Source organism: Microplitis mediator, chromosome 6 (assembly GCF_029852145.1).
Source record: "Microplitis mediator isolate UGA2020A chromosome 6, iyMicMedi2.1, whole genome shotgun sequence".
In the NCBI taxonomy this organism is placed as follows: domain Eukaryota; kingdom Metazoa; phylum Arthropoda; class Insecta; order Hymenoptera; family Braconidae; genus Microplitis; species Microplitis mediator.
In genome coordinates, this window is record NC_079974.1 from 11,100,311 (window position 1) to 11,342,460 (window position 242,150).

The following is a 242,150-nucleotide window of genomic DNA, read 5'->3' on the forward strand; positions in this document are numbered from 1 at the left end:
AAAGAGTGACTCGTATTATAAATAAATTAATAGAAATATAGAAATATAGCATTAGAATAATTATAATGGTGTTTCATGATAAATAATAATGTCAATCGTGTTAAATAATTAAATATAGAATAATTGATTAAAAGATTGTATTTAAGTATAGGAAAATGGAATATAAATAATATAAGTAATAAGTAAAATCATAGAACGGATAAATAAAGAACGTAGATGTGAAACCTCACATCTCCTACGTGTATTAGCAGGAAGTATAAATGTATAAGTATATTATTAGAAAGAACGTTGATATGTATGAGTACATATATTGCATAAGTATGTGTGTGAGTATGAGAATGGTGGGAGAAGTCGAAGAGTAGAGAGTCAGATATCTTTCTGCCGTCTGATGTAACTTCAATTCTCTCCGAGAACTATTGACGAGCACAACTATTATTACTGATCAAATCTTATCTACACTTTATAATGAAACTCAGTCTTCAGATAAAAGTTATTTTATCAATTAAATCTATCCTTATCCATAATTTCATTATTTCATTAAATAATAATCATAATCATCATCATCATCATCATAGTCAACAATAAATTTATCACTGTTTTCAAATTCAAAATTGGTCCCGCGTGACAACGAACTGCCACTGTCCAGGAGGTGGCGTCAGCTCCGACCCTAGTAACCTCCCAGGACATAACACATAACCTATTGGGGAAGTTTTGTGTAAAATGTCACAGATCAGATCTTATCGCAATCCGAGAATTTTTATTTTCTATGATTGTTGATTGATGTATCAGCATAATTCTAAGTTAAACATCTAGTTTTATTATTCTACAAAAGTGCTTATAAATACAATAAGTTTAACTTATAATTTTGTAGTTTAAAATGTCTTGCAATTATGCGGATGGATTATCACCGTACGAAAATAAAGGTGTTTTAGGTCTTGATGAGGTAAATTGCTTTACATCCTTATAGTTTCCGCTCCGTTTTTTCTACACACTCTCAACTGTGCAGTTTGAAAATTGAATATTATTCACAAGAGCCATTATTGACTTCAGTCTAGACCCCCAGAGCTTGAATTGCGTCCATGTTCCGAGGTCCAAGCAATCATTCCTGACTAAATTTACGTAGATGCCATAACTTTATGTTTCAATTCTATCACAAGTTACTGGTTAAAATGTAAATTATAAAAATTTTTTAAGGGCTGACCATGATTTTTTAAAAGTGGCTTGAAAAAAACTTCAATGTATCCACTATGGAGGGTAGAGGTAAGGAGCACTCTCTCTGTATATTAGAAGTGTCCTTAAAATCAGAGAAATTTATGGTGGCGCTGCTTTAAGAGAATGACTTTATTTGAAAGAAAACGTCTAAAACTGTTAGAGTAGGACAGAATTAAACGAAGAAAGATGTAAATCCGGTTCGTAAGCGCGCGACTTTCAAAAAATTATAATATCAAATTTTAGAGTATCAAGAAAATAATGTTATTTCTGTCGTTGATTCAATATATAACAATGATATTTAAATTTTTAATACTCTTTTCAGTAATAAGAACTTAAATACAATGTATAAAAACTAATAAATCAGAAAAAAATTTTTTTTTGTGAAGAGTTTGATTGCTAGGAATAATTAAAATTACAATCGAGTACATAAATTTATTTCGAAACATTGTTATAAATTTTGAACAATGATATAACGTATAAGAAGTATATGAAACAAAACAAATAATATAGCTTAAATAAACTTGAAGAAAAAAATAATAATTAAAAGAATAATGACAAGCTTTTAACCTATTAACTTAAAAGTTATTTGTTAATCTAAGTATCTATAGAAAAATAACACTCTATTAAATAATAACTATCTTATAATGCATAGAAATGTTGCGTAACTGAATATTTGTACATTTCTAAAATATAGGAGTAACAGAATCGTAACGACAGCTTACTTTTGATTAAATGATTCTGTTCTTTGAAGTGCATAGAAAATCAGTATAAATATTAAGGTATGTCGAAAAACAACATTTATTTCTTTTTTTTTTTTGGCACCACCAAAAATCGATGGTATTTGACAAAATAAATTTTACCAGAAGATCAGTTCTTAAATTAAAATTTTGGAGGTAGCTTATCGCGATTTTTGATTTCCCATTTACATAACATGGGAAAAAAAAGTTTTTTAGTTTGGAATTTTTCACCTCGACAATGGCTCATTGTACAGATAAGCCTGGAATACATATTCGTAGGGAATTGAACGTTCTACAAAAAATGTCTCTTATCATTTTTTGATAAATCTATCTGTTCATAAGTTATTGGAGCTCGATGTCGAATTATAGTGAACTTCGAGATCTTTTTGCTTTTTCGTCGAAACTATAAGACTTACCATAAAATGTCATAAAGTCTTTTTTGTAGACAAATTTTATTTCCTACAAATTATCTCTGATAACGTCTTTTTGGATTCCGTATGATTTTCTAGTTATTTCTATTTTAATATCGAGATCTTAAAATCGATTCGAACACTATTTTTTTTAAGATCTTGATATTAAAATGGAAATAACTAGAAAATCATGCGGAACTCGAAAAAACTTTATCAGAAATAATTTGTAGGAAATAAAATTGTCTACAAAAAAGATTTCATGACATTTTATGGTAAGTCTTATAGTTTCGCCGAAAAAGCAAAAAGATCTCGAAATTCATTATAATTCGACTTCGAGCTCCAATAACTTTTGAACAGATGGATTTATCAAAAAATAATAAGAGGCATTTCTTGTAGACGCGTTCTGTTAAATTGTAGAGCTGATTGAAATTCGAAATCGATTGATTCAGTCGTTTCAAAAATATTTGCAAAAAACCGTTTTTTACCATTTATTTTTTCCACGATGCTAAACAAATACATTTAATTTAAATTAGATTATTATACACTTATAGGCTGTGTTAGAAAAAAAATCTTTTGTTTTCTTGGATTAAATATACCTCAGAAGATAATTTAACAAACAATGAAAATCCTCCTAAAATTTCAGCTTCATATCTCAAAAATCGAGCTGAGGAGCATGGGGGGGTTCCGCCTTCCCATTTAAAATACGCAGGGAAAAATTTATTTTTGTATTTTGTAAATAAGTATGTGCAAAAATTTATTTTCTGAATATCTCTTGACGCACCCAACCGATTATGCTCAATTTCTCAAAAGTTGTTGGAATTAATCAACCGCTTTAAATGCCACCATAAAACTGAGCTATTTAAGAAATATGAAAAAAAAAGTTTTTTTTTTTTGGATATTTCAAAAACTTTCGAATCGATCGGTTCCAAAATCTATTCAGCTCGAGAACTTGATAAAAGCTTTCACGGCACAAACTTTCACCACATTGTTTATTAGATTGACTACAAAAAATCGACTATTTTTTTTTATCAAGGACACATACTCAGAAGTTTCAGTAGGGTAAAAGAAGACGCCAGTTAAAATTTGAGCCCTTAACATTAATATTAAGTACTCGCTGGATGTGATTTTTTATTTCCCATTTGAATAACATGGGAAAAAAATTTTTTAAGTTCGGAATTGTATACCTCGATAATGGCTTATTGCACAAATAAGCCCAGGATATATTTTACTAGAAAATTTAATGTTCTATAAAAAAGGACTCTTATGATTTTTTGATAAATCCATCTGTTTAAAAGTTATTTAAGTTTCAAGTTAAATTTATAGTAAATTTTGAGATCTTTTCACTTTCTGGCGAAACTGATAGTTTCCATGACATTTTGTAATAAGTCTGATAATTACATAATGTCATGGAAACTTTTTTGTAGATAATTTTTATCGTTACAAATTATTAAGAATAAAGTTTTTCGAAATTCTGCGTTGTTTTCAAGTTATTTCCATTTCAATGTCAAGCTCTTAAAAAAATAGATTTCTGATTAATTTTAAGAGCTTGACATTAAAATGAAAATAACTTGAAAACAACGCAGAATTTCGAAAAACTTTATTCTTAATAATTTGTAATGAATGAAATTATCTACAAAAAAGTTTCTATGACATTTTGTAATAAGACTGATAGTTTCGCCAGAAACTGAAATGATCTCAAAATTTACTATAAATTTGACTTGAAGCTTAAATAACTTTTGAACAGTGGGATTTATCAAAAAAAGATAAGACTTTTTTTGTAGAGCGTTCAATTTACTACAAAAACATTTGTTGTGCATTAAAATCCGTTGATTGGTTTATGAGCTGGAAAATTCTAAAAAAAAAAAAATTTTTTTTCCCGTGTTATTTAAATGGAAAATAGAAAAATAGATTGAGGCAAACCTTAATATCATTATTAAGAGCTCGGAATGGTACCAAAATTTTTATTTTTTGTTATACTTTCAATTTTTGGATACCATAAAAAAAAAATTTTTTTTTTTTTTTTTAAACACCCTAGTGAATATGCACTGATTTGCAGCACTTTTCACTAATTCATTTCAACAGAGCAGCGAAACTATCAGACTTATCACAAAATGTTAGAAGATCTTTTTTGTAGAGAATTTTATTTCCTACAAATTATCTCTGACAAAATTTTTTTTAATTCCGGATTGTTTTATAGTTATTACCATTTTAATATCAAGATCTTAAAAAAAATATAGTATTCGGATCAATTGGAAGATCTTGATATTAAAATGATAATAACTAGAAAACAATGCGGAATTTTAAAAAATTTTATCTAAGATAATTTGTAGGAAATAAAATTGTCTACAATAAAGATTTTTTAACATTTTGTGATAAATCTGATAGTTTCGATGGAAAAGTAAAAAGATCTTGATATTTACTATAAATTTGACTTCAATCTCAAATAACTTTTAAACAGATGGATTTATCAAAAAATCATAAGAGTCCTTTTTTATAGAACATTAAATTTTCTAGTAAAATATATCCTGGGCTTATTTGTGCAATAAGCCATTATCGAGGTATACAATTCCGAACTTAAAAAATTTTTTTCCCATGTTATTCAAATGGGAAATAAAAAATCACAATCAGCGAGTACTTAATATTAATGTTAAGGGCTCAAATTTTAACTGGTGACTTCTTTTACCCTATTGAAACTTCTGAGTCTGTGTCCTTGATAAAAAAAAATAGTTGATTTTTTTGAATCAGTCTATTGTTTATATATAATTTAAGACTTAAATTGACATGTTGAGAGTAATGCACTACCTCAAACGCAAAAAAAATTAATTTAAAAAATAATTTGAATTGTTCTTACAAATATTTAAAATTTTCACTTGACTATGTTATCAATTGAATATTCATTTACATTACTTTTATCAACTACTTTATTCAGTACAACTACTTCTGTACTCTACTATTTCCCTTTGGCATACTTCACTTCATCAACAATCGCCACGTTCACATCTAACCATTCGTGCTCATCAGCGCCTTTGTAGTTGGTTTCAGAACTATAATTTTCCAGCTTATCGTGGACACTTTTGAGAGTGAAGCCCCATATGAGAGAGTGCTCCTTACCTCTACCCTCCATAACACCGTGTTAATACGGTATACTCACTGATATTTATCTATACAAATATAAATCTTTATATATGGGGCATTCCATGCCAAATCGACCACTTTTGACACCGACCCTTTTAAATTTTTCTGAAATTTATGTATCTTTCTCTGCACTATTGGAAACAATTTCCAGAATATTTGTACCCAATCAAAAAAAAGTTACGAGTTATTCAAAAAAATAGCTTTTTTTTTGTTAAATAACCATAACTTTTTTGAAAATTGACTAAGTGGGATGTTTTTTTTTTAATTTTTGTTTTATAATATACTTTTTAGAAAAAAAAATAAAAATGATAATTCGAATTCGTATGCAACGTTTTCTGTTAAACTTATGAAAAAAAAACGAAAATTTCGGGATGATTGACATTTTTGATTTTCGATTTTTTTTTATTTTTAAAAACTTCAGTATTTTCTGCGAATTTCCTGAAATTTTCAGAGTGTCATATTATTTCTTTCGATTTTTAACTTCCCGCTAAGAAAATCAATGACTTTCGAAAAATTAGGGAAGTTATTGTTTTCACCCCGATTTTCGAAAATCGAGTTTTCATCAGATGTTGACGTTTTGAGGTCCTAGGAAGCTATTCTGACTATTTTCAGAATGATGTCCGAGTGTGTATGTGTGTGTATGTGTGTGTGTGTGTGTGTAAACTCTTTGTAACTTTTTAACTAGTGAATCGATTTGGATGTTTAAGGCGGCAATCGACCTGGTAGAGCTTAATCAGCTCAACTGGTAGAGCACTCGGCGCGATACCGAATTGGTCTGGGTTCGATTCCCAGTTCGGGCTATCTATATTTTTCTTAATTTATCTATAAATTGTCTTATTGAGAAGGTTATTTGCATGTTTGCATGTTTACATGTTTAGGTTTCCATTTCCACCAAGGAAACCATTTCCACCATTTAAATATAGTGGAAACCTAAACATGCAAACATGCAAATAACCTTCTCAATAAGACAATTTATAGATAAATTAAGAAAAATATAGATAGCCCGAACTGGGAATCGAACCCAGACTAATTCGGTATCGCGCCGAGTGCTCTACCAGTTGAGCTATCCGGCACTATATTATATTCCGTTCAATTTGATCTATAACTTATTGAGCCACACCGTCCATCGTACGGTAATACACCATTTAAATATAGTGTAAACCTAAACATGCAAACATGCAAATAACCGACCTGAAATCTAACTATAATTATATCGAATATCGATATTCCAGTAATTTCCATAATATTTAATTAATTACATAAAGTAATATAATATAATAATAGAATCATATTATTTAAGATATTTGAACGTTATGAATATGAGTAATAGTTGATAAAGTTATTTTTCTATATTTTATCAAATAGAAATAAGCGCTGACGCCTCAAGTAAATCCTCGAGACGTGCAGCTGCACAAACATCTATTTTGTTTAAGATAACTTTTGTTAATGGATAAGTGACTAATTTTTTAGTAACAAAAGTGGAGAGACCGTGAGAATGAAGTAATTTCAATAAATATTAGAATGGATCATTCGAGAACATGTGTTATCTCGAATGACCCCTCCATATGAATTGATGCCTGGGTCTGATGCACAAACGCCGCGTATTGATAAGGCTTACTCTAGTTTTTCTCGATTAAGAGAAATCAGTCTGATATATAGAATCATCAAGAGTAGTCAGGCTCAGTATAAAAAAAACTTCTTTCACACCTCTCGAAGTTATTGTTAAGAATTAGAGCGATCATAAAGCACACCAGCGCTTTCGCGCTTGAGGTGTGCAATACATTAACAATTTTATAAATTACTTCAATTGTATATTATCACATCTCTCAAAACTATTCCTTTAAGTCTTATTCCGGTTCAAGTCTTGTTTGAAAAAATTGGCTTTTATTGCAATTGGGATATTTTGCCAGATTTCCCAGAAAAATATAGGGCAGGGCGGGGCTAGTTGATCATAAGGGCAAGTTGTGCAATCGAAATATCTTGAAAACTAAACAACTTACAACAAAAGTTCAAATGGTGAAAAGAAAGGGTTATGGGAGGAGAACACATTGCATGATTATCAATTACCATCCGGTGCTCAGACTTATTAACAGAAAGGTTTGTTTTTTTTGCGTCAAAAAAAAAAACAGTTCTTCAGAATTTTTCTCCTATACTCGTATAAAAATACTTTTTCGTGATCACGTAACTATTCAAAGATAATTTAATTGTTGCTCTTTCGATTATATATGGTTATTTATTTTTAACTCTTATCATTTTTTTATAATTGAACTTTTACTTTGTTGCCTCATTTGGGGCTAGTTGAGCATGGCGCGCTCAATGCATTAAATGCGTGCCGAGCGTCGATCTAACCTATATGTTTGCATACATGCAATTGTGATAGTGAAAAAAATTATTCAATACCCAGTGAACACAATTATGTCAAACTGACGTCAGAATGATGTCAGCTACGTCATGATTTACGTAAGATGTGAGTCATATATGACTCATAATTTCCCACTTCCTGACGTAAGATTTTTACGTAAGATAGATGACGTAAATATGACCTCCAATTGAGATCATCACGACTTAACTGACGTCAGATGGACATCACTCTGATGTCATAGAGGAGTAAAGTTGCTACCAAATTCTTACAAAAATATGACGTCCAGCTGACGTACTTGTCATTTAGTTGACGTCAAGGTGACATAAATTTAATCTAAAAATAGTGATGTCCTTTAGAACAAGTAGTTAATCGTGTTTATGAAGAAGATGCTTTGCCAGTAAAAAATCATTTCGTTCCATCATATCCACTGATTCAAAAATTAGATAATGGTAAAATTAATTCTTTAGAGTTGAATGGTTTCACCTTGAATTTAAAAAAAAATTAAAATTGTTGTTTATTATCAAATAAGCATATTTTAATGATTAATCACATAAATGTTACCAATGATCAAATAACAATACAAGGCGAACATTTTTCTAAATTTCATTCGCTATTTGTAAAACTCCGTGACTCTAAAGATTTAAATATTTATTGAGTAAAAAAGCGTATTAATCCAGATTTGATATGTTATGTCCAAAAAGTAGCTTGTACTGTAATATTTGGACAAATTTAATTATTATTATTTTCGGCCCTAGTCTTTCGACCAATAGATCGGGATCACACTGAATAATTATCTGGAAGGTTTGTTTGAAATGAAAGATGTTGAATATACAAATTAAACTACTATATATTATACAATTTACAATGTTGATGATGTGAATACAATAAATCTGATATTAAAAACATTAGGTGGCTAGTCAGCCGTCTCTAATTTACAATAAAATGGTTACGATAAAATTTGTTTTAAATACTAGAGAGAGAGAGCTATAGAATTCTGAATATAATAAATTCTTTTATAATATTTCCGTGTGTTGGAAATGTTTCTACATGTTTTGGCATACATAAACTTAAAGATTACAGTACCTGAAGTTGTGAAGACTGGAGTATACTTCTGATTTACACTGAGTTTACTGTATTATTCGCGATTACATTTGATTTCGGCGTTAACTTAATATTTCTAACCTGATTGACACAATATTTACTAAACACTAGTAATATAATTAATAAAGTAAAGTGTGAGGACACTTGTACAATTAAATAAAATAAATGACGTGTGAGAACACTTGTATATAAAAATAAAACTAGTACGGAACTAGCGTAAAGTGTGAGAACACTTGTAAATGAAAACTAGTACGGAACTAGTGTAAATGTGAGAACACTTGTACTTGAATTTTCTCATCCTTCCTGATCCAGGACTGAGAACTGTGACTTAACTGAGAGTGAAAAACTTAGTACTGCGAACTTTGAACTGAGAAAATGAGAGTGATTGATGTGTGTCAACACTTTTTATAATTTTCCGTCAGGTTCTAATTGGTGTATTGTTTGGGGGAAAACTGTGTCCAATCGGAACACAGTTCCTTGGGTCCTTTCCCTTTCCCTAGGATTTTCCGTTAGGGAAGTGGTAAAGGGCACACCCCGATGTAGGCCTATGTGTGTGCGTTATCCACACATACACCTACATGCACAATATTTTATGTATAACAATACTTTAATTTATTTATAATTTTATATGAATTTTTCCTATTTAAAAATTATAAATTTACTTATTTTATTTACATAAAATTTTATATGTATTCGCGTGAATTTTTATTGGTTTAAGTTTTATTAATTTATTTGTTTAATTGATAGGAATTATTTATTTTAATATTATTTATTCAGCTAATTCTTTCGTTAACTTTCTTCATTTAAAAAAAAATTATTTATTCAAATTTCCCTTAGGTAAAATTTATTTTGCGTATTATTTATGTGAATTTTCTTTGTTAAAAAGTCTTTTATTTAAAATTTAGTTCATTTAATATTATTCTTTTGAATATTCTGGACAACGTGTCATTAAAATCATTTCTTTGCGTATCTATTTTACGTTTACGTGGACGCCGAAAGATTATCTACAAAAGTACACTTACAAATGTAGGGCTTACAAGATTATGTACTTCGTTTATTTTACTTATTAAAAAAATGAGTCACTGTTAAAATTCCTTTTAAAATTTACTTTTTCTTCTAAATATTTTACGTATGTTTCTGTAGATAATTCTTAATTGTTTTCTAAAAAATTATTGGCAGCTGGCCTTTGGGCCTTTTTCTATTGTGACCCGAGGGGTCATTATAAATGCATTTGGTTGTTTGCTTTAGCATTTCAATGTGCGTCAGAGCAAACAAGTTCACTAATCTTAAAAACATTTTTACAACTAAAATGTCTTATCGCTCTAGAGTTATTAAGATAAATAAAATTTGGTCGCCACGTAATTTAAATAAAAAAAAAAAAAATTAAATTTAATATAATATAAAAAGTTCAGCGTCTGAGCTGGACGTAACAGATAACTGTTACAACGGACGTTGTAAAGTCGAAATGTTTATATTTTTCATATGGTAATAGTGATTATTTTGTTACTGTACCTTTATTACAATATAATAATTGATTTTGAAATTAGTTCATACATTTTATTTATATAATAATCCTAATCCTTTCAACGTTAAAAGTATATTTAATGTTTGCATTGAAAGATAGTTTGTGGTAACTAAAATTTGGACACTACAAATAAAAATAAAAACTAATAAATTTTACATGAAATTACACTATCGATTATTAAATCGATACATAATATAAAATAGTATAATACATAGTATAAAATACCGTTTATTAACATAAGAATACCGTTTATTTTTATGCAGTCATGACATTAATATTACCTCAATTGTATGTAAGAGGATGACCTGAAGCTAATGCTTAAGTATGACGTTTATCGTACATCAATTTTACGGAAAAATATGAGCCGTTTCTCATGTAAGCATATGACGGTATTATTATATCACTTTTACGTCAGAATATGACTTGTAATTTATGTAATTGTATGATTTATTTCTTACGTAAATAATATATAAATTTATGACTTAAAAATGACATCAGAGTATAATAGGGATAGGACATAATATTTACGTAATATTTAAGTCACCATTACGATGTCATATACAAGTCAAATTTTAGGTCAGTTCGTTGTCATAATTATGTCACACTATATGACATCATCTCAAAGTCATCAATGAAGTTATTCTTATGTCATATCTATGTAAAAATTTTATGATCTCTGTATGACCTGTCTATGACGTCATATGAAGGTCATGTGTTCACTGGGTAATTTGGGATTATTAATCATCTAGCAATATTTTTGGTCTCATAATTAGTCATTACTTTAATTTGACATTTATTTACTCAATAATTATTGTTAAATATATAATTTTAAATACAAAAAGTGTAATAATAATCCAAAGATTGGAAAGTTTTAATTTTGTTTGATTTTATTTTGAATATCAAAGTTATAATAATAATATAAGTATGCAACAATCATAATAAATAAATATTTGCTTGTTAATTACAATTTTATCTTGAATTCATATGATTTTATACAATCATTCCATTTATTATAGCCATTGCACAACTAGCCCCATACTATGCTCAACTAGCCCCACTAGCAATTTAGAGCGCTCGCTCATTTCTGGGAATAACTTGTAAATTTATACTCGGATGGTTTTTGTGTCACTAGACCATTTAAAGAGGACTAAATTACGAACCTAACAGCACATGAATTGATTAAATCCGATGCATCGTCTTAAAGTTATGGAAGATCAAACCAAAAAGTGATCAACTAGCCCCACCCTGCCCTACTCAATTATCAATTTTGTGGGAAAAAACTTACATTTACACTTTAAATAAATCAGTTAAAAAATCAAAAATCAAAATTCTGAATAATAAGAAAATTACAAAAAAAAAAAAATCGGTCTATCGGTTGACCTGCGGGCCAGCCCTAAAACTTCCCGCTATATCCTCGAGCTCGAAAACATTGCAATCGACGCGTTTTATTGAGAACTAGAGCTGATTAGATTTTGAAATCGATTGATTCAATTTTTTTGTAGATATTCGAAAAAAAAACGTTCTTCACTATTTCTTTCATCAAAGATATCTCTCAAACGAATTGACTAATTGAGATGGTTAAGGTGGCAATCGACGCGTTTTATCAAGTTCTGAAGTTGATCAAATTTTGAAATTGATTTATTGAGTTGTTTTTGACAAATTTCACAAAAAACTAAACAAAAATGTTTTTTTAATTCTTTCGTTAACGGTTTCTCTTGAACGAATCAACCAATTTTGATAGTTGAGGTGGCGTTTAACGCGGCTTATAAAGTTTTAGAGCTGATTAGATTTTGGCATCAATCCATCGAGCAAATTAAAAGTTATCCAAATAAAACATTTTCGAACAAATTTTATTTTTGAAATATCTCCGAACGCATCTTACCGATTAAGCTAAAATTTTCATAACTCATAGTATTTAACAAGCCGCGTCGAATGACACCTGGGAGATCAAAATCAGTTAATCCGTTTAAAAGTTACAGATATTTACGTACGTACATACACACGTACATACACTCGGACATCATCTTGAAATTAGTCAGAATAGCTTTCTAGAACCTCAAAACGTCAAGATCTGATAGAAAATTGGTTTTCGAATCGGTATTCGGCAACGAATAAATGGTTAGAAAAATCAATTAAACACACCCGACCTTTCTTGTAGAGCGATAAATTTCCTTCAAAAACATGTTACGCTCATTTGACAATAATTATTTTTCAAGGACGTAGAAAATTATTAAAAAAAAAATTTATTTTAACAAATTCTTCAAACTTTGATCTCGAATATCTTTTAAATGGTGAAAGTTATCGCTTGAACACTTAAATCCTTTCTTGTAGAGCATTCGATTTCCTATGAAATCATGTATAATGATTTGGTTAAACCATTAATCAATAATGAGATACGGTCTTTAATATAACCCTGGCGGTTTTGAATCACCCTGGAAACACCCTGGAATCACGGTGGTTACACGGTGGGTTTTTTTTCATTTTATCACCGTGATTCTATGGTGGTTACACGGTGTACCCACCCTGATTCCACGGTGGTTACACGGTGTACCCGCCATGATTCCACGTACACCGCGTAATCACCGTGGATACACCGTGGAATCTCGGTGAATACACCGTGGAATCATGGTGAGTACACCGTGTAACCACCGTGTATACACGGTGATAAAATGGCACAAACCCACTGTGTAACCACCCTGGATCCACCGTGATTCCACTGTGTTTCCACTCCCAGGGTGTTTCCAGGGTGATTCAAAACTGCCAGGGAAGGAACTAAAGAAAAAATGGAAAACTGCGATGAGGAGGATCTTCCTATTAATACATTGGTCACAAAAATTAAGGGATAGAAGAAAAATCCGAAATTTTTAGGTGGTTTTCAACATGCTGTAACTCGGTGAAAAATGATCGTATAAGAAAATTAAAGAAAACAAATTGTCGTCTCAAGTTTCAAGTTTTCAGATCTGGACCTCAAAATTTTTTATCATGCACGGTTCCGGAGTACTCATAAGAAAACCAACGAAAAAAAAATTTTCAAAATTTTTGCTGGTTTTTCAAAACATCTATGGGCGTTAATAAATTTTTTTGAATAATCCGACCGTATGACTTTTTAGGAAATTTTTTGCCCTTTAATTTGGCGGTCTGAAAAAGTCTCTACGACGATTTGGCGCCGAGTTATCATTGATCAAAGCAAGAATGTCCATTTTGGCTTTGATAATCAATAACTCCGAATGCATTGGTCGTACAGAGAATGGAAGCAGGGTTTTGAAAACTGGAAAACATTCTCTATAAGGCAAAATTAGTGGCTTTTGATAAAAAAATTTTTTTTAAGCGATATTGTTTAATAAAAAAAAGGTCAAAATTCGCAAATTTTAGGATATTCGGAAATCTTTGCTATAACTTTGGATGTAACGCATGAACCAAGGATATCATTGTTTTTTTTTTCAACCTCAAAGTGTCCCGAAAAAACCCTGAAAATTTCAAATCGCTGCGATTTTTCTTTCTTAGTGCTCCGAAGCTTTAAATTTATCGATTTTGTCAAAAATGACAATAATTGGTAGTTTCTCGGTTTTTGTTCATTTTTAGGTAGATTTTTCTAAAATCTAACTATTGTATTTGTCCTCATGGTCGATTTTTTAAGGAATTTTGTCACAACCTATCATAATTAGTTGAGTAGGGTTCGAAAATACCATCCGTTTAAAAATTTATATATGTGTATACATTAGGGTGGTCCTCATTTTGGACATTTTCGAATTTTTATGCTCCCAGAGGCTTATGTGGTTCGAAATAAATAAAAAAAAATATCCTCAAAGCTTCAGGTCTCTATCTCAATTTTAACCCGTGCCGCACAGCGATGTAAGTTTCCCATTTAAATAACACGGGGTTTTTGGCATTGAACGATTAAGTTTTTATTCCGGCTAAAGTAATTGTTCGAAAAATTTGAAACTCTGTAGACTTTATCCTCATATTAGCAGCTACTCCTCAGAATTTTTACAGATTTTTAGCTACTATAATTTTGGGGGTACAGCATGATGAAAAAAAAGAAAAAAATTATTTTCTTTATTTTTAGCTAAAATTTTTTTCAAATAACATATCAAATCACTCTGCATCCTTATCAGAAGTTCTTACTTTTTTTCATTCTTGCACCTATAAGTGGGTGAACGGTATATCTTTGTTGCACTAATACAGTACTCAGAAACTTTGCATTAGTGTGCAGTAAAGTGTTCCTTAAAAGGATTCTTTAAATTTATTACGATTACCTCACAAACGGTTTTAATTACGGCAGAAAAAAATTCCCTTAAAGTTTGAGCTCTTAATTCCAACGGAACCACGTGTCGCAAATTTTGTTTTTGTGATTTGTTAAGTTTATTATATTTATTTATAAAAGAGATCTATTTTATTAATAATTTATTATAGTTAGAAAATTGTAAACAAATAATTATTTTGATATTATAATGCACAAAACTATCAACCTTTTGTTTATTATTTATTGCTTAAAACAAATAATAAACTTAAAGGTGACCAACTTATTTAAGCGAACATTGGAAGAAATTTAATTTATTGATAATATTTATCAACTGTTAAACTGAGACATAATATGATTAGTGGCATTGATATACCGATCTCAGATATCCATTGAATGCATTATGTATTTTTGAAAAAGACACATTGTCAAATAACATAAACAAAAAGATTTCTTGAAAAAATCACAAAAAAAATTTTGCGGTAACTCTTCCCGTTAGAATTAAGAGCTTAAACTTTAAGGGAATTTTTACTGTTGTAATTGAAAAAAAATGCTCCTGATTACTGTATTAGTGCAACAAAGATATGCCGTTCACCCACTTGGGTGCGAGAATGAAAAAAAGTAAGAACTTCTGATAAGCATGCAGAGTGATTCAATATGTTATTTGAAAAAAAATTTTAGCTAAAAATAAAAAAAATAATTTTTTTCTTTTTTTTGATCATGCTGTACCCCCAAAATTATAGTAGCTAAAAATCTGTAAAAATTCTGAGGAGCAGCTGGTAATATAAGGATAAAGTCTACAGAGTTTCAAATTTTTCGAACAATTACTTTAGCCGGAATAAAAACTTAATCGTTCAATGCCACAAACCCCGTGTTATTTAAATGGGAAACTTACATTGCTGTGCGGCACGGGTTAAAATTGAGATAGAGCCCTGAAACTTTGAGGATATTTTTTTTTATTCATTTCGGACCACATAAGCCTCTGGGAGCATAAACATTCGAAAATGTCCAAAATAAGGACCACCCTAATATTTATATATATATTTATATATATATATATATATATATATATATATATATATATATATATATATATATATATATATTAGGATGGCGCAAAAAAACCGACTATTTTTTTTTTTTCGATCTCGCATGAAAATTTGTTGGTTTACGATGTTTTGAGAACCCTCTCCAAAAATCAGCTCGATAAAAAATTTTCAAGAGGTCGCTCACGAATTTTGAAAATATCAAAAATGATGGAAATTCGGATTTTTATTGCTAAATTTTTTTCTTTCTCGTGGCAGCAATAGTTTATATTTGTAAAATCATGACTATGCTGGAAATTTCAGCCCAAAATTTAAATGTTTGAACGGTGCTCAAGAATTTTGAATATTAACTGATAACTAACTATGATATGTAACTAATAGTTTGAATTAGTTTTTATATTTTTTTATAACTCAATTATTGTCATTTCACTTAAATATAACTTTTGCATAACTAAAAATATACAGGACAGTCTTAAACAATAAAATTTGGTAAGTTTTGAATAAGCGAAAAAACCTAAAAATTGAATTAAAAAATAAAAAAGTATGTAAAAAACTTGATATTTCTATTTCTCGGGTTATATTATCATTCATTGTCATCCAAATTGATGGTGAAAAAATCAAGAAGCTTTATTATAAATATTTAAGGGTCGCTCAAAAACGTCCAAAAGACAGCACTCGGAAACATTCAAAATTCTTGAGCGAGGTTTAAATATTCAAATTTTGGGCTGAAATTCTCAGCGTAGTCATGATTTCACAAATATAAACTATTGCTGCCACGAGAAAGATAAAAATTTAGAAATAAAAATCCGAATTTTGATTATTTTTTATATTTTTAAAATTCGTGAGCGACCTCTTGAAAATTTTTATCGAGCTGATTTTTGGAGAGGCTTCTCAAAACATCGTAAACCAACAAATTTTCATGCGAGGTCGAAAAAAAAAAAAAATAGTCGGTTTTTTTGCGCCACCCTAATATATATATATATATATATATATATATATATTGTAACGGGTTTTTCGCCACCGGGGATCTACCGGAGTGAAGTCCGAATACACTTACAATTTTTGGCAACCTTGTTCAAAATTATTTGTTGGGCGCCAGGTGATGTAATAATCACGAAATAAACAATTATCAAAATCGGCTCAGGGTGGCGGATCGGGGAAAGGTCAGGCACTTAAAATTACGATGAATAATTGATCAGAACTCAAAATAATTAGTCGTACATCAATTATTTTCGTGTTTAAATTAGTCGTATATTAAACACGAAAATAATTGATCGGTATCACAAAAATAATCGGTTACAAACAAAATAATAAATTGCCGTTGTCGGCTTGACTCGATATAAACAAAACCAAATTGCTCGTAGTTGATCGGAAACAAAATCAGTTTATTGCTAAAAAAAAAAAACACAGTCGGTTGACGAAATTAAAATAAAATAATTTTATTGTCCGGAGACACACATACAACGAAATACTTGACGAGTGACGTCAGAGTATTCTTACACGGCCAGACTCGGCTGGCACAACGAATGAGAGAGAGATAATCCGCAACTCTCAGAAATACTCGAATATAAAATAAAATAAAATATAATATAATATTGAATTTCCGTAACGCGTCAAATTGCATTGGCATACAATTATTACTCGTAATTAATTAATTAATTCTATTATTATTACACGAGACACAGTTCACTTATTTAATACAAAAAACCACAGTCGTACACTTGTCAGTTCGCGCCGATGCATCGGCTTGTTCACTTGTTCACAAAACTCGGAGATTTGTTCACAAAATTATCGTATTATTATTTACGTAATAATTATTACTCGCGATTTAATTGTTCTTTCCGTAATCGAAGTTGTTCTTTTTAGTTGTGAATCAAATTGATCAAAAACGTGGCCGCTCAATTCGAAGTACCCAACGGATCTCTCGTTCCAATCAATGCGTCGGGTCGATTGTTTCGGTCAAAGTCGGAATTTTTGCTCATAGGTGTCACCAGAATTGGCTCACCGGATAACTATTGATTTTATTCAAATAATTTCAAATCTCGGGTCGATGTCGAATTTTCATCATGTTACAATATACATACACACATATAAATTTTTTAACGGATGGTATTTTCGAACCCTACTCAACTAATTATGATAGGTTGTGACAAAATTCCTTGAAAAATCGACCATGAGGACAAATACAATAGTTAGATTTTAGAAAAATCTACCTAGAAATTGCGGTCCAGATCTGAAAACTAGAAACTTGAGGCTACAATTTGCTTTTTTAAATTTTTTTCTACGACCATTTTTTACCGAGTTACAGCATGTTGAAAATCACCCAAAAATTTCTGATTTTTTTTCTATCCCTTAATTTGTGTGACCAGTGTATTTTATTTAAACAACGCAGCATATCAAAGATACATATTTAAACGGTATTTTGTAAAACTTTTAATTAAAAATTCAGAAAACTCAGCCGTTTTCTTAAATTATTACTATTTTGCATTGTGTGAGGCTGAATAGCCAGATGATTATAATAATAATTATAATAATTTATTCAATGTATAGATAATTACATCCTTTTACGTTTTCACACATTAGTTTACTTTCATATATTTTCCTTTACTTTATTTTACTTTATTTTAACTTTTGTCTTTCTCTTCTTTTCCTTGAACTGCCTCTTTTTGTTGCTTGCTTATTCCTAATTATATCACAGCTTTTTTAATCTTTACTTTTTCTTTGGTATCTTTGCACAGCCCTCGTTCTTTAAATTACATTCTGTTCTTAAATTACCTCTCCATCCCTTCCGTTCTCTTTTTCGACATTTCTTGGTATTTTTTCATGTACTCACATATCTCCTTTATGGGTTCCCCTCTTAGCGTTTTCATGAGCAACCAGTCAAAATCTGCCTCCCATTTATCCTTTATCCATTCGTGTACCCACTCTTTCGTTTCACTTTTCATCCCTCTTTGGACTTCTCTGCATCTGACTATGTGTTCTATCGTTTCTTCTTCATTTCCACACACTCTGCACGACCAATCACTGAACCCTTTTTTTCCTGCCTTCTCTATATTCCCGCATCTTAGTCTGCACCATGTTTCCTTTACCCACGTCAGAATCCTCTTGTCCATCCAATAGGGTTCTCCACCGACGTTGGTTTTTATGAACTTGAATCTCAGATTGTACGTTGAGTTTTTCATCTTTTCCTCATCCTCTCTTATTATTTTTTCCCTGAACATGATTATTCCTTCCTCTAGTCTTTCTCTTATTTTTTCTTTGTCTTCTCTGTTCCAAATCCTCTTTATGACGTCCTCACATTTCATCTCTTCCATTGCTTCCTTAAACTCCCTTCCCCATTTTGATGGTTCATTGTTCAGAATGTTCCTACATTCTTCTCTTAGGCATATCTAGGTCCATCTTGCCTCTTCCGCTTCCATTATATCTTTTATGAATTTGCATTCTCTTTTTCTAATCACCACCTTGATGCTTTCCATTCCTGCTTCCGTTCTCTATACATATTCCGGCGTGTTCTTTGTTACCCCTAACGCTGCTTTGCAATACCTGCTATATACTTTTTCTATTTCTTGACTGCCCTTCCATCCCCATATCTCCACCCCGTATAACCCCCTTGATCTCACTAATGTGTCATATAAGTACATTCTGTCCTTTATTGTGCTTCTGTCCGTTCTTTTGATGAGTCCCCATGTTGCACACAGCGCATTTTGCGCTTTGCCTGCCAGGTATCTCATGTGCTTTCTCCAGTTAATCGTGTTTGTCATCCAGCATCTGAAGTATTTGAATTCTTTCACCTCCTCAATTTCTTCTCCACCAAACTTCCATTTCGACTTCTCTTTATTTGCTCTTCCTTTGCTTCCTACCACCATCACTTTTGTCTTTTGTGTGTTGACCCTCAGCCCATTTTCCTCTGCGTATTTTCTGAGCATTTCCAACATCCTCCTGAGACTCCCTTCATCCTCTTCAAGTATCGTCACATCATCCGCATATTTTCCTAGAAAAATTTTGATTTTTCCTATTACTATCCCTCCCACGTTCCTTTTTTCAAACTCTTTATCCACATCCTCTAGGAACGAATTGAACAGCAGGGGGCTTAACGGGCATCTTTGTTTCACCCCTTTCCTTGACCTGAATTTTCTTGTCACTTTCCCATTTACCACCACTCTGTTTTCCGTTCTTTCGTATATAGGTTTTATGTATCTTAGCATCCTTCCCTTGACCCCAACTTCCTCCAGTTTTCCAAAGAGCCTCTTTCTGTTTACACTGTCGAAAGCTGTTTCGAACTCAACATAGCACACATATCCTTTATTCTTTCTCCTCTTTGTTCTATGATTTATCGCTGCGTTGAGCACGAAAATCTGATCTCTCGTCCCTCTTTTCCTTCTGAAGCCTGCCTGACTTTCCCCTATGACCCCTTTCTCCTCTGTCCATTTTTCCAGCCTGTTCGTCACCACATTCATTAGTATCTTGTAGCCTATGTCAAGTAACGAGATTCCTCTGTGGTTCTCCGGCTTTTTCGTGTCCCCCTTCTTGTAAATCGATGTTATGTGCGCCATTTTCCAACCCTCCGGTATCTCTCCAGTCATCCACACTTCGTTTATTACCTCTTTTAGTTCTCACTGACCTTCCTTCGGCATCGCTTTGAAGAATTCCACCGCTAGTCCATCCTGACCTGGTGCTTTTTTATTCTTCATTTTTCTTATAGCTTTTCTTATTTCATCCATTTCTATCTCCGCTTCCATTACATCCTCATTCATTGCCTCTTCTTCCCACCTGCCGTTTCTTGTGTGCTCTTCATTGTTGCTCTCCTCCTCTCCTCTTTTTTCCCTTTCTTCCTCTTTGTTTTCTTCTTCATTTTTTGTTTGTTCTTCTTCCTCCTTTCCTCCTAAAATTTTCTGGAAATGTTCTATCCACTGTTCCTCCTTAATTCCCTCACTCACCTCCCCTCTGCTCTTCCCTCTGAACGCGTTTATTGCTTCCCACCACTGAGTCATGTTTTTACTCTTGTTTATTTTCTTTCTTTTTTCTTCTCTTCATTCTTCTTGCCTCTTCTTGCATGTTTCTCTGTACTCTTTTCTTTTTTCGTGCAATTCTTTCTTGTGTTTTTTGCTGTTCATTTTTATTTGCTTCTTTAGCGCTTCAAATATTTCTTTCCTTTTCCTTCTGCACTCTTCGTTGAACCATTGGCAGTCCTTTCTTCTTTTTTTGCTCTTTTTTCCATTTCACATATTCTCGCTGCTGTTTTTGTGGTTTCTACCATTCTCTCCCAGTTTCTTTCTTTTCCTTCCGCCTCGCCTTCTCTCCATTGTTTTTTCCATACTTCTTCATATTCCTCTATTTTTTCTCCGTTCCATTTGCACCTAAACCTGTTTTCTTTTTCGCTGTCTTCCCTCAACTTCTCGTCCCAATTTTCTTCTTGTCGTCCGTCTGAGTCTTCCCCCGATGCGTCATTTTCGTCCTTTTTCTCTCTCTTAAGTGCCAGTGCGATTGGTAGGTGGTCTGATTCTGTTGCTGGCAGGATTCTCATATTATATATTTTCATTCCCCTTCCACCGCCTTCTCTCATAACTAAGTCAATTACTATGCTGCTGTCCTCCTCCCCTCCACCAATGAATGTAACTGCTGAATAGCTAGATATTAAACATTACTGTTTATATTAAGAACAATTATTGTGAGTTCTTTAGGATTTTTATTAAATTGAATTTGTGGAAACCAACAGCTATCGGGAAAATTTAATGTTCATTTTCCTGGATTGTTCCCTACTGCTTTAATTTTATTTTCTCATTTTCTTTATTGCTGTTATTTTCTGCATATTTCATATTTATAAATTTATTCAATTGTTTATTCGCCTTGTCTGCAAACTACTTGCTCGGATTCTACCTCGCAAATTTTCCCCCTGAATAATTATTTTGTACGTTTTATATAAACGGTCTGGCGCCCTCGTGCACTAACCCAGCCTGGGGAGCTGGTTCAGGCACAACAATTATTTATTTATAATTTATTATTTTTATTATTGAACATATTTAAATATTAATTTAAATTAAATTGAGTATTATTTGATAAATATTTGAAACTTTGATACACACGTGGGTGACCGCATACGATTCCGGGTTCTGTTCGCGTCCTCGTTCCGTAAATAAAAACGGTTTACGTTATACTTTTTGTTTTTATCTGCTTTTCTAAAACTTTGACTATGAAGTTAAAGAAATCTAATATCATACATGCAACTTTTTAGGTTTTAAACTAATTTCTTGTTAGATTGATGAATCCAAGGCTAACGTCCACGGAGCCCGTTCGGTGTTTTTCAGTTTACGACCTCTTTACCATGTTAATTTGACATCTACTACATTTCCTACCTGTTACATGATTTTTTTTTTTGAACTTCTTACTTTCATAACTTCATATTATTTTAACTATCCTACAATCATCCTCACTCTTATGTTACGCTCATATAAGACCTATCAATTTTTCATCGTCATGACATAAGAATCTTAACTTGTCACTCTAAATCTCTTGTCACCGATAAACATTTAATGGTGATAAATTCTATTTATGGTATTGTATACTCAATACTATCATGCTATTAAAAAAAATCTATCGATCAGTAATCTATGTTCCTTTACTCCTTGAATATGATATAATTAATGGACTTTCCGACTGTTGTAAGTCCGCTCCATTTACACTCGTGAAGTGAGATTTTCAGATCTGAATTATAATGACATTTGATTCTTTTACAGAAATATGATACTACGGAAAATCTCCAATTGAAATGTGGGATTCTGACAGAATGGATAAACACCTCTCGCCATGTAGTTATTCACACTGGGGCTGGAATTTCTACATCGGCTGGAATCCCAGACTTTCGGTAATAATATATGTTGAATTTTTAAAAATCTATAATTAATTTTAAGAATGTTTTTATTGTCCAGATTTGGCATCGTTAGGGTGTAGATTGATCCTAAGTTTGCTAGGCCATCGATTAATTTTATTAAGTTTATCAAAGTTCCTGGTTTTAAAACTTTTTTACTAATCTTAAACTTTTTCTACTCAGGATTTCTATACTGTTATTATATGTATAAATAACGTAGAATATCGGAAGGGTATTCGAACGCTAAACGTCAACAGCGTAAATACTTGCAGGGTACATCGAGAGCCTTCCAGCAACGGCAAATCTTAAACACTCGGTTCACTTTCTCAGAAAAGTCTTTTAAATAAAACAAAAGGATGCGGTAACTCACAGAGGTCCACCTCCGGAACGAAAAACACTACAATACTAGGCTCCAAGAGCACACTCCCTGGCGCCATAGGCTCTAAAACGGTATCAACCAAGGGCTTCGGTTGGGGTCCAACTTAGTGGCTCGCCGACTCACGACCACTCGCCAAAAACTCTGAAACTCATCTACTCCTTTTACTAGCTCTCAACACTCTGCTCCGCTCCACTCTCCCACTCAGACCTCTCGAGCTGCTCTAAACTTTGATTTGAATTGAATAATTAGAGTGGATAATAGCTTGTTAGAAACCCGAAAGAAAACAAGTGGAATATGCTTTACATAGGGTATGGTGAGAAATTGCATCCCACCACATATCCTCAGCAACCATGTTAACCAGTGATGAGAGACTGGTACCATGGGGGGGGGGGAATTCCAAGCCCACTTCGACCGGAGTCTCTTCATTTCCTTAGATGGTAGTAGTGTTTGGCCCACACAGTCAGGACTCGAGGCGCCTGTAGTTAGATACCACGCGCAATGAGGATTTTTGATTATACCTCTGGTTAATGTCCACCTTAATCATCACTCAATTATATTTTTTGGCTAAGAGTGTTGTCTGGGTCAGAAGATGAGGATGACCTCGCAGCGCGTGTATGCCCGAAAGGGTTAGGTATCGGCCTCCCGTAAAATGGAGGTGGACTTCGGTCCCGTCAAATTGATTAATCTCCCACTCCAACTCATCCATTCTACTCCTTCCCCGTCACTTTTAAATTCTCGCTTCTCTATTCATTCGTACGTCCATAAACTTACAAGCTGCGGATTCACGGGCCTTTCCGTAGTGACACTCCCCGTGATACCCGAAATAAGCGTATTGTTGACTCTCTCGAGCATCTCAAACGAGGCCTGCCATTCCCACAGACTATACACGTACTCCAGATAATTTCGGACCCCAACACGAAGGGGCAGCGACATCTCAGTTGCTTCTCCGTGATCACTACGTCACCCCGAGGGCTAAGCTAAGCCTAGTTGTCATCACTGGTCGGGAGACACGTCGGTCCCTACCCACGAGTCAGGTAGACATCCTTCATAGAATCCACGCTCTATCCCACATAGGCTTCAACACCCAACGTACCACACACATACTCCCGCTCATATGCTCCCTACACTCAACTCTCCATCCGCAGCACCTATCTCCACACACTTACCAACCATACATCTACCTGTACATTCATACTCACTCTTACTCAACCTCCAACTTTCCTTTTTCGGAAATGTAACATGACAAGTTGCAGGGTTGTATAATAGTTGATTTCATGAAAATCTAACTTTTATATTTGTCTTCATGGTGGATTTTTCAGAGATTTTCAGCAAAATCAATCACATTAAATCTAATAGATTCCGAAAATACTATTGGATCGAATTTATATATATATGTATATATATATCTATATATATATATATATGTATATATATTTTTAGTGGTTGAGGTGATAATATAAATTATTAAAACCAACTAATTAATTTAAACAAATGTTTTATTTAAATGAACGGAAGTAACACAGTGATTGTAAGTATACAGTAAAAAGAAAGGAACCTGGATGCGTGTATACAATCCCACGGTCTATTACTAATTGTGCGATGTGCAAGTTTTATAGAATTGTCTCCACGAATGTGGTAGAGATGAATAAATGAATAAATCGATGTTCGACGGAAACTGTCGAATTTTATCGATCGCGTCGCCTAGTAGCAACGCTACAGAACTCCCTTTGTTTTTTTCTTTAAATTTAATACACGATAATTAAAGTAATGGAATATTTACAAATGATATGAATAAATAAATAATCAAATGGATGAATATAGTAAAGTGGTGAATTATTACTTTGTAAAAAAAAAAATATTTTATGTGAAAAAAAATATTAAAACGCGTAAATTTTTAAATATTAAACCGGACTCGGCGTTTTACGGTCTCGGTTGCTCTGTTAATCGGCTGGGAGTTTGTTATCATCGTCGCCGTGTCGAATGAATTTTCCTCGTAGACCGGCTTTAATCTGTCCACAGAAATGGCGATTTGTCGTCCACGAAAATCAACGATGAAGTATTTATCGTGTCGGGTTATTACACGATATGGACCCTCGTACGGCGGCGAGAAAGATGGTCCAACCTGGTCATTCCGTACCAGTACGTGGCTGCAAGTACTAAGGTTCCTGAAACAGAAAACAGAATGCTTGCCGTGACGCGACATTTCGGCCGGTGCCAATGAATTGAAATGACGTTTTAATGTATTAATGATGTCATGAGGTGAAGTTTTGTTACTGGGAGTGAGTAACTCACCAGGTAAACGAATTGGCTCACCGTACACTAATTCAGCCGGTGTCGTCTGTATGTCGTCTTTCCAGGCAGCGCGTAAGCCGAGCAAAACGGTTGGTAATGCGTCATACTACGACTCTTGATGACACAAAAGTGCTGATTTAAGCTGACGATGTAAACTTTCGACTAGACCGTTAGCTTGCGGATGATACGGCATAGTGTGTAGGAGTTTTACTCCGTACATTTTTAATAGCGACTGGAATAATGACGATTCAAATTGCGGACCTTGGTCCGAAGTTATTCGTTTTGGTACTCCGTGGCGTGATATCCAGTGCAGCGATAGTGCATGTGCTATCGTCTCTGCGGTTCCATTGGATAACGGGACAGCCTCAGGAAACCTCGTGAATCGGTCGATGATAGTCAAGCAATATTGTCGTTGCCCGACACATGTCTAATGTCAGTCGTAAATTGACCGATGAAATCCAAACGGCGGAATTGCCATGGTGAAGCTCTCTTCGTACGCTGTTTAAATGCGTATTGAAGCGGTTTGTGATCTGTGTAGATCGTTACGTGTCGGCCTTCAAAAATATGCCGGAAATGTCTCACGACTTCGTAGATCGCGTGTAGTTCTCGATCATAAGTCGACAATTTTTGGATCGACGGCTGTAATTTCCGGCTAAAGAAAGCTAGCGGTTGCCAGTCGTTGTTTAAGCGTTGCTGGAGGACGGCACCGATCCTGATTTTTGATGCATCGGTAAAAACTGCCCAATCCACGTCGGTTCTTGGATGCACGAGAAGTGTTGCATCAGCGAGAGATCGTTTAGTGGCATCAAAAGCGATTTGCAAATCGGCTGTCCAGTTGACAGGATGCGATCCTTTGATTTTCGGTCCTTCCAGTACTTTATTTAGCGTTCTTAATGAACTTTCTGTAGAAATTAATGGTGCCGAGGAATCCACGAAGTGCTTTAACGGTTTTTGGAGGCTGGAGATTAACGATAGCCTCAACTTTTTCCGGCAATGGTTTAATGCCGTGTTCGTTGATTAAATAACCGAGGAATTTAACTTCGGTTTTGCCTAGCTGGCACTTCGGAACGTTTATTACTAGTCCATAATCACGAAGACGTTGAAATAAAATCTTGAGGTGTTTTAAATGCTCCTCTTTGTCTTTGGATGCGACTAGTATATCGTCGATATATGGAAATACGAAATCGAGATCACGGGTGATTTCGTCGATAAATCTCTGGAACGTCTGTGCTGCATTTTTGAGTCCAAAAGTCATGTATGAAAACTCAAATAAGCCAAACGGAGTGATAATAGCTGTTTTCTCAACATCTTCTGGAGCTACTCGAAGTTGGAGGAAAGCTTTGGTAAAATCAACTACAGAAAAGATTCGTTTCCCATGTAAATACGCAGCAAAATCATTCATATATCGAAGCGCATATTTATCAATAAGAGTACGGTCATTTAATGGGCGATAATCGCCACATGGTTTCTATCCACCGTCCTTTTTCTGGACCATGTGTAATGGCGATGATCAAGCACTCTGCGATGGCCAACAAATGCCTTGCTCAATCATTTTACGGACCTCGTCTTGAGCAATTCTTAATTTGTCCGGCGATAAGCGACGAGCTTTGCTAGAAACAGGTTGACCAGGTGTTGTACGAATATGGTGCACCGTTGAATGTTTCCTTTTCTTATTGTTGGACGGATCAGGTCGTGTGATATCGGCGAACTCACGTAGCAATTTCATATAAACGGAATCACCATCCACAGCCTTGATTTTGTCCAATGCTGTTGTTGCGTGGAAATAATCGGATGATGTCAAACCTGTAATGCCGTCGCGTAAGCATTTGCATTTGAGGTCGACTAGCAAGTCATAATGACTCAAAAAATCAGTCCCAAGTATCGGTTTGGTGACATCGGTAACAATAAAATTCCACGTGAAATCTCGACGCAGTCCGAGATTCAGTGTTTTTAATGATAAACCATAGGTTTCGATAATCGTGCTGTTTGCGGCATAAAGCTGATAACCTATGGGAGTTGTTTGCGATTTCATCGAGCCGCGAGGAAAAACTGATAAATCAGAGCCAGTGTCCACGAGAAACTCGGTCCCAGTGACTCGATCTTTAATAAATAATCGGTGTGAAATCGGTTTTGATTGCAATAATCACTGCCTAAGTCGCCAACTACCAAAGAGTGAAACGTTGTGAGAAAGGATGAGAAGAGGAGAGATAGAAAAAGGTATTTGTGGGGAGAGAGGCGTTTTGTCTAAGTATACGATAGCTGAGACTCCTCAGATAGGTGTGTCTATCGTATACCCCACCTAAGACGCCGAGTTGGAAGTAACATGTTGGAAAATGTTATATATTGAAATAGGAGTAGGGACGAGATACTGTGAGAGGCGCGAGTTGTAGATTCCATCTCGCGGAGTGAAGCCGAACCACCACAGGGCTCCCCTTCTTGGAAACAACGTTGAGATCTTTGATGTTCGCATCCATGGCTGTTCCGACAACTTCTTTATGGGAGCAAGGCTCAACCTGCGAAGGAAAGAACGAACCAGGAGCGAAAATTATCTGAGTCTGAGATTTCACACAAGTGGGCGTACATGTCTCCGTTTCTGGGAGTGACGCACTTCGACCTGTAAAGACAGCGGTACACGCCAAATGTGGATGCGGAAGACATCAGATGCGTGATAGGATAATCACGTCGGGGTCACCAATTAAGTGGTTGAGGTGATAATATAAATTATTAAAACCAACTAATTAATTTAAACAAAAGTTTTATTTAAATGAACGGAAGTAACACAGTGATTGTAAGTATACAGTAAAAAAGAAAGAAACCTGGATGCGTGTATACAATCCCACGGTCTATTACTAATTGTCTCCACGAATGTGGTAGAGATGGATAAATGAATAAATCGATGTTCGACGGAAACTGTCGAATTTTATCGATCGCGTCGCCTAGTAGCAACGCTATGTATATATAATAAGGTGCGTCATTTAGGAGCGACATTTTTTTTAAGTGCATGTGAAAAAAATCATAGTTCAACACAAAAAAAAAATTTTCGCGCAAGAAAAAAAATTCTAAGTCGGTTACAGACCTAGCTCATTGAAAAATTCGATTTTCCGATTTAAATAACACAGGAAACATTTTTTTTTAGCTTCAAGTATTGTTAACTCTTTAAAAAATCAATAGACCAAATAGATTAATACATATTTCTGTAGGAAATTGAATGCTCTATAAAAAAGGTCTCTTATCATTTTTCGATAAATCTATCTGTTCAAAAGTTATTGGAGCCCGAAGTCAAGTTGGAGATCTTTTTACTTTTCTGTCTAAACTATCAGACTTATCACAAAATGTTACAGCATCTTTTTTGTTGATCTCTTGAAATCGATCAGAACAAATTTTTTAAAAGCTTGAAATTAAAATGAAAATAACTAGAAAACAATGCGGAATTTGAAAAAACTTTACTGATAATAATTTGTAGAGAATAAAATTGTCAACAAAAAAGGGAATTTTTTTTACACCTTAGAGAAGCTTTTGGAATGATAGCCAAAAAACTTTTTTTTTTTGGACCACTCTAATATATATATATATATATATTAGACTGGGCCAAAAAAATCGACTATTTTTTTTTCTTAAAATACTGTGTAAATATTATTTGGGATGACAAAAAAAAATTATTGTGAAAATTTGAGCCCTTAATTTTGATATTAAGAGGTGTATCATCGCAATTTTCGATTTTTTTTTAAAGAGCGGGTTTTTGTCTCATAACTGTCAATCCATCGAGATAAACGAAATTGACTCAGATACATTTTTTGAAGGAAATTTGATGCTCTACAAAAAAGGTCTGATTGAAATATTTGTCAGATAAACCGTTTCTTTATAATCATGCTTTGAACGTTGGTATGATTTTAAAATTTGATTGTTCAACTTTGGAATTTTGTAATTCATGTAAAAATAAGTTTCTGGGAAAAGACAATGAATATTCTTAAAGGAAATTGAATGCTCTACAAAAAAAGTCTCTTAACAATTTTCGCTAAATTCACTCCTTCAAAAGTTATTCAAGATTATTGAAGTCGTTTTACATAACTTCAACCTTGAATAACTTTTGAAGGAGTGAATTTAGCGAAAATCGTTAAGATACTTTTTTTGTAGAGCATTCAATTTCCTTCAAGAATATTCATTGTCATTTCCCAGAAACTTATTTTTACATGAATTACAAAATTCCAAAGTTGAACAATCAAATTTTAAAATCATACCAACGTTCAAAGCACGATTATAAAGAAACGGTTCATCTGACAAATATTTCAATCAGACCTTTTTTGTAGAGCATCAAATTTCCTTCAAAAAATGTATCTGAGTCGATTTCGTTTATCTCGATGGATTGAGAGTTATGAGACAAAAACCCGCTCAATTAAAAAAAAATCGAAAATTGCGATGATACACCTCTTAATATCAAAATTAAGGGTTCAAATTTTCACAATAATTTTTTTTTGTCATCCCAAATAATATTTACACAGTATTTTAAGAAAAAAAAATAGTCGATTTTTTTGGCCCAGTCTAATATACATATTAGACTGATTAAAAAAATCGACTAATTTTTTTTTTCTTCATTATATCAAAAATATTGTTAGAAATGACGAAAAAAAAATATTGTAAAAAATTGAGATCTTAATATTAATATCAACCACTGCCGCATCGCGATTTTCTATTTCCCGTTCAAACAACATGGGAAAATTTATTTTTTAAGCTTTGGAATTTTGTAGCTCACGGTGGGACCAATACTTTTGAATTTTCAAGACATATTCTTATGGGAAATTTGACGCTCTACAAAAAAGGTCTCTTATAATTTTTCGATATTTTTATTTCTTCAAAAGTAATTCGAAGTTAAAATTAGATCGACGATAAATTTTTACATTTTTTAAATTCTTTGGTGCAACCATCAACTTTATCTGAAAATTTCAGAGGACATTTTTTGTAGAGCATTTTATTTCTTACAACTTATCTCAGCGAAAATTTTCGGTATTTCACTTAAGTCGTATGTTATCTGCAATTAACTGAAAATTTTCTTAAATAATCTAAATTTTGTTGCTTAAAATTAATTATATTAAATTTTCAGTTAATTGCGAATAACTTACGACTTATGCGAAACATCGAAAATTTTCTCTGAGATAAGTTGTAGGAAATAAAATGCTCTACAAAAAATGTCCTCTGAAATTTTCGGATAAAGTTGATGGTTGCACCAAAGAATTTAAAAAATGTAAAAATTCATCGTCGATCTAATTTTAACTTTGAATTACTTCTGATGAAATAAAAATATTGAAAAAGTATAAGAGACCTTTTTTGTAGAGCGTCAAATTTCCCATAAGATTATGTCTTGGACATTCAAAAGTATTGGTCCCACCGAGACCTACAAAATTCCAAAGTTTAAAAAATAAATTTTTCCATGTTATTTAAGCGGGAAATAGAAAATCGCGATGCGGCAGTTGTTAATTTTAATATAAAGAGCTCAAACTTTCACAGTATTTGTTTTTGGTCATTTCCAACAATATTTTCCATATAATGAAGAAAAAAAAAATTAGTCGATTTTTTTTAATCAGTCTAATATATATGTCGGAGATGAAAGAATAAAATGGGGTTTTCCAATGGGATGGGAAATCCCCAACAGTCGAGACTAGTTTTTACAATAACAATTAAATAAAATTTAAACTCTAGTTGTCTACAACTTAAGTAGATTATGTTTATTGCGGGAGGCTTAGGCTCGCTGTGACATCTGTTCACCAAACGTAGCCATGTTCACAGGATGGGTATAGTAAGACACAGAGGACAAGGTAGTAAGATAATGAGATTGTTGTCTTTCTTTGAATATTTTGACTAAAAGGTTTTTAATGAAGAGTACAGAGTTTTTGGGCGAGTTGAGTCGGTCAGTTCTGGTTGAGCATTCGTTGTGCGAGTATAAGTTGTCCTGTCGACCGTGGATTCGTTCTCGAGCCTAGTTTGCCGTAGTATTTGTAAATTATTCGATCAGGTTTTATTTGAATATTATGGGACTGTTGTGTATTACAATTATTATAATTTCTTGCGTAATCAATTATTGCATTAATTAGTAGTTAGTGTATTTTGATGTTTTTGCGACACTATCTTCATTATATTACTTGTCTAAGTATCATTATTTGTGAACAATACTTTTAATATTAAATCACCGTGTTGCATAATTATTATTCGTTTATATTTTAAATAAAATTGAGAGATATTAATATTGAGACCAATACTCGGGATAACGCCCAAGCTTGTAATGACTTTCCGACATATATATATATATATATATATATATATATATATATATATATATATATATATATATATTAGACTGGGCCAAAAAAATTGACTATTTTTTTTTTTCATAGCTATATCGAAAATATTATTCAGGATGACAAAAAAAAAATTTCATGAAAGTTTGAGTCCTTAATATTAATTTTAAGAGGTCTATCATCGCAATTTTTAATTTTAATTCATAATTTGATGTTTTACGTCAGAACTGCTAAAACATTGGAGTAAAAAAAATTCATTTCCACTTTTTCTTATGTAAAATTGAATTCCCTACAAAAAAAGTCTGATTGAAAATTTTCGTCAGACAAGCCGTTTCCGATTAATTGAGCTTAATAAATTGATATATTTTTTCGATTTAACATTTTTACTTTTGAATTTTGTAACTGACAAATCAAGAAATATCTAAAAAAGATCATGACAGATTCTTAAAGGAAATTTAATGCTCTACAAAAAAGGCCTCTTAACATTTTTTGCTAAATTCACTCCTTCGAAAGTTATTCAAGGTTGAATTTGAGTCAAAACGATTTCAATAACGTAAATAACTTTCGAAGGAGTGAATTTAGCAAAATATGTTAAGAGGCCTTTTTTGTAGAGCCTTAAATTTCTTTCGAAAATCTGTCATGGTCTTTATTAGATATTTATTGATTTGTCAGTTACAAAATTCAAAAGTAAAAATGTTAAATCGAAAAAATATATCAATTTGTTAAGCTTAATTAATCGGAAACGGCTTGTCTGACGAAAATTTTTAATCAGACCTTTTTTGTAGGGAATTTAATTTTACATAAGAATAATTGGAAATGAATTTTTTTTACTCGAATGTTTTAGCAGTTCTGACGTAAAACATCAAATTATGAATTAAAATTAAAAATTGCGATGATAGACCTCTTAAAATTAATTTTAAGGGCTCAAACTTTCATGAAATTTTTTTTTTGTCATTCTGAATAATATTTTCGATATAGCTATGAAAAAAAAAAATAGTCAATTTTTTTGGCCCAGTCTAATATATATGTAGCGTTGCTATTAGGTGACGCGATCGATAAAATTCGACAGTTTCCGTCGAACATCGATTTATTCATTTATCCATCTCTACCACTTTGGTGGGGACAATTAGTAATAGACCGTGGGATTGTACACACGCATCCAGGGCTTTTTACTTTTGTTATCATTGTGCAGTTTTTTTTATTCATTTATCACCGCTGGTGCATTGCTGGGCATCTTATGGACGTTATGCCGCATCAGTGTTGATTCGAGGGACCTTTAGTGCGAATCGAATAGTGGTAAAAGTTTTCGCGAGCTGTGATAAAAAATTGTAATTAATTTTTCGTGCAGTGTCACGTTCAATTTTCTTTCCGTTGCCGGAAATACCATCGAGGATTAGGCCGATTTGCCGGCTGTACATTCCTGAGCCGTGCGTCATCGATAATCTTCGGTAGCACAATACCGAATTAAAGACATTTTCAGTAGGTGATGTCAGACTCGAAAATTGACGGCGACGAGAAAATAAAATCCGAGTCATCTGACGAAGACACATTTAAATCTAATTTATCGGGATGATCGTCGTTCACGTCAGTTAAATTAAATATGGCCGTGAACATCAAAGCACCCCAGTTCAGTACGGAGAATCCGAAACTGTGGTTTGCGCAGGTTGAGGCGCAGTTTGCAACATATCAGGTAGCAACAGAACGCGCCAAATTTGACCTGGTGATACCGCTGCTTGAAACCCGCATCGCTGCTGAAGTACAAGACACCATCGTCAATCCTCCAGCAAACACGCCTTACAGCGATTTAAAAGCCGCCCTGATAAAATGCTTCACGAGATCCGAGGAAGCACGGATTTCTCAGCTCCTCGACAGAGAGAGACTTGGCGACCGAACTCCTTCGCAACATCTACGTCATCTGCGTACACTAGTTCCCGGCATTGATGACGCTATTATTAAAGCACGTTGGTTTTCGCACATGCCTAATGAGATTCAAGTATGTCTTGAAGCAATCAGCGACTCAACGCTTGATAAACTCGCCGAGTCAGCTGATCGTATGGTTGAGCGTATATCGCTCAAACCTCAAGTTGCCGCTGCTACAGCGAATCAACCATCAACCGCCGAGCCCGGCGAAATTGCCGCGCTGCGCAGAGAAATTGCGCAATTGACGAATCGAGTAAACAACTTGACAGTGAAACGTGGTCGATCGAGATCTCGCAGTCAATCACGATCACGTGTACCGAAGAAGTTTGACTTCTATTGGTACCATTACAAGCACGGTAAAAATGCCCGATCGTGCATTCCCGGCTGCAAATGGCAGGGAAACTTAAACGAGAATCAGTAGAGGCGGCTAACGATTCTCAATCGATTTCTCGCCGCCTGTTTATCCGAGACCGAACTACAGGAACGGAATATCTTGTCGATTCCGGCTCCGATTTGTCCGTCTTTCCGCGTGGCTGGCTGAAATCAATCAGTACACCAATAGGTTATCAATTGTATGCCGCAAACGGCTCGATAATTCAAACCTATGGTCTAAAATCTATAACATTGAACCTTGGACTTCGCCGTGATTTTTCATGGAATTTTATAATCGCTGACGTCACTAAACCGATCATAGGTGCAGACTTCCTAAGTCATTATGACTTACTAGTCGACCTAAAACGAAAATGCCTTCGTGATGGCATCACCGGTTTATTGCCACCCGGAAATTCTCACACGACATCGGCAGAAACAAATATTAAAGCAGTCGATGGCAATTCTGCATATATGGAATTATTAAGAGAATTTTCCGATATTACACGACCTGACGCTACTCAGCGTCGAACTAAAAAACATTCAACTGTTCATCATATACGAACGTCACCTGGCCCGCCAGTTTCGTGCAAAGCAAGACGTCTGGCTCCAGATAAGTTGAAAATCGCACAAGCAGAGTTCCGTAAAATGATCGAGGAAGGTATTTGCAGACCATCCAACAGCGCCTGGGCTTCACCACTTCACTTAGCGCAGAAGAAGTCCGGAGAATGGAGGCCTTGCGGTGATTACCGTCCACTCAACGATCGAACCTTAATCGATAAATACTCGTTACGTTATCTTGACGACTTTGTCGCACTTTTGCACGGTAAAAGTATATTTTCAGTCGTCGATTTTGCAAAGGCATTTTTGTAAATACCCGTCGCCCCGGAGGATGTGCCGAAAACGGCGATCATCACACCGTTCGGGTTATTCGAGTTCAAATTTATGACGTTTGGGCTTAAAAACGCAGCTCAAACGTTTCAACGATTCATTGACGAGGTCACTCGTGACCTTGAATTCGTCTTTCCTTATGTTGACGATATTTTAATCGCATCCAACGACGAAAAGCAGCACATGGAGCACCTAAAAACATTATTCGAGCGTCTCCGTGAATACGGACTGGTAATTAACGTATCAAAATGCCAGTTTGGTCTACCGGAAGTAAAATTTCTCGGCCACGTCATCAATAAAGATGGAATCAAGCCGTTACCGGAGAAAGTAGAGGCTATTGCCAATTTTGAGCCTCCTACCACCGTTAAAGCTCTTCGTCGATTTCTCGGCACAGTGAATTTCTACAGAAAGTTCATCAAGAACGCTGCAGAAATTCTAGCACTGCTTAATAAAATTTTGGAAGGACCCAAAGTCAAAGGCTCTCATCCAGTCAACTGGACAACAGAACTTCAAGTGTCTTTTAAGTCAGCTAAACGAGCTCTCGCGGATGCTACATTGTTGGTTCACCCTAAAATCGATGCTGACTGGGCAATATTCACCGACGCATCCGAAATCGGTATTGGAGCCGTATTGCAACAAAAAGTGGATAACAACTGGCAACCACTGGCATTTTTCAGTCGAAAAGTTCCCCCGTTGATACAAAAATTGTCGACGTACGACCGCGAGTTAAACGCCATCTACGAGGCGGTTAAATACTTTCGGCACATATTCGAAGGCAGGCATGTTACGATCTACACTGATCACAAGCCGCTTCAGCATGCTTACAAACAGCGCACCGAAAGAGCATCGCCTTGGCAATTTCGTCGACTTGATTTCATCGGTCAATTCACCACCGATATTCGACATGTGTCGGGCAACGACAATATTGTCGCTGATACACTGTCACGAGTTGAAGCAGTGTCTACTGCCATTACATCGGAAGAACTCGCCGATGCTCAGAAGCAAGATCTCGAGCTTCAACAACTGTTGCAACAGACAACCGCGTTGCAGCTTCGACGAATCAATTTTGACAACGGTTTAGCACTGTATTGTGACACTGCGTCAGGTACAGTGCGTCCATATGTGCCAGAGCCGCTGAGAAAGAAGGTGTTTAATTCACTGCACTCGCTAGCTCACCCTGGAATCAAAGGATCATTAAAAATGATCTCCAAACGATACGTCTGGCCATCGATTAACAAAGATTGCCGAGAATGGGCGAAATCCTGCATTGATTGCCAGAAAAATAAAATTCAGAGACACGTGTCATCGCCGATCGCCAGTTTTGAACCTCCAACTGAACGATTCGAGCACATACACATCGATCTAGTGTCTTTAAAAACATCAAGAGGCTTTAATCAGTGCTTAACGATCATCGACCGATTCACGAGATTTCCTGAGGCTGTCCCGTTATCCAATGGAACCGCAGAGGCGATAGCACATGCACTATCGCTGCACTGGATTTCACGCCACGGAGTACCGAAACGCATAACTTCGGACCAAGGTCCACAATTCGAATCGTCGTTATTCCAATCGTTGATGAAAATGTACGGAATAAAACACCTACATACTACGCCGTATCATCCGCAAGCTAACGGTCTAGTCGAACGTTTACATCGTCAATTAAAGTCAGCACTCTTGTGTCATCAAGAGTCATGGTATGACGCATTACCAGCCGTTTTGCTCGGCTTACGCGCTGCTTGGAAAGACGACATACAGACGACACCGGCTGAATTAGTATACGGTGAGCCAATTCGTTTACCTGGCGAGTTACTCACTCCCAGTAACAAAACTACACCTCACGATATCAGTAACACATTAAAATGTCATTTTAATTCATTGGCACCGGCCGAAATGTCGCGTCACGGCAAGCATTCTGTTTTCTGTTTCAGGAACCTTAGTACTTGTAGCCACGTACTGGTACGGAATGACCAGATTGGACCATCTTTCTCGCCGCCGTACGAGGGTCCATATCGTGTAATAACCCGACACGATAAATACTTCATCGTTGATTTTCGTGGACGACAAATCGCCATTTCTGTGGACAGATTAAAGCCGGTCTACGAGGCAAATTCAGTCGACACGACGACGATGATAACAAACTCCCAGCCGATTAACACAGCAACCGAGACCGTAAAACGCCGAGTCCGGTTTAATATTTAAAAATTTACACGATTTAATTTTTTTTTTATATAAAAGCTTTTTTTTCTACAAAGTAATAATTCACCACTTTATTATACTCATTCATTTAATTATTTATTTATTCATGTCATTTGTAAATATTCCATTACTTTAATGTATCGTGTATTAAAATTAAAATTAAAAAAAAAAAAAAAAAAAAAAAAAACAAAGGGAGTTCTGTAGCGTTGCTACTAGGTGACGCGATCGATAAAATTCGACAGTTTCCGTCGAACATCGATTTATTCATTTATCCATCTCTACCACTTTGGTGGGGACAATTAGTAATAGACCGTGGGATTGTACACACGCATCCAGGGCTTTTTACTTTACTGTATACTTACAATCACTGTGTTATTTCCGTTTATTTAAATAAAACATTTGTTTAAATTAATTAGTTGGTTTTAATAATTTATATTATCACCTTCACCACTAAATATATATATATATATATATTAGGGTGGCGCAAAATAACCGACTATTTTTTTTTTCGATCTCGCATGAAAATTTGTTGGTTTACGATGTTTTGAGAAGCCTCTCCAAAAATCAGCACGATAAAAAATTTTCAAGAGGTCGCTTACGAATTTTGTAAATATCAAAAATAATCGAAATTCGGATTTTTATTCCTAAATTTTTTTCGTTCTCGTGGCAGCAATAGTTTATATTTGTGCAATCATGACTACGCTGAGAATTTCAGCCCAAAATTTAAATATTTAAACCTTGCTCAAGAATTTTGAATGTTTCCGAGTGCTGTCTTTTGGATGTTTTTGAGCGACCCTTAAATATTAATAATAAAGCTTCTCGATTTTTTCGCCATCAATTTGCATGACAACGAATGAAAATATAACCCGAGAAATAGCAATATCAAGTTTTTTACATACTTTTTTATTTTTAATTCAATTTGTAGGTTTTTTCGCTTATTCAAAACTTACCAAATTTTATTGTTTAAGACTGTCCTGTATATTTTTGGTTATGCAAAAGTTATATTTAAGTGAAATGACAATAATTGAGTTATAAATAAATATAAAAACTAATTCAAACTATTAGTCACATATTATCAGTTAATATTCAAAATTCTTGAGCGCCGTTCAAATATTTCAATTTTGGGCTGAAATTTTCAGCATAGTCATGATTTCACAATTATAAACTATCGCTGCCACGAGAACGAAAGAAATTTAGAAATAAAAATCCGAATTTTGATTATTTTTGATATTTTCAAAATTCGTGAGCGACCTCTTGAAAATTTTTATCGAGCTGATTTTTGGTCAGGCTTCTCAAAACATCGTAAACCAACAAATTTTCATGCGGGATCAAAAAAAAAATAGTCGGTTTTTTTGCGCCACCCTAATATATGTATATATAAGGTACCGGCGGGTAATAAGGCCTAGGTAAGGGAGATTTTGAATAGAATCGAAAGTATTGTATTTAATTATTGAAATGTATCATTAATCTTTATTTTAATACATTAGCCATAAAATATAATGAAGTAATGGTAATTTATTCCACAAACGAACAAAAAATCAAACTTTTACAAAAACCATACGAATAGGCCTTATTTTACTACGGTAGGATAATAAGGCCTACGGGTTAATCAAACTGGAATAGTTTAATTATACTTAATAAAATTGGTATTTGAGATGAATCGTCACTTAAATTTAGCAACAATACTTTTATCAAGACAGAAGACTAGATTGCTTTGCTCAACAGTACTTAAAACTATCAGTATCTTTTTTAAGAGTCAGAAAACTAGATTTTATTTTATGATTTCTTCTGCGCTACGACATCATATGACGGACGATGAAATATAGAAGACAGGGAACGTAGTATCGGAACTCTATCAACTTGTCGTAGCATCTCTATGCAAGACCCTTCTACTAGAGTAGCCTTTAGTGGAGGCGGTTATTTTAAATATCATTTCTGTCACTTAGGCCTTATTACCCGACAGGCTTTATTACCCGCGGGTACCTTATATATAAATACATATATAAACTTTTGAACTAAATGTATTTCCTGACTCAGCTCGTCGAGCTGAGCTTAGAAGTAGCAAAATTTTTCGAAAATTCCATCATGAGGACAAATACAATAGTTAGATTTTTATGAAATCTACTAAAAGCTGTGTTCTTTCAATTTTTTTGTTAATAATATGATTTCAACTAAAGAACGAGTTAGACGACATTATAGAATGATCGAAAGAGACCATAAAGAGTAAAAGTTTGCTTGATTTCAGACACAAATGAGTACATTACATTATGATTTATCCGAAAAAAACAACATAAAATGTTATTTTTGTGACTTTTCAACGCCGATATCTTTTGAACTAATTCACCAATTTTGACGTTTGAGGAGGCAGTCGGCGCGCTTTATTGAATTCTAGAGCTAATTAAAATTTGAAATCGATCGGGTTAGTCGTTTCAAAAATATTGGGAAAAAACGTTTTTTACCAATTCTTACTTCAGCGATATCGCTCGAACGCATTAACCGATTGAGATAGTTGAGGCGGCGATCGATGCATTGTATTAAGTTCTAGAGCTGATCAGATTTTGAAGTCGATTGTTCAAGTCGTTTCTGAGAAATAAAAAAAAATTAAGGATCATCTATTGACCTCTACACACCTATGAGGCACAAGAGATGGATCATTTTCCATTCCCGCTGGTCCATCTGCAAGTACTCAATAAGCACTTTATTCCTACAGTTTGATAGAGGTAAAAAAGGTCCATGCAGAAGGTTAAGACCATCCACTCATTTTTACGCTCTTAATCAGACTCGTCGGATGGATTTTCATTTGGTGTCTGTGATTTGTTTGCGAGCACTTAATATGCACCTTAATCCTACAGTCTAGCAGAGACAGAAAAGATCCCCACAAATTATTAGGATCCTCCGTTAACATTTACACTCTTATGAGACTCATAAAATAGATTTTTTTCGGTGGCAGTGCTTTTTTTGCAAGCACTTAATTAGCATCTAATTCTTACATCTCATTATGGACAGAAAACGCTCTCACAGAGTATATGGATCATCTACTGACCTTTATACTGCTATGAGAATCATAAGATGGATGATATTACAGTCCTTCTAGTCCATCTGCAAGTACTCAATTAGCACCTCATTCTTACATCTCATCAGGGGCAGAAAAGGTCCTCATAGAGTATATAAATCATCTATTGACCTTTGCACTCCTATGAGAATCATAAGATGAATTTTCTAATAGCCCCTGTGAACCATCTGCAAGCACTTAATAAACACCTTATTCCTACAGTCTAACAGTGGCAGAGAAAACCCTCACAAATTATTAGGATCATCTACTAACCCTTACGCTCCTATAAAACTCATAGGACCGTTTTTTTTCATGGCTCTGATCCATCCGCAAGCACCTAATTAGCACCTTATTCCTTTAGCTTAACAGTGGTGGAGAAAGGTTTTTTCGAGCGCCAGGAACATTCATGGATCTTTCCTTCCTTATGAAATTTATGGAATGGACTTTTACATGATATTTACTTTTTTTTTACAAGCACCTAATCAGCACTTAATTATAGATCTATTCATCATACGTACAGATAATTCACTTGTAATCTAAGAGACGCATGCTACTGCTTTTAATTTCAGGTATTCGAATTTTTAGTTTCTTTGCTTTCTCATTTATATAGGTAAATTTTTTTTGAAGCACCTAATTAGTACCTAATGACTACAGCTTGTTTAATCTAGATTTTGTGCTGGAATTATTGTTAACGATACCTGATTTTTGCAAGCTTGTTTTTGCTAATAGTGACTTTAATTTATATTTGTCCAAAATTGAACTATCTTGACCATTTAGCACTTCATTAGCACCTAATTGTCCAGGTGTTTCATTTTATATTCATTGCGTTGCTAGCATAACGTTACGCTAGCAACGCAACATAAAGGGATCGATTGCGGTGAAAATTAAAGAGCACCTATTTTATAAATTCTACACCTAATTAGCACCTAATTTCGGCATTTTCTAAATGCAATTTTCAGACTTTGCGTTGCTAGCGTCACAGAGCTCCGATTTTGACGTTCAAAAAGGCATTTGACTCAGTTTTTTGACCTCTAACATTAAAACAATTTTAAACATTTGACAAGTAATGTTTTGAGTTATTTAGGAGAAATGAAGTAAATCGTTGTTTTTTTTAGTTTTTAATCACCAATATATTTTGAAATAATAAACTGATTTTAGCGTTTAAAGTGACATTCGGTGCAGTTTCTTAACCACTGAAGTTTAAATAAAAACTTTTATCAATTAGCTTGACAATGAGAATTTTATTCGAAAAAACACTTTTTCGTGATTCCTTCGACAACGGTTACTGTTGAACGAATAAACCGATTTTGATGGTTGAGGTGGTATTCGACGCAGCCTATATAAAGTTTTAGAGCTGGTTAGATAGAACGTACCGTACTCTTTATGCTCAATTTTTCATAGCACTTTGGAATTGATGAGCCGCGTCGAATGTCACGTAAAAGATGTAAATTGGTTCATCCGTTCCAAAGTTACAGAGTATTTGCATACATACGTACGTACTGTAACGAGGTTTATAAACCCTCCTTATCGTACTATGATAATAGGCAGTTACCAAGGGTATTTACCTCGTGTTACCTGGTTTACCCGCTTTAGTTTTACCTAATTATTATTATTATTTAATAATCCCTCTCCTTTTGTATTCTTAATGGAAGGGATGCGCATCACGTCGACGCGTAAGCATCGACGTGAATCTATATAAAGGCCTGCGCGCCACTAATTATTCAGCTTTTTCTCAACTTTACTACCACTATGAATTTATAATAAATACAGTTTATTCTTTTAACTCTTTCTTTTAACTTTTAATTACCTGTCTACGACTAAGTATTCAGTAGTATTTAAGTATTCTTTTTAATTAATCGAATAATCATTAACTGCAATGATTGTTCTCGTGTAAACCTACCTACACCTCCTAGCCTACATACCTTCCTGTAGAAGACGGCAACCCCGTAGAGGTGCATACCTGCTGTATCCTCATCCCAGCCTATAGTACCTGCCTATAAAAGACGGTAACCCCGTAGGATGTATACCTGCTACATGCTTTTCCTACGATACCTGCTCGTAGAAGCGTGTACCTGCCACGACCTTTTTTCACAATACCTGCTTGTGGAAGCGCGTACCTGCCGCGATATTCTCCTACAATACCTGCTTGTAGAGGTGCATACCTGCTGCACTCCTTTCCTACAATACCTGCTTGTAGAAGCGTGTACCTGCCACGATATTATCCCACAATACCTGCTTGTGGAAGCGCGTACCTGCCGCGATTTACCCTGTAATACCTGCTTACAGAAGCGCGTACCTGCCGCGATAATCATCTACAATACCTGCTTGTAGCCATACCAGACAATTGTGATACAGAGCTCACAATTGTCTTAATTATTTATTGCTCTCAATCATCGATACCAGTGAACCAACACCTCACAGGTAAGTATAATAACACTATCATTATACCACTATAATTTCTTGTGCTTCTCACTAGTTTGGCTTATTTTGCAAACACCTGTAGTCTACTATCTTTCTTTCTCGTATATTACTTATACCTATCATGCCCCACGACTCCCGATCCTTTATATGCCTTTTGCATGTATAAATTTATAGCCAATCGGTCGTCTGGTCCTTACGAACCGGGTAACACCAGGATCAGTTACCAAATAATTAGTTTACTAGCTAAAAGGGACACGGGCCCATTTAATTTAAATGGGTAACGGACGGTTGATTCATCCCTACTAGAGGGGTAGACCTCAACTTCGTTTCAGTACACACATACAAACACTCGGATATCATCTCGAAGTTAGTCAGATTATAGCTTCCTAGAATCTTAAAACGTCAAGACCTGTTAGAGATTCGAATTTTCGAAAATCGGACCGACAACATTAACTTTTTTTTGAAAATTTTCAACTTTCTTTGCGGGAAGTTAAAAAATAAAATTTACTTTATTTTCCCTAAATGCATCGTATTCTAATGTACTAAACGCTTAAAAAATTATACCAGATCTTCATCTGCACGATCTTTCTAATCACTGTATAATTTCTCGCAATCGACGTGTTAGTTTCGTAAATATCGTCAGCAAAACATTTATAAAATTACTCTTCTCTGAATTTAATTCGGATATTTCACAGTATAGATTTTAATCCAATTCAAATCTCCTCCATCTCTTTACTTTGATTACTTGCATGTAGTTTTGTCCAATTCTATGCCCTTCCTCACAAATAATCGTAAACGGACATTCGAAATTGCGTGTTTTTAGTAGATTTCATAGAAATCTAACTATTGTATTTGTCTTCGAAAAGGAATTTTCGAAAAATTTTGCTACCTCTCAAGACAGCTCGACGAGCTGAGTCAGGAAATACATTTAGTTCAAAAGTTTATATATGTGTATAGGATATTCCACGCCAAATCGGACGTTAATTTATCATAAATTAATCATTGCGAACAATTAATTCTCGGCGGGAAAGCCAGAGTTACCTATTAATTTAATTTAGTATAATAAAAACTTAGCAAGTAAGGTTAAACTGTAAGAAAAATTTTATTAGAATAATTTGTCAAGTAAAATGAATGTAAAATTGGGTGTGGATAATAAGTGCGTGGGTCAATGGTGAAGAACAGAACTTGAGTCTGAATTCTGAGTAATAGAGTCCAAAGTAAAAACGTCGACTTTATCAATTTTCACTAATACACTAAACCCAAAAGAAAATCTTGATAAAGTTAAAACACGTCGATAAATTAAAGTGTCGAAAAAATTATGTATTGAACATTTTTTAACAAATCTAGTGAACTGAATTAAAATAAGACAACATGTGTTCAACGAGGATTCTGCCGGTATTATAGTTTTATATTGAAGTGAATTATTACGTTAGATTTATGTGGTGGTCTTGAAAAAGGCCGGTTTGGTCTTGAGAAAGACCGTTTGAGTTTGTTACGTTATGAACTTGGGTTGACGTTGAATTGATCCTCAAAAGAACCATTGCGGGTAGCACGTAATATTACCATAACGACAAAATATCTTTGTTAATAATATCCTGGAAAAATAACTCCAGCAAAAATGCTTCAGGAAATATTATTTAACCATTTAAATATAGTGGAAACCTAAACATGCAAACCTCTCAATAAGACAATTTATAGATAAATTGAGAAAAAAATAGATAGCCCGAACTGGGAATCGAACCCAGACCAATTCGGTATCGCGCCGAGTGCTCTACCAGTTGAGCTATCCGGCACTATGCTATATTGTCATTATTTTTTTGGTTATTTTGTCGTTAGTTATCGTTTTTCAGGTTAATTCGTTGTAAGTTATTATTTCTCAGGTTATTATGTCGTTGGTTATTCCAATCAGATATTTTGTTACCGTGATAATATTACATGGAACCCCATTGCGATGGTGAGAAGCCTGACGCTTAGATTTGAAGGTCTGGTTGACTAGCTCCGAAAAAAGCTAAGCCAACGATAGCCCTGAGAAGAGCTATTGAGCAGTGAACTATTAAGAAGTTTCTTACGTGACCTGGAGGTCTTGTTGACCAGCTCTAAAAAGCTGAGACAACTCAAGAGTTAGTTCTTAAAAGAACTATTGGTTGTAGATAAGTCGCTGGATACTATTCAAGCTTTGCTTGCTTGAATAGTTTTAATAGTTATTCACTGATAGCCTTGCTCGCTATCTGAAGAGAGCTCCGTACAATATGACTGGTCAGGAATTAATACGCTGCCGCCCTCAGATCCCCTTCTTTTGCACCCGAGAGTCAGGTTCTAGAATGTTCTCCGCGGAGTGGGAAAAATAGGTATCTGCGCTCCAATGAGATGGCTGGCTTTTGAGGAGAAGGGGAAAAGTTAAGAATTGGCCAGTGAAAAGTCTCGAGTGAGGCGGGAGAAGCTAGATTTTGTAACTGCAATGCTTTTTAGTCCATGCTCAATGAGACTTCGAGTCATTGCAGTTTTTCTCCATGGTCGGCGTGATTCTGAACAGTTACTTTTGAACATTTGAACAACGTGTGTGTGTGAACACAGTCCTGGGGACTTAGTAATTTATATGTGTGTGTGAGTTAAGTCCGGTTGACAAGTTATTGTGTGTGTGTTTGTGTGTATGTGAGAAAAATTTAATTTCGGGGGAATTTTCATTTTAATTAATGATCCAGGGGATCAGGCTAGTAGCCAATAATGGTAAAGTCCAGGGGACTCAAGTTTCAAATAAAGATCCAGGGGATTAGGCTGGTGGCCATTTTGTATAAGTCCAGGGGACAAAATTTTTATTAAGACAGATCCAGGGGATCAGGCTGGTGGCCAATTAATTGTAAAAGTCCAGGGGACTCAATAATCAAAAAATTAAAGTACAGGGGACTCATTAGGTTGTAAGAATAAAACGTCTGGTGGACAATTTTATTATAAACTAATTATAAGTGAAATAAAAGCCCGGTGGGCGTAATTGTTAAGTGATAAGTAAAAATTTAGTAATTATATTTATTAATAGTTTGTGTTCAATAAAATTTAATTTCTCATCCTTCCTTACTCTTATAAATTTCAACGACCCTGATTTTCAAAAATAACATTTCCGGTTCTGGAAGGCCGAGTATTATCTTCCAGTGGCGCCCTTATTAAGACCAATTAATAAAGGGGCCAAACTTGGCAAGGTTGAGATACACTCTCTTATAGTTATGCAATGCAATGTGCTTTTTATCATACATCATCAAGATTTCTTAGTGTGTTTGTTTATAATGCGATAAATGTTCATTAGTTTTCTTAACAAATACTACATTTTAATTAATAACAATTTAACCCTGTACAGTTTGCCACCAATCAATTAGCTTATCATTTAACGTTCTGTTGAAGATGATCCAGTTAGCTTCAATTTTTGGCATTTAACTTGAAGTTTCGACCCTTTTTTTTGTTCTATAGCTTCGAGAATTTTTGAGAATGTCAAAAAAAATTTTATTATGTAATTAATTTTTTTTTGAAAGTTTGAAATAATCAAATAATGAGAAATCGACTTCCATTTTGGCTGCCGAATGGCTTTTTTTATTTCATTCTCAACTTATTGAATTTCCGTAGTTCAAGGCAGAACTTTTTTTAAGCTTGAAGAGCTCAAGTAGCTCAAAAACAGCAGGATGTTTTAAGGATGGCCCACAAAATTATCTATTTTTCAGTATTTTTTGCTAAGTCAAAGAAGTATAACTTCTGACGCTCGTACCTGAGTACGCACACCGATTTTTATCCTTAGATAATTTTATTAGTTAAAATATGGCAGTATAAGTATTTGATACATATTTAAAATAGAATTTAAAATTTGTCATCAAAACTTTTAGCATTTAATTAATGAATAGAAAAACAAAAATCTACCTTCATTTCGGTGGTCGAATGACTTTTTTTATATGTATTGTACGTCGAGAGTTGATATGCTTTCTCAAAGGCTTTTAAAATGTTTGAAGTTATTATTATATTTATATTTATTTATTCTAGAGGACCATCCGGAGTTTGGACTTTAGAAAAGAAAGGCTTGAAACCTAAAAGTAATATTTCATTTGATGAAGCTGTGCCGACAAAGACTCACATGGCGTTAAAAAAGTTGACTGAAATTGGTAAATAAATATGACTGTTCATTTCAAATTTGAAAGCTTAGTTAATAGTACTGTGATACCATCTAATGCCTACAGGAATGACTTGAAGTCATTATGCTTCACATAATAGATAAGCTCATTTTTCTTCCAATTCATTTATGAGTTCTTTAGTGTTTCTATCTCTTCGAAGCATATTCAATAGAATATGTAACGATCGTTACATATGGATCGCGATTTAACCATATAATTAATTTTTCAATTTTTTCCATTTTATAAACAAGAAGTACCTAGCCACACCCCAAAATCTTTGCGTTAAGATCTTCGTACCTTTTCGCAGGTACCTATGTAAGTGCATGCTCGATGAGTAAGAAAACAAAAATAGACCGATAGGATGATATACCTATCTCTCTTTCGGTCATTAAAAGAGCAGAGTCTATCCTCAAACCCAACCACGTCACTTAGCCGTATTCTCATCATATTGATAAAATTTTTTTATTCAAAATTTAATTTTTTTTTGTATCTACAATGATTTATTATTTAAAAAAAAATCAAGGTCCAAATCTGAAAACTATAAACTTGAGGCTATAATTTGCTTTTTTTAATTTTCTTCTACGACCATTTTATACCGAGTTACAGCATGTTGAAAATCACCTATAAATTTCAGATTTTTTTCTATCCCTTAATTTTTGTGACCAGTGTATGATCGGAACGTTAATATTGTAATATTTTAGAACTTATAAATTACTATCACTTATATTACAATAGCAACACACTTAAATTGTAATTAATAACACCACAATTACAGCGATAAAAGAAAGGCAAAGAAAGATAGTTTATTAAGATACAGAATGTTCGCTGTTTAGTTGTCATTAAGTAACTGACTGACTAGTCACGTTTCTATAAAACAAGAGAAGAAGGCATTTGTTTTTTAGTTATTCAAATGTTTTACAAGATCAGTTTCACATTCGTTACACTACTTCCTTCTTAATAAAATCATCGTTCCGACAAAAATTTGTGTTGGAAAAGTCGAATTTAATTAAAATTACAATCATTTACAATTTTGGTTCAATTTCGCTGTGGTCCCAACACACCCTATTTATCATCCTACATGGAAAATACACCATAGCCCAAAAACAACCTTGTAGGCTACCGCAAAGATATTAAAAAATAAAAGTAGCATCATCAGTGGGCAGCTGCACTCATAAACCCATTAACAGGTTACGGAGCTCAACATGGGGGATGAGAAGAAAAAAGAGGATCCTCCAATTGAAGAACAGTGCTCAACGGGTTCAGAAAGCATCACCCCCGATCCACACCTCTTTTCGAAGATCAACATCAACGAACCAGCTGCATTCAGCGACTTCAGTATCAACGATGCTGGAAATAACGGCGAGGGATATCTGCCCAAACTCAAAACAAAACGCACTCCAAAGAAATCGACGATTTCTCCAGCACTCGAGATGAAGGTGATTAGTCAGCACTTACGACTCAGAGCCTTCTTGGACTGGGAAGCTATAGCTGCCACACTCACCGTCGCCGACGGTTTGGCTCAGCTCAAGACCCGGCTTGAGTTACTCGAGGGTGAATGGCACCAGTTCAACGTCATACATGACTCACTCGCACTCACTTGCACCAAGGAGTTCCTTAAAAGCTCATACGTCAAGGGCGGCGTATACGAGTTGGTATATCGCTCGTATATTGTCGCCAAAGGCAAACTCATCGCACTCATCAACGCAATACCAGTTCCAGCTGTAGTGCACTCAAACCGGGCTCCAACTCATCCGCCAGCACTCACAATTCCCAAGTTCGATGGGCATTACGAGAACTGGCCTGAATTCCGGGACTCATTCACCTCCATGGTGATCAATGCATAAGAACTCGCTCCAGTTCAACGTCTTCAGTACTCGAATAGCTGTCTACAGGGACAGGCCGCACTCAGCCTTGCCAGTGTACAAATGTGCGACGACCAATTCGTACCTGCTTGGAACCAGCTGAAGGAGAGTTACAACAACCTTCGTCTACTCATCGGTGCTCAATTGGACAAGCTCCTAAACATGCACGCGCTCACTTCACGCTCATCTGAGCAGCTCAATTATCTTCTGAACACCATTTCAGCGGTAATCAACGCACTCAACGTACTCGGTGTCCAATTGAACTCGAATATGAATCCACTGCTTACGCAGTTGATCATACCTAAGCTGGATTCACACAACAGGGAGCTCTGGGAGAACAAAATGGGTGCTTCCACCGAATACCCAACACTCAAATCACTCAATAACTTCTTGGTCATTCGTGCTTGGGCTCAAGAACGAGTGGAACAGGCATCATCGTCAAAACCATCACGTTCATCCGGTAAACCAGCGTCATACGCTGCTGTTCCCATTCCGCACTCATCTGACACTCAACCTCCAGCCATGAAATCATCTGCTGCACTCACGAAGCCTCCCAAGAAGGCATTTCCTCCTGCAAAATATCCTCGTGATTTGTGTAAGGGAGATCACTTTATTGTGAGATGCACTCACTTCTTAGGACTCAACAATGCTAAACGCACTTAAGTCGTTGTCGACAAGCGGCTTCGCGAGAATTGTTTGGGGCATCATCTACCTGATGCTTGCAACTCGCCATTCCTGTGTAAGGTGTGTCAGAAACACCACACTATGATACACCCGGGACTCAAAAGCGCTCAAAAAACATCAGGCTCAGCCGCTAAAAGCACTTAATAAAGTCGTCTGCTTCCACATGACGACTCGAGCGACGCTCAATGGAACTCAATTGCACTCAACACATCTGGCACTCATCTTACTCGCACTCATCGCCCAGCAATCTTACTCGCAACTTGCCTCGTGGACTTGATCACCAAGTTAAGTACTCGACCAGTACGCATATTGCTGGATCCAGGTTCTGAATTATTGTTTGTTTAAGATTCCGTGGTAAATTCACTCAAACTTAAACGCACTCACTTATCTATCCAGATCATTAGTATTGGTGTAACCAATGCTGGTAGAACTAAAGGTCAAGTCGCACTCAAAATTTCATTTAGGCATTCAAACGACTCAGTCATTATCAGTGCTCATATAATAGGTGGTCTTACTACTCAACTACCATCTGTAGCACTCAACACACTCAATTGGGACCAATAGAAACAACTACAATTGGCAGATCCAGCGTTCATGAGACCAGGACCAATTGATATCATCATTGGTGCCGATCATTATGGTCTTATCATTAAAGATGCACTCATTAAAAGGTCTGAAGGCCTGCCAATCGCTCAAGATACCATCTTCCGGTGGATATTACTTGGTTCAGTCACTCAACACACTTATCGATGATCTATTACTTATCATGCTGCTGTCGAGCAGTCAACTCAACAACTTCAATACCTGCTATCACGCTTTTGGACTTAAGAAGAAATTCCAGTCAGCAAAATCAAGGAACTCAACCCAGATGAGGAGGCGTGTGAAGCGCATTTTCAACAAACTCATTAACGAGACAGTTCAGGACAATACATAGTCTGACTGCCAATCAAATTGTCACCCTAACAGCTGGGAAATTCGTACTCAGCAGCATACTGCTGTCTTATTGATTTCAAACGTCGTCTAGATCATGACGATCGTTTGAAAGCACTCTACCTTGATTTTCTGAGGGAATGCAAAGAATTCAACCACATCGTGGAATCAACTCAATCAACAACTAGTGAACCAGCCTACTATCTCCCTCACCATGGAGTCTTAAGGGAAAGCAGCATCACAACCAAGCTGTGAGTAGTTTTCAACGGTTCAAAACCCAACAGCTCAGTTCTTTCACTCAACGATGTGCTTCACACCGGTCCAAAACTGCAACTAGACATCTTTGACGTACTCATAAGAGTTCGCACTCATAAGCTCATCTTCATAACAGATATCACGAAGATGTTTAGACGGATTTTGGTCGACGAACGCGATCAATCACTTCAAGAAATACTCTACGTAAAATGAGCGAATTAATCTAGAGGATCTGGTGCAGGTGATGGTAATTTAAACAACTAAAAATCACACAACTTTTGATGAGAAATAATTTAACTATTTATTTACACTTTTTACATATAATTATTATGAGAAATAATCATTTATAGCGAATTTAACAATAAAATATACGCGAGAGCGAATGCGGCAATCCTGAACAAAAATCACGTATAAAATGTCGACACGTGGTCGGTAGCGGTTACGTTCACGGAAATCAATTTACTTATTAATTACACGCGAATGACAATTTATGTATACTCAATAAATAGCAGCCTTAATTTACTGACTAAATATTGAGGATAAATTAGCATAAGAGTTTTGTATTAGTTCACAAGAGCATAGAAAATATTATCAAAGCGGTTTTAGCACACGAGGTATTCAGTACAAGAGCACATTGTAGAATCAGATGATGAAACGATGGCGTCTTCCTTTGTTTCCGCTTGGAGGTGACGTCGACAGCATGGCTGTCCCAGCGAATTTTCCCATTGCCTTAAAAGCGCCCCAACAGGAAGCAGTTAGTCGCCAATTTTTCTGATTGGTCGGTTTGGTAGCGAGTTCTCATGTCGTCTTGACACGATCATGAGCAAGAAATTACAAGTATCGGGCCCATATAGCGAGTGACCCGGCACTATTCTGACCTTGCAGTCAGTAGCAAGTTCGGCAGCTCCCGGACTAGCGGAAATGCACGAAGCTCTTAAAATTAATCAAACTCATGACTGAACACTCTGGTTCAACCAACAAGGCCAAATCACTCCACATAAACTCTCCACGGTCACCTACGGGACTAGACCAGCTCCATATTCGGCAATTCGTGCTCTACTTCAATTGGTTGAAGACGATGAACATCGATTTTCTCTTGCGATCATTCCACTCACCCACTGAAGATATGTTGACGATATCTTGGGTGGTGCTGATGACTTGAACTAATTACAACAAGTTGCTGATCAACTTGAAGCACTCTGCAAGGCGGGCGGATTCTCCCTTGCTAAATGGGCAAACAATCATCCAAAATTACAACAACTCAATCATGTAGAAGCGATCAAGAATCATAGATTCGTGGACACAGACTCCAGTACCAAGATGCTGGGTATGTACTGGTCCTCTCACTCAGATCGATTTTACTTTAAATACTTACCACCATGCTCTACTCAAAAATTCACAAAAAGGATCATTTTATCGGAGATTGCTCAAGTCTTTGATCCTCTTGAATTTCTCGCACCACTCATCATTCGAGCCAAGGTATTCATGCAGGATCTTTGACTTGAAAAGCTCAGCGGGGACACTCCATTGGCAGTTAAACATCGGCATAAATGGAGAAACTTCAACAGCGAACTCGAATTTATCTCTGCAATCAAAATTCCAAGATGGATCCACTCATTCTCGTGCTCAATGACCGAGATTCATGGATTCTCGGATGCCTCGCAATTGGCAATGGCAGCTGCCGTGTTCATCGAAGTCCACACATCTCTTCATGGAGTCAGAGTTACGCTTCTCTACTCTAAAACCAAGGTAGCTCCGTTAAAACGATTAACGATACCAAGGTTGGAATTCACCGCAGCTCACATGTTGGCAAAACTCATTAAACACTGCCAGAGCACTCTCAATCTCACTCAATCACCAACATACTTGTGGACGGGCTCAACAATCACACTCACGTGGATCAAATCTCACCGGTCTCGTTGGAAGGAGTTTGTCCGGAATAGGGTGTCACAAATTCAAGATCTACTTCCAGATGGCCACTGGAATTTTATTCCGGGCACACAAAACCCAGCAGACTGCGCAACACGAGGGTTGACGCCTACTCAACTCCGTGATCATCAACTGTGGTGGACTGGCCCACCATGGTTGCTCCAGAGTTCATTGTCCTGGCCTAAATGTCCATCAATCTATGATACAGGAGCTCAAGCAGAAGAACGGCCTGGACTGGCCTTATTCTCATTGAATTCATCACTGAAATCAAGATGGCATATTATGGAACGGCCAATACCACTCCTACGCATGGTACGAGCTACTGCAATATGCTTTAGACTCCGTGACATGATCAAGAAATCACCGAACTCATCACTCAAGACGCCAATTACTTCTGACGAAGTAATTTCTGCCCTCAACTTCTGTATCAAAGAAACTCAACGTATTAATTATGCAAACGAGATCAACATGCACTCTAAACACGCACCATGGCCTAATGGTCATCCATTTGCTCGATTGGGTGCATTCATTGACACTGACGGCATCATTCGAGTAGATGCACGATTGGAAAATGCTCCAAATCAAGACCAAAGTAAGCATCTTGTTATTCTACCACGGAATGCGGCACTCACTAAACTCATCATCTCTGATGCTCATCAGCGTACCATGCATGGTGGTACTCAACTTACTCTTGCATTCATCAGACAAAAGTACTGGATCATTGGCGGTAGACAACCAGTATGCTCAGTTATACCAAATGTATAAAATGCATACGACATCGTGCTGATAGAGCTCAACAACTCATGGGTCAGCTTCCAGTATCACGAATCACTGAATCATCTGCATTAACACACACTGGAGTTGACTATGCTGGTCCAATAACACTCAAAAATTGGAGACGTAGAGGAGCGAAAACATACGTCTACGTCGGCAGTACATCTAGAAGTAGTCAGCGACTACAGCTCTAGTGGGTTCATCGCAGCACTCCGCAGATTCATCAGCCGACGAGGCATCTGCACAGCACTCTACAGCGATTGCGCAACGACGTTCAAAGGCGCTGAAACTGATCTCAACCTTCTGTGTACTCAAGGAACTCAAGAGTCACGATAAATACTGGATTCCATCACTGTAAACAGTATTGCTTGGCATTTCAATCCACCAGCAGCTCCACACATGGGTGGAAAGTGGGAAGCTGCGGTCAAATCACTCGAATACCATCTTACTCGAACAGTGGGAGAGTCTTCATTTACGTTTGAAGAATTCACGACTCTTCTTACGCAAATTGAAGCTATATTGAATTCAAGACCATTAGAGCCACTTACGGAAGATTCAGATGACATTGACGCACTCACTCCTGGTCACTTCTTAATTGGACGAGCACTCAACATGATTCCTGAACCAGCACTCATCGATACAAATAGTTCTCGATTGTCAAGATGGCAATTTCTACAACAACGTGTTCAACAGTTCTGGAATCATTGGTCTACAAGTTATCTGCAAAGACAACTGGCAATCACCAAGTGGCAACGTCAATCTCATCAAATTCAAGTTGGGTCACTTGTACTAATCACGGACGAAAGGTTTCCACCAACCAGGTGGCCTCTCGCTCGTATCATCACACTTCACCCTGGTAAAGATAGATCGACTAGGGTTGCTACACTCAAAACAGAGAACTCGACACTCACTCGTCCAATCACGTAGCTTGCACTCTTCCCAATTGAACCAGAACCTCAAGAAGATGGCAAAGAATAACTTAACTGGTTCAATGACATGCTCAACGAAAGATCAAGTACTCAAGAACTCATCAATCACTAACTCTGTTGCTGATGGCGGGCGGAATGTTGCGTAATCACACCTACATTTAAATTCAAACGAGTTGCACTTCCAGCAGATGGAGGCAGCACCTACCGGGGCCTAGTGTCTGTAAATTTAAAACTTGGCCAGCGCAGTGCGACGCATGTGCATTGATTGTTTCCTACCTCGTGTCGAGGAGACCGACGCCATCATTTTTTGTTTATATACTGTGAGGAACATGGCAGTGGACCATGACACCACAGTATTTTGTTTTTGTTTTTTTGTTTTGTTACGATTATTATTTTTGTTTCGTATTCTCTATGAGTACGATTATTACTATTACTATTACTACCGTTATTATTATGATAATTAATTACATTTATTACTATTGTTAGTATTATATATTCTTTCATTATGATTAAATGATTCTTTAAAAAATTATTAGTTAGTTACTTGCGTAAGACGAATATTATTATAAACATGTATTATTTTTTATTTTGATTTATTATTTCCGTGATTAAAATTGTTATCAGCGACGGTTCAGTTTAAATGAATGTTGGAATGAGAGTGAACGTCGAGAGTTCACCATCGCTGCGATAGAGGGCCGACAAGGTCGACGTTGGTTCGCTGGTGGCAACTACCGTCGAACTGATAAAAGCGAATTAGTGAGCCGATAATTTTTGTTCTAAGGAAGAACAAAAATCGAGTTTCTGCAAAGTATTATCTACTTAAATGTTATAAATTAATACTCATTAAATTTTCATTCTAAGTCCGAAGGAAATTTAGAATAGAAAATAATTTATGATAAATTAAATCTTCTGTTTGAATGTCATGGGCCTAAGTCCCGGCGAGAATTTGTACGAAAATATAATTTGTTGTGGAAAATTATGAATTGTCTGAATGAAAATAAATATTTCACAGCGAAAATTAATCGGGACTTAGAATGAATCGGTGAGTTTTCGAAGTTCCACGGCACACGATAGGTGGCGATGTTGGGCAAATAATTTTCGCTGATAGATCAATAAGGTTGAGGTGATAAAGCCGAAAAATTATTCACCGTTGGGCAACTTTTCTCTGGGTTTAATTCCTCGACGGGAGTCTTCTAGACGAGGAATTAAAGAGGGTCCACTCTACCTGGCGCGGACTACGACACAGGTAAGTGAACAGTTTCACCCACGACGAAAAGGCAACTCCCCACCTGGAGGCCTTCAGCCAAACGGTGGTAGGCAATCACAACCGAGTAGGTGGGGTGAGGTGGATTTTATTCGCTCTCCCCTCGGGTAACGCGGAATAGGGCCTGCGGGGCGGCACTAGCTACCCGTCAGGAAACGGGGACAGAGGGCCGAGAAGGGGAGCTTAGCAACGCGATTTGGGAAAACGTTTTGTACCGACGGCGGTAACGGAGAATTGTAACGCCGTGTATGAGTGGGTTTTTCTTTGTTTTATTGTAATTGTACTACTGTTATTTTTATTAGAATAAAGAGGTTTTGTAATTTACTTATAGTTACTTTTGCACAATAATTTACCCTCGTTAGAATCCTGGACTCCGGCGAGCTTCACTCGAGCCGGGGGTAAGATTTGTTTACAATCAATTAGTTAATAAAAGTACCCGTTACAATACATTCAAGTAATAACACGTGTTATATTTAATCTTATCATTTTGCGCTCATCACGAGTAAATAAATTAAAGTAATAAATTAAAAACATTCAGTGATCATCCAGCTCCATAAAAATATAATTATTTTTATAAGTTTAGGCACAAGAGCTCATAATTAATATATATATAAAACTCAAGAATTCACGTGATCGACGACCACGTTTCTCAAGAGGTTATTCCAACGGAAGACATCACAGGTGCCTTCTTATATTAAATATATAATTGTTACCAGTGCTCATATAATTTAAAGACTCAATATCACAATCAATTAATAATTATTATGCTCAATATTTTAATTAAAATTAAAGTTAATTTTTGCTTGGTAGCCTCTGAAATCATGCTACCACGTGTTCATTAAATAAATTCAATTCAGTGTTATTAATTATGAGCTCATTTAATTCAATTACATTAAGTGATCATTATTATAAACAACTCACTGAACTCAATTATTTATACATTGGTGCCATTAAAAAATAGTAATAAATGGTAATAAATCAATTTGAAAAGTTGATCAGCTTTAGAATTTGATAAAACGCGTCGATTGCCACCTCGACCGTCTCAATCGGTTAATTCGCTTGAGAGACATTGTTGGAGAAAAAATGCTAAAAAACGTTCGAAGAGCTCGAAAATGCATTCACAACAATTTTTTCGAGTTCAAGGAGCTCGAAATCAGGGGGAAGTTTCGGGGCTGGCCCGCAGAGTCAACCGATAGACCAATTCTTTATTTTATAAAATCACGATTCAAAATACTCATTAGGGATAAAAAATTTTCAACTTCCCGCAAAGAAAATTTGCTTTCTCCCGTTTTTCGAAAATCGAGTTCTCATCAGATCTCGACGTTTTGAGGGCCTAAGAAGCTTTCCTGACTATTTCTGTGTGTGTGTGTGTGTGTGTGTGTGTGTGTGTGTGTGTGTGTGTGTGTGTGTGTGTGTGTGTCAAACTTGAAAATTCTTTGTGAGCCGTAAAAAACTACGTTGAATCCTGCTAACCGCGTGAAAATCGGTTCATTCCTTCAAAAGTTATGGTGGCTTGAAAATTCAAGAAATAGTCTTTTATTAAACTTTTGTCAGACCTTTAAGCTTGAAGAGCTTAAAATGACACGAAAATTATATTTTTGAGCTCGGAGGGCTCAAAAACGTAAAAAGTGCAATTTTGAGCGCTCAAGTATGAAATTAGCGGGAAGTTGCTGGGATGGACTTTAGGGTCAACCGTTTTCCTAATTTTCATTGAACTAAATTCGAAGTTGAACAAATTAAACTTTATAAGTCAAGTGGATAATGTGATAGCTAGAGCGAAAAGTGTATTAGGTTGTACAATAAGGCTGGGAAAAGATCTCAAGCAGTTATCAACCTTAATACAACTGTATATGACTTTAGTTAGACCCATACTAGAAAATGGCACGGTGATCTGGTTACCGTATTATGCGGTACACAATGAAAGACTGGAGGCTGTCTAGAATCTATTCATCAAGTGTATAGTCAAGCATTGTGAAGCAAAAGGTGTAGTGATGAATACTGAAGATGTGAAAGCCAGTTTGGGGACCATGAAATTATTCGAAAGACGCGTACTAACAGATTTAACCTTCTCTTTCAAGGCAGTAAACAATATGATTAGCAATTTTTATGTCTATTCAAATCATTATACAATTACGAAAAAATAATCAAGTTAAGACATTATTTTAAGACTTGTAAGAATTTAACAGTGTCACGATATTTAAATATCGCGGCATCTTCGCAATAGGTCGGAGAAGGGAAACAGATGGCAGCACACGCTGCTCAGCACGTCTCACCCATTATTATTATTATCATACTACTATTATTATTATTTTATGTATTATCTTATTTATTTACTGTGTGTTTATTATTTGTTTAATTTCCTAGGCAAAAATTGCGGCTACTGCAGTAAAAATTACTGCATTTTATACATTTATAAATGAATTTTATAGCCGCCGGGATAAATAATTACGTATTTATTTATTTGAATTATTTGATTACTATTATTATTATTATTATTTTGGTTGGTTGACGCATGCGCGGCAACGCAACAGTTGGCCTCAGTAAATTTATTTATTATAAATAAATTTACGGGTCTTATAAATAAAACAATGGGAGATTTATGTATAAAATTATATTTTTAATTGGCTCTGAAATATGGGAATGGTCATTTAATGTCGAGAGTGGACAAATTACACGCCAAACAAGTCATTCATCATGTTGGTGTCGATGAGTGAATTAACATGCGACAGGTAGATTGCTCCATTGGTTAAAATGAGAAAACAGTATAAGATGGCGCCGGCCGAGGTGCCGGCATGAGACTCACGTGCTGCCATGGTCAGACGTGGATAATCTATTGTGAGAGTAAGGTGTGCTGTTGTTGCTGATTATAAGTTTTATTGAGACGCTATTTGGGCAAATATATATACGTAAAGAGTATTGGCCATTGTGGGCATTGAAGTTGACTGAATTTTTGCAACAATCATTGTTGACAGTAAATTAATAGCCATGGAGCCTGTCAGCATTATTTATTACGACGATGACTGTAAGTACCTTTGTGCTTTGTACATTGGCGTGTAATTTGTCCCGCGTTGGTGGCCATTCGGGTATATCTCACGTGTGAGAGAGAGAGAGAGCGTCATAAATATAGATATATTTGCGCACTTATTTGTCCTGGCGACAAACTTGAATCCAAAACTTGGAAGTAAGTTTATGCTACTGGTATTAATAATTATCATATGAAAAAAATTAAATTGAGATGATATTTAAGAATTTAATAGTATTCTACAGAATAAAATATTTGAATTCTAGTTTAATTCTTCGATGTCCCCAAAAAATTATAGAATTTAGAAATTATTTTAAGATTAAAAAGTATTCTACAGAATTGAGAAATTTGAACACGATTCAAATCATATTATATCCGGAAAAGATAATCAAATTAAGACATTATTTCAAGATTTAAAGTACACAATAGAAACAGAATTTCAAATACTGGTTGAATTCTTTTATATCCTAAAAAGATAATGAAATGAAAACATTATTTCAGGATTAAAAAATATTCAACAGAAACAAAAATTTCAAATACTGGTTAAATCCTTTGATATTCTAAAAAGATAATAAAATGAAAACATTATTTCAGGATTAAAAAGTATTCAATAGAATCAGAAATTTTAAATGCTAGTTGAATCCTTTTATATTCCAAAAAGATAATGAAATGAAAACATTATTTCAGGTTTAAAAAGTATTCAATAGAATCAGAAATTTTCAATGCTAGTTTAATTCTGTCGCATCCTACTACTTCTTTCGATCATTGTGGTATTAAAAAGTATTTAATATGATTAATCGTGAATTTTGAAACAGGATTTACAGTATTCAGCAAGATTTGAAAGTATTAACATCTGATCCTTTTGAATTCTATCAAATTCCTATTTTTAATCAGGGATAATACTTTTTTTTTTATTTTGTCTATCTATTATTATTATTACTAAATAATGATACATCACCAAACTTATCCTTTCCGAATGTTAATTTGTCCAAAAGTTTAGCTTTAACTTCTCAATTGATTAATTTTAAAGAAAATTTTCTTCCGTATTCCCTGTTTTCGCCTTTTTAAAAAAAATAAGATTATCTGGCGTTTGATATTTTGATCATTTTATATGTTTATCACACATGTAAACACGCACTTTAACACAATATTTATTTATTTATTGCTTTAAATAGTTACATAACATTTCTAGCAAGGGGGATAAATATTCACAAACATCATTTATTCTATTTCAATATAAAATCTAAAATATAATCCCAGTATGAATAGAATAATTAAAATTAAATAATATAATAGAATAATTCTAAATTGCATATTACGATTAGCTCTTTGGTACATGAAATCAGTATAATAACAGACAGAGTGTTCAGTCACGAGCTTAATCATTTTGAAAAGCTTCGTGTACTTTCGCTACGTACGGGAGCAGCCGAACTCGCTACTGACTTGAATGTCAGAATAGTGCCGGGTCACTCGCTATCTGGGCCCGACACCTGCAATTTCATGCTCATGACCGTGTCAAAATGGCATGAGAACCCGTTACCAGCCGGCCAATGGAATAATTCGTCTCATATCAGCGTGCTCGGCAGCCAATAAGGAAATTGGCTGTTAACTACTTCCGGTTGGCGCGCATTTAAGCCAATGGGAAAATTCGTCTTATGCAGCAATGCTGCCACGTCAGCACCGAGTGGAAACACCGGCTCAACACCAGCAAGCCAGAATCGATTTCGTAGTTCGATCAGTACAAAGACAGCTATCCATCTAACCGCTTCGCTCAATATAATATATCTCTAGTGTGATATAAGTCTGAACCGCTCCGCTTAATCTCTGCTTAAATAATCTCAATAATTAGCTAGTATATCAAGGCTACTAATTATTGAGTTTATATTGATTTGTTGCTCGCGTGTTATTAATGATAAATTAATTATCGCGTCATTAACCGCTATCGACCACTTGTCGAATTTATACGCGCATTCCTTTACAGTCGCATTCGCTATCGCGTATCTTTCAGTTACATTTGCTATTCAGTAATTTTCTCACAAGTATTTAGTGTACATATTGTTAAATAAAGATCTATTCTATTATCTGTAATTTTTGTGTTAATTGTTAGTTATTGAATTAACCACACCTACACCAGAATCCCAAAGTACATTCGCTCATTTTACATTTTGGTCCTTCGAGCCGGATCTGGTGTGGGTTCAATAATTGATAATTATGACAAATTAAAAGTAAAAAAAATTGTGAGTAAAAAGTGCAGTGAAAATTGTGCATTGAAAATCGCTAAGTGCCATGGGCATTGCTGAGCACTACTAGAAGCTGCCTGTGGTGATCAATTTACCCACCGGTGTAAAAAGACATTTTATTTTCAATCGATCGAAAACTTAGCGTCGGTTTTACTTTCATCGCGTCCATTTTGTGTGCAACGTGTAGTCAAGATGGCCGCCGAAGCCCAAGTCGCTCTACAGATGAACCGCATCGACACGATGCGTAATATGTCTAACCGCTTGACCGACACCATACTCGCTACTCAAGGTGCCGCCGCTATAGATGCTGAACTCGCTTTCTTGAATGATTTGTGGACTCGCTTCAACACAACTCATGAGAGAATTTTTGATGACATCCCAGATCTCTTGTTCCACTGCTTTAGAAAGTAGTCTTTGGGATCAGACATAAACTAGAGAAGAAAGTACGATGGGCCCAGACTTGGCCCAACTATGTAGAACTTTGGGCCAAGCTTGTAAGCCAGCCTTGTTAGAAGTCCCGAACGATAACACTGGGCCAAGCATAGTTGCCAGCCCTGGGTCATGCTTGCTTGCCAGACCTAGCCCATGCTTCGTTGCCGCACCTGGCCCATGCATCGACAAAACAAATAAATTTGATTAAAAAAAATTTATTATTATTAACCAAGTAGAGTTCGTGATCATTAACGTTTAAACTATTTAAGTGAGGTAAATGATGTGAAAAAAACTCGGTGAGAATTCTGCTGAACTCTGAGCGCGAACAGTCGTCTTTCTGATTGCTGGGTCTGAACAGTAGCTACTGGAAGAACCTATTAATGTTGAACTGATACTTTTATATGACCTACTTATTCATTTTACTAGAACTACTCGGTTTTATGAAATGTAAAGTGCAATTTAATGAATACTTCCAATTTAGAAAAAAAGTAATAATTTCGTACTATTTTTATTATAATTACTTAATTCTTAAAAATAAAACTTATTAAATTTAATTGATGATTTATCAAGAATCCAGTTAAATTATCTTGGTCTACCACCATTATTAAAAATAATATTTATTATGAAAATTCATGAGTTATTTCTTAATTAAATTAATTTTTATAAGTAAAATATGAAACTACGGTTGTTGATTGCAAATATTAACCAACTAAAAAATATTTTAATTGTTAGTTGTAAATAATTTTAATCGGAATGTTAAAATATTTATTAATTGAAATTTAATTTAATTCAAGAATAAATAATTATTAATAAAATAACTATAATAATAAGTTAATTGAATAATTAATAAAAAAAACCTGGATTTGCCAGTTCTGGCCCAAGGATGGGTGACCATAGGTATGGTCGAAGTTGGATAATCCTACCTTGGCCCAAGCCTGGGTTACCATTGAATGGCCAAGGCTAGGTTCCCCAGTCTTGGTCCAGACTCGGATAATGATTGGGATGGTCAGGGTTGGGTACCCAATCTTGACCCAAGCATGGGCCAATATGGGCGTGCTAAATTTAAGTTCCTCAGTGCTAGGCCAGGGAGATCCCCTTCGTTCAACTCTGGCAGCTCCTGCATGAGAATTTAAAAGCAGATCTACAGAGAGCTACGAAAGAGTTTGCCGTTTGTAATAATTAACTTTTTGTTAAAATATACATCAGTTGTAATCTAATATTAACAATTATCTCTCATTTTTGGATAATATTCGGATCTCAGTTCAAATTTCAACCCAATTGTATATCCTTTCACAAGTCCCGACCGTATTACAGCTGAGTATTCAAATACTTCTGGGTGAATCGACTTACAACCGATCATTTATAAACCAAGAAATAACTCCTTCACTATCTACTAGAAGGAATACATAACTCCGGATGCACCCTCGATTATTCACTGCAAGTTTTATTACCAATCTTGGTGACGAGACCGAAAAAATTTTATTCAGTCATCAGCATGCTTGTTTTAAAATGACTTCGGGTATTTTCGCTTGTCCATGAGTAGCTGAACAATCAACTGACTTCAAGGTCAGAATAGTGTGGGGTCACTCGCAATTTGGGCCCTGCACGTGCTTTCTCGTATGCATTGACGTGTCAAGCCAGCACAAGAGCTCCGTTACTAGCTGACCAATCAAAAAATTGGTAGCTAACTACTACGTGTTGGCGCGCTTTTAAGCCAATAAAAAAATTCGCTCCGACAGACACGCTGTATACGTCACCATCGCGTGGCAACCAAGAAAGAAGACGCTGCCATTACATTCATTATCCACTGTGAAGTCAAAAGTATAACTTCGTGCTATATCTTACGCCTCACTATTGAACTTTTTACTAATTTTTCTTGTGTTAACAATCCGCTAACTGTCCGTGCAATAGGCTCAAGAATTAGTTCGTATATTTAGGCGGTTATTTATTATTTGCGGCTAATTACATATATTAAATTACCGCATGCTCGTGCTTAAAATCGCTGAGACCATGTGTCTAGTTTCGTATTTGATTTATATTACAGTTGTATTCGCTAATTATTATACCGTGTCGCATTCGCTATTCAATAGTATTTCATTATTAAGTATTCGTGTATAAAGTGTAAATAGAATTAAATTCTTAATTTCTTAAATTTCTGTGAATTAATTTTTGATCATTAAATCTAGCAGAATTACACCAGACATCTTTAGAATATTCACACTTTACAAAAATGTTTTTTCGGAAACAGGTTCAAAAATTTCATTTAAATATAAAAACACGCCTGTAAAAATTAGAGCTCTTAATATTAACATTGAGAAGTTCTGCATCGCACTTTTATAATTTTCATTAGAACAACATGGAAAAATTTTTTTTTGCTTTTTCGGATTATTATAACTAGCTAATGATGTGTCGTAGGAAAACTCTGCAGAAATAATTTTGTGAAGAATTAAATGCTCTACAACAAAGCTCGCTCGTTGAAATTTCATAAAGTCAACCACTTTAAGGTTATAGTCGATCAAAAGTTAAAATACCTATAATTTTACCTTTTTTTTTAAACATGATTTTTTGGTAAAACATGAATTTTATTATTAATAGATTTTAATTAATAGTTTATTTTTGCAATAATGAAAAAATTGTACACTTTCAAATAAGATTCAGTAGAAATTAGCTCAAAATTAAGTTTTCGTTCTAATTTTTGTGCAATAATAATAAAATAATTTTATTGTGTTATGGTAATCAATACAAGAGTTAAATAAGAACATGCGTTTATTTTTTTGTTAAATTTAACATATTACAGCAATAATTTTAATATTTCTTTTTAAAAGTAGAACAGAAAGTAAATTTAGAGTTAATTTCTATTAATAAATTGTTTGAAAATGAAGAATTTTTCCATTTTTGTATAAACTAACTATCAATTAGTATCTATTTACAATAAGATACGTTTTACAAAAAAATTTTCATGTCCATTTTTTTGATAAAACGGATAAGTTCCAGATAGTTCCAAACTTTAGTTTGGTCTACTAAAACATTTAAATGGTTGTCTTGATGAAATTTTGACAATGGAGCTTCTTTGTAAAGCATTTAATTTCCTAAAAAAACACGTTTGTAGATTTTTCCTCCGACGTATCGCTAGCTAGTTATAAGAATCAGAAAAAGCGAAAAAAATTTTTTCTGTGTTATTTTTATGGAAAATATAGAAGTACAATGCGAAACCTCCTAATGTTAATATTAACAGCTCTCATTCATTTTTATTGAGTTCTAGAGCTGGTTCGATTTTGAAATTGATTGATCTAGTCGTTTCTGATAAATTTCAAACAAACTAAAAAATATTTATTTTTTTATTTTTCCTTTAACGGTTTTTCTTGAGCGAATGAATCGATTTGATGTTTGGGGTGGTATTCGACGCGGCTTATAAAGTTTTAGAGCTGATTAGATTTTGAAATCGATCCATCGAAGACATTAAAAGTTATCTAAAAAAAACATTTTCGAAATTTATTTTTGGAATATCTCCGAACGCACTCTACCAATCGAGCTCAAATTCTCACAGCTTCTAGAAATTAACAAGCCGCGTCGAATGCCACCTTGACGATCGAAATCGGTTCATCCGTTCGAAAGTTACGGATATTTACATACGTACGTACGTACGTACGTACATACTGAGACAATTCGCTTTTATTCTCGCGATGTTTACCAGCAGCCACCAGAATTCGCGGGTTGAACCCTGGCCTAGGCTGGCCTCTAACAAAATTTTATTTATACTGGACAGAGCAGTGGGCTGGGGTTCTTGCAAAGCAAAGACCCGCACTTATTCAAACTCGGCAACGTACATCAAAATTCAGTAACTTACCTCACGACTTATTATTTACAAATTGTTTTCTTATGAATTTCAAATTATTATTTATGACTCCATTAATATTCATTTTATTAAACTATTTAAGAATCTTACCAGTATATAAGGATATAAATAAGATGAAAAATGAGGTATAGTGTAAAGGATTTAATCAATACAATTTGCAAGTTTATTGCTAATTATAATCAAATTCAAGTACTTACAATAAACGTTTCTGCAAAATACAAAATCAGAATCGTCCTTGTATACTCTGAATACAATATTTCTCCACGCAATTACAGCACTAAATTTATTACTTAATTTTATAATGTTCAGAATGCGAGTATATCGCCGGTAACGTACAGTAATACTTGATAAACTTAACTTTATTTATGATACTTAACAAATAAACAATAAAGTATAATATCAAAAGATAATGGCCAGTAAAATATGAAATATAATGAAATAGCAAGTAAATGGTCAGAATTTATACTGAATAATTGATAGAGAAAATGTGTCTATACGCTGATTGATCCAGGATCGAAGTATTTGACCGATAGCACCGGCTGACATCATTTTCCTTGTTCAAGTTCTGATTATTTTTTTCCACTAATTTGGTAGTGCTGATCACGAAATTATACCTCATTTTATCGTATCACATCAGGTTTTTAAAAAAGTTAAGACATTGGCTATTTTTAATTTTTTGATTAAAATAAATTAAATTTTAGATTTTGGCGCTCTTTTCTCGAATCGTGCGACCTCTCGTGAGGAAGTATATTAGTTGCAACAACGACACACTCATTCGAAACAGGTTACATGCAAATAAACCTCTACAGTTACTTAGTTTATAAACTTTTTACTGAAATTAGTGTGTTAATTTAAAAAAATTTCTTACGTTTTACTTTTAGTGTTCAATAAATTTTATATATGATTTGTTGTTGAAAAACTGTTAAAACAACAGAATGTCTTTAAGAAAGTGTCATAATAATGCGGATACATTTTGTTATATTTGTGGAAACTTTATGACTTTGAAGCAAAAACAGAAAATCACTGAATTTGTTGAAAATTCGTATAATGCTTATCTTGGCTTCAAAATACAACTAAAACCGTGGACTCCGCAAGTAGTTTGTACTATTTGTGTTGAACAATTACGATAGTGGACATACCGCAAAAGACAATCTTTACCTTTTGGTAGACCTATGATATGGAGAGAGCAGACAAATCATATTGATGATTGTTATTTTTGCTGTACAAATGTGAAAGGTTACAATGCTAAAAATAAAAATAAAATAGTCTACGCAAATGTATCTTCAGTTACACGGCCGATTCCACATGGTCCAGACATGCCAGTGCCTCTTCCAAGCTCAATATCTGATCTTAGTTCAACATCATCAGAACAAAATTTACAGCGTCAAGAGTCGACGGAAGTTTATGAACCAATTTTAAATCAACCACAGAAATTTACTCAAGGTGAATTGAATGATTTAGTTAGAGATCTAAATCTTTCTAAAGAATCTGCTCAACTTCTTGGATCTAGACTTCATGCAAAACATCTGTTAGCTCCAAATACATATTTTGCATGGTATAGAAAACGCGAAAAAGAATTTGTACCTTTTTTTAGTCAAGAAGAATCATTAGTTTATTGTATGAATATCCCCGATCTTATTGAAAAGTTAGGAGCAAAATATAATTCTGTAGATTGGAGACTTTTTATAGATTCTTCAAAGCGGAGTCTAAAAGGTGTTCTTTTACACAACACTAATCAGTATGCTTCTGTTCCAGTCGCTTATTCTGTTCATTTGAAAGAGACTTATGAAAATTTAGAAACATTGTTAGATAAAATTGGATATGAAAAACACGGTTGGCAGCTTTGTGGAGATCTAAAAATTATAACCATGATATTAGGCCAGCAGTCAGAATATACAAAATTTCCATGCTTCTTGTGCGAGTGGGACAGTAGAGCACGAAACAAGCACTACGTACAAAAACAATGGAATCCTCGTAAAAATCTCAAAGTTGGAACAAAAAACGTTATACGAAAAAATTTGATTAGTTCTGAAAAAATTTTACTACCTCCGCTTCATATCAAACTCGGTATGATGAAACAGTTCGTTGAAGCATTGGATTAAAACAATGCTAGTTTTGAATACCTGTGTAAAAAAATTTCCAAGATTATCTGATGCAAAAATTAAAAAAGGAGTGTTCGATGGACCGCAAATCAGATCTTTGATGGCTGATGAAAAATTTGATGCCACAATGAATAACACTGAATCAGATGCTTGGCTGGCGTTCAAAGATGTTGTCAACAATGTTCTAGGAAATAATAAACATCCCGACTATAAAAATAAGGTTGCAAACTTATTGGATAAGTATCACAAATTGGGGTGTAACATGAGCATAAAACTCCACTTTCTAGATTCACATGTGGACTTTTTTTCTGATAATCTTGGTGATTACAGTGAAGAGCAGGGAGAAAGGTTTCATCAGGACATAAAAACTATGAAGACAAGGTACCAAGGTCGATGGAATGTGAATATGATGGCTGATTACTACTGGTCACTGACACGTGATATTACTGAAGATACTCACAAAAAAACTACACCCAGACGTAATTTTGTCGCGAAACGTAAAAGATGTCACTCTAAATAGTCCTGTAGCATTGTTTAGACTCAATGTTTTCTTTGTAAATGTTCAAATATATGTTTTTGTAATATGATTATTGATTTTTTCTTTAAATTTTGAAAAAAAATGCTTTTTTCTTCTTTTAAAAAAATCTGATGTGATAGGGCAAATACGTAGGTGTTTTTGTGTTTAAAATAGTATAAATTGGTGATATTTGTGGCTCAAATACAAACAACTTTCAAAAAATTTTCATTTGTCGGCCGGTGTAGTTTAGGGTCTAGGACCTGCCGGTAAGCTCTGCCCCCACTTCGCCCTTATGGATATGCGTTGACGTAAAAACTCGTCATGTGATCACGGCACTATGACGTACAATTTCAGATGACAACGAGAAGGAAAAAAGCGGAAACCGCAAGGCTGAGGACGACGAAGACAATTCACATTGTCTCAATACATACACTCGGACATCATCTTAAAATTAGTCAGAACAGCTTCCTAGAACCTCAAAACGTCAAGATCTGATAGAAATTCGATTTTCGAAAATTGGACCGAAACCAACTTTCCAAATTTTTGAAAATTTTCATTTTTCTTAGCGGGAAGTTAACAATTTTTTTTTATTATCTAATTTTTAAACTTCCCGCCAAGAAGATAACGAATTTTCAAAAAAAAGGGAAGTTAGTGATTCCAGTTCGGTTTTCAAAAACCAAGTTTTGAACAGATCTCGACGTTTCAAGTTCCTAGGAAGCTATTCTGACTATTTTCAAGATGATGTCCGAGTATATGTATGTGCGTACGTACTTACGTATAAAATATTCTGTAACTTTTGAGCGATTGAACTGATTTGGATTTTTGAGATGGCGTCCGAAGTGGCTCATTATTTCCAACAATTTTTGAGAAATTGAGCATAATCGGTACGGTACGTTCGAAGATATCTCGAAAGTCAAATTTTTTTGAAAATGTTTTTTTCGGATAACATGTACCGCACTTGATGGATTGATTTTCAAGTCTAATCAGCTCTAAAACTTCATAAGCTGCGTCGATTGCCACCTTAACTGTCAAAATCGGTTCATTCGTTCAATAGAAACCGTTGTCGAAAGAATTGCGGAAAATTTTTTTTTTCGAATAAAATTCTAATTGTCAAGCTAAGTGATGAAAGTTTTCGTTTAAACTTCAGTGGTTAAGAAACCGCGTCGAATGTCACTGTAAACGCTAAAATCGGTTCCTCATTTTAGAATATATTGGTGATTAAAAATAAAAAAAGAACGATTTCCTTCATTATTTTTTTTGTTATTGTTTATTGCTTTAACTTTCGCAGTGGAATGTGTGCCATTACTACTTTCGGGCTTGGAGAGCTCATAAATGTATTAACGATGATGTTTTTGAGCTCCAGGAGCTTGAAAACAATGGGATCTTTCAGGGCTGGCTCGCAGGGTCAGGCGGTTTCAGATTTTTTTTAGTTTATTACTTGAATTTTTGCAATGGAAAGTGCGACATTCTATGTCCGAGTTTGAAAAGTTCAAAAATGTTTTAACAATAGTATTTTCGAGCTCAGAAGTTTGAAAATAGCGTGCAGTTCTGCGGTTGATCTGCAGGGTCATTACCAGGGCCTGGAAGTCGGGAGAAAACAATTAAAAATAAAAAGAGAACAAAATGCAGGCAACAACTCCTAGCAATAAGACGATCGTGAGCAAGTTCACGTGCATAGATTCATGTTATATAGCCTATATGAGTCAAACATCAAAACAAAAGTGAAGTTGGCGCAAAAACACACAAAATTAAAATAGCAAACTCTAAAAATTTAATAGAATAAATACGCATCACTCATAGTTAGAATTTGAATTTGCAAGAAAATTGCATGTTCTGTTTCCAAAATTTTCAGGAATTCGGTATCCTTCAGCGCAATGTATAGAACTTATAGAGAACAATTCTCTCTACAAACAAGTACTGAGGTGTTTTTTACGCCAGTCTAGCCTAGACAAAGTTATGCAACACTTTTAATTAGAAATTAAATTTTTTTTTCAAATTAAATTTTTTTTCCTACTTTTTAATGGGATTGATATTTTGTGGCGCAAATGTGTGGAAAAAATATCCTCTACAAAAAAGTGCAAAGCTTTTCTTTACACCAGTATAGCCTAGACAAAGTTATGCAGTCCTTTTGATCAGAAATTAAAATTTTAAAAAAATTTTAAATTATTTTTCCTACTTTTTTATGGGATTGATGTGTTGTGGCGAAAATGTGTAGAAGTTATAGGAAAAAATATTCACTATAAAAAAAGACTGAGGTGTTTTTTGCGCCAGTCTAGCCTGGAATAAGTTGTGCGGTCCTTTTGATTAGAAATTAAAATTTTTGAAGAAATTAAAATTTTTTTTTACTTCTTCGAAGGGATTGATGTTTTGTGGCGCAAATGAGTGGGGAAGTAATAGGGAAAAATATTTTCAACAAAAAATACTGAGGTGTTTTTCACGCCAGTCTAGCCCAGACAAAGTTATGCGGTACTTCCAATAAGGAATTAAAATTTTAAGATTGTCAGCAAGAGTGTCATACTATTCGTAAGATCATGATAAAATCGTCAGCTAAATCGCGAGCAAGATCTCGATCAAGATCGCGAGCAAGATCGTATGCAAGATTGTGAGCAAGATCGCGAGCAAGATCACAAGCAAGATCGCGAGCACGACTAGCAGCAAGACTGCCAACAAGATCGCGAGTAAGATCGTGAGCAAGATGTTAGAGCTATTTAAGCCTGATGATTTGATGATCTCTAAAGCGTTATTAGAGGATATTTTTTCCTATAACTTCCACACATTTGTATCACAAAATATCAATCCCATAAAAAAGTAGGAAAAAAAATTTAATTTAAAAAAAAATTTTAATTTCTAATTAAAATTTTGCATAACTTTGTCTAGGCTAGACTGGCGTAAAAAACACCTCAGTACTTGTTTGTAGAGAGAATTTTTCTCTATAAGTTCTATACATTGCGCTGAAGGATACCAAATTCCTGAAAATGTTGGAAACAGAACATGCAATTTTCTTGCAAATTCAAATTCTAACTATGAGTGATGCGTATTTATTCTATTAAATTTTTAGAGTTTGCTATTTTAATTTTGTGTGTTTTTGCGCCAACTTCACTTTTGTTTTGATGTTTGACTCATATAGGCTATGTAACATGAATCTATGCACGTGAACTTGCTCGCGATCGTCTTATTGCTAGGAATTGTTGCCTGCATTATGTTCTCTTTTTATTTTTAATTGTTTTGCCCCAACTTCCAGGTCCTGGTCATTACCGATAAAACCAGTAGTTTTACATATGAACAAACACTATGCGACAATTTTTCATTGACTTCTGTTCCTGTATGTCATCGAGTAGCAGCGACTTTAGTAAAATTTTATAAAAAAGTGTGTTTGATTAAAATTTAACAAAAAAAAAAAAAATTTTTTTATTTTGTCTTTATGTTACAGGAAAAGTTAAATTCATAATTAGTCAGAATATTGACGGGCTTCATTTGCGGTCAGGAATTTCACGATTGAATATTGCAGAACTACATGGCAACATATTTATAGAACAATGTTCCAAATGCAACAAGTAAGTGTTCGAACGTTTTAGTAAAATGATTATTACATCAGGGGTTAAATGCCAGTGAAAGAGATATATCTATATTTTTTTCAAAGTAATATCTAAACTCAACTTATCACAATATCGTTTAAAATGATATCCGTTTTATTTATTTGTTACATTCGGACGACAAAAAATATCACTGACATTTGTTTGACGCTTGTTTCTGCAAGCAGCCATAGAATGATTTGATTTTCCACCACGATTTCTTCCATTATGGTATAACAATGATCGTAATTTATATCGTGACAGAGATACAAATAACCTCAATCATTCATCGTGGATAACCCACGTGTATAAATTTAAAAAAAAAGTTGGGAAATCCGAAATTTCACACCTCAATCAATCATTTTCTCTTTAATCATTATTTTTTTGTTGTTTATATTTTATAATATTGATTTATTTTTAACTACAAATTTTTGTTCAACTTCTAAGTTATTAATTTGATTTTTAGGTAGATTTTTTCAACAATCTAACTATTGTATTTGTCCTCATGGTCGATTTTTCAAGAAATTTCGTCATTAACTATCATAATTAGTTGAGTAGAGTTCAAAAATACCATTCGTTAAAAAATTTATATATGTATGCCCTAGCGGTTTCAGCGGCACGATAAAATTACCGTTTATTAACGTTAAATCGTCGTAAGTTCTGCCGTCGAACATTCGACTGCATGGAGTGATTTGACGATCGTTTCCGAGTGCGGTTGTAAAAAATCTTCACCAAATATTATTTCAGCACTTACGGCAATGACACCATCTAATCGTTTATTATATAGCGCTAAATAACGATAGTATGAGCTTCGATCACCAATGTCATTATAGTTGATTTACCGACTGTGGATACCGAAAGTACAAACATATGTGAATAATTGCACTGCATTTTGACCGACATTTTACGCTCAATTTACAATAGATTTATTCTCCAATCACACGCATTTAGATGTATAATTTGCAAATTCATGGGACTGCCCGGGAAAAAAAATATAGTAAAATTTTATATAGTGATTTATATGTATACAATAACTGCCATTAAAAAAAAAAATATTAACCTCGCCGAGTTATGGACTCGAACACAAGACCGTCTGATTCGAAGTCTGACGTGTTAACCACTGTGCTGAATCACACAGTTGAGAGCAGAAGTTAATTGTATATATCTATTTGAATACAAATGAACTTCAGATAATTAAAAATTTTATTATTTAAGTGTTTTTTACATTTTTTCACGGCAAGAATAATGTCAGTATACTTGGAGTCTTTCACTGGCTATCAGAGACACTTAAAAAATGAAAAATCTGACCGACAACTAATTGATAGTTCACTAACAAAAAGTTTCTCACTTACCGACACTATACGCTCGATTGACAAGTGTTTGACTCACTCAATACTGTAAATGAACCGCCAAGATTTAGGTTTTTGACAATCCCTATACTTATCAATGACCATAGAAGGACCGTCCATTACCTGTTAATTTACGGTCACTAGTCAGCTGAAATATGATGCACATACAAAACATCAACTATAAAGTTACTGTCGAGAATTTTCACAACGGCACTTGTCTTTCACCATCAAATAACGCTTCTTTAACAGTCGATATACGGTCATTTGTCGGTACCGTAAATTTACGGTCATTTGACCGTCGTTCTACGATGATTTTACAGTGATCACGAATCCGCCAGGGTGATTCGCAATATCTCGTCCCTACACCTGTTTCAATATATAACATTTCCAACATGTAACTTCCAACTTGGCGTCTTAGGTGGGGTTAATCCTAAAGTATTGTCGCCAAATATATATATATATATATATATATATGGGATAGAACCGACTTTTGAGGACACGATTGCGTCTACAATTCTTATCCGATCTTAATGAAATTTCCTACACTTATTTTATGTGTGATTACCACGGTTAAGTTCGAAGATGAGCTGAGTCGGTCGATTAGTTTAGAAGTTATGGCTGTTTGAAATTTTAACGATTTTTCGAAAAAATCAGTTTTTAATCACTTTTAAAGTTTATATAATTTTAAAACTAAAACTCATAGATAATTACTGTAAAAAGTATTTTTACAAAGGTTTTTTAGAAATTCTCGAATACCGTTTGTGTTGCTTTATAAAAATATAATTATTTTTATAATTGCTAACATAAAAACTCATTTATAAATTAACAAAGAACATAACTAAATCAGCGATCATCGACCACGAGGTTATTCCATCGGGAGAAACAACAGGTGCATTTTAGGTAGATTTTTCTAAAATCTAACTATTGTATTTGTCCTCATGGTCGATTTTTCAAGGAATTTCGTCATAAACTATCATAATTAGTTGAGTAGAGTTCAAAAATACCATCCGTTAAAAAATTTATATATGTATGTATATATATATATATATATGGGATATAACGCAGTTTTGAGGACACGATTACGGCTACAATTCTTATCAGATCTTACTGAAATTTTTCACACTTATTCTATGGGCGATTATCACGGTTAAGTTCAAAAATGGGCAAAATCGGTTGATTAGTTTAGAAGTTATGGCTTTTTTAAATTTCCATGATTTTTTGAAAAAATCAATTTTTTTCCACATTCAAGTTCATATAATTTTAAAACTAATACTCATAGACAATTTCCGTAAAAAGTATCTGAAAGCTTGTCTAATAAGCTTTAATTTATGACCTTAGACTTTATATTTCGACCATTTCATCCTATAATTTGATGGCCTTGAAAATTTTAATGGAATCAAAAAATGTTGAAATTATGGGTTTCATTCCACATAACTTATGAATTTCCCATTATAATCCGGTTTCGTCAGTTGTATTTTATTGTGCACAAAATAACCTGTAAATTTCACTGCTATTTAATATTTTAAAAGTATTTCTTTTATTACTTATAATGTATCAAATGTACCTCTACTCCCTATGATTATCACTGGTCTTGTCATTACGATAGCACCTACAGTTCTTATCGGATCGTAATGAAATTTTCTACACTTATTCTATAGGCGATTATCTCGATCAGGTTTAAAGATGGGCTGAATCGTTCAAATAGTTTTGAAGTTATGGCTGTTTAAAATTTTCACGATTTTTCGAAAAAATCAGTTTTTATTCACTTTTAAAGTTTATATAACTTTAAAACTGAAACTCATAGATAAATTCTGTAAAAAGTATTCTAAAGCTTGACTTATAAGCTTTAATTTATGACCTTAACCTTTATGTTTCGAGTATTTCTTCCAATAATTTGATAGCCTTGAAATTTTCATGAAATCAAAAAAAGTTGAAAATATGGTTTTCATTCCACATAACTTATGTATTTTCCATTATAATACAATTTTGTCAGTTGTACTTTATTGTGAACAAAATAACCTGCAAATTTTACAGCTATTTTATATTTTAAAAGTATTTCTTTTAATATTTATGATGTTTCAATCGTACCTGTAGTCCTAAAATTATATCTGATCTTCCCTGATTAAACAAAATGATTAAAAATGATTTCACACGTTAAATGTCCATAAGAGACAGGATTAGAAATGATTTGAAGGATTAAAAAGTATTTAAAATGAATAAAAAACAAATCATTTTAAATCATTTTTAATCATTTTGTTTAATCAGGGTTGCCATCGTAATAGCAATTACAATTATGATCTCATACTAATTAAATTTTCTATACTTTTTTACGTGAAGGTTAGTTTGGTAGGTTACCTATATAATGTTTTGTCGAATCAACTATCTGAAGTTCTCTATCGAAAATAGTCGTTATCTTTTTTTACCCTCACTCTAAGAAAACGAGCCTAATATCATATCATGTCTATATACACTAACATTTATCACAAGTTATGTATGTATGTGAGTTTTTATAAATCTACCTTCCATTTCGGCTGCCGAATGGCCTTTTTTTTAATAAATATTTACTTATTATCAGTGCTAAAATAATTAAAGGACTCAATATTACAATTAATTATTTATCATTATGCTCAATATTTTCAAATAAATAAAAAGTTATATTTAGCTTAGTAGCCTCTGCAATCATGCTACCACGTGTTCAACACATAAATTAAATCCAGTGCAATTTAATATGAGCTCATTAACTTCATTAAATTCAGTGATCATTATTACTAAATCTTTATAATTAAATTTTTATGTATCTAGTGTTATTTAGAAATAGTAATTAACGTATTCAATAATTAACTTCGCTCGGTAACCTCTGATTTTATGTTATTTTTCATTCTGACATTTTCACAATCGAATCAGTGATCAACTAAACTCAAATTAATTACTTAAATTATTTAAATCAATTACTCGAGCTCAATTTTTCAATTTGCATTCATTTAATTCCGTATTCATGAGCTCAGACAATTAACAGTATTAATCAATTAAATCAACGATTTAATTCTGTAACCCAGTGATATTTTGTACTGTGACAAATAAAAATATTGTTATATTTTTAAATATGCGTATTTTTCCAACACCCTAACCACCAACCAGTCCTGGCATGCATTTATTTTATTATAATTACAACATTTTATAGTCCTTCGAGCCGGATGATTGGTTGGTTGTGTCGGTAGCAACATCAGTGGGCAGCTGTACACATATGAACCCATTCACAGGTCACGGAGCTCACTAGGGGGGATGATGATAAGATGAAGGGTCTTCCAATGGACCCGCAGGACTTAGAGGTCCCTGAAGGCACCTCCCCGGACCCACACCTTAATCCAGTGATCAACGTCGGCGACACTACAGTCTTTAGCGACTCCAGTGCCAACGAGACTGGGGACCACGGCGAGGGAGACCAGACTAAACAGAAAATTAGGCGCACTCCAAGGAAATCTGCGATTTCTCCAGCACTTGAGCTGAAAGTCATCAGCCAGCACTCACGCCTCAGAGCCTTCTCAGACTGGGAAGCTCTGGCGGCTACACTCATCGTTGCCGACGGATCAGCTCAACTCAAGTCTCGGCTTGAGTAACTCGAGGGTGAATGGCACCAGTTCAACCTCACTCATGACTCACTAGCACTCACCTGCACCAAGGAATTCTTGGAGAGCTCATACGTCAAGGACGGAGTATACGATTTGGTGTACCGGTTGTATATCAACGCAAAAGGCAGACTCATCGCACTCATTAACTCCATCCCAGTTCCAGGTGCTGCTCCAGCTGTCGTGCACAACCCGGGCTCCAACTCATCTGCCAGCACTCGCAATTCCCAAGTTTGATGGGCGTTACGAGAACTGGCCTGAATTAAGGGACTCATTCACCTCAATGGTGATCAATGCTCAGGAACTCGCTCCAGTCCAGCGTCTTCAGTACCTGAAGAGCTGTCTTTAGGAATAGGCAGCATTCAGCCTCGCCAGCATACAAATGTGCGACGACCAATTTGTACCTGCGTGGAACCAGCTAAAGGAGAGGTACATGTTACGTCCAAGATGACGAAAACACGTTTTTCAGTCCCTTAATTTTGAGTCAAAGCACTTAAGCCATTTACTCGGCTAGCGGGGACCTCGCTATTTAGTGTCGAGTATGTCAATATACGAAAATAGGATGTACGAGGTGAATGGATGTGCCTTATCACTAGATAAATGAACAATTAATTAAACTTACAGTTGGTTTATTCAATATAACAATATGTCAGGATACAAGATTTGGCTAAGCTGGAGACCAGATTACTGATTGGAATTCAATTTGTATTAAATTGTTGTTGGTTGAAATTCGATTTGGAATAAAATGTTGTCAGGTGGCTTGATGGTTGGTTACGGTTCTTAAATGTTGAGAAGTGTTGATGTAAATCAGCAAAGGGGTTTATTTATACTGGGTAATTGACAATCTGTCTGAATATACTTTTTAATATGACGAAATTTTATTTAAATGTGAATGATAAAAATTGAAGCAGCAATAATATTGAATAAAAATAATTTAATTATTTAAATTATTTATAATATTGAATAAAAGAATTAAAAATCGAAATTATTTTTATTGAAAATGATTCTGTTTAAATTGTATAAATTCTGAATTTAATGTTGTAACGACTCGAGGAAGAAATAAAAATTTAATATTTAAAATAATAAGGTTTTATGTAATCAAGAGCTTGATAATTAATGGACGCAGAGGACTAATTTGCGGCGGCTTTTATAGGTGCTATCATAGGCGAGGGGTAACACGCGTGACCTAGATTTGGTTTTGTTACCAAAAACTGATGTTATTTAGAAAAGTTGAAGATTTGCGGGGCGTGGTGTTGAAAAAAGGCGTACGTGACCATTTCGAGTAGAAGCTTCTAGAACAATACTCAGACCAAGAAGGATACACCCGTTCCCCATGTTATTAAATAGGGACTATTTTAATTTGTTAGTTACGGATTATTAATTAGACTTAAAGCATAGCTGTTTATTGATTATTAATCCCTCTATTATTATCTTTCGATTGATTATAGTTATTTCTTTTTATCACTATCGGTGTAGATGTTATACGTATTTTTAATTATTATGGGGTAATTATGAGGTAATTTTATATTATTCTTGGTTCAACTAATTAGGGTGGACATTCGGGTTACATCGATATTTTTAGTTTGTAATTATTTCAATTATTTATCGAGTTATTCAAGGTGGCTATTATCGATATCTTCATATGTGTTGGTGAGAAGCGACGAGATACGTCGCAAGAAGGGGCGGTGGAGGAGAAGTCATAAGACTGGCCTTCATAATTGGTGTTAGTAAATGAACCTTATCTTAGATTATTATACAAATTTTTAAGTATTATAGGGTAATTATGGGGTAATTTTATATTGTTCTTAGTTCAACTGATTGAGGTGGACATTCGGGTTACAATGGTATTTTTCATTCGTAATTATTTTAATTATTTATTGAGTCATTCATAATTGAAACTATCGATATACTCATGTGTGTTAGTGAGAAACGACGGAATACATCACAAGAAGGGGCGGTGGAGGAGAAGTCATGAGACTGGCCTTCATAAAACTAAGTTGGTGTTAGTAAATGAACCTTATTTTAGTTTATTATTTACCGGTTAGTTATTGGGTTTAGGGTATGAATGTTTATTGATTATTAATCCCTTGGTTATTACCTTTCGATGGATTATGATTAATTTTATTTAACGCTATAGGTGTAGAAGTTATACTTGTTTTTAATTATTATGGGGTAGTTATTAAAAATCTGGAGTTATTATTAGTTCGGTTAAACAAGCCGAACAATCGGATTACAATGATATTTTTCATTTGTAATTATTTTAATTATTTATTGAGTTATTCAAAATGAAAACTATCGATATACTCATATGTGTTAGTGAGGAACGACGGAATACGTCACAAGAAGGGGTGGTAGAAGATGGGTCGAGCAGCACGCATCTCCAAAAAAGAAGATTTTATAAATCTAAGTCAATGTTAGTAAATAAGTGAAACTTATCAATATAGTCATGTGTAAGTGAGCGATATAGTGGCACGCGTCGAGAGAAGAGACCGTGAAAGCGCAAGCGACAATAACAATAATAATAATACAACAAATTAGTTGAGTTATTAGAGACCGAAATTACATTCTTATGTATGTGTTAGTGAAAGACAATGGGAAGCGAAATAGTAGATTCCTTGACTGACCTATGATGTTTAGTTAGTCGGTATATAAGTTTTTATCTAATCTCGCATTCTATTTTTCTTTATCCGCTGGGTTATTATAATTCTCTCATGTTGTTATATATAGGTGGCTATGACTTTGGTTATTATCTGTAGGATGTTAAAATTATTATTATTATAGTTATATATTCTGTCGCGATATGTTATGGTTGTCCTATGACATGGAGTTAATTAGTGGTTATCTTATTTATTTTCTCGCCAGTACGTTAGAATATTGCGTCTCCAATTTTTGATATGTTTTTATTATTACATATCTGGGGTATAGTGTTTCCTATTTACATTACCAGTTTCGACAGTTCATCTGATCTTGAAAATGGTTAATTTTTAATTCATAATTTTTCTTTCATTTATTTAATTATACGATGTTTCCGTGTTTTGACATGTTACACCGTCACATACAACAACCCTCGCTTACTCATCGGTGCTCAACTGGAAAAGCTCCTTAACATGCACGCGCTCACTTCACGCTCATCTGAGCAGCTCAATTACATTCTGAACACCGTTTCAGAGGTAATCAACGCACTCAACGCACTCGGTGTACAATTACACTCGGATATGAATCCACTGCTTACGCAGTTGATCATATCTAAGCTGGATTCACACAACAGGGAGCTCTGGGAGAACAAAATGGGTGCTTCCACTGAATACCCAACACTCAAATCGCTCAATGACTTTTGAGTCAGTCGTGCTCGTGCTCAAGAACGAGTAGAACAGGCATCAACGTCTAAACCATCATGTTCATCCGGAAAATCAGCGTCATACTCTGCTGCTGCTGTTTCCAACTCACACTCATCTGACACTGAAGCTCCAGCCACGAACTCATCTGCTGCACTCAAGAAGCCTCCCAAGAAGGTATTCCCTCCTGCACAATGTCCCTGTGATTTGTGCAAGGGAGATCACTTCATTGTCAAATGCACTCAATTCTTGGGACTCACTAATGCTCAACGTACTCAAGTCGTTGTTGATAAGCGGCTGTGTGAAAACTGTTTCGGGCATCATCTACCCGATGCTTGCAACTCGCCGTTTACGTGTAAGGTGTGTCAACAGAAACACCACACTATGATACACCCGGGACTCAAAAGCACTCAAAAAACATCAGGCTCAGCCGCTAAAAGCACTCGATAAAGACGTCTGCTTCCACATGACGACTCGAGCGACGCTCAATGGAACTCAATTGCACTCAACACATCTGGCACTCATCTTACTCGCACTCATCGCCCAGCAATCTTACTCGCAACTTGCCTAGTGGACTTGATTACCAAGTTAAGTACTCGACCAGTACGCATATTGCTGGATCCAGGTTCTGAATTATTGTTTGTTTAAGATTCCGTGGTAAATTCACTCAAACTTAAACGCACTCACTTATCTATCCAGATCATTAGTATTGGTGTAGCCAATGCTGGTAGAACTAAAGGTCAAGTCGCACTCAAGCTTTCATCTAGGCATTCAAACGACTCAGTCATTATCAGTGCTCATATACTAGGTGGTCTTACTACTCAACTGCCATCTGTTGCACTCAACACACTCAATTGGGACCAATAGAAACAACTACAATTGGCAGATCCAGCGTTCATGAGACCAGGACCAATTGATATCATCATTGGTGCCGATCATTATGGTCTTATCATTAAAGATGCACTCAATAAAAGGTCTGAAGGCCTGCCAATCGCTCAAGATACCATCTTCGGGTGGATATTACTTGGTTCAGTCACTCAACACACTCATCGATGATCTATTACTTATCATGCTGCTGTCGAGCAGTCAACTCAACAACTTCAATACCTGCTATCACGCTTTTGGACTTAAGAAGAAATTCCAGTCAGCAAAATCAAGGAACTCAACTCAGATGAGGTGGCGTGTGAAGCGCATTTTCAACGAACTCATTGACGAGACAGTTCAGGACGATACATAGCCTGACTGCCAATCAAATCGTCACCCTAACAGCTGGGAAATTCGTACTCAGCAGCATACTGCTGTCTTATTTATTTCAATCGTCGTATAGATCACGACGATCGTTTGAAAGCACTCTACCTTGATTTTCTGAGGGAATGCAAAGAACTCAACCACATCGTGGAATCAACTCAATCAACAACAAGTGAACCAGCCTACTATCTCCCTCACCATGGAGTCTTAAGGGAAAGCAGCATCACAACCAAGCTGTGAGTAGTTTTCAACGGTTCAAAACCCAACAGCTCAGTTTTTTCACTCAACGATGTGCTTCACACCGGTCCAAAACTGCAACTAGACATCTTTGACGTACTCATAGGAGTTCGGACTCATAAGCTTATCTTCATAACAGATATCACGAAGATGTTTAGACAGATTTTGGTCGACGAACGCAATCATTCACTTCAAGAAATACTCTGGTTCAACCAACAAGGCCAAATTACTCCACATAAACTCACCACGGTCACCTACGGGACCACACCAGCTCCATATTTGGCCGTTCGTACTCTACTTCAATTGGTTAAAGACGAAGGACATCGATTTCCTCTTCTCCCTTGCTAAATGGGGAAGCAATCATCAAAAATTACAACAACTCAATCATGTAGGAGCGATCAAGAATCACAAATTCGAGGATTCAGACTCCAGCACCAAGATTCTGGGCATGTACTGGTCCTCACACTCAGATCAGTTTTATTTCACGTACTCACCACCATGCTCAACACAAAAATTTACAAAAAGGATCACTTTATCAGAGATTGCTCAAATCTTTGATCTGGGATTTTTCGCACCACTCATCATTCGAGCCAAGGTATTCATGCAGGAGCTTTGGCTCGAAAAGCTCAGCTGGGACACTCCATTGGCAGCCGATCACCGGCATAAATGGAGATACTTCAAGAATAAACTCAAGCTCATATCTGAAACAAAATTCCAAGATGGATATGTTACGTTCAGATTATCGGATTTAATTTAAAATTTATTTTAGTCCAAGCCAATGACTTATAGACTGGGAATCTGTGAGGATGTTTGTCTGGGTTGATAATTAATAAAACTTAAATTACAATTAATTATCTATATATTGAGACCAAAAAAAATAGTTTTACAAATATAAAAGTTTACAAATAAAAATTCTAACGCTATTAATAGGATAACTAAAAATTATTCTATAAAAATACTCGGTGGCTACCTGCTGACACTAGATATTATGTATTTGGGTCTATCTGTATATTATGTGGCTAACAGCCGATGTTAGGTAGTATGAATTTAAATTTATCTTTTAAGTCGTCACAATGAGATTAATTTCAATAACCGATTAATTTGAATATCAAATAATTTGAGATATTTAAAAGTAACTTATTTAAGAATTACAGTACCTGAGATCGCAGCAATTAGTTTGGTTTATTAGTAGGTTACACTGAATTTAATGTGCGATTAAATTTATTTTTTCGTTGGATTTAATTTCTTGAATAATTATTAACTGAATAGAGATTACAAAAATACTCGCGAAATGTTGATGAATTTAAATGTGGAAACACTTGTATAATAATTGAATTAATTTTCAGTGTGAGGACACTTGAAAATAAAAAGTTGAATTAATTTTCAGTGTGAGGACACTTGAAAATAAAAAGGAAACTAGTGCTGAACTAGTACGGAAAAAAGTGTGAGAACACTTGAATTTTCCTTTCCTTACTCAACCGGAACTAAACTGGACTGAGCCGAACTGCGTCGAGCAGTTAGCTCTCTTAACTCCTACTAACTTCGACAGTTAACTCCAACTAAACCCTAACTGAACCCTAACTGTCGATTTTTGGTTCGACGACGCTTTTTATAATCTCTTATCGGGTCTATTCAATGTATTGTTTTGGGGGAAAACTGTGTCCAATCGCAGCACAGTTCCTATGGGTCCTTTCCCTTTCTCTATGATTTTCACCTCAGGAGAGCGGTAAGGGCATGCCCCTATGTGGACCTATGTGCGTGCGCACCCACACATACACCCACATGTACAATATTTTACTTATAACAATATTTAAAATTTAAATGTTTATATTTATTTATAATTATCGTTTTTTAAATTTATTTATTATACTTTGTAATGTTATGATTTGTTAACTTAAAATATTGATTTTAGTTAACATTATATTTTTTTGATTGGCGGTGAACCTATATTATTCATTTATTGTTATAAGTTTTATTTACTTAGAAATTACTATTTTTGTTAGTCAATTTTAATGATGTTGGAATTAAATCCTAATTTTAATCTAAAATAGGTGGCTAGCAGCCGACTCTATTTATAATATTAAAAAGTAAAAATTATTAAGATTATATAATAAAAAGAAAATATTATTAGGTGGCTAGCCAGCCGACTCTAATTTACAATATTTAAAAATTATATATACTATCTTAAATTTTAAATTACTCATAATTTTTTTGTAAGAATTATTTATTTAATTTTCAATTATTCTTTTACTTGAAGTTGATAAACTGTTCATTGGAATATTTCTTTATTTATTTTTTTTAAAAGTATTACGTTTAGAAATTATTTATTTGATTATTAATTATTCTTTTAATTGACGTTGATGAGTTGTTTAGTTGAATATTTTTTTAAATTATTTACTGGATTAATTGAAATTGAGAAATTGTTTAATTGAATATTTTTTTGTTTGTTTTATAAATCTATTTATAAATCTAGTTTGTCATTAAAATCTAATTTGTCTATTCGTTTTGTGATACCAAGATGTCCCGACAAAAGTGCACTCGAAGAGAAAGTAAGGGATTAAGATTGTATTTATTTATAACTAAAAAATTATATTCTACGTACACTTTTGTTCATAAATGTTTTTGGTTTTTCTACGAAAAGTGTTTCCAGATGGCCTTTAGGCCTTTACATTTGCCTGACGGGTCATTAAAATTACACTTAGGTGTTTGCTCTAGCATTTCAAAAAAACGTCAAACAAGTCTAAATCCCTTAAAAGCATTTTACAACTACGTCATGTCTTATCACTGAATATTATCGAGAAATAAAAATTAATAATAAAAAAAATAAAATCTGGTCGTCGGCTCGATTTTAATTAATGAAACAGAAATTAGCAATAAAATATAACGTTCAGCATTTAGCTGGACGTAACAGATCCACTCATCCATGTGCTCAACCACCGAAATCCATGGATTCTCGGACGCCTCACAATTGGCAATGGCAGCTGCCGTGTTCATCAAAGTCCACACACCTGCTCATGGAGTCAGAGTTACGCTTCTCTACTCTAAAACCAAGGTAGCTCCGTTAAAACGACTAACGATACCAAGGTTGGAACTCACCGCAGCTCACATGTTGGCAAAACTCATAAAACACTGCCAGAGCAATCTCACTCAATCACCAACATACTTGTGGACGGATTCAACACTCACTCTCACGTGGATTAAATCTCATCCGTCTCGCTGGAAGGAGTTTGTTCGGAATAGGGTGTCACATATTCAAGATCTACTTCCAGATGGCCACTGAAATTTCATTCCGGGCACACAAAACCCAGCAGACTGCGCAACACGAGGGTTGACACCTACTCAATTCCGTGATCATCAACTATGGTGGACTGGCTCACCATGGTTGCTCAAGAGTTCATCGTCCTGGCCTAAATGTCCATCAATCGATGATACAGGAGCTCAAGCAGAGGAACGGCCAATACCACTCCTACGCATGTTACGAGCTACTGCAATCTGCTTTAGACTCCGTGACATGATCAAGAAATCACCGAACTCATCCCTCAAGACTCCAATTACTTCTGACGAAGTAATTTCTGCACTCAACATCTGTATCAAAGACACTCAACGCATTCATTTTTCAAACAAGATCAACATGTACTCCAAGGACGCACCATGGCCAAAATGGTCATCTATTTGCTCGATTGGTTACATTCATTGACACCGACGGCATCATTCGAGTAGCCGGGCGATTGGAAAATTCTCCAAATCAAGACCAAAGTAAGCATCCTGCTATTCGACCACGGAACGCGGCACTCACTAAACTCATCGTCTCTGATGCTCATCAGCGTACCGTGCATTGTGGTACTCAACTTACTCTTGCATTCATACGACAAAAGTACTGGATCATTGGCGGTAGACAACCAGTACGCTCAGTTATACTCAAATGCATATAATGCGCACGACATCGTGCTGATAGAGCTCAACAACTCATGGGTCAGCTACCAGTATCACGAGTCACTCCATCATCTGCATTCACTCACACTAGAGTTGGACTTTGCTGGTCCAATAACACTCAAAAATTGGAGACGTAGAGGAGCAAAAACATACGAAGGCTGGATTTGCGTTATTGTCTGCCTTTCTACGTCAGCAGTACATCTAGAGGTAGTCAGCGACTACAGCTCTAGTGGGTTCATAGCAGCACTCCGCAGATTCATCAGCCGACGAGGCATCTGCACAGCACTCTACAGCGATTGCGCAACGACGTTCAAAGGCGCTGAAACTGATCTCAACCTTCTGTGTACTCAAGGAACTCAAGAGTCACGATAAATACTGGATTCCATCACTGTGAACAGTATTGCTTGGCATTTCAATCCACCAGCAGCTCCACACATGGGTGGAAAGTGGGAAGCTGCTGTCAAATCACTCAAACACCATCTTACTCGAATAGTGGGAGAGTCTTCATTTACGTTTGAAGAATTTATGACTCTTCTTACGCAAATTGAAGCTCTATTGAATCTAAGACCATTGGAGCCACTCACGGAAGATCCAGATGACATTGATGCACTCACTCCTGGTCACTTCTTTATTGGACGAGCACTCAACATGATTCCTGAACCAGCACGCATCGATACAAATAGTTCTCGATTGTCAAGATGGAAATTCCTACAACAACGTGTTCAACAGTTCTGGAATTATTGGTCTACAAGTCATCTTTAGAGACAACTGGCATTCACCAAGTGGCAACGTCCATCTCATCAAATTCAACTCAAGTTGGGTCACTCGTATTACTCACCGACGAAAGGTTTCCACTCACCAGGTGGCCTCTCGCTCGTATTATCGCACTTCACCCTGGCAAAGATGGATTAACCAGGGTTGCTACGCTCAAACCAGTGATCATTATTATTAAAACTTTATAATTAAATTATTATGCATCTAGTATTATTTATAAATAGTAATTAACGTATTCAATAATTAACTTCGCTTGGTAACCTCTAATTCATGTTACTTTTCATTCTGACATTTTTACAATCAAATCAGTGTTTAACTAAACTCAAATTAATTACTTAAATTATTTAAATCAATTACTCGAGCTCAATTTTACAATTTGCATCCATTTAATTCGGTATTCATGAGCTCCGACAATTAACTGTATTAATCAATTAAATCAGCGATTCAATTCTGTAACCCAGTGATATTTTGTGCTGTGACAAATAAAAATATTATTATATTTTCAAATATGCGTTGAGACAAATCGCCATTTCGCTTGGCGATTCTAACCGGCAGCCACCAGGATTCGCGGGTTGAACTCTGGCTTAGGCTGGCCTCTACGAAATTTTTAGTTATAAGACAGAACAATGGGCTTGGATCCTTGTAAAGTAAGAACCCGCACTTGTCCAAACTCGGCAACGTAAAAAAAGCTTATCAACTTACCTCACGGCTTATTATAAAATTATAAATTAAACTGGTCGATAGTCGAATTACTACTTGTAACGTAATTAATATTCATTTTACCAGACTATTCAATAATCTCACCAGTAAAATGGGAAATAAATTGGATGAACAGATAATAGATACAGTGAATGGTTAACAATTGCAATGATTGTTTATTGCCAATTATAATCATGAAAATTACTTACAAGAAAATGCAAGCGCTGGATGTAATGTAGATGGCACAGTATAGTTTTGTATTGTGAGTACACTGCCGGTAACGTACAGTAATATTTAACTTGTTTAAACTTTATTTGAAAGACTTATTAACTAAACAATAAAATATTACTTTTCAAATTAATTGCCAGGAATGAATGTAAAGTTTACAGAATATGAAATATGTGAATATTGCAAGTACAATTGCTCGATTAATAATCGATACTAAATAACTATAATAAAGACGTCTGAACGCTAATTGATCTAGAATCGAAGTGATTGACCGATAATTTTGGGCGTAGGACCGGCCTCGGGACTGTCCCCACTTCCCCCTGACGGACATGCGTTGACGTGATAATTCGTCATGTAACCTCGGCACTATGACTGGTGTAGTTTCAGACGGCAACGAGACGGAGAAAATTGGGAACCGCAAGGCTGAGGACGAATATGACAATTCACATTGTGTCAGCGTATTTTTCCAACATTCTAACCACCAACCAGTCCTGGCATGCATTTATTTTATTATTATTACAACAGTTTGAGTTAAAGAGCTAAAAATTGAGGTGAATGGGGGCAGAATTCCCATATTAATACGGCAATACCCTTTCTTGTGTAAGGCTCGCACTAGAGTTGCTCTTGAAATCTAGCCACAAGTATTTTCAGCAAGACACATTGGAAGAAAAAGACACTTCCGTCTATCGAACTTCAGACCAGGCTTGCTTAAGCCTTGAAAAAAATTGTTATATGGGTTACCACCGTATATACACCGAGTTTTGACGGTAATAACACAGGGATCACACGGCGTACTCACTATGGTTACACATTGTACCCACGGCGATCACACGGTGCATTCATCGTGGTAACACGGTATACCCACCGTGCCCGGGTAAAAAAAATTATACATCGCAACGAATGTGAAACTGATCTTTTAAAATATTTGAATAACTAGAAAACAAATGCCTTCTTCTTTTGTTTTATAGAAACGTGACTAGAGTCAGTTAGTCATATATTGTGAGCATAACAGCATACATCTGTATTCAATAAACTATATTTCTCTCTTGCCTTTCTTTTACTGCTGTTAATTGTGGTGTTATTATTTCGATTTAAAGTGTGTTATCGCAATCATGCCAATTAAATATAGTGGAAACCTAAACAAGCAAACATGCAAATAACCTTCTCAAACAGAAAATTTATAGATAAATTGAGAAAAATATAGATAGCTCGAACTGGGAATCGAACCCAGACTAATTCGGTATCGCGCCGAGTGCTCTACCAGTTGAGCTATCCGGCACTATACTATATTCCGTTCAATTTGATCTATAACTTATTGAGCCGCACCGTCCAACGTACCGTAATACACCATTTAAATATAGTGGGAACCTAAACATGCAAGCCTTCTCAATAAGACAATTTATAGATAAATTGAGAAAAACATAGATAGCCCGAACCGGGAATCGAACCCAGACCGCAATAACGCGGAGATAACAGAGGAATCCTTTCTCTTTAAAAGTCCTTGTAGCTAATTTACGTTTTGTAACCAGCCTCACCGGTAAAATATCTTAAAGCCAATTATTTCTAAAATTTCATGGTTTTTTTTTAATTTACTCGCAAACCACAACTTTGGAACAAAATTGTACAAGACTTTCTTATAGAAAATTTGATTTCCTACAAAAAAGGGCATCTAAGCCATCACCATAGAGCTAGTAGTTTCTGAGATAAATCTAATTAAACATCTCAAAATTTGAAAAATTGCTGTTTCATTTGAGATTCCAGTACTTTTTTATAAAATTATGGCCGATGAAATATGTAATGTATACTGGTAAATATATCATCAAAAACATGTCCAGTAATACGAAACTGTCTCCTATTACACTTACATCCATTTTTTCTTACCTTAACCCAAATGTCTTTGTTTGACTATCGAAAGCTTTTTCAATTACTACCTCTTTCAGTACAAAGATAATTGTTTCATACTTTTTATAAGTACATATACATGTGTAATATATATATTCATATTTTATTCTTATACATGATATGTTTCCACGGCCATAATTTCATAAAAGAGTTCTGAAGTCTTGTATGAAACAGTAATTTTTCAAATTTTGAGGTGTTTAATTAGATTCATCTCAGAAACTACTAGCTCTACGGCAATGGCTTAGATGCCCTTTTTTGTAGGCAATCAAATTTCGTGTAAGAAAGTCCTGTACAATTTTGTTCCAAAGTTGTGGTTTGCGAGTAAATTAAAAAAAAACATGAAATTTGAGAAAAAATTGGCTTTAAGATATTTTACCGGTGAGGCTGGTTACAAAACGTAAATTAGCTACAAGCACTTTTAAGGAGGAAGAATTCCTCTGTTATTCCCGCCTAATTGCGACTTAATATCTTGCAATGCCGCGGAGCTATAGATAATTGAAATAAAAAATCAAAATTTACATGTTAATTAAATGCGAAAATTTCAAATTCATTTAGCGAGTACTTAAAATTAAAATTAAGACCTCGTGTTTGGTGAAAATTTTTTTTTACATGTTTAGAACATTATTCCGTCGGTGGACCAGAAAAAAAATAGTCGTTCCAAACGAAGCACCCTAATATATATATATTGTAACGTAATATTTCTTAAGACTCAATTAAACCTAATAATTACTCAAAATTCTTACTCAATAAATTCACCCAATAACTCAAAACTCAAATAACTCAAAATCGGGCTACGTTACACTTCGCCCACCAATCACCCCTCTCATTTCCTCCAGATCCTGACGGGCGCCAGCCGACTTTTATTTCCCCGGTATCGGCAACCGGTCTAAACGTACACGTAAATTAAAACCTATAAACTATACCCTTTGGAGATGAGAGACATGACCGGTGGTAGCGGCATGTCCTGGTGCGCTCAGTATGCTAGGTTGTGGAGAGAGAGTCGCGGTTCTTTTCATGCGAAAGAAGCCTATTAATTAACCAATAGAAAAGACATGAAGTAACACAACAAAACTAAATAAAATACAATAAAGATGACGCGAGAGCGACGCGGAGGGCCCAAAAGACCCGCGGTTCAATACTCTCGGTTCATCGCGCAAATAAATACCTGGGCAAGACATCGGAAACTCTCGGCGACGACGAATCACAAACTTAATACACTACTAGGTAAAATATAAAATAAAATATAAATAAATAATGCGATAATTCACGATAATTAATTAATGCGACAGACGGCTCCAAGAGCACCACACACAGGGCTACAGGCTCCAAAACGACGAAAGGTCTAGCGGTTGCGGTCGAGGTCCACCATGGCGACTTTCCAACTCACCACCGCCCATCCCTAAACTCCAAACTCGACTACTGGGTCGACTCGTACACCAGTGACGCCAGGTTTCAACTTTTCTCCTCAACGGTACTCGCACAACTGTTTCACGATAATCTCCCACTCTAACTCGCTTATTCCACTCCATCTCTTTCAATCCCACATTCTCGCTTCTCCATCCATTCTTACCTTCACAAACATACAAGCCGTGGACTCACAGGCCTTCCCGTAATGTCACTCCCCGTGATATCCGAAGTTAGCGAATTGTTGGCTTCCTCGAGCATCGCAAACGAGGCCTGCCATCCCCCCAATAACCGTACACGTACCCCAGCTAACTTCGGGTACCACCACGAAGGGGCGGCGACATCTCAGTCGCACCTCCGCGATCACCACGTCAACCCCGAGGGCTAAGCCTGGGCCTAGTCGTCATCACTGGTCGGGAGGCACGTTGTCTTGGCCACTATCCACGGCACAGCTAGACATCCCCCGTTAAATCCACGCTCCATCACACAGACACTCCAAAACATACCCCATACCGTACACGTACTCTATCACACACTTAACTTACCATACACATTTATACCCCATATCCTCAACTCATTCTCTTCTACACTCAACTCAACACACATACACACGTTATCTCTCTCTAGCACACAGACTTCCACGTACTCCAACCTTCAACTCCACCCCCTCGGCAATGTAACGTCACAATATATATATATATATATATATATATTGTAACGATGTTTTTAAATCCTCATTATCATACCATGATAATAGGCAGTTACCCTGGGTAGTTACCATGTGTTATCTGGTTTACCCGCTAGACTATATTTAATTATTATTATTATTTAATAATCCCTCTCCATTTGTATTCTTAATGGAAGGGATGCGCATCACGTCGACGCGTAAGCATCGACGTGAATCTATATAAAGGCCTGAGCGCCACTAATTATTCAGATTTTTATACTAGTTTTCTCACCATTAATTTCATAATGAATTTATAATAAATAAGTGTCTTCCTTTTAACTCTTTCTTTTAACTTTTAATTACCTGTCTACGCCTGAGTATTCAGTAGTATTTAAGCATACTTTTTAATTAATAGAATAATCATTAACTTCAATGATTATTCTCGTGTATACCTGCTACACTTCCTAGCCTACATACCTTCCTGTAGAAGACGGCAACCCCGTAGAGGTGCATACCTGCTGTATCCTCATCCTAGCCTATAGTACCTGCCTATAGAAGACGGTTACCCCGTAGGATGTATACCTGCTACATCCTTTTCCTACAATACCTGCTTGTAGAAGCGTGTACCTGCCACAATATTTCCCCACAATACCTGCTTGTGGAAACGCGTACCTGCCGCGATATTCTCCTACAATACCTGCTTGTAGAGGTGCATACCTGCTGCACTCCTTTCCTACAATACCTGCTTGTAGAAGCGTGTACCTGCCACGATATCATCCCACAATACCTGCTTGTGGAAGCGCGTACCTGCCGCGACCTATCCTGTAATACCTGCTCACAGAAGCGCGTACCTGCCGCGATAATCACCTACAATACCTGCTTGTAGCCGTACCAGACAATTGTGATACAGAGCTCACAATTGTCTTAATTATTTATTGCTCTCAATCATCGATACCAGTGAACCAACACCTCACAGGTAAGTATAATAACACTATTATTATACCTTCCGTAATTTCTTGTGCTTCTCACTAGTTTGGCTTATTTGCAAACACCTGTAGTCTATCTTCTCTTTCTGGTATATTATTACCCTATATCATGCCCCACGACTCCCGATCCTTTATATGCCTTTTGCATATATAAATTTATAGCCAACCGGTCGTCTGGTCCTTACGAACCGGGTAACACCAGGATCAGTTACCAAATAATTAGCTTACTAGCTAAAAGGGACACGGGCCCATTTAAATTAAATGGGTAACGGACGGTTGATTCATCCCTACTAGGGGGGTGGACCTCAACTACGTTTCAATATATATATATATATATATATATATATATATATATATATATATATATATATATATATATATATATATTGTCACGGGATATTCTCCACGGGGAATCTCACCAGTGGGAATTCTTAGTGCAATAATCGTATGGCTTACCTGCGGTGCAAAGTTGAACGACAGGTAATTTTCCGGGAGAATTACCAAACTCGCGACGCGGAAATTTGCTAGTATTGGGGATTCTGGGGAAAACGAGAGTTCTTGATGGTGGGAGGGGTGGGAGTAGCTGCGCAGTGACAGCAGATTAATTTAGCCAGGACAAAGGCACGGCATAAATAAAAAAAATAACATACAGTGATTAAATGACAGAATCAAATCCACCGCATTTATCACATCACCTCAGTTTTATTTATTTTAATCCAAAATAAACAAATGTGCGCGAATCGGCAGTACAATTATCACAGCGGGACCGCGTATTCAATACCAGTCTTACATACAATTATCATACTAGCCGGCGCTCCGGTCATTCAGCACACATGTCCTCGCATACAATGACGTACAGTCAGGTCCGCGGAGTACTTTGCGTGCACACAACAATCACCCGAACTTATGATACGATGGCCATTGGCCATAAGGATAATACCTTAATTTTGTGAAAGGAGAAAACACAAAAAAAAATTAATATCGTTAATTGTAAATTAATAATTAACAGTTATTCACGGTGATAACACCCCTAAAAAAAAAAATAAGAGGGAAAAAAAAAGAAAGAGAAAAAAAAAACAAACAAAATTCTGACACTCGCGGCCGCGATCGACCCAAACAAATCGACGTACAGAGAAAAGAACAAACAAAAAAAATATAACAATAATTCCAGGTTTTAATCCGCGGTTACACAAAAAAACTAGTGACTATTTTTGGTGTTAAATTACTATAATAAATCCGCGTAACTCAGTTATTCGCGGTGATTCCCTTCAAGGAAAGTTCTCACGCTCACGTGACGGTATAAACAAAAAAAAAGGTAATCAATTGGTTCTAGTCCAATCCAAAATAATCAATACAAATTTCGGTAACGTCAAAGAAAATTATACATCATCACGCGACAATCGCGCGACACTCGAGGACTCTGGCGTGACAAAAAAAAATAAGATAAATTTTTATGCTAATACCAAAAAAAAATAATACAACATAGACAAAAAAAAATAATAGTAATCTTCACGGTCACAACCAAAAATTAACTTCCACGATCACAACTACTGGGTAGTATGTCAACCGATGAGCGCAATGCAAACTTCCACTCACCCGATGTTCTGGTCGCCACGAAGATGTGGTATTGTCCAGCTCTCGATGATCCTGGAGGTGCTGATATCTCGGATCCTCCCGGCTTGCGGCAACAACCTGCCTTCAAAACACTTGCGAAGCACACGCGGTTTGGTGACTGATACACAAAATTTACTTGCCTACGCGGCACTTGAATAATAATTCAATATTTTTATTTGTTTTCTTTTTTTTTTTTAATTGTTTTACAATATATTATATATATATATATATATATATATATATATATATATATATGTTTGCCAAAAGGTAATTGTCAGCCACTTCCATAATTAATATTTTTCAGTATATATAGCATAGTATCATGCCAATGAGGACGATAAATGAAAAATTTTTCGAAAAAAATTTTTGAAATAATATATACACCACGTTAAAATTATGATGTCAAATGATACTTGAGAAACCGGGCTTCATATCAACATTTGACACATAGTTTCAGATATTTAAAATACTTATGAGCCATGTACATATATGCATACATACATACTAAAAGATACTTGTGAGCCTATTTAGTTAAAAGAACTTCGTGAAGAATGACTAGCAGTGAAGATGATGATTTGTTTATGAATATATCAAAAACTTATATAAAATAGAAATAAACAAAGTATAGCATTTCAAGAAACGTACTTCAACAATCAATTAAATTGCATTTTCATTGGGAATTAATTAAAGGCTTTTACGTTCGATTCAATAAACGATCATGTACCACTACATTATAAAGGTTGTTTTAGCCAGACCGTATATTTATTTGAAGTAAAAAATTATCCTAAAAATTAACATTTAATCTCGTACAACAGTACTATATTTTCGCCAGTTACGATGGCTAATTTTTTACAACATTCAGTGCACGTAATAACACTGGCTATCCCACGATAAACATCAAAATATGGTGGTTCATAAGTATCTTTCAGCAGGTATATTTATTGACGCCATAACTTGTATATATATACTTTGATGCAAAACGATAATTAACAACCAAACTAATGTACCCATTACTTAACTCAAAAAATAATAACATCGGAAATCAAATGTCATTGTGAATGAATAAATCATATTTCTAAATTATAGATGAGAATTATTATTACTGTGCGAATAGAAGGAGTATAAAATGGAAACTTTTCAATGGCTTCACAAAACCCTTTTCGCATCTGTTCCTATAGGCTAGAAATAGATAATCAGAATCACGTATATAAACGATTTTTCAATGAAAATCTTTGGCTGTTATAAATTCATTTCATAAAGTAATCCAATACCGATAATTCATTTTGATAATTACAACTGGGTAGTAAATTTAGTTAAAAAAATGAATACATAAAAAATTAACATTCAATATTTTGGAATATGACTATATTTGTGCTAGTTGTGAAAGTACACTCTGTACATCTTACAATGCACAAAGTAAAAATGGCTTTCTCATCGTAAATGACCAAAAATTCGTGGTTCATAAGTGTTTTTTAGCAGATATTTTGATTGATATCTTAAATTAAATATATACTCGATGCCAAACGATACTTGTCAACCAACTTGATGTACTAATAACTTGAATCAAAAACAAATAACATTAAAAATCAGATGTTATATGATGATTAAATAAATTATATTTCTGATTCAGAGATGACAATTATTATTATCCATCGAATAGGAAGAGTAAAAAATAGGAAATTTTGAATGGCTTCACAGAACCCTCTTTGCATCTATTCCTATGGGCTTCGAGTAAATAATCGAAATTACGTGTATAAACAGTTTTTCGGAATAATTTACAAATGTTGTGATTCTAACGTGATAAAAATCTTATGTTGTTATGGACTCATTTCATAAAAGTATCCAATATCGATACTTTATTCCGATGGTTATAACTGGGCCATACATTTAGTTGAAAAAATAAATACATAAAAAATTGACATTTAATATTTCAGAATATGACTATATTTGTGCCAGATGTGATAGAACACTGTTTAGACCTTGCAATGCACAACATAAATAGTATATTACATACCTAGGCCAGTAAAATAAGAAAAGTCTCAGAGCACATGTAATTGTTGGCCGAGGCGAAGCCGAGGCTGACAAACATGTGGTCTGAGGCTTTCTTTTTTACTGGCCAAGGTGCGTATACTATTTTTCTGCTCGACGAAGCCGGAAAGTTGCAACTTCGTTTAGGGCAGCGGCCCGAAAGTTGCCACTTTCCGGCCGGAGGGCAGAAAAATAGCTTTCCCATGGTAAATGAACAAAAAATTGTGGTTCATGAGTGTCTTTTAGCAGATATTTTTATTAATATCTTAAATTAAATATATACTCGATGCCAAACGATACTTGTCAACCAACTTGATGTACCGATAACTTGACTCAAAAACAAATAACATGGAAAATCAGATGTTATATTATGACAACATAAATTATATTTCTTAATAGTAGATGACAATTATTATTATCTATCAAATAGGAAGAGTAAAAAATAGGAAATTTTGAATGGCTTCACAAAACCCTCTTTGCATCTATTCCTATGGGCTTCGAGTGAATAAACGAAATTACGTGTATAAACAGTTTTTCGGAATAATTTACAAGTGGTGTGATTCTAATGTGATGAAAATCTTATGTTGTTATTGACTCATTTCATAAAAGTATCCAATATCGATACTTTATTCCGATGGTTATAACTGGGCCATACATGTAGTTGAAAATATAAATACATAAAAAATTGACATTTAATATTTCAGAATATGACTATATTTGTGCCAGTTGTGATAGAACACTGTTTCGACCTTGCAATGCACAACATAAAAATAGCTTTCCCATGGTAAATGAACAAAAAATTGTGGTTCATAAGTGTCTTTTAGCAGATATTTTTATTGATATCGTAAATTAAATATATACTCGATGCCAAACGATACTTGTCAACCAACTTGATGTACCGATAACTTGACTCAAAAACAAATAACATTGAAAATCAGATGTTATATTATGACAACATGAATTATATTTCTTAATAATAGATGACAATTATTATTATCCATCGAATAGGAAGAGTAAAAAATCGAAATTTTGAATGGCTTCACAAAACCCTCTTTGCATCTATTCCTATGGACATCGAGTAAATGAACGAAATTACGTGTATAAACAGTTTTTTGGAATAATTTACAAATGTTGTGATTCTAACGTGATAAAAATCTTATGTTGTTATGGACTCATTTCATAAAAGTATCCAATATCGATACTTTATTCCGATGGTTATAACTGGGCCATACATTTAGCTGAAAAAATAAATGCATAAAAAATTGACATTTAATATTTCAGAATATGACTATATTTGTGCCAGTTGTGATAGAACACTGTTTCGACCTTGCAATGCACAACATAAAAATAGCTTTCCCATGGTAAATGAACAAAAAATTGTGGTTCATAAGTGTCTTTTAGCAGATATTTTTATTGATATCGTAAATTAAATATATACTCGATGCCAAACGATACTTGTCAACCAACTTGATGTACCGATAACTTGACTCAAAAACAAATAACATTGAAAATCAGATGTTATATTATGACAACATGAATTATATTTCTTAATAATAGATGACAATTATTATTATCCATCGAATAGGAAGAGTAAAAAATCAAAAATTTTGAATGGCTTCACAAAACCCTCTTTGCATCTATTCCTATGGGCATCGAGTAAATGAACGAAATGACGTGTATAAACAGTTTTTCGGAATAATTTACAAGTGGTGTGATTCTAATGTGATAAAAATCTTATGTTGTTATGGACTCATTTCCGAAAAGTATCCAATACCTATACTTTATTCCGATGGTTATAACTGGGCCATATATTTAGTTGAAAAAATAAATACATAAAAAATCGACATTTAATATTTCAGAATGTAACTAAATTTGTGCCAGTTGTGATAGAACACTGTTTAGACCTTACAATGCACAACATAAAAATAGCTTTCTCATGGTAAATGAACAAAAAATTGTGGTTCATAAGTGTCTTTTAGCAGATATTTTTATTGATATCTTATATAAGTATATACTCGATGCCAAACGATACTTGTAAACCAACTTAATGTACCGATAACTTGACTCAAAAATAAATAACATTGAAAATCAGATGTTATATTATGATTAAATCAATTATATTCCCGATTCATAGATGAGAATTATTAGTATCGTGCGAACAAAAAGAGTTAAAAATGGAAAATTTTGAATGGCTCCACAAAATCCTTTTCGCATCTATTCCTATAGGATTCAAGTAAATAAACGAAATCACGTGTATAAACAATTTATCGAAATAATTTACAAATGGTGTAATTCTAACGTGATAAAAATCTTATGTTGTTATGGACTCATTTCATAAAAGTATTTACTATCGATACTTTATTCCGATGGTTATAACTGGGCCATACATTTAGTTGAAAAAATAAATGCATAAAAAATTGACATTTAATATTTCAGAATATGACTATATTTGTGCCAGTTGTGATAAAACACTGTTTAGACCTTCCAATGCACAACATAAAAATAGCTTTCCCATAGTAAATGAACAAAAAATTGTGGTTCATAAGTGTCTTTTAGCAGATATTTTTATTGATATCGTAAATTAAATATATACTCGATGCCAAACGATACTTGTCAACCAACTTGATGTACCGATAACTTGACTCAAAAACAAATAACATTGAAAATCAGATGTTATATTATGACAACATGAATTATATTTCTTAATAATAGATGACAATTATTATTATCCATCGAATAGGAAGAGTAAAAAATCGAAATTTTGAATGGCTTCACAAAACCCTCTTTGCATCTATTCCTATGGACATCGAGTAAACGAACGAAATTACGTGTATAAACAGTTTTTTGGAATAATTTACAAATGTTGTGATTCTAACGTGATAAAAATCTTATGTTGTTATGGACTCATTTCATAAAAGTATCCAATATCGATACTTTATTCCGATGGTTATAACTGGGCCATACATTTAGCTGAAAAAATAAATGCATAAAAAATTGACATTTAATATTTCAGAATATGACTATATTTGTGCCAGTTGTGATAGAACACTGTTTCGACCTTGCAATGCACAACATAAAAATAGCTTTCCATGGTAAATGAACAAAAAATTGTGGTTCATAAGTGTCTTTTAGCAGATATTTTTATTGATATCGTAAATTAAATATATACTCGATGCCAAACGATACTTGTCAACCAACTTGATGTACCGATAACTTGACTCAAAAACAAATAACATTGAAAATCAGATGTTATATTATGACAACATGAATTATATTTCTTAATAATAGATGACAATTATTATTATCCATCGAATAGGAAGAGTAAAAAATCAAAAATTTTGAATGGCTTCACAAAACCCTCTTTGCATCTATTCCTATGGGCATCGAGTAATGAACGAAATGACGTGTATAAACAGTTTTTCGGAATAATTTACAAGTGGTGTGATTCTAATGTGATAAAAATCTTATGTTGTTATGGACTCATTTCCGAAAAGTATCCAATACCTATACTTTATTCCGATGGTTATAACTGGGCCATATATTTAGTTGAAAAAATAAATACATAAAAAATCGACATTTAATATTTCAGAATGTAACTAAATTTGTGCCAGTTGTGATAGAACACTGTTTAGACCTTACAATGCACAACATAAAATAGCTTTCTCATGGTAAATGAACAAAAAATTGTGGTTCATAAGTGTCTTTTAGCAGATATTTTTATTGATATCTTATATAAGTATATACTCGATGCCAAACGATACTTGTAAACCAACTTAATGTACCGATAACTTGACTCAAAAACAAATAACATTGAAAATCAGATGTTATATTATGATTAAATCAATTATATTTCTGATTCATAGATGAGAATTATTAGTATCGTGCGAACAAAAAGAGTTAAAAATGGAAAATTTTGAATGGCTCCACAAAATCCTTTTCGCATCTATTCCTATAGGATTCAAGTAAATAAACGAAATCACGTGTATAAACAATTTATCGAAATAATTTACAAATGGTGTAATTCTAACGTGATAAAAATCTTATGTTGTTATGGACTCATTTCATAAAAGTATCTACTATCGATACTTTATTCCGATGGTTATAACTGGGCCATACATTTAGTTGAAAAAATAAATGCATAAAAAATTGACATTTAATATTTCAGAATATGACTATATTTGTGCCAGTTGTGATAAAACACTGTTTAGACCTTCCAATGCACAACATAAAAATAGCTTTCCCATAGTAAATGAACAGAAAATTGTGGTTCATAAGTGTTTTTTAGCAGATATTTTTATTGATATCTTAAATTAAATATATACTCGATGCCAAACGATACTTGTCAACCAACTTAATGTACTAATAACTTGACTCAAAAATAAATAACATTGAAAATCAGATGTTATATTATGATTAAATCAATTATATTTCTGATTCATAGATGAGAATTATTATTGTCGCGCGAATAGGAAGAGTATAAAATGGGAAATTTTGAATGGCTTCACGAAACCCTTTTCGCATCTTTTCCTATAGTTTTCGAGTAAATATTCGATACCACGTGTATAAACAATTTTTCGAAATAATTTACAAGTGGTGTGATTCTCACGTGATAAAAATCTTATGTTGTTATAGACTTGTTTCCGAAAAGTATCCAATACCGATACTTTATTCCGATGGTTATAACTGGGCCATATATTTAGTAGAAAAAATAAATACATCAAAAATTGACATTTAATTTTCCAGACTATGACTTTATTTGTGCCAGTTGTGATAGAACACTCTTTAGACCTTCCAATGCACAACATAAAAATGGCTTTTTCATGGTAAATGAACAAAAAATCGTGGTTCATAACTATCTTTTAGCAGATTGATTTATTGACACCATAAACTTGTATATATACTCTGACGTCAAACGATACTTGTCAACCAACTTAATGTACCCATAACTTCACTCACAAATCAATAACATCAGAAGTTAAATATCATATTATGAATAAATAAATCATATTTCTAGTTTTTAAATGAGTGTCATTATTATGTTGCGAATTTTGGAAATTACATAAAAAAATTTTTCAATAGCTTAGCAAAATCCTTCATGCATCTTTTCTTATAGGTAAAAGTATATAAATACAAATCACGCATATGAACAATTGTCTGAAATGATTATGGAACACTAAGAATTTTGTGCACTCAGACTTTTGAGTAGTCTTGTATGTGTTCAATTTGAGTATCTAATACGGTTACTTTATTTTTATAGTTATAATTGAACGATATATTTATTCAAAAAAATTAATATACTCAAAATCAGCATCAAATATCTTAGGATAGGTCTATACTTTTCTGCACATCTTGATGTTCACGATTACAGTGACTATACCATGATAAAAAAAAATTTCGGTTCATAAGTATCTTTTAGCAGATATATTTGTTGTCGCCATAATTTGTATTCATATACTTTGATGCCAAACAATAATTTTAAACCCACTGAGCATACTCATAACTTCATTCAATTATTATAACACCAGATAACAAGTATGATTTTATAAATTGTTCAATCATAGTTCTAGTTCATGAATGTGAATTATTATTATTGTGCGAATGAAAGGAGTGAAAAACGAAAAATTTTTAATTGCTTCAACAAACCCTTTTCGCATCTGTTTCTATAGTCTAGAGGAAGATAATCGAAATCATGAGTATGAACAGTTTTTTGAAAAAATTTCAAGTATTGCGATTTTCACGCAATAAAACTCTTTACACCTGTCAGTGCACGCGATAATAGTGGCTATTCCGTTGTAAATAAAAAAAATCCGTGCTTCCTAAGTATCCATTAGCAGAAATATTTATTAACACCATAACGTGTATGTATGTATACTAGACCGGTTCAAAAAAATCGTCTATTTTTTTTTTTTTTTTCAAAAACCGCAGTGAAATATCTTCCTAGTCATGAAAAAAGAAGCCTGTGAAAACGGGAGCTCATAATATCAATTTTGAAAGGTCGCTCATCGTATATTTCTATTTTACGTTTAAATAACATGGAAAAAAAAACTTTTTTAGTTTGGAATTTTTCACCTCGGCAATTGCTGATTGTACGAATAAGCCCAGCATATATTTTTGTAGGGAATTTAACGCTCTACAAAAAAAGTCTCTTATCATTTTTCGACAAATCCATCTGTTCAATAGTTATTGGAGCTCGAAGCCAAGTACGAGTAAATTTTGATATCTTTTTACTTTTCCGGCAAAACTATCATACTTATTATAAAACGTCATTTAATAATTTTTGTAGACAATTTTATTTTCTACAAATTATCATTGAAAAATTTTTTTCAAATTCTGCATTGTTTTCTAGTTATTTCCATTTTAATGCCAAGCTCTTAAAATCGATCAGAACACTGTTTTTTTAGGAGCTTGGCATTAAAACGGCAATAACTAGAAAACAATGCAGAATTTGAAAAAAATTTATCAATGATAATTTTTAGAAAATAAAAATGTCTACAAAAATGATTGAATAAAATTTTATAATAAGTATGATAGTTTTGCCGGAAAAGTAAAAAGATATCAAAATTTACTCTTACTTGGCTTCGAGCTCCAATAACTTTTGAACAGATGGATTTGTCGAAAAATGATAAGAGACTTTTTTTGTAGAGCGTTAAATTCCCTACAAAAATATATGCTGGGCTTATTCGTACAATCAGCCATTGCCGAGGTGAAAAAATCCAAACTAAAAAAGTTTTTTTTTCCATAGTATTTAAACGTAAAATAGAAAAACGTAAAATATACGATGAGCGACCTTTCAAAATTGATATTAAGAGCTCCCGTTTTCACAGGCTTCTTTTTTCATGACTAGGAAGATATTTCACTGCGGGTTTAGAAAAAAAAAAAATATTCGATTTTTTGAACCGGTCTAATGTATACTTTGATGCTAAACGATTATTTTCAACCAACTTAATGTAACAAGAACTTGACTCAAAAACTAATAACATCGAAAATTAAATGTCTTAGTATAGATAAATAGATCATATTTCTTGTTTTAATTGTGAAATATTATTATCGTGCGAATAGAAGGAGTAAAAAATGGAAAATTTTGAATGGCTTCACAAAACCCTTTTCGCATCTGTTTCTATAGGCTTAAAGTAAATAAACAAAATCACATGTATAATCAATTTTTTAAAATAGTTTACGAGTATTGCGATTTTTACGCGATAAAAATCTTGTGTCGTTATGGACTCGATTCATAGAAGTATCCAAAACCGATACTTTATTTCGATTGCTAAAACTGGACCATATATTTAGGTGGAAAAATAAATACATAAAAAATTAACAGTTAATATTTTGGAATATGACAATATTTGTGCCAGTTGTGAAAGAACACTCTCTACACCTTTCGATGCACAAGGTAAAAATGGCTTTTGCATGGTAAATGACCAAAAATTCGTGGTTCATAATTATCTTTTAGCCGATATATTCATTGATATCCTAACTCAAATACATACTGGATGCCAAACGATCCTTATCAACCAACCTGGTGTACTGATAACTTGACTCAAGAACTAATAACATCGAAAATTAGATGTCATATTATGATTAAATTAATTATATTTCTAATTTATAGATGAGAATTATTATTATCATGCAAATAAAAGGAGTAAAAAATGGAAAATTTTGAATGGCTTCACAAAACCCTTTTCGCATCTGTTTCTGTAGGCTTCGAGTGAATAAACAAAATCTCATGTATAATCAATTTTTCGAAATAATTTACGAGTATTGCGATTTTCACGCGATAAAAATCTTGTGTCGTTATGGACTCGATTCATAAAAGTATCCAAAACTGATACTTCATTTCGAATGTTATAACTGGGCCGTATTCAAATGGAAAAATAAATCCAAAAACAATAAATATTTCATATTTCAGAATGTGACTATATTTGTGCCAGTTGTGAAAGACCACTTTCTATGTACAAGTAAAAATTGACTTTCCGATGGTAAAAATAGCCAGAAATTCGTGGTTCATAAGTATTTTTTAGCAGATATATTCATTGATATCTTAACTCAAATACATACGCGATGCCGAACGATACTTGTCAACCAACCTAATGTACTAATAACTTGACTCAACAACTAATAACATTGAAAATCAGATGTCATATTATGAATAAATAAATTACATTTCTCATTTATAGATGAGAATTATTATTATCGTGCGAATAGAAGGAGCAAATAATGAAAAGTTGTGACGGGCTTCACAAAACCCTTTTTGCATCTGTTCCTATAGGCTTCAAGTGAATAAACGAAATCACGTGTATAAACAATTTTTCGAAATAATTTACAAGTATTGCAATTTTCACGCGATAAAAATCTTATGTCATTATGGACTCGTTTCATAAATGTATCCAAAACAGATACTTTATTTCGATTGTTATAACTGGGCCGTATTCAGATGGAAAAATATATACATAAAAAATTAACATTCAATATTTTGGAATATGACTATATTTGTGCTAGTTGTGAAAGTACACTCTGTACACCTTACAATGCACAAAGTAAAAATGGCTTTCTCATCGTAAATGACCAAAAATTCGTGGTTCATAAGTATCTTTCAGCAGATGTATTCATTGATACCTTAACTCAAATATATACTTGATGCCGAGCGATACTTGTCAACCAACTTTATATATACTTTTGTTGGTGTATATAATTATATACATTCCGTGATGTGATAGGTAAATTATGGCGCCTGGCTCGCTATTGTGGCGACATCTATTTCTAGATGTCACATGAAGCCAGGTCCATAAGTGTCTTTTAACAAAAGGAACTTGTGAGGCCTGGCTTCATAAGTGCTAAGTTGGTCTCACAAGATTTCACACGACATCTGAAAATGGTTTCATAAATCCCCTTGGCTAAAGATATATATATATATATATATATATATATATATATATATATATATATATATATATATATATGTATAATATTTACAATATATATTGCCTTCGCGGCACTCGAATGAACTAGTAATTATTTGTTATTAATAAAGTAAGTGCGGGGCAATCTGATGCAATTCGCGGCAAAATAATAATATTGATACACGTGTTGATAGCAACAGGCTTCCACCAAAGATGGCTGCACTCCTCCCGGCATCGTGGATCTCACTCTCCGCTCCCCACTCCGCTGCCTTGTTAAGCTGCTGTCTCAGAGATGGCGCCAGCGATACCATAATTCGTTCAATACTGAATCTTCGAGTCCATGGCTCAGATTTATGGCGCGTGTGCACTCGCGTTTGAAATTTAAACGTGTAACGGTGCTTGAGAGCTGGCCGTCGTCACTGGTTTGCTGCTGGTTTAACTTATGGCTATTCTCGACTGGATCGCAGTTGTCCCATTCTCTGATCGCGGTCCTATTCCGATGGAGTGAGTGGAAGTTTCTCCGGCTTCTTAATACTAATCCTTAAATACTAACTTAAATTAACAATAATTAATCTCCACCTACCAGAGCCTTCGGGGATCGTTGTTGGAAGCCGGTTACCAGTCGCGTTACATTACCTCTAACTTCCCATCACTCCCGTGTGCTTCGCAGGTGCCTCATTAATTTTATTATTCACCTACTAAAATCAGAGACAACCACAAAAAAAAAAATAATGAACTGAATTTTACGTGAACGCGTGGGATTCGCCGAGGACTGGACAATTCCAGATGTCACAATATATATATATATATATATATATATATATATATATATATTGTGACGTGACATTGCCGAAGAGATGGATTTGAAGGCAGAGTAAGTGTGAGTCTGTGTGTTAGAGAAAGAAAAAGTGAGTATGTGTGTCGAGTTGAGTGTAGTAGATGGTGAGCTGAGAATTTAGAGTATAGGAGTGTGTGGTAAGTTAAGTGTGTTGAGAGTAAGAGTATCTGTACGGTACGTTGTATGTTTTGGAGTGTCTGTGCGGTAGAGCGTGGATTTAACGGGGGATGTCTAGTTGTGTCGCAAATAGTGGCCAAGATAACGTGCCTCCCGACCAGTGATGACGACTAGGCCTAGGCTTAGCCCTCGGGGTCAACGTGGTGATTACGGAGGAGCGACTGAGATGTCGCCGCCCCTTCGTTTTGGTACCCGAAATTAGCTGCCGCCTCTCCCACAGATTTAGATATAAGGTTTTAATTTACGTGTACGTTGAGACCGGTTGCCGATACCGGGGAAGCAAAAATCGGCTGGCGCCCGCCAGGATCCGGAGGATATGAGAGGAGTGAGCGGTGGGCGAAGTGTAACGTAGCCCGATTTGTTTAATTTGAGTCTGGAGTAATTGAGTAAATTCAATTGAGTAAAGAGTTACGTCTAATTTAATTGGGTTTAATAGAGTACAAGAAAATAGTATGTTACAATATATACATACACACATTGTAATGGGTTCTTCACCACCGGGGATCTACTGGAGTGATGTCCGAGTACACGTACAATTTGGCAACCTTGTTCAAAATTTAAGTTGGGCGCCAGGTGATTTTCTAATCACAAAAAAAAAAAAATTATCAAAATCGGCTCAGGGTGGCGAATCGGGGAAAAGTCAGGCACTTAAGATTACGATTAAATAATTGATCAAAATTAACACAAAATAAGTAGTCATATATTGAACAAAACAAAATAATTGATCGGTATCACACACAAATAATCGGTTTACAAAAATATAAATAGCCGTTGTCGGCTTGACTCGGTATAAACAAAAAAAAAATTACTCCTAGAAATCGTACTTGATCAAAACACAGTTAGTTCGTTACTCAAAAAGAAAAAGTCGTTGATGAAATGAACTAAACTTATTTATTTTATTGTCTCAAGACACACATACAGCGTACGTATTAACGAAATACTTGACGAGAGACGTCAGAGTATTCTTACATGGCAAGGCGACAAGACTGATGTTGCGAATGAGACACAGATAATCCGTGATTCTCAGAATTGCTCGAATAAAATAAAATAAAATATAAAATAATATTTTATTTCGGTAACGCGTTAAGTTTCACTATTATATAATTATTGCGCGTAATTAATTAATTAATTTTTAATTATGACACGAACGCGGTTCACTTGTTCAATACTAATTGCACTCGTACACTTTGTTCAGATTCGCGCCGATGCTTCGGATTGTTCACTTTTTCTCGAAAGGCGGTTACTGTCGCTTGAAATTATTTGTCGCGATTAATTGTTTGTTGTTCAAACTCGGATTGGTCTTAAAAGTCGTAATTCAAATTGTTCAAACGTCGGAATCGAGAATTGTTCATTTGGTCGGGTCGAATTGTTCACAATACCGAAACGCGGCTGTTCAGTTCAGCGTCTCGGCCGGCTCTCTCGTTTTAATCCACGCGTTGAATCGATTGCTCGGTCGAAGTCAAAATTTTTCTCATAGATGTCACTATATTTGTTATATTCAAAAAATTCTTGAACCACGGGTCGATGTCGAATTTTCATCATGTTACAACATATATAAACCTTTGAGGGGATGGAATTTTTTGACTCTACTAGGTAAAATAAGATATGTGGTGGCAAAATTCTTTGATAATTCGATCATGAGACCCATTGCAATAGTCTGATTCCTAAAGCAATCTACCTAAAAAATCGGTCCATCGGTTGACCCTGTGGGCCAGCCCCAAAGCTTCCCGCTATTTTCGAGCTCCTTGAGCTCGAAAACATTGTTCTGAATACCTTTTTGAGCTCTTCGAGCTCGAAAATACTTTCATATGCCGTTGTTTTCGAAAAAAACGCTTTTTACCATTTTTCCCCAATGATATCTCTCAAACAAATTGACTGATTGAGACGGTTAAGGTGGCAATCGACGCGTTCTATTGAGTTGTAAAGCTGATCAGATTTCGGAATTGATTTATTTAGTCGTTTTTGAGATATTTAAAAAAAATTGAAACAAATTTTTTTGTCAATTGTCATTTATGCGATGCTGATGTAATTTTCAAGTCATAGTTTTTTATCATCGATTTATTGAAATAACACAATCATAGAATGAATTTTAAAAAGTTTATAAATAACAACTGTACGTCAAACATTTCTGAGGCCAAAGTAATCGTTAAACTCGAAAATAGATTATTTAGACATTTTAGATTAAATCTTTAGCTTAAGCAGAAGAAATTAAGTTTAATTTTTCAAACAATATACCGAAAATCCTATCATATAGAATGACACAGAAAATGTTGCATAAGTTTTAACTCTTTTAATATAGAGATTATAAAGTTTGGTATCGCAATTTTTCAGTCGAGAAAATTTCATACGATTTTGTGGAATTATTCAATGTTTCGCAAAGTTTTATAAAATTGTCTAAATTTCACATCACAGCAAAAAAAAAATTACAAAAATTTTACCAAGTATTACACAATTTCGCAAAATTTGATATAAGTAATTTTTTTTGTTCTCGACTAAAATTTTATAAAATTCGATCGAATGCTTTAGTATTTTAAGATAATTCTTAAAAAATGTTGAAGAATTTTATAGGAATTCATAAGATACTATAAAATTATTATCCAGTTCCAAGAGTGTTATTGTTTCTAAAAAATGTTATAGAATATTGAGTTCTTACGAAATTTTATGAAGCTTAGTAAAATTTCATAAAAGTTCATAAAGTTTTTTAAAATTTTGTAAAAAAATACCACAAAAATTCAAAAGCTCCGTCTTTTCCGGTATTCAACTATAAATACATCAAGTAAACACGGAGCTTCAACTTTTATGATGTGGACCAGTGAGCAGCGTTCCAGACTACCAGCAGAGAGGAGCCGTGTTCGAGCCCAGCAGCCGCCCGGGATTTTTTCATTATCTTACGTTATTAAATCTTGTTCCTAAATTTGTTATGGGTTTGTGCGTTAATAATCAAATCAAAAATTCGATGTTTCGATTTTTTTTTTTTTTCAAAAATATTTTTTCCAGATAATTTTGACACCACCTATATGTCATATTGACGTCATAGAATGTTACACAAACATCACATTTACATCATGTTTACGTCATTAGTTTTACATCATAATCTAACATAAATCAGTGCGAAATAATAAGTCAAACCTGACTCATTCATGACTCATATCTTACGTAAATGATGACAGCGTAAGGTCGCTCTGACGTTAAATTTACGTCAATGTGTTGACTGGGCGCAGTTCTAAACACTCACGAAGTTGAGGACGATGACAATGGAGACCTAATTGATCTAACACCAGATCCACCAATCTCAATCGGTGACGTCAGTAAAGCTGTCAATGATTTACGATCATTTATTGAGCGTTGTGAAGACATTAACGACGAGATTTTCTCTTCTTTACATATCATTGAAAGCATAATTGATGTAGAAAATTAAAAATGCATGAAGCAAAAGAAAATTACTGACTTTTTCTTAAAGAATTGAATTTATACCCTAGCAGACCTGATTTATCGTAAATTTACGGTAATTTTACCGGAAATTTACCGTAGATTTACCGTACATTACGGTAAACCCACCGTAACTTACGGTAAAACCACCGTAAATTACGGTAAATCCACCGTAATTTACGGTAAATCGGTACTTTACGGTGGATTACCGGGAATTACGGCGGGTATACCGTAAATTTACCGTCGAATACGATAAATCTACCGTAAAAAATTCGGGTGGATTACCGAATTACCGTAATTTACGGTGGATTACCGTATTTCCGTATTTTACGGTAAATCCATCGTAATTTACGGTAAATCGGCATTTTACGGTGGATTTACCGTAATTTACCGTAATTTGGGTCCGTTAGGGTATACTTAAAGAAAGAAATCAATAAATGTCACTTCTATTGAATTAAATGTATCTTCTTTTACGCCAGTTTCCGAAATCGATAAACCTCATTAAAAATTTTTTTTCAATAACCTCTCTAACTTAAACTCTCGATAAGTAAAAAACTCGATAACTCAAATGTTTAACGTTTCCCTTGAACTTTAACTTATCAAGGTTCTACTGTATATATATATATATATATATATATATATATATATATATATATATATATATATATATATATATATATATATATATATATATATATATATATATATATGTAATATAACCAGCCTTGTCATCACGATGGCGCCTACAGTTCTTATCGGACCTTAATAAAATTTTCTACACTTATTGACTAGGTAATTACCTTGATCAAGATCCAAGATGGGCTAAATCGGTCGATTAGTTCAGAAGTTATAGCTGTTAGAAATTTTCACGATTTTTCGAAAAAATCAGTTTTTCACTGTTAAAGTTCAAGTAACTTTCAAACTAAAAGTCATAGACAATTCTCGTGAAAAGTATCTAAAAGCTTGTTAAATAAGCTTTAATTTTTGTCCTTAAACTTAACGATCCGAGTATTCCTTCCAATAATTTGGTGATCTTGAATGTTTGTAAAAAGTTAAAAAAATTACTAATTACGATTTCAATCTCCGATAATTTATGTGTTTCACATCATAATCTCATTCCTTCAGTTTTATTTTATAGTGAATAAAATAATCTTTAAAGGCCGTGGGACGATAAGTATACCGAATCGGCCCCAGATAGGGATCGGGCTCATTTTTTCAGGGAATGTTTGTACCCATGAGATACTTCGATGCTGCGAGTTTCAGGTCTTTATCTATAACCACTTCGGAGTAAATCGAAAAATACTGAAAATTAGATAAAATTGATGTTCTCAGAGCGTACTTATTCGATTGATCTGAAAATTGGATATGTTTTGGGCGTTGATGGTAGCTATCTGGAAAAAAATAAGAGCTATTTCGGCTCACAAAAACCTAAAAAAAAACGAGTTTATATTTTTAATTTCAATTTTTAAGCATCTTACCATTACGACACAGTTATGAAAATATTTTTTTTTGATTCCTCATCCAATTTCCTATGAAACTATGGTCTTTCGAAATTTTTAAAAATGGTACTACATATTGAAAAAAAATAAAAACCATTTTTTGCTTAAAAATCGGGTTTTTCTAATAATTTTACTCTTGAACTGATAAAATACAAAACTTACTCGTTTACTAAGGTAGAGAAAACCATAAAAGAAATAAAATATCCTTACATTATTAAAATAATTTCATTCAATGTACTTAACTATTATTAAAAACTCTATCAGTAACTGTAATGAGTAAATCAGTATTCATTACTATTGTTTATGTAAATCAACGTTGTTTCAGAGAACTTAAACGTTTCCGCCTAATATTCAATGAATTTAACAACCACAAGATGGCACTGTAATTCGAAATTGGTAACACTGTTTTTTTTTTGTGAAAAGTCACTAGATCTGTAGATAACCTAAAAATTACTGAGTGTTGATATTCCAAAGAATTGGCTGTACTATTATCTATATTTAGTAATTATTTATAATTGTTTAAATAACTATTTAAGTGAAAATATGTCGACCCCTGAAGCTAATTATCCAAAGTGTTGTATTTGTTCGAAGTACCTGAAAAAAATGCCGGGTACTCCAAAACATACAAAATCTGACGAAGAAGGTGAAGAGTTTTCAACTGTTCTTGAGTGTCCGATTGTAGTTGGTGATATTCTTTGTTCGAATTGTCGCGTAAAAAAATATAAAAAAATCAAACTTGAAGATGAGAATCAGGAATTATCGTTGGAAGATGAACTACCTTCAGATAGGAGTGATCTTTTAGAAAGAACAGAATCGAGTTTCTCAACGATGACTTTATCTCAATCAAGTACTGATGATCCATCTATTCATTTAGATGTTGCCTGTGATGATGAAATAGAAGAATGTATAGAAGTTCAAATGAAGAGAACTGTTGCGACTCATAAATATTGTTGTGTATGTTCTGTTTCAAATCAAAATCTAGTCGTTGTTCCTCAAGATGCTCGTATGCAATGCTTTATAAAGAAAAGAATTTTTATTCCGAATGGGAATCGATGCTGCAGCGATCATCTCATAAAAAAACGCTTTTATACGGAGAATTTGAACCACTTGAAAGTTTATTCTAATTGGAGTAACTTAAGATCTTCAGAATTGTCTAAAATGATGGAAAGTTCGGCTGTAGAATGTGATTCGACACTTCTCGATAAAATGGATGATTTTCGAATAACTGATGAGCAACTTTTTATATTTACTGGATTACAACGTGAAAACATACTCGAATTGCGAGACTTATTGACAACTATGAGGAATACAGATTCCCTTCCAGTTGTTCAAGCTCTCATTGTATTCTTATTTAAGCTACGTACCGGTAACTCTAACAGGTCGATATCAGCGACCTTACAATTGGAAAATGAGATGCTGGTTTCAAAATATTGTGACCAAGTGATCCAATCATTTGAGAAAGATATATTACCTCAGTACTTTGGTTTTCAATCTATGTCTCGAAAAAACTTCATTGAAAATCATTCATCACCACTTTTGAAAAGTTTGTTTGCTGATCGTAGTGATAAGCTTTTCTTGATTTGCGATGGAACGTATGCTCGGCATCAAAAGAGCTCTAATAACGCTTATCAGAGAAAGTCTTTTTCTGGACAGAAGAAAGTACCGGTATGTAAGCCATTTACTATTTGTACTACCAATGGATATATAGTAGATATGTTAGGGCCCTACCATGTCAATGTAAATGATGCTAGTATAATGAAAGAAATTATCGATACTGCTGATGGTATTAGCAATTTGTTGGAACCTGGTGATGTTTTTGTTGTTGATAGAGGGTTTCGAGATGTTCAGGAGCACTTAGAAGAAAAGGGTTATGAAGTGTTAATGCCAGCATTGAAAGGCAAAAGAAATCGGTTAACAACTTCTGAATCTAATTCATCAAGATACGTCACAAAGATTCGTTGGGTAGTTGTAGCAGTACACGGAATGCTGAAACAAAAATATCGTCTACTAGACCTAAAATTCGATAATAAAATGTTACCCAGAGTCAGTAATTTTTATAGAATCGCATCATTTCTTCACAATCAGTACAACAAACGTCTTATTTCTGATGAAGAGTACTCAGACAAAATTGTTGAAATGATTAAATCTCGAAATTACACTAATAATACACTTGCTGATGAAGTCGATAAAAATGGTTGGCAGCGAAAAAAACTTCCTTTCGAAACGATTTTGTCCTCTGATTTGATCGACTTTCCAGAAATGACAGAGAAAGACCTGAAACTTTTCTTTACCGGTTCTTATCAATATAAACAAGCAGTATCATATCTAGCAGAGACGATTGACGAATCTGATAATATGACTATCCAGTTTGTCAGAGATAAAACCAATATTTTAAAGGCTCAAGTACAATCTCGTCATATTAATAGAAAAGTGTACAGATGTTTCATTGAATATAAACCTGATACTATTGGATGGAGTGGAATATCAAGATATTGCTGTGAATGCGCTAATGGATTGAGGACAATCGGTTGTTGTTCGCACGTTGCTGCAATTATTTTCTATTTAGCATACGGGCGATATTTGGCTAAAATCCCCAGACCAGCAGCAATACTCAACACTTTATTTAATAAAGATAATATTACTCCTGTGATTGATGAAGATGACGAAGACAAGTCACAAATTAGGAGAACAATTTTATTTATCATTTGTAGTAGATTAATATATTTAATTGCAGTTTTAATTGGTTAGGGATGAAATATCAGCGTTGAAATTAATAAATAAAAAAAATTACTTTAATAATGTAAGGATATTTTATTTCTTTTATGGTTTTCTCTACCTTAGTAAACGAGTAAGTTTTGTATTTTATCAGTTCAAGAGTAAAATTATTAGAAAAACCCGATTTTTGAGCAAAAAATGGTTTTTTTCAATATGTAGTACCATTTTTAAAAATTTCGAAAGGCCATAGTTTCATAGGAAATTGGATGAGGAATTCAAAAAAAATATTTTCATAACTGTGTCGTAATGGTAAGATGCTTAAAAATTGAAATTAAAAATATAAACTCGTTTTTTTTTAGGTTTTTGTGAGCCGAAATAGCTCTTATTTTTTTTCCAGATAGCTACCATCAACCCCCAAAACATATCCAATTTTCAGATCAATCGAATAAGTACGCTCTGAGAACATCAATTTTTTCTAATTTTCAGTATTTTTCGATTTACTCCGAAGTGGTTATAGATAAAGACCTGAAACTCGCAGCATCGAAGTATCTCATGGGTACAAACATTCCCTGAAAAAATGAGCCCGATCCCTATCTGAGGCCGATTCGGTTTACTTATCGTCCCACGGCCTTTCACTACTATTTCATATTTTAAAGATATATCTTTTATTACTTGAGACTTTTCAAATGCGCATGCATGTCCAATAAATATAAACAACCTTGTCATCACGATAGCGTCTCCAATTCTTATCTGATCTTGATGAAATTTTCTACACTTATTGAGTATGTAATTACCTTGATCAAGTTCGAAGATGGGCTAAATCGGTCAATTAGTTTAGAAGTTATGGCTATTCGAAATTTTCGCGATTTTTCAAACAATTGATTTTTTTATAATTTACGTTCATAGAACTGTGGATGTAAGACTTACAGACGGTTTTAACAAAAAGAGTCTGGAAGCTTGTTTAAGAAGCTTTTATTTTCACCCTTAAACTTAACAGTCTGAGTATTCCTTCCTCTAATTTGGTAGTTATGAAAATTCGGAAAATCAAGGAAATTATTTAAAAAAGAGCCGGAATGGAAAGGTAGATTTCTTATGTAAATACAATAAAGCTACAATAGTGTAATTAATACTTATTTTGTGAGCTTAAACATGAATTTTATGCCTGTTTCAATATATAGCATTTCCAACATGTAACTTCCAACACGGCGTCTTAGGTCTCATCATCTCTCACAACGTTTCACTCTTTGGTAATTGGCGACTTAGGCAGTGATTATTGCAATCTAATCCTAAAGTACCGTCGCCAAATATATATATATATATATATATATATATATATATATATATATATATATATATATATATATATATATATATATATATATATATATATGTCGTAGTCAAATAGTGAAACCCGTCAAATAGTGTAAAGCCACTCCGTTTCATCATCTGCCGGCAATTCGTGTATTTTAATTCAGCTACACTATATGACTAGGTATTTCATGAAATGCCCAAGTTCTTGCGGCGCTTTATGTATAACTTCATTATACACAATCTGACTAACTTATCCATTTGACATTTCACAGAATAACGGTGATATTAATAAATTCGTTACGATTTCTAATCGATAACTGTCATATAAATCAGTAATTAAAGAATTTTAATAAAATTCACGATGGATGAAATGAAAAATATGTTTTATGAAGAATTCAACAAATATTATAGTAATGTATCATCGAGACGGCCTTGTAGTGCTGAAGAATTAGACAAAGTAAGTTTAATTGCAGCATGATTTGAAAAAAACGACCAAAAATTTTTTTAAATTAGAGTGTTAATAAGGATACTTTATTATCCTTGCGAGAAGCGGTCTCTTTAGTATCTTTTTTTATAGGACAGGGGTACACGAAATGTTCGTGTCAACCCTCTAAACAACAGTGCCAGACAAATAGATGCCTATGCTATAAATCCAAAGTGAAATGTAACTCCCGCTGTCATAAAAGTGGACCGCGTGCAAATAAATAAATAAAAAATAGTATTGTTCCGCTAACTTCTCTCCTAGTTTAATTTCTTTTCACTTTTTAGGTAGATTTTTTTAAAAATCTAACTATTGTATTTGTCCTCATGGTCGATTTTTTAAGGGATTTCGTCATAAACTATCATAATTAGTTGAGTAGAGTTCAAAAATACCATTCGTTAAAAAATTTATATACGGATGTATATATATATATATATATATATATATATATATATATATATATATATATATATATATATATTTATGTAATATAACGGGCTTTTGAGGACACGATTGCGCCTACGATTCTTATCCGATCTTAATGAAATTTTCCACACTTATTTTGTGTAATTACCACGGTTAAGTTCGAAGATGGGCTGAATCGGTCGATTAGTTTAGAAGTTATGGCTGATTGAAATTTTAACGATTTTTAGAAAAAATCAGTTTTGAACCAATTTTAAAGTCCATATAACTTTAAAACTAAAATTCATAGAGAATTTCTGTAAAAAATATTTTAAAGCGTGACTAATAAGCTTTAATTTATGACCTTAAACTTTACATTTTGACCATTTCTTCCAATAATTTGATAGCCTTGAAAATTTTAATGGAATCAAAAAATGTTGAAAATATGGTTTTCATTCCACATAAGTTATGCTTGTCACATTATAATCCAGTTTCGTCAGCTGTATTTTATTTTGCACAATATAACCTGTAAATTTCACTGCTATTTTGTATTTTAAAAGTATTTCTTTTATTATTTAAGATGCATCAAATGTACCTCTAATCTCTATGATTACCACTGGTCTTGTCATTACGATAGCACCCACAGCTCTTATTGGATCCTAATGAAATTTTTGAAACTTGTTCTATGAATGATTATCTTGATCAAATTCGAAGATGAGCTAAATCAGTCAATTAGTTTTGAAGTAATTGTTGTTCGAAATTTTCACGATTTTTCGAAAAAATCAGTTTTTAATTACTGTTGAAGTTCGTATGTCATTAAAACTAAAACTAATAGACAACTTCAGTAAAAAGTATCATAAAGCTTGTTTAGTAAGCTTTAATATTTGACCTTAAACTACAAGTTTCGACCATTTTTTTCAATAATTTGATGGCCTTGAAAATTCTAATGGAATCAACAAATGTTGCAAATATGGTGTTCACTCTACATAACTTATGCATTTCCCATTATAATACAATTCTGTTAGTCGAATTTTATTGTGAACAAAATAACCTGTAAATTTCACAGCTATTTTATATTTTAGAAGTATTTCTTTTATTAATTATGATGTATCAAATGTACCTCTAATCCCTATAATTACCACTGGTCTTGTCATCGTAATAGTAATTACAATTATGATCTCATCCCGGGAAAAAATGATTTTGCCTAATTATATATAATTATATATGATTATATATGGACCTATATATAAGTATATATAGCCTTATATATACTTAGACCTAATTATACCGGGAAAAAATGATTTTGCCTAATTATATATGATTATATATAGAATATATATGGTTATGTATATGGATAAGTATATGTAGTCTTATATATAATTAGACCTAATTATACCGGGAAAAAAATGATTTCGCCTAATTATATATGATTATATATAGAATATATATGGTTATATATAGACCTATATAGAAGTATATATAGCTTTATATATAATTAGACCTAATTATACCGGGAAAAAAATGATTTTGCTTAATTCTATATGATTATATATAGAATATATATGGTTATATATAGACCTATATATAAGTATATATAGCCTTATATATAATTAGATCTAATTACCCGATAAAAAAAGATTTTATACAATTGTATAAAATTATATACAAAAAATGGCCCGATCCAGTTGTATACAACTGTATAGAAATTGTATACAATTCTATACAAATTGTATACAAGTCTATATAATTATATACAATTTTATACAAATTATATACAATTCTATATAATTGCAATATATAGAATTGTATATAATTATATAGAATTGTATACAATTTGTATAGAATTGTATACAATTTCTATATAGACTTGTATACAATTGGATCGGGCCATTTTTTCTATCCAATTATATATAGTCTATATATAATTATATATACTCCATATATAATTGGTATATAATTCTATACAACCCAGTAAACACATTGACGTAAATTTGACGTCAGAGTGACGTTACGCTATGTCATCATTTACGTAAGATATAAGTCACGAATGAGTCAGGTGTGACTCATTATTTCCCACTTTTTTACGTAAGATTATGATGTAAAACTAATGACGTATGCATGATGTAAATGTGATGTCTGTGTGACCTTCTATGACGTCAATATGACATATGGGTGATGTCAAAATTATCAATTCGGAAAAAATATTTTGAAAAAGAAAAAAATAAAATGAAATACCGAATTTTTGATTTGATTATTACTGCGCGAACGCATTGTGAATTCTGAAACAAGATTAGATAAGGTTAAATGATGAAAAAATCCTGGGCGTCTGCTGGGTTCGAACACGGCTCCTCTTGGCTGGTAGTCCTGAACGTTGCTCACTGGTCCACATCACGAGAGTTCAAATCTCGTGCTTAATTGATGTATTTAGAGTGAAATGCCGGAAAAGACAGAGTTAATAAGTTTTCGTGATGGATTTTTACAAAATTTAATAAACTCCATGAATTTATATGAAATTTTATAGAAGCAATATTTGTCGACCTCGATGATAATTGTATAAAATTTCATTAAGTTTCATCAAATTTTTTAATTTTTTGTTGTGATGTGAAATTTAAAAAATCTTAAATAAAATTTTGCGAAACATTAAATAATTTCACAAAATCGTATGAAATTCAATCGATTGAAAAATTGTGATACTAAACTTTAAAATCATAATAGCAAAAGAGTTCAAACTGTCGTTACATTTTCTTTGTCATCCTAAATGATATTTTCGATATATCATTTAAAAAAATAAAGTTAATTTTTTTATGCTCACGCTAATGTTTTAATCTAAAACGTCTGAATGATCTATTATCGAGTTTATCGATTACTTTGACCCCAAAAATGTTCGACGTTTAGTTGTTATTTTTACACATTTACACATGTTTGAAAATTCATTCTATGATTGTTTTATTTCAATGAATAGATGATAAAAAACTATGACTCGGACATTACATCAGCATTGCGTAAAATACTGACTTGTTACTGATGTAAAGATATTATTTAAGAGTGACATCCACATTACGTATAACCGTGACTTTGCTACTGACATAAATGTATGATTTTAAAATTACGTCATTATGATATACGGATAATGACTTTATTATTACATAACAATGTGATGTACATTCTATGTCAAACGTACGTAATACATAAGTCATAACTGTGACATAGTACAAGAGTCATGCTTACATCAATATGATGTCACAAGCTTTACATCATATTAAAGTCATGTAGAACGTCAGATTGACATCAAATTTACATCAGATGTCGTGACATTGCTATGACCTACGTATGACGTCAAAATAAGGTCATGTGTTCACTGGGAATTGTATAAAATCTCTTTTCATCGGGTATATCCCGGGACAAAATGATTTTGCCTAATTATATATGATTATATATGGAATATATATAATAGTATATATAATAGTATATACCCATATATAGTTATACATGGGTCTATATATGATTAGATCTGATTAGACCTGACCTATATAGACCCATATATAGTAATTTTTATTATATTTTAGATCTTTAGATCTATATATAATCAAATATAAATTAATTATTTATATATATATATATATATAAGTTAATATTTTATTTATAGAATATATTTAATATTTAGTTTTTCTTATTTAATATATTAGATGCTCTATGGTCTTTATTGATATTTAATAATCAATACTCGTTAAATGCATTATAGTTTCAGATGTATATTATTGAGAAATAATAATTATTATATTATTATACTTATTATAATACTTATTATAATAAGTGAGATCTCATAAAATTAACGTTAAGAAGTTTCACCAAATATACTTTTAAAAATAACGAATATATATTCTTTAATATATTAGTAAAAATGACTCTAGTAATTTTCGTTTGTAAGTACTAATAGTTTAATGACATGATTATATTATCTATCTATAAATACATAATAAAATGTTATATAACAAAAATAAACAAATGTAGTAGCACAGTCGTTAATTATACTCTGTATTTATATTTTGAGGGAAATATAATTTGTTATGAATAATTGCAAACGTATAATTAAAAAAAAAACTTCTCTCTGAATACTTCAATATTAATCGTACATGAACATACGTAATTGTATATAAATTACACATAATCATATATATGATTAAACCCGCCTAATTTTCGGATCTAATTATAGTTCAAATATGATATATATGTATTATACATAATCATATCTAATTATATATGAGTATATATAACTTATATATGATTATATATAATTAGACCCAGCCAATTTTCAGATCTAATTATATATAACGTATTATATATAATCATATATAACCTATATATAATTATATATAAATTATATATAATTAGACCTGGCCAATTTTTCGATCTAATTATATATAAGGTCTTATATATAATTATATAGAATTAGGCAAAATCATTTTTTCCCGGGATACTAATTAAATTTTCTATATTTTGTTTACGTGAAGGTTAGTTTACTACATTACCTACCCTTGCGACATTAAAAACATTCTGGATACACTCTGGAAATATTCTGGTAACACGATGCAACCATACGGACTCCAGAGTATTTCCAGAATGGTTTTGTGCCCTTTTCTGAGAGTGAACCCAGAGTATTTCCAGAGCGGATACGGAGTAAATCCAAAGTGTTTCCAGAAAGTATCCAGAGTGGATACAAACTGACACCGTTATGCATCCACATTAAACACAAACTGATACCAAAGTGTTTTCAGAATTTTTACAGAGTGGGATCAGAGTGGGATCAGAGTGAATACATACTCAAACCAGAGGGTATTCAGAGTAAATGAATACTGAAAGAAAAAAAAATTTACCGAAATATATTATTTTAAGAATATTTAAGAGCATTTATTGAATACGAAAATCAATTTTTTTTTGTCATTACATGAAACGTATTTTATGTTTCTGGATTATAAAAACAATTTTTTCAAGAAAACAAAAATATTTGACATTATTGTCACAATGTAATATAGCATCTACCATATGACCATCCAAACAGGCACTTGTCACTCTGTCAAATAACAGAGAAATACCCGTGACAGAATTATTTTTAAATATAGAATATAAAAACTCTGAAACACCTATCTAACCAGGAACAGGACAATCATAAGTTAGGCGCGATCTAGCGGCGAACACTGAACTACTTCCACTGCTGCTTAGCACCAGTGACTTTCTCCTCCTTCACATATATCTTCTCCCAGCAAATTTTTCTTTCAAGTCTTTCACATTAAAACCCGGGTCAAAGCAAAATTTTTTTTTTGGGATAAAAATACTTAATGAAAATAACAATTTTTAAAAAAACAATTGTTTCTTAAAAAATGTTTTTTATTGCTAAAAAGCGAATTTGCTAATTAATGACTTTTTTGTATTTATTAAAAAGTATTCATAAAAATTACTGTTATTCATAATTCCTTAAGCAATTGAGTTAGAGCTTCGGTTACAAGCTCGATTTGTTTAATGATTAATGGATAATAAAAAAGACTTGAAGTGTTGTAGTTGTGTCTTCAATAAGTTATTTTAATAACAATAGAGAAGAACAGAAAGGTAGCGACAACTCCAAGTGTACAATAATTTAAAAAATTATATAAAAGATTAAAAAAAAATTTTTTCTACAAAATCAAACGCATGGTTATTTTTAGTATTTGAAAAAAATATTGCGTGAAAATTTATTTGTTTACAACAAATTGTTTGTTTAGCAAACAAATAATAAATGAATGAAAAAAATTTTTTTTCTAATATAACAGAACATGATAAATGATAACTTAAAAAAAATAATGGTTCCTTAATATCAATATTGAGTAAAAAAAAAAATTGTTAATTAGCTAATGCGCTGTTTAGCAAAAAAAAATTTTTTTAAGAAACGATTTTTTTCTTAAAATTCCTTATTTTTATTAAGCGTTTTTTTCCCAAAAAAAAATCTTATTAAATCTAATTAGCAATGTATTTGTTTATGACAATTATTTAAACAATGCAAGTAAAAATTTTTTTCAAATTATTGTTATGTAGCTTTCAACAATAAAAAAACAAAATAATCAAAAAAATAAATTTTCTTGATTGCTTTATTTACGTTTTTTTGTTTTTCAATGGCTTAGATTGTTAATAAAATCGAAATTTTTTTATTTTTTCACCAGCTATCTTTTCTAAACCCTTTCAAGAATAGCCTTAAGAAGTAAAAAAAATTCGGGGTTTTTAGTTTGGAAATAATCAGGGTTTTTATGTAAACTTTCAACAAGTAAAAATTAACTTATTAACAAAAGCATAGTTAATTAAAAAATTGGGGTTAAAATTATTTTTCTGTAAATTATTATTGATTTATGAGTTTAGAAAGTACCCAATTTTTTTTATTCCTTAGTATTTAAATTTTATCGATTCTGGGCCCATTTTGAAAACACTCTGATTTCATCCTGTACTCATTTTGAGCCCATTTTGAAAACACTTTGATTTCATTCTGGACTCACTGTGGGCCCATTCTGAAAACACTTTGATTTCATTCTGGATTCACTTTGAGTCCATTTTGAAAACACTTTGATTCCATTCTGGACTCACTGTGGGCCCATTCTGAAAACACTTTGATTTCATTCTGGATTCACTTTGAGTCCATTCTGAAAACACTTTGATCTACTCTGGATCAATTCTGAAACCACTTTGGTTTCACTCTGGAAAAAGGGCACAAAACCACTCTGGAAACATACTGGATTTAGAATGTTTACATTCTGACTATGATTCCAGAGTGTTTCCAGAGTGGGTTGAAGGTCGCAAGGGTATATAATGTTCTGTCAAATCGACTAACTGAAGTTCTCTATCGAAAATAGTCGTTGTCTTTTTTTACCCTCACTCTAAGAAAACGAGCCTAATTTCGTATCATGACTATACACTAACATGTATCACATCATATGTATGTATGTAACTTTTTAGATAGATTAATTGGAAAATCTACCTTCCATTTCGGCTGCCGAATGGCCTTTTTATCTATTAACTTCGTCTAATAATTAATTGAGTAGCGTTACATCATCACTGCACTGACTGCACTGAGGCATTTCGTGAAACGTCAGATGGATAAGTTAGTCAGATTGTGTATAATGAAGTTATACATAAAGTGCCGCAAGAACTTGGGCATTTCATGAAATACCTAGTCATATAGTGTAGCTGAATTAAAATACACGAATTGCCGGCAGATGATAAAACGGAGCGGCTTTACACTATCTGACGGGGTTCACTATTTGACTACGACATATACATACATATATAAATTTTTCAACGAATGGTATTTTCGAACTCTACTCAACTAATTATGATAGGTTGAGACAAAATTCCTTGAAAAATCAACCATGAGGACAAATACAATACCTAGATTTTAAAAAAAATCTACCTAAAAACGGTAGAAAACTTAAAAAATTGAAACTAAATACAAAAAATTAGGCGAATTGTGATTGTTTAAATTTTTTGTCATCAACATCTTTTGAACTAATCGACAGATTTCAAAATTTGAGGTGGCATTCGATGCGGTTTTGTAATTTCTAACGCTAAAAGAATACTTTAGAAGTTATAAGTCGAAGGATTTTGATTTTATCAATAAAAAAAAACACTAAGCAGCCATATTGAACTTGATCAAATTTTATAAGACTTCATTTAATATTTTAGTGAATTCTTGTAACTGAGTTATTAAATTAGAGGGAGGGGTTTTTATATTAAGTTTTTTTTAAATCTACCTTCCATTCTGGCTGCCAGGTGACATTTTTTTATTTGTAATTATGTTTCCAGGCAATTCATCCGCAATGCTCCTACTCCAACTGTAGGTAAAAAAAGCTTAGGAACATTATGTGCGCCAGAGCGATACGGCAGAAGGCCATGTCGTGGACAAATGCACGACACTATTCTCGATTGGGAACATCATTTGCCTGATGAGGATCTAACTTTGTCTGATTTTCATTCAAGGTAATTATGAGTATTTATACTTACAAGAAAAGTATTTTAAATGTCCCTCTTCGATTCCAATGAAGCTGAGGTATGTTATTCTCTGTCGAAATCTAAGGGAAACGTATTTTTTTCTAGCTGCAGAAAAACATATCTTGGGGGTAAAACCACCCCTCAAAATTAAGGTTCCTAAGGGGTGTTTTTCAAGTTTCACATACTTGCAGTTTGAATAATCGAATGGGACCGACGGCATCATTTTCAGAGTGATAAGTAATGAAAAAAACCATTGGTGTGACAATAAAAAAATAAATAGAATCAAAGTGATAAGGGTTGGAATTGACAAAACTTTTATTTTAAATAACAATCCAATAGAATTTAATGAAACAAACGGTGATCGAAAGAGGAAAAAGAAGTAGAGGATACGTTTTTTTTTGGGGTTTTTCCGAAAAATCAAGTGTAGGGGGTGAACAACCCCTAAGTCCGTCTGCATTGACCAACAAGAAAACATCGATGTTTTTATTAGCGTTGGTTTTAATTCATTGATAATTATTTTTTTATTTATCTTTAGCAGCGAGGACATAAGAGTAATAGTATTTTTTAGTATTTCACTTACCTTTTTATTTTCAATTCTACATGGAAGGTATGCCAGGTAATCACCCCCAATTTTGCTGCCGCTGAAATATTTCTACATAAAATTTTGAAAGACTAGAATTTCAAAAGAGTAGAAGAAAACAGTAGATGCGTGTTTTAGTGTTAAATATACATAAGGGGCATTCCACGCCAAATCGACCACTTTCAAACCCGACCCCTTTAGATTTGGCTGAAAATTTTTACTCTTTCTCTACCCGATCAAAAATGTTTCTCATAATTTTTTCAAATTTTTTCACCCAACCAAAAAAAAGTTATAAATTTTTGACTAAAATGGCTTTTTTATTTTAAATAGCTATAACTTTTTCAAAATTCAACTGATTGGGACTTTTTTTTCAAAATTTTTGTTTTTAAATTTAATTTAAAAAAAAAAATACAAATAAATTATTGCAACCTATCTTCGTTTGTTTTTTTGTGGATTTTTGGAAAAAATAAAAAATTTTTCGATGTTGACCATTTTTTATTTTCGATTTTTTTTTTTATATAAAACTCTGACATTTTCGGCAAATCCTCAAATTTTTTCAGAGTGGTGCTTTTTCGATTTATATTTTTTTTTCCAAGTGAAAAAGAAAAATCGGTCTATCGGTTGACCCTGCGGGCCAGCCCCAAAACTTCCCGCTGTTTTCGAGCTCCTTGAGCTCGGAAACATTATTGTGAATACATTTTCAAGCTCATCGAGCTTGAAAATACTTTTGTATGCCATTGTTTTAAAAAAAAATTTTTTTAAGCATTTCTTTCTCCCACGATAACTCGCGAACAAATTAACTGATTTTGATGGTTGAGGCGGCCATCGACGCGTTTTGTTGAGTTCTAGAGCTAAGTAGATTTTAAAATCGAATGATTCAATTTTTTTGTAGATATCCGAAAAAAAACGTTTTTCACTATTTTTGTAATCAACGATATCTTTTGAACGAAAGAACCAATTTGGAATTTTTTGATGGCGATCGACGCGGCTTATAAAGTGTTAGAGCTGATTAGATTTTGGAATCAATCCATCGAGCAAATTGAAAGTTATCCAAATAAAACATTTTTGAAAAAATTTTATTTTTGAAATATCTCCGAACGCACTCTACCGATTAAACTCAAATTTTTACAGCTTCAAGATATTAACAAGCCGCATCGAATGACACCTCAAAGATCAAAATCAATTTATCTGTTCAAGAGTTATGAATACTTACATACATACATACGTACGTACGAACGTACACACATACATACACTCAGACATCATCGTGAAACTAGTCAGAATAGCTTCCTAGAACCTCAAAATCTGATAAACATTCGGTTTTTGCGAATCGGACGAAACCAATAACTTCCCGAATTTTTTAAAATTTTCAATTTTTTAGCGGGAAGTTCAAAATTTTACAACTAGCCTTATTTCTCATAACACCATGCTTAAAATTTTTTAGAGTGCTCAGAGAACTTTTAAATTTGGTAAAAAAAAATCGTGTAGTGTCGTGGGACACCAGATAGGAACGAAGTTCCTTATTATAAAAATATTGATTTCAAGTTCTGTTCGAGGTATAAAGAAAATAATTATTCGGGTATACATTTTTTATTATGATTTTTTTATCGATAGTTGTGTATGCTGTAAAGGATAAGCATACACACTAGACTAGGCCAAAAAAATCGACAATTTTTTTTTTTTTCGATACTGTGAAAATGTTATTCCTGATGACCAAAACAATTATTGTGAAAGTTTGAGCCCTTAATATTGATATTAAGAGGTGTATCGTTACGACTGTTAGTTTTTTTTTACAGAAATTCCATTTTTTACCTAAAACTCGTAAATCATCTATCTGAAAAATTTGAGCAATGTATAGTCTTAAAGGAAATGGAATTCCCTACAAAAAATCTCTCTTAGTAAATTGACGTAAAACGAGCCGTTTTCTTGTAATCGTGCCATAAACATTGATTAGTTTTTTAAATTGTTTGTTTCTATTTTGGATTTTTGTAACTACTAGAAATATTGAATTTTTTTTTAATCAAGATACATATTCTTTAAGGATATTTGATGCTCTACAAAAAAGGTCTCTAAAAATTTTTTGCTAAATTCACTCCTTCGGAAGTTATTCAAGGTTGAAGTTGAGTCAAAACGACTTTAATAACCTGAATAACTTTCGGAGGAGTGAATTTAGCAAAAAATGTTAAGAGACCTTTTTTGTAGAGCATTAAATTTCCTTAGAGAATGTGTATCTTGATTGAAAAAAATTTCAATATTTCTAGTAGTTACAGAAATCCAAAATAGAAACAAACAATTTAAAAAACAAATCAATGTTTAAGGCACGGTTACGAGAAAACGGCTCGTTTTACGTCAATTTACTAAGAGAGACTTTTTGTAGGGAATTCGATTTTCTTTAAGAATATATATTGCTCAAATTTTTCAGATGGATGATTCACAAGTTTTGGGTATAAAATGAAATTTCTGTCAAAAAACCAAAAGTCAAAACGATACACCTCTTAATATCAATATTAAGAGCTCAAACTTGCACAATAATTTTTTTTGTCATCAGGAATAATATTTTCACAGTATCGAAAAAAAAAAAAAAATAGTCAATTTATTTGTCCCAGTCTAATATATATATATAAGGGTGGTCCTTATTTTGGACATTTTCGAATTTTAATGCTCCCAGATGCTTATGTGGTTCGAAATAAATAAAATCCCTCGCGGATTCGGGGTTACTGTGAAATCACAGTGAAATCACAGTGAAATCAATTTTACCGTAAGTTTACTGTGTATTGATGGTAATTTCATAGTGAATTCACAGTCGTTTTGTGCCATTTCGTCACTCTGGTTATATAGTAATTTTACAGTAATTTTACAATTAAATTACCATACTTTCATGATAATTTTACTGTCGATCAGCTATCGATTTATGGTAACTCAACAATGGTAACACTGAGGCTTTATCATGGGTTCACAGTCAGTTTATCGTGATTTCACTACGAATTCACTGTGATTCCATAGTAATCTGATAGTGTTAACTCTGTGACTTTACAATAGTTTCACAGTCAGTTCATAGTGGTTTAACCATGAATTTACCGTGATCCCATGACAACCTAGTAGTATTAGCACTGTGACTCTATGATATTTTCACAGCAAATTATTAGCGTTTTCTCCATGATTTCACTCTACTTTGATAGTGATCTGATACGGTACATCTATCATTAATCCAATTTCAAAATCAAAAATTTGAATTTTTAATGTCATTAATCGATAGAAATGGAATTAAAAAAAAAATAATATCAATTATTTCATAAATGCTCCTATAATTATTTGTAAGTTTAGCAAATATTTGGGCACAAATGTATTTTATTTATTATAAATTTAGCTATTTTAGGAATTTCCGAGTGAAACTTTATCTGTAATTGTCTAATTTAGTTAATTTTATAAAAGCTTAAGACGGTAAAATTCTTCAGAATTATGAAAAAAAATAAATAAATAAAAAAATTGAATAACTTTTTTTTTAAAACTGTATAAATTGAATTTAAACTACTGCAAAAAATAAAGAGAATATCATTTAGATTAATATTTCAATAGTAAATATTTATTATTTATCATAATTTAAAATAAAATATTCTTAAATTAAGAAAACTTGATGATTTACAAATGAAGGCAAAATTTTTTTTTTGATAAATATCGAATTCTTTTAATTTTATAGTATTTAATAAAATAATTTTTCTTATAGCTTAATCTTGAGTATATATAGTATTGAATAGCATGAAGTAACAGATTAAATATTTAGTTCCGAATGCGTGTGGTGGCCGAGCGGGCTAAAGTACATGACTTAAGCTACTCTCAATAGAAGGGTCGGCAGTTCGAGTCCCATCATGCGTTAAAAAAAAATAAAATTCCTTCTTTACCGAGGGTAAAAAAATAGCATTTAATCCTCCAGAGGAATAATTACATGAAGTCGTACAAAGGGATGGATACTAAATAATTTTTTTAAACAAGAAAAATTATTTATTGAAAAACCAAGATTAGGATTATTGTTGCTATTATAATATTATTATTAATTTTATTATTATTATCTTTGAATCAATAAATATAGGATCTCAATATTGCCCCTAAATCTCGATGAAAACTAAGCAGATCCAGGATTAAATGATTAAGAAATCACAGTAATATTACTGTCAATTCACAGCGATATTATTGTGATTTCACGAAGAATCTATAGTAAGACTGCTGTGAAATCACTGTATGATCACGGTATTATTACTGAGAAAGCATGACTGAAGCACTGCAGATCCAGCATAAACTGATAGTGAAATCACTGTAAATACACAGTAATACTACTGTCAACTTACAGCTATACTACTGTAAATTGACTGTTATGCTATTGTGATTCTACTATGAATCGATGGTGAAATCATCATAAAATTACCATCGGATGATAATTATCACACAGTAAGCAAATGGCACAAAGTTACAGTGATTTCACTGTCATTTCACTATGATTTCACCGAAATTTCACCATGATTTCGGAGTAATCCCGAGTCCGCGAGGGATAAAATATCCTCAAAGTTTCAGGTCTCTATCTCAATTTTAACCCGTGCCGCACAGTGATGTAAGTTTCCCATTTAAATAACACGGGGTTTTTGGCATTGAACAATTAATTATTTATTCCGGCTAAAGTAATTGTTCGAAAAATTTGAAACTCTGTAGACTTTATCCTTATATCAGCAGCTACTCCTCAGAATTTTTACAGATTTTCAGCTACTATAATTTTGGGGGTACAGCATGATGAAAAAAAAGAAAAAAATTATTTTTTTTATTTTTAGCTAAAATTTTTTTCAAATGACATATCAAATCAGTCTGCATCCTTATCAGAAGTTTTTACTTTTTTTCATTCTCGCACCTAAGTGGGTGAACGGTATATCTTTGTTGCACTAATACAGTAATCAGGAACTTTGCATTAGTGTGCAGTGAAGTGTTCCTTAAAAGGATTTTTTGAATTTATTACGATCACCTCACAAACAGTTTCAATTACGACAGAAAAAAATTCCCTCAAAGTTTGAGCTTTTAATTCCAACGGGACAACGTTCCGCAAATTTTGTTTTTGTGATTTTTCAAGTTTATTATATTTATTTATCAAAGAGATCTATTTTATTAAAAATTCATCATAGTTAGAAAATTGTAAATAAATCATTATATCGATATTATGATACACAAAACTTCTAACATTTTGTTTATTATTTAATGCTTAAAACAAATAATAAACTTAAAGGTGACGAACTTATTTAAGCAAATAATGAAAGAAATTTAATTTATTGATTATAATTACTAAATGTTAAACTAAGACATACGGCATAGATATACCGATCTCTGATATCAATTGAATGCATTATGTATTTTTGAAAAAGACACAAAGTCAAATAACATAAACAAAAATATTTCTTGAAAAAATCACAAAAAAAATTTTGCGTTAACTCTTCCCGTTAGAATTAAGAGCTTAAACTTTAAGGGAATTTTTTCTGTTGTGATTAAAACTATTTTGAGAGGTGGTCGTAATAAATTCGAAAAATCCTTTCAAGATACACTCTACTGCACATTAACGCACTATTGTCTTACTTAGCGAAGTGCGCTTTAATTTTTTGAAAATATTCGTTTGTTCATAAGAAAAACTCGTCCAAAGCTCCTGATTACTGTATTAGTGCAACAAAGATATGCTGTTCACTCAATTGGGTGCGAGAATGAAAAAAAGTAAGAACTTCTGATAAGCATGCAGAGTGATTTGATATGTTATTTAAAAAAAATTTCAGATAGAAATAAAAAATATATTTTTTCTTTTTTTTGATCATGCTGTACCCCCAAAATTATAGTAGCTGAAAATCTGTAAAAATTCTGAGGAACAACTGCTGATATAAGGATGAAGTCTACAGAGTTTCAAATTTTTCAAACAATTACTTTAGCCGGAATAAAAAATTAATTGTTCAATGCCGAAAACCCTGTGTTATTTAAATGGGAAACTTACATTACTGTGCGGCACGGGTTAAAATTGAGATAGAGATCTGAAACTTTAAGGATATTTTTTTTTATTTATTTTGAACCACATAAGCCTCTGGGAGCATAAAAATTCAAATATGTCCAAAATAAGGACTACCCTAATATCTATATATATACAATATGACGCGCCGTTCTCCAACGATAGCGTCCGCAATTCTACACCGATCTCAATAAAACTTAGTATACTTATTCTATGGACAATTACCTTGGATGAGTTTGAAGATGAGCCCATTCGGCCAATAAGTTTAGAAGTTATGGTTAATTGAAATTTTGTAAAATTTTCAAAAAAAAAATGTTTGCCGCTCTAACTGCTTTAACGGCTCATTGATTTTACCATTTTTTCTAGTAGATAAATGGTTTTGAACATTTACAAAATATTATAAAAATAATTTTATGCAGGTTTTCACTTTGATTATAGCCACAATTTCAAACCGATCACCTTGAAACTTAGTATACGTATTTTGTGGGTGACTGCCTTGTTTGAGTTTGAAAATGAGCTCAATCGGTCGATTAGTTTAGAAGTTATAGCATTTCAAAATTTTCAAAATTCATATTTTTACTTATTCTTCCTTCAATATGTTTTGAATGTGATAACTTATCGACTTTATATCAAATTCATTTGAAAGCTCTTCGAATAAGCTTTCATTTTCATGCCGATATATATGCCTAGACCACTTAAATTACTTATTTTACCATTCATTCAATGAAAATTTTCTATTGTATTAGTTCTCCTACTTCTTAATACATTCATGGAGCTACTTAAATTCATATTATCGCAGTGTGACACTTATAAAATCTAAACATCTCAATTCAGTGGGTATATACAATTTTGTTTTATCGACAGTGTATAAATGATATGATATATCAATAACAAGATTAACATTCATTATGATGATAATATTCTCTATATCTACTCGTCGTTTGATATTATAATAGGCTTTTTATTTCAAATATTAGTACTAATTTCAAATATGACACTTCGATGTATCACGATCAATTTTTAATCTTAGAATATTTCATTAGTAGATTTTATTAAAAGCAAATTATCGCCTTTGTCCTTATAGTAGAATTCTCGAGCATTAAAACCATAATCTATCATAATTTTTCGAATATGGTCTGGAATACCATTGGTCCAATAGTTTAAATATATGTATACGTATCTTTAAATAACGTCAAATCAAAACATATAGTGCATTATCACCAAAAATTCTTTTGAAGCTCATTTAGTTAGCTTCAATTTTTGGCATTGTACTTATAATTTTTTGATTTTTTTTGTTTTATTATCTCGAGAATTTTTAAGAAAATGTAAAAAGGAATTTTATTTCATTATTAACTTTTATTTGAAAGGTGAAAAAAATTAAATAATGAGAAATCTACTTCCATTTCGGCTGCCGAATGGCCTTTTTTTGTATCTCAAATATTTCGCGAGATATGATAAGAAAACGAGCCGGCGCTCGGACCTCTCCCTCTCGCACTAGCAGCTGCCTATGCGCCTGCTCTCTCTCCGCCAAACCGCGTCAGATGCTTGATGGGCCGGAATTTTTCAAAGTTTTTTCCATTAAAAATGATCGAAAAAAAAATCGAAAAAATGTTGATAGTACCAATCAACGGTATTTTTTCTGAAACAAATTTCTGTCGTATCGCCCAGAGACGTTTTTTTTTTTTTTACTAAAGTTATAAACAAATGGATTTTTTCGAAGTCCACTCTCTTAAAGTGAACCAGTGAAATTCTACTGATTCAACCAGTGAAATTCACTGGTTGAATCAGTGAACGCCGCGCTCACTGGTTTCAACCAGTGAACTAAAAATATGTAAGCGCGTGGGTACAGCAGCATTCTGTACATGAGTATATTTAAGTGTTTTATTGTGTCAATAAATAATTAATATTTATTGATTATCTTCATGTAATATTTCAACTAACTTTTATATAACAATAATAATTATATGACACAATTTTTACAGAGTTTAAAAATAATAAATAACTTTGGAGTAATTTCTATAGCTTGGAGCTAACCTCAAAAATGAATGTCAATTTTAAAATTAAACAATATAAAAAGCCCATTGAACATGGAAACAAATTAAGTTTTTATAAATCCTAATAAATATTATTTCTTTTATTACTAAATAATTTTTAATTGAATATAATTGCTATTAAGACTTTTTTAGTTCACTTTGTTTTTAAATAAACGTTTATAATAAAATAAAATTAATCTAACCTATTTTGTTTATATTTATGTAGTACACCGGCGTATCACTGGTTTAACCAGTGAATTTCACTGCTTAAACCAGTGAGTTTCACTGGTTCAACCAGTGAGCCAAGCGATTATCTTAGTCCACTGGTTGAATCAGTGAATTTCACTGGTTCATTTTAAGAGAGCATATTGGATGGAAAAAATCCAAAAAATGTTGATAGTACCAATCAACGGCATTTTTTTTAAAACAAATTTCTATCGTATCGTTAAAGACGTTTTTTTTTTGTTAACTAAAGTTATAAACAAATGGATTTTTTCAAAGTCCAGATTGGATGGAAAAAAACGAAAAAGCGTTGATAGTACCAATCGACGGCATTTTTTCTGAATCGGATTTCTATTGTAACGTTCAGAGACATTTTTTTTTTTTGTTAACTTATGTTATAAACAAATGGATTTTTTCCAATCCAATCTAGGCTTCAACAAAATTCTCATTCTTTATAATGATCCAAAATATATATAAATTTTTTTATATTATACTTTATAAATTACATATATACAATCCATATATGACAAAAATATATTGAGCATTATAGCAGATAATATATATGGAGAAATATAAAAGATTATATAAAAAGAAATATATTATTAAAAATATATAATCCCATATATGTAAAAAACATATATTCATAAATGTATATATTTTTGCCGCCATATATTTATCACATATTCACCATATATATTTTTATATATTTTCAACAAGATAAGATAAGATAAGATAAGATTTTTATTGCTTAAAGAGTACATACAGAACCCATTGCAAGGGGATACAAAATTTTGATGCATTTAAAACAAATCGCTTTCTGTCGGTCAAAAAGAAACATATATAACATATAATGAGATAGAATAATAATAATATAATTGTATAAAGCAAAAACAAAAAAAAACTAAAATTTTTATTTACATAAGCAGAAGGCTCTGGTTTGGCAGCTATAAGCAGTATAGTAATATATATCTTTAATCACTTTGGTTTCTTCACAGTTTAAAATCTCATTTAAAGCTCAGATGCTACCCGCTGGAGAGATAAGGTTGTGCTCACGGAAATTTTTAAAAATAGGGCATTTCAACAAGAAATGTTCGATCGTATCCTGCTCATGGAGGAGATACATAGGAGTCGCTAAAGTGTATACACGTTGTCTGTCTGTCGGGAACTTTTTATCGCTAGAAAATCAACAATCACGTTCTATTAATTATTAAAAGAGAAACTACGGGTATCTTTAATAGTGTTTTATCAGTACAAATAGTGAAAAAGGTGCTAGTACATAGAATTTGTTGAATATTACACAAAAAATGAATTCAAGAGTGATTGAAGGTTAGGGTGAGCGGAATGCATGATAGCTCCAAATCTAATGGGTCCGCGCATAAAGGTGCTGCCACCTCGAACCGAATCACAAAAAATGCAAGCCAAAAGCCTTGCTCAGACGGCCAAGACATATGTGGACTTAAAGTAAAAAGTAATCCAGGTAGACCTTTGAAAGCCTTGACGTTCACCCAGGAAAAAGCTGGTTCAGCTTGTGATCTGAGGGAATACTGCAAACGCAAGCGTGACGAACAGGATCTAAATAACTCCATATCGGATCTGGAGGAAAATCTCCAAACTTTCAAGAAGTCGTCTAAATCACTTCGTACACCATCCTCAGTTAAGTACAACTCTATTACTAATTCTGATCCGCCCTTGTCTACCGACAGTATTGCACTCTGTATTTCAGAAAATTTGTCACAAACCTCCAGCATGGAACAAGTTGCTGAAATGAGAAAGGAGGCCGCCACTAACAAAGCTAGCATCGAGAAACAAATCCTATTAAGTAAAACAGAAAATCAAATAATCATTGAGCAATTAAGAACAGACCTGAGAAAGTCGGAGAATGCTTGGGACCTAAAATGGACAGCATTGCAGAATAAACAGGAAAACCTGAAGGCTGAGATCTCCTCGCTTAAATTGCAGATAAATAGTAGGACAATAGACCTGGACTCAGATGGCAATAATGAAAATTTAGTATCTTCCAGCCTCAAGAAACACTTAGACAGATCTAATGATAGAATTAAGCAAATGGAGGAGGCCTTAAGTGCGCAGGAAAAAATACAAAAGCGCTGCAATATAATTTTGAAAAATCATAATCTCATCATGTCCAATATTAAAGAGCAGAGTCAAAGTTCCATCAAGCAACATTTCAACCTCGATGATGCAGTTGATAGTGTTGCACCTGCTGATAGAGAAGGGAAATTCCTCAGAATCAAGCTAATAAATCAGAAGGTTAAAGAAATAATAATGAAAGCCAAAGCAGCTGCATTAAAGGACACTAAAATTTCAATACAGCACGATCTAACAAAGCAGGAAATGGCATGTGTTAAAAAGCTAAAAGAGGCAGTAACTCAGCATAAAGCCAGGGGTCACTTGGTAAAAATGCACGGCACACGAGTAAACATACAGTGAAACCTGGATAAGTTAGAAACCTCAATAAGTGAGACTTTTTTCTCAGGTCCCGGTACCTCTGCACTGAAAAACCTCTTTAAGTGACAGTGATGAACCTCTATAAGTGAGACATTTTTCAGGACTTACTAGTTTTTTTCTCTCATATTTAAAGCTATTTATCCCATTGTATTGGCAACATTCTTTTAGTATGCGTTCATTAATGCGTATTTAGTATTCGTCACCTGTTTATTTGCAAATTACTTTATCTTTTCTCTCTATTATGGCATTTCGAATCCATTCATTTTTCTTCAGTCATTCAGTATCATTCATTAGTCTGAGCCAAAATGTCGAGAAGAAAATTACATTGTCTATATACAAATCTGACGCGGAAAAAGCGTTGTGGACATTGCATAAATATTTTGAATTTTCTAATATTAATGATAAAACTATTTTTGATAAATTATTTGTTATTGAAAAATTGTTGACTGCTGATTGTAACTTAAAGCAAACTAAAATGACTAAATTTTATAAGTGAATTACTGTATTTCATTATACAGTATAGTAATGTATATTCTCTATTTCTATTTATTATTCTCTGAACTTGTCTATCTCAGTTTCCCTCTCTGTGTGAGAAACTCGGGTAAGTGAGAAACCTCTATAAGTGAGAAAAAAATCTTAGTCCCTTCAAGTTTCACTTATATAGGTTTTACTGTAGATAATAAGTGGTACACCTGGGATCTAGCAAACGATAAATTAGAAAATTTAGGAAAACGCATAACTCCGGAAACCCCAGGCACTTTCTCCGCTGCTACTCGCATGGAGATGCTTATAGTGCAACTAAAAAACTAATAAAAATCTTAGCATGGAACTCGAGGGGAATCCAAAATCTTCTCAACTATAACTTTAGTATTAAAGCAGATATAGTTTGTGCATGTGAAACGTGGGCAACGTCGCCTCTTAAACTACCTAATTTCTGGTCTAGATACTCGGAACTGTGGACTCCTGCCATCAAAGAGAAAAGCACTGGACACGCAAGCGGTGGATTAGTTATTCTCACAGCTCAGCATATTAAAGCCACCATGTTAAAATCCTCAGATATTTGGATATTTGCTCTTATTGAAACAGGAAAATTTTCATGTGTTCTGGCCTGTGTATACATTCGTCCAAGTTGAGACATGAATGCTTCTTTAAACTTTCTCAAATTAGCTTTAGATGAAGTAACAGCATCTCATGGGCACCTGCCGATATATTTAGCTGGTGACTATAATGCCAAGATAGGAAATCGTACCACGGTACACGAAGAATTTATAGCTGATTGTAACCTCCAGGCCAGCAGGGATTCGAGGGACCTTGTAATTAACTCAAGAGGACGCACACTAGTCGACTTCATGACTGATAATAGTCTGGTACTCATCAACGGCCGATCGAACAGTGATCGACCGAGCAATTTCACTTGCATACACCTCAGCCGAAGCACAATTGACTTTATCTGGGCTAGTATAAGTGCCTTACATTTAATTTATGATATGGAAGTGCTGCAAGAGGACTCTTCTTCAGATCATATCCCTATACTTCTCCAACTGGACGTAGAAGCTCAAACAGAATTGGACCAACCCGATACCCGACTCAGCAGAACTACTTTAATCTGGTCCAAACATACTGAGCAATCCTATACTAGCTACATGAGATGGTCGCAGAAAATCGCAGTAGACTTTGAAAGTACGCCACTAAACGAGCTCAATGAAAATTGCTACGATGCTATTATGGAGGCAGCGGAAACCTTGAATCTCATCAAAACTCGTAATAAATGTCACAATCAGCGCAGTAATACTTCCTGGTATGACGAGGAGTGCAAGCTTGGGAAAAAAAATTTTAATATTTTTATCAATATATAGCTTTTCCATACAGGCATAGATGGAGTCTGATTTTTCTCCCGAAGTTAGATTTAATTTAAATACTGATAAACGTGATTCCCGATATAAAAAATCATTTATAATTTTTTTATCTGTACTTTTTTTCGTTAACTTTATCTAACAATTAATAATATCTTAGGAGTGTTGAAAAAATTTTTTCAGTTTTGTGTTCAACAGTACTTCTTCTACTGAACAACAACATTCCTTGTTGAAATAAAATTTATTTCTAACTCAAATTTTGCTAAATTATGTTAGAGAGAACAAAGATCTCCGTCTGTCCAATTTTTGGTGTTCTTCAAAAATTCAAGCCCGTATGTTTACCAACTTATAAAGATTTTTTAATTTATTTTTCATTGATTAAATTTGATCTACGTTGTTCTTCATCTAAAAAATCAAACACTGGAGAAATTCTGAAAATCGTACTCGAAGACTTGAAAGTTATATGGGCGGGAGTTCCAATACCGATTGTTTCAGATCCGAGAATTCTGTCATTAATGAAAGTTTCTGTCGGGAAATATGAAAACATAAAAAGGCCTCAGAAAATCCCGTAAGACCATGGAATACGAAAACAAAAAGAGTGGGTATTTATTACATGCAAAAAGAATCTCTTAGATATTGCAAAGTGTAAATGTTTGTCTTTAGTGAAACGTGTTTGTGACATTGTTAAATTACCCAATTCTACGTATGACTTTTTACAAAATCAAAGAGGCACTAGAGCATTAAATTTAATTGATATTTTCTCGTCATCTTCAAGAGAAAGAAAACTGGATGAGTGTAATCCTGATGATGCTGAAATAATCTCGATCCCTTCTACATCAACTGAAGATTTAAATCAATTAGATTTGCGACAAATTAGTACCTTATCAAATTCACTCTCTATTTCTACTGTTGACGTGGAAGATTCTTCCCATTAAAAACCTGCTAAACAAATAAGACTTGAATTGCCAAATTTTGCTAAAACTTGTGATCGGACAGGTATCTCTGATAGATACGGTGCAATTTTGGCAAATCGATTCTAGAAGACTTTAAAATAAGTGATAAAAATAATTCCAATAACATTGTCGATAAATGTGAAATCAGAAAAGAATGTGAAAAAAGTCGCCGTATTTTGCAAAACAGAACGATAAAACATAAAGCTCTAACAGGTTTATATTTACACAGATAGTCGTAAAAATAACACACTAACTAATGAAAAAATCGATATGAAGTTTTACAGAAGAAAATCACTTGAAGAACACATAGTATTAATTTCAGAGCCTTGTTCTACTTATTTCTGTCATGAAACTAACTCCTCTATCTGGCTCTGCAGAAGACAATAAAAATAGGATCTTTAATTATTTTAAACAAAATGTAGATTATTCGAAATTACGAGCTGTTGGAAGTGATGGACCAGTGTTTACAACAATGGTGCTAAAAATGGAGTTATTGTTCAAATTGAAAGAGATTTGGGATGGCCGGTTAATTGGTTTCTTGTCTATTTCATTTCAATGAACTGCGACTTCGGAATCTTATTCTGAATCTAGATGGCGTTAAGGCAGGGCCTAATGAGTGAACTGGACCTATAGGTAAAGAACTAAAAACGTTTGAAAAAAAACCTGTGACTAAATTTGAAAGAATTGAATTTGATCTTTCTCCATTAGACATCAAAGATTTAAGTAAAGATAAAAAATACCTATATGAAATGTTTGTAGGAATTCCAAACGGAAAAAAAACTTCAGATTTATCTCGATGGAAGATGAGAGACAAATAATTCGAGAAAAAGCTGTAAATTTGATCCTACAAACAAGACAAAAAAATATTTCTTCAACGGAAGTGCGTTCTTTTAATGTTCCTCATTTAGACATGAATGCAATAGATAATGTGGATATGATAGATTAGGCAAAGATTTAAATTACTGAACCACTTCTAATAAAAGATTTAAATGAACATAACTTGAGAAAAATCATCGAAAATGGCTTGAAATTTTATATTTCGGAATATTTTTGTTATAATCAATATCTAGAAAGGTCAATTTAAATACTGAGGCGTCATCAAAAGTTTGCAGTTTAACTTCACGAGATGGCTTCATCAGGGCAACATTACAGTCACGCAAAGAATTACCCAAATTCGAGACAAAAAAAGATTACTAAGTGAAGTTGACGATAACTGAAGACAATAACAACAACATTGAGTAGAATTCCGGTGTATTGTGATTGCTATTTTAAACAATATACATGTGTTTCTTAATTTATTAGTCAGGTTACTTCATTTTCTTTATTTGTACTTTCAATTTAATATTATTGAATTTTTATTATTGTTAACATTGTGTTGATATTGTTCATAAATTAATTTTGTTGTTATTGATTAATTATAAATAAAAAAAACGTTAAAAACTCTACAATTATATTACAAATTCTCATAAAATTTTGGATTAAACATTTTCAGAGTTATTGATTAACTTCTCTCTTATCAATAACTTGAAAACAGGTGGTAGTAAAAAATATATAAATAGTGTTCTAGAATCTGTAGGGTGTCCCCTCGAAAACCAATTGAAAGTCAGAAATTGAAAAAATTCGTTGCTGTTCATTTCCTGAGGTATTTCACCACCAAAGATTGGGCCTACATCGTTGCTCCGACGTTTGCTGCCTACGCTTATTGAGAGTCATTTTCCACCTACAACTGCAGGGATGAAACACGTAGTAAGGTACATCGCAAGTGGGATTCCGTTGTCCCCAATCTAAAATTATACTTGGTCTCCTCCTGCGTGGAATATTTATTTAATACTTGATTGCTATAAATTTAATTCAAATTAATCCTATTTGGGAAACTTTCATATTGTAAGAATAGGTATTTGGTTCAACAAATATAACATTTCCCTTTGATAATGTAAAACAAAATCTTTTACTTAATATGCCACCGGCTTCTTTCCTTTCATAATTAACAAGCGCATATTTCCGGGGAACGAGGCCACCCCCCCCCTCCCCAGCTCACAAAATAAATTAATTTAAGTTGATTATAAGTAACCTTAGTCCAGAACAAAAGCTATTCCAGCGACTTGGCCACCGGTAATATTTTATACGGTAAAAATTCTATCCCCATGCTAAGAAAAAAAAAAATTTTTTTTTCGACTCATCCTAATGTTTATATATATATATTTAACACCAAGACACGCATTTACTGTTACTTTCTACGCTTTTGAAGTTCTAGTCTTTTAGAATTTTATGTAGAATAACATATTTCAGCGGCAGCAAAGTCGGGGGTGATTACCTGGCATATCTTCCAGTTAGAATTGAAAATAAAAAGGTAAATAAAATATAAAAAAATAATATTATTATCATGTCCTCGCTGCTAAAAATGTATAAAAAAATAATTCTCAATCAATTAAAACCAAAGCTAATAAAAACATTGATGTTTTCTTGTTGGTCAATGCAGATGGACTTAGGTGTTGTTCACCCCCTACACTTGATTTTTCGGAAAAACAAAAAAAAAACGTATCCTCTACTCCTTTTTCCTCTTTCGATCGCCGTTTGTTTCGTTAAAATCTATTGGATTGTTTTTTTAAAATAAAAGTTTTGTAAATTTCAACCATCATAACTGTGATTCTGTTTATTTTTTTATTATCACACCAATGGTTTTTTTCACCATTGTTTACTCCGAAAATGATGCCGTTGGTCCTATTCAATTATCCGAACTGCAAGAATGCGAAACTTGAAAAACACCCCTTAGGACCCTCAACTTGGAGGGGTGGTTTCACCCCCAAGATATGTTTTTCCGCTGCTAGAAAAAATACATGTCCCTTAGATTTTGACAGAGAATAACATATCTCAGTTTCATTCAAATCGGAGAGGGACACTTGGGATACCTTCCTTGTGAGTCAAAACTTATTACAATCTTTATTTTGATCAGTTACATTGATTCTGACGGAATATATTTATATTATTGAACATAATTGGGAATAAAAAACTGCCAAAATGCGTATATATTAAAGATATCCGATTCATAAAATTTTCAACTTTAACATAAAACATAACGTGTTAGAGCTTGCCCTGGTTAAAAAAGTGAATTAAAAAGGATTAAAAAAGCACACATACTTAATACTTCTTAATACTCTTTAATACTCTTAATTCTCCGGAGAATTCAGATCGAACATAGAATGAATCCTTTTTAATTCTCCATCATCTAGCGACAAAATTATTATCGTTTTAGGATTAAAAAGAATAAAAAAGGATTAAATATTTTTAATCCTAACTTATCCTTTTTAATTCTTAAATAATATTGCAATTTCTGATCGCGCGGAGGATTCAAAAGTATAAAAGAGAATTGGAAAAAGTTTAATTCTAACTAATCCTTTTTAATTCTAAATTAATATTAAATTTCTGTTCCCGTGGAGGATTCGAGAGAATAAAAGAGGATTCAAAAAAGTTTAATCCTAACTAATTCTTTTTAATTCTTAAAGAATATTTAATTTCTGTTCCCGTGGAAGATTCAAGAGAATAAAAGAGTATTCAAAAAAGTTTAATCCTAACTAATTCTTTTTAATTCTAAAATAACTTTGAATTTCTGTTCTCGCGGAGGATTCAAGAGAATAAAAGAGGATTCAAAAAAGTTTAATCCTAAATAATTCTTTTTAATTCTTAAATAATATTTAATTTCTGTTCCCGTAGAGGATTCATAAGAATAAAAGAGGATTGGAAAAAGTTTAATTCTAACTAATCCTTTTTAAATCCAAGTTAATATTAAATTTCTGTTCCCGTGGAGGATTCGAGAGAATAAAAGAGGATTCAAAAAAATAATCCTAACTAATTCTTTTTAATTCTAAAATAATATTTAATTTCTGTTCTCGCGGAGGATTCAAGAGAATAAAAGAGGATTGGAAAAAGTTAAATTCTAACTAATCCTTTTTAAATCCAAATTAATATTAAATTTCTGTTCCCGTGGAGGATTCGAGAGAATAAAAGAGGATTCAAAAAAGTTTAATCCTAACTAATTCTTTTTAATTCTTAAATAATATTTAATTTCTGTTCCCGTGGAGGATTCAAGAGAATAAAAGAGGATTGGAAAAAGTTTAATCCTAACTAATTCTTTTTAATTCTTAAATAATATTTAATTTCTGTTCCCGATGAGGATTCAAGAGAATAAAAGAGGATTGGAAAAAGTTTAATCCTAACTAATTCTTTTGCACACCTCAATCGCGAAAGCGTTAGGTGTGCTTTACTGTCACTCTCTCACTCTCGGCCCTTTCATGGACTTTAAATCCTCTCTACTTTCTTTATAGTACACCAAAGTTATTAATGATATATACCATTTTAAAGGAAATTTATTAAGGAACATTTTTCAATGCAATCCTTATTTGATTAATGATGTGATTAATTAAAAAAAAATGATTTAGTCCGAAGCCCTCAATGCGTCAATTGTGGTGTTCGGACTCGTCTAAACACGATAACTTTCGAAAAACAAGACTTATCGACTTAGTTTTTTTTTTATTATCTGTGTATTTCTGATCACAAGAACCCTTTCAAAGATTACTATCTGAATCCTTTTTGTTTTGGTGTAATTAATAAAAAACGTGAAAACTGATTCTTCGTGAAAAATTTAGCTGCTATTTTTACTGTTGTTATTATTTTTTTCATTGTTTCTCTCTATCAACTACTGGTGGCAGCACACGCGTATCAATATGTTTGAAAAAAAAGCGACATTTAAGACAAAACAAGGCGGGATATTTAGAAAAAAATGTTAGTAAAAAAATATTAAACTGAAAATAAGAAATAAAAATAAAAAAATCAAATTGATAATTTGTAAGTTGAATAAAAGTTCATAATAAAAAAAATATATTAATATTATATAATAATAAAAGTAATGATTAAAAATAAATTGAGCGATTGAGGTGTGCACTTTTGGATTTTCCAACATTTTTTTTAATTCTTAAATAATATTTAATTTCTGTTCCCGTGGAGGATTCAAGGGAATAAAAGAGGATTGGAAAAAGTTTAATTCTAACTAATCCTTTTTAATTCTAAAATAATCTTAAAATTCTGTTCCCGAGGAGGATTCAAGAGAATAATAGAGGATTCTAAAAAGTTTAATCCTAACTAATTCTTTTTAATTCTAAAATAACTTTGAATTTCTGTCCTCGCGGAGGATTCAAGAGAATAAAAGAGGATTCATAATAGTTTAATCCTAACTAATTCTTTTTAATTCTAAAATAATATTTAATTTCTGTTCTCGTGGAGGATTCAAGGGAATAAAAGAGGATTCAAAAAAGTTTAATCCTAACTAATTCTTTTTAATTCTAAAATAATATTTAATTTCTGTTCCCGTGGAAGATTCAAGGGAATAAAAGAGGATTGGAAAAAGTTTAATTCTAACTAATCCTTTTTAATTCTAAAATAATCTTAAAATTCTGTTCCCGAGGAGGATTCAAGAGAATAATAGAGGATTATAAAAAGTTTAATCCTGACTAATTCTTTTTAATTCTAAAATAACTTTGAATTTCTGTCCTCGCGGAGGATTCAAGAGAATAAAAGAGGATTCATAATAGTTTAATCCTAACTAATTCTTTTTAATTTTAAAATAATATTTAATTTCTGTTCTCGCGGAGGATTAAAGAGAATAAAACAGAATAGGAAAAAGTTTAATTCTAACTAATCCTTTTTAATTCTAAATTAATATTTAATTTCTGTTCTCGCGGAGGATTAAAGAGAATAAAACAGAATAGGAAAAAGTTTGATTCTAACCAATCCTTTTTAATTCTAAATTAATATTTAATATCTGTTCCCGTGGAGGATTCAAGAGAATAAAAGAGGATTCAAAAAAGTTTAATCCTAACTAATTCTTTTTAATTCTAAAATAATATTTAATTTCTGTTCCCGTGGAGGATTCAAGAGAATAAAAGAGGATTCTAAAAAGTTTAATCCTAACTAATTCTTTTTAATTCTAAAATAATTTTTAATTTCTGTTCCCGTGGAGGATTCAAGAGAATAAAAGAGGATTGGAAAAAGTTTAATTCTAACTAATCCGTTTTAAATCCAAATTAATATTGAATTTCTGTTCCCGTGGAGGATTCGAGAGAATAAAAGAGGATTCAAAAAAGTTTAATCCTAACTAATTCTTTTTAATTCTAAAATAATATTTAATTTCTGTTCCCGTGGAGGATTCAAGGGAATAAAAGAGGATTGGAAAAAGTTTAATTCTAACTAATCCTTTTTAATTCTAAAATAATCTTAAAATTCTGTTCCCGAGGAGGATTCAAGAGAATAATAGAGGATTCTCAAAAGTTTAATCCTAACTAATTCTTTTTCATTCTAAAATAACTTTGAATTTCTGTCCTCGCGGAGGATTCAAGAGAATAAAAGAGGATTCATAATAGTTTAATCCTAACTAATTTTTTTTAATTCTAAAATAATATTTAATTTCTGTTCCCGAGAAGGATTCGAGAGAATAAAAGAGGATTAAAAAAAGTTTAATCCTCACTAATTCTTTTTAATTCTAAAATAACTTTCAATTTCTGTTCTCGCGGAGGATTCAAGAGAATTAAAGAGGATTCAAAAAAGTTTAATCCTAACTAATTCTTTTTAATTCTTAAATAATATTTAATTTCTGTTCCCGTGGAGGATTCAAGAGAATAAAAGAGGATTTATAGTAGTTTAATCCTAACTAATTCTTTTTCATTCTAAAATAATATTTAATTTCAGTTTCCGAGGAGGATTCAAGAGAATAAAAGAGGATTCTAAAAAGTTTAATTCTAACTAATTCTTTTTAATTCTAAAATAACTTTGAATTTCTGTTCTCGCGGAGGATTCAAGAGAATTAAAGAGGATTTAAAAAAGTTTAATTCTAACTTATCCTCTTTAATTCTAAAATAATATTCAAATTCTGTTCCCGAGGAGGATTCAAGAGAATAATAGAGGATTCTAAAAAGTTTAATCCTAACTAATTCTTTTTAATTCTAAAATAACTTCGAATTTTTATCCTCGTGGAGGATTCAAGAGAATAAAAGAGGATTCATAATAGTTTAATCCTAACTAATTCTTTTTAATTCTAAATTAATATTAAATTTCTGTTCCCGTGGAGGATTCGAGAGAATAAAAGAAGATTCAAAAAAGTTTAATCCTAACTAATTCTTTTTAATTCTTAATTAATATTTAATTTCTGATCTCGCGGAGGATTTTAGAGAATAAAAGAGGATTCAAAAAAGTTTAATTCTAACTAATTCTTTTTAATTCTAAAATAACTTTGAATTTCTGTTCTCGCGGAGGATTCAAGAGAATAAAAGAGGATTCAAAAAAGTTTAATCCTAACTAATTCTTTTTAATTCTTAAAGAATATTTAATTTCTGTTCCCGTGGAAGATTCAAGAGAATAAAAGAGGATTCAAAATAGTTTAATCCTAACTAATTCTTTTTAATTCTAAAATAACTTTCAATTTCTGTTCTCGCGGAGGATTCAAGAGAATAAAAGAGAATTGGAAAAAGTTTAATTCTAACTAATCCTTTTTAATTCTAAATTAATATTCAATTTTTGTTCCCGAGGAGGATTCAAGAGAATAAAAGAGTATTCAAAAAAGTTTAATCCTAACTAATTCTTCTTAATTCTAAAATAACTTTGAATTTCTGTTCTCGCGGAGAATTCAAGAGAATAACAGAGGATTTAAAATAGTTTAATCCTAACTTATTCTTTCTAATTCTAAAATAATTTTTAATTTCTGTTCCCGTGGAGGATTCAAGAGAATAAAAGAGGATTCGGAAAAATTTCATTCTAACTAATTCTTTTTAATTCTAAAATAATGTTGCAATTTCTGTTCTTCCCGTGAATTCGAGAGAATAAAACAGGATCCGAAAAAGTTATATTCCATCTTATTTTTCTTAATTTTAAAGTCATGTTGCAATTTCTGTTTTTCCCGAGAATTCGAGAGAATAAACCAGGATTCGAAAAAGTTATATTTCATCTTATTTTTTTTTAATTTCAAAGTCATGTTGCAATTTCTGTTCTCGCTGAGAATTCGAGAGAATTGTAACCATAACAAAAAAAATTATTTTTCTTTTAAGGGCATTCTCAGACAGTGCCCCCCACTTTTTAAAAATATGCAATGACTTTCAACTATCATAACCGTATTAAAATTTTATTAATCAATTAAAAAAAAATCAAAATTTTAATTGAAAAAAGGACAACGTAGTCGTAATTTCGTTGCGATATAGAATTTAGAAAAAATTACTTACCCAACAAAATTAAAAAATTCTAATTATAAAATTGACAGGACGATTTCACGAAAATTTATTCAACGAATTTTGTTTAACTTCGAATTGATCAAGTGTAAATAATTTTTTTTTTTTTATCTATATATCGGTAAAATTACAACTACGTTGTCCTTTTTTCAATTAATGTTTTAATCCCAAGAGAATTAAAAAGTATTAAAAATTACAAAATATGAATTCTCCTCAATTCTATTTGATTCTCTGAAGAGAATTTAAAAGTATTAAAAATTTAAAAATATGAATTCTCCTCAATTCTATTTAATTCTCTGAAGAGAATTTAAAAGAATTAAAAATTTAAAAATATGAATTCTCCTTAATTCTATTTAATTCTCTGAAGAGAATTAAAAAGTATTAAAAATTTCAAAATATGAATTCTCCTCAATTCTATTTAATTCTCTAAAGAGAATTTAAAAGTATTAAAAATTTCAAAGTATGAATTCTCCTTAATTCTATTTAATCCTCTGAAGAGAATTTAGAAGTATTAAAAATTTCTAAATATGAATTCTCCTTAATTCTATTTAATTCTCTGAAGAGAATTAAAAAGGATTCGATTCATTTTTAATCCTCTTTAATTCTCTTTTTTAACCAAGGTGAAAAGCTTCTAAAAAAAACAATCGAATGCAAGAGTGTTTTCGAGCTCGAAAGTATATTCTCACTAATGTTTTCGAGTTCTTTAAGCTTGAAAACTGCGGGAAGTTTTGGGGCTAGCCTGCAGGGCCAACCGACGCTCAGATTTTTTTTTTAGTTTAATTTCTCTGAAATGACTCAACTTCAATTCGATTTTATCTCAAAACTTCAAAATTAAAAAAAATGAGAAATCTACTCCCATTTTGAACGCCAAATGGCCATTTTCGAATTAATTCGATCTAAAATATCGATAAATACTAAAAATGTATTCTTCATTTCAGTGTGGCAGATTTAAGTATTTGCTTAGGAACGTCCTTACAAATAATTCCAAGTGCAAATTTGCCCTTATTCACTAAAAAATATGGAGGTCGTCTTGTGATATGCAACTTGCAACCAACTAAGCTTGTGAGTATTGTCAATTAATTTTTTTTTTTCAAACTTTATTTGTACAAATTTCAATATTTTAATTTCAGGATAAACAAGCTGATTTAGTGATCAATGGTAATGTTGATAATATCATGACGATTGTAATGAAAAATTTGCAAATCCAAATTCCAGATTATGATAGTGCTTTTGATCCCACTAAAAAATTGAATCCTCTGCCGATAGAAATGGAATGGTCAATAGCATCTCGTCAAATTAAAGACCTGAAAGAACTTTACAATATAATTTGTAGTCCCGGTAATCGAAAAAATAAGAGTAAGTCTAGAAGAGAGAAGTAAATTTGTTTAATGAAAATGTTGGCAGTCAATCAATCTCTTAAGCTAAAGTTATTGAGCTTTAAGAAGAAAAATTAACATGTCAGTTTCTAGTAACACAATCAACAACTTCGAAGTAAAAAATAACAGTTCGATGCTGTGTAATGAATCATCTTTAATTGTACGGCACTGTATGTGTCATGCTGACCTTTAGTATATTGTTAAAAACATTCTATAACAATCCGAAATTTTATAATAAAGTATGATACTTATCCAGATCTGAAATTTTCGTTTCCTTCATTTTCTTGAATAAGAGATCAAAATTATGATATTAAACATTTTCAATAAGTGTTAAGTGCAATAAGTAAATGAAAATCCTATCTCAAGGAACAATACCTAACACAGGTGCATAAAATTTCTGTCTTGATGTTATTTGAGTAGAAATCATAGACTTCAAATTTATGATTAAATGAAAGGATTAAAAAACGCTCAAATCCTATTTACATTCTACTTAATCCTCAGTATCAAATTGGGAAAAATTTATAATTTTTATCTATTTTTGTAGAAAAATTATTTCCTCTTCCTTCGTAGTTTTAAGGTTACAGTCAGTAAATGTGGTATGAATACAGTATATATACGGTATCAGCAAAAGTGCAGTATGATTGCCGTATATTCAAGGTACATGTACGGTATGTCAGTGAATTTCTTACTCAGTATTTACATCGAGTTCACACAGTATAAATACTGGCCGGTATCCATAAAAATTTAGTTTTAATATTGTGCTTCTATGGAAATTTATTACTTTTAAAACCACATACCTATAATTATACAACTACAGATTTTCAACATTTATTTTTGAATTATACCTACTTTATAGTATAGTTTCAGTAAAAATCTCTTCTAAATATTATATTTTCATTAAATTCAGACGTCTTTAATACTGTATGTTAACAATAAATCATTGAATTTTCAGTATTTTTTTTATTGAATTGGACGTAATTCTTTGGCAGATTTGAATTACGGTAAATTACCGCAATTTACTGCATGTCGCCATAATTTACCGTAAAATACGGTATTTATACAGTGAATTTGCCACATTTCACAGCAATTTTTCCAGTTTTTATAGTGCGATACTTTACGGTATAATACTGCAGGCATGTCGCAATTATACGGTAAATAACCTTTCTTTTATCGCAAATTTACGGTAACAATACTGTACATTTTCTGTAAAATATCACGCTTTTACTGTAAAATGCTGTACGTTTACCGTAAAGAAACTGACTCCTTGAGCGCATAGTTTTAAACCTCAAAATACCCCGTTACAACAAGTGAGTATTAATTGAAAAATATTATTCAACTTATTACAAAACCTGATACCTAAATACTGATAGTTTATCAATTATTTTTGTTAAATGTACAAACATAATACATGGGGCTATAACAGTGGTCCTGGTAGGATGCAAGCAGCCCCAAATGCCAGTTACTGACCGGACTTCGTCGGTTGAAATTTATAACGGGTTCACCTCGTACCCAGGAGCTGAAAATCTTAAGAAAGAAAGAGGGAAGGTTTTGAACAACGAAAAAAGAATTTCAATATTAAATAAATATAAAAGAAAATAATTAATTTTATTTAACCAAGTCCCCTTAATTTTACAATGGTAACTACCCCGTACTTAATTAATAAATAAATTAAACTTTTTTCTGGAAAACTTTATTTCATGAATAAAAAATATAATTTCCGTGGGAGGAAGACCAGGTCGCTTGATTTTAGATAAATAATCCACTTACTGTGTAGTAAGGTACACGTTCCATGGTTTGAGCCTCCTGGTGAAAAACAGAACCCTCGGCAAACTGGCTGCTACGTGATGGAGTCGGAACAAATGTAGTGGGCCCTTGATGTACGTCACACTCGCGATAACCACACACCGTATCAAGTTCTCGTTTGAAAAATCAATTTATACAACTTAACTAAATTAATTCTAAACTTATAAACAACATCTCGAAGACAAGACGAAATAATTTCATTCACTTTGCGTGTCTTACAAAACGCGAGAGAGGCAATCAGGAAAGAAAACTTCTTGACCGTTAAAGATAACGTCCGGAACTCAATTAATTGTCTCAGAAAACATCGAGAGCTTCCAGCCCTCAGCGCACCCCACTCAGCCATGATTTATGCGCACTAGATTTGGCTGAAATTTTTTTCTCTTCTTCTACCCCATCAAATACGTTTTTCACAATTTTTTTTTTCAAATTCTTTCACCCAACCAAAAAAAAGTTAGAAATTTTTGAAAAAGTGGCTTTTTTTATTTTAAATAGCTATAACTTTCTCAAATTTCCACTGATTAGGACGTTTTTTTTCAAAATTTTTGTTTTTAAATGCACTTTTCGAAAAAAAAAAATACAAAAAAAATTATTGCAACCTACCTTCATTTTTTTTTTAGATTTTTGGAAAAAATCAAAAATTTCTTGATATTTACCATTTTTGTTTTTTGATTTATTTTTTTTTATTGAAAAACAATTTTTTTGTTCAACTAGCCTTATTTCTCATAACACCATGCTAAAAAATTTTGAGAGTGCTCAGAGAACTTTTAAATTTGGAAATAAAAAATAAAAACAATAAATTTAAATGGTAATCATCGAAAAAATTTGATTTTTTTTCGAAAAATCAAGTTAAAAAATAGAAGGACGTTTTGAATAATTTTTTTTTCTACAAACTGAATTTAAAAACTAAAAAAAAAGTTTTCGTTTGGTCCATTTTTGGAGAAATGCTGGGAATTCAAAAAAAATTTTTTCTACACTCATTGTTTTATGGTTATAAGAATTTGTTTTTAACTTATTTCAAAAATCTAAAAAACAACGATGAAGATAGATTGTAATAATTTTTTTGTATTTTTTTTTAAAAGTACATTTAAAAACAAAAATTTTGAAAACAAAAACGTCCCAATTATCAAAAGTGGTCGATTTGGCGTGGAATGCCCCATATATAGTTTAGATTTATTTTTATACTATACTTTTTAACAATTCATTAGTCATTCATTCATCTTTTCAACAATTGGGAAGCTTGAAAATAAATAATTCTTGATCAGTGCAAATTGTTGAGGGGCAAGGTTTATAGGGCTAGTATGTTCCAGAATATACCAGAATGTATTAGCTATACTAATGACCATTGCCAATCTATATTTAGTGGTTAGTTCTTACCAGTACACCATCCTAAACGGACGTGTATCTTGTATCTATATACAGTGTGATATACCTGTAATATACTCAACGTAATAACCACGAATACTAATATCTTATTTATCAATAACCTGCCCGTCCTTATCATCAGGTTATGGGTCCAGACAACGCGAGTATTCCATTGTAAAAATCAAAGCGGTTATTAATTAAATAAAGTAGTTAATTAGAAGCACGTGAGAAACGCGCGGGAAGCATCGAGAAGTTTCGATAGCATGCAGTGGCGTGGACTTCGTCATTGTGAGACACTAGGCATAAGAGCTCGAACAATTTCGGCGGGAAAACCGTTGTGTGCTGTGACTAGCGTAAAAGTTGATAGTGTCGATTTGTGGTTGTTAAGTGATCAGTAAAAAATGGCTTTTTCAATTAAAATAGATCCCCTTATCAGAGAGAATTACCGGTCGTAGAAAACACAGATGAAGGGTGTTCTCATGAGTCATGAAACGTGGGAATATGTTGTTGGTGAAAAAACCAAACCAGCGTTAGGGTAAGAAGATATCGCAGCGTGGGTCAAAAAGGACAGAAGAGCTATGGCGGATCTTTTGATAACGTTGGGGACAGACGAGGCATCAGCGTACGATGACTTGGAGACGTCGAAGGAAATTTGGGATAAGATCAAGGTGACGTATGAATCTGGGGGGCTGGCGCGAAAAGCGTACCTTCTGAAAAAGCTGACTTTGTCAAAGATGACAGAGGGAGATGATGTGAGGAAACACATCACCGAGTTCATAGAGACAGTGAAAAGACTGCGAGAGGTCAAGCTGGAGATAGCCAATGAGATGTTGGTGATCTTGTTGTCAAACAGCTTACCAGAAAGTTACACAGTGTTCAAGACATCGATAGAAACACAGAAGGAGTTACTATCACTGGACGAACTCAGGGTCAAAATTCTGGAATACCAGGAGGGACATGCAGAACAACATGTCGAGCCAGCACGAGAATTTTCGGCGGGAAGTCGAATGATTCAAGTGTCATAAAAGAGGGCATATTGCAAAGAACTGCCCAGAAAGAAACAGAAGAGAATACAGTAGTGCGAGAAATGTAAATGAGTCATCGTTAAGTACCAGTGAACAAGCTATGTACAGTAGTAGTGGTAACGCGTGTTGGTGTATAGACAGTGGTGTGACCAGTCATTTGTGTAACAGTAGGAATAAGTTTAGTGAGTTTAAGCCTAATCATGCAGAGTTAAGCCTGGCAACTGATAAAAACACTAAAATATTGGGAACGGGAAACGTTTCAGTGAAAGTGTCGACGGGTAAAAGACAATTGGACATCGGGTTTAAGAACGTATCATACGTACCAGATTTGAGAACAAATCTATTCTCGGTGGCACGGGCCACAGACTTTGGACATACAGTGACCTTCAGGAAAACTGAAGTAGTAGTGGTAAATAAAAATAATGATGTGATCATGCGCGCGCAGAGACGCGGGAATCTGTACTTTATAAAAGACATCAAAGACAGTGTTAACAGTGCCGTAACAAGTGAAAAACTAGGGATAGATAAGTGGCATGAAAAGTTTGGGCATTTAAATGAGCGAGACCTGAAGCTCATGGCCAAAAATAAATTGGTGTATGGCATGGAAATAAGCGATATTGAAAAGTTATCAGAGTGTGAGGTGTGCATACAAGAAAAACAGACCAGATTACCTTTTCCCAAGACCAGTAAATAAAGAACTCAGAAGTTATTAGAAATAGTGCATTCAGATGTATGCTGACCAATGCGACATACATCTAACTCAGGGAAGAGATATTTCGTCACCTTCATTGATGACAAGTCAAGATGGTGTCAAATATACTTGGTGAAAAATAAATCTGAAGTCCTGGAGAAGTTCAAGGAATACAAGAACGAGGTGGAAAACCAGACCGGGGAAAGGATAAAGGCGTTACAATCAGACAACGGAACGGAATATTGTAACGGGGAATTCAACGAGTATCTACGGAAAAATGGAATTCGGAGAAGATTGACTGCACCTTACACGCCCCAACAGAACGGCATTGCAGAGAGAAAAAATAGAACACTGATGGAGATGGTACGATGTATGATGCGGCAGGTAGGGGCACCCCCTCACCTGTGGGCCGAGGCGTTAAGCAACGCAAACTATACCAGAAATAGATGTCCGACCAGTGCGTTAAACGGAGAAATACCGTATTGTGTTTGGTGGGGAAAACCCCTCACAGTGAAACACATGCAAGTGTTTGGAACAAAGGCTTTCGTCTTGGATAAGACGCAAAAGCGCGGGAAACTAGACTCCAGGTCAGTACCAGGGGTATTTATAGGACACGCACTTGCCTCGAAGGCATATCGTGTCTATTTTCTGCGAGATAGATCAGTGAAAACTACACGGGATGTGAAGTTTGTTGACCAGATTGGTTTTAAGGGCGAGTATAAGGAAATATTTGAAAACGAGAGAAACACTGAGGTAATAGAGGAGCAGTGCGAAGAACTCGAGATGCCGAGCGAAGAGCCGGAGAAGCCCGAACCAGAAACGAAACTAGAAAGACCCCAAAGAAAGAGGGGCAACAAAGTCTTGGGAAGGCGTAGAGTTACCCAGCAAGAGAGGCCGGGGACGACCGATATACATTCAGACAGGATCGGTAGAACGACCGAAGAAAGTATACGTCACAGTACCAGACGAACAGAGTAGAGATGACCACGAAGCTGCTACCGAAGGAGAGAATGAAGGAATAGAAGATGATGCGATGGAAGAAGATATTTTCGCATATCTGACAATGACAGATAATCCGACTACATGGAAACAAGCGAGCAAGTCAGAAAATGCGGACTCGTGGAAGATAGCATTAGAAGAAGATATGCTAGCCCAGATAAAGAACAAGACATGGGAAATCGAAAAGAGACCCAGGAATAGAAAAGTAATCGGAAGTCGCTACGTAATTTGCACTAAGTCTGATGGCAAAAGAAAGGTCAGATTAGTAGCAGCAGGGTGTTCTCAGAGGCCAGGAGAAGATTTCACCGAGACATTTTCACCAGTAGTGAGGTCAACGTCAGTGAGGATCATGGTAGTGATAGCAGCGGAATACAATTTGAAAATTCACCAGATGGACATAGTTACCGCGTATTTAAACGGTGAATTGCGCGAAAGTGTATACATGGAAGTGCCCGAGTGTATGCATGAGATTATCGAAAAGATAAGTGCGGGTGAGCCCATCGGTTTAGGCGGGAAGATAATACGCGACGGGAAAATAATAGAAACCGTAAAGCGCTGGAGAGAGGGCTTGAAAGCGGGGAGTGACAGTGTATGTGCTCTGAAAAAGTCGTTGTATGGGTTGCGCCAAGCCGGGGTTGAGTGGCATCGAAAATTAGTAGATAGAATAAATGTATTAGGTTTTAATACAGTGCCACAAGACAAATGTCTGTTCGTGAACCGGAAAGGTGATAGTATCATGTATATAGCAATATATGTAGATGATATCTTATTAGCTAGTGACGACGAGGCCTGGATAGGTGAAATAAAGAAAGCGTTGTCAAAGTCATTCGAGACTAAAGATCTCGGACTAGTTAAAAATTGTATAGGTATCGAGTTTGAGCGGGACGAAAAGTCACGTGTGTTCTTGAGACAGAGACAGTATACCAGGGCCGTACTTAAACGTTTTGGGATGGATGAGTGTAAACCGATAGACACATTTATTGAGGCTAAAAGTAATCTAGTAAAACCAGAACGTGTAAATGAGTCAGAAATGAATAGGTATCCGTACCAGAGTTTAATCGGAGCGTTGTTGTATCTTGCGATAACTACTAGGCCAGATATAATGTATGCGGTGAATTATTTAAGTCAATTCAATACCAATTACAATGTCAAGCATTGGAAAGCCGCGAAAAGGGTTTTGAGGTATTTGAAGGGTACGATAGATTACGGGTTGAGATTTGAGCAAACCGGGCTAGCTCTATTTGCCGTTGTAGATGCTAACTCGGGAGGGGACTCAACGGATCGTAAGTCGTACACGGGGTATGGATTCATTCTGGCGGGATCTATAATTAGTTGGGAAGCGCATAAACAAAAAACGGTGGCGCTTTCAAGTACAGAGGCAGATTATATGGCGGTAGCGGAGACTACTAAAGAGGCCCTATACTTGAAAGGCCTGTTAGTTAGTTTAGGTATACCGGAAGAATCAGAGACTGTCACGATACTGAATGATAATCAAAGCGCAATCAGTATGATCAAGAACGATGTATATCACCAGCGTACTAAGCGTATAGATGTAAGGCATCATTTTGTAAGGAATGAGTATGCGTGTGGTGTGATAGATGTAAAATATCTGTGTACAGACAGAATGCCAGCAGATATGTTTACAAAAGGTTTGAGTGGTGTTAAATACAGAAAATGTGTGAGCAATCTAGGTATTGTAAATTAGTGTGTGTGAGCTTGGATTAGTATGCACGCACTATATACCTTGAGAGAGGGTGTTGAGGGGCAAGGTTCATAGTGCTAGTATGTTCCAGAATATACCAGAATGTATTAGCTATACTAATGACCATTGCCAATCTATATTTAGTGGTTGGTTCTTACCAGTACACCATCCTAAACGGACGTGTATATTGTATCTATATACATTGTGATATACTTAACGTAATAACCACGAATACTAATATCTTATTTATTAATAACCTGCCCGTCCTTATTATCACAAATTTCAGTGGCTGGTCTTACAGACTTTAAATTATTTAAGAAAATAATGTCAATCATTATGTTATTTCCTTCGTATAATCTCTACTACACAGGCATTCTATTATTTTATAACGCTTAATAAAGAAACCTCGAATTTCAATGTCATCCGCTTCAAAAAATTCTATTATTAAAATTATCTCACCAAATTCGTTATTGTACCATGTTACGGAATTACAAAATTGATTCTCATTATCATTTTAAATATTACAACCCACCCTTGCGGTTTTAGCGCCACGGTAAGCTCACAGTAAAAACACCGGGGAACGACTGTGGAAACGTGGTTGTAACACAATAAAATCAGGGTATTTTTTGTGCAGTCGCGCCACTGTATTCCAACCGCGTTTCCATTGCATTTAAAGAGTGTTTTCATGGTGTTTCGACCGTGAGGTCACAGTAATCTCACGGTGGTTTTACGGTAGCTCCACAGTGATTTTTAGCGATCTCCACGGTAAGTTTACAATGGCTTTCCGGTGACTTAACAGTTTTTTAACCGTGATTTCACCGTATTTCCACGGTGAGTTCATCGTTCCATGGCGTGTCCATAAATTTTATAGCGAAAAAAAAAGAAAAAAAAAAGAAAAAAAAACTAACGCTGACTCGGAGAATCGATCCCAGCGCCTTTGCATTCAAAGTCTGATCCGCTATCCACTGTGCCAAATCACGCACTTAAAAGATGAGGTTGATTGTATTTATATAAACACAAATGAACTATAGAAAATTAAAGATATCTAATAAATGATTGATTTTGTGATTTGTATTATATTCAATTGTATAAATGTTGAGTAGTGGGGCAATAAATACTTTTTTTTGTAAATTATGTAAATGAGAAGTTGAAATTTTTCAAACTTTACTACAAAATTTTAAATTTAATATCTCAGTTTTTTATAACTAAATTCATTGTTACGTCCAAAATGTGGTGTGTATCGTGATTTTGGACATAATTTATTATTTTTATTATTTTCGGCCCTAGTCTTTCGACCAATAGACCGGGATCACACTGAGTGTAATTATCTGGGAGGTGTGTTGAAATAAAAGATGTTTGATGTACAAATTAAATTACTATATATTAAAAAAATTGAAAAATTCGATGATATGAATACAATAAACTTGATATTATTTTATGAAAGCATTAGGTGGCTAGTCAGCCGACTCTAATGTACAATAAATTTCGTTTTAATAACTAGAGAGGACTATAGAATTTTGAATACAATTTCCGTGTGTTGGAAATGTTTTCGATTTTAATACAACATAAACTTAAAAATTACAATACCTGTAGTCGCAGCAACTGAATGTTTGTACGATCGTAATTTTCACTGACTCTAGGTATTACTTTTGCTAACAATTTACTTTAACAGTTGAATTTAAACTCATAAAACCACTAATTTAAAGAAAATTCTTAATAATGTAAGTGTGCGGACACTTGTATAATATAAACTAGTACGGAACTAGTGTGAAAGCGTGAGGACGCTGTATAAAGCTGAACTAGTACGGAACTAGTGTAACTTAAATTTTGTGAAGACACTGTGACTTGAACTTCACTGCCTCAATGGACCTCTTGTCCGGGACTAACTATTTTTTGTTTTACGACCCTTTTCATAATTTCTTATCGGATCCTATTTCGTCTATTGTTTGGGGGAAACTGTGTCCAATCGGAACACAGTTCCTATGGGTCCTTTCCCTTTCTCTAAGATTTTCACCTTAGGAAAGCGGTAAGGGCACACCCCTATGTGGGCCTATGTGCGTGCGCACCCACACATCCATCCACATGCACAATTTTTTACTTATGACAATATTTTAAATTTAAATGTTTAAATTTATTTATTATTCTTTGTAATATTATGATTTGTTAACTTAAAATATTAATTTTAATTAACATTATATTTTTTTGATTGGCGTTGAGCCTATATTATTTATTTGTCGTTTAAATTTATTTATAATTATCGCTTTTAAATTTGTTTATTATACTTTGTAATATTATGATTGGTTAACTTTAAAATATCAATTTTAGTTAGCATTATATTTTCTTGATTGGCGTTGAGCCCATATTATTTATTTATTGTTATAAATTTTCTACTATTTTTGTTAGTCAATTAAATCCTAATTTAAATTTAAAATAGGTGGCTAGCAGCCGACTCTATTTATTTGAGTATTAGTTATTCTTTTAATATTTGAATCTAAGGAATATTACGTTTTAGAAATTATTTATTTGTTTATTAATTATTTTTTTTTTAGAATTTCATTATTTGGATATTACGTTTTAAAAATTATTTATTCGATTGTTATTTATTCTTTTAATTGACGTTTGAATATTTTTTATTTATTTTAAATTATTAAATTTTATTTAATGACTATTTCGTCATTAAAATTTAATTTTTCTATTTGTTTTGTGATGCCAAGATGTCTTGATAAAAGTGCACTCAAAGAGAAAGTGAGGGATTAAGATTATATTTATTTGTAACTAAAAAATATATTGCACGTACACTTTTGCTGATAAATATTTTTGGTTTTCTACGAAAAGTGTTTCCAGATGGCCTTTGGGCCTTTACAATTGCCTGAGGGGTCATTATAATTACATTTAGGTGTTTGCTCTAGCATTTCTAAAAAATGTCAAAGCAAACAAGTCTAAATCTTTTAAAAGCATTTTACAACTACGTCATGTCTTATCACTAAATATTATCGAAACATAAAAATGATAATCAAAAAAAATAAAATCTGGTCGTCGGCTCAATTTTAATAAATAAAACAGAAATTAACAATAAAATATAACGTTCAGCATTTTAGCTGGACGTAACATCATTATTGAAACATCAAAATGTCTTTAACTATCTTGCTAATGGTATTTTCAGCTCATTTTCAAAAATTTTAGAAAAGTTTGAATACTTTATAACATTTATGGATGCGGTAAATTGAAAAATTTCATAGACTTTATAAGATTTATAAATCATTGTAAAATCATTTTTTTCGAATAATGTTAGATTATTAAGTCGTATCTAAAATATATAATACAAAATGTAATAATTCACACACCTGCGCAGCATATTCACTCAGAAATCGCTATTAAATAGAATTTTCTAGAACTCAATTATATAAAATTTTGCATTTTAGAATAAAAACAAAATTTACTTTCGGACTAGAAAAATTTTGTGGCGCTAAAACATTTTGTTTTTGCCTAAAAATTTTTTTTCTTAAATTGAAATTTTGGATGAAAGTTGGTTGAAATTTGATTCGGAATGAGATGTTGTCAGGTGGCTTGATGGTTGGTTACGGTTCTTGAATGTTGAGAATTGTTGATGTAAATGAGCAAAGGGGTTTACTTATACTGGGTAATTGACAATCTGTCTGAATATACTTTTTAATATGACGAAATTTTATTTAAATGTGAATAATAAAAATTAAAGCAGCAATAATATTCAATAGAAATAATTTAATTATTCAAATTATTTATAATATTTAATAAAAGAATTAAAAATCGATATTATTTTTATTTAAAATGATTCTATTTAAATTGTATAAATTCTGAATTCAATATCGTAACGACTCGAGCAAGAAATAAAAATTTAATATTTAAAATAATAAGATTTTACGTAATCAAGAGCTTGATAATTAATGGGCGCAGAGGACTAATTTGCGGCAGCTTTTATAGGCGCTATCCTAGGTGAGGGGTAACACGCGCGACCTAGATTTGATTTTGTTACCAAAAACTAATGTTATTTGGAAGAGTTGAAGAATTACGGGGCGTGGTGTGGAAAAAGGCGTACGTGACCATCTCGGGTAGAAGCTTCTAGAACAATACTCACACCAAGAAGGATACATCCGTTCCCCATGTTATTAGATAGGGACTATTTTAATTTTTTAATTACGGATTATTAATTAGATTTAAAGCATAGGTTTATTGATTATTAATCCCTCTATTATCTTTCGATTGATTATAGTTATTTCTTTTTATCACTATCAGTGTAGATGTTATACGTACTTTTAATTATTATGGGGTAATTATGAGGTAATTTTATATTATTCTTGATTCAACTAATTAAGGTGGACATTCGGGTTACAATGGTATTTTTAATTTGTAATTATTTCAATTATTTATCGAGTTATTCAAGGTGGAAATTATCGGTATCTTCATATGTTTTAGTGAGAAGCGACGAGATACGTCGCACGGAGGGGCGGTGGAGGAGAAGTCATGAGACTGGCCTTCATAAACTAAGTTGGTGTTAGTAAATGAATCTCATTTTAGTTTATTAATTACCGGTTAGTTATTGGGTTTAGGGTATGAATGTTTATTGATTATTAATCCCTTGGTTATTACCTTTCGATGGATTATGATTAATTTTATTTAACGCTATAGGTGTAGAAGTTATACTTGTTTTTAATTATTATGGGGTAGTTATTAAAAATCTGGAGTTATTATTAGTTCGGTTAAACAAGCCGAACAATCGGATTACAATGATATTTTTCATTTGTAATTATTTTAATTATTTATTGAGTTATTCAAAATGGAAACTATCGATATACTCATATGTGTTAGTGAGAAGCGGCGAGATACGGCACAAGAAGGGGTGGTAGAAGATGGGTCGAGCAGCTCGCATCTCCAAAAAAAAAGATTTTATAAATCTAAGTCAATGTTAGTAAATAAGTGAAACTTATCAATATAGTCCTATGTGTTAGTGAGCCATATGGTGGCACGCGTCGAGAGAAGAGACCGTAAAAGCGCAAGCGACAATAACAATAATAATAGTTCAACAAATTAGTTGAGTTATTAGAGACCGAAATTATATTCTTATGTATGTGTTAGTGAAAGACAATGGGAAGCGAAATAGTAGATTCCTTGACTGACCTATGCTGTTTAATTAGTCGGTATATAAGTTTTTTTTATTCTAATCTCGCATTCTATTTCCTTTACCCGCTGGGTTATTATAATTCTCTTATGTTGTTATAGATAGGTGGCTATGAATTTGGTTATTATCTGTAGGATGTTAAAATTATTATTATTGTAGTTATATATTCTGTTGCGATATGTTATGGTTTTCCTATGATATGGAGTTAATTAGTGGTTATCTTATTTATTTTCTCGCCAGTACGTTAGAATATTGCGTCTCTAATTTTTAATATCTTTTTATTATTTTATCTGGGGTATAGTGTTTCCTGTTTACATCAACAGTCTCAACAATCATCTGGCCTTGGATATATAACAATTTTTTTTTATTTATAATTTTCCTTTTATTTATTAAATTTTAAGTTATTTTCGGAGTTTGACATGTTACGCCGTAACAGGCAGCGGTGGGATTTTCGAAATCTGAAATCCTTTTTTTTTGAGCCACAGGTATCATTTTTCTACCAATTTTTAGATTAAAGGTAGATTTTGTAGTAATTTTCCTATTTTTGAAATTAAAAAAAATAAAAAAATTCTAAATTTTAAGGTTCGTTGCATTCTTGTAAAGTGCCACGCCCTGTCTTCGTGGACTTGCCACACTTTTGCAGGTAGCAACTCCACGTATTGCGGACTCAGCATTTTCCACCCCTCGAATCGAGTCGCGGAACGCCTGAGTCACCGTCCTCGATCTCGCGACCAAATCGCGAGTCAGCAAAAAGTCACACATCGGCTTTATCGTATCAGCTTTGAGCTGTAGAAACTAACTCTTTCTCTCTCTTTCTGACTAAGTCAGCAATTTTCATCCCGTGTTTAGCGACTTATAATTTCGTCGTTTCACACGTCACCTTAGGGTATGGTCTTCACCATTACTCGAAATAAACAAAATCGGAGGCGAAGAAATCTAAGGCCTCCTCCAGCTCACGGCTTAGATTCAACAATGTCCGAACACGACGATAACGAGAGACCCGTCATCCGGCTCGATACCACCCTGCACGATGCAAACACCCCTCCAACTTAGTACGATATGGCCAAGGAGCTCTATCGAGAGCTACCTAAGTTTAACGGTGAAGGCCCAACTTGCGAACAAGATTTTAAAGAATTTGACGCGATCGTACGAAGTTGGTTACCCTGCATCCTCCCAGACCACCATAATATGTTTGTTGCCAAAATTGCAAAGAGAATCTCTGGTCGTGCTAAAAGCATCATCGAATGTATATTCGATGTGTATGATATATTCGATGTGTATGATATATTCGATATATATGATACTCCGATCCACAGCGTTGAAGAACTACTCGACGCATTAAGTGAGAGATTTCGTCACGGCGATTCTGCTCTTATCTGGCATAAACGTCTAGCTGCAGCGTCCCCGAAAGACGGGGAAACTATCGAAGACTTCTATTTCAGGTTACGCAGAGTGATCAAAGGCCTGGAAGCTGCATTACCAGCAGAGAATCAAGGTGCCATCATGTCGCAGTAAGAAAAGGTTGCATTCGATCTTCTTTATTTCGCTTTGCCTGACCTTCCAAAATGTCTTGCGCGTCTAAAGGATCCCAGAACGCTGGAAGAGCTTTATACGGCGATTAAAGAAGAGCGGACTCGCGAATGTTTGCGGCCTGCTCGAAAACGCAGTTCGAACGATTTTTCGCGTCATCCTCATGAAGACCGTTGAGACTATGACCGAGACTATAATAAACGCTACTCTAGAGATGATTATCAGATACCTCGTCGAGATTATGACGACTACGATGATCGTCGAGAGACTAGAGGACGAACGTTTACTTACTCTGAAAACAATCACAGACGGAGTAAATATGACACAGACGACGAAGACAGTGTAGAATCTGCCGCCAGTGCAGAGTCTTCCGACTACTTAACTTACGCTTACACCTCAAGTAAAGGGGGACGTAGCCAGAACCGTAACGATGATTCGATTCCACGAACGTACAAGGAAAGCCCGTCACGTTCACGTACAGAAGAGCATTTTTCGGCCAGACAAAAGATTGTGACGTTTGACCCTGCTGACATAGACACTGAAAAACTGGAACATCTGAAATTAGACGCTCCATGTTATGACTGTCCGTTCTGCCCTCACCGCGAAGCGACTAAATCTGCCCCGAAGAAAAACAACGACGAGTATTGAATATTAAATACTTGAGAAAACTGCGTTTTCCACCCCTGATGGTCATTGGGAGTAATGCTGTATGCTTTTTGGGCTTGAGTGTGCTCCAGCAGTTTTCCAACGTATGATGGACTCCACTTTGAGTGGTTTGAAGGGAACTGAATTATTCATTTATCTGGATGATTTTGAAAGTTACGCATCTTTACTCGAAGATCACGAAGTACGAGTGCGAAGACTCTTCAACCGCCTTCGAGAGGTTGGGCTAACTCTTCAGCCCGAGAAATGTAAGTTTCTCTGCCCGGAAGTGGAATATCTGGGCCAAATTATCACTAAAGAGAACGTGAAACCCCACCCAAAGAAAATTTCATCCCTTAAAAATGCATACCACCCCCCGTAATCATACGGAGGCGCGCAAATTCATGGGATTAGCGAATTACTACAGACGTTTCATCAAAAACTTCGCCGAAAGAGCGAAACCAATCACTGACTTTACCAGAAAAACTAAACCGTTCGTCTGGTCAGCTGATTCTCAAAAAGCTTTCGATGACATAAAGAATGCATCGTGCGAAAATTCAATCCTCGCTTACCCAGACTTTAATCGACTGTTACGTCCGGATTGACATAGCATGTACTTCAGTCCCTTATTTCGAGTCAAGACACTGAAGTCCTTTACTCGGGTAACGGGGACCACGTTATTTGGTGCCGAGCATGAATAGGGATAAGAGGGGTGTGTACGTTCTTGAAATTAGCAATGAAAATGTCAGGACTTACAGATGCGGTTTGTTTATTGAAGACAATTACTCAGAATGTACATAAATCGATGATGATCACGATGATCTGTGGTGGCTGGACAGTGCACTTGGACTCTTCTCGATTTGTAGGTGTGGCTGCTTGGCGGCGATTTGTGCGAAGGTGGATACGTGGTTGACGATCTTCCTTGTTGATTCTATTGTCACTGAATTTAATATTTTCGCGATATTCGAGCCTTAAGGTGAGATTGTATGAAAATAGACTTCCGAGTGGATCCGAAAACAGAATGAATTTAATTCTTTCAGGGGAAAATACGATTACTGTAAACGATTGACGACTTTGCGAAGGCCAAGATTTAATTTAAAATAGACAAGAACTATGCGGGGAAAGAAAAGAGGTGAAAAGTAAAAGTAAAAAATAATCGGTGGATAAATTCCGGATAATCTGCATAACAACGTAAAATCAACCGTACGATTTAAAAAGTCAAATAATTCTTCAATTTAACAACGTAAAATCAACCGTATGATTTAAAAAGTTTAATAATTCTTCAATTCTTAAAAGAAAATACAACAAAGGAAATTTAGGAGTAAATACGGATGTACTTGTTACGACAAAAAAAGTATTACAATTGGACGCTGTGGTCCCGTGTGGGCCTCTTTATATACGCTAGAGAATAGGCGTTTACCGGCCAGAAAAGGGGGGTACATGGCCTAGAATTTCTAAGGCTTCTCTAGTCATAATGACAATAATAAAAACCAAAATGGAAGGTCTTATCTTTTCGGGGAAATCTCCGAGCTCTATAATGGCTACCGGCGAGTGTAGACCGGCCCCCCTCTTAACAATGCTTAGATTCCTTGGAGTGGGGGAAGCGTTAGAGAGAAGTGGTTACAAGGTCTTCTGTTTCGGAAGGTGGGCTACCGCCGTGATTAGAGAGAAAGTGGGGAGGAGGGACTAGAACTCTTCTATAGTAGGGGCGCTTAGTAACTAGGAAAAATGCATGGATTACGTGCGCAGCTTATTGAAATAAAGGAGGCAACTGGATCTTAATATTTTTTTGAGTAGGGACTGCTTAGTAACAAAGGGGATTACATGGATCAGGTGCGCAGCTCATAGAAGCGAAAGAGTTAACTGGGTCTTACGGAGTATTTTTCTGGTAGGGATCGCTTAGTAGCAGAGAGGAGAATACGAACAGCTTATCCGACTGGGGAGGAGAAGTATGAGTTTTTATTTAGTAGGGATTGCTTGGCAACAAAGAGGAATACATAGATCAGGTAAGAATGTTATTTGTTGCGATGGGAGAAGTAACTAGATCGGCGGTACGAAGGGGCTAGATTTTGTACTAGGAAACTAAAAGTTATAGTTACAGACCGGTGAGTTTTGTAGTTATAAAAAGACTTTAAAAATTGTAACTCGGGCTATCATAAAATTCGGCGCCGGCATGGCTGCCTCTTTGTTGAGTAACTCGGCTGATAAGAGATACCGATGCGGTATCGTGTTTAACATGGATCTCAGCTATGACTTTATAATATTTTTAATAGAATAAAGAAATCGTAAAAGTTATTACAAGGTATCACGTTAGAGTTTCTATATCACCGGATACAAGTAAGCCTCGGCAAATATCGAGTAGCAGCTTGTTAGCTTATCGCGAGTATAAAGACAAGCCGAAAGATTCTGACTATTGTTATCATTTCTTTTTTTATTATGATAATAATTCCCGGAGAACCGGCGATTGCCTCATATTGTGGCATCATCTACATGACCTAATTAGATATTAATTTTTTTTTTATCAATCTCCCATTGTGAGCTCTTGCAAGAAAAACAACGGGATTTATTTAACTGGTAGTTCTAGTAATCAAAAAAAACCTAGTTTCTTTTTATTTAACCAAATGAATTTTACTTGACGTATAAAATATTTTTCAGCTATTTTACGACGTAACACGACCATTCATATTAGCAACTAGTTCATCCGATGTTGGCATCTCGGGTATTTTGAGCCAAAAACTCGATAATGAAGATCAAACTCCCGAAAACCCAGATGCAAATGTCGAGAAAATTGTCTCATGTACATCTAGAGTTTTGCAAGAAACGGAAACCAGATATACACACAACGAAAAAGAATGTTTGGCGGTTTTGTATGCGGTGCAACAATTTCGGCCTTACCTTTACGGTAAGCCCTTTACCTTGAATACAAGTAGTCCTTGTATGTCTTGGTTAAAGGATAGCCAAACCGTTACGGAACGCCAAATTAAATGGATATCTAAATTAAGTGAATATAAGTTCTCTGTTGTTGTTCGGCATAAAATCTCCGAGCAATATGCTGAAGGATTATCTTACGATCCTGAAGGAAGATCTCCGGCAAAGACAAATTCGAAAGAAACACCCATCAAAGAATCCGTAATGTTACCGCTCAAGAAAAATTCTTGTCCAGATGACGAAGCAGTAGCAGCAGTAAAACGAGGTCGAAAACCGGGAGGTAAAAATAAACCCCGTGTCAACAGCGCTCCACAACCTCGTGATACAATTGCATCTCGTTTACGTATGAGTCGAGCTACAGAAATGAACCCAAATCGGAAAAAGGTAAATTATTGTGAAATAAGTACCGCTGAACCTGACGTTTCAGGGGGTATTGAAGACGACGTATTCGAAGGAAATCGACCAGGACCATCATCAGGGCCTCAAGCTCCAATAGATCCGGAACCAGAGCCTGAAACGAATTCCGAAGAAACAGATGAGGAAGAAGAAGGAGCAGTCCGACTCATGAACGAAGAATATCTGATGAACGAACAGGATAAAAGTTCCAGCGATCAAGGGGATGAAAATTCGCCTGTGGTGATCAATCGACAACAAATGCGGGAAGATTTGAGGAAATCATTTGAACGTTTCAACAGAGCTCTTGAACAACGTACCGTTAACATCCCAGATAAAGAAGCAGATTGCTCTGTTCGTCCAGACGACTACTACAATCCACTGCCAGTAGTCAGCCCTCAGATGGCCAAGGAAGTCAGAGAGTACCTTGAACAGAGTTACCTTCCGCACGAATACGATGAAAACGAAGATTCAGACGAATCCGAAGAAATATAAGAAGAATTTCTTCGAGAAAATGAAAATACCGAAGAAGATGATGACTCCAGCGAATCCAGCTGTTCGGAACCAGAAGTCCAAGTGGAAATAACTCTAGCAACTCCACAAGCGCTGAGTGCCGGTGAAATTCGTAAAAAATATTTCACTGCAGGTAAAAGTCCATCCACGCCCATGTGGAAGCACACGGTTCTGAAAGCTGCGCAGAAGAATTACAAAGGACTGGAATACGATGACCGTTCAAAAACTTTCTATTGGAATGACGAGGTAGAAGCAGATAATAGAAACTCCACCATTCTGACAAGACCTTCTACTTGTCAAACTTTGAACGTTGAAGACGTCCCAGCTGCTTCATCCAGTATAGCATGTCTGGAAACTCCCAAGCGAACAGAGGAAGTTTCCCCAAAAACTAATGATAATGAAAAAACGTTGCTGAACGAAAGCCAGCAACCCAGATCACCAAATAAAAATTCTACAAATGATCGTACGAGAAAGGTAGAGAGCTCTTCTCAATCAGACAAATCAGAGACCACACAATATGACGAAGCCACGGTGATTCAAGTGGAGGTACACCGAGAACAAGACGACGGAAATGGGCAGGCAAACGAATCTGATCCTCGCCATGTGACACATCCGGAAGTTGTTGACGAACAACTGGGGGATGAGCCGGCTGTGAATGACGATTTGCCACCTAAATTTCCGAATCAAGCTCCATGGTGCGTCTTTGATCCTCCGTCTTCAGACATAGCCGAAGACTTGAGTGGTCAAAACTACTCACCGCCTGAAGTTTCTTCTTCATCTGGCTCTGAATCTAACAGACCTCAGAAATTGCCTAAAAATCAAATTAAATTCAAAGACAGTCGAGATGGAATCACGTATGTGAGAGATCACATGGTGGACTTCCTGTCTCTGGATTGCGAAATGATGAAACCAGTTTCACGTCTGTTAAGAGACCTCACTTTCATCAATCAAGAAGACCTGAAGACGGCTAAACCAAAAATTGGTGACGCACTTGTCACAATGCTCCATCTTTACCGTCTTCGTCAAGAAAAATCATTTTGAAAAATGGACGTAACTAATTTAATCGAAGAACTACGGAAACTGAGAGCATCCATGTTCAAACATGAGATTTATACGTTCCGCATAGCGAAACAGGGGGATGACTTCGACGACTTGAACATTAAGCCTTATCTCATGCAAGAATTGGGCGATTGTCCTATCGAGGTAACTCTTTGCGAAGGAAATATAGAAGTTCCCGCTAAAGAATTACGCGATAGAATCATCGAAGAAAACCACTGCAGCCCTATAGCAGGTCATAAGGGCGTCGTGAAAACTTATTGGCGAATCCGCGAGAGATTCTACTGGCCTGGCATGAAGGAAAAGATTTATAGATTTATTCAAAAGTGCGAAATTTGCCAAAAGAACAAACTCACGCGAATCAAAACTAAACAACCAATGATGATAACCGATACTCCCTTCGAACCCTTTGAAAAAATTTTCATCGATACCGTAGGACCACTTCCTATGACCAGAAATGGAAATGTCCATATCCTGACGATCCAAGATAACTTTTCGAAAGCCGTAACCGCGATCCCAATACCCGATATCCGATCGACAACAGTGGCTGAAGCCCTTGTTGATCGATATATGTGTTATTACGGGTGTCCAAGACTTATCCTCTCAGACAAAGGTACGTCATTTACCTCGAAAATAATACAGCAGCTTGCAAAAGCTTTTAAAATACAAAGATTAATGACTTCGGGTTACTACCCCCAGTCAAACGGATCCTTAGAAAGGAGCCATCAACCACTAATAGACTTTTTAAGAGTAATTTCAGACAAGTATCCGAACTGAGATCGATATGTGGGTCTTGCTGCGTTGAGTTATAATACCAATGTGCACACTTCTACCAAATTCACTCCATTTGAGTTGATGTTTGGTCGAAGAGCTCGGTTGCCAACCCCATTCCCCGATTATTCCAGAATCGAAACTTATTCTGATTATTTCGCTGACCTTATGGGAAGATTGTCAGAAGTTAGAGAAATAGCTGCTGATTGTCTTAATAAGGCAAAACAAGATTCCAAAATTCGTTATGATCGACACATACATGCCAGAACCTTTAGAGTCGGTGACTTCATTTATGTTTTAAAAGAGCTGAGGAAAAATAAACTCGATGTTTATTACACTCGGCCTTATGAAATTGTCGAAATTAACGAATTTGGGAGTCTTATTTACCTGAACGACAAAGGGAACCGACCAAAGGGTCAGCCCTAACAAAGCCAAACCTGCTGTTGACCATAAAGCTAAACCTTTATAAAGTTCTCTGTTCTAGATCCAAGAAACTCTTAACACCACGAGACCATTGTTGATATTCCTGATCATCATCGCCGAGGGCAGCCAATCCAAGGACGTATTGACTATCCAGCCACTGGCAGACAATCCAGGGTTATTGTATGACCCATTTAAGAAGATCCACCTGATTGAAGAAAATTGGTGCATCATTTCTTTCATTAACGTCCAAGGGTTGGTAGGCCTGTACCCCTTTGAATTGGACCACATACACTCAACCATGCTTGGTTGTGCCAAGATTATCGACGTTGGGTCCTGCATGCAATATCTGAAAATCAACATGTTAAACGAGGTACAGGTCGGAATACACCAGACCAGAAATCGATTAGAACAGCTTCTCGAGGAAACCAACTTCCAAACACCACCACTTGACCGTAACCAGCGAGCTCCATGGTTCGGTTTCATAGGCACAATTTCCCGAGAACTGTTTGGGACCATGGTATATGAAGATAAAGAACACATTACTAAGGAAATCAACAAGTTGTATCAAGATAACGCAGAAATGGTGCACCTGGTACAGAACGCCACTCACATCGTCAAAAGTGAGATCAATACCATCCTTCAGAGCGAAGCACAGATCAAGGCCAACATGAATAAACTTGCAGACGTCACTCTCGCATTCACAAACGCAACTCTAAATTCTTTGGAGCAAATCGCATACGTGGTGGAAGTCCTCATGCTGGGCGATCAGCGCTGGGAGATCGCCATTAATCACTTACGAGTCTTGAGAGAGGCCGAGACCATCATCGAAGAGGCCAAAGCCGGCAGACTCTCTCCTCAAGCGATATCACCAAAACAACTTTACAAAGCAACTGTCGATATCATGAGGAAACATCCTGATTTAAATCCACCTCAGCTGATTGACAGGATGGACATCTCAACCTTGTCAGCAGTATCGACCGTAAAGGTAGCGAGGGCAAAAGGCTACTTACTTATTATAGTAACCCTGCCTCTGTTCCACAAGATTCCGCTTCTTTCATACGAATTGAGACCGTTGCCGAAACCAGAGAATTTAAATGGAAAAATTCAAACCCTGATGATTTTACCATTCAAAACGTTCCTGATTATAGATCCAGGTCAGCAAAGATTTTATTTAGCAGACTCTGAATATATCAACACCTGTAAAAATATCGGAGACGACCTGTCTTGTCGCCCCGATATTCCATTCCAATCTACTGAAGTTCCAGGAGAGGTTGATTGCGAAATGAAACTGCTCTTGAAGTCAACAGAAAACATCTAAAGATCCTGCAACATTCGGATTATCCCCAAGTGCAAAACCACGTGGATAAAACTCAACCAACCAAATTTCTGGGCGTACTCGACTTGCAAAGAAGAAAAATTAAGCCTCAAATGCTTAGACTTAATTAAAAAAGATTATTACATCAACGGTACAGGAATGATCCACATACGGGGTAGATGTGAAATTAAAACTGGGAAGTATATGATCAAAAGCATAGATGAAGAGATCACTCATTTGAATACCACTCTCCCAAGGTTGAATTTGACCTTGGAAGCGTTATCGTCAAATTTAACAGCTGAGCCTAAAGTCCCGGGATTTCTCTTTAAAAAGAACATTGACCTGTTAAACACAGTCGACAAGTTCCAACCCTGGGGAGCAGGGCTGGAAGAAACAGAAAACCGGATGCCCGAAATCTCACTCCATCATCAGGAAGACAAGATACATCGAACGATGACGGCGGAAAATATGGGGGCCATAACAACCTCGAATGGCCCCGTCGACTCCAAGGCACACTCAAAAAACCAGCAGGCCTCCACTAACTCGGGTGGAAGATGCCCCGCAGCCATCAACCACACGCTGTCAATTACCTCGATGTCGTTGGTCGGGTTAATATACCCAAAAAGACTCCCGACCAAGACCCCCAGATTTAAAATAGTCTGAAGAAAAAAAAAGGGGGGGGGGTAAAAAAACATTTTTTTTTCCTTCGTTACAAAATTCAAATATTACACAAAACAAACGAATATTATTAATAAGGGAGCTACCCTTAAACCACCGCAGTGGATGATAAATTGCAGCCAGGACGAAAATCCTTGAATGTGCTCGTCAGTAGCGTACATTTTTGTTTTTTTTTTTTTTTTTGTTTTTGTGATCACACGTAGCACCTCTGAGGATCAATTATACACTGAGAATAACTCTGAGCATCAACTGGAATGTGTACCGAGATAAGACGGTGGCTGGAGATCAAATTCGCTCGTACAGACGCGGCAAAATCTAACTCGCAATTAAACATCGCTAGATGTCGGGTCAATGCAGATTTGCACTAATTGCGAGCTATTCTCTCCAGCTTACTTCCTTACATTAAATTTCTCAAGGTCATATTTATGCACATGTGTATGCATGTGGAAATATTTAAGAATAATTATTATTTTGATTGAATAAATAAATGCAACCCTAAATTTAATTAATCATAGCATAGTATTTAATCCTTATGGTGACGGAAAATCGTAGATTTTAGGGGGAAACCATATAAATTTATATTAATATATAAATATATGTGTAAACACACACATATATACCATAAATATTGGGGAAAATCCAAATCTAATTGTGTATGTTTCCAAATAGCCTCATGTATCTAGTTATAAGACATTTTTTAAATTTGTAAGCGTTATTGCGAGCTTTTCAAAAGAGGGGACATATGTTTAGGAAAGAAAGAGAGTTTTGCAACCCTCTTACTTTCCGGAGGATTGTTATGTCTAAATAATTTTTTTTTTTATTTTCAATAATTATTTACAATAATTATTACTGAGCTCCTCTTTGCAAAGCGCGCGAAAACGCAGCGTCAGCTTTTTCATCTTTTTATGCAGCAAAGAATAGTGGGAAGACAACTGCAATAAGTTTAACGAATAAACAATAAACTGTCATCACTTTCCACTAATGACGATAATTATAAATTCCCCATCAAATTGCCAAGCAAAGTTTATAAAAAGCCTGAGCACCCATAGCTCGGGGCTAGTCGGTTCTTAAAACTTACGGTCCGCGAAGATTCGAATGTCGAAATTTCGTGCACTCTTATTGCAGGAATCCGCCCTAGGCGTTGAAAAGTCAATAAGAGGATTTTTAATAATTTTTAACCTAAACCCTATTGCAGGAATCCGCATCTGGGTTGAAAAGTCAATAAGAAATAGCCAAAGATTGCTAAATTTTATTAACCTTACTGCAGGAATCCGCCCTAGGCGTTGAAAAGTCAGTAAGGGATTTAAACTTTTTTTTAAAAATCCTCAAATATTGATCTAAAATTCGATCTGACGCAACTGTAGTAATCGTTCGTCTAGTACAATATTTGTCGGATTTTAAAAACCATCCAGTACGATCGAACCAGTGACGCAAATCACGTGAATTTGCGATTCCATCTCGTGCCGAGTTAATTTGTTCATAAAACCACTTTTCGGGTGTGTAAAAAGGACGCATTATTTATAAATTAAAATCTGTTTAAAATATCTGATAAGATAAATAATCTTATAATATAAATTATATAAAAGTTGTGAAAAACTAGAGTGAACAAGTGACGTTCAGTTAAAACGTTGTAATTTGAAATGCCTAATAAAAGATCAAGTTCATCACTCCAACCTTGCGGTTTCATTCGAAAGTAGTACATAAGATATCATCCTACCAACCCAGCCGCACCCAATTTACCAACCCTACAGAAAGGTCGAGTGAGCTGTTTAGTTCTGGAGGGATAATAGCTGCCGCACTAGAAGAATTGACATCGAAAGGTAGGTGAAAGAACTATTTTTCTATCATTCATAAAATACTTTTGGCTTAAACAAAAGCACCAGTCTCTTCGGAGACGTTTGGGTTCTTAATATTCAAAAAGATCCACTATAAATAATAAATTATAGGAAGATAAATTCTTCCTCGTATTCTTTATTGTTGTCCGCACCCTCCAACCCCCTTGTCCAAAATTACTATCGCTACCAAACGGAGAAATTCCGGATAAATAATTAAAAATTAAGCGGCGGACATAACATTATAAACTTCTCCGTCAAATCAAAAGTTCGAGAGATATAACAATTTAAACAATCAAATTGTTCATAACAATCGTTGACATCACTTGTAAACAAAATAAACTAGATTTTTGTGGTCCCTGGCCCCAGATACGTAAGAAACCGGTGGAAAAATTCATGAATTTTAAAATGTATACAGCCTACCCTCGTCCGCCAAGGGATTGTGAATCTAAAGAAGAAAAAAATTGTAAGACTATGATGTGTCTCAATACGAAAAATACTCATAGAATATTTGATTGATGATTAAAACTCGAAACAACTCAATTTTATTTTTGTGAAAATAATTTTAATAAGTAAAGACTTTATTGTAGACCAATTTAGACCTGAATTAAAATGTATCGAAATTCTCGTGACAACATGTCAAGGAATATAACACATCAATCTTGTAGAAATATCAGTCATTGTGCCTTATAGAATCTTACAGTTGAAAAATCTCTATTGATGCTCATAAAATTCTATTTGCAATATCCCTTAAAATGATACACAAAGAATATTCTTATAGAATCTCATATGAATTCTACAAGTTAGTTATACGCAAAATATCTCAGAAGAAAGCATTTGAACTAATAGATTTTCATACAGAAATAGATTCTACTATTGGCAGGGTGCGCGACGAAAATGACATCTGTCGACCGCATTAAATCATCCTCAAAAAGCACAGAGAGAATACGGAAAGTTTTTATAAACAAATAATTAAAATTTTTAAAGATTGCGAAATATACGTGTGATACCACATTTGAAAGGTGGAAAAATATAGAGTAGATTCTACTGAAAAAAGTGAGTATAAAAAATTTTAATAAATACAAAATAAATATTATTTTAAACGACAAAAGGTTAGCTTGTAATAATAATAATAATAATAATAATAATAATAATAATAATAATAATAATAATAACAGTAATAGTCATAATAACAAATGAGTTGAAATAATTATAATTACAATTTTTTCAAAGTTAAAATTATTAATTTGCATTAAGTAAAGATATTAAAGTGATTTCAATTATTCGTAATTTTAAATTTTAAAACTCAATAATTAAAAATACTTTGAGTTAAAAATTTGTAATTTCAAAAATTCCCCGTAATAATTTTTAGCCAAAGATGAACATCATGGATGAAGATATATAAAACTTGCAATTACTATTTCTGTCAGTATTTTTGCAATTAACAACACAACAACTACTTGTTCTTATTTTTGAACATTGCTTTCATTTAACTATTTACAAGACAAGTGTGATTTAACGCGTATTTCGTCCACTGCAGGTGCTACAATCGATTTGATTGTCCCCACCTTACACTCCGCACCCTGCCAATAAATATTCCGGAGTTCTTTTCATCTCATATGCGTAAATAAATATGTATTTCGGATTGGACACTTTATGGTCTATTATTATAAATTAATCGTCGCAAAAAAAGATCAAAATATGTCATTCCATTCATTTACTTTAATACATATACGTATGGTTTTTGTCAGCCATGGCGCTACTAATAATTATGTTGAAGATAATTATGGTAATCATATTTTGAATTAGTATTAGGTAATAATATTTATTATTACCTAATAACGCTTTTGAATCAAACATTTTTGTTAGTACTTGCTTTTGATAAAACTTTTGAACTAAAGTATCATTTTTAGAAGTCGATTAATTTTATGTCAGTAAGCTTTATATTTTCAATAGTTGAACACAACAAATCCGCTAACAGCAAAAGATTTTCAGAGAGTTACTGATTTTTAAAAAAGTCTCATCGAATCTCATAAATCTAGCATTTTCGAAAAATAGATTTTATGAGGAATTTATGTCATTATCATATACAGTGAAACCTGGATAAGTGAGAAACCTCTATAAGTGAGACTTTTTCTCAGGTCCCGGTACCTCTGCACTGAAAAACCTCTTTAAGTGACAGTGATGAACCTCTATAAGTGAAACATTTTTCAGGACTTACTAGTTTTTTTCTCTCATATCTAAAGTTATTTATCCCATTGTATTGGCAACATTCTTTTAGTATGCGTTCATTAATGCGTATTTAGTATTCGTCACCTGTTTATTTGCAAATTACTTTATCTTTTCTCTCTATTATGGCATTTCGAATCCATTCATTTTTCTTCAGTCATTCAGTATCATTCATTAGTCTGAGCCAAAATGTTGAGAAGAAAATTACATTGTCTGTATACAAATCTGACGCGGAAAAAGCGTTGTGGACATTGCATAAATATTTTGAATTTTCTAATATTAATGATAAAACTATTTTTGATAAATTATTTGTTATTGAAAAATTGTTGACTGCTGATTGTAACTTAAAGCAAACTAAAATGACTAAATTTTATAAGTGAATTACTGTATTTCATTATACAGTATAGTAATGTATATTCTCTATTTCTATTTATTATTCTCTGAACGTGTCTATCTGAGTTTCCCTCTCTGTGTGAGAAACTCGGGTAAGTGAGAAACCTCTATAAGTGAGATATAAATCTTAGTCCCTTCAAGTCTCACTTATACAGGTTTGACTGTATACCAAGTTCTCATCGGATCTCATAAGATGACAAATTCAACATGAAGAAATAAAATTTAATATAATTCTTTCAAATTTGTTCAGTAGAAATAATATAGTTAATAATTATGCAAGCACTTTTTATTTATTTGAACGTTTGAATAGTAATTTAAGAGAAATTTCTTGTTAGATAAGTCTCTTAGAAACTCATAAAACAAGTAACCAAATAAAAATATTTTTATGCGAAATTGATGTGCATTTGGCACTGAAATTACTCATTAAATCTTTTAAAATTTTTGCATTCATTATTCTGCAGAAATGTCTTATAAAATCTCTTAAATACTCTAAAGTTTTTAAGAGAATTCAACTTTAGATAAAGTCCCATTCAAACTCATGAAACTCGTAGGTTTTTTTACATGAATAAAATTGATAAGAATTTGAGAGACTTTTATATATCAGGATATTCTGTATAAACTCTCATTAAGAGTAAAGTAGTAAATACTTTTAAAAACTCATAAAGAAATTATCTATATTCAATCTTATAGAAGTTTCTGACGATTTGACTTATAGAATCTCATAACATAAAAATTCTCATTCATTCCCATGAAAATTGTAGAAGATATATCGCTTAAGATAATGAACAAAATAAAAACCCATAAATTCTCAAAAAGAGTTTTATGAGCAAATTTTTTGTTTCTCATAGAAAATTTTGTAGCTCATAAAGTCTCATAGAAAAATATGTTTTTTTTTTTTTGAGAATCTATGAGTTTGTTTCAACAGGGTAGATTTTCTTGGCTCTAAAGATTTTGTATCTTTGATAGATAACTCTCGTGTCTTTACCCGAAACTATATTATCTTCAATCGACACTATCGAATTCTTCAAGCAAAACCACTTGTCTTCAACTAAAAATGTCGTATTATTATTTTAAGAACTTTAAATTTTTGGTTCAAGTAATAATTCCTTGATGGAAGATGTTTTTTAAGTAATGAAAAAAAATTTTTTTTTAAAATAAATTTCTACTTTAACATATCTAAAGTAAATGAATATAGTCCTAAAAAATCACTTAAAAATTTTTTATTTTTAAAATAAAAAAAAAAGTTTTTTTTTAAGATGAAATAATTGATATCTTGATTCAAAAATCGCGCCATTCTCGAAACGAGTCGGTAATGTCTTAAACCTACATTTTGCCTATCTTAATCCAAGAGCAAGAAATTCTTAAGCGAAATATGTCAGAATTGTGTTTCAAAACAAAAAAGGCTTCATCGAAGAATAAAATTCTCAAACGAAGAATTTTTTTTCTCTGTCCAAGAATTTCAATTTTTTGGTTTAAGGACTTATTCCATGTATGAAAAAAATTAAAAATTTTGAAACAAGAACCACATTTTGAAGAAAAAATTTTTTTTGAATCAAGATAGTTTTTCTATCAGGTTATTATGCAAGCAGACCTACACGGGAAAAAATAGATAGGAATGGTCATTCACATTTCTGAGTGCTGTTTACAACATTAGTTTCCATTATACAGTAGTCAGACATGTGATTAAAAGCTCCAGTTCCTGTCCAGCACAGGAATGATTACTATGCTAATCGACAATGGAATGCATTTGTCCGGGAAGTCTTTTGCATCTCCACACAGGACCTATAGCTATTTTATATAGTAACACATTGACTGCTAAAAAACTGCTGTTTTTCTATCAGTGTAATACCATTAATAGTCATCAAATCTAAACTAAAAGAATCTTAGATTGATGAATAAGATTTATTGTAGAGAATTAGATATTAGAAATTAGTAATAAGTATTAAAAATTAAAAATTAATAATTTAATAATATATATATACCCGTGAAAAATGAATCATACGTGGCCATGCATGGCCGTATATGGCTCATACATGAAGCATATATGGCCATACATGGGCATGCAAACTTTTAGTAGATTTCATAAAAATCTAACTATTGAATTTTTCCTCATGATGGAATTCTCGAAAAATTTTGCTACTTCTAAACTCAGCTCGACAAGCTGAGTCAGAAAATACATTTGGTTCAAAAGTTTATGCATGTATATATATATATATTAGAGTGCTTCATTTCGGAGCCAGATTTTTTGTTTTTAAGTGCATGTGGAAAAAACCATAGTCGAACACAAAAAAAAAATTTTCGTGCATGAAAAAAAATTCTATGTCGATTACAGACCTAGCTCATTGAAAAATTCGATTTTCCCATTTAAATAACATGGGAGTATTTTTTTTTAGCTTTAAGTATTTTTAACCTCGTTAACAAATCAATAGATCGAAAAGACTAATACATAATTTTGTAGGAAATTGAACGCTATACAAAAAAGGTCTCTTATCATTTTTCGATTAACCCATCGTTTCAAAGTTATTAGAGCTCGAAGTGAAGTTGGAGATCGTTTTACTTTTCCGGTGAAACTATCAGACTTATCACAAAATGTTATAGGATATTTTTTGTTGGAAATTTTATTCCCTACAAATTATTATCAGTAAAGTTTTTTCAAATTCCGCATTGTTTTCTAGTTATTTTCATTTTAATTTCAAGCTCTGAAAAAAGTGTTCTGATCGATTTCAAGAGCTCGACATTGAAATAAAAATAACTAGAAAACGATGCGGAATTTAAAAAAACTTTACTGATAATAATTTGTAGAAAATAAAATTGTCAACAAAAGAGACCTCACAAAATTTTGTAATAAGTCTGATAGTTTCACCGGAAAAGTAAAACGATCTCCAACTTCACTCCGAGCTCTAATAACTTTGAAACAGATGGATTTATCGAAAAATCATAAGAGACCTTTTTTGTATAGCGTTCAATTTCCTACAAAATTATGTATTAGTCTATTTGATCTATTGATTTGCTAACGAGGTTAAAAATACTTATAGCTAAAAAAAAAAATTTCCCATGTTATTTAAATGGGAAAATCGAATTTTTCAATGAGCTAGGTCTGTAATCGACATAGAATTTTTTTTCATGCACGAAAATTTTTTTTTTGTGTTCGACTATGGTTTTTTCCACATGCACTTAAAAACAAAAAATCTGGCTCCGAAACGAAGCACCCTAATATATATAATATATTTTATGTATATATATATAAAATCGATCTTAAAATTGATCAGAAGATTATTTTTTTATGAGCATGACATTAAAATAAAAATAACTAGAAAACAATGCGGAATTCGAAAAAACTTTATTTGAAATAAATTTCAGGGAATAAAATTGTCTACAAAAAAGGTCTGATGATATTTTGTAATAAGTCTGATAGTTTCGCCGGAAAAGTAGAAAATCTCAAAATTTAATATGAATTCGACTTCAACCTCAAATAACTTTTGAACAAATAGATTCCTCAAAAAATGATAAGAATCTTTTTTTGTAGAGCATTCAATTCCCTACAAAAATATGCCTGCCAATTATTCCTATGACGCATCGTTAGCTACTTATAAAAATCAGAAGACGTAAAAAAAATTTTTCCCATGTTATTCTTATGGAAAATAGAAAAGTGCGATGAGGAACCTCTTAATGTTAATATTAAGAGCTCTAATTTTTACAGGTGTCTTTTTTTATCTAAATAAAACTTTTGAACCTGTTTGGAAGAAAAAAAAAAAATTTGTTATTTTTTGGATCACCCTAATATATATATATAAATATATTTTTTTGTGCCTAAGTAATATTTATTAGAGTTAATATAATAATATGTTGCTTTAATATTTGGGGTTGATGGCACTGTAAAATAATTTAGTTGTCTATTAAATAAATATTTTCTTAACTTAACCAAATGATTTTATTATCTTAGAGAGAGAATTATTAATGTCAACCAAATAGAGTCTAATAAATCATTTATTAAAAATAAGCAAATAGATCATGTTAACGTAATCAAATTTAGTTGTCCCAAATAAATTTTAGTTTAATAGAATTTAACAAAACCAATTTAATTGCCGAAAAGGAATTTTTTTTGTGTATTAAAACTTCCTGTAGAAAATTTGTGCAGCTGTGAAAAGTGTTACTTGGAGTTTTTTATATTTATTAAAATTTAAAAAAATTATTCATGTTATTTTTTTTTAACTGTTGATTATTTATCATTTTAAAATTTTAAAAAATTTTAAAATAGTATGAGTGTTTAAACACATGAGTGGAATTATCAAAAAAATTTTATAAATTTGATTTAAAAAAAAAAAACATGTTTTCAATTACTTCTTTAGATTACGCTCAGATGATTTATTACCTAACATGTTTAAGCCACAATTATATTTATATTTTAATATTTGTATAAATAATTACCAGCCGTAACAAGTAATTGAAGTATCAATTATCGTTGGCATTATAAATTCGTCTCTTGACACTTAAGTTTCTAGCAACAAATTATTTTGCACACGGCAACGTACTCCGCCAAAAATTTTAATAAATATAAAAAACTCCAAATAACACTATTTACAGCTGCACAAATTTTCTTCAGGAAGTTTTAATACACAAAAAAATTCCTCTTCGGCAATTAAATTGGTTTTGTTAAATTCTATTAAACTAAAATTTATTAGGAACAACTAAATTTTATTACGTTAACATGGTCTATTTTCTCATTTTTAATAAATGATTTAATAGACTCTATTTGGTTGACATTAATAATTCTCTCTCTAAGATAATAAAATCATTTGGTTTAGTTAAGAAAATATTTATTTAATAGACAACTAAATTATTTTACAGTACCAACAATCCCAAATATTAAAGCAACATTATTATATCAACTCTAATAAATATTACTTAGGCACAAAAAAATATATCCATTTAGAATAAATATATATATACACTGAGAAAAATATTTTCTTCTGACAACTAAATTTTAGTTATGACAAGAAAATGATTTGATTACCCATTCCCTGATTAAAAAAGTGAATTGAAAAGTATTGAAAATGATGAGAAATGAATCCTTTCGAATACTTTCTATACCCCAAGGTATTCATTTTGACATAAAATGAATACTTTTCAATCCCAAAATAATAAAAGAATTTCTGAACTTCCGAGGAATTAAAAAAGATTCAAATGAATTGATATTTTTAATCTTTCTGAATCCTTCTCAATACCTAAATAATCCGACATTTCGGATCAAGTGTGGGATTGAAAAAGATTGAAATGAATTGAAATTTTTGAATCTTTCTGAATCCTTCTCAATACCTAAATAATCCGATATTTCGGATCAAGTGTGGGATTGAAAAAGATTGAAATGAATTGAAATTTTTGAATCTTTCTGAATTCTTCTCAATACCTAAATAATTTCACATTTCGGGTCATGAGTGGGATTGAAAAAAATTGAAATGAATTGAAATTTTTGAATCTTTCCGAATCCTTCTCAATACCTGAATTGAAATGATGAAAGATTGAATTCTTTTCAATACTTTCGAATTCCACTTTGGAATTGGAAAGTATTCAAACGATCAAAATTTCAATTCCATTCAATACTTTCCAAAACCGCCGAGGGATTGAAAAGAATTGAGATAATTTTCAATACTTTTCAATTCACTTTTTTAATCAGGGTTGCCAATCATATATTTGGTTGTGTTAACTAAATTTTTTATAATCCACCAAAAAACGAGTGATTAGAAACTATGAAATATTTAGTTACGATAATTACGCGTTTAGTAGCGAGCATAAAATCAAATTCATTACCTGTAGAGTTTATAAAATCGTCATAATGAAATGTATCAGTGATTATTATAGAGAATGAGTTGTGAATAATAATTAGATATTATTTTGAGATGACAAAATATTTATTCAACAGTTCAAAAAATGCATATTTAGAAAAAGTATTTATCTCCTTCACAAGTACTTTTTTTCGTACCATGACAAAAATTGTTCAGAAAAAATATCAATATTATTATCCATAATGTCATAGTGTAATACAGTATATCCCTATATACTATCAAAATCAAAAATGTTCAGCGAATAACTCGTCTCATAAATGCTTCAAGCTCGGAATATAAAAACTCTGAAATAAGTATCTTACCAGGGACACCACAAATGGTGGGCGCGATCTAGTGGCAAGCACTGAACTACTCCAGCTGCTGCTGCCTAACACCATAACTTTTAAATCAATAATCATTAGGTTCAAATATATATTTATTAACCTCGAACAAATATATATATATATATTTATTCTAAACGAATATATTTTTTTGTGTCTAATCAATATTTATTAGAGTTAATATAATAATATTTTGCTCTAATATTTGGATTTGTTGGCACTACAAAATAGTTTAGTTGTCCATTAAATAAATATTTTATTAACTCTACCATATGATTTTATTATCTTAGAGAGAGAAATATTAATGTCAACCAAATAGAGTCTATTAAATCATTTGTAAAAATGATAAATTAGATTATATTGACGTAATAAAATTTAGTTGTCCCAAATAAATTTTAGTTTAATAGAATTCAACAAAACCAATTTAATTGTCCAAAGAGAAATTTTTTCTGTGTATATATATATATGGGGCATTCCATGCCAAATCACCGAGTTTTTTTTTCGGCCCCTTTCGATTTGGCTAAAAATTTGATATTATTTTCTACCTTACCAATAACATTTTTCTGAATTTTTTCAGATTTTTTTACCCAACCCAAAAAAAGTTACGAATTTAAAAAAAAACGCCTTTTTTTTTTCAAATTGCTATAACTTTGACACAAATTGACCTTTTGGCACTTTTTTGTTGTTTATTCTTGTTTTTAAATGTAGTTTTTAAAAAAAAATTCCAAAAAATTTTCAGAAGTAAAGAACAATAAAATATTTTAGTTTTTTCAAGAAAACCGTCATTTTTTCGAAGTTCGACACTTTAGATTTTCCATTTTTTTGTCTAAAAAAAAACTTCGACTAAAACCGTATTTAACCCCACTATTCCCATTTTGTGCCCACTTATTCTTCTAATTTTTTTTTCGATTGAAAAAAAAAGTTTTTTCGAATTTTGCTTATTTTCTCAAACTTTGCACTAAAACGATTTTGGTTAGCTTTTATAAGCTCAAAAGTAAAAAAAGAAATTAAACTAAAAAAAACATAAACTGTATTAATAAGAGTAAAATTATTTTTGTTAACTTCAAATATTTTTTTTAGGTAAAGTGTTCTCAATTTTTTAATTTTTTTTTTAGTTTTGTCTTTTTCCGCGAAATAAATCCCTGATTAAACAAAAGTATTTGACAGGATTAAAAAAATTTATATCCTTATGAATGCTATCGAATCCTGAAAATATGATTCAGAAGGATTTAACATGATTCAAATTTTTTAATTCTGTTAAATACTATTTAATCCTAAAAACATGATTTAACAGGATTTGAAATGATTTAAACTGTTAAATACTTTTAAATACTTTTTAATCCTATGAATGAAATATAAATATTATTTCAGGATTAAAAAGTATTTGGTAGCATTAGAAATTTTAAACACTGGTTAAATCCTTTTATATCCTAAAAAGATAACGAAATAAAAAAATTATTTCAGGATTAAAAAGTATTCGGTAGCATTAGAAATTTCAAATACTGATTAAATTCGTTTATATCCTAAAAAGGTTATGAAATAAAAAAATTATTTCAGGATTAAAAAGTATTCAATAGCATTAAAAATTTCAAATACTGGTTAAATCCGTTTATATCCTAAAAAGGTTACGAAATAAAAAAATTATTTCAGGATTAAAAAGTATTCAATAGCATGAAAAATTTCAAATACTGGTTAAATCCGTTTATATCCTAAAAAGGTTATGAAATAAAAAAATTATTTCAGGATTAAAAAGTATTCGGTAGTATTCGAAATTTTAAATGCTAGTTGAATCCTTTTACATCCTAAAAAGATAACGAAATAAAAACATTATTTCAGGATTAAAAAGTATTCAATAGTATTAGAAATTTCAAATACTGGTTGAATTCATTTAAATCCTAAAAAGATAACGAAATATAAAAATTATTTCAGGATTAAAAAGTATTCGGTAGCATAAGAAATTTTAAATACTGGTGAAATCCTTTCATATCCTAAAAAGATATTGAAATAAAAACTTTATTTCAGGATTAAAAAGTATTCGATAGCATTAAAAATTTTAAATACTGGTTGAATCCTTTTATATCCTAAAAAGATAACGAAATAAAAACATCATTTCAGGATCAAAAAGTATTCAATAGAACTAGAAATTTTAAATGCTAGTTAAATCCTTTCAAATCCTTCCACTCCTTTTGATTATTATAGTATTAAAAAGTATTTAATATGATTAATCGTGAATTTTGAAAAAAGGATTTACAGTATTTAGCAGGATTTCAAAGTATTAAAATTTTAATCCTTTTTAATCCTGTCAAATACATTTTTTTAATCAGGGTTGCTTTGAAAACTTTTTTATTTAACGAATTTTTTACCAACTGTTCGTATTGTCAATAGTTTGTCAATTTTTTTTGTATACTGTCCCTCGCGGACTCGGGATTACTCCGAAATCATGGTGAAATTTCGGTGAAATCATAGTGGAAAGATAGTGAACCCATAGTGAAATGACAGTGAAATCACTGTAACTTTGTGCCATTTGCTTACTGTGTGATAATTATCATCCGATGGTAATTTTATGATGATTTCACCATCGATTCATAGTAGAATCACAATAGCATAACAGTCAATTTACAGTAGTATAGCTGTAAGTTGACAGTAGTATTACTGTGTATTTACAGTGATTTCACTATCAGTTTATGCTGGATCTGCAGTGCTTCAGTCATGCTTTCTCAGTAATAATACCGTGATCATACAGTGATTTCACAGCAGTCTTACTATAGATTCTTCGTGAAATCACAATAACATCGCTGTGAATTGACAGTAATATTACTGTGATTTCTTAATCATTTAATCCTGGATCTGCTTAGTTTTCATCGAGATTTAGGGGCAATATTGAGATCCTATATTTATTGATTCAAAGATAATAATAATAAAATTAATAATAATATTATAATAGCAACAATAATCGTAATCTTGGTTTTTCAATAAATAATTTTTCTTGTTTAAAAAAATTATTTAGTATCCCTTTGTACGTCTTCATGTAATTCCTCTGGAGGATTAACTGCTATTTTTTTACCCTCGGTAAAGAAGGAATTTTATTTTTTTTTATCGCATGATGGGACTCGAACTGCCGACCTTTCGATTGAGAGTAGCTTAAGTCATGTACTTTAGCCCACTCGGCCACCACACGCATTCGGAACTAAATATTTAATCTGTTACTTCATGCTATTCAATACTATATATACTCAAGATTAAGCTATAAGAAAAATTATTTTATTAAATACTATAAAATTAAAAGAATTCGATATTTATCAAAAAAAATTTTTGCCTTCATTTGTAAATCATCAAGTTTTCTTAATTTAAGAATATTTTATTTTAAATTATGATAAATAATAAATATTTACTATTGAAATATTAATCTAAATGATGTTCTCTTTATTTTTGGCAGTAGTTTAAATTCAATTTATACAGTTTTAAAAAAAAAGTTATTCAATTTTTTTATTTATTTATTTTTTTTCATAATTCTGAAGAATTTTACCGTCTTAAGCTTTTATAAAATTAACTAAATTAGATAATTACAGATAAAGTTTCGCTCGGAAATTCCTAAAATAGCCAAATTTATAATAAATAAAATACATATGTGCCCAAATATTTGCTAAACTTACAAATAATTATAGGAGCATTTATGAAATAATTGATATTATTTTTTTTTTTTATTCCATTTCTATCGATTAATGACATTAAAAATTCAAATTTTGATTTTGAAATTGGATTAATGATAGATGTACCGTATCAGATCACTATCAAAGTAGAGTGGAATCATAGAGAAAACACTAATAATTTGCTGTGAAAATATCATAGAGTCACAGTGCTAATACTACTAGGTTGTCATGGGATCACGGTAAATTCATGGTTAAACCACTATGAACTGAATGTGAAACTATTGTAAAGTCACAGAGTTAACACTATCAGATTACTATGTAATCACAGTGAATTCGTAGTGAAATCACGATAAACTGACTGTGAACCCATGATAAAGCCTCAGTGTTACCATTGTTGGGTTACCATAAATCGATAGCTGATCGACAGTAAAATTATCATGAAAGTATGGTAATTTAATTCTAAACCTACAAAAGAATCACAAGTGAAATCACTATGGAACTACCATAAAATTACTGTAAAATTACTATATAACCAGAGAGACGAAATGGCACAAAACGACTGTGAATTCACTATGAAATTACCATCAATACACAGTAAACTTACGGTAAAATTGATTTCACTGTGATTTCACAGTAACCCCGAATCCGCGAGGGGTGTATGAATAAATTCACAAAACAATAGTCAAAAAAATTCATCAAATCACACCGTTATTGAATTCGTTATGGAGGTAAAGTCCTTTTCTTCATCACAAAAGTCCAAGCAACACTGTGTGATCAAGAAACCGAGGAAACAATCGCTGAATCAACGCAAATAATTAGAATATTGAGATTGTATAAATTATAAAACACTATACTTAAATAAAATAGTTTTACTTTTATTAATACAGTTTATGTTTTTTTTAGTTTAATTTTTTTTTTACTTTTGAGGTTATAAAAGCCAACCACAATCGTTTTAGTGCAAAGTTTAAGAATATAAGCAAAATTTGAAAAAACTTTTTTTTTTCAATCGAAAAAAAAAATTAGAAGAATAAGTGGGCACAAAATGGGAATAGTGGGGTTAAATACGGTTTTAGTTGAAGTTTTTTTTGAGACAAAAAAATTGAAAATCCAAAGCGTCGAACTTCGAAAAAATGACGGTTTTCTTGAAAAAACTAAAATATTTTATTGTTCTTTACTTCTGAAAATTTTTTGGAATTTTTTTTTAAAAACTACATTTAAAAACAAGAATAAACAAAAAAAAAAGTGCCAAAAGGTCAATTTGTGTCAAAGTTATAGCAATTTGAAAAAAAAAGAGCGTTTTTTTTTAAATTCGTAACTTTTTTTGGGTTGGGTAAAAAAATCTGAAAAAATTCAGAAAAATGTTATTGGTAGGGTAAAAAATAATACCAAATTTTTAGCCAAATCGAAAGGGGTCGAAAAAAAAACTCGGTGATTTGGCATGGAATGCCCCATATATATATATATATATTAGGGTGATTCATTTTAGACCAACATTTTTTTTTTTCAAGTCCCACTCAAAAATCTTGTAGCACATGAAAAATAAAAAATTCTCACCAAATTTGAGCTCTTAATTTCAATTTTTAGAGGTCTCTCAACGAATTTTTAGTTTTTCCATTTAAATAACACAGGAAAACTTTTTTTTTTAATTTTTTGCTTCCGCATCTCATCAAGAAATTTTTTTTTTTAAATATCATGCTGACGTTCTTATAGTAGACTAAATGCTCTGCAGAAAAGTTCATTGAGTCGAGTCTGTAAGTGCAATATCTCCATCATAATTCACGTTACAAATGGTGATTTTTGTGGGAATTCGATTTTAATGCACTTAGAAACGAAACTATTGGTGATAAACAAAAAGTTTAAATGGCAATTTTGTAGGTTATTCAATACTCTAAAATAATGCCTCGATGAATATCTCTGTACCACCAATAGCTTAGCCTCCAGACGCTCTCAAAGTCCAATTTTTTTCAAAAATATGCTTTTAATGCACTTAGAAACGAAACTAATAGTGATAGACAAAAAGTTTCAATGACAATTTTGTCGGTTATTCAATACTCTAAAATAATGCCATTATAAATATCTCGGTACCACCAATCGTTTAGCTTCCCGGGTAAAAAACTTTATATATGATTATATATAATTTATATATAATTTATATATGATTTATATATAATTATATATAATGACTTTTGTGGTTTCGTATAATTATATATAATTATATATAATGACTTTTGTGATTTCGTATAATTATACATAATTATATATAATTATATATAATGACTTTTGTGATTTCGTAGAGTTATATATAATTTTGTAAAGTTTTATTTTACATAATTTTACATAAAAATTTACAGCAATTTTATTTTAAATTAAAATAATTACATAATTACCAAACTCTCTTTGCTTTATCTGGCCTTTTACATATATAGTCTCCTACTCTTACAAGCTGAAAAATACTTTTCAAATCTTTTAGTTTTGTCAACAAGCAATTTTCAGATTCTATAACAGGCACAATATGTTTTACTGCTACTTGCATATTTAAATGACACATTATATTACTATTATCTGGTTTTAGTTGTTTAATTAAAAAATACAATTCTTTTTCACTTTCAAAAAAAAACTGCATCACCCCATAGATACACGAATTATCAGCTCCTTCTCACTTCAACAGTATAACTATTGGTTTGAATTGTTTTGTACACTATTGATGTGTAAATTTCATAGAAAATTTTTGCTCAAGCATAAATATTTAAACTTTCACAGGTTAATCTTTCGGATTCAATTATTAAACGATCATTTCCATTAATTTCATCATCAATAGCTTTTCCCAACAACGTATAATTCTTAAATTCGCGAACTTCTTGAGCAAGATTTGTTTCTTCTAGCTGACATTTGAGCATTTGAACTCCTTGAATAATCTTCAAATTATTGACGATTTCTTGACCTATATTTTTTGTGCCATGAACGGAATAAGCTATATAGCCATTTTTATTTTCCCATGGGAAAGCCGATGTTGATCGGAGTGGACCCCATCGTCTAACACAAAGTCCAAGATGTCTAAGCTGATGAAGATTGTATGTCATTTCTCTATCACTGTATAACTGTGAAGTTTTTTTTACAAACAAGTCGAGCCAACTTTGAGCACGTTCTAGGTTCGGTTGAACGAGAATTTTGTCTTGGAGTAAGTCGTTTAATGCCATGACTAAGAGCATCAAGTGTTGAAAGTATTTGGCCGGTAAATATTTAATTAAAGTGGGTAAGCAATAAAATAAAATCCAATTGTAGAATTCCGAAGCTTTGTAGTATTTAAAATCAGTTATTGCTCCCTGATTAAAAAAAATGATTAAAAATGATTTCACACGTTAAATGTCCATAAGAGACAGGATTAGAAATGATTTGAAGGATTAAAAAGTATTTAAAATGATTAAAAAACAAATCATTTTAAATACTTTTTAATCATTTTTTTTAATCAGGGCTCTTGGCAATCGGTTGAATGATTGAGGAGGTTTGATGTTCTTCATAAACTTATTTATTTCTGAACTGAATTTTTTTATATTCCAAGCTCCTGGTTTATTCAATAACAAATTGGTGTATTGCTTAACAACTCCAAGAAGCACTGAGTGCATATATTCAGGTAAAACAAAGGATCCAAGATCTAGTAATGGTAGAGTTGATAGTATAGAAATTGACTTTATGTAGACACCAATTAACTTAAGGTATTTATTGCAATTTATTATATTATATGTTGACATTAATTATTGAATCTGAATCGCAATAAATATTTTAATATTTTAATAATGAATCATATTAATTATCACAATAACAGATGATAAGTTTTTATATTTTTTTCTTTGTTTCAAACTTAGATGGTATTACTGAAAGATAATATTTATTGCAAAAAAACTGCTTTTGACGATGCAATGGATTTTAGCAGAAAATCTGCAACTTCAGTCTTACGACGTCTGGCGGAGGGCGTATTTAAGCGTGATGCGATTTTAAAATGTACTTTCAGCGGACGACCTCCTTCTGCTCAAGGCAAAGATAAACAGGCAGAGCAAGTAGATGCATTAGACAGAACTGCAAGAACAGTAGTGAAAGGTAAATAACACGTGTACTTTACATTTTACTTGTAGTCAACTCTATCTGCCTTCATAATTCCTATTACAATTTAAACCTTTATCGTACAGAATATTGCGAAAATTATGCAATTCGTCAAGGCTGGCCGCGCTCAAAGAAAAATGAACTACGTGCTGCAATGTCTCAATGGCTTGGGGAATTGAAAAGAGCAGAAAAAAAAATGCTGAACTAAATAAGTAACTCTAATGATCTTGTACAAAAGGTCACTTTTCTTTCAGCCTATACATTTTGTTAATTTTTTTTTTTTGATATTTGTGACATTACCTAAAGCATAATTACTTATTTTCAAAAATCTTTAAGGTCTTTACTATGTATAAGCATTCTGATTATCAGTCATTGATTTAAGTGTTTAATCTCCCATTTGTTATTGATAAAAAAGTGCAATATTGGGATAGATAAGACTATAGTTGCATTAATAAGTTTACTTGTAAGTTTAATTAAAAAGCAAAATATTTTACGTCTAGTCTTTACCTTATAAATAAAAATATATGAGTGATATACATGGTACAGTGATATAATTAAGTATTTAATTATAATGAAAATGTGATTTAATTAATGTGTTTTTAATATAAAAGGTAATAGTTAAATGTATGCATTCTGAAAGACAAAATGTGTTTTCGAAATTTCTTTTTTTTCCATACAGACAATCCTTGTGAAATACAGTTCTATATAATTATTTATAATTATATATAACTATATATAATTATATATAATTATATAAGGCCAATTTCTATATATAATTATATATAACTATATATAATTATGTATAATTATATAAGGCCAATTTCCATATATAATTATATATAATATTATATATAATTATATATAATTATATATAAACTTTTTTACCCGGGTTCCGGACGCTCTTAAAATTCTCTTGGAATATATTGCGCAAAACAAAATTTTTTCGCAAGTATAATAATTACTTAAATTATTTAAAAATATACTATAATAAAATAAACATAAGTATTTTATTTTGGTAAATGTGTACAGAAAATATCAAACTTCTGTTTGGAGTCACTTATTATTTTAACTTATGAGCAATTATCCCTGATTAAAAACTCCGATTGAATCTGATTGCAACTCAATCAGAATTCTATCAGTTTCAATCGGAAACAAATTTTCAATCAGAAATGTTCGGGAGCGTTCGTGGTCTCCGATTGACTTTCAATCGGACTCAATCGGATTCAATCGGAAAAATTTTTTTTTCATTTTCTGATTGAATCTGATTGAAATATTTCAATCAGATTCAATCAGAGTCAATCGGAAAAAAATCGAGAAATAAATTATTATTTTTCGAATGAATCCGATTAAAACTGATTGAAATATTTCAATCGGATTCAATCGGAAAATAATCGAAAATTCTAATTATTTTTTTCCAAACCAAAATAAAATATTTTTGTTTATTATTATAGTATACTTTTAAATAATTTAAGTAATTATTATCCTTGCGAAAAAATTTTGTTTTGCGCAATATATTCCAAGAGAATTTTAAGAGCGTCTGGAAGCTAAACTATTGGTGGAACAGAGATAGTCATAATGGAATTATTTTAGAGTATTGAATAACCGACAAAATTGTCATTGAAACTTTTTGTCTATCACTATTAGTTTCGTTTCTAAGTGCGTTAAAAACATATTTTTGAAAAAAATTAGACCTTGAAGCGTCTGGAGGCTAAACGATTGGTGGTACCGAGATATTTATAATGGCATTATTTTAGAGTATTGAATAACCGACAAAATTGTCATTTAAACATTTTGTCTATCACCATTAGTTTCGTTTCTAAGTGCATTAAAAGCATATTTTTGAAAAAAATTGGACTTTGAGAGCGTCTGGAGGCTAAACTATTGGTGGTACAAAGATATTCATGGGAGCATTATTTTAGAGTATTGAATAACATACGAAATTGCCATTTAAACTTTTTGTCTATCGCCATTAGTTTCGTTTCTAAGTGCATTAAAAGCATATTTTTGAAAAAAATTGGACTTTGAGAGCGTCTGGAGGCTAAACTATTGGTGGTACAGAGATATTCATGGAGGCATTATTTTAGAGTATTGAATAACCTACAAAATTGCCATTTAAACTTTTTGTCTATCACCAATAGTTTCGTTTCTAATTGCATTAAAATCGAATTCCCACAAAAATCACAATTTGTAACGGGAATTATGATGGAGATATTGCACTTACAGACTCGACTCAATGAACTTTTTTGCAGAGCATTTAGTCTACTATAAGAACGTCAGCATGATATTTCAAAAAAAAAATTTGTTGATGAGATGCGGAAGCAAAAAATTAAAAAAAAAAGTTTTCCCGTGTTATTTAAATGGAAAAACTAAAAATTCGTTGAGAGACCTCTAAAAATTGAAATTAAGAGCTCAAATTTGGTGAGAATTTTTTATTTTTCATATGCTACAAGATTTTTGAGTGAGACTTGAAAAAAAAAATGTTGGTCTAAAATGAATCACCCTAATATATATATATATATATATATATATATATATATATTGTAACATGAGGAAAGTCGACATCGACCCGTGGTTCAATATTATTTGAAAGAATAATAGATCGTTATCCGATGAGCAAATTCTAGAGCCATCTATGACTAAAACTTTCGCCTTTGACCGAGTATCGATTCAACGCGTGGATTGAAGAGAGATCCGGGATAGACGGCGAACGGAACGGCCACGTTTTTTTGTATTTGAACAATTCGACCCGATCAAACGACCAATTTCGATTCCGATGACTGAACAATTCGATTTACGACATTTAAGGTCAATCCGAGTTTGATCAACGAATAATTAATCGCGACAAATAACTTCGACCGATAATAAACGTGCAATTTAACGCGTTACCAAAAATAAAATATTATTTTATATTTTATTTTATTTCGTTCGAGCAATTCTGAGAATTACGGATTATCCGTGTCTCATTCACAACAGCAGTCTTGTCACCTCGCCGTGTAAGAATACTCTGACGTCACTCGTCAAGTATTTCTTTAATACTTCCGCTGTATGTGTGTCTCCGGACAATAAAATTATTTCATTTTAATTTCGTCAACCGACTGTGCTTTTTCGAGCAATGAACTGATTTGTTTTTCGATCAACTACGAGAAATTTTGTTTTGTTTGTAACAGGGTAAAATAGATTCCAATGGCTCTTTATTAAGATCTAAATTTTGATTTGTCCACGGTCGATAACGGGCCCAAATTATAACCCGGTTTAGTAAATTAAGTGATTCGACATGTCACCGGGTGTCGCTAATCAGTGAGACCCGAACATCCGTCCCTCTCTTTTGCTAATTAATTTAGTAGGGATGAGTTTTCCGGGGGTGAATCGACGAGTTATAAGGGAGTGCCGTGCCAAAAATCGAGAGAGTTCGTTGGACATCCAGAGAGAGTCAGTCGGACGACCGAAGGCGATGGACGCCTAAGTGAAAACAAGAGTTAGTGAACGACAAAAGTGATCAAACACATTGTAATACAAGGTTATCTATCATATTACGAACGAAATAATAAAATTGTGACAGAAGGAATTACGAGGACAAAGTAAGCCAGACAACGGAAACCTGAAGACTCAACTAACATCGGGAGATTGATAGCAGCCCGGAGCAGATCATCACTAAAAGTTCCAAGGACTGCTGAAATTATAATTGGAGGTAAATCATAATTAATTCAGGCCTCTGATTAATTTTATTAATCTGGCAAATTAATTATAATATTACTTAATATCTTTCCGTTGATCTCGCGTAAAGAAACGGATAGTTCAGGCTCTCCAGCCGTTCAATCTCGTCTTCTCGAAAGTTCTATTGCGTCTCGTTTTGTCGCCATTAAGTGTCCGAAACTCTGTAGTATTTATTCAAAGCTCTAAAGCCAGAATAAAATAAAGTTGTCGCGTAAATAATCCGGTAATTAAAATTATTAATTTATTAATTTATTCCAGGCTCTCCAGCCGTTATAAATTAATTTATTAATTGATCTTAAGATTAATACAGGCTGGAATTTATTCCGTCGGCCGCATTAATTCTAAGATTCATTAATTTAATCGAACTACTCAAATAACTTCAATAAAAATCGGGAACCGCGTGACGCCAATTTATCAGTCGAAAATTCTAGTCAACCCGAAATCAAATTCTAGTCATTACGTGATTATTAAATTAATTTTAAATTAATTAAAATATCTAAAAACTAAATAAAAGATACTAGAGTTTGGATAAATTAGGTTGTGAGTAAAATTGAGAAAACGGATTATTTTAAAAGTGAAATAAATTTAATTGTGAAAATTGTCAGTGAAACATTTAGGAATTGAAAGTAATAAATGAATAAGAATTGTGGCAAATTAATTAGAAAAATTTAATCAGTCAAAATAATTAGTGAAAAATTTATAAGTGGCAAAAATTAATTAATTTATAAATTACATTAAACAAAAATAAATTAATTGATTGGAAATACAGTGAATTATGAATTGTAAAAAATTAAATGGGAAAAGTTACGGAGTATTGTTAAAATTAGAGTCAATTAATTTGTAGAGTCAAGTTAGAGTAAAGAAACTGTGTCTGTGATGTAAGTCCGGTGGACAAAGATTAAGTTAGGTTTAGGATATGTCCGGTGGACACTAGGAAATAAGAATATGCGGGTTAACGTCCTGTGGACGGTTTTTTAAAGTAGAATTAAGGAAAATAAGGTTTAACGTCCGGTGGACGGCTTTTTAATCAAGGTTTATTAAGGTTAAAGGTTTAACGTCCGGTGGACGGTTTTTTAATGAGAGTGTGTGTGTGTGGGAGTGTGGAAAACGTCCGGGAGACGAAGAAAAAATTAGTTTGTCATAAGAATATTAGTTTGTCGTAAGAATATTAGTTTGTCATAAGGATATTTAGTTTGTCATAAGTACACGTCCAGGGGACGCATTTAGTTTGTCAAAAGTATATAAATTGTTAAACAAAAGGTTAAATAAATAATAAGCAAGGTGCTTAAAATAATTGAAATTAAAAGCAAAGTTTTAATAAAAATTTATTTCAGCCTGTTCACTATTCCTCTCCTCTCTCACAAAATATAAATTTACAAACGACCCTGAGAATCAAAAATTACAATTAACATCCGGTTCTGGAAGGCCGAGTCCATCTTCCAGTGGCGCCCTAATATTCGACTATAATACTTAGGTGCGACCTTATCGCCACCCTGAGCCGATTTTGATCATTGTTTATTTGGTGATTATTACATCACCTGGCGCCCAACTAATAATTTTGAATAAGGTTGCCAAAAATCGTAAGTGTATTCGGACTTCACTCCGGTAGATCCCAGGTGGTGAAAAACCCGTTACAATATATAGGGGAGGGGGGGGCAGAGCGGGCCCCATAAGGGAAATAATTATAATATGATTAATTTTTTTAACGCGTTTACTTCTTTTTCGACCCTTGATACTTATTTTCACTTCATTATGCTGTGTCCATTAAAATTGAAAAATCAAAAATTAGGGGCAGAGCGGGCCCCCCTAAAAAATTTCGGATTTGATATTTTTTATTCTTCATTTTATTTTAACAATTAATTATGAAGGAGAGGGTAAAGGAAAAAGCAAATCAAAACAATCGGTCGATGATACGGCTTGTATTTTTTGTGCCAAATTATACTCAGAATCTTTAGAGCCGAGGATTCAATGTGGCCAATGTAAAAATGGTTCATGTGCCGGTGTTCACAACAAAATAGTGCGAAGCTACACGTGTGATATTTGCAAAGAACTATAAATCGATTGTATTTTAATAGTATAAAAAATCATTTCAATAGTTTGCTGTGATATAACTTTGAAATGTAATTCTATTATCTTTAACTTTCTTAATACATTTTTATGTTTATATTTATATAGTAATAATAAATATTTAATAAACAGTTTTGGTGGTCTATTTTAGCCCTCATTAGGGGAGACCGGGGCAAGGAGGCCCCCCCTAAGCCGGTTATTACTTTTTGTGGCTTTCAACCATCAGATTAGATTAATTAATAATTATTATTTAAAAAAAAATTCTATATTTCTTTTTGGCCATTATTTTTAACCCAAAAAACGTGTTTTTTAATTTTTTAGACTATTGATAATTTTACTTTATTTCAAAAATTTAGCAACTAAAAAAAAAAATTTAATTTTTGAATATTTTTAATGACCAAACTGGCCCCAGACAAAGAGAATCAGCCAGAAAATATGAAAAATTCATTTCTTCAGAATTTTCGGCTGGTCCATTTTGCCCCAGATGTCATGCGTAGGGCTAAAAATGCGCCAATATATTAGATTTATAGTAAATAGACAAAAAAAAAAAATTTTTTTTTTATTATCAAAATTTCAGGGGGGCCCGCTGTGCCCCATATTTTTTAAAGTTTTGGAAATTTTAAGGGGCCCGCTTCGCCCCCAGGGGCCCGCTCTGCCCCCCCTCCCCTAAATATATATATATATATATATATATATATATTTAGTGGTTGAGGTGATAATATAAATTATTAAAACCTACTAATTAATTTAAACAAATGTTTTATTTAAAGAAACGTAAGTGACACAGTGATTGCAAGTATACAGTGAAAAGAAAAGAAGCCTGGGTGCGTGTGTGCAATCCCACGGTCTATTACTAATTGTCCCCACCAATGTGGTAGAGATGGATAAATGAATAAATCGATGTTCGACGGAAACTGTCGAATTTTATCGATCGCGTCACCTAGTAGCAACGCTATAGAACTCCCTTTGTTTTTTTTTTTTTTTTTTTTAATTTTAATACACGATAATTAAAGTAATGGAATATTTACAAATGTTATGAATAAATAAATAATTAAATGAATGAGTATAATAAAGTGGTGAATTATTACTTTGTAGAAAAAAAACTTTTATATAAAAAAAATTGAATCGTGTAAATTTTTAAATATTAAACCGGACTCGGCGTTTTTGGGTCTCGGTTGCTGTGTTATTCGGCTGGGAGTTTGTTATTATCGTCGTCGTGTCGACTGAATTTGCCTCGTAGACCGGCTTTAATCTGTCCACAGAAATGGCGATTTGTCGTCCACGAAAATCAACGATGAAGTATTTATCGTGTTGGGTTATGACACGATATGGACCTTCGTACGGTGCTGAGAAAGATGGTCCAACCTGGTCATTCCGTACCAGTACGTGGCTGCAAGTACTAAGGTTCCTGAAACAGAAAACAGAATGTTTGCCGTGACGCGACATTTCGGCCGGTGCCAATGAATTAAAATGACGTTTCAATGTGTTAATGATGTCATGAGGTGAAGTTTTGTTACTTGGAGTGAGTAACTCGCCAGATAAACGAATTGGCTCACCGTACACTAATTCAGCCGGCGTCGTCTGTATGTCGTCTTTCCAGGCAGCGCGTAAGCCGAGCAAAACGGCTGGTAGTGCGTCATACCATGACTCTTGGTGACACAAAAGTGCTGATTTCAGCTGACGATGTAAACGTTCGACGATACCGTTGGCTTGCGGGTGATACGGCGTGGTATGTAGGTGTTTTATTCCTTACATTTTCATTAACGATTGGAATAACGACAATTCGAATTGCGGACCTTGGTCCGAAGTTATGCGTTTCGGTACTCCGTGGCGTGAAATCCAGTGCAGTGATAGTGCATGTGCTATCGTCTCTGCGGTTCCATTGGATAACGGGACAGCCTCAGGAAACCTCGTGAATCGGTCGATAATAGTTAAGCACTGGTTAAAGCCTCTTGATGTTTTTAAAGACACTAGATCGATGTGTATGTGCTCGAATCGTTCAGTTGGAGGTTCAAAACTGGCGATCGGTGATGACACGTGTCTCTGAATTTTATTTTTCTGGCAATCGATGCAGGATTTCGCCCATTCTCGGCAATCTTTGTTAATCGATGGCCAGACGTATCGTTTGGAGATCATTTTTAATGATCCCTTGATTCCAGGGTGAGCTAGCGAGTGCAGTGAATTAAACACCTTCTTTCTCAGCGGCTCTGGAACATATGGACGCACTGTACCTGACGCAGTGTCACAATACAGTGCAGGTCCGTTGTCGAGTTGTATCGTTTTTAAATTTAAAGCAGTTGTTTGACGTAACAACTGCTGAAGTTCATTGTCGGTTTGTTGAGCGTCGGCAAGTTCTTGCGACGTTATAGCAGTAGATACTGCTTCGACGCGTGACAATGTGTCAGCGACAATATTGTCGGTACCCGACACATGTCGAATATCGGTAGTAAATTGACCGATGAAATCGAGTCGACGAAATTGCCAAGGCGATGCTCTTTCGGTGCGCTGTTTGTAAGCGTGCTGAAGCGGCTTGTGATCGGTGTAGATTGTAACATGCCGGCCTTCGAAAATATGCCGAAAGTATTTTACAGCCTCGTAGATTGCGTTCAACTCGCGGTCGTATGTCGACAATTTTTGAATCGACGGAGACACTTTTCGACTGAAAAATGCCAGTGGTTGCCAGTTGTTATCCACTTTTTGCTGTAGAACGGCTCCAATACCGATTACGGATGCATCGGTGAATATTGCCCAGTCAGCATCGATTTTAGGGTGTACCAACAGAGTAGCATCCGCGAGGGCGCGTTTAGCTGACTTAAAAGACTCTTGAAGTTCAGATGTCCAGTTGACTGGATGAGAGCCTTTGACTTTGGGTCCTTCCAAAATTTTATTTAACGGTGCTAGAATTTCTGCAGCGTTCTTGATGAACTTTCTGTAGAAATTCACTGTGCCGAGAAATCGACGAAGAGCTTTTACGGTGGTAGGAGGCTCGAAATTGACAATAGCCTCGACTTTTTCCGGTAACGGCTTGATTCCATCTTTGGTGATGAGATGGCCGAGAAATTTTACTTCCGGTAGACCAAACTGGCATTTTGGTACATTAATTACTAGTCCGTATTCACGGAGACGCTCGAATAAAATTTTCAGATGCTCCATGTGTTGTTTTTCGTCGGTAGATGCGATTAAAATATCGTCAATGTATGGAAAGACGAATTCAAGGTCGCGAGTGACTTCGTCAATGAATCGTTGAAACGTTTGAGTCGCATTTTTAAGCCCAAACGTCATAAACCGGAACTCGAATAATCCGAAAGGCGTAATGATCGCCGTTTTCGGCACGTCTTCTGGTGCAACGGGTATTTGCAAAAATGCCTTTGCAAAATCGACGACTGAAAATATATTTTTACCGTGTAAAAATGCGGCAAAGTCGTCAAGATAACGCAGCGAGTATTTGTCGATTAGGGTTCGATCGTTGAGTGGACGGTAATCACCGCACGGCCTTCATTCTCCGGACTTCTTCTGTGCTAAGTGAAGTGGTGAAGCCCAGGCGCTGTTGGATGGTCTGCAAATGCCTTCCTCGATCATTTTTCGGAACTTCGTTTGTGCGATTTTTAATTTATCTGGAGCCAGGCGTCTTGCTTTGCACGAAACTGGCGGTCCAGGTGACATTCGGATATGATGCACCGTTGAATGTTTTTTAGTTTGACGCTGAGTAGCATCAGGTCTTGTAATATCGGTAAATTCTCTTAATAATTCCATATACGCAGAATTACCATCGACTGCTTTAATATTAGTTTCTGCCGATGTCATGTGAGAATTTCCGGGTGTCAATAAACCAGTGATGCCATCACGAAGGCATTTTCGCTTTAGGTCGACTAGTAAGTCATAATGACTCAGGAAGTCTGCACCTATAATCGGTTTAGTGACGTCAGCAATGATAAAATTCCATGAGAAGTCACGGCGAAGTCCAAGGTTCAACGTAATCAATTTTAAACCATAGGTTTGAATTATCGAGCCGTTTGCGGCATACAGTTGGTAACCTATGGGTGTACTGTTTGATTTCAGCCAGCCACGTGGAAAGACAGATAAATCGGAGCCGGAATCGACAAGATATTCCGTTCCTGTAGTTCGGTCACGGATAAACAGGCGGCGAGAAATCGATTGAGAATCATTAGCCGCCTCTACTGATTCTCGTTTGAGTTTCCCTGCCATTTGCAGCCGGAAATGCACGATCGGGCATTTTTACCGTGCTTGTAATGGTACCAGCAGAGATCAAATTTCTTCGACACACGTGATCGTGATCGTGATCGACTTCTGGATCTGCCACGTTTAACCGTCAAGTTTTTTACTTGATTCGTGAGTTGCGCAATTTCTCTGCGCAGTGCAGCAATCTCGCCGTGCTCGGCGGTTGATGGTTGATTTGCTGTAGCAGTGGCAACTTGAGGTTTGAGCGATATCCGCTCAACCATACGGTCAGCTGACTCGGCGAGCTTGTCAAGCGTTGAGTCGCTGATAGCTTCGAGACAAACTTGAATCTTATTTGGCATATGCGAAAACCAACGTGCTTTGATGATGGCGTCATCGATGCCGGGTACCAGTGTACGCAAATGTCGTAAATGTTGCGACGATGTCCGATCACCAAGTCTCTCTCTGTCGAGAAGCTGAGTAATCCGTGCTTCTTCGGATCTCGTGAAGCATTTTATTAAAGCGGCTTTTAAATCGCTGTACGGCGTGTTTGCTGGAGGATTGATGATGGTTTCTTGTACTTCAGCAGCGATGCGGGTTTCAAGCAGCGGTATCACCAGGTCAAATTTGGCGCGTTCTGTTGCTACCTGATATGTTGCAAACTGCGCCTCAACCTGCGCAAACCACAGTTTCGGATTTTCCGTACTGAACTGGGGTGCTTTGATGTTCACGGCCATATTTAATTTAACTGACGTGAACGACGATGATCCCGATAAATTAGATTTAAATGTGTCTTCGTCAGATGACTCGGATTTTATTTTCTCGTCGCCGTCGATTTTCGAGTCTGACATCACCTACTGAAAATGTCTTTAATTCGGTATTGTGCTACCGAAGATTATCGATGACGCACAGCTCAGGAATGTGCAGCCGGCGAATCGGCTTAATCCTCGATGGTATTTCTGGCAACGAAAAGCAAATTATAAACGACACTGCACGAAAAAGTTAATAAACAATTTTTTAAACAGCTCGCGAACACTTTTATCACAACTCGATTTGCACTAATGGTCCCTCGAATTAACACTGATGCGGCATAACGTCCATAAGATGCCCAGCAATGCACCAGCGGTGATAAAAGATACCCTGATTAAAAAAAATGATTAAAAATGATTTCACACGTTAAATGTCCATAAGAGACAGGATTAGAAATGATTTGAAGGATTAAGAAGTATTTAAAATGATTAAAAAACAAATCATTTTAAATACTTTTTAATCATTGTTTTTAATCAGGGTAAAGAACTGAACACTGACAAAGCAAAAAATATATCTGCACTAATTAACTCAAAACAAATTCACACAAAAATAACTGTGAATTCAAAAATCACGATCCTGCCGATTAAACGGCAACGCGACACAAATATTCGCGGGAAAACAACACGAGAACTCGCGAAATTTTTGCACTGTAATGCACGTGTTCGACGCTTCCCTTAAAAAGATATCACGTCGGGGTCACCAATTTAGTGGTTGAGGTGATAATATAAATTATTAAAACCAACTAATTAATTTAAACAAATGTTTTATTTAAATAAACGTAAGTAACACAGTGATTGCAAGTATACAGTAAAAACAAAAGAAGCCTGGATGCGTGTGTGCAATCCCACGGTCTATTACTAATTGTCCCCACCAATGTGGTAGAGATGGATAAATGAATAAATCGATGTTCGACGGAAACTGTCGAATTTTATCGATCGCGTCACCTAGTAGCAACGCTACATATATATATATTAGGGTGGTCCGTTTGGAACAACTATTTTTTTTTTTCGCTCCCACTGAAAAATATTGTTGTAGACATTGAAAAAAAAATTCTCTGAAAGTTTTAGCTCTTAATTTTAATTCTAAGTACTTTACATTTGATTTTGAAATTTTCCCATTTAAAATACATAGGAAAGTTGGGATTTTTTTTTTAATTCTCTATAACTCAGCCGCATTTTAAGTGATCGGGTCGCCGTTTGCGGCATTTTTTAGGTAATTTGATACTCTTCAAAAGTTTCCTTAATAGTTTTACTCTGACTTTAATTGTTTTTTCTGTATCGGTTCTGAAAATAATTTTTTTAATAATAATTTGGGTTTTTAGTTGATATTAACTAAATAACGAGATTTATAGAAAAAGTGCAGATAACGATTTTTTAGGAAATTTTATTCGCTACAAAAAAGGTCCTCTTAGTTAAGTAGCTGAAGTTCTCCGTTCACGTGATATAGGGATTTTAGTAATTTTGTAAATAAAATATTTGTCAAAAAATTCCACCAAATCCTATTTCATTTCAATTTTAAATCAGTAAATAATTTTCCTTTCACTAATTTAATCCAGTCATTAAAATTAAAAGGGGTCAAATTGATGAACTTCGGAAAAATTTTTGACAAATATTTTAGTTACAAAATTACTAAAATCCCTATATCACGTGAACGGAGAACTTAAGCTAACGAAGAGGACCTTTTTTGTAGCGAATAAAATTTCCTAAAAAATCGTTATCTGGACTTTTTTTGTTAATTTCGTTATTTAGTTAATATCAACTAAAAACCCAAATTATTATTAAAAAAATTATTTTCAGAACCAATACAGAAAAAACAATTAAAGTCAGAGTAAAACTATTAAGGAAACTTTTGAAGAGTATCAAATTACCTAAAAAATGCCGCAAACGGCGACCCGATAACTTAAAATGCGGCTGAGTTATAGAGAATTAAAAAAAAAATCCCAACTTTCCTATGTATTTTAAATGGGAAAATTTCAAAATCAAATGTAAAGTACTTAGAATTAAAATTAAGAGCTAAAACTTTCAGAGAATTTTTTTTTTCAATGTCTACAACAATATTTTTCAGTGGGAGCGAAAAAAAAAAATAGTCGTTCCAAACGGACCACCCTAATATATATATATATATATATATATATATATATATATATTAGGGTGATCCAAGAAATAACAAATTTTTTTTTTTTTCTTCCAAACAGGTTCAAAAGTTTCATTTAGATAAAAAAAGACGCCTGTGAAAATTAGAGCTCTTAATATTAACATTAAGAGGTTCCTCATCGCACTTTTCTATTTCCCATAAGAATAACATGGGAAAAATTTTTTTTACGTCTTCTGATTTTTATAAGTAGCTAACGATGCGTCATAGGAATGATTGGCAGGCATATTTTTGTAGGGAATTGAATGCTCTACAAAAAAAGATTCTTATCATTTTTTGAGGAATCTATTTGTTCAAAAGTTATTTGAGGTTGAAGTCAAATTCATATTAAATTTTGAGATTTTCTACTTTTTCGGCGAAACTATCAGACTTATTATAAAATATCATCAGACCTTTTTTGTAGACAATTTTATTCCCTAAAAGTTATTTTTAATAAAGTTTTTTCGAATTCCGCATTGTTTTCTAGTTATTTTCATTTTAATGTCATGCTCACAAAAAAATAGTCTTCTGATCGATTTTAAGAGCTTGACATTAAAATAAAAATAACTAGAAAACAATGAGGAATTCGAAAAAACTTTATTAAAAATAACTTTTAGGGAATAAAATTGTCTACAAAAAAGGTCTGACGATATTTTGTAATAAGTCTGATAGTTTCGCCAGAAAAGTAGGAAATCTCAAAATTTAATATGAATTCGACTTCAACCTCAAATAACTTTTGAACAAATAGATTCCTCAAAAAATGATAAGAATCTTTTTTTGTAGAGCATTCAATTCCCTACAAAAATATGCCTGCCAATTATTCTTATGACGCATCGTTAGCTACTTGTAAAAATCAGAAGACGTAAAAAAAATTTTTCCCATGTTATTCTTATGGGAAATAGAAAAGTGCGATGAGGAACCTCTTAATGTTAATATTAAGAGCTCTAATTTTCACAGGCGTCTTTTTTTATCTAAATGAAACTTTTGAACCTGTTTGGAAGAAAAAAAAAAAAGTTTGTTATTTTTTGGATCACCCTAATATATATATATATATATATATATATATTCGGGTGGCTCATTTGAAACGACTATTTTTTTTTTGCTCCATTGACGGAATATTGTTCTAGACATAAAAGAAAAATATATTATTATAATACACTTATCCAAAAAATTAAAGGAACAAGAAAATTTTATAAATTTTTTAGTGATTTTTGGAAGGCTGTATTTTCGTGAAAAATGATCGTATCGAAAAAATAAAAAAAGCAAATTAAAGCTTGAAATCTCTAGTTTGAAGATCTTTCAGCAAAATATTTTTTTTAACCACGGTTTTTGCGGAATCAGAAGAAGAAGGTCGAGACAAAATTTTTCTAAATTTTTTGGTTTCGTTTTTTAGGTCTACGGGGCCGGAAAAAATTTTTTCAAAAAAACGAATTCATGGCTTGTTAAGAAAATTTATTCAGCTACAATTTGCTTTTTTTTTGTTTCTCTGTACGACAATTTGCTGCTGAGATATCAGCCTTCAAATGAAAAAGGATCCTTTTGTCTTTGATTATTGATATCTCAGCAAGAAATGGTCACACAGTAATTTAAAGGGCAGTTTAATAAACTTGAATAAATCCCCTACAAGCTCCATTTTTGATTTAAAAAAAAAAATTTTTTTTCATCCTTGATATCCATTTGAAAAACCTTTAAAAAATGGCCATTGTCTGGTTTTTTAGTCGACTCATCGCTACTCTGCAAATATTGATAAAAAAAATAATGTTGCCAGGTAATTTTACAGCTTAATGTACCCCCAAAAACCCTGGAAATTTTCAGATTGATCCATTGAACCGTTTGTCCGGTCCGATTGCTCAAAGTTTTACAAAACAATTAAATGAACAAGTTTTGTTCCTTAATCTGTGTAATCATTACCAAAATGAAAAAATTAATTTTTTTTTTGTTTTTCTTTCATTTTTGCGTTAGTTATTCAGTAAATGTAAGGTAAAGAGGAAAAAAAAAAAATTTTCCAAAAAACGAGACCAAACAAGAATTTTTTCCAATTTTTTTTTTTATGTTTTATTCGGGGGGTTATTTTTTTTTTCGTTTTTCGGAATAGTATATTACACACCGAGGGAAGTAAAGTAAGAAATGTCTCAGATCACATGTAATTGTTGGCCGAGGCGAAGCCGAGGTCAACAAACATGTGATCTGAGGCTTTCTTATTTACTTCCCGAGGAGTGTATACTATTTTTCTCCTCGACGGAGGCGGAAAGTGGCAACTTCGTTTTGCACAGCGGGACGAAAGTTGACGCTTTCCGCCCGGAGGTGAGAAAAAAAATTTTTTTTTTTTCTTTACCTTACATTTACTGAATAATTAACGCAAAAATGAAAGAAAATCCGAAAAAAATTGATTTTTTCATTTTGATAACGATTACACAGATTAAGGAACAAAACTTGTTCATTTAATTGTTTTGTAAAACTTTGAGCAATCGGACCGGACAAACGGTTCAATGGATCAATCTGAAAATTTCCAGGGTTTTTGGGGGTACATTAAGCTGTAAAATTACCTGGCATTATTTTTTTTATCAATATTTGCAGAGTAGCGATGAGTCGACTAAAAAACCAGAAAATGGCCATTTTTTAAAGGTTTTTCAAATGGATATCAAGGATGAAAAAAAGGCCCCGTAGACCTAAAAAACGAAACCAAAAAATTTAGAAAAATTTTGTCTCGACCTTCTTCTTCTGATTTCGCAAAAACCGTGGCTCAAAAAAATATTTTGCTGAAAGATCTTCAAACTAGAGATTTCAAGCTTTAATTTGCTTTTTTTATTTTTTCGATACGATCATTTTTCACGAAAATACAACCTTCCAAAAATCACTAAAAAATTTATAAAATTTTCTTGTTCCTTTAATTTTTTGGATAAGTGTGTATATATATATATATATATATATGTATATATATATATATATATATATATATATTAGACCGGTTCAAAAAAATCAACTATTTTTTTTTCAAAACCCGCAGTGAAATATCTTCCTAGTCATGAAAGAAGGAGCCTGTGGAAACGGGAGCTCTTAATATCGATTTTGAAAGGTCGCTCATCGTAAATTTCTATTTTACGTTTATAACATGGGAAAAAAAATTTTTTATTTTTTTATTTTTCTAGCTCGGCATTCGCACGTCATATAAATGAGTCCATAACATATTCTTGTAGAGAATTTAACGCTCTACAAAAAAGGTATCTTATCATTTTTTGATAAATCCATTCATTCGAAAGTTATCGGAGCTGAAAGTCAAATCTATAATAAATTTCTAGATCTTTTTACTTTTCCAGCAAAACTATCAGACTATTCAAAAAATGTTATAGAATCTTTTTTATAGACATTTTTATTCCCTGCAAATTATTTTTAATGAAGTTCATTCAAATTCCGCATTGTTTTCTAGTTATTTTCATTTTAATGCCAAGTTCGTAAAAATAATAGTCTTCTACTTTATTCTGAGAACTTAAGATTAAAACGAAAATAACTAGAAAACAATGCGGAATTTGAATCAACTTCATTGAAAATAATTTGTAGGGAATAAAAATGTCTATAAAAAAGATTCCATAACATTTTTCGAATAGTCTGATAGTTTTGCTGGAAAAGTAAAAAGATCTGGAAATTTGTTATAGATTTGACTTCCAGCTCCGATAACTTTCGAATGGATGGATTTATCAAAAAATGATAAGATGCCTTTTTGTAGAGCGCTAAATTCTCTACAAGAATATGCTATGGACTCATTTATATGACGTGCGAATGCCGAGCTAGAAAAATAAAAAAATAAAAAATTTTTTTTCCCATGTTATTTACACGTAAAATAGAAATTTACGATGAGCGACCTTTTAAAATCGATATTAAGAGCTCCCGTTTCCACAGGCTCCTTCTTTCATGACTAGGAAGATATTTCACTGCGGGTTTTGAAAAAAAAAAAAAAATAGTCGATTTTTTTGAACCGGTCTAATATATATATATTTGTTCCAGATTAATAAATATATATTTAATCCTAATGATTATTGATTTAAAAAGTTATGATGCTAGGCAGTAGCAGCGGGAGTAGTTCAGTGCTCACCACTAGATCGCGCCCACCTTTTATAGTATCCCTGGTAAGATACTTATTTCAGAAGTTATAAATTCTGATCTCGAAGCATTCTTAGAATGCGTTACTCGCAGAATGTTAGCAGAGAGATGATAATCCATTTTTGATAGTAATACAGGGGTATCTTGTATAACACTATGACATTAATGTTTTCTTGAACAATTTTTGTCAAAGTACAAAAAAAAATACGTGTTAAGGAAATCAATTATTTTTCTAAAAAACTCTAAATGACTCTATTGACAGCTGCACAAATTTTCTACTGAGAGTTCTATTAACTCAGAATAACTCTTCTGGAAGAGTCTGAAATCTTGGAATTACTCTGACTTTATACGTCAAATTAAAAGTTATTCCGAGTTTATAAGACTTTTTCAAACTTGTTAAGAAAAACTAAAAATTTGAGAACTGTTATTCAGACATAAATAATTATTTTCAGCTCCTACAGAGAAATTTTTCCACAAGGGCGATCTCAATTTAATTAGTTCTCACCGCGTGTACTGGCATTGTTACCGCCTGGACGCCATCTTGGCCACGTATTGATCGCGAGTATTAATTACCCCGATTAAACAACTAAATTCAACCGAATTAAATTTTTAATGCTATTGAATTCAGATTAATTCTGTCAATTTGGTACCTAACTGAAAAATGACTTCTGTCTAATTCGGCAGGAAAATCAGAATTGATCCGGATTTAAACGAATTCAAAAAATTCTATTCGGTTTAATTCTGTTTAATTCGAAAATAATCCTTGAATTTCTTATTCAGACTCCGAATTAAACTGAATTGAACCGAATGCGAAATTTTTAAATCGGTTTAATTCTGTTTAATTCGAAAATGATACTTGAATTTCTAGTTATGGCTCCGAATTAAACTGGATTAAAACGAATTCGAAATTTTTAAATCGGTTTAATTCTGTTTAATTCGAAAATAATCCTCGAATTTTTGGTTCTGACTCCGAATTAAACTGAATTGAAACGAATTCGAAATTTTTAAATCGTTCGCAAGAATCACATGAATTTTTTTCTTAAGTCAACATTTTCAAATCCAAGAAACTTCTACTTTGCCCAAGAATATTTTGAGCTTCCTTCCCGCCCATAAAAACTTTGTTGGGTTGAGAAAAGTTATCCCGAGCTAAGTATACGTTTTGTCCTGTGTACACAGTCAACAGCAAAGATATTTATAATCACTATAATTTGTTGTCTTGAACAAGACTATGGTAAGGAAAAAGTAAAAATTGTTAACAATATTTGTCATTTGTAATGTTCGGAATATTTTATTGGATTTCAAAATCTTTAGGTTGAATACATAAAAATTTCTTATAGCTATTATCATTATTAAAATTCTCATATTTTATAGATATATACACTAATTTCCCTCTTATAGCCGATACTGGAGATCTATTATATTTTCTGTATAACTAGTAATTATCCACATATGCTCTAGATTAGCTACCGGTGTAACATTTAAAGTTTCAACTCGCATGTGTGCATCTCCATTTTTACAAAAGAAATTACAAATTTGCACCATCTGTCTATCATGCAATCATACATAAGAGTTATTTGTTTTAATTGACTTTGTATACAATTTGGTATCGTAGACTTTACCTCCAAAAATACACCGATGATAACTAAATGCTGAACTACTTTCTGAATCATTTTCACTGTTTAATAATACTGCATTATTGTTAGTACGTACACCACCTTTGGTGATCAATTTTTTTTTTTAATTTGTTCCCTACAGTAGTCCCAGGCTAACCCTAACGGACCCAAATTACGGTAAATTACGGTAAACCCGCCGTAAATTACAGTAATCCACCGTAAAATACCGATTTACCGTAAATTACGGTGGATTTACCGTAATTTACGGTAAATCTACTCGAATTTTACGGTATTCTACGGTAGATTTACGGTAAAAATACCGTGAATTTACGGTAACTCAGGTCTGCTAGGGAAGGCATTAGATTCACTAAGTAGTCTAAGTTTAAAAGTATTGTATCTAAGGGTACGGCCATTTGTTTCATAGCTCCATTAGGACCACTAACTTTCAATTTTAAGAGAATATAACAGAATTTAAATGTTTAATTCGGTCGAATTCGGTCTTACTGAATTTAACAGAATATAACAGAATTAAAATTTTTAATTCGGTTGAATTCAGTCTTACCGGATTTAACAGAATATAACAGAATTAGAATTTTTAATTTGGTTGAATTCAGTTGTTTAATCAGGGTAATTAAAATCAATACTGACAATCATAAATTCAGTGCAATTCTCATCCAAAATAAATCTTATTGAATGTAAATAGTGTGAATAAATATTGATTGTGGTTATTTACTATACATAAAGAGTTAAATAAAATTATTTCACTAGACCAATTCACACACACCAGTATCCTCTCATCCTCTGAACATTATTATTTATTATTTAAACAGTTCCTATCTTTCTTTTCGTTACAATTATTTCGAGCAACGACTTCGTCTGGACTCAGACTTAAAAATATAAATAAATATAAAATTATAATACATTAAAATAAAAGCGAATTATAAAGTTCTAATATTGAGACAATGTAAATTGTTTTCGTCGTTCTCAGCCTTGCGGTTCCCGTTTTTCTCCGTCTCGTTGCCGTCTGAATCTGTACATCATAGTGCTGTGGTCACATGACAAATTTTCACGTCGACGCATGTCCGTAAGGGTGAAGTGGGGACAAATCCTCGAGGCAAGTCCCAGACCCTTAATTATCGGTCCATCACTTCGATTCTGGATCAATTAGCATATAGACGTCTTTTCCTTAATCATTTAGTATCAATTCTGGCAATATACTTGATATATTTCATATATTACTGGCCATTATCTTTTGATATTATACGTTATTGTTTATTTGTTAAGTATTATAAATAACGCTAAGTTTATCAAGCATTATTGTACGTTACTGGCGGTATACTCGCATTATAAATAATCTTAGAGCTAAATAATACAGTGCTGTAATTGCGTGGCGAGATATTGTATATTCAGCGTATACTAGGACGATCCTGATATTGTATCTTGCTGAAACGTTCATTATAAGTAACTGAATTTTATTATAATTGGCAATAAACCTGTACTTTTCTAAATATTTCCTTTACTCTAATTATCACTATCTATCCTGTTTCTATCCTAATATACTGGTAAGATTATTAAATATCCGGGAAAAAAAGATTTTATATGATCATATATAAACATATATAATTATACACAATTTATATATGATCATATAAGAAATATATAAAAATTATATATGATTACATAAAAGCTTATATGATCTTATAAAGTTCTTATAAGAATTAATATACTCTTGTGAGGACTATATAAAAATTGATATGATTTTATATAAAGTTATATACAACGTTATAAAATTACTAGATCTAGTTTTCTATGCTTATATATAATTTATATATAATTATATATGATCATATAAAAATTCATATGATCTTATAAAAAGCTTATAAGAATTTATATAGTTTTATAAGGATTTTATAAAAATTGATGTGATTTTATATAAACCCGGGAAAATGTTCTTATAGAATCATATATAAACAGATATGTTTATATATTATCATATGAAAGCTCACATAATCTTATAAATTTCTTATAAGGATTCATATGATCTTATAAGAATTTTATAACATTTGATGTGATTTAATTGAAAGTTATATATAACTTTATAACAATACCAGGTGAAGTTTTATATGATTATATATAATCATATATGATCATATAAAAGCTCATGCGATCTTAAAAAATTCTTATACGAATACCCTCGCAGATTTGAATCACGGTGGGAACACCGTGAAAGTGTAAACATCGTGGATCCACTGTGGTTACACGGTGGGTTTGTTCCATTTCACCACCGGGTATACACAGTGTATCCACTGTGATTACGCGGTGTATCCACCGTGATTACGCGGTGGCTTGACCACTGTCTATACACGGTGTTCCCACTGTGATTACGCGGTGTATCCACCGTGATTCCACGGTGGCTTTGTGCTATTTCACCACCGTGTTTCCACGGTGTATCCACCGCGTAATCACAGTGGAAACACCGTGTATACACGGTGGTCAAGCCACCGTGTAATCACGGTGGATATACCGCGTAATCACAGTGGTAAAATGGAACAAACCCACCGTGTTTCCACCGTGATTCAAATCTGCGAGGGTATCTATAATTTTATAAGGATCTTATAATAGTTGATATGATTTTTTATAAAGTTATATATGAGTTTATGACATTACCAGATAAAATGTTATAAATTATATGCAGTCATATATGATTATAGAAGAACTCATATGATCTTATAAAATTCTTATAATAATTCGTATAATCTTATAAAATTTTTATAAAATTCGATGTAACTTCATATAAGGTTATATATAACATTATGAAATTACAAGAGCACGTTTTATATGGTTATACATAATCATGTATGATCATGTATGATCATATTAAATCGTACATGACCTTAAAAAATTCTTCTAAGAATTCAGATAATTAATATAAATTTATGTGATCTTATATGAAGTTATAAATAAATTTGTATGATAACAAAAGAGTTTAATACGGTTATATAAAATCATATATGATTATATAAAAGTTTATATAGTTTTATGATTCTTGATTGTGGGAAAATGTTCCCTTTATTTTTTATTATTTTATTTTATATTTTCAAAGCTAAATTTACCTGCAAATTAAATTAAATTAATGATCTAGTTTAAATTGAATGATTATAAGGATGTGTAGGATAAGTAGGTATTATTTAATGAAAGTCGTAGTTTGGGTATATCAAAATGAAGAATATATTTTGACCCAAAAATTGAGGGAAAGCACTACGGCATAAAACCCTTTGAAAAAGTTACAATGATAAAGATTGAGAGAATTAAGATATGATAATGATGGTAACTCGTTGAACAATTGACACAAGATATTGAATGTATAATTTAATGCATATATGTGTGTGTGTGTGAAGATGTGTGTATGTGCTGTATATGTGAGACCAGACACAGTGAAAGATTACGCGATGTTGGATTGTCGTATAATTTCGAGCGTACGCGACGTTGGATCGTCGTACTGAGTTCGATCTTGGATCGAGTTAATTGTAAGAAAATATACACGTCTGTATATTGAGAGCGAGAGCTCGATTGTCCACTGTGGGACGATTAGATAGTACGTGGTACTATAGAACGAATGATTGGGTGAAAGCTTTCGGTGCGCTGAGGCGATGTTACCGATTGATCAGATCGGTTGTGTGACTTGAATAGTTCAAGTAATGAGATCGCAAATTGCGCTCGATATGTTGAAATTTCAATAAATTGTCTAGAGACAATATGACACGACTAGTCGTTGATTTGAATGAGATTTGTTTTTATCTGATCGATTATTGTTGATCGATTGTTACTTGCGACAGAGGCTATTGTTTGACTGCAGTTGAATTTGAATTTAATCAATTGAATTGGTAGATGCTGTTAGCCATGTGGCTCTTGCATAAATGAGGTTAGATGTGATATCTATATGACAACGGCAAGGCGCGTTGGTAGTAATTAAGTCGCGGACAAATATCAAATTTTTAGTTTTATTTAGATTATGATTATAAAATATGTATGATAATTATTAATATTTAATTACTGCGCAAGTAATTAATATTCAAGATGTAAACAAATAAACCCGGTAACTTGACTGGAATTAATATAAGTTAATAATTATTAAATATTCAATATTATTTGAAGTTATTATTATTTCATATTAATATAAATATCAATATTAAATCTCAAACTCAATTCTATTGAATAATTAATGGAAACACGACTAAGTACCCGAGATTTAATGGGTGAGACCCACGCTCAACAAGTCCCGGCTTGTTGGTATTGCGACGCAATAAAACCGTGATCCTATTGTTTGCAAAAGAATGTTCTAATTTAACGAAATAAATTCAAATAATGAATAAACATTATGGCAAAATACTTATCCGTCAACGATGGATTCAAATTGAATCTGATAATCAATTAGTTAAGTAATTATTACTGATTTAATTATTGGCTTGGCAATTTTTAGACAGAATGTTCACAGCAAGTGCGTACGGTATGAAGACTGGTGGTCAACTGACGAAAAGACGCGGTGACGCCGGGTTGTGTTTTCGACGGAACGGAAACGTTAGACACCCGAGTGACAGAGATACGCTGAAGGCGTGAGTGCAACGAAGATGCACAGCGAAACCGACGCTATGTTTAGCGCGCGCGTTCGTGGTGCGACCCAAGTTGGCGACGAAATGAATTTGAGCACCGCTAGATGGGGACTCATTTAATCATTTAATTTTTTAAATATTATAATGATGACAATTATTTTCAGACTTCCGTTTTCGACGGAACAATTCTAATATATAAATTTCTATGGTCTTATAAGCAGGTTATCTTGAAGAAACTTGTAATTTGATATAAAACACAGATGTGATAAAATTTGATCATATTTGGTGTATTATTTATGTCGGATGAATCAATTTGATCATTTGATTCAAGTAATGCTATAGATTGTTGAATACTTATAAGGGTAAAGCAGACTAGAGAAACAGACGGCAATCAAGCGATCATCAAAGTTGAGCAGCATTGAGGTAGGACATTAGTTGGATGGGTGACCCCTTGGCAAAATAGCAGTCAACCGATAGATTTTTTTTTTATTCATGCATGATTATATATCATCAGATCCTGCCAATTTTGAGATCTAGTAATATATAAGTTATTGTATATATGATTAAGTAAAATCATTTTTTCCCGGGTATATATAACTTTATATGATTATATAAGATTTTATAAAGTCATATAAGTTTTTATAGGACCAATTTCATGATAAGACTTTATATGATTTTATATGAGTCACTTTTACATGATTTATATATGATCATATAAGAACTTTTTTTCCCGGGATAGTTTAATAAAAGTATTTTTTATTAAGTTATAAATCATAATTCAATCAATTACAAAATAATAATCTAAAAATTATAAGCCGTGAGGTGAGTTAGTAAGTTTTTTACATACGTTGCCGAGTTTAAATAAGTGCGGGTCTTTGCTTTGCAAGAACCCCAGCTCACTGCTCTATCCAGGTAAAATAAAATTTTGTGAGAGGCCAGCCTAAGCCAGGGTTCAACCCGCGAATTCTGGTGGCTGCTGGTTAAAATCGCGAGGACAAAAAAGAAATTGTCTCAACTGGCGCTCGAACAGGGACTTTGCAGTAGTTCAAACCGGCAACGAAAAATTTTATTAATTTTTCTTACGGCTTTACAGTACAAATTTTTTAAAAATTTCTAATAATAATTTTAAATAAATTTCTTACCAGTATCACAAGATTTTTTTCGATCTTTTCTACATTTATCATTTCATCACATGCCATAATTCATTACCAGCATCTAATTTCACAAAATAATTAATTTTCAAATTTCTTTTATTTATTTATTACGGATTGTATAAAATAATATAAATTAAAATCTGTTCTTGTAATATTGTGTGCCGGTTTGTTCCTGTAAGCATTTTGTTGTACTTTGATCTTGAGCATACACTAGCTACACGTGTCTTAACACGAAACGCTAGTGTTTATTTCCCTTATAGTCTACGATCTCGACTTTTGTATCAAGACAATTCAAAATGAATAGTAAAAATTAATACTTAAAACTTGGAAATAAAATTTTCGTTTTTCTAAGTGCTGTAAATAACTTTATTGGTAACACAAAAGATTATCATACTCGTTTCCGGTTTAAAATAAAATATCTTTTGCTCGACAAAATTCTCGACAAAATAAATTAAGTACCTAAACAAACTACAAACAAAATCTTTGCAGTAATAAATAAAAACTTATTAGTCATCAAGAATTCTAATAACCAAAATAAATTACTAACTTATTAAATTTAATAAATTGATAATCTTTACGGCTTTGAAATAAAATTTCATTTTGATAATTCTTGACAAAATAAATTCATTTATAATCCGATATCACTTTAATCAGTTCGAATGGAGTAAAAGTATCAATAAGAAAATTTTGATAAATTATCGCTGCAAAGAATTTATGTTGAACCTCCTGTTAAACTATGCCGTTCCCGAGGACGCCGATTTCACACCCACTTCCTTCGGTCAATTCATCTAAAAACCCCACCGATTTTTCACATTTCCCTACTACATCGGGCGCGGTAATCACAAGTACAAGCGCAATGGATGACCTTGCTGATCTCATGCAAAATGACGATGTACACAACAATACTATATGTACTCAAGGTCAGGCGGTCATTAATAATGATAATATTGCTACCACCAGTACGGGCTGTAACGCTAATGTTCACTCTCACAACGTGAGTGGGGTTGTACCGATTCCTGAGTCTCAGAATACGTCCTCCGTCGCCGTATTACAGAACGTAGTTTCGGGACTACAGACAGAAATTGAAGCATTGCGGGTCGAACGTCAACATTTGCTTCGGATATCAAGTACGGTCTTGCGACTCTCAGGTACACAATTGCCACCCTCGAATCTGCGGTCGAAAGTGTCAAGTATTTGGATGCCAAGAGAATTATTCCCCGCTGCCACTGTGACGTCACAAGCAGTAAATCCTCTCTTTACTAGCCACGTTATCCCATATTCACATGCACCCATTCCGGCAATGCAAGCGAGCGGGCAGCAGCTCGCCATACCTAGCTTACCTGCGCGTGAACCATTCGATATCATTACCTGGTTAAGTGTTTTATCTGAATTATCTACTCCAGTAATTCTTGGTCTTGATTTCTGGCAACTAGCAGATATTCAAGTAAATTCCAAGGAGAGTGCAGGGAAATTAAACACCAGTAATGTTATTCATTCATTTTCCTTTCGGTCCGGATTTACTATCCTTGATTAAAAAAGTTCATTGAAAAGTATTGAAAAAGATGAGAATTGAATCCTTTTGAACACTTTTTATACCCCAAGGTATTCATTTGGACATAAAATTAATACTTTTCAATCCCAAAATAATATCAGAATTTCTAAACTTCCGAGGAATCGGAAAAGATTCGAATGAATTGATATTTTTAATCTTTCTAAATACTTTTCAATACCGAAAAAGTCTCGAATTTTAGCGTCACGTATGGGATTGAAAAGAATTCAAATGAATTGAAATTTTTGAATCTTTCTGAATTCTTCTCAATACCTAAATAGTCCGATATTTCGGATCGAGTGTAGGATTGAAAAGAATTCAAATGAATTGAAATTTTTGAATCTTTTTAAATCCTTCTCGATACCTAAATAATTTTACATTTCGGGTCACGTGTGGGAGGGAAAAAGATTCAAATCAATTGACATTTTTGAATCTTTCTGAATCCTTCTCGATACATAAATGGTCTGATATTTCGGATCGAGTGTAGGATTGAAAAGCATTCAAATAAATTGAAATTTTTGAATCTTTTTGAATCCTTCACAATACCTAAATAATTTTACATTTCGGGTCACGTGTGGGATTGAAAAAAATTCAAATCAATTGACATTTTTGAATCTTTCTGAATCCTTCTCGATACCTAAATAGTTCTATATATCGGACCGAGTGTAGGATTGAAAAGAATTCAAATGAATTAAAATTTTTGAATCTTTCTGAATCCTTCTCAATACCAAAATAATGCGATATTTCGGATCGAGTGTGGGATTGAAAAGAATTGGAATTAATTGAAAATGTTCAATTATTCTAAATTTCTTTCAACAAAACATCTATAATAATAGATACAATGTTTGCAATAATATTTTTAATTACAACATGTTTCAAATATTAATTAAAAATTTTACTAATTGAATCATCAATGATATTCGTTTTTTAATTCAAACCTATAATTTTGTAAATTAGTCCTCATAAGCACACACACACACGCACGCACGCGCTTGATAGGACATCCCTACCCTGTGGAAAAGCTCTCATAAATTCTGATAAGATATTGAATATTTTTTATGAGAATCTATGAGCTTCGAAAATATCTATGAGATTTAAAAAAATTCTCATATGAATTTTTATGAGAATCTATGAGTCAAAGCTTTTGATGTTTTCCTATCATGATTTCCGTACTAGATTTTTAAAAGAATGAGTAAGATTTTTTAATTTATGAGATTTTGTGACTCGAATTCCGCCAACGATTATGAGATTCAATAAGTACTTTCACTTCTCTAAGATTGTTACAGTTTATTCTAATGTATTTTCAATAAGAATTGATCAGGCGAATTCCGATGTTATAATATTTACAAAATCGCGAAAAGATTATTTTTTTATACGAAATTTTCAGAATTTATAAGTTTTAGTAAGAGTTATTCTAGGAGATAATATCTTATTGAATATCATAAAATATTTGTCATATTTTATGAGAAAATATTTAACATGTATTTCTTCGAAATTTTATGAGACTGAATCAGGAATCACATGGACAAATGCAAACCTTTTTCTCATAAAAATTTTATGAGAATTAGTAAGAAAATCTATAATCGAATTAACTTGTAAAAACTTGAAAGATTTAATTTTAATTTAAAAGCTATGTGATTTATGAGTTTTTGTAAGTTTTATTTAGAAGGCTATTACTTATAAAATATTATGGAGTACTTATGAGATTTTATAAATAATTTCCATTCACATAAAATATTAATTTTATCAGATTCATTTAAAAATAATTGCTTGACTTCATTTTTTTTTTTACAAGAATTTACACCAGAAATACTAATATTATCACTTTTTCTTGTACTTTGAATATTTTAACTGTTCGGAGATGAGTGAAAATATAAGTTTTTATGTGATTTTTTACAAACCCAGTAATGTATCTTGCCCCATTTTTTTTTTTTTGGTGCAAGATACATTATTTTTTTGTAGCAATATTGCATTTTTTTGGTTAAACAGAATAAAATTTCTCGGAACAAGTACTATTCTTTTTACGCAAGTATTTTTGTATTCTCCGACCAAAATAACAAAAGTTGCTTAAGCCAAGAGAAAAAATTTTTTGGGAGAAAAGATCGATATGGAGAAGGGGAAAGTCACCAGTGCTAGGCAGCAGCAGCGGGAGTAGTTCGGTGCTCGCCACGAGATCGCGCCTACGATTTGTAGTGTCCCTGGTAAGACATTTATTTCAGAAGTGTTATATTCCAAATTTCAATACGATTTTATTCGAGTACTCCTCTGTCATTTGACAGACCAACAAGTACCTGTTTGGGTTGTACTATAGTATATCCCATAATACATCATGACTTTAATATTTAATATTAATGTTTACTTGAGTAATTTTTGATGAATAAATAAACTGACTCAATTTCTTTGATTTTCCGTGAATAGATTGCTAAGGATTTTCGGAACAAATACTCATACAAATATTCTTGAGTATACATAACAAAAACTTTCTGAATTCATGCTGAAAAATTTAATAATTTAGCATATAAACCTTAATCAATCTCATAAATTTTTTCGTTACTATATGGAAAATTACTGTAATCACATTGATTAATCAGTATCAAATCTTGTATGATTATTTCAGAAATCCTCTCATACAATCTTATTCATTTCCAAAATCTACTCAATTGTAAACTGAACATTTTTCGAAAACTTATAAATACTTATAATTACAATATTACAACTTCTGTTTCTTATAGATTCTGATGATTTATATGAGAATTTTACGAAAAATTTTTTATTGATGCACCATCTATGAGAAAATAATTGTATAAGAATTTTTGAAATTTTTCGCGGACAAATACTGATTATTTTCTCATAGCCAATTATTTTTATGAGATTTTATAAGACCTTTTCCACAGGGTATAAAAATCATCAAGACAGTTCCCCACGACTTGATACGAAGGTAAAAAAAATTTTTTTTGTGGGGCAGAAAGGCCCCTCTTCAAAAAATTATAATTTTTTTTTTTAAAGTGTTTTCATCATTAAGAATATATTTCTTTCTTTTGACAACTTTTTTTGGTTTTATAATACTCAAAAAAATTTTTTTTAGGTGTAATAAATCGTTTTCCGTCCATTGGCTTAATTACTGATTGTTGTTTAATAAAAAGAAACAATTCTATATTTCTTATTTATCATTATTTTGAACCCAAAAAAACGTACTTTTTGATTTTTTAGATTACAGATTATTTAGCATTATTTAAAAAATTTTATCAATAAAAAAATAAAATATTCTTTTCTAATATTTTTAGTGGCCGAATTTGCCCCAGCGATAGAAAATCAGCTGAAAAATGGATTAATATATTGAATTTTTTTTAATTTTACGATGAAAATAGAAAAAAAAACACTTTTTCAGAATGTTCGGCTGGTTCATTTTGCCCCAGGTGTGATACGTAGGGCTAAAAACGCGCGAATATATCGGATTTATCACAATTAGACAGAAAAAAATTTTTTTTAATAAATTTTGGGGGTACCCCGTTTTGCCTACTCTACCCCCTTTACCCCCCCCCCCTCCCGGTCCATACATTAAATACTTTTTAATTGTATTTGAGGATTTAAGAGTATTCTAAACATTTAATACCGAATCCTGATGAGTATATTTGAATTCCACTCTAGAATTAAAAAGTATTCAAATGAGAAAAAATTTAATCTCCTTCAATACTTTCGAATTCAACTTTGGAATTGGAAGGTATTGAAATGATAAAAGATTGAATACATTTCAATACTTCTAAATTCCATTTTAAGAATTAGAAAGTATTCAGATGATCAAAATTTCAATTCCATTTGTAACAGGGAAAATTTGAATTTTCCGCGTTACTACGATTACCTAGTATACGCGCCGTCGGTAAAAACTATAGCTACTCCAGGGTTATCCGGGGTAGAGCGCGACTTGTCACCAGAAGTGGTAATTGTAGGGGCTTGTCCGTCAATCCCCCTCTCTAGTTGTAAGTAGGAGTTTCCAGATTTCCGGAAGTGGCCGAATTTAATCGAGTGGGTGCACCGTGATAAGTGTCGAAGAGAAAAATCGAGACTAGAAGACATCCGGACAGACCTCCGAAGCCAGCAGACGCGCAATAAGCTAACAGGTAATTAAAATTATTCTACTTGGATTCTGTGATTGTGGAACCAAGCGATATCATTTCTAAATATTATAGATACCAGGCCATTAGCCGGTATCGTTTATAACTATTACTAATTATCTGGAAAAACAGGTGAAGGAGTATCAATAAAATCGAGAGAGAGAGCAAGTACGAGATTAAAGAAGAACAAAGACCAGAACAAAGGAACCTGAAAAAAAAGGAGACAAAGGAACAACGGGAAAGAAACACCAGTAATTAACCCAGGTATTAATTAAATTAATTGTTCTAGGCCCAAGCCAGAATATTAATTTAATTCTATAAAAATACTTAGTCGTTCGTCGGGTAATCCGCGTCTAGGCCCGTAATAAATTAATTAGTTATAATTGTGTTAAAATTAATTTAAGCCAGACGTTGTCTAACCGGATCCAGGCCCTTTAGCTGGATCCAGGGCGTCGTTGATAATTCCAGGCCATCGCCGGAATTACTGCGTCGTAGAAAATTCTAGGCCCATTGTGCTGAGCACAAGCCAGAAATTTCGTGGTCGAGTCCGCGTTAAAATTAGTTGTTAATTAAATTAAATAAATAAAATTAAATAAATTAATTAAACCGAAATTATCGAATTAAATAAATAAATTAATTAAGACAAAGTTAACAGACGCGAGAAGTCTGAGAGAAAATTTTAATTGATTAATAAATATAATTATCAATTAAATTAATTAATAATTAAAATTATTCAATGAAATTAATAAATAATTTATCATAATTAAAATTAATAACAATAAAAGGGTTTGAACCGAAAAAAAAAGAGTCGGGAATCCAAAGTAGTCATTAACGCATAATTTGAAGCATTGGGTAAACGCGACGTTGAGTTCTCCGATGAAAATTATTATTGATACGTATAATTGTTAAAAGAAGGAAATAGTTAAAGGATAAAAGTAATTAAGTTAATTAAAAATAAATTAATTAATAAATTTTCTTATTCTTAAATTAATTAATTTATTGAAAAAGTCGTGGCGGGAAAGTCGGTGGTCGGACGCCATTATAAGATTCATTTAAAATCAGTGTGTGTGAACAAGTCCAGGGGACTAGTGTGAGTGTGCGCGTGTATAGATCCAGGGGATCAATTTTAAATGATTATTATTGTTAATTAAGGTTCGTCAGGTACGTCGATTTTATATTGTTTTAAATAAATGCCAAAGGTAGTTGGCCAGTAGTTATAATAAAGTCGTGTGCGTGTGTGTGTGATGCCAAAGGTAGTTGGCTAAAAATAAGGTTTTACAACGTCAAAGGTAGTTGACGATAGTTATAAAGTATAAAGGTTTATAAGGTTTATAAAGGTTAAAAAAGGTTTATAAAGTTAAAAGGTTATTAAATAAATAAAAGGTTAAAAGGTTAATAAAAAGTGTATTAAAATTATTATAAATTATCCTTCCTCTCCTCTCTCTTACAATTAATTAATTTACAACGACCCTGATGATCGAAGATCCGGCTCTGGGAGGCCGTTATCACTTCCAGTGGCGCCCTTGATAAAGGACGACCAGAGTAGCAGCATAGCCCTGTTATACATTCAATACTTTCCAAAACCTCAGTGGGATTGAAAAGAACTGAAAAAATTTTCAATCTTTTTTAATGAACTTTTTTAATCAGGGTAATCAAGTAGCATTGAATGTACTATCTTCGGTTGAACGTGTTGATCTTGAACAATTTCTAGCACAAGAATTCGAGAAAAATAAACAAGTCAAGTTGGGTCTAACGCATGTAGTTCAACATCACATCGAATTAACAGACGATACTCCAGTACGCACTAAACCTTCCTCGCAGATTTGAATCACGGTGGGAACACCGTAAAAGTGTAAACATCGTGAATCCACTGTGGTTACACGGTGGGTTTGTTCCATTTCACCACCGGGTATACACAGTGTATCCACTGTGATTACGCGGTGTATCCACCGTGATTACGCGGTGGCTTGACCACTGTGTATACACGGTGTTCCCACTGTGATTACGCGGTTTATCCACCGTGATTCCACGGTGGCTTTGCGCTATTTCACCACCGTGTTCCCACGGTGTATCCACCGCGTAATCACAGTGGAAACACCGTGTATACACGGTGGTCAAGCCACCGTGTAATCACGGTGGATACACCGCGTAATCACAGTGGTAAAATGGAACAAACCCACCGTGTTTCCACCGTGATTCAAATCTGCGAGGGCTTATTGCAGAAGTCCTCCAGTGATGAAAGCGATGCATGACAGAGTAGATGAGCTACTCGTGGAGGGTTATATTCAGCTTTCGAATAGTGCTTGGGCAAGTTCACCAGTAATGGTACCTAAGAAAAACAATACTTGGCGCATGTGCATCGATTACTGGCCATTAAATAAAGTAACGAAAAAATCTGCTTATCCGTTACCGATTATGCAGCGCACTTTATCAAGTCTTCAGGGTGCTAAAGTCATTTCAGTACTCGATGTCAGTGATGCTCTTCATCATGTCTTGGTAGAGCCAAATAGCCGTCAATACACAGCATTTTGTGTAGATGGACGAGGGTTATTTGAATGGATCCGGATGCCATTTGGTCTCACAAATGCACCAAGCACTTATCAAGAAGTTTCTGATACGGTACGACGAAAAATAATTGAGTCGTTAAAAACACAATTTTCTCATACTGAAGCAGAAAATAAAATTTTCGCCTATCTCGACGACTGGATAATTATCAGCGATGACTTAAAGAAACATGAAATTCTTTTTCAAGCTGTTTTTAAAGGATTCCGCAAGGCTGGAATAAAGATGAATGAAGAATAAAGTCATTTTGGATGCTCTGAAGTTCATTTTCTCGGCTTCATCATTAATGAAGAGAGTTTGAAACCCGATCCAGCCCGATTGGAACCGATTGCGGATTATAAACGACCTACCAACCGTAAGGAACTGCGAAGATTTAATGGGTTAGTTAACTGGTACCATAAGCATCTTAAAAATGTTGCACAAGTTCAAGGTCCTTTAAACAAATTGACAAGTACTCGATTTCCGTGGAAATGGACAGATGTCAAACAAAAAGCTTTTGTGAAAACTAAAGAAACTCTGTTAAAAGCCGCAACATTGTCACTACCACGTCCAGACTTGTCTTATCATTTATATACTGATGCCAGCAACACTGGGTTAGGTTCTGTCTTAACTCAGTATGACCCAGAACATGACCAGGAAAATTTAGTTATCTGATTAAGTCGACCGTTGAATAAAGCAGAAATGAATTACACAACAACAGAGAAAGAATGTCTTGCTGCTGTGTGGTCCTTACGGAAATTACGCGGTTACATCGAAGGTTTACCAGTCACAGTCTATACTGATCATTCCGCATTAAAATGGCTTCACTCGCTGAAAGATCCAGCAGGTAGATTAGCCAGATGGGCTATTGACATTTCTGATTACGATATTGAAGTTATTTATTATCGGGGTACGCAAAATGAAGCTCCAGATGCACTTTCGCGTCGATATGAAGAACCAGGGACTGCCGATTTACTTGTTTAAGATACCAACCATTCATTGCTGTGTGTAATTGCTCAAAATTCCGCTTGGTATCACAAAAAAGTCCGTGTTGCCCAAAAAAATCTGGATAATTATCGCGAATGGAAATACGAGAATGATTAATTGTATTTTTATCGTCCATTAGCTGTCAAGGAAATACTGGGCGAATTAAATCCTTGGAAAGTCGTCTTAACTGAGCCAGAAATTCGTCCAGCTATCGAGAAAGCCCACTGTGAAGCTCAATCAGGCCATCTTGGGATCGATAAAACTTACCAACAGATACGGGATAATTTTTACTGGCCAGGAATGTTTAAAGATGTCTCACGTTTCAGCTTGTAAGACTTGTATAATGACTAAAAGTGACCAGACAAAACCGCAAAGATATATCGGAGCGAGACCGCCAACTCAGCCTTGGTCCATTATCTCGATCGACACAATTGGCCCATATACTCGCTCAGCTATGGAAAATCAATACGCATTCGTCATTGAAGATCTTTACACTCACTATCTTGAAATTTTTCCGTTGAAACAACAATTGGGTAAACTCATATAACATCATCTGACGGCTGTATTTAATCATTGAGGCCCCCCTTGTCAAATTATTTCAGATAATGGCAAAGAATTCATAAACAAAGACATAATTAATTTAATCAGTCAATTTAACAATAAATTTACGCCAACTCCTATCGGTCACTCCTTCGCAAATCCCGTCGAACGCTGTAATCGTACGATTAAACCTATGATTAGAGCGTTTACGAGTTAAAATCAAAAAGACTGGGATGAACATCTCGATGATTTAAAATTCGCGTATAATACCTCGGTACACAATGCTTTAGGTGTGTCACCATTCTATTTAAATCACCGGACGTGACGCACAACTGATTAACGATACCGATCCTCTCGAAAACTTAGACGTATCTGACGTTACCGTTTGGCAAGCCCGAATGGACCGTGCAGTCGAATTAAGACATTTTGTTGAGCGAAATATGTTGAAAGCTCGGGAACGTACGCGTAAACAACATGAACAGAAATTTTCTGATATCCCAACAGATTTGAAAATCGGTGATCAAGTTTATTATCTAAATAAAAAATTAAGTAAAAAAGTTGATGGTTATAGTGCTAAATTAGCACCAAAATATTCGGGACTTGCTATTGCATCTAAAATTTTAAGTCCTTTAGTAGTTGAACTACGACGTAATGCCAGTAACGATATTGGCACATATTATTACAATGACTTCCCTCGCAGATTTGAATCACGGTGGAAACATGGTGGGTTTGTTCCATTTTACCACTGTGATTACGCAGTGTATCCACCGTGATTCCACGGTGGCTTGACCACTGTGTATACACGGTGTCTCCACTGTAATTACGCGGTGGAAACACCGTGGAACCACGGTGGTGAAATAGCACAAAGCCACCGTGAAATCACGGTGGATACACCACGTAATCACAGTGGAAACACCGTGTATACACAGTGGTCAAGGCACCGTGGAATCACGGTGGATACACCGCGTAATCACAGTGGATACACCGCGTAATCACAGTGGATACACTGTGTATACCCGGTGGTGAAATGGAACAAACCGACCGCGGAACCACGGTGGATCCACGGTGTTTACACTTCCACGGTGTTTCCACCGTGATTCAAATCTGCGAGGGTTAAAAATTCCTAGACGCTCTCGGAGACGTATCTGATTGCTTTCGATATATTTCAGATTATTACTCATCATGAAAGTTAAATTATTTGGAGATTCAGATGCTGAAGTTTCACCTCATGAGTCTGAGGGTGAAGTATCTGATATTGAAATACCATCAACTCATTGTTACGTCCAAAGTAGCTGGTACTGTGATATGGACAATAATTATTAATTAATTTTCGGCCCTAGTCTTTCGACCAATAGACCGGGATCACCCTGAGTTGTATTATCTGGGAGGTGTTTCGAAATAAAAAAAAAATTGTTTATACAATTAAAATCACTATATATTCTACAATTAACAACTTTTCAATTACGTGGATACAATAATTTGAAATTAATTTACACTTAGAAGGCTAGTTAGGCGACACTGATTTTTCAAACCGAAAAATGATTATTAATTCGAAATTATAGCGGAGACGTAAGGTGGCGAGCCGCCCACACTTACTCGTATACTTCGAATTTTACAAAAGAATTAATTCTTACTATGAGACCTTTCTAGTAATTTTAACATAAAATATCTCTAAAAATTGGTGTCACGAGAGATTTTCGGCTTGGAAGTCCGTTCGTATTATATGGTAACTTAAGTTTACAATACCTGGTGTCGCAGCAACTGGATAATTTCTATTGTAGTTGTAGTAGATTTCACTGATTCCAGCGTATTATTTTTGTTTAAAATTCTGTTTTCACCGTTAAATTTATTTTTATAAAAACACTAAATTAATAGAATACTCGTAAATTCCTAAATTAGCACTGAACTAGTGTAACTTGAAACGTATGTGTGTATACTCAATGAAAACTAAACTAGTGCGGAACTAGTGTAACTTGAAACGTATGTGTGTATACTCAATGAAAACTAAACTAGTGCGGAACTAGTGTAACTTGAAACGTATGTGTGTATACTCAATGAAAACTAAATTAGTGCGGAACTAGTGTAACTTGAAACGTATGTGTGTATACTCAATGAAAACTAAACTAGTGCGGAACTAGTGTAACTTGAAACGTATGTGTGTATACTCAATGAAAACTAAACTAGTGCGGAACTAGTGTAACTTGAAAGTGTGAGGACACTTGTAACTAATTTTCCTGTTAGACCCGGAACTAAAACTGAAGAGAGTGTTTCTTTGCTCTGCGACACCTTTTATAATTTTCTAATTAGTCTATTTTGTGTATTGTTTTGGGGGAAGACTGTGTCCAATCGGAGCACAGTTTTCTTGGGGCCTTCCCTTTCCCTAAGGGTTTTTACCCAGGGAAATGGTAAGGGCACGCCCCAATGTGGGCCTATGTGCGTGCGCATCCGCACATACACTCACATGTACAATATTATATTTGTTATAATGGTTTAAATTTATTTATTATAATAATTAAATTTATTTATTATAATAATTTAAATTTATTTATGACAACAATTTAAATTTAAGTTTTACTTATTATAATAGCTTAAACTTATTACGAAAATTTAAGTTTTATTTATTATAAAAAAAATTCAATTTTTATTTCTTACGATAAATTTAAATTTTATTTATTATAAAAATTTAAATTGTATTTGAATTTCTATTATGAAAATTCAAATTAAATCTTTATTATAAAAATTCGAATTTTATTTATTTAAATTTTATGTATTATAAAATTCTTATTTATGTTTATTATAATAATTTTAAATTTATTTGTTATATTTTGCACTAGGGCAACTTGTTAATCTTTGAGTTGTATACTTATCTATTCGTTTATTAATTATAGTAACTTATATTTAGCCGTTATTGATCTGAGTTCTTGAATTATCTCGTATTTCCTTGTTAAAATTATATGTTAGATAATTTTTGTTAGAAAGTATTTCGTTGAAATTATATTATATAATTTTTTTGTATTCATAATTTCTTTTTTTTTTAGAAATTATTTATTTAGAATTTATATATTTTTTCTTTAATGGCTATTTCGTCATTAAAATCTGTATCCGTCTAGACATCTAAATTTTCTTAATGACTATTTTGTCATTAAAAGCTTTTTCCGTCTAGACATCTAAATTTTACTTCCTAATGGCATAAATGTCTATTTGTTCTATGATAAAATATTTCAACAAAAGTGTACTAAAAAACGAAAGTAAGGGATTAAGATTGTGTCGAGATTATTGTAAACTAAGAACTATTTACTTCTTACCTATTCCACGTACACTTTTGCTGATAAATATTTTCAGTTACTTTTTACTTAAAGTGTTTCCAGATGGCCTTTGGGCCTTGATAATTACCAGAGGGGTCATTAGAACTATATTTAGGTGTTTGCTCTAGCATTTCGACAAATGACAAAACAAACAAGCCTAAACCTTTTAAAAGCTATTTTAAAAACTACATTTATGTCTTATCTTTCTAATATTACTTAAAAAATAAAATTTGGTCGCCAGACAAATTTTTAATTAAAGCATAAAATAAAATGCAATTATAAAAAAAAATATTGGGAATTAAAATAATATGTTCAGCATTTTAGCTGGACGTAACATCATTCAGTCACACCATCATTTGATCCATTATCACTTTCATTAAACACTACATCAGCACTTACATTAAAATTACCTGCTACTGAAACTACACCATCAACAATAATGGCTGCAAGAACATCATCACCAAATTGGTTTATAGGATCCCAGTTTTCGTTACCGCTGTGGCAGACTACCATGGATTTGGAGTTTAATTGTCCATCATCTGCACTATACCAACAGAGTGCAAATACCTCGCCGTCGTCAGTAATGTCGGAGACATTAACGAAATTCATGAAAGACGAGTTCAGCCAGTTTCACGCTCACATTGATCGTGTTACAAACCAACGATCTTCAGCAATGTCAATAGCATCTGTATTAGCACGACTTGACACCCAATGGATACAACGTATTGATGACAGATTAGATGGTATTCAAACTACTTTTTTAGAGCTCAAATCACAGTTGGAGTCCTTGAAAACTCTTCCAACTGCACGAGAACTCATCTTGATCACCAACCTTACGGCTCAACTTCATTAGCTGAGTGAGCAAGTTCAGCAAAATCAGCAAATGATAGCAAAAATCCAACTACCAAGCTCAAAGGGATTTGCTGAGAAACTTCAAGCTGTCAACGTCGGGACTCAGTTCACGGACACTGGAGTCAGTTATCATGCAATGCAAAAATCGACCTATCCTTCAGTCCCAATTAAAATCAATTATGACATTAGTATAACACCACTCAACAAAAACGTAGCTGAATAACTTGCTGCTCAGTCTTCAGCCTGTGGTTCAAATTCAGGACATAAAATTCAAGACGGACTTGTCAGCATACAGAGACTTCGTAGTCAATTAAACTCAATTGACGTTACTTCAGAGGCAGATCGAGTACATAATATTGAATTTTCTACTTTATTAAGTAGTTTTGAATCTGTCATGAAGGTATTTTTGGGAAGACTGGATCAAATGGTGGTAAACGCCACACCAAGAAAAGTTCCACAAGCTAATTTAGTCTTGACATCACAAATTCCTGCACCAGATTCAATCAATTACAAGATAATCATCTATAAATTATAAGCCGTGAGGTGAGTTAGTAAGTTTTTGACATACGTTGCCGAGTTCAAATAAGTGCGGGTCTTTGCTTTGCAAGAACCCCAGCCCACTGCTCTAACCAGGTAAAATAAAATTTTGTTAGAGGCCAGCCTAAGCCAGGGTTCACTCGCGAATTCTGGTGGCTGCTGGTTAAAATCGCGAGGACAGAAAGCGATTTGTCTCAATATATATACATAGTTATATATATATATATATATATATATATGTCGGAGATAAAATAATACTTAGGTTTTTCCTGAGACTTGGGAAAGTCCCAACTATATTGAGTTCGTTTTTAGACAGTAAAAACTTAGTAAAAATATTTTACAATTTAATCCGCTTAAGATTTTGTTAGTTTTCATATTTACGTTTATGATGGTATACTTAAGTCGAAGGAGCCCGCCTGGGCATCCAACGTAGACACGATCTAGAGATAAAAATATTTTCGGTATAATGAGTTTTCAAACATATGAAAGTAATTGTACGAGTTTGTAATATTACCTGAGATAGTTTTGGTGGATTCGGGAACTGAAGAATATTGGGTACAGGAAGTTAGTTTTAATTGAGCAAAGGAACGGACGCCATTGCTATCCGACCGATCGTGTATTCGTTTCAATTTTAACTTTACCGCCGCGCACATTATACAACAGTAACTAGAATATTGTCAAGAATTGTTATTCTCTAGCAAACTAATCGCTTGTAATAATTTGTGTATTTAATTATGTGTAATATTTAATATTTTGTAATCTTTAATATTTTCTTGAATACTTTGATATTGTGTAGTTCTCCGATTCTGATATTATTGCTTGTAATTTTATTGTTTAGTGTATACGATATTTGTGAGTTGTAATTACCTGTGTTGTGTTCGTTAATTTGTTTAATAAATAAAATGAGTAACAAGGATAGCAACGGAAACCCGAGTTTCATTAATACCTCAACTGGTAATTCGACATATATATATTGAGACAATGTAAATTGTCTTCGTCGTCCTCAGCCTTGCGGTTCCCGCTTTTATCCGCCTCGTTGCCGTCTGATATTGTATGTCATAGTGCCATGGTCACATGACAAGTTTTTCCGTCAACGCATGTCCGTAAGGGTAAAGTGGGGACAGAGCACCGGCAGGTTTGAGACCCGAAATTATCGAGCCGACACTTCAATCCTGGATCAACTAGCGTTCAGACGTCTTTATTATAATTATTTAGTATCAATCATTAATCAGGCAATTGTGCTTGCAATCTTTCTATATTCTTATATCCTCTGTACTTTATATTCAAGATTACTGGCAATTATCTTGCGATACTATATTTTATCGTGTATTATTCAATTATTATTAATCAAGTTAAGTTAATTGAAAATATAGCTATACGTTACCGGCGACATATTCGCACTCTAAATAATATAAAGTTTCAATAATAAAGTCAGTTAATTGATCGGCGTTATTCCACGTGGCCACTGATTGAGTACCCAGCGCTCAAACCAGGACCATATTTATTGTACTTTGCGGAAACGTTCATTGTAAGTAACTGAACTTTATTATAATTGGCAATAGACTTGCACATTGTTCTGATTAATTCTTTATTCTATTTATCACCTTTTATCCTAGTCATATCCTAATATACTGGTAAGATTATTGAATAGTTTGATAAAGTAAATATTAATTACGTTACAAGTAGTAATTCGACTATTGAAGAGTACAATCTATAATTTATAATAAGCCGTGAGGTAAGTTGATAAGTTTTTTCCAGACGTTGTCGAGTTTAGACAAGTGCAGGTTCTTACTTTGCAAGGATCCTAGCCCATTGCTCTGTCCTAGTAATTAGAAATTTTGTAGAAGCCAGCCTAAGCCAGGGATTAACCCGCCAGGGATTAACCCGCGAATCCTGGTGGCTGCTGGTTAGAATAGCAAGGAGAAAAGCGATTCGTCTCAACTGGCGCTCGAACAGGGACTTTGCAGTAGTTCAAACCGGCAACAAAAAATTTTATTAATTTTTCTCACGGCTTTACCGAAAAATTTTATCACAATTTCTAGCCATAATTATAAATAAATTTCTTACCAGTATTAAAAATTTTATCCCCCTACATTCATCATTTCATTACATTCCATAATTCATTACTCACCTCTAATTTCATAAGATATTTAATTACTTCTTCTATTTATTTATCCCGGGAAAAAATGATTTTGCCTAATTATATATAATTATGTATAAGACCTTATATATAATTAGATCTAAAAATTGGCCAGGTCTAATTATATATAATTTATATATAATTATATATAGGTTATATATGATTATATATAATACGTTATATATAATTAGATCTGAAAATTGGCCAGGTCTAATTATATATAATCATATATAAGTTATTTATACTCATATATAATTAAATATGATTATGTATAATACATATATATCATATCGCATCAAAACCAAATCTATTATTGAGCATGTAATTCCTATAAAAGAAAGTGATAGGAGAATGCTGATTAATTATTCCAATGTTAAAATATTAACACAACTCATAAGAGTTGAAAATTATGTATGCAAAAAACCAAACACTTTAAAAACTGTTTAGTAACTGGGTATTATTAACTATACATAAGTTTATTACTTTTTTAACAGACTGAAAAATATAATGTAACGCTTCGTAAATATTTTAAAATTATAATTTATAGTAAAATTGTAATCATTATTTCTGTAAATATACACCTAAAACTATAATGCATTTAACGAGTATTGATTATTAAATATCAATAAAGACCATAGAGCATATAATATATTAAATAAGAAAAACTAAATATTGAATATATTCTATAAATAAAATATTAACTTATATATATATATATATATATATATAGAAATAGTTAATTTATATTTGATTATATATAGATCTAAAGATCTAAAATATAATAAAAATTACTATATATGGGTCTATATAGGTCAGGTCTAATCAGATCTAATCATATATAGACCCATGTATAACTATATATGGGTATATACTATTATATATATTCCATATACAATCATGTATAATTAGGCAAAATCATTTTTTTCCCGGTATAATTAGGTCTAATTATATATAAGACTATATATACTTATATATAGGTCTATATATAACCATATAGAATTATATATAATCTATTTATAATTATATATATTCCATATATAATCATATATAATTATATATAATTAGGCAAAATCCTTTTTTCCCGGGTATTTATTAATTCTATTTATTTTATTTATTATAACTTATTTATTCTATTTTATTTAAAATATTTGTCATTGTAATATTGTGTGCCGGTTTCGTTCTCATAAGAATCTTTGTTTGTACTTTGACCTTGATCGTATATTAGCTACACGCGTTGTCATACGAGACGGTAGTGTTTATATTCCTTGCCATCTACGATCTCTACTTAGGTACAAAGACAGTCTTGAAGTAAATATTAAAATAAATACTTAAAATTTTCCCAAAAATAAACTAAGTACTTAAACAAACTAAAAATAAAATCTTTGCAGCAATTAATAAAAATTTATTAGTCATCAGGAATTTTAGTGACCAAAATAAATTATTAATTAGCGATATTTAATAAAGAAATAGTCTTCACAGCTTTGAAATAAAATTTCATTGTGATAATTCCTGATAAAGTAAATTCATTTATAATCTGATAAAACATTTGATCAGCTCGGATTAAGTAAAAGCTTCAATAATAAAATCTTGATAAATTATTTCTGCAAAGAGTTTAATTTTGATAAATTTCCGATCAAATGATGCCGTTGCCAAGGATGCCGGTGTCACAACTACCTCCCTCGGTCACTTCATTTAATAACCCTGCCGATCTCTTGCACTTCCCTAGTACATCGGGCGCGGCAATCGCAAGTACGAGAGCAATAGACGATCACGTTGATCTTATGTTAAAGGATGATTCACACAACAGTACCATATGTACTCGAAATCAACCTGTCAACAATAATCATAATGTTTCTACCACCAGCGCAAGCGGTAACATTAATGTTAACCCTCACAACGTTAGTGGGGTTGTACCGATTTATGAATCGCAAAATACAACTTCCGTCGCCGTGTTACAAAACGTAGTCGCGGGATTACAGACGGAGATCGAGGCATTACGGGCTGAACGTCAGCACTTGTTTCGCATATCAAGTACGGTTTTGCGTCCCTCAGGTGCACAATCAACACCCTCAAATATCCGGCCTAACGCATCAGCATGTGGATGTCGAGAGAGTTATTTCCCGCTGCCACTGTGACGTCACAAGCAGCAACCCCCCTCTTTACTATTCATGTTAATGTACATCCACATGCACCCATTTCGGCAACGCAAGCGAGCGGACAGCAGTTCGTCATGTCTAGCTTACCTGCGCGTGGAACGTACGCGCACCCGATGATCCCACCACCAATTCAAACGTTACCACCGCATATTGACCCTCAGTCTTCATTTCCATACACGCACACACACACAATCACACAGTAGTAACAACGTACCAGCGTATGCGAACATACACACACAAGCCCCATTGCCGTCAACATACACACAAGCACAGCCATCAGTGTGGTATAACACATATACAATTCCAGCAGGAAATTCAAATACGAGTGGTTCAAATTCTATGCGGTTGTATGATCTCAGTCGTCTTGTTAAATCGTGGAATATTTTGTTTCCGTCTCGTGATCGATCTTTGTCCATTGATGCCAGAAAGTATTCAAAACTAATCAAGTAGCGGATGGTCAGCAATGATATTTCGTTCGAGAATTTTCAGGCAGTGGTAACGAACACCCTTAACGGCGACGTACTCGAGTGGTACTACCAAAATGGAGGTTTATTTAACAGCTGGGCGACTTTCAAAGAGTTTCTTAAGATTTGGCAGGTTCAGCAAACAGATGAGGCAGTGCTGCAGGGGATTTATTCGGCCAAACAAAGCAACGACGAGACAGGAGTTGCATTTCTTAATCAGAGGCAAAGTGAATTTGCAAAATTAGAAGACCCGTTACCGCAGACGAAGCAAATTCAAATCATAACTTCGTGATTCAATCCTCATTTCTTACAAAAATTTTCGGATACGACAATAAAGACGTACGCGGAATTATATACACGGGTCAGTGCTTGGCAGCCGACGGCTGATGCGCTGAATCCTTACTTTAAAATTCCTAAAGAAAACAACAGTAGAATCAAAACGTCAATTGAATTCTATCAAAGACTCAGAAGCAGATCAACTAAACAGTATAGAGACTTTACAGTCTTCTACCTCACCCGGTAATAATGATTTTGCAAACAATAATTCTAATAGATATAATTTTAATAGAAACAATAATTTTAATAAAAATAATAATTTTAACAATAAAAATTTGCATAATTCTAAATACACTCAAAATCCAGCACAATCAGATTCATCTAGTAAAAATTCAAATTTTTAGTCTTCTACCTTATTAAGTAATTTCGAGACTATGATGAAAACTATTCTAGAAAAATTAGATCAAACTGCTGTAAATACGTCACCGGAAAAAGTCAATTCAACTCCAGTATTACCAAATATTGCATCAAAAACTCCTGTCTGAGGTCGTTGTGGGAAAATTGGTCATGTGGCCGAGGTTTGTTGTGGGCCTGTAACTGGTGACTTGCGTATCAAGGCGGGATTACCCCTTTGTCCTCGTCCTTCGTCTCCAAAAATCGCATCAGTGCCCTGATAGACACCAATCCTGATACCAGGGCTTCTATGTCAACTAATAACTCGGATAAGTCCATTGTAAATAACAATAACAAACCTGACTCGTCTCAATTAAATCCTGATGCTCTGGAATTTATTATTAGTAACGGAAAATTCTTTTTAAATTATCCTATTGCTGCGGATGCTCCAAAATTGGTCGATAACGTTTCAGAAAATCTCGACGTTGATTTAATTGATTTAACAACTCCTCTCGATCAAATTACTGACAAGCTGGCAAATGCAGACTCCAGTTGAGAGACGAGTTCCGAAGCTTCTCAGCAAGTGCGAAACATTAAAAAATTAAAAATTAAAAACTCGATAAAAACTTTAAAATCAAAATTTAAAAATTCTATCACCTCGGCGCGTAATCATAAAATGAAACTAATAAAACTCAATTACAATCTCCGATTGAAAATTCATTACTCGACCTCAAAATCAGAGAATGGCAACAGCAAACTGTCACAAAGTTTGAGAATGGCTCAGAGACAGCCGATACCCCTCTCTGTGATCTAAGGGAGGATATTAGTCCTTCATATGACTCAAAGATCGATGAGTATCGCTCTGACTCAAGTGAAGAAATTGCATATGCCCCAAAATTGACGATACAAATGGATGCTGACAATGCACAAAGTACATTACTACCGATGCTCAGCAATGATAATAAATTCGGCTCTCTGACGTCTTCAGCAAGCCTCAAAGCACCGTCAACAGTCAGCCGCATGATTGCTAAAATTTTCATTGGCAAATATGAACTGGAAGCGTTACTGGATAGTGGGAGTGAGCGCAGTTATATTTCTAAGATTGCTTATGAACAAATCAAAGAAAATCAACTGCAAGATCTCACGCCTGATCCCACTAGCTCTCATTGAGTAACGATGGCTAACTCCAAGTCCACGCAAACACGTGGTGGAGCGCCGTTTTAAAAAAAACTTGACGGTCACAATATCATTACTTGGCTAAGCGTTTTATCTGAATTTATCTACTCCAGTCATTCTTGGTCTTGATTTCTGGCAGCTAGCAGAGATTCAAGTAAATACCAAGGAAAGTACGTGGAAATTAAATACCAGTAATGTCATTCATTTATTTTTCTCTCGGTCTAGATTCACCAATCAAGCAGCATTAAACGTACTATCTTCGGCTGAACGGGATGACTTTGATCAATTTCTAGCCCAGGAATTCGAGAAAAATAAACAAGTCAAGTTAGGGCTAACGCATGCAGTTCAACATCGTATCGAATTGACAGACGATACTCCAGTAAGTACTAAACCTTGTCGTAGAAGTCCTCCAGTAATGAAAGCGATGCACGACAGAGTAGACGAATTACTCGCGAAGGGTTATATTCAGCTTTCGAATAGTGCTTGGGCAAGTTCACCAGTAATGGTACCTAAGAAAAACAATACTTGGCGCATGTGCATCGATTACTGGCCATTAAATAAAGTAACGAAAAAATCTGCTTATCCGTTACCGATTATGCAGCGCACTTTATCAAGTCTTCAGGGTGCTAAAGTCATTTCAGTACTCGATGTCAGTGATGCTCTTCATCATGTCTTGGTAGAGCCAAATAGCCGTCAATACACAGCATTTTGTGTAGATGGACGAGGGTTATTTGAATGGATCCGGATGCCATTTGGTCTCACAAATGCACCAAGCACTTATCAAGAAGTTTCTGATACGGTTCGACGAAAAATAATTGAGTCGTTAAAAACACAATTTTCTTATGCTGGAGCTGAAAGTAAAATTTTCGCCTACCTTGACGACTGGATAATAATCAGTGATGACCTAAAAGAGCATAAATTCTTCTTCAAGCTGTTTTTGAAGGATTCCGCGAGGCTGCAATAAGAATGAATGAAGAGAAAAGTCATTTCAGGTGCTCTGAAGTTCATTTTCTGGGTTTCGGAACCGAATGCGCATTATAAACGACCTACCAACCGTAAGGAAATGCGAAGATTCAATGGATTAGTTAACTGGTACCATAAACATCTTAAAAATTTTGCACAAGTTTAAGGTCCTTTAAACAAGTTGACAAGTACTCGGTTTCCGTGGAAATGGACAGATGTCAAACAAAAAGCTTTTGTGAAAACTAAAGAAACTCTGTTAAAAGCCGCAACATTGTCACTACCACGTCCAGAATTGTCTTATCATTTATATACTGATGCCAGCAACACTGGGTTAGGTTCTGTTTTAACTCAGTATGATACAGAACTCCATCGGGAAAATTTGATTATATGTTTAAGTCGACCGTTGAACAAAGCAGGAATGAATCACACAACAACAGAGAAAGAATGTCTTGCTGTCGTGTGGTCCTTATGGAAATTACGCGGTTACATCGAGGGTTTACCAGTTACGGTCTATAATGATCATTCCGCATTGAAATGGCTTCACTCGCTAAAAGATCCCGCAGGTAGATTAGCCAGGTGGGCTATTGACATATCTGCTTACGATATTGAAGTTGTCCACTATCGGAGTACGCAGAATGAAGCTCTAGATGCACTTTCGCGTCGATATGAAGAACCAGGGACTGCCGATTTACTTGTTTAAGATTCCAACCCTTCATCGCTGTGTGTAATTGTGCAACATTCCGCTTGGTATCACGAAAAAGTCCGTGTTGTCTAAAAAAAATCTTGATAATTATCGCGAGTGGAAATACGAGAATGATAAATTGTATTTTTATCGTCCATTAGCTGTCAAGGAAATACTGTTTGGCAAATCCGAATGAACCGTGCAGTCGAATTAAGACATTTTGTTGAGCGAAATATGTTGAAAGCTCGGGAACGTACGCGTAAACAACATGAACAGAAATTTTCTGATATCCCAATAGATTTAAAAATCGGTGATCAAGTTTATTATCTAAATAAAAAATTAAGTAAAAAAGTTGATGGTTAGAGTGCTAAATTAGCACCAAAATATTCGGGACCCGCTATTGTCTCTAAAATTTTAAGTCCTCTAGTAGTTGAACTACGAGGTAATGCCAGTAACGATATTGGCACATATTATTACAATGACTTAAAAATTCCTAGACGCTCTCGGAGACGTATCTGATTACTTTCGATATATTTCAGATTATTACTCATCATGAAAGTTAATTCATTTGGAGATTCAGATGCTGAAGTTTCCCCTCATGAGTCTGAGGCTGAAGTATCTGATATTGAAATACCATCAACTCATTCAGTCACACCATCGTTCGATCCATTATCACTTCCATTAAACACTGCACCTGCATTCACATCAGAATTACCACATATTACTGAAATAACATCGTCAATCTCGTCACCGGTTGCATCCTTAATTACAACCACAATCACACCATCACCAACGTGGTCTATGGAGTCAGTATCATTAGCTGGATCCCGAACTTCGTTGCCGCCACGGCAAACAACCACTGGTTTAGAATTTGGTCGTCCATCATCGGCATTATATGTACAAAGTGCAACAACACCCACGTCAGTAATGTTGAAGACACTAACTAAGTTCAGGAAAGATGAATTTAGTAAGCTTCATGCTCGAATCGATCGTGCCACCATTCAACGTTTCACGGCGACTTCATTGGCATCTGGGGTATTAAGATTTGATACCCAGTGGATGGAACGCATTGATGAGAGACTCGAAGACCTACAGATAGTGGTGCAAACTAACACGGATCAGGTCGCCGAGCTCAAGACACAGCTGGATTCACTGAAATTACCTTCAACTGCTTCAGAGTCAAGTTCTATAACCAACCTTGCGGTAAAACTTCAACAGTAAATCGAACACGTCCAACTAAGTCAGCAGATGATATCGGAAATCAAGCTACCAAGTCCGGAAGTATTTATGCAGAAACTCCAAGCTGTCACCGTAAAAACACCATCAAGTACTGCTGCAGTTAGTTGCCAAGCGACACAGACACCGGCTACAACTTCTACTCCAGTCAAGGTAGAATATGACATTGGTATTACGCTAAGTAAAAAATCAGTCCTGCCATTATTAGCTCAGCAATCATCAGCTTGTGGTCCGAATCCAGGACTTAAAATTCGTGACGGCGCTTATCGACGTCCATCACCAGAAAATGCCAGATTTTCACTATCATCGCTGCTTGCTAGACAAATGGCCTGTCAAGAGTTAACCGAGAAGGAAGTGACGACATTGCGAACTTCGGGTGCTATTCCCAAAGACATCAAGACAAAGATCCAGATGGTAACTTTCTCTAACTCGTTACCGTATTCGCAGACTACTCCAACTCCGAAATATGAGGTGCCATTGCAACCCAAAGAGGCATACAAACAATTCCTGTCTGGCCTAAATTCTGCTCCAACATCAAATTCTTCAGCAGCTGCCACGGATACTTCACAACAGGTTGTAATTCACAACGGTCTCTATTTTATGGACTTTACCACCTTCTGCAAGGCTATTGAGAAGATCTGCGTCACCGTCAAGCCCCGTATGTGCCATAATGAACTAAGGGAATCATGGACACAAACGTTAACGACTCAACCCCAGTCATTGTACATAACTAATGCGTGTCAAAACTGTCGGCAACGGGATCATAAAACTGCCGAATGTCAGTTACCATGGCGGCCTGACATGTGTCACGTATGCTATCAAGATCAAGTAACAACGGCAACGTGTTTCCGTCCTCATGATAAACAGTTCAAAGATTATGTTCGGGAACGCTGTCAAGGCTGCGGTATTCCAAGCCAATTGTTTGATCCACACTGCAACGCCTGTAATCGAAGATACCCAGGGTACAAGGACTGGATTTCGGCGAAATACAGCCAAGAAGAACTGGAGCAGTTTCACCGTAATCACCTGCGAGTGATCAAGAAATTCAAATAAAATTATTTCCTCTTTTACGTTACCGATTTAGATGTAAATTTAAATAAACCCACACACATTAAATCATATTCATCTCATTAATTCCTTTAATTGTTGTCATTGCCAATTGTAATAATTTTCAATTACAGTTTAGAGTCCTGTAGCAGTTGGCAGATAAAAAATTACGATTCTTTCTTCCCAGATGCTGCTGAAAATTAAATATTTCAAACTATATTTTTTTTGTATTGAGCATTAAGTTAAAATATTTTACAAATTATTTTTATTTTTTTTAGTTCGTAAGTTAGAAATATTTACGGATCCAGGTCAAGGTCCCAGGATCGACGTGGACCTGAAATTGGGGGCTGGACTTGCCTTAGAAATTGTTTGAGTTATACCCCTAGCTGCTTGCGATACATTACTGGCAATCTACTTGCACATTGGCGATTAACTCGCAATTCTAAGATTTATCTCTTAAATTTATTGAAGTAACTGGCAATCTATTTGCATTACTGTCGATTGACCGGCAACAATTTTAATTTCTTTAATCTGGCAATAATCTTGCAATTAAAAATTTAAAAAAAAAAATGCTGGCAAGTAACTTGCAATTGTTGGGCGATTTATTCGCACCACTATAAATATTTTTATGTAAATATTATTATCATTGTTTATGATTATTACAGTCGGACAACCCAGACGGAAATCCAAAGGGGTAACCTTGGCTTGGTGGGGGTGGGGGTGGGGGGGGGGGGGGGGGGGTTGAGACAATGTAAATTGTCTTCGTCGATCTTAGCCTTGCGGTTCCCGCTTTTATCCGTCTCATTGCCGTCTGATATTGTATGTCCTAATGCCATGGTCACATGACAAGTTTTTTCGTCAACGCATGTCCGTAAGGGTGAAGTGGGGACAGAGCACCGGCAAGTTTAAGACTAGAAATTATCGAGCCGACACTTCAATCCTGGATCAACTAGCGTTCAGACGTCTTTATTAGAATTATTTAGTATCAATCATTAATCAGGCAATTGTACTTGCAATCTTTCTATATTCTTATATCCTCTGTACTTTATATTCAATATTACTGGCAATCTTGGGATACTATAATTTATCGTGTATTATCCAATTATTATTAATCAAGTTACGTCAATTAAAAATATAGCTATACGTTACCGGCGATATATTCGCACTCTAAATAAAATTAAGTTTTAATAATAAAGTCAGTTTATTGATTGGCGTTATTCCACGTGGCCACTGATTGAGTAACCAGCGTTCAAACCAGGACCATATTTATTGTACTTTGCGGAAACGTTCATTGTAAGTAACTGAACTATAGATATTGAGACGAATCGCTTTTCTCTTTGCGATTCTAACCAGCAGCCACCAGGATTCGCGGGTTGAACCCTGGCTTAGGCTGGCCTCTACGAAATTATTATTATGCTGGGACAGAGCAATGGGCTAGGGTTCTTGCAAAGTAAGAACCCGCACTTGCTCAAACTCGGCAACGTATGTAGAAAAACTTATCAACTTACCTCACGGCTTATTAATTATCAATTATAGATTATTCTGATAGATTTTTAATTATGATGTATGACTTAACTAATAATACTTGAGGTTTATTTGATACTCTTACCAGTATTTTAGGATATAGATAGGACGAAAGACGAGGTATAATGTAAAGGATTTACTTTGAAAATTATGCAAGTTTAATGCCAATCGTAATAAATCTCAATTACTTACAGTAAAGTTTCCGCAGAATACAATGAAATTGGTCTTGTTTCGACCGTTGAATATCCACGTGGAATAACGCCGCTTACACAGTAACTGTATTACTTAATTTTAATATTACAATCAAGAGTATATCGCCGGTAACATATAATATTTTCAATAGACTCAATTTTATTAATAATCACTAACTAATAAACAATAAAAAATATAACTTTGCAAATTAATTGCCAGAAATGAATATAAGGTTTACAGAGTGTATATAAAATATGCGAATATTGCAAGTGAATTGCCTGAATTGATACTGAATAATTACTACAGAAACGTCTGTGCGCTAATTGATCCAGGATCGAAGTGTCTGCTCGATAATTTAGGGTCTCAGACTAGCTGCGGGACTCTCCCTACTTCACTCTTACGGACATGCGTCGACGTGATAATTAGTCATGTGACCATGGCACTATTACGTGTGTAGTTTCAGACGGCAACGAGACGGGGAAAATTGGGAACCGCAAGGCTGAGGACGAAGATGACAATTCACATTGTCTCAATAAATATATATATATATATATATATATATATATATATAATATAACGCGCCGTTCTCCAACGATAGCGTCCGCAATTCTACATCGATCTTAATGAAACTGAGTATATTTATTCTATGGACGATTACCTTGGGTGAGTTCGAAGATGAGCCAATTCGGCCAATAAGTTTAGAAGTTATGGTTAATTGAAATTTTGTAAAATTTTCAAAAAAAATTTGTTTGCCGCTTGAACTGGATGTAACTTCTAAACGGAAATAGATAGCTCATTTTTGTTTGTTCTATGTGAAAGCTCGTTCGATTGCCTACAATTTTGACTATACAGCTCATTGATTTGACCGTTTTTTCTAATAGATAAAGGGTTTTGAACATTTACAAAATATTGTAAAAACTAATTTTATGCAGGTTTTCACTTTGATTATAGCCACAATTTCAAACCGATCACCTTGAAACTTAGTATACGTATTTTGTGCGCGACTACCTTGTTCGAGTTTGAAAATGAGCTCAATCGGTCGATTAGTTTAGAAGTTATAGCAATTCAAAAATTTCAATATGTCCAAAATTCATATTTTTACTTATTCTTCCTTCAATATCTTCTGAATGTGATAACTTATCGACTTTATATCAAATTTATCTGAAAGCTCTTGAAATAAGCTTTAATCTTCATGCCTATATATATGCCTAGACCACTGAAATTACTTATTTTACCATTCATTTAATGAAATTTTGCTATTGCATTAGTTCTCCTACTTCTTAGTAAATTTATGGAGCTACTTAAATTCATATTATCGCAGTGTGACACTCATAAAATCCAAACATCTTAATTCAGTGGGTATATACAATTTTGTTTTATCGAGATTGTATAAATGATATGATATATCAATAACAAGATTAACATTCGTTATGATAATAATATTCTCTATATCTACTCGTCGTTTGATATTCTAATAGGCTTTTTATTTAAAACATTAGTACTAATTTCAAGTATGACACTTTGATATATCACAATCAAAGTTTAATCTTAGAATATTTTATTAGTAGATTTTATTGAAAGCAAATTATCGTCTTTGTCCTTATGGTAGAATTTTCGAGCATTAAAACCATAATCTATCACAATTTTTCGAATAGGGTCCGGAATACCATTTGTCCGATAGTTTGAATATATGCATAGGTATCTTTAAATAACGTCAAATCAAAACATATAGTGCATTATCATCAACAATTCTTCTGAAGCTCATTAAGTTAGCTTCAATTTTTGGCATTATACTTATAATTTTTTGATTTTTTTGTTTTATTATCTCGAGAATTTTTAAGAAAATGTCAAAAAAAATTTTATTTCATTATCAACTTTTACTTGAACAGTGAAAAAAATTAATTAATGAGACATCTACTTCCATTTCGGCTGCCGAATGACCTTTTTTTAATTTCATTTCTTAATCAGATTAAAAGAACGCTGGAAAATCCAAAAGTGCAAATCTCATTCGCTCATTTTATTTTTAATCATTACTTTTATTCCATATTATTAATTTATTTTTTGTTATTATGAACTTTTTAACTATTCATTCGATTTTCTTATTCCTTATTTTCAGTTTAATTTTTTTTTATTAAAATTTTTATATAAATATCCCGCCATTTTGTCTTAAATGTCGATTTTTTTAACCCTACTGTTACGCTAGTACTGTTGCCAGTGGTTGGTGAAGAAAAAAACGGAAAAAATAATAATAGTAAAAATAATAATGAGAGCTAAATTTCTCGTGAATGACCAGTTTTACATTTTTAATTAATCACAATCAAACTAAAAAGATTTAGAAAGTGATTTTTAAAAGAATTCTTTTGATAAAATATATAAAAATAATAAAAAAAACCTTACACTGATTAATTGCATCTGCCGGGAGTTATCGTGTTTACGAAGTTTCATACACGACTATTCACAACTCGTGTCTCTGAGATTAAAATAATTTATATTTAATTAATGGAATAATTAATCGGCTTAATGTGGGGTCAAAATTATTCTTTAATAAATTGTCTTTGTATAAGTTTACAATTTCACCCCATTTTTATAATCAAAAGAATGTAGAGATAATTTAATGTAAATGAATGAGTCAAAAATAATAAATCGATCACAAAGCACCCTCAGCGCTTTAGCGCTCAAGGTGTGCAAGAAAAATAATTGGTCGAATAAAAAAATCGATGCTTGCTTTTTAACTATTACTTCTAATATTAAATATAACTTTTGTCTCAAAAACCAGAACGTCTAAGGCCCGTGATTAAGAGAAACGATTTGCAAAGTTAAATGGCCATAAGAAGGGCAATTTCAAAGTATTCAAAAGCATTAAAAATTATGTAAAAATTTTTTTTTCAAATCGTTTCCCGATGAAAAAAGATTTTGTCTAATCATATATGATTATATTTGTTCATATATGATTGTATATATTCATATGTGAAGTTCTATATAATCATGCATGATTATATATGGGTCTATGTATAATTAGATATGATCATACCTGGCTTTTATAACCCCATATATAATCATCGATAAGTCTATATATGATCAGATCTATTTATATATAAGTCTATATATAGTTAGATCTGATCATACCTGGCTTTTATGACCCCATATATAATCATATACAAGTCTATGTATGATCAGGTCTGATCATATATGAGTCTATATATAATTAGATATAATCATACCTAGCTGTTAT

At 33.4% G+C, this 242,150-nt stretch overlaps 2 protein-coding genes across 6 annotated transcripts; both read left to right on the top strand.

Annotated features, from left to right (window-relative positions):
• The first annotated feature begins 691 nt into the window (after window positions 1–691).
• On the top strand, window positions 692–146,797 carry LOC130669732 (NAD-dependent protein deacetylase Sirt6). 3 transcript variants are annotated; one of them, XM_057472772.1, is made up of 7 exons: window positions 692–943; window positions 22,503–22,630; window positions 46,464–46,582; window positions 70,818–70,941; window positions 122,563–122,736; window positions 146,083–146,206; window positions 146,275–146,797. In XM_057472772.1, exons 1-7 carry the CDS (start codon window positions 878–880, stop codon window positions 146,521–146,523), a joined length of 984 nt encoding a protein of 327 aa, XP_057328755.1. In that variant the 5' UTR covers window positions 692–877; the 3' UTR covers window positions 146,524–146,797. The 3 variants fall into 3 exon arrangements, 2 of the variants coding, with proteins under 2 accessions (XP_057328755.1, XP_057328756.1); XM_057472773.1 differs by lacking the exon at window positions 122,563–122,736; XR_008990246.1 differs by lacking the exons at window positions 692–943; window positions 22,503–22,630; window positions 46,464–46,582; ... (1 more) ...; window positions 122,563–122,736; window positions 146,275–146,797 and adding an exon at window positions 132,216–139,793 and having other exon boundaries at window positions 146,083–146,207.
• A 40,391-nt stretch (window positions 146,798–187,188) lies between these two features.
• Window positions 187,189–188,402, top strand: LOC130669753 (uncharacterized). Of its 3 annotated transcripts, none has more exons than XR_008990250.1 (3): window positions 187,189–187,486; window positions 187,637–187,868; window positions 187,958–188,402. XR_008990250.1 is itself a non-coding variant. In XM_057472800.1 (2 exons), exons 1-2 carry the CDS (start codon window positions 187,637–187,639, stop codon window positions 188,077–188,079), a joined length of 354 nt encoding a protein of 117 aa, XP_057328783.1. In that variant the 5' UTR covers window positions 187,542–187,636; the 3' UTR covers window positions 188,080–188,402. The 3 variants fall into 3 exon arrangements, 1 of the variants encoding a protein (XP_057328783.1); XR_008990251.1 differs by having other exon boundaries at window positions 187,189–187,404; XM_057472800.1 differs by lacking the exon at window positions 187,189–187,486 and having other exon boundaries at window positions 187,542–187,868.
• The last annotated feature ends 53,748 nt before the right edge of the window (window positions 188,403–242,150 follow it).

Coding starts and splice junctions, on each gene's coding strand:
- LOC130669732 (XM_057472772.1), top strand. CDS start 878: ATGTCTTGCAATTATGCGGATGGATTATCACCGTACGAAAATAAAGGT. Junction 944..22,502: donor GTGTTTTAGGTCTTGATGAG/GTAAATTGCTTT, acceptor ATTCTTTTACAG/AAATATGATACTACGGAAAA. Junction 146,207..146,274: donor ACTTGCAACCAACTAAGCTT/GTGAGTATTGTC, acceptor TTTTAATTTCAG/GATAAACAAGCTGATTTAGT.
- LOC130669753 (XM_057472800.1), top strand. CDS start 187,637: ATGGTATTACTGAAAGATAATATTTATTGCAAAAAAACTGCTTTTGAC. Junction 187,869..187,957: donor TGCAAGAACAGTAGTGAAAG/GTAAATAACACG, acceptor TTTATCGTACAG/AATATTGCGAAAATTATGCA.